General features: G+C 41.6%; 1 protein-coding gene and 3 long non-coding RNA genes across 14 annotated transcripts; all 4 read left to right on the top strand.

The window, feature by feature from the left end:
• Window positions 1-13,783: 13,783 nt before the first annotated feature.
• On the top strand, window positions 13,784-27,981 carry LOC126354309 (uncharacterized). Its single transcript, XR_007565296.1, has 2 exons — window positions 13,784-14,026; window positions 27,810-27,981. It is a non-coding gene; the product is annotated as an uncharacterized LOC126354309 (long non-coding RNA).
• Window positions 27,982-45,656: 17,675 nt separating this feature from the next.
• LOC126354310 (uncharacterized) lies at window positions 45,657-56,509 on the top strand. Its single transcript, XR_007565297.1, has 2 exons — window positions 45,657-45,883; window positions 56,286-56,509. It is a non-coding gene; the product is annotated as an uncharacterized LOC126354310 (long non-coding RNA).
• A 41,098-nt stretch (window positions 56,510-97,607) lies between these two features.
• Window positions 97,608-217,558, top strand: LOC126354210 (uncharacterized). 11 transcript variants are annotated; one of them, XM_050003668.1, is made up of 12 exons: window positions 97,608-97,987; window positions 117,981-118,211; window positions 140,068-140,340; window positions 153,714-153,992; window positions 158,055-158,327; window positions 165,181-165,459; window positions 170,676-170,948; window positions 175,121-175,393; window positions 180,611-180,883; window positions 185,082-185,354; window positions 191,500-191,772; window positions 217,069-217,558. In XM_050003668.1, the coding sequence occupies exons 1-12, from the start codon at window positions 97,633-97,635 to the stop codon at window positions 217,296-217,298; spliced, it is 3,285 nt and encodes a 1,094-aa protein (XP_049859625.1). In that variant the 5' UTR covers window positions 97,608-97,632; the 3' UTR covers window positions 217,299-217,558. The 11 variants fall into 11 exon arrangements, with proteins under 11 accessions (XP_049859625.1, XP_049859630.1, XP_049859631.1 ...); XM_050003670.1 differs by lacking the exon at window positions 140,068-140,340 and having other exon boundaries at window positions 97,623-97,987; XM_050003671.1 differs by lacking the exon at window positions 153,714-153,992 and having other exon boundaries at window positions 97,623-97,987.
• A 6,792-nt stretch (window positions 217,559-224,350) lies between these two features.
• Window positions 224,351-242,574, top strand: LOC126355039 (uncharacterized). The gene is made up of 2 exons (XR_007565432.1): window positions 224,351-224,590; window positions 242,416-242,574. It is a non-coding gene; the product is annotated as an uncharacterized LOC126355039 (long non-coding RNA).
• Window positions 242,575-263,118: the final 20,544 nt, after the last annotated feature.

Below are 263,118 nucleotides of genomic sequence, written 5' to 3'. Positions count from 1 at the left end.
CATTTGTCACAATGTTGACATTGATTCGCAGCCGATAGATTTACAACACGTAGACATAAAAGTTTTCTGAGTATGGTATCGCGTCATAATGTATAAAACTACTGCTGCTGGAGAAAAAACAACGTTTCGGCCACGGTTGCAGAGGCCTTCTTCTGGGTCTAATGGTGCGTTATAGCTATGCAGTGTCCTTTACATTTTGTTGTTATTGTTCACTGCGCATGCCATTATGCCATAATTTTAAAAATGTAGTTAGCTTCATTGGTCACTTAAGGAAAAAGAAGAGAGAACTTTATTTTAATAGGTTACTGCGGTGGAGGCAGAACGTAACCTCTGCGCCGGCCGCGGTGGTCTAGCGGTTTTAGGCGCTCAGTCCCGAGCCGCGCGACTGCTACGGTCGCAGGTTCGAATCCTGCCTCGGGCATGGACGTGTGTGATGTCCTTAGGTTAGTTCGGTTTAAGTAGTTCTAAGTTCTAGGGGACTGATGACCATAGATGTTAAGTCCCATAGTGCTCAGAGCCATTTGAACCATTTTGTTGGGTCTTGTGTTATGTGCCATGATTGGTGGCCACCGTCGAATGAGAAGTTGGGTGCCGTTTACCAACTGCTGGACGTTGGCCGCACGGCGGCAGTTACTCGCCGGCAATGCTCGCGCCTCGTGTTGACAGAACCGTCTGTTGTGCTCTGATTGCTGGCAGCCAAGATGGGGCAAGCCTGACTCCGTCCTCCATGTTATTAACGTGTTTAAGTATTTCGATGGCCTCTCTGATTTTGCGTTTCGTCATAACCGGCTGCTTGGCCAACACAGAGACTTCGCTTCATTTTATTTCTTTTCCGCATTCTTGCTGATGTTCTGCCAGTGCAGGTTTGTTGAGTTGCTCTAGACGAAAATAGCGCTCGTGTTCCCGAATGTGCGTTGCTATTGGCCTTCCAGTCTCGCCGATGTATGCCTCTGCACGTTCGCATTCCACCTTGTAGACGCCTGCAGTGTGTAATGCATGCACATTGTCCTTAGTGGAGCCTAGCACGTCGTGGATCCTACGACCGCTATAGAAGACAGGCTGCATTGCAACGCGGTGAAGGTGTTTGCCTATTCGGTCAGTAACATTTTTCACATAAGGCAAGCGCACTGTTGGCTGCTGTTTGTCTATTTCTTGCTTATCTTCCTTACTTGTGTTCGTCCACAAGGCTGTGTGGATCGACTTAAGGCTGTAGCCATTGGCTAGAAACGTTGTGCGTAACCTTTTAAGCTCAGATGTAAAGTTTTGACCATCACTTAGGAGCTGCGCACGGACTGCCAAAGAACGGATGACAGAGTTCATCATACCTGTCTGTATGTGTAGGCTTGCAATATACTCTGTGCCTCAGAGTGCCCTCCGTTCTCCTGTATACTAGAAATGGAATTGCACCGTTGTTTTCTACTTCGAGCGTGAACTCTATCTTCCCGTGCATATTGTTCAGATATTCGTGAAACTTGTTTAGCTCCGTCTCACCATGAGGCCATATAGCGAACCAGTCGTCCACGTATCTGAACCAGCAACGTGGGCGTAAAGGAGTTGAACCGAGGGCCGTTGCTTCAAAGGCTTCCATGAATATGTCAGCTGCACGTGGAGATAGGAGAGACCCCATTGCTATGCCGTCTGTCTGCTCATAGTATTTTCCTTGACATTTGAAGTACGTTGAAGTCAGGCATAACTCAACCAGGTCGCATATGTCTGGCAGGATATGCTCCAGAAGGATGCGGATGGTTGCAACTACTGGCCCCTTCGTAAATAGTGACTTCACGTCAAAGCTGACCTTGATGTCCGTACGTAAAACTGTTTCTCCCTTTAGACGTTCTATAAAGTGCTTCGAGTTCTTCACATAAGACTCCGTCTTGCCAACTAGACGTCTTAATTTGCAGGCTAGATACCTTGCCAAATTGTAAGTAGGGGAATAGATCCCATTCACTAATGGCCTAAAAGGATACCTTTCCTTATGTATCTTTGGAACACCTAAATTCTAGGAGAGACTGGTACTGTGGGAATAAGACCCTTCGCTGTGTCAGCGTCAGTTCAAGAGTCTTTAATCGCCGCCTGCGTCTTTCGCATTATCTTCGCCGTAGGGTCCGCCCTCAGCTCTTTGTAGATGGGATTATATAATAGTTCTTTTATCTTGTCTTCATACTGCACGGTGTCTAACATGACATTAGCATTGCCTTTGTCTGCTGTTAATATCACAATTTCGTCGTTGTTCGGTGGCTTGAGGTGCATATGCTAATGTCGCTAGCAGAGGATGAAGAGATAGAGCAAGTACATGACGATATTCAAAGGGAAAGAGCACTTTGTTTGCCTCTTCAGGGAGGGGGGGGGGGGGTGGAGGAGATGACTTGTCTCACGACATGATGGAAGATGAAACAGGAGTCGACAAGAAAGAGATAGGGGATCCCGTATCACAATCAGCTATTAAATGAGCTTTTGTCAAATAAGGAAAAACGGGTGGATAACATAGTATCCGAATTGCAGTTCCCAAGATAACAAGTATCTACAAATGCGAGAACTATCTCACAACAGCTTAACAGTTCTTCGATCCAAGTTGCTGACAAACATAACGTGCTAAAAAAAATTGTGTGTGTCATCTTATGGGACTTAACTGCTAAGGTAATCAGTCCCTAAGCTTACACACTACTTAACCTAAATTATCCTAAGGACAAACACACACACCCCTGCCCGAGGGGGTCAGGGATTTTCTCTGCCTCGTGATGAGAGGGTGTTGTGTGATGTCCTTAGGTTAGTTAGGTTTAAGTAGTTCTAAGTTCTAGGGGACTGATGACCATAGATGTTAAGTCCCATAGTGCTCACAGCCATTTGAACCATTTTGAACCTGCCCGAGGGAGGACTCGAACCTCCGCCGGGACTAGCCGTACAGTCCATGACCGCAGCGCCTTAGACCGCTCAGCTAAACCTACGCGGCTAATAATGTACAAAAGAATGGAAAGGAAGTAGAAGGTCTGTTAGATGACTAAAAGTTTTACTCAAGGAGGGATAAAAGGACAAAAGATCCGTTGTGTTTGATAATGGAAGGAAAACTGAAAAAAATATAAAGACACTTTCATTGGATTAGTTGGCCTGCAAAAAGCGTTCGACAATGTAAAATGGCGCAAGGTTCTCGAAATTCTGAGAAACGTCGGAGTATACTAAGGGAAAGGGGGTAATATACAATATGTACAGGAACCAAGAGGGAGCAATAAGACTGGGAGACAAAGAAAAGTGCTCGGATTATAAAGCGTGGGAGATAGGGATGTAGTCCTTGGCCTCTGTTGCTCAATTTACACAACGAAAAAGCTATGACGGAAATAAGGATTCAACAGCGGGATAGTACGCTTGGTGAAAGGATTTTGATGTTAAGATTCTCTGATGGCTTTGCTAAACTCAGTGAAGGTTTGAGAGCAAGCCGATAGAAGACGAAAGTAATGAGAAGTAACAGAAACGAGAACAGTGGAAAACTTAACATCAGAACAGGGGACCACGAAGTAGACAAAATGAAGCAATTTCACTATCTAGGCATCGAATTAACTCATGATACACGGAGCAAAAAAAAAAAAAAAAAAACTGTTGGACAGAAGTCTATCACTATCAAACATAGGCCTTAGTCTGAGGAATGTATGATACTGAAACATGGGCTGTGGGAAAACCAGAACAGAAGAGAATCGAAGCATAGGAGATGTGGTGTTATGGAAGAATGTCGAAAATTAGGTGGACCGATAAGGTAGGAGGTCTTCCGCAGAATTGGCGAGTCAGCAAGATATGGAACGCTGACAAAACGTAGGGACAGTAGGATAACAGTTAAGAAATCTAAATAAATCAAATAAATTTCAATGGTACTAGAGGGAGCTGTAGAGGGTAAAAGCTACAGAGGGAGTCAGAGATTTGACTACACCCAGCAAATGATGTAGTTTGCGACAGTTATACTGAGATGAAGAGGTTGGTGCAGGAGAAGGGTTCCTGGTCAGCCGTATAAAACCATGCAGAACGCTGATCACTCTAATAATAATAATAATGAAAGGTCCTGCTCTCTTAAGTAGTGTTGGCTACCAGCTTACCGTTCAGTCACTATGGCAGCAGCGAGCGTAAATGGTTGTCGAACTTCCTGACAGGTCGCTTTTTAAACTGCCCAACAAAGGTGCGTGAATGGTACCAGAATGTTTCCGAACTGGGAGATCTCACAGGGATTCTCTGTCGTTTTATTGACGAGCTTGTACACTACTGGCCATTAAAATTGCTACAGACGCGAAATTTAACCAACAGGAAGAAGATGCTGTGATATGCAAATGATTACCTTCTCAGAGCATTCACACAACGTTGGCGCCGGTGGCGACATCTACAACGTGCTGACATGAGGAAAGTTTCCAACCGATTTCGCACACACAAACAGCAGTTGATTGGCGTTGCCTGGTGAAACGTTGTTGTGACGCCTCGCGTGAGGAGGGGAAATGCGTACCATCACGTTTCCGACTTTGATAAAGTTCGGATTGTAGCCTATCGCGATTGCGACATTGCTGCTCGCGTTGGTCGAGATCGAATGACAGTTAGCAGAATATGGAATCGGTGGGTTCGGGAGGGTAATACGGAACGCCGTGCTGGATCCCAACGGCCTCGTATCACTACCAGACATCTTAACCGCATGGCTCTAACGGATCTTGCAGCCACGTCTCGATCCCTGAGTCAACAGTGGGGGCATTTGCAAGACAACAACAATTTGCACGAACAGTTCGACGATGTTTGCAACAGTATGAACTGTCGGCTCGGAGACCGTGGCTGCGGTTACCCTTGACGCTGCATCACAGACAGGAGCGCCTGCGATGGTGTACTCAACGACGAACCTGGGTGCACCAATCGCAAAACGTCATTTTTTTCGGATGAATCCAGCTTCTTTTTATAGCATCATGATGGTCGCATCCGTGTTTGGCGACATCGCAGTGAATGCACATTGGAAGCGTGTATTCTTCATCGCCATAATGGCATATTACGCGGCGTGATGGTATGGGGTGCCATTGGTTACACGTCTCGGTCATCTCTTGTTCGCATTGACGGCACTTTGAACAGTGGACGTTACATTTCAGATATGTTGTGACCCGTGGCTCTACCCTTCATTCGATCCCTGCGAAACCCTACATTTCAGCACGATAATGCACGACCGCATGTTGCAGGTCCTGTACGGGCCTTTCTGGATACAGAAAACGTTCGACTGCTGCCCTGGCCAGCACATTCTCCAGATCTCTCACCAACTGAAAACGTCTGGTCAATGGTGGCCGAGCATCTGGCTCGTCACAATACCCCAGTCACTACTCTTGATGAACTGTGGTATCGTCTTGAAGTTGCATGGGCAGCTGTACCTGTACACGCTATCCAAGCTCTATTTGACTCAATGCCCAAGCGTATAAAGGACGTTATTACGGCCAGAGGTGGTTGTTCTGGATACTGATTTCTCAGGATCTATGCACCCTAATTGCGTGATAATGTAATCACATGTCAATTCTAGTACAATAAATTTGTCCAATGAATACCGGTTTATCATCTGCATTTCTTCTTGGTGTAGCAATTCTAACGGCCAGTAGTGAATACGTTGCACGTCCAGTTGATCATTTCAAAGGAGAGCATGAAATTAAAAGCAGAAACACCCTTTGCTTCTACAGATCAAATTTCGTCGAATGATATTGAACGGTCCTTAGTGATTAGATCGTGCATACTAGAAACAAGTTACGGTCAGATCACGTAAAATGAACCGAGCGAGGTGGCGCAGTTATCACACTGGACTCGCATTCGGGAGGACGACGGTTCAATCCCGTCTCCGGCCATCCTGAATTAGGTTTTCCGTGATTTCCCTAAATCGCTTCAGACAAATGCCGGGATCGTTCCTTTGAAAGGGCACGGCCGATTTCCTTCCCAATCCTTCCCTTACCCGAGTTTGCGCTCCCTCTCTACTGACCTCGTTGTCGACGGCACGTTAAACACTAACCACCACCACCACCACGTAAAATGAGGTCGCAGCCCCACCACATGATTACAGGAGGGCTGAAACGTCCACAAGGTGCTAGCACTGTCAAACCTTGTGAGGAACACCGTGCTGTTACTCATGGCATTGGGAAGTGTTGCCTTCGGCCGCGAAATGTATAGGAATCAACGCCCGAAGGATAGGGATGGTTTCATTGACGCCTTTTATGTCACCCCTTGAGACTGACAAATGTTGAAAATTAATTGGACTGATAAGAAAGGCAAACAAACGTTTCTTCACAGAATCTATGAGGAAGACAGTATACAGAAGGAAAAAAGTACTAGACGAAGGGACAGCTTGATATGCAATATGTCATAACGGAACAACTTCGCCGGCCGGTGTGGCCGACCGGTTCTAGGCGCTTCAGTCTGGAACTGCGTGACGACTACGGTCACAGGTTCGAATCCTGCCTCGGGCATGGATGTGTGTGATGTACTTAGGCTAGTTAGGTTTAAGTAGTTCTAAGTCCTAGGGGACTGATGACCTCACATGTTAAGTCCCATAGTGCTCAGAGCCATTTGAACCATTTTGAACGGAACAACTTCCATGGTACTACAGAGAGCCCTAGAGGGAAAGTTCATGATTCTAATACATCCACTAAATAGTCGATTATGAAGAGTGTAAGTGATACTCTGAGATGAAGAGACTGAACAATAAGTATTGGTGTGCCATGCCATCCAGAAGCACCTCCGCGAAATGAGAGAAGGAACCCAATGTCGCGCCTCTCCTACTGCCACGACACAGGGAGCAGACCTTGTCATGAGCACAGAGGCACAGAAAGTATGAAATATGGGTAGGCTCATCCAACAAGATGGCCGTGTTGCATGTCGGATGACACATTGCGGTTGGTTCGAAAATCATATGAACCTGTTAATGGAGACAGTATAGAAAGCCTGATGTGGAAAATGAATACGTGGGACGGAATTGGCCTCCTTGCAACATTCCCATTGAAATGGTCACGTTATTACTGCACTTACTTTTGTCACTATCTCACTTGATTACATAAACGAGCAGGAAATCTAAGCTACATAAACTTGGCAGAAAAGGATTTGTATAACTCTTGAAATATTGACTGTAGCATATATATTCATTACCTGAACCAAATATCTGCACGATGCTTTAAAACTTACTCTGAAATAATGTTGGTGTTTCACTAAATGTCCTTTTTCCTTTGAAATAGTATTTCTGTTCTTGCTACATGTTTCTTGCAGCTAGTAATTTTCAGGCGCCACGGTTTTTCCAAAGTATTACAGAGTAAGTGTTATGTATTATGAGAAGACAGCCTGTAACCAATGGAAGTATTCTGTTTGAATTGTTTTTTTTTTTTCGCATATACGTTTACGTTTAGTTTTTAGCCAGAGACCTCCACAGAGTCATGTTCTGAATTAGTGATTTGCTTCTCCACTGACGGTGAATCCTTAAACTTTCAAAATGCGATGTGAATATGAATAAGCAATGACTGGTAACAGTAAATTTGTTGTTTCATTTGATATCAATAATCTAAAATATTCGAATTTAGAGTTGTGGTTTTATCAATGTTGTGCCCACCGAGCACGTTTGTCAATAATAGTACTTGTAAAGAGATGGCAGCTGCAAGTCACAGTCGTAACTAATTAGTTTGCTTTCTGTTGATGTATTCTGGTGTCAAAATGTATATCGTGGCTCATTATATCATTAATTAGTGTGTCATATTGGATTGGTGATACTAGATTAGTTAGTCGCATCAGGAATACAACTGAATTGAAGTTTAAGTATAAAAATGTGCTGCTACGGTCGCAGTATCGAGTCCTGCCTTGGGCACGGATGTGTGTAGTGTCTTTAGGTTAGTTAGGTTAAAGTACTTCTAAGTCTAGGGGACTGATGACCTTAGATGTTAAGTCCCATAGTACTTAGAGCCATTTGAACCATTTGTAAAATTGTTTAATAGAAATATTAGTGATTTCAGACATTATGTAATTTCGTTGCTGGTCTCGTGTAACAATAGAAATAAATAAATACAAAGTGAGTTATCAGTGACTGATTATTCTAAATGACAGCGCTCAGTGTTCATCTCATTGTGCTTTATTGCCAACAGTGCCAAAATTATGCATGAATAACAGCTACACTTGAATAACAATTTGGCTGCGATTCAGAGATCGAAGATGAGACGAAATTAAGATACAACTCTCGATCTAGGTGGAAAATTCCATTTTCCAGTGCATATTCCTATGTTCCTAAAAATACGGGCGTATTTAAAAATAATTAATAGTTAAAAGCTGTTGACCGGGGCTTACATAACAGCCACGGTGAAAAAAGGAATTGTCCATCAATACATTAGTGGATGCGCCACCCGAAATAATATTAACGTCTCCTCTTTGGCATAGCTCGGTAGTGTGTTACAAGAACGCCGTTTCTAATGTCATTTCAGTCGCAAATGGATAGCAAAGGAACAACGTGTGGCAGCGTTTACTTCTTTAGCATGCCTAACCACAGTTCTTTGGATCATGTTTATTTTGCTGCGTCTGTGAAGGTTGTGGTCACTAACCTGTTGACCTTGAGGAAACAAGTAGCTTAGCAGTAAAAACTAGTCGTCTTCTCAAATTGCATCATGCGGCTGTGGCACGTGGTCTGGCTAAACGTGTTGTGGTCGCCATTCTCTCTTTTTATCTCAGTGTCTCTCTTTTTCTCCCTCTCCCACTCCCATCCTCTCTCTCTTTCTCTCTCTCTCTCCTGGTACGTTTGACGATGCTGCCAAATTACGATCAGTGGATATACGAAAAGGAAGAATGTTTAACGTTTAACATCCAACCGGTGACGTGGTCATTAGAGACAGATTACAAGAGCGGATTGAGTACGACGAAGGAAATTAGCCGTGAACCTTCAAAGGGCGATCCCCCGCGTTCGTCTTAAACCAAATAATTAAATCATTGGATACCTTAACTTAAGAGAGCGAGCTACTTTAAGGCATATAAAAATGATGCTTTCATGAAACGATTTTTTTAATAACAGTGCCAATTTTCGTATGTCCATATAAATACAACTGTTGTTTCCTTACCTGTTTAGATCGAAATGCCGCACTAGGCCAGGCAGACTTCTTTTGCCCAACTAGAATATTAGAAATCGCATGTTGGTAAAGATGTTAGGTGCTGTATGCGTTGATGATACGACTCGAAATCTTTATTGTCAAACAGATACGATTCCAATTATTAACCAAAAATTAGGCCGCTCATTTGTATGTACGAAAAATGTAGTTTATTGTGAAGTGCTACACGCAACCGTGTATCAAGTAGTTTGTATTCCATAGTCAACATCACAATGTTTTTGCATCGCCTTTCATTTCGACAGAGACAACATTGCCGTTAGTCTGTTGAGGAGTGTCTGATGGACATTAGACTGTATGCTGGACTTCGCATTGTTTAAGCAATAAACAAACGAATCACGTATGAGATCGAGTCTTAGACTTTTAATCTCCAAAATGTAACCTATATCAAGACAAGTGTAATTGTTTGTAGCATATAATTCTAGTACAGATAGTATTCAACGTGATGGCCAGTTAGATATACACTAACACAATCTTTACACCCAGGTACAGGTAGGGGAACTCGGGGCGGAACGGGATACTTAATGTTTAACAATTTCTATAAAATAAGGGAACACAAGGAAACACTTCGTAAAGTGATAAAAATCGCCTTGTAGTGTAACCTAACGTACCTTATTTTGAAATCACAAAAAAATACATTTAGCATTTTTTACAATTTTTCAAAGGAAGACTTGCAAATTTCCCGTTCCGCACCACCCACGGGGCAGAGTGGGATAACGTTAATTTTCGTTAACTTATTGCGTAAACGTTGAATCTGAATAACGAATATCGTATTAAACTATGACAAAATGTTGCATAACAGGCAATTCAGACTAAGGAATGTGTAATTTAAACAATTAAAAAGTGATCCTTCAAAATAAGAAACTATTTTAATGTCATTCTGAAAACTGTACCACCAAACCACTAACCACTAGCTCTTTCGACAATAGTCACAAATCAGTATTTCCTCTTCATCTTCACTCTCTGTGCCAGCGCATGGATTGTGTGCCCACTCTGGCATGCCACCCAGCCCTCATTAGAAACGAAGTCCCCACAGTAGAGGCACTCAGCATCCTCTCTCTCTGATTCTCTCTTCTCCATCATCTGCTTCCTTTTATTTTTCTTAAGGTATTTGATGTACTCTGTTTTGGTTTTTTTGGGTGTACAGTTTGATATATTTCCTTAAGTTGCATTACACCTGACGTCTCTGTACTGACATTGTTTATATTTGTGCTCCCCCCCTCCTTTCTGTATTCTATAGGCCTACTTTACGTGCGACAGAATTCTGCAGTTCCTTCTTATGAAGAGAATCTGTCAATACGACGATTTTTCCATTTAGTCTTGTAGTCCACTGAGTATTTTGACAGATTAGTGGGATTGGAATGACAGCCTCGGGCGATAACTGGAAAGCTGAGTTCTTCGGCGAACATAGCTGGTTGGGAGGGTGTGGCATCCATGAACATCCTGGATGGGTTTGCTTTCTACTTGCATGAATATATGACGGGGCACAACGGGACACTTTTGAGGTTAAAAACTTTTATGGAGTGTAATAACTGACGTATTTCAACGCATGAAATAACTAAAGTATAACAAATGCCACACACTTTAAGGGAATGTGTCATTTTAGGGTATACAATTAACAATTAACAGCTTACCTGGCGTTTAAATTCACCAAACGATAGAACAACGCAAGCGGTAACGTGACGGACAACAATTCACTTAGATCTCGCACTTCAAACTAAATCAGAATGGCTGCTCTCACTTCCCCTCCATTCGGAGAAATAGTTACATGCCCATACAACAGGTTGCAACACTGTCCAGTCTAGAAAAGAGCAATTTCCCCCTGTGTTCCTCTATCCCGTTCTGCCCCGAGTTCCCCTACACTACATTATCTTCATCTAGTGCAAAATCTCTACGTTGAGCTGAAGAAATAAAATGTAAGACGCAGTCTAATGAAAATCGAGCACATGCTACAATGAAACCATGAAATGCTTCCATTCAAAAGGGGTCACCACATGCGTTAAGATATTTACCGCACTAGGAGACGAGACGATTAATTCATTTCTCATATAACACGACCATCCGCTGACGTATTGACAGTCCCACACCCACTCGTGCACTTTCTTGTCCGACTGAAACTGAAGTCCACGCATCTCTTCCTTCAGTTCGCCAAGGATATAACAATCGCATTGTGAAAGATTAGGGCTTTCACAAGTTGAATGTTCCGGGTTACACGGTGGATGTTGGAGTGTTTCCCAACCAGACTGCTGAAGCGTGGCCTTTGTCCCCTTGAGAATGTAGAGGTGGGATTTGTGTGACAGGATGATTCCGTCCGACAGCGTTCCTGGGTGCTCTAGCGCTAAGATGCGTCGCAGTTTCTAAAAAGTGTCTTCATAACGCTGCGCATTCATTGTGGTTCCACGTTCGAGGCACTTGACAAGTAGAGGGCTACTGCAGTGGAAGATGAAGGTCATCATGTCCTTGCTGGAACGTGTGGACAGAAGGGAATATCAGATGTTTTGACTGTTAGTTTCGCCGTTTCCCCTCCGGCTGTCGAAATGCTAGCGGACGGAATCACCCTGTAGCACGATAACGCCCGCCCCCAGTCTGCCAAACAGATGAAGGATTCGCTTCATGTAACATCCATTGTAAAGCCCGGATCTTTCACCGAGTGATATTCGTATCTTTGGAGACCTGAAGAAAGACAGGCATGGATGTCGGTCTCAGTGAAGTGAAAAAGTGGTAGCAGTTGTGGATCCGTTAACGCCTGATCGCGTTCTCCGACACAGGAATTGATCGCATAATCTCCCAGCAGGATAATTGTCTTAACAGGTATTACTGTTCTTTTGAATGGAACCATTCCATTGTCCTGTTGTGGCGGGTGTTCGGCTTTAGTTCGTTTGACCTTCATAAACTACGGAATAAATAAGTCAGAACAGATGCAAGATCAAAAGATTGCTTCTGTCAAATATAATGAAGAACCGAAGAAAATGTTACACCTGCTTAATATCGCGTTGAGCTCTCCCGAGCACGCAGAACTGGCGCAACACGACGTGGCATGGACAAAGGTCTGAAATAGTGCTAGCTGGAATTGACACCAACAGTCCTGCACGGGTTGTCCATAAATTCGTAAGAATGCGAGAGATTGGAGATCTCTTCTGAACAGCACATTGCAAGCCATTGCAAGTCATCGCATGTTCATGTTTGGTGAGATTGGTAGTCATAGGCAGTGTTTACACTCGGAAGAGTGTTCCTGGAGTCACTCTTTAGCAGTTCTGGAAGTGGGCTCTCAAATGGCTCTGAGCACTATGGGACTTAACATCTATGGTCACATCTATGGTCATCAGTCCCCTAGAACTTAGAACTACTTAAACCTAACTAACCTAAGGACATCACACAACACCCAGCCATCACGAGGCCGAGAAAATCCCTGACCCCGCCGGGAATCGAACCCGGGAACCCGGGCGTGGGAAGCGAGAACGCTACCGCACGACCACTAGATGCGGGCCCTGGAAGCGGGGGGGGGGGGGGGGGGGGTTCTTACGTATGTGTCACCTGTCAGAGTCGTATCTAGACGTATCAGGGGTCCATTATCACTCCAACTTCACACACCCCACATCATTACAGAGCCTCCACCAGCTTCAACAGTCCTCTGATAACATGCAGGGTGAATGGATTCGTGAGGTTGTCTCCGTATCCCTACATGTCCATCCGCTAAATTGCTAAATTCAATTTGAAACGAGACTCGTCCGAGCAGCCAACATGTTTCCCTGTCATCAATCGTCCTATGTCGGGGTTGAATGGCCCAGGCGAGGCGTATAGCTTTGTGTAGAACAGGCATCAAGGGTACACGAGTGGGCCTTCGGCTCCGAATGCCCATATCGATGATATTTCGTTGAATGCTTCGCACGACACTGTTGACTCCTCAGTACTGAAATCTGCAGCTAGTTGAGCTAGGGTTGCACTTCGGTAACATTGAACAGCTCTTGAGTCCTCGTTGGTCTCGTTCTTGCAGTATCTTTTTTCGGCCGCAGCGACGTCGAAGATTTGTTGTTTTACCGGATTCCTGATATGCACAATACATTCGTGAAATGGTCGTACGAGAAAATTTGCACTTTATCGCTTCCTCGGAGATGCTGTGTGCCATCGCTCGTGCGCCGACTACAACACCATGTTCAACTCACTTAAAACTTGATGACCTCCAATTGTAGCAGCAGTAACCGATCTAACAACTGCGCCAGACACTTGTCTTATATAGGTGTTGCCGACCGCAGCGCCGTATTTTGCCTGTTTACATATCTCTGTATTTGAGTACTCATGCCTATACCACTTTCTTTCGTGCTTCAGTGCATAATACTACTGTTTCAAACGGCGTCTTATCTACCTCAGTAACAACACAAAAAATGCTTTGTTACTCCCCCTCAAATAGCTGCAGAAAACTGCCAGATGAACAAGTGCCATGTATCCTACAAACCGCACGCAGATAAAATGCAACAACTCATTCATTAAGACAAGCGATTACTCGAAGGAGACGGCCGGTATCCACTCACTGATTTACGCCACAGAGTTTTACTATACAAGGGAGATGCGTGATGTAAAAGGGTAATTTATTGATCACGAGATCCAGTTTTTACGAGCAGCCTATTCGCTGAAAGTAGTCAAGCTGCTCACCTTGAGAGTGCCAGGTGCAAGAATCCTGTAGCTTCCACGAGGCGAGTTATTCAGCGTCTTAAGGCCGTAGAGCAAACATGTGGCTGCGTCTGATGTGTACTGTGTTTCTATTGCAAATCGTGTTCGTTGTTGGGGAGGAAACCGTGTCTCCACACGCGACGCCTGCCGGAATAATGACCCAAAGAGAAGGTGACTCGTCCCAGAGTTGTCCTGAGGGATATATTAGCTTTCGGGAAGGCTGCATACAGCCCTTCGACTTCTCGAAGGTAAGTGTTTTCTGATGTTTTGGTACACACGACTTATTTCCAAGTAGGGATCGCAAGTCTTCGTACACAGTCAGTTACGGGACAAGCACTCTGAGATAAACACGTGTAGGTAGAGTGGTGCCAAATTCTAACATGATTATCTACAAACAGTTTCTTGAAAAATTTACCTAAAAATCAATTTCTTACCAGCATTCTTCGGTGTGCACATTAACTAACCCTGAAATACTTGTATTAGATGAGAGTAAAATTAGAGGAAACGGTAACTATCATACTTGATTTTCCTGGTGTGTTTTCCGTCCCTTAGGTTTGAAGCACGGACAGTTTGATCTTTAGCGGTGAAACTTGCAGTATATTACAGCGAAAGCAATACGTATATCACGACAACAGCTGTAGTTGCAGAGAAACCAACAGAATGTGTAGAGCTGTTTTCTTTACCTTCAAGTTTACAGACAATACAGAATCGTAAAGTAACCATTTATGATATCAATTCAAGTAAACAGCTTCCCCTGAGTTGCTCGTACTGTAGTCTGAAGTTCAGTACGAGATATCTTGTTTATGCCCTACACAGTTTGTGGGCAGTCCTTTAATATATAAATGAGAAAGGCGTTCTGTAAACAGGAGAGATGGTTTGTGTTGCAAACTTTTCATTAACTGCAACGTACTCAATAATGCGTCATGCCAATCTCCAGCCGACAGAAATTCTCACAGGTCTCCAATTCGTCGTGTGGGCAAAAGCTTATGATGGCTTTACTACTCTGCTCTAGGATGAAAATAGACGTGCTAATGCTATTTTTATTTCATCTACTTCATCCTGAACAGTTAAAGACACACGTAGTCTTAGGCGCTGTCTGAGCAAGTAGCTAGAGGTAAACTACGTTTAGAAAAACATTTTCACTGTCTCAAACGAACTGGAAGACTATTTCATAATGATCTGCGCCTACTACGTGAATGGAATTATTGTGAACACCGGACAAAGAAAAATAGGATAAAGAGGATTTATGTTTAAACATCGTTTTCATAGGTCATCAATCGTTTTACGGCTTTGATGGGGTTCCCCACGAGTTTCTTCTGCTGCTTTTTTCATCTCAGAGAATCACTTAAACCCAAAACCATGAAATATTTATTCTGAGTTACTATAACTATGTCTACCCCTACAGTCTTTGCCCTCTCCACCTAACGCTTGTACCTTGTAGGCTATTCGCCTTATTTCTTAACACACGAAATGTCATCCAGTTCTTTCTTCTGGTTAGTACTTCCCACACAGTCATTTGCACACCGATTGTACGGTGGACTTCCGCAATTATTACTAGTCCACTTAGTTTTAAGCATCATTCTGTAACAGTACATCTCAAACACTTCGACTGTCATCGTTTCTGATTTTACCACAGCCCACCATTCACTTACACAGTACCTTGTGCTCTAGGTGTAAGCTGTTAATTATATTTCTAATAGAGACCACGTTTGGTGCATGTAACCATTCCAAGAGTTTCGCAGCTCTTAAATCTACATGACTATTCTGCAGTTGAAAATTAAGTGCCTGGCATAAGGTTCATCGGGCCACCTTTCAGCTGTTCCTCTACCTTCCTACTCTCGAATAGCCAGCGAGCTCTTATGTTATTACGATCTTTTCTCTCTTGTAGATAGGTGCTAACAAAATGTTTCTGCATTCAGACGAGAAAGCTGGTGACTGAAATTTAGTGAAAATACCCTACCATGACGAAAAACGGCTTTGTTTTAATGACTCGCTTGTCATGAAACTCCCTGCCCTTCATTGAACTTTACGAATATCCTCCGTCAGTACTATCTGTTGTGTATCCCTTACCACAAATCAGTATTCCTTTAACTAGAACAGATATATCTCCTAAATGTTCTTCAATAGAACGCAGTCTTGGGTTTACTTTCCTCCAGCATTATCTACGTGATCGTTCCAAGTAAAGTTATTCGTAATTGTAATCCGTATGCATCTAGTCTGAATTGACCGCCTAGATTTATCTGACTCAACGTGTGACGGCAATTTAGTGGATTCCTTTTAGTACTCAAGTGAATGACTTCTCATTTTTCATTATTTAGGGTGAACTGCAACTTTTAACGCCATACAAATATCTTAACTAAATGTTTTTCCAATTGTTTTTGATCTTCAGATGACTTTACGAGACGGTAAAATTGCAAACAATCTAAGTGGGCTGCCCAGAATTTCTTCTAATCCATTTATTTAGATTATGGTTCAAATGGCTCTGAGCACTATGTTACTTAACATCTGAGGTGATCAGTCCCCTAGAACTTAGAACTACTTAAACCTAACTACCCTAAAGACATCCCACACATCCATGCCCGAGGTAGGATTCGAACCTGCGACCGTAGCGTATTTAGATTAGATTTTGAACAGCATCTAGATCTACATCTACCTGATTACTCAGCTATTCATAAAAAAGTGCCTGGCAGAGGGTTCAATGAACTACCTCCCTACAGTTCCACTCGCGAAAGCGCGTGAGAAAATGTGCACTTGAATTTTTCTGTGCGAACCCTGATTTCTCTTATTTTATTATTTACTTCTCCCTATGTAGGTGGGTGCCAACAGAATGTTTCGCAATAGGAGGAGAAAAGTGGTGATTGAAATCTCACGAGAAGATCCAGTCGCAACGAAAAGCGGCTTTGTTTTAAAGATTGCCACTCCAATTCACGTGTCATGATTGTGGCATTATCTCTCCTATTTCACGTTGATACAAAACGGGCGACCCTCTTTTGAACTTTTCCGATATCATCCGTCAGTACCACCTTATGCGGATCCAACACCGCACAACAATACTCCAGGATAGGGCGGACAAGCGTGGTATAAGCAGTGTCTTTACTAGACCTGTTGCTCTTTCTAAGTGTTCTGCCAATGACTAGCACTCTTTGGTTTGCTCTATCCACAACATTATCTATGTGATCGTTCCAATTTAGCTTATTTTTAACAGTAGTCCCTAAGTATTTCGTAGAATTTACAGCCATCAGATTTGAGTGACTTATCGCGTAATCGAATTTTAGTGGATTTCTTCTAGCAGTCATGTGAATAACTTCACACTGTTCTTTATTCATGGTCAATTGCCACTTTCCCCACCATACAGATATCTTATCTAAATTAGTTTTGGTCATTTGACGACTTTACAAGACCGCAAGTGACAACGTCATCTGCAAACAGTCTAAGAGAGGTACTCAGATTGTCTCCCGTTTCTGAATCCGTGCTGACTACGTGTCAATAAATCGTTTCCTTCTAGGTAAATCATAATGTTCGCATACAGTATATGTTCTAAAACCCTACTGCAAATCGACGTTAGTGATATGGGCCTATAACTCAGCGGATTACTCCCATTTCCCTTTTTGGGTATTGATGAGACTTGAACAACTTCGCAATCTTTTGATACGGATCTTTCTTGGAGCGAGCGGTTGTGTATAACTGCTAAATATGGAGCTATTTTATCAGCATACCCTGAGAGTAACCTGACTGGTATACAATCTGGACCAGAGGCTTTGCCTTTATTATGTGATTTAAGCTACTTTGCTACGCCTAGCATATCTACTTCTGTGTTTCTTATCTTGGTAGTTTTTTGATTGGAATTCAGGAATATTTACTTCATCCTCTTTGGTGACGAGGTTTCGGTAAACCATGTTTGATAACTCTGTTTTAGTGGCACTGTCATCAGTCATCACGGTAATAACACCGCACAGTGAAGGTATTGATTGCGTCTTGCCACTGGTGTGTTCTATGTATGACCAGTATCTCTTTGAGTTTTCTGACAGATTCCGAGACAGAGTTTCGTTGTGGAAATTACTAAAAGCATCTCACATTGAAGTACTTGCTATATTTCGATCTTTGCCAGTCTTGGAGGTTAGCGATCTTTTACATTCGGCATGCTTTTTTCGTTGCTTCTGCAACAGTGATCTGACCAATTTTGTGTACCGTCGACCTTCAGTACCACTTATTACTTCATGTGCTATATAGGGTGAGTCACCTAAGATTACCGCTGGATATATTTCGTAAACCACATCAAATACTGACGAATCTATTCCACAGACCGAACGTGAGGAGAGGGGCTAGTGTAATTGGTTAACACAAACCATAAAAAAATGCACGGAAGTATGTTTTTTAACACAAACCTATGTTTTTTTTTAATGAAACCCCGTTAGTTTTGTTAGCACATCTGAACATATAAATAAATTCCTAATCAGTGCCGTTTATTGCATTGTAAAATGTTAATTACATCCGGAGATATTGTAACCTAAAGTTGAAGCTTGAGTACCACTCCTCCGCTGTTCGATCGTATGTATCGGAGAGCACAGAATTACATAGGAATCCAAAGGGAACGGTGATGGACCTTAGGTACAGAAGAGACTGGAACAGCACATTACGTCCACATGCTAACTCCTTTTTATTGGTAGTTTTCACTGACCCACATGTACATTACCATGAAGGTGAGGTACACGTACACACGTGGTTTCCGTTTTCAATTACGGAGTGGAATAGAGTGTGTCCCGTCATGTCAGGCCAATAGATGATCAATGTGGCGGCCATCATTTGCTGCACACAGTTGCAATCTCTGGCGTAATGAATGTCGTTCACGCCGCAGTACATCTGGTGTAATGTCGCCGCAGGCTGCCAGAATACATTGTTTCATATCCTCTGGGGTTGTAGGCACATCACGGTACACATTCTCCTTTAACGTACCCCACAGGAAGAAGTACAGAGGTGTAAGATCAGGAGAACGGGCTGGCCAATTTATGCGTCCTCCACGTCCTATGAAACGCCCGTCGAACATCCTGTCAAGGGTCAGCCTAGTGTTAATTGCGGAATGTGCAGATGCACCATCATGCTGATACCACATGCGTCGACGCGTTTCCAGTGGGACATACTCTATTCAACTTCGTAATTGAAAACGGAAACCACGTGTGTACGTTTACCTCACCCCTCATGGAAATGTACATGTGGGTCAGTGAAAAAGACCAAAAAAAGGTGTTAGCAAGTGGACGTTATGTGCTGTTCCAGTCTCTTTTGTACCTAAGTTCCATCACCGTTCCCTTTGGATCCCTACGTAATTCGCTGCTCTCCGATGCACACGATCGAACAGCGGAGGAGTGGTACTCAAGCGTCAATTTCAGGTTACATTATCTCCGGATGTAATTAACATTTTACAATGCAACAAACGGCACTGATTACGTATTTGTTTATATGTTCAGATGTGCTAACAAAACTAACGGGATTCCATTTTTTTAAAAAAAACAACATAGGTTTGTGTTAAAAACATACTTCCGTGCATTTTTTATGTTTTGTATTAACCAATTACACTAGCCCCTCTCCTCACGTTCGGTCTGTGGAATCGATTCGTCAGTATTTGATGTGGTTTATATATCCAGCGGTAAAGTTAGGTGACTCACCATGTATATCTCTCAACTGCCGTCGAGACTATCTCTTTTAAATCATTCCACATCTTTTGTATGCTTACATGATCAGATCGGAAGGCGTGGAGACTGTCTCTTAAAAAGGTGCAAAGAGCATTTTCATCAGCTTTCTTAAATAGAGGTACTTAGCGTTTCTCATTTATGGTTGTAGGTGTTGTGGTATTCAGCCTAGCAACAACTGCCTTGTGTTCGGTAAGCTCTTCATTCGTCATGATGCTCCCTCTTTGTTCAGGATTATTTATTGCTGTGAGGTCAAGTATGTTTTCGCAACCATTTACGCTTCGAGTGTTCTCATAAACTAATTGTTCAAAACAATTTTCTGAGAAAGTATTCAGTTCTACTTCGGATGATCTTTTATGCCTGCCACTAGCTCTATACTTATAATTTTTCCAGCATATCGAGGGTAGACTGAAGTCACCACTGACTATGATTGTATGAGTGGCGTTCTTATTCTAAATGAGACCCAAGTTTTCTTTGAACTGTTCTGCAACTATATCTTGTGGTGTCGCTGAAACGATCATATTAATATTTTAGTCCTACTGTCAAGAGGGCCTTTAACACATCTCTGTGGAATGCCAGATGTCACTTTTGCTTCACTCGATTCAATCACTAAAAACTGTGACCTCTGTGACACGTAATCAGGAATCCAATCGCACAACGGAGACCACACTCCATAGTTAGGCAGTTAGAGAAGAAGTCACTTGAGAGGAACGTGTCAACAGTCTCTAGGAAGTATAGAAACATGCAATGAATCTGGGATCCCCTGTAGACATCACTCATTACTTCGTGTGAATATAGAACCATCTGTGTTTCACGAGAACGATATTTTCTGATTCCGTGCTGACTATGCGTCAGTAGATCGTTTTCTCCGAGCTTATTCAGTCTCCCAATTCAAGTCAACGTTAGTGATGTGCGTCTCTAACTCAGCGGACTACTCCCATTTACTTTCTTGGGTATTACTGTGTCTTGTGCAACTTTCTACTTTTTAGGTACCGATCTTCCGTTGAGTGAGAAGTTGTATATGATTGCCAGGTTTGAGACTACTGTATCAGCTTTCTCGGAAAGCAATGTAATTTGTATACAGTCTGGACCGGAGACCTTTGCTTTATTAAGTGATTTAAGCTACTTGACGAGGATATCTGCTTCTTCATTACTCATATTAGCAGCAGTCCTTGATTCCCATTTTGAAACATTCACTTCGTCTACAGAAAGACAACATAAATGCGCAAAAGTCTGTTGCATCACTAGTTTTTATAATTTTTTAAAATAATAGAAAATTTTTACACAATATCGTTTGGTAGTTTCCAGATGTATTTACTAGTCTTAAACGTCTTTTGGCGAGGAATAGTCCTATTCTTGTGCTACTGTGGTTCTTAATTCATCCTTGCCTCTTGCATCAATCGTTATCTTGCTTCCAAGGTAGGAGAATTTCTTCACCCCGTCTATTATTAGATGGTTAGTTTTGTGTTAAGGTTATAGTTAATCTCGTTTCAGCTGCTCCTCGGTACGGTCACTCTTTGAGTTACAATAGTTCAGTATAATTAGCTCAGTACATTGAACAAGTTTTTGTGTTCTTCTTATCTCTCTCAGCGAATATCAATGTCATCAGTGAATCTTATAACCATTATTTTTCACCTTTAATTTCAACTGAAATTCTGTACCTTTCTTTCACTTCCGTTATTGCTTCTCGGTATACAGGTTGAATAGTGAGGGACAAACACTGCATTTCTATCTTCTACCCATTCAACTCCTACAACTTCTCTTTTGGTATTCCATCCTTATTGTACCTTCTTGTTTATACTATGTTTTGAATAATATACGAATTTCCCTAAGTCATTTACCTTTAAGATATCAAAATTCTTGAACCACTTTATAATGTCGAAAACTTTCTCTAGGTCGAAAAATCGTACGGGAGCCCTGGGATTTTTCTCAAGTTTTCCTTTTATTATCAAGTGTAACATTAGACATACCTTGCCGGTGCCGTTATAAAGCTTACACAGGAGCAGATTGAGACTCAGATCACAATTTAGTAGGGATGGAAAGTGGACTCAATTTCAAGAGACTGGACAGGAAGACTGAATATGCAAAGAAGTTGGGTACGGAAGCACCACGGAATGACGAGACACACTAAATGTTCTCTAAGCTATATATACAGCAATGATGAATAGCTACGTAGACAGTATAGTTGAAGAGGAAAAAGTGCAATGACAGAAATTGGAAAGAAAAACGTAGACGCAGAGAAGGTAACAGCAAAAAAGGTATGAGAAACATAAGAAATAAATACTTCAATCGAAAGATGAAAGAAGGAAATAGAAAAAATTTTCGGGCAAATTCAGGATTACAGAAATACATATCGCTGAAGAATGAAATAAAAACGAAGTGCAGGGAAGCTCTGACGAAATGTCTGCATGAAAAATGTGAAGAAATCGAAAAAGAAATTATTCTAGGAAGGACTGATTCAACATATAGGGAAGTTAAAACAAACTTCCGATCAAATTAAAAGCAAGGGTGGTAACACGAAGAGTGCCACGGGAATACAGCTGTTAAGTGCAGAAGAGGGAGAGGATAGGTGAAAAGAGTACTTTGAAGTCCTGTACGAGGGGGAAAATTTGTCTAAAGTGATAAAAGAAGAAGCAGAAGTGGATTTAAAAAACTTAGTGGGTCCAGTATTAGAAGCAGAATTTAAGAGAGCTCTGGTGGGCTTAATATCAAATACGGCAGAAGCGATAGATAACATTCCATCACAATTTCTAAAATGATTGGGGGAAGTGCCAACAAAACGACTATTCAAGTTGTGTAGAATGTATGAGTCTGGCGACATACTATCTGACTTTCGGAAAAATGTTATCCACACAATACCAAAGACTGCAAGAGGCGTCAAGTGCGATAATTAACAGACAATCAGCTCAACAACTAAGATTATGAGCGTAATTCAAATTAAATGGACAGGGGTCGAGCGTGAAACCAACGAGTCGATTTCAGAAGGACCATGGACAATCTTAGCTGGTTTACGAAATACAGGGAAAAATCCATGCAATGGCTCAGTGGATGGTAGGTTGATTGCTTCAGAAAACATCCGCGTGGCAAATACATGCATCTAACTGCCGACCGTAATGCATAAGGAGGTCTGTGGGAGGGCTTCATCCAGATATGGGTCTCACATGGTTAATAGGGATCATTATGATGAGCAAAACAAGTAGTCTCAAATGTTCATTGATGTAACGAATGGTCCTATATAACATCAAGAAATGACTAATTTTCAGACTACTCGAGCTAGCGTCAATGGTTGCGTAAACATGTGTGTACAACATCCCTTGTAGGATCACATTTGTCCGTCCTACGTTCACGTCGGATGCAATCTGACACGGAACGTGGTTTCACCGCTTTTTTTACGTACTCAGTCACTTGCGTCTTCAGTATTCCTCCTCACGTATCAAATACGTGTCGTCTTGCCACAGCTGTAATATCAGATCAGGTAAGTGCAGTGTCCTGGCTGTATCTTTGCATAACATTAAATCCATCTCCTTCCCCCCGTATCTGCAATGCAACTGTGGAACAATTTATCCTGTAATCTACGTCTTATCCGAAACCACTCTTCATTCAACACAAGATTAAATCTTTATCTGTTACAATCGGCGTTGGTTCTCCAGCGGTATAAGTCAGACGTTTTCTTTCTGTCCAACAGGAACCAATATCTCTCTCTCACACTGTAGACTATGTGTGCTTTTCTCAACCCTTTCCGTTTCTGTTGTCTTCATTCCATCACACTTGTTCATTTTATCCTATTATTTCTCCCTTTTTCAATGACGGTCAACTTCTTGACGCACTTCGGTTTCTTCTGTGCCGTTGCCCCATGCTTCTGTTAGAAGTTACTATTCACAATGGACACGAAAGTAATGAGAAATTTGCTTAATACAGCGTAACGGGGCCAGACTGAAAAGTAATGCCTCCTACTTTTTAAATGAAATCTCTTAAGGTTTTTCAAATAAAACAAACGTTATTAAAATTCTACGTATTTATTCTTCATGTCTGCATATATTTTTCCCAACGTACTTACTCTGGTAATACACACATCTGTCTCAGTGAGAGACCAGTTTTAAATAACTTCACTGTAGGATGTTTGGCTTTGTTGACGGAGCACCAACCTCACCTCTGCTTGCACCGCTTCATCACTATCAAAGTGAAGTTCAAAATGGCTCAAATGGCTCTAAGCACTATGGGACTTGACATCTGAGGTAATCAGTCCCATAGACTTAGAACTACTTCAATCTGACCAACTTCAGGACATCACACACATCCATGCCCGAGGTAGGATTCGAACCTGCGACCGTAGGAGCAGCGCGGTTCCGGACTGAAGCACCTCGAACAGCTCGGCCACAGCACAGTGAAGTCATCGAAGGTGTTCCTTAAGCAATGGAAAGCGGATGAAAATCGGAAGGGGTCAGGACAGGACTGTACGGATAATGGATGACAGCTATCGCAGACATCGTAGTGCTCATGTGTGGTCGTAAGTTATCACGCTGAACGAGACGACGCTCCTTGTGCGAATGAACACTCTGAATTCGAAACTCTATTTTCCAGTGCAGATTTGTAGACATGGAGAATAAAACTATGGAATTTTAATAATGATTGTTTTATTTTGAAAAGTACTAACAGTTGCCACATAGGAATTCGGAATGATTACCTTTCAGAACACCCTCGTTAAAAGATTGAAATTTCCTAAATTTCGTGTAATCATTCCCATTCACATTGTCATTTTTATAACAATAATAATTATTATTATGATTATTATTAATGTTTCTTTTCTCTGACGTTAAGTCTGGTCAAAAATGGAAAGTGCCACGCACCTAGATGAAGCGTCACTTTCTTTTAACTGTACAGTATATGTTACACTGCATTTAGGAATTTTCGGGCAATTGAACATGTATCAATAATTACGGATGTCTGTAGTTGTATATATGTGTTTGGATGCAGCTGTATTGCGTTGATGTACTGGTGGATATTGTGTGGTATGACTCCTGTAGTTCATAGTATAATTGGTATAATGTCAACTTTATCCTGATGCCACATGTCCTTGAATTCCTCAGCCAGTTGGAAGCATTTTTCAATTTTTTCTCCTGTTTTCTTCTGTATATTTGATGTATTGGGTATGGATATTTCTATTAGCTGTGTTAATTTCTTCTTTTTATTGGTGAGTATGACGTCAGGTTTGTTACGTGGTGTTGTTTTATCTGTTATAATGAATCTGTTCCAGTATAATTTATGTCCATCATTCTCCAGTACATTTTGTGGTGCATACTTGTATGTGGGAATGTGTTGTTTAATTAGTTTATGTTGTATGGCAAGTTGTTGGTGTATTATTTTTGCTGCATTGTCATGTCTTCTGGAGTATTCTGTATTTGCTAGTATTGTACATCCGCTTTTGATGTTATCTACTGTTTCTGTTTGTTGTTTGCAAAGTCGGCATTTATCTGTTGTGGGATTGGGATCTTTAATAATATGCTTGCTGTAATATCTGGTGTTTATTGTTGGATCCTGTATTGCAATCATGAATCCTTCCATCTCACTGTATATATTGCCTTTTCTTAGCCATGTGTTGGATGCGTCTTGATCGATATGTGACTGTGTTAGATGATAAGGGTGCTTGCCGTGTAGTGTTTTCTTTATCCAATTTACTTTCTTTGTATCTGTTGATGTTATGTGATCTAACAGGTTGTAGAAGTGGTTATGAAATTTCATTGGTGTAGCTGATGTATTTAGTTGAGTGATTGCTTTGTGTATTTTGCTAGTTTCTGCTCGTTCTATAAAGAATTTTCTTAAATTGTTTACCTGTCCATAATGTAGGTTTCATATGTCGATAAATCCCCTTCCTCCTTCCTTTCTGCTTAATGTGAATCTTTCGTGATGTATTCTATATTTGTGGCATTGTGATCATGTAAGTGTATTGAGTGCTTTTAGGTCAGTGTAACTCCATTTCACTACTACAAATGAGTAGGTCAATATTGGTATAGCATAAGTATTTATAGCTTTTGTCTTGTTTCTTGCTGTCAATTATGTTTTCAGTCTTTTTGTTAGCCTTTGTCTATTATTTTCTTTTAGTTCTTCTTTAATATTTGTATTATCTATTCCTATTTTTTGTCTGTATCCTAGATATTTATAGGCATCTGTTTTTCCCATCGCTTCTATGCAGTCGCCGTAGTTATCCAATATGTAATCTTCTTGTTTAGTGTGTTTTCCCTTGACTATGCTATTTTTCTTACATTTGTCTGTTCCAAAAGCCCTATTTATATGATTGCTGAATACTTCTGTTATCTTTAGCAATTTGTTGAGTTGTTGATTTGTAGCTGCCAGTAGTTTTAGATCATCCATGCACAGCAAATGTGTTATTTTGTGTGGGTGTGTTCCAGTAATATTATATCCATAATTTGTATTATTTAGCATGTTGGATAGTGGGTTCAGAGCAAGGCAGAACCAGAAAGGACTTAATGAGTCTCCTTGGTATATTCCACACTTAATCTGTATTGGTTGTGATGTGATATTATTTGAATTTGTTTGGATATTAAGTGTGGTTTTCCAATTTTCATTTACTATTATCAGGAACTGTATTAATTTAGGATCTATTTGTATATTTCCAATATCTGTAGTAACCATGAGTGGGGTACACTATCAATAGCTTTTTGGTAATCAATGTATGCGTAGTGCAGCGACCTTTGTTTAGTTTTAGCTTGATATGTCACCTCTGTATGTACTATCAGTTGCTCTTTACATCCTCGTACTCCTTTGCAGCAGCTTTTGGTTCTTCAGTTCTTCATTTATAATTTTGTTCAATGTTGTATGTGTCATTAATTTCTGTGTAATGACTGAAGTTAATATTTTGTATATAGTTGGTAGGCATGTTATGGGGCGATATTTTGCTGGGTTTGCTGTGTCTGCTTGATCTTTAGGTTTCAGATAAGTTATTCCTTGTGTAGGTGTATGAGGGACTGTGCATGGGTCTGCAATGTAATTGTTAAGTAATTTAGTTAGATGTGAATGTGTTGAGGTGAACTTCTTTAGCCAGAAATTTGCTATTTATCATTTCCAGGGGCTTTCCAATTGTGCATAGAATTATTATTATTATTGTTATTATTATTACCATATATCAATCCTGTGTAATGTTTGTTCACTAAGAACGTCTGGCTGGGTGTAAGAGTCAACCTGAAGGGCCTATCTTTCTGCCTGACGCGTAAAGATATGGAACTCAATATGTAAACCATTTCAGTTAAAATCTTTATCAATCCGTGTGTTATCTAGGCGCTTTACAGATAAATGCAAATTTCATGCAATGAAAATGAGTTAAGAAGGATTTTTGAGATCTGGAGGTTAAAGGGAATCTCTACAGGTCCCTTGCCTTACAGGAAATTTTATGTAATTGTCAAATATGAAAATATTACTAAAAACAGCTCGGGAAATAGAATGGACAACTGTCTTGCTTCAGTACGATCAGTAGTGAACTTGATATGCTACGATTACATGAAATTCGGAGATATGGTACTATATTATATTTCAAAAATTTTATCGTGTACGGTATTCTTATGGAATATACTATATAAGATTTAATTAATCAATTATGAAATTCCGAATCAGGTTGAGATAATACATCCACTTATCAATGACAGACGAACTCTCTCCCATTTATCAGCCTTAAGGTGATAGCCATAACTTTCAAATTATGTTATTTTTACTGATTTTTAGGATTAAAAGACTGGAAGTTGTAGATACGGCTTTTCTTCCCACGAAAACAACAATGCATTGCTCAAACTCACTTCAGATCCTCTCACAAGGCAGTAACACAATTCATAGAGTACGAGCAAATATGTAATGCAACAAGGAGCAGGCCGACATCATGAGTTATGGATATTGAATATTTAAGCACTTAGCATATTCACCATGTAGTATACTATCAGATGTATAAACTAAACAGCACTACAGAAAACAATAATTAGAGAAAAATGATGACTCACCATCTAGTAGGAACGCTTCTGTAATCTGCAATGGAAGATGATACAGCAACTGTTTTAGGAATGTGCATTTATCTAGTTGCTAGGTCCTGAGATTTATAGAGTTGCGGAAGGCAACGGGTCAACATTATCGCCTAAATATTTCATAATTCAGAATTTAGTATTTTAGTCTTACATTATGACCAAAGTTTGGAACTTTCAAATGATTGAAATAGATTTTGACCGCTACGGTACGTTATGATTTTTTGAACACGAACATTTAGTCTGATATTGGCCTCTTTTTATTATATACTGTACGCTCATATTACTTCTTGCAATTGTGTAACTTAAGCTTTTCTTATTTTCAGGCGAAGAACAGCTGAAGGAATAGAGACCAAGAGAAGCGAAACACATAATATTTGCCATGAGTTACTGTATCATCCTCAGTCTATCAACCGCATTAACCGAACATCATTTCACTGTAAATTAAGCAAAAGAACTAATAATAAATGACTATACTTAATACATAGATAAGGATTATATTTGTGCTACAAACGTTTATTTATACCTTTCACCTTACAGCTCATCCTGTTACTTCGATTTAACTAAATTAATTTAATCTGGTACTATCTTACTAGTCACGAAACACGTGAACGGAAACGTAGTCTGACAGCTGATTCTATCAGGAAAGTAATTGCAGTATTCCAGGTGAGTAAGATGGAACACTGTCAACAGATTTTCTGGGGAATTTAATTCATTTCCGTGAAGTATTTTGATTACTCTGCACTAGTGATGAGCGGATTCATCTGTACATATGTAGGATCGATGCGTGCCACGTTATGAAACGTTTTGCTATGTGGAAAGGGTAAGACGTCGCGTTGTCTGAGTACCGATTCCTGCACGAGGACAAGCCATATTGATTTTAAGCATTGTATTTACAGTATTTATAGTTTTCATTTCAGAGACTGTTCTCAATACTCTGTTCCAAAAGCATTTTGTCTATGTGACACCAGATTTGTAGGCAGTAAACATGTCGTTTTCCAGGGCACGTACTAGTAATGTTCTGAAACAGTGTTGCTTCCATCTTGTACCATACACCATTCCTCCACCCAAAGTCACGTTGTCACACTATCGTGGTATTCATAAAGCGACCGAAGTTTTCTGCTTTAACATCTCCTAACAGAGTGTCAATTAACCGCTTAGGCATTTGGAATGTACCGCGATCGTAATGCTAACAGCTATCTGCTGATCGACGAATTACCAAAGCAACACCTCTGCTTGCAATATTTTACAATCAAAGAGACACTAAAATTTGTTTTCGTGGAGTTGCGGTAATAGCAACGAGGCACTGGAACACTTAATGTATACTGTGAACATGGGCAGACGAGTCGTAGTAATAACTCACAAGTCTACAGTATAATTACAGCCTAACACGGAAATAGTATCAGAATTCCAGAAATCATACATATTGAAGTATTCTTACTCTAGAAATTACGCTCATTCAAAGTACTCTTCAAGTAGTATAAGAAATCTGCTGCGAATTGACGAAACACTTAGTACGTACGTTCTGAAGATCTAATAAGCAGTAATAATTATCCAAGTAGTTGAGCTTTTAAGTAATATTCAACAATGTCGGTTAATACAATATTTACTAAGTGAAATTAATATTTCTCTAAAGTTAAGTGGTCTCCGAGCATAATTTCAAAGTTACTTCCGTTTTAAAAAAGTTACATGAAAGCCATGCAACATTAACTCGTAATGTGTATTTCGGAAAGGCACTTTCACAATTCAGTTTCAGAATTATTGCATGAGAGGCGTTAGTGAACGAGCAATAAAAGTTTACTTGTTCGTCCAGTATTAAGGGATGCATACAGACGTTTATGTATGCAATTTAGATTCAACTTGCTATCAGAATAATCAATTCAGAACAACGAATTAAAATCACTGTATACATGTTTGTTTACAATAAGACTGCCGTTGGACTGCAGTCAGAAATTTATACTTAGGGCCGGGAAATGTCTCAGGGAAAAATCAACGATCAAATAAAAGACTTAATAAATTTTCACATTCCATCATATATTGAAAGAGGTTGGATCCACATCAACTGAGAAAAATTTGTAACTTCCTCTAAAGGTTTGGGAGTTCCAGAAATCAAATTTCTCCCCGGCAGACTTAAACTGTCTGCAGGATCGGCACTCGCTCCTGCAACCGGGACTTCCAGGGACGGTGTGTGGCCCTCACATCTTCACTTATGCCACTAACTACCTCCCTCCTCTTTTCCAGAGTTCACAACATTCTCCTCCATAACTTGTTCGCTTATCAAGGTTCCTCGTTGGCACACCGTCTGGCACAGAGTGTTTTCATGACGTTGAAACACAGAAAGCACGCCGTTGTAGAGTAAAAGACATCGTTCCGGAAACAGCTTCCCAGATATAGAGAGAGGCAAAGTCCTTTCTCGGAGTATCTTTACTCCCAGGAGCGCAGGACCAGAAAGGCATGTAAGAGAGCTTCTGGGAAGAAAGGGAGAAGTGCTTGATAAAGGGGAAGTGCAGCTTCTAACAATACCACCACTTGCAAAGTAGGTTAGAAATCAGATTAATATTGAATATAATGTTCTCGGGTTTCCAACCGCGTCAATTGGTTAAAACTACACGAGCTTTCGGCAAAGCACTCCTTTGCCTTGACAATGTCCAAGGAGTGCTTGGCCGAAAGCTCGTGTAGTTTTAACCAATTGACGCGGTTGGAAACCCAAGAACATTTTATTCAATGTTATCGCCGCTAGACTCTGCATTCATAAAGATTAATAATGTTGCTCACGCAGCGTATGTTCGCTTTATCGGGCAACAACGAAGTTATTGACTGTGGATGGTATCATCAGAATGGAAATAATGAAGTCACTGTAAAAAAGTCATTAATTTTGGCACCTATCTTGAATGGATTCCCACGTAGGTTTCGTCGAAGTTGTTATGGCTGATCTTGTTGATTCTAGGGTGATTCCATTTGGACTTCTATAAGGTACAGATCTGTATTTTAGCAATATTTGAAGACCTAACAAATGCGTTTTTCAGCAAATTCTTAATCATCAAACAATCCCAGATGAGAACAATGGTATGGTACAAATAATTTTTGACTTTGTGTTCACGATCCACACTTTTATTAAACTTCTTGTAAATTCACATATACTTCTTCTTAATTGTACATCATCAAGAAAACAGTTTTGTATCAATCTTCATACATTTAATTTACACTTCAACCAAACACAAGACTTGACTGTTCTTTTACAAAGCGAAATAATAACTTAACTTCTGCAAAGTGAAACAAAGACTGCTCTGTGGGCATTCGCCCCAAAACAGTTACAAGTAAGTCAAAGATTATGACAATCTCACAGAAATGAATACACACAAGAACCATATCACTGTAATATATCGATACATCGGAGTACCTATACATAAATAAAAGCAAATGTCAATGTTGTCACAAAAGTATGCCTGTGAATTCGCAGAATAGTTGTATGATATTACTGGTATCGAGAACTGGGGTTGGACTGCCGTAGTGGTCACGTAAATAAAGAACCATTACAAGCTCTCAGACCGCGCTGTGAGTAATGCTCTTACTATTTCACTAGATACGAACACAGCCTGTGGCAGAGAATGTTCTTAGTTCGAGTCTCTGTTTGGAACCCTGACTTTGGTCTTCTGAAGCGCTGTTTCGGTCGTGCTCATTATCGGCGACAACATACCAGCATTCTGTGCATAGAGAAAATGAAACAGTTACTTCCAAACACAAGTACAGAGGTATAAACATACGGAAACAACGCACGAAATGCATGCTTGAACATAAAGCGGACGCTAGCCAAGCCTGCAGATTGTATTTGACAACGAACGGCAACTGCGCAATGTCGTCAATACGTTGCAAATATCAGTGGTGGTCTGCGTAGTGTTCTGTGTTGCTCTGAGTGCATTAAGCACTATTCTGAATTGATTATTCTGATAATAAGTTCAGTGTGAATTACATATATAACGTTTCTATGAGTGTGAATTACATATATAATGTTTCTATGCACCACAAATTGTTGGTCAAACAAGTAAAATATTATCGAGACTAACGCTTCTCATCCAATAATTTTTAGTCCTAGTTGTGAAAGTGCCTCTCTCAAATGCATATTGCGTGTACGTTCTGTATGGCTTTCATGTAGTAATTTCATGTAACTGTTTTTTAAAACGGGGATGTAGTCTTGTTGCTATGTTCAGATATTTGTTGGCCAGAAGAAATATTAATTTCGGTTAGTGAATATTACATTAACCGACATTGTTAAATATTGCTTAAAGGATGCACTACTTGGCTAATTATGACTGTTTACTATAACTTCAGAACACACGTAATAAGCGCTAGCCCTATTATAATCTGTAGTAGATTTCTTATACTACAGGGTGTAACCTCCCCTTGGAAAAATTTATTAATTAGTGTGCTGGTAAACCAATTACGTTATTTTATTTTCAAACACTGAGCAAAACTTAACGTACTCAGAGATTTCTCTCTTTACTTATTCCGATCATCACTAAACTGACACACAATATTTTTAGCGCGACGCAATCTTACTTTCAATAATCCCTACAAAAGAATGGCCCTGACTAACAATAATCTATACCTTTCATGAATTACTTACCTCAAAAAAATCTTCGTTACTCGAACTACTACAATACAGCGACCGCCAATACTGCCACCTAAGTAAAGGGTTCTAACTACTGAAGGTACTAACTACTGATAAGCATAGGTAGCAAATAAAAGATTTTGATAGAGAACAAACAAAGAATTTACCTTAATAATGTTCAAAAGTCATTATATATATAATCCAGTCTTACAAATTTCGTTTTTCTGACGGACACACGTCCAGATCGTCCGCTCTCCCTCTCTCCCCACATCCACCACTGTTGGCGGCTCACCCCCAGCTGCGCAACTCCACGTGCTGTTCACATCCAACTGCCCAACACTACAATAGCAAATATTCCAACAATGCAAACCAGCCACAGACTTCACACAGGACAGTCAGTGATTTTTCATATAGAGCGCTACTTGGCGTTACCAACATATAAACCTAAACAGCCTACTTACATGGGTGTTCAATAAGTAAATATGCAGTTCATAAATTGCCGCATTAAAGTCATGGAAGTTATAAGAGCTGCTGGAAGTCATCTCCTTGAACTTCAAGACGCAGTTGAACACGTGTCTGCATGTTCTTGAAGTCGTTGTGCAGAACATCGGGAGTGACGTTGCGAACGTGACGTGTCGGTACAGCTTGGAGTTCATGTGTGGTGTGTGGATTGCCTTCATGGGCTTCTCCCTTCAGCGTACGCTATAGAAAATGATCCGGTGGAGCCAAGTCGGGTGAACGCGGCGACCAGAGTCCCCCAGAGATGATGCGGTCACCGAAGATGTCCTTCAAAAATTTCATCCCCTTGTGGACGGCGCGTGCAGTCGCCCCATCCTGTTGGAACCAGGCATTACCAATTTCGTCCCCATTCAATTAACCTAGAAAGGGCGCCAGAATGCAGTTGCAGTACCGTTCTGCATTTCTGGGTAATGAAAGAAGATCAGCCCAATAATGCGTTTACGAGTCACGGTGCACCAAACACCAATGATAAAAATCATCATGCAGTGGGGACACCTTAAATTCATGCTGATTCACCACAGTCCACACACGACTATTCTGGCTATTCACGTAACCGGAGAGGTGAAACATTGCCTTATCCGTGAAAAACATTCAGCCAAAATGCCCTCACCGTTGTCCTGCACGAAGGACAGAAATCAGTCGCAAAAGTTCACACGCGCCGGGTGATCAGTGTCTCTTAGCTCATGCGCAACAGATATTTTGTACGGGTAAATGGACAGTGACTTCCGGAGAACCTTGTGAGTGGAACGCACGGACACGTGGGCTTGCTGCGCTACTCGTCTAACCGATTTCTTTTGACTTTTCAGCATCATATCCTGCAATTCCACCACCTTCTCTTCGGATGTGGATGTGGACTGCCTGCTTGATTTTGGAACTTGGTGATGAGGCTCCGTAGAGCGTTACTGTTAGGCATCGTCACTCCTGGGTACTTCGCTGCAAACGTAGCTTTTACTGCTGAGGTGAACTTGTTTCCATTGCGGAACACATGCACCACAAGTAACACACTTTGTCAGCATGATGAGCTGGATGACAATGATGTCACACAAGATGTTAGTCTTCAATCAAACCGGATCAGCGAACAAATACAAATACCTGGTCAAATATGGATCAAATATGTTAAACAATGGAAAATGTTGTATTAATAATTGACAATCATATCAGTTATTACTTACAAAATCACAGCATAGCACTTCATAGTTACCCTCTGGACGCCCGTTATTTGAAGGGTACTTCCAGTATGTATGATTTTTAACGTAAGAGTACTCTCAGTGAACTGTACAAAAGTTACTCCCCACAAAAAAACATAATAGAAAAAAAGTACTTCTGTTTTCTTGGTACTCTCCCCACCCCTTCTCGATCTTACTTGCCCACTATATCTCTCTCCCTCTCCCTCTCTCTCTCTCTCTCTCTCTCTCTCACACACACACACACACACACACACGCGCGCGCGCGCGCGCGCGCACACACACACACTTATTCAAAATCAGCGCCATAACACAAAGAAAGATGAACAAGTGAGCAACGACAATAGCGTGACACATCTCACTGAATGTATTGCCAGAAGTGCCTGCTCAGATCACATTTCGACACATTTTGTGTAAGTGCTTGTGATGTCAGGTAGTGAGCGGAAAATTATGAAGAACTGAGTGAAAGTAATGCACTAAATAGTAGCTGATTGAGACACCAACCAGGGACACGAAACATGACGGAAAAAGTACGTACAGACACTTACATAACCTCTAACCTTGAAACAGCTCTCCACAAATACGCATGGCTAGTTTGCAAATGACATGCTGTCAAAAAGACGACGAAAACGAGCACTAAAATCTATGTATAATAATACAGTTCAGTTAGCGATGTAATTTAAAGGTGAGTGTCCAAACAAAACGAAGCAAATTACAAATTTTGTGTTTCTTAGGCCTACAGTACTTAAATTGTTACAAATGTGATATTGTACTTTACAAAAAACAAAAGTTAACCCACAGAAGATGACACATTGGTGAGGAGTCATGTCTGGGGAAATATATACTAGATGTGTTTGCATAAGGCTGATTTCCGAAATAACCCAGTTTTTAAATCGTAAACACGGAAGATCGAGAAGAGGAGCTTCAAACCTTAGTAAAATGAGTACTCTCAGTATGTGTGATTCCTAGTGCTCTCATACTGCTTCGGTGTTACGCTGAACTGTACCTTTGGCGTAGTCGCACCACGCATCAAAAGCGTAATTTCCAACTCACTTCGTATGTCCTAAAACGCCAAGTACTGGGCCATTAAGAATTGTCTTTGTTATGCCTTCCATTGACAGAGACGTGACCTCCGTATAATGGAGTATCTTTCGTTTCAAAATTTCAACGACACATTCGCTTGTCAGTCTCAGTTACTACGCTGTTACGGAAATTATCACCCTGTCGCTACATGAAAAAAAAAAACTATAACTCACAGACTATTGGCTGGCTCATTTGCTCTTCTGTTGCGGAAGTAGGACACAATTTGTACAGCATTGGCATTTCAGTTTGTGCCGAAGAATTTCATACAGCAACGAATAGGAAATTTGAGGAAAATTCGAAAACTAGAGTGTTATGGTAATTGTAGATTCACCTGCTCTCTCACAGTGAAAGCCGCGCTTTCCGTTTCTTAAAATGTTCACTGTTCCTGCACTTCGTCTAACTTCGAGCGCCATCACCGTATCATTGACACTCATGAAATGTTCGCCATCAAACGTAGTAACAGTTTGCAGTCAGTGCCTACAGATTAAATACATACTTTAGAAAGTGAGCGAGTTAAAGCACTTGAGATCAAGCATTACTATTTTCCGCTTTAGTATCGCTGACCACTATCACGCAGCCACGTTTCCTTAGTTGTAGATGCGTCAGTAGGCAACTTTACTATCACAACTTCGACATAAATTACGAACGGAATTAACGCTTCATGCTTTTTCCCAGTGCAGTTATTCTATGCCTATTGCTCTCATCAGGATAGTATTTCTCATGCGTTAAAAAGGTAGGTTTCAACTTCCACGTCCTACGTGGGTCAAATTCATATTCATGGCTTCAGCAAGATATCATACTGTAACATCGACTAACTTGAAGTGCAGCTGATATGAAAAATGACTTTGCGCCTACAAAACGAAGTACTATTTAGTTTTGAGTAGACGGCAGCCATCGCCAACGGACTCGCCGCAGTTTTAACACCTGTTTCCGTCAGATCAGCGAAGTTAAGCGCTGTCGGGCTGGCCTAGCACTTGGGTGGTGACCATCCGGACTGACGAGCGCTGATGGCAAGAAGGATGCACTCAGCCCTTGTGAGGAAAACTGAGGAACTACTTGATTGAGAAGTAGCAGCTCTGGTCTCGTAGACTGACATAAGGCTGGGAGAGCTGTGTGCTGCCCACATGCCCCCTCAAATCCGCCTATGGGCTGAGGATGACAGCGGCCGGTCGGTAACGGTTGGGCTTCATAAAGCCTCTTCGAATGGATTTAAGATTTTTTTATGGCAGCCATCTGTTCGTTTCACCATATTCCGACGAGACATCCTGTGTAGTGTGTAATGGACTCACGGAGCTTGATACACTACTGGCTATTAAAATTGCTACACCACGAAGAAGACGTGCTACAGACGCAACATTTAACAGACAGGGAGAAGATGCTGTGGTATGCAAATGATTAGCTTTTCAGAGCATTCACACAAGGTTGGCACCGGTGGCGACACCTACAACGTGCTCACATGAGGAGAGTTTCCAACCGATTTCTCATACACAAACAGCAGTTGACCGGCGTTGCCTGCTGAAACGTTGTTATGATGCATTATGTAAGGAGGAGAAATGCGTACCATCACGTTTCCGACTTTGATAAAGGTCGGATTGTAGCCTATCGCGGTTGCGGTTTATCGTATCGCGACAGCGCTTTGGTCGATATCCAATGACTGTTAGTAGAATATGGAATCGGTGGGTTCAGGAGGGTAATACGAAATGCCGTGCTGGATCCCAACGGCCTCGTATCACTAGCAGTCGAGATGACAGACATCTTATCCGCATGGCTGTACATCTACATCTACATCTACATTTATACTCCGCAAGCCACCCAACGGTGTGTGGCGTAGGGCACTTGACGTGCCACTGTCATTATCTCCCTGTCCTGTTCCAGTCGCGTATGGTTCGCCGGAAGAACGACTGTCTGAAAGCCTCCGTGCGCGCTCGAATCTCTCTTCGTCATCGCCATACTGGCGTATCATCCGGCGTGACGGTATGGGGTGCCATTGATTACAAGGCTCGATCACCTCTTGTTCGCATTGACGGCAGTGGACATTACATTTCAGATGTATTACGTGGCTCAACCCTTCTTTAGATTGCTGTGAAACCCTATATTTCAGCAGGATAACGCACGACCGCATGTTGTAGGTCCTGTACAGGCCTTTCTGGATGCAGAAAACGTCGACTGCTGTCCTGGCCAGCACATTCTACAGATCTCTCACCAACTGAAAACGTCTGGTCAATGGTGGCCGAGCATCTGTCCCGTCACAATACGCCAGTCACTAGTCTTGATGAACAGTGGTATTGTGTAAAGTTGCATGGGCAGCTGTACCTGTACATGGCATCCAAGCTGTGTTTGACTCAATGTCCAGGCGTATCAAAGCTGTTATTACGGCCAGAAGTGGTTGTTCTGGGTACTGATTGCTCAGGATCTACGCACCCAAATTGCGTGAAAATGTAATTACATGTCAGTTCTAGTACAATACTGGGTGACCAAAATGTCAGTATACATTTGAAAACTTAATAAACCACGGAATAATGTAGATAGAGAGGTAAAAATTGACAAATATGCTTGGAGTGATATGGGATTTTATTATAACCAAAAAGAAACAAAGTTCACAAAATGTCCGACAGATGGCGCTGGACAGCAAAACTGCTACCGTGACAGGTGAGAGGTATGCCGATATGTTACAGAATAGCATCATCCCCAGCCTGGCTGATAAAAACCTGCTGGAACGTACGATGTTAATGCAGGATGGCGCTCCACCCCATATTGCTAGACGCGTGAAAGATCTCTTGCGCGCGTCGTTTGGTGATTATCGTGTGCTGAGCCACGACATTCGTAATGCTTGGCCTCCCAGGTCCCCAGACCTCAGTCCGTGCGATTATTGGCTTTGGGATTTCCTGAAGTCACAAGTGTATCGTGATCGACCGACATCTCTAGGGATGCTGAAAGACAACATCCGACGCCAGTGCCTCACCATAACTCCGGACATGCTTTACAGTACTGTTCACAACATTATTGAACATTATTCCTCGACTACAGCTATTTCTGAGGAATGATGGTGGACATATTGAGCATTTCCTGTAAAGAAAATCATTTTGGCTTTGTCTTACTTTGTTATGTTAATTATTGGTATTCTGATCAGATAAAACGCCATCTGTCGGACATTTTTGAACGTTTGTATTTTTTTGGTTCGAATGAAACTCTTTGTCATTTCAAGCATGGGTGTCAATTTGTACCTCTCTATCTTTATTATTCCATAATTTATTCAGTTTTCCATTTTATACTGACTTTTCGATCATCCGGTATATTTGTCCAATGAATACCCGTTTATCATCTGCATTCCTTCTTGGTGTAGCAGTTTTAATGGCCAGTGGTGTAGTTATCTGTAGTCCACTCTTGTACACTCGGCTTTTAAGATACCCTCACAAGAAAAATACGGAGCGGGTGGTGGTGGGGTTGGGGGGGGAGGGGGTGAGGATGATAGGTCAGTAAATCGGGGTGCCGAAAGATTTTTGAGGTCACCAAAGAAACTGATTACAAGTTGCATGTGAGATTTACAAATGTGACTCGTTGCTCCATCTTGATAGAAATAATCTTCTATAAGTTCAACTTCATCCAGGTGCTCCACAATCGTATTGTTAAAATTGTAGTGTCTACGGTCGTATCAAAGAAAATGGGAGCAACGGTCATAGAAGGTGACAATGCGTACCACACTCCAACGTTTCATCGTACAGTGGTGTTGCGTGGGCTATAGGGGTTTACACCAGCCCAGTATCCGCTGTTTTGTGTATTGATGTAGACTGACAGATGAAACCAAGCCTCATCTGCAGACAATGTTTCGACGTTGAGTAAGACTTGTCGACAATAACACATAATCTGTTTCATGCAGTGTTTACATCATGTGCATTCTGTGTGGCCGCAATGCCGATTTTTTCGGGCTCTGTTACATGTGTCATAACAAATGCCTGTCTCCTGGCTCACTCGGCGCAACGGTTTCCATGGAGATGCCTCAGTGCGTCTCCGTACATTGTCAATAACTTATCCATTATATGATGTACTGTTATTTTTTAGTACAGTACTGCACCAGCTGTCTCCGGCTTCCTAAATATCAATGAGATTGTGACATTCGTGGGAACACCGCGCACGATGAATTTTCTCCGGGATGCCAGTTGTTTTTTAACCGATGATTCTGTCTTCCAAGATGTTTTCACAATAAAATTTACGCTGCACGTATCTGCCAGCTTAAGACTGCGGACGGATCCTAATTTGCTCAATATTGTCACTCACAGACTTCACAAACCATTGTAAGTAGGCTGTTTAGGTTTTTTTATTGGTAACGCCAAGCAGCGCTCTGTATGAAGATCACTGGCTGTGCCGTGTGCAGTCTGAGGCTGGTTTACATTGTTGTCTGCCATTGTAGTGTTGGGCAGCGTTAGCTGGATGCTAACAGCGCGTAGCGTTGCGCAGTTGGAGGTGAGCCGCCAGCAGTGGTGGACGTGGGGAGAGAGATGGCGGAGTTTTGAAATTTGTAAGAATTGATGTCATGTACTGATATACATATTATGATTTTAAGGTAAATACATTGTTTGTTCTCTATTAAAATCTTTCATTTGCTGACTCTGCTTATCAGTAGTTGGTGCCTTCAGTAGTTTGAATCTTTTATTTAGCTGGCAGTAGTGGCGCTCGCTGTATTGCAGTAGCTTGAGTAACGAAGATTTTTGTGAGGTAAGTGATTTGTGAAACGTATAGGTTAATGTTAGTCAGGGTCATTCTTTACTAGGGATTATTGAAAGTCAGAATGCGTTGCGCTAAAAATATTGCCTGTCAGTTTAAGCACAGTTATGTACAATTTTTCTAAGGGGACGTTTCACCATGACCGAAGAAGCTACGAGCCTACTGACACGAGCGTAGCAAGCGCGGCATTTTACTCCACTCATGACTTCATTCACAGAAAGAACAGTCAGCTTTGACAACAATGGGCAGTTCTTCTGATTCTTCGAGAACGTCTTTTCTTGTTGAGCTATCAGTCATCAGTCTTCGGACTGATTTTATGCGACCCATCACGAGTTCCTCTCCTGTGTCAAGTTATTCTTCTCACAGTAGCACTTACAACCAACGTTAATAATTATTTGCTGGATGTATTCTAGTCTCTGTCTTCCTTTACAGTTTTTGCCCTCTACAGCTCTCTCCGTCCCTCCTTTCTGGCAGTGTTTTCCACATATTCCTTTCATCTCCAATCCTGCGCAGAGAACCGTCATTTCTTAGCCTAGCAGTCCACCCAGTTACTTGTGTAAACATTCGTTACTAGCACCAATCTGAAATTCTTCGATTCTCTTCTGTTCCGGCTCTCCCACAATCCATGTTTTGCTATCATGCAATGCTTACAATGCTGTGCTCCAAAAGTACATTCGCAGAAACTTCGTCCTCAATTTAAAGCCCACCCTTGATACTATAAGACTTCTCTTGCTGGGAAATACGCTTCACCACTGCTAGTCTGCTTTTGATGTCATCCTTATTCTGTTCGTCATTGGTTATGAGTTCATCTACTTCGTGACCAGCAATCCTGTTCTCATTTCTGTTACTTCTCATTGGTTTCGTCTTTCTTCGATTTACTCTCAATCCGTATTCTGTACTCATCATACTATTCACTCCATTCAGCAGATCATGTAATTCTTCTTCACTTTCACTCAGGATAGCTATGTCATCAGTACATCTTGTCATTGACACCTTTTCTACTTGAATTTTAATTCCATTCCTGAATCTTTCATCATTGCTTCTTCGATGTACAGATCGAACAGTAGGGGCAAAATAATACCTGCCTGTCTTACACCCTAACTTTCCTGTTAAATTATCGAAAGTCCGCCTGATTTCGCCGGAGGAATCCCGAGCAAGTAGCGAGACAACCACTGTCTCCCGGAAGTCCTCCTAACACTTTGGCAGTCAGTTCCGTATTTGCCACTGGTTCACCAACATCTCCAAGAGACTTTGATAATCCCTGAACTTCACTAATATATTTTGCAGCCATCAGTACATCTTGTCATTGACACCTTTTCTACTTGAATTTTAATTCCATTCCTGAATCTTTCATCATTGCTTCTTCGATGTACAGATCGAACAGTAGGGGCAAAATAATACCTGCCTGTCTTACACCCTAACTTTCCTGTTAAATTATCGAAAGTCCGCCTGATTTCGCCGGAGGAATCCCGAGCAAGTAGCGAGACAACCACTGTCTCCCGGAAGTCCTCCTAACACTTTGGCAGTCAGTTCCGTATTTGCCACTGGTTCACCAACATCTCCAAGAGACTTTGATAATCCCTGAACTTCACTAATATATTTTGCAGCCGCATGAAACTAACATACTCTGTAACTGAAGAACTGTTCTTCCAGTGTACCTTTATTTGTTCCAGAAACAAATTTGTTTATGATACACTTTCAGACGATCCTACATACCATTTTGTATAGGACACTACTAAACAGTTTGCCGCTGGTCATACTCTATGCCGGGCGAAATAAGAAGCATCGCGTTTTGATTAAGCTCGTCTCACAGTCTCTGTGCTTATGTGCTTTCAACTGGCCTTACTTTACTCCCGTCAAAAACGCCCAGAGATGTTTCAGCACGAAACATAATTTCCATTCTGTGCTCCAATAATGGAAAATTACCTCCCTTATATTTCTACACACTGAAAACTTCGTTCATCTCTCTTTTATCTTTTTACTTTTCAAGTTAGATATCTTCTATGGAACTGAACACTTTTCAAAGATATTTTGATTGACACGACTAAAATAAAACGATACAACAGTTATGTAAACAAGTTTTACTACGCCTGTTACCTGCTGGACAGACTGTAATTTAGACGTTAGACTTTGGGGTGAATAACCTTCATTCCTTGAATTAAGGGGATGGCACGTCAAACACAAGCCACATGGCAGGTTCCATTAACAATAGTAACTTCACTAAAAAGAACACAAAGGATTAAACAGTGTGCGTCAGGCGTAGAAGGGCAAAGAAACAAAAACATGGACACACTAATAAGATACTCTTCACCTGCAGATGGACATCACATGATCAGGGACGGTTCGAGAACATTTTTCTACACAAGCGCCATAACATCTGGTTCCCCTCCCTCTCTCTTTTCCACATTAGCGACACGTCATTTGGGGCACCCTCCCCTTCCCTCTCTACCTCACATATTATTTGCATTTCCTCATCAAGACCTTTAAAAATAAATCTAAATCTGATGAGTGTGTAAACCTGTCCTCGCTACTAATTACGATACACCTTGTGTACAAAACTGCCGCTTGTGTCACTTGGACCTTAAAGCGATCCTGTGCACGATAATCAGTACAATAGGCCATACAATGTGTCAAGTGGATTGTTTTCCAGCAACCGAATGAACCACTTTCACTCTGCTGGTTGTGGGGTTAACGGCAGCCTACGCACGTGGCGGTAATTCCCTACTCTTGTTTGTTGCTGCTATAGTTCATTTCTTTTATCTTGGCGGCTCGAGCATGCCCGCCCCGACTCGGGAGATAGCTGCATTGCCAGTTCGAAACGACGCACGTGCCAAGAGAAGCAGCGCCATAGTATAGTATAGTTCGCAAACTTACGTTTGGGGGGAGGCGCAGTTTGTTAAGTAAAGCCACCAAGGACGCATTAACCCTTTCGCTGCTACAGAGACGTGCTCCCCGCATTCCGCGCTATACGCGATTTTGTTATCACTGCACTGCTCGCTGTTCTTTAATGCGGAAAAACGGTTTGTGAGAATGATACAAACACATTTTTCCTTGCTATCGCCTAAATTAGGAGACTTATTGCTTGTTTAGTTTAATTAATTTATAGAATATAAAGCAAGTGGTATAAAGAATGCTTTCTACAAACTTTCTATAAAACATAGTCTGCTATCAAGACTTGCTTTTCTTCAGTTACTTTATTTATGACTGAACCTTTCTAAAACTGAAGACACTCGTCCGTGCTCTGCATTGCAGTCAAGCTCTGGTAACGTCGTTCTCTGTTCATTTGCTGACAGTTTTGTACGTCAGATGCACAGAAAGAACCTAAACTCGGGCGTCATCATAAATGACGCGCACTATAGTCCCATACCAATGGCTGGGGGATGACACAGGATACTGGAGGGATCTCATTACTTGTTCTCGGATGGGAGGCGCAGACATAAAGAAGTTACAGTTTGCTTGGTGCACAACATTGCAATCATTCCTTGTGCTGGTCAGACACAACTGTCTGGAACTTTGGCTATGTTTAGGACTTCCCCCACGTGCAGTGCAGTCCCACAATGGATCAGTGTAAAATCCAACCGCCTGACAAGTTTGGATATGGCACGATTTGACCATTCAGCCAAATGGAGACCCTTTCAAACTCTGTTAGATGCCATTAATACTGTCTCATTCCTACTGTCTCATACAAGTTCACAATACATCTGTGGTTTTCAGGGTGATCATTGAACATCTGCTGCTGCTTACTTCTCATGCATACCCTGGCATGCCTGTTAATAATACAAAGCACGACCAACCCTAATACACTCAGGTGTAAATTTACGCAGAATTGCAACTATAAACGATTTACTTACCCACTGATGGAATATATATGTATGAAGTTAGATCAACATTAGACCATTTCTTTTGAGTGCTTCACGTTTTTGCGAGGCAGCGCCTTGTCTGTCTTTTGGCTCTGGCCCTAAGCACTATGGGACTTAACATCTGAGGTCATCACTCCCCTAGACGTAGAACTACTTAAACCTAACTAACCTAACAGCACACACATCCATGCCCAAGGCAGGTTTCGAACCTGCGACAGTAGCAGCAGCGCTGTTCTGGACTGAAGTGCCTAGAACCACTCGGTGGCAGCGGCTGGCTCCGTCTTGTGCCACTTGTAAGTAGCCTGTTCGCACGTCGGCAGTGCTGTAAACTGTATTAATATCACTGATAGCGGTCTGCGCCCTCTGTAAGAGCCTCTGTGGTTGGACGGACTTAAAGTTAGCAGTTAGTGGTTAGCAGTTAGCGAGCGACGGTTTTGGACGTGTGTCCTTCCTGGAGATTCATTGTTTGTAGGACCTGCTTTGATGCATTAATATATTTCCTAATATTTAGACAGTGGAATTATTGACGATTATATAATTTTTGGAACTGGATGTCACATGATTAAGGTAAATATGCTAAATACACTGTTCAACAAAAATTTTCCTTTGCTAACCATATGTCTACTAGTAGTTAGAGCCTAGAGTAATTAGAATCTTTTTACTCAGCTGGCTGTAGTTGCTGGTTGCTGCAATTGCTGTAGTTCGTGCTATGAAGATTTTTTGTGAGGTAAGTGACTTATGAAAAGGTATGAGCAATTGTTAGGATTTCTTCCAATTTAGGGCCATTCATTTGCGTTAATTATTTTAAGTAAGCTTGTCATTTTACGGCAGTCAGATTGCGTTGCGCTTGTGGATAATAAATCAATAGGCTAAGTTTGAGTCATCAGAGAATATTCTGTAGGTCAGTGTTGTAACGATAAAAACAAGTAACGAGACAGTAGGTTCAGTTGCATTCAGCACTTTCAGTAAAATCTAAGAAGTTTCACCCAACTTGGTTATTTCAGTGGACACAAACAAAGAAGTTTCAAACTGAATGCTTATTTTGTTTTCAACCAATAATATTTCACAAGAACAATTTATAAAAAAAGAGACATTTTTTTAATTGTACCGATTATTTTGTTGTAAGAAGTGCAGTCACCCATTTAGGTCAACTTACTACCCATCATAAATCGTAATCTGATAATTAGAAAGTGCTGACACGTTATGACCTACGTTTATGTTTCTTAATGTTGTATAGCCACTGCTTCATCCTTATGCACGGACACAATACACTTTGCCAGTTAAGTTGTGTCACGTATTAGGTAAAAGACAAAATAAATCTTCACTTGTAAAAAACGATTAATTGACGTGGAAAACATAACTGAGACAACAAAAGGTAAAAAATGAAACAAATCAAAAACTTGTCGTCTAGATATTTACCTATTTGAAATAGATAAAATCACTGGAAATTAGGGAACAGCTGTACATGCTCTCCTTATGTTGCTAGCGATATGTTCTAGAAGTGGATATTGAAGGTGGCAGCAGTACTAACTTGATTTAAGAGATAAGAAATAGGAGTTGCCGAACTGTCACGTCGGTCATCAGAAGCTGTGAGTCAGCTCTATTAAATCTAAATCATACTATGTTGCTCTGTTTGTAAGAGGTAATGACATAAAATCAGAAACTAAACATCGGAAGCTGACTCGAATTAGGCCTTCTATCAGCCTTCAGCCTCTCTGTTAGAAATGAATACATTATAATATGAATTTCATTTGTTGGAAAAAAACCGAAGAAACTAGATGTTACATCGGGTAATTTCACACTAGTTCAATTACATTTCGATAAAATTACGTAAGCCGTCTTACGAATGATGCACAGATTCTAAACCTGTTAGGTGCTTTTCCAACCAGAAAACCTAAAGCGATCTGTGGCTGGCTGATACTGTATGCGATAATGGCCACGCTTCACCAGCAATGTCATAAATTGATAAAACAGCATATGATTGAACGGTTGCTGAATCGTTATTTCGTAACCGTGGACCGAGTGAATATTAATTATTTCCACGAGCATTTCAACATTTTCTGCAGGAAGACAGATAACATTTAACCTTTTCCTGAGACTTGCTTGAGCAATGAGTTTCCTAGAAAACTCAGGAAATGACGTCAAGGGCACGTATTTAAATAAGCGGAAGCGGCGAACCCCTAACGGAAGCAGCCGCCACATCCTCTCAGTTCTCTAGCGAAAGGGAAGGAGACCACGCTTGTGGGCCTAGGCTGTCTGCATGAAGTTCTCCGTCGTTTTATACCTGCTGGGTATCTTCGTCACGCTGCTGACTTCCACATACGCTCAGGAATATTCTGTCCGTTTCCGTCGCTTCCCTCGTAAAGAAAGATGCAGAGATGGTACGGTGTTGGTCAGAAACAAATGTCGGCGGATACTGAGAGGTAGGTAACCACCTAAATCACTTTATCTCGCATCATTATCGCTGGATGAGTGCTGGGAAGGATTTGGGTCTGCAGGATTGTCACACAGACTCACAGTGTCAAAACGACTGGTGAAACAACTCTCCGTGCTGTTTACATCCCTGTTAGTCAACTTCCAGTCACGTGTAAAAGTAATGAACTCGATTCTCCCTCACCGGTTGCACCCAGCGGCAATGTGTTAATGAACTTGCAGCTATTAAGGTTCATCTTCCATCTCTTTCCGAATAGTATAGAAGTAATGTAGTGTTAATGTCGATTTTAATTCTCCCTGTACCATTGTTGTTGTTGTGGTCTTCAGTCCTGAGGCTGGGTTGATGCAGCTCTCCATGCTACACTATCCTGTGCAACCATCTTCATCTCCCAGTACTTACTGCAACCTACATCCTTCTGAATCTGCTTAGTGTATTCATCTCTTGGTCTCCCTCTACGATTTTTACCCTCCACGCTGCCCTTCAATGCTAAATTTGTGATCCCTTGATGCCTCAGATCATGTCCTACCAACCAGTCACTCCTTCTTTTCAAGTAGTGCCACAAACTCCTCTTCCCCCAATTCTATTCAAATACTCCTCATTAGTTATGTGATCTACCCATCTAATCTTCAGCATTCTTCTGTTGCACCACATTTCTGAAGCTTCTATTCTATTCTTGTCCAAACTATTTATCATCCATGTTTCACTTCCATACGTTGCTACACTCCATACAAATACTTCCGGAGAAGACTTCTTGACACTTAAATCTATACTCGATGTTAACAATTTTCTCTTCTTCAGAAACGCTTTCCTTGCCATTGCCAGTCTACATTTTATATCCTCTCTACTTCGATCATCATCAGTTATTTTGCTCCCCAAGTAGCAAAACTCCTTTACTACTTTAAGTGTCTCATTTCCTATTCTAATTCCCTCAGCATCACCCGACTTAATTCAACTACATTCCATGATCCTCTTTTTGCTTTTGTTAAGGTTCATCTTATATCCTCCTTTCAAGACACTATCCATTCCTTTCAACTGCTCTTCCACGTCCTTGGCTGTCTCTGACAGAATTACAATGTCATCGGCGAACCTCAATGTTTTTGTTACTTCTCCATGGACTTTAATACCTACTCCAAATTTTTCTTTTGTTTCCTTTACTGCTTGCTCAATATACAGATTGAATATGCGTATGAGCTCTAAAATTTATTGTTTCGAATGTATGCGAAAGTGTTAAGTTCTAATGGCAGATATTTTGAATGACAATATGATAACCTGTATGAAAGACATGTTTTTGTTTCATTATTTTTGTAAAAAACATCTTTATACACTGTTACATTTTTAGTTACTGTAATACGGCTTAGTGTTGACGATTATAAGCGTACACGTAGGAGGATTTTGAACTCTATACGTTGAAGCAAAATCTGTTACAGCTGTACAGGAAAACGGACCACTGGTCGGTATTAGAATTGTGAAACAAATAATTACTTTCGTTCGCCGTGATTCTTATCTCTTCTTTTCGTAGATGAAATAAATATTAGTCCTTTTAATACCGATTAAACTCTTAGCGGAAAGAAATTGTACGTCAGAGGCAGCACTGCTGCTGCCATCTGTTAAATACGTTGCGACTTGCTAATCTCGTCCCATTCTGATTAGTACACCCGGCTGCCGCTGCTGGCATCGACGTCTACTTCTGACAGCCACAGTTTACCTCAGTGTGGATAACAGAAATTATAACTTCAGAGCATACGTCCTTTCGTTGGTACATGAAAAGCAGTTTCAACGTAATAATTGCACGGACTCAGTGGCTGTAGATACATATATCAAAAGACACGACCAACTGTGTCATGTTTTTACAGAGGAGCGTGATATAGCTCAGGCTTCATCCTTATCGAGAGGTAATTACCTTAGAGTAAAACGGTTATTTAAAGTTTGAAAATGGTCCTGTAGCCAACGGTTAGCCACCCATTTGATCATACGTCAGTTTTCTGAAGGATCAGTCAATGTAACACACACAATTTTTTTATTGATAGTACAACAGCAATTAGTATTTTCAATGCAGCTGAGTGAATCATTATGTGAAATGCTCGAAGAGCTGCTATTCCTGCTGACGACGTCGTTTAACTAAATGCAGTTAAATCGATGAATTATTTGAATCGTGTCTACTGTCTCAGTGTTGACCAGTGAAATATGAAAATATTCATTTCGAAGTTCGGTTACAGCAATACTGGTTATTTAAAATAATTTTTTTTATATTGGAACATTGGTATTATTCTCCGTCTTTAACTTTGTTGCGCCACATGTGAACTACGTGTGGAACTAAAGTAGTTCCGCCAAGGCTGTAATTTTAACACTAGACACATTTGCGCATTTTGACCAGTTTCGGCCTCGTTTGGTACAGATATTACTAATTCTTTCTTAAAAGCTCAGAGCCCTAAAACGGAAATTTTGTCGTGTTTACATATTCCTAACACAGAGCTCGTTTTAGATTGAGAAAAGTAGTAATTTAAAACGGCATATGTGGGAGTCAAGACGAGAAGGTTCGCATCATATAAGATACACAAGGAAAATTTTGGAAATACAGTAACAGTTTTTTGTACGAATCGTTTTATTGTTTTACAAAATATTCGTCTTCAAATTTTGTACACCTATGCATGCGTTCCCATCGTTTGCGCATTGATGTACGTAGTTCTAAATCATGTCTCTGAGTAGAAGCTACACGACGACGTGAAGAAAATCTCTGTTCACTCACATTTAGTTTAAAATAAGGGGAAAAAAAGAAGTCGTTAGGAGATAAATTAAGTGAATGAGACATTAAATGGCTCGGTTCAAATGGCTCTGAGCACTATGTGACTTAACTTCTGAGGTCATCAATCGCCTTGAACTTAGAACTAATTAAACCTAACTAACCAAAGGACATCACACACATCCATGCCCGATACAGGATTCGAACCTTCAACCGTAGTGGTCACTCGGCTCCAGACTGTAGCGCCGAGAACCGCATGGCCACTCCGGCCAGCAGACATTAATATGATACTAATATGTTATCTGAGGGAGGAGAGCGTCACTAAGAAGAATGGAGCTGTTCGGCTGCTTTCCTTATTTCATCGATTGGTTGGGGCATACAAGTGAGTTGTGCATCATTCAACATAAACTGTTGTTAGATCTCTTCACGAAATTGTAAGGGGATTTCCAGTGTAGCCAAACAAACAAATTATTATTTCCTTTGAATTCCTCGGGGGTTGAGGTACTTTTTAGTGTTCTGTGCCTCAATAGCTAAATCGGAGCCCTTATAGGATCTGTATGTTGTCTTTGTCTGACAGTCTGTCCGTCCGACTGTTAAAAACCCTTTCTCTCAGGAACGGGTAGATATATCAATTTGAAATATAGGTCAAATACTGAGAGCTAGAGTCCCTCGGCCATTTTAAAAACTGAAACTGCTAAGTCCTTGCAGTCAAATGGTAAGACCATTTATTTCACATACACCGTTGACAAAAAACAGTGTGACCACCTGCTTAAGAGCTTGAATGTCCGTCTTCGGAATGAAATACATCATCGACTACGATCAGGACTGGCACAGTTTGTTTGTAGATCTGCGGAGGTGTGTGCCATTAGATGTCTACGGACAGATTGTGTAACTTGCGTAAATAACGGGCCGCTGATCTGCGTACAAGGTGACGACGCCCGATAGCAACACAGAGGGGTTCCATAGGATTTACATCAGGTGAATTTGTTCACCGAGGCATCAACGTGAGTTCACTATAATGCTCTTCAAACCACTGTAACACGTTTCTGGTTCCGAGACACAAACAATGAAACAGCTATGAGATGACATTGCTGTCGGGGAAGGCATCAAGCATGAAGGGAGGCAGGTTGTTACGTCTGGCACAGACGGCCCCTGCCAGGCATACTACACTGAAGACACCCCTGTGCACCAAATAACATAAACAAGCACTTGCAGGCGCAAGCAAGAGGAAAACAATTCTTCAAAATAAACAGAACTTGCTAGAGGCTAATGCTCATCTTTATCTGTAGAGGTCGCCTCCACTGAAGAATACTCAGTATTGTAGAAGACACAGTATAATGTCGTTTATTGAAACTGAACTACACTTTTCGAACAATCACTGTATACACACAAAGAAAACAAATAACCTGTAGACGACTATTCATCAAGAGCGTCGGTGAGGTCAGTCGGAGCTGGTACTAGCTCAGCGAGGAACTGGCTGTACTGCTGCCGCGCTGGCCTTATGAAGCCGGCGGAGGTCGGCGGAGTACTCCAACTACCCTGTGTCTGTGAGGCGACCGCTGGAGAAAAAGGTTCGCATTAGTCTCTAGCAACTTCTGTTTATTTTGTAGAATTGTTTTCCTCTTGGTTACGCCTGCAAGTGCTTGTGTATGTTATAGGGTACACAGGGGTGTCTTCAGTGTAGTCTGCCTGGCAGGGGCCGTCTGTGGCAGATGTAACAGTTGTTTCGCAGCTGTCCATGTGACTTTTATTACTACTGTAAGCATAGGAGTATGTCTCCCATAGCATAATATTGCTCCCACCAGCCAGCGTCTGTGGCAAGCTATGCGTTTCGAGCCGCCGTTCGTCTTGATGACGACACAGTGTAGCAAAAATGTGCTTCAGCCGAAGAGCAGACACGTTTAAATTGATCGACGGTCGAGTCCAGATGGTCCCGTGCCCACTGCAATCGTAATTGACGATGTCGTTAGGTAAACATGTGAACGCGTAGGGGTGCTCTGCTGTGGAGCTGTATGTTCAACAAGATAAGATGAACAGTGTGTTCCGAATCACTTGTGGGTGCACCAGCATTGTACTCTTTCGGCAGAGATGCCACAGATCACCATCTATACAACTTCACCTAGAAGAGAAGCCTCCGAACCCCATGATCTGAGAAGAGTCGTGGTCGTCCAACCATTTAGCGGCTGATGATAGTTTCCCTGCTCTACTTCTTTCCGTAAATGCTGACGACAGTAGCATGTGAACGTTCAAGCAGCTCCGCCGTTTTCTAGAAACCCGTTCACAGATTCTGCGTAATTATAATTTACCGTTTGTCAGAGTCGCTTATTCAATTTATTTCCCAATTTCCAGCCCATATCTTCGCCTGGGTGATTCCCCGTCCGTGTCTGCTCCACTTACACATTTTTGCTACTGCGTCACGTCCCCAAAACGCCACCTGGCAACGAATGTTGCAATGGATGGTGGTCATAATGTTTTGGCTGATCGTTCTATTTTGATACACGAAAACTCATCAAAACATACAGTATATATTACTTCCCACTGACCTTACCATGAAATTTTGCAAGAAGCAAGATTTCACAGCAGAACTAAACGAAGAATCCTAAAAATTGAATTTCCAATCATGTAATAATTTTTTTTCATTTGCTACACATATGAATGTCTCTCAGTATGTCTATTATGACACCTTTTCCTTAGTAACGGTAGACGTATTAAATTTATGTCACATACTGAGGCAGATACTGCCTTCACATTGTAATAAATGCCAACTTCGGATTAATGCAATCAAAAGATACGGCCATTTATGTCACATATTTTGACTCTCGCAAAATCGTATATCAAAACCTATAAGATACTACCCGTTGGCTTAGAATAATGAAATTTGGTAAACAGTAAGAATTAAAAAGAAAGTGAAGGAAAAAAAATGAGAAAATTATTAACTTGTAATAATATCTAGCGAAAAAAAGTAATTTACCGTCTTCCCGACTGCCTGTCCGTCTGTTGAGAACGAATGGGCGCATCAAGCTAAATTTATGTTACAAACTAAGGTAAATAATTCCAAGGCGAGACAACAAATGCATCCTTTTAAGTCAACGCAGTCAAAAGATACGGCCATTTACGTCACACAATTTGAGATTGGAAAACTCACTCATTAAAACCAATAGAGTACTTTCCGTTGATCCAGAATAATGAAATTTGGCAAGAAATAAGATTTTACGTTGGAAGCAGAGCAACGAAAAATCAGAAAATTTTTAATTTTCAAATATATCACACGAAAAAATTTGCTTTTGAAGTTTGTTTTACTACTTTAAACTCAAAATTAAAACATTCCTGGGAGCGATTTCTTGCAATTATCAATATCGATAAGAGGCAAAGTGTCATTCACTATTCTTGTCAGGGATAAACTGTCTATATACATAAAGATTTTGGATTCAGTTCATGTTGGAATACTTACTGCTTAGTTCCCGGGTCGTAAACACAGATACTTGAGTTTGATTATTTCAAAAGTAATTGCTATAACTCTTAACACATTTATCCCACTGTGACTCAAGACGGTCAACACTTTCATGCAGAAATGTTTGCGGTTGTCTCTAGAACCATGATTATGTCTAGATGTGCACATCTTCGTCCGAAGCAAGTCGACGGTCATGAGTGTCCTTCTTCAGACCTTGTATGGGAATAGATCGAGATCGTAGACGAGCACAGATGTGGCAAAGGTAGTTTCGACTAAGCTGAAAAAATTTCTCTTGGACGCCGTTACATTGTTTCGATTACGCTTTAGAAATGTTGCTGGAAAGGTCTTACATATCCTTCATACAGCCCGATCCGTCCCCATAATAGTTTCTGTGAAATTATCGTTCAGATAATATACGGAACATGTAAATAACTAAATAACTGTCCATCTAGTATCCAGCATTCTTCTATAGCTCCGCATTTCCAAAGATTCTATTCTTTCCTTGTTTAAGCCGCTTGTCGTCCACGTTTTGCAACGCTTCGGTCAAACAACTTCAGAAAGGACATCCTAACATTTGGACTGATGTCAGTTTTTAGCAAACTAGTATTTTTCCGAAATGCTGTTTTTGCTATTACCTTTCTGCGTTTTATATCCCCTCTACGTCGACCATTACTAGTTATTTTGCTGACCGAATGCGAAAAGTCGTCTATTACGTTTAGTTCATGTCCCATCCTAATTATCTCATCATCCCCTGATTTAAGTCGACTACATTCCATTATGCTTGTTTAATTTTTGCAGATGTTCGTGTTATAATATGTTTTCATCACTCCATTCGGTTCAGCTGTCCTTCCAAGTCCTTTGCTGTCTCTGACACAATTAGAGCGTCATCAGCAAATCTGGAACTTTTTAGTTCCTTTACTGAACTTTAAATTCCCTTTTCATATACTTTATTGGTTTAGTTTTCTGATTGCTCACTGTACGGACTGAAAAACATCATTAAATCGAATATTCTTACGAATGGAGTTAAGGTGATAGAAAAACTCCAGTAGTGTCACCATGAGACCACACTATCAAAGTATCGTACTCATACAGCAAATGTTCAGTTGATTTAATGATCACGTTTTAGCACGCTGTCCTTAAAATAATTCCTAAACATAATTACCACCAAGGAAGAAAGAGGGCTGCCCATGGTGACCCCATCTACTTCCTCAGAAACTTCATGGTCAAATACTAATTAGGTTTGAAGAAAGAGCCTGCCAAAACCGAGTGGGTGGTGTCCACCTGAACTTTGTTTTGATACCATTTCAAAGCTAATAAAACTGTATCACGTGCTTAGACCAAGAAGAAGCCACTTCAAAGGTCTAAGCCAGTCGAAGGCACACCACGTCTGGTGTTATGTTACATATTTGTTTTCAGTGTGTCAATTTGAATTTTATGTTAACCATGTGTTTCCATAAGTCATTTATATTCATTGCCACCGAAAGAGAAGTCGAATAATTCTGTGGCATGTGACTGCTGGTTCTGACCAGGCTCTCTTATCTTCAGTAAGTGAAAGCCTGAATCAAAAATTAAACTAAAGGAATAGTGCCGCACGTCTTCTTCCACCAACACGAGAGAGATAACTTATTAAGAGAGTACAGGAATAGCGCCAGTAATTAGCTGTTACCATTTGATTGGTCGTCACGGATCACCTAAAAGCTAGCAGACGGTATTGAAAAAGAAAATAAAAATAAACAAGGAAAAATAGTAAATAAAATCCCTCAATCAAATATAGATATACTTAGTCTTAAAAAAGGCAAGTCCCATTTTAAAATACTGTATATAAAGTTATCATGGCTACAAAGTTTGTAATAAGGAAGTATGTCAATCAATCAAGAATAATCTTCTTAATTTCAGTATATCAGGCCACTACGTTCAGATAATACTGAACTGTTCATCAGAAACTTCTGTTCGATATTTAATTTTTGTTCAAGCCGAAAATAATCTGACAGAAATAACTAGCTGATAAAAATCCATTCAACATAACAATAAATTGTAGAGACCCATTTTTAATAATACGTATTCTGATGCTTCAACAATGATCTGAGACTATAGAGGCTAGAAAGCCAAGTTTCTGCCCTCACACAATACGTGAAGTGGAGGCGATACTTACAATTTTTCTCATTAAAAGGTAACTGAAACTTTGATTTTAACAATGGAGAGAATGGTTTATTAGAACCACACACATCGACTAGCGGTAGAACTAGTATAATATCTCAGAAATTCCCAAAGTAAATGCGACTGTTATCGTTTTTCATTTGTCCAAGCGAAAGAATAGAGCGCCAGTTTTCAACAATGAATTTGAAACTCCTTCGTTTTGACAAAAGACAGAACTACCATTCGTCGCTGGATTCATGTTTTTGTTGTACTGCGAGTGATTAATTTCATTGCTTCCACAGGAGAAGAAGACGAAATATCAATTTGGTTAGGAGCGTTTAGTGTCCTTACGATTCTTCAAAAATACGTGTCAAGTATTTTGTTATGTGCTTATAGGAAATGATATTTACTTCTATCCATAACGTCGGATTTTTACACAAATTGAGCGTTTACGTATTATGACGTTTGCACAATCCAGTAAAGAGAGCGCAGCAGCAACAAGATTGCAAGCATAACATACTAGAACGCATTGCTTACAGAGAAAACATATAAAAGTTAAAAATAGATATTAACATTCTGTCGTCAAAAGAAAAATTCGGAGTAGGTATTAAAATCCATGGAGAAGAAATGAAAACTTTGAGGTTCACCGATGACATTGTAATTCTGTCACAGATAGCAAAGGTCTTGCAAGAGCAGTTGTACGGAATGGATAGTGTATTGAAAGGAGTATATAAGATGAGCATCAACAAAAGCAAAACGAGGATAATGGAATGTAGTCGAATTAACTCGGGTGATGCTGAGGGAATTAGAATAGGAAATGAGACACTTAAAGTAGTAAAGAAGTTTTGGTGTTTGGGGAGCAAATTAACTGATGATGGTCGAGGTAGAGAGGGTATAAAATGTAGACTGGCAATGGCAAGGAAAGCGTTTCTGAAGGAGAGAAAATTGTTAGGATCGAGTTTAGATTTAAGTGTCAGAAAGTCATTTCTGAAAGGATTTGTATGTAGTGTAGCCATGTATGGAAGTGAATCATGGACGATAAATAGCTTGGACAAGAAGAGAATAGAAGCTTTCGAAATGTGGTGCTACAGAAGAATGCTGAAGATTAGATGGGTAGATCACATAACTAATAAGGAGGTACTGAATAGGATTGGGGAGAAGTTTGTGGTACAACTGGACTAGAACAGGGGGTCGGTTGGTAAGAAATGTTCTGAGGCATCAAGGGATCGCTAATTTAGTATTGGAGGGCATCGTGGAGGGTAAAAATCTTAGAGGGAGACCAAAAGATGAATACACTAAGCAGACTCAGAAGGATGTAGGTTGCACTAGGTACTGGGAGATGAAGAAACTTGTACAGGATAGAGTAGCATGGAGAGCTGCGTCAACCCAGCATCAGGACTGAAGACCACAACAACAACAACAACAACAACAATAATGGGACATTCCACTCGCTTGCGACGCTCAGTTTAAGACTGACACAAGCTGTTAATGAAAATAATAAAATTTCAACGTTGGTCATATATTCATAAATTTCCGAACGAAATTAGCAGACATTCCATAACTGAATATTCAAGAAGTAGTGGACAAAATAAAACTATCGCATAACATGTTTATAAATATGAAACGAGATGGTTACTTAAGTTAATGAAGAGCACAACTCTGACAACTGGAGACGCCGAAACTGACAAACGTTTGCGCAGTCTTGTGCTCGATTTATCGAAACATGAGATAAACGTGGCAATTCGGTCAAAGGGATGCAGAAATAGCACTTTAAGTGTTCGCATCTGTTCGTGAAGTGAGTTGGTATTACTTGAGTATACAACAGACACTTCAACTTGGCTCACAAGTAAAAAATCACTGAGCAACTTAGTGCCTAAGCTGCGTATTTGATGAAAGCTGTTGCTCGATTCCCCTACGAAACACACATATCGTAATTCTAAACAAAGTCTTGTGAGCCAGCTTTATTTTACGATGTATATGCTTTCGAATAACGCTGCACTACTTTTAATTTCTACAGTCTGTTAATAGTAGTGATAACTGATTCCTTTCATTCTCTTTTTACAGTTTGATGGCCATGGAGACAACGGGTGAAGAATGATACCTGGAACGAGCGAAAACTGCGAGATGAATGATTCAGTACTGTATTACTGTATATGTACAAACGTTTAAAACAGCAAGGTGTTCAACAAAGAATCAATGTCATAAGGACATAGAGTTTCTCATACATTGCCTCTTCGTCTATCACAGTTTTGTAACTAAAGCAAAATTACATTTCGTGTAAGATGGAATATCATGTTTTTCAATTTCTGGATTATGTTTCCTTATTCTTTGAGTTTCTCAAACTATCTGTTCGATTATCATTCTTGGGAATACGGACTATCAACAAACTTTGCCCTCGAATTCAGTGTCTCCACTGCAATGCTCACTACAGCGAGTTATGACCTATTGAAGCAGCCACGAATCATCTAGTAAGATGAAGTGTTATATACGTTACTTTTTGAGATGATACCAGTCAGGAAAATGCGGAACACCAAGTACTTGTAACATTTGACGCCTCCTCGAACTTTTGGTCTTGGACCATACTGGTGCTTTAGATGGCATTTATCTCAGCAACGATATGTGCTGGTATCGCATTGTATATCTACAGCTGTATCTACATCACTACTCTGCAATTAGCACTTACGATTATGGATTTCAGCGTGCAGGTTACCTGAACCCATTTTCAAATCATCCTGCGAGATGAAAAGTCAGTATTACAATATATACTATATATTGTGTACAATATATACTATAAGTTGTTTCAAAAATTATTGAGTACACATAACCAGATACAGAAAGTATCTTAGCAGAATATATGTATAAACAAACAAAACAGTGTTTTCCGATATTTATTGGCTACGAACCAGGTCAAGAATCACACGTATATGTATACCAAAGTTTCAAACAATGAACAATGGCAGAACAAACACATAAATAGTAGTCCACTCCCTCCGCTGCCACAAGGTAGAGGGTTCCGTATTAGGATGTAGGAAGTGTCTTTATTACAATTTACAATCATCAAGGGTAAACCAATTAGTGGAATAAAAGTACAACTCAGTTTCCGCACTTGAGCCCTTTAAACTTTTTCCAAGAACAGCAGGGCATTTAAAACCAACTAACAGTAATACTTAAATGCATGGTACATCCATACTTCGACTTTCAAAAATTCCTCTACCGTTCCACTACTCTGACAGCGCGCCTGAAAAGATTTTGACTCGTGGGCTCTACCTTGGCGTAAGATTCGTTGCACATGTCCTCCCACCGCCACGCCACACTGTCTGATCGGCGGGAGGGAAGAGAGGGGTAAATCGCAACCATGCCGCATTTAAATGGCAATTGAGTCGCACTACCTACACTGTTGTTCTTGTGGTCTTCAGTCCTGAGACTGATGCAGCTCTCTATGCTACTCTATCCTGTGCAAGCTTCTTCATCTCCCAGTACCTACTGCAACCTACATTCTTCTGAATCTACTTAGTATAGTCATCTCTTGGTCTCCCTCTACGATATTTACCATCCACGCTGCCCTCCAATACGAAATTGGTGATTCCTTGATGCCTCAGAACATGTCATACCAATCGATCCCCTCTTCTGGTCAAGTTGTGCCGCAAACTTCTCTTCTCCCCAATCCGATTCAATACTTCCTCATTAGTTATGTGATCTACCCATCTAATCTTCAGCATTCATCTGTACCACCACATTTCGAAAGCTTCTATTCTCTTCTTGTCCAAACTATTTATCGTCCATGATTCACTTCCACACATGGCTACACTCCATACAAATACTTTCAGAAATGACTTCCTGACACTTAAATCTGTAGTCGATGTTAACAAATTTCTCTTCTTCAGAAACGCTTTCCTTTCCATTGACAGTCTACATTTTATATCCTCTCTATTTCGACTATCATCAGTTATTTTGCTCCCCAAATAGCAAAACTCCTTTACCACTTTAAGTGTCTCACTTCCTAATCTAATTCCCTCAGCATCACCCGATTTAATTCGTCTACATTCCATTATCCTCGTTTTGCTTTTGTTGATGATCATCTTATATCCTCCTTTGAAGACCCTATCCATTCCGTTCAACTGCTCTTCCAAGTCCTTTGCTTTCTCTGACAGAATTACGATGTCATCGGCGAACCTCAAAGTTTTTATTTCTTCTCCATGGACTTTAATACCTACTCCGAAGTTTTCTTTTGTTTCCTTTACTGATTGCTCAATATACAGATTGAATAACGGGGAGAAACTACAGCCCTGTGTCACTCCCTTCCCAACCACTGCTTCTCTTTCATGTCCCTCGACTCTTATAACTGCCATCTGGTTTCTGCACAAATTGTAAATAGCCTTTCGCTCCCTGTATTTTACCCCTGCCACCTACAGAATTTGAAAGAGAGTATTCCAGTCAACATTGTCAAAAGCTTTCTCTAAGTCTACAAATGCTAGAAACGTAGGCTTGCCCTTCCTTAATCTAGCTTTTAAGATAAGTCGTAGGGTCAGTATTGCCTCACGTGTTCCAACATTTACTACCTACACTAATGGCCATTAAAATTGCTACACCAAGAAGAAGTGCAGTTGATAAACGGGTGTTCATTGGACAAATATATAATGCTAGAACTGACATGTGATTACATTTTGACGCCATTTGGGTGCATCGCTCGTAAGAAATCAGTACCCAGAACAACCACCTCTGGCCGTAATAACGGCCTTGATACGCCTTGTCATTGAGTCAAACAGAGTATGGATGGCGTGTACAAGTACAGCTGCCCATGCAGCTTAAACACGACATTATAGCTCATCACGGGTAGTGACTGCCGTATTTTGACGAGCCAGAAAGGCCCGTACAGGACCTGCAACATGCGATTGCGCATTATCCTGCTGAAATGTAGGGTTTCGCTGGGATCGAATGAAGGGTAGAGCCACAGGTCGTAACACATCTGAAATGTAACGTCCACTGTTCAAAGTGCCGTAAGTGCGAACAAGAGGTGACCGACACATGTAACCAATGGCACTCCATACCATCACGTCGGATGATACGCCAGTATGGCGATGATGAATAAACGCTTCCAATGTGCGTTCACCCCGATGTCGCCAAACATGGATGCGACCATCTTGACGCTGTTAACAGAACCTGGATTCGTCCGAAACTATGAAGTTTTGGCATTCGTGCCCCCAGGTTCGTCGTTGAGTGCACCATCACAGGAGCTCCTGTCTGTGATGGAGCGTCAAGGGCAACCGATGCTATGATCTCCGAGCTGATAGTCCATGCTGCTGCAAACGTCGTCGAACTGTTCATGCATACGGTTGTTGTCCTGCAAACGTCCCCATCTGTAGACTCAGGGATCGACACGTGACTGCACGACCCTTTACAGCCATGCGGATAAGATACTTGTCATCTCGACTCCTGGTGATACGAGGCCGCGGGGATCCAGCACGGCGTTCCATATTACCCTCCTGAACCCACCGATTCCATAATCTGCTAACAGTCATTGCATCTGGACGAACGCGCGCAGCGATGTCGCGATACGATAAACCGCAATCGCGATAGGCTACAATCCGACCTTTATGAAATTCGGAAACGTGATGGTGTGCGTTCCTCCTCCTTACACGAGGCATCACAACAACGTTTCACCACGCTACGCCGGTCAACTGCTGTTTGCTTTTTGCCCGATAAGTACGGAAGCAAGATAGATTAAGTAAGTGATGAGATACAGATAGGATGTTTACATAAAGTTAGATTGGAGATACGCTATAATAATAAAGATGTGAGAAGTTTCCAAGAGGTCTCTCCAAAGGGCAAGTTCAGAGCTCATCTATAGGGTGCAGTGCTACTAAAATACTTTTATAAAAAGTATTTCACCTAGCCACATCAGAATGTTATTATAGATACTTACCTGTGTGCTGATTGAACAGTTACATAGAGAGCTTCAGTGGCCTTCAGTAAATGAAGCAATTAATTATTTATTAGCTTAAAGTGGTACTCTACCAGCCCCTGCAGCTAGTGAGGAAGGTAGATTTTGTCGGCTGCGCTTTCGGCGGTCTGCACCGGCTATGTAAATAAGAGCGCTATGAGCTGGAGTCAGGCCTCAGTTTCTCTTCTAGATTCGTATCAGGGCGTACTCCGTGTCGGCAGCCATGTCGTGTCTGTGCATTTGCAAGGAACTGCCTTGGATGCCGTATTACCTAAGTCGGTATGCACGTAACAATGAGTTCGCATTGTGGTAAAGTGTTAATTGCGGAACGACCTCAGTGATTTATTCTCAGTTTGCGCGTGTCGCATTTTCACGTGTCGGCGTAGGACAGACCTTGTACCATTACTAGCGTGGCGTTTGATGAGTATTAACATCACATTTTGGCGAACATTCACTTTGAACATTTACACGGATAACGATTATTGAACAATTTCGTTATCTAGGGATAATAGGACCCGTGCAATTGACTCTGGACAGCTCTGATGATACAAGAGCTGATAGTAACATTGCTTCAGTAAACTTTTGTCTGGAACTTTACACTTTACCGTTTTCAGAATATAATGAAAATTGTTATAGTAAACTGCATTTTCTGTGAATCCCAGACATCATCCTAAATCCTCAGCGTAATGAACTTCAATGATCAACAACTTTATTTCTCCATCAGAGTGGGCACAGTGAACTTTAATTGCAGGCATCACGTTTTTGCTAATCACTTTCTGGTTGCCAACATTGTAGTTAGAGAGGCTGTTATGAGAACGGGAACAATAGAAATATTCCACCAGCCTCGTCACAGGCGTGCATTCATATTAGGTTTCATCCATTCCATTTACTCCATTCCTCTCCCATATAACCTTAAAATGGTTTTATTTGTTGAGACATGAAGCGGTTGCTATTGTGAAGTAAGTCATACCAGAATAACAGCAAGCTCCTTATTTCCCTGTCTAAGTTGCACTTTCATAGCTTGTGAATCCCTGCAGACTCATTTACATACACATCTACATCATACTCCGAAGGACACTTAATGGCGTGTTGCGGAGGGTACTTACGCTACCACTATATGAGCCCTCCAACCTAGTTCCGGTCACGAATAGTACATGGGAAAAATGTTCGTTGCAACGATGCACTTCTGCTACCAGTTGAAACCACTCTTGCCATATAGCTATAGGTTTCCCGTGGCATCGAATATATGTCCATTTTTAAGACAACAAGGAATTTTGAATCATACACTGAAGAGTCTTAATTTAATTTCGAGTATAAGGGGAACTTTATAATGAACACAGGAAAACGTGTAACAAAGTATAACAAAACGTCTGCAGCGTCAAAATCAGGCTTGCCTGTTTCGTTCTCTATTGCAAGTTGAATCCTGCAGTTCTGCGGAAAATCATTATGCAACTTCAGTATGGTAAAAGAAAATTTGATGCTGTTTTCGAAGCTTAAGCTGATACTTTTTCACAACAGCTATCAATAATCAAGTTGAAATAAATTATGAGTCATAAGATAGCACATATGTGGCAAATGCGTTTTTGTTAAAACATGCCTCTACAAGACAGTACGGAAAATAATCTGAAGCCTTAGGTAGCCTAACGATAAGAGTGGTCACAGCTGTATTTAGAACGCTTCTTATAATAGTTTTTCAGTTCTTAGAAACGACTTTAGTATTTCTCCATTAGTGGTATATATCCGATTACACAGGAACAAAGGTTAAATTCGTCAGTACCCCGAGACTGAGAACCGGGTGACTACAGAGTGACTGCCACACATTGTGCATTGTGCATTGTAATGCACTGTTCATTAACAGGTGATGGACCGCCCTAAAACTTGTAACATCTAGGATATAAATATCAATCAGGCATGAAAACAGCCTTATCACAGGTACTGTATTAATCAAAATAAATGAAAACTTATAAATGCCATGAAGGGTCGTAATGCGCCCATCTAACACTACTCGTTATTAGGAAGTCTTTTGATACTGTTGATTTATATTCAGGCTTATGATAATGACTGGAATTTCTCCAACAGTGTAACTCTGTAGATCGATCGCTAATTTAGAGGTTACAGGGTTTTTGGGACAAGGTTTTACTGTCTGTAGCTTAAAAATAATAAGTGGTAGGAATATTATTTACAAAGGTAAACGTAAAAACTGTTACTCTTTCTGCGGAGCTTTGAACGTACGTTTTCCAAAGAGCTATAGCAGGTAGATAGCAAAAAAAAAAAAAAAAAATAAATAAATAAATAGTTAAGTCAAACTTCTATCATGTTTAGTTATGGAGCTAGATACGTTGATCGCTTTAGGGATGGTTGCAACATGCTTTATAAAATTGGCTGTTGTTTTAATGTATACCTTCTGTGGAGTAATTAAATGAAAATTAAAAAAAGAAAAACATGTTACAATTTTTAGGCCTAAAGTAGAAACACAACCATGACCTTAAGGTAATATTTTTACAGAAATAAACCGAGACACACAGAGCATGACATATAAGCGTCGAAACATATTTTAATATATTAGTAAACGTCCGGTTCTCTGAAGAATCGAACTGGCATATAAAAGCAGCTTCAAACGTCTGATTGCTTTAGATATGTGCTAAATATTTATTTTCAAGTATGTAAGCGAGGAAAAATTCAGTAGAGTTTTGAAATTATGTGTCGAGTTCATAGGAAGTCACTAAGTGCACTCATTCTCAAATACTAGATGAATATAAGCTTCATATTTAGCACTCCATTTTCATGCAACTAAATGTTTATGACATTTCTCCAGATTTACGTGTCTTATAGTGATTCAGTACTGCAGGTACATTCAGGGATATGTGTACACACTGTCTGCAAAGTGTTTTATCAATAAAGTCAGTAGTGCTGGAGTAATAAATTAATTCGGCATACGTGATGATGAAGTTTTACTGCACATCATTTCAAGCAATCGCTAGTTTTTCACGCATCTTAGTGTTTGTTAATTGGTATCTCCTGAAATACGAATCATACAGTATTATAAATTGGCGGGTAGCATAAAAGAAGTGGCGTATGTGGATTCAGTCTGCAAACTGTGTTACCAATGGAGTTAGTAATAAGTAAGTAATAAGTTAAAACGTGTTCGCCTGATGCTGCCATTTTCTGCAGAAGCAAATCAAATGTGGTAAGTCGTAAATATTTTTACTGTCGTCATTTCGAGGGAGTTTCAGCGAAGAAATGTTTCGAAAATGTTTGAAATTATGGATAAGATGTGTTGGAAGTCACTAAGTGCTCTCATTATCAAATAGTGGATGAGTAATATACTGGCGTTTCCGCGCTGAAAGTTGCGTTACCTCGAGATAATCACACATCTTCTAACTGTAATTAATGCCTTATTCTGTTAAAATTTTAACTCTTAATGAGTAGATTATGACAAAATTTTCAATTTTTAAGTTTGCTCAGTAATCACGAGATTATTGAATATTATTATTGATAATATAATAATAGTAATAATATTGAAAACCGAAAGTTTGTTGTCCCTGCAAGTTGTTAGATAGTCAACTTGTAAATGAGTTTGGGTACTGTGCTGTGTATTCCGGGTAACTCGTGTAGGAATGAAGATATGAAAAAAATATTACAGGGTGTTACGACAAATTTAACTCGCAAACACGGGAAAAGGAATGTCATAAGGAGCATCCAACCCCTGGAAACGGTTATAATTCATAGTGTTTTGATGGTTGTTCTGGTGACAGGAAATTCATTTGACGCGTTCAGGGCAGTGCATATTTTATATATAGCAGGAACAACAAAATTTCGGTTTTGAGTATTTCGCGTGATTATTGAGAAAATTTAAAAATTTAAAATTCGATCATAATATACTCATTAATAGCTAAAAGTTTAACCGAATAAGACAAGTCGGTATGCACCAACAAACGAATAAACGGATATTGACGTGGAATAAACATGCTACAGACATCCAACCAGTAAATTGGTGCACTCGGTGTTTCAGGAGGAATGGCTCATAGTTTGAGGTGATTCTATACGTGAAAATACACCGAAAGAGTCCTATGAACATGTTTGTGATCTTTGATGGAACTGGAACCGGTTGACGACTAAGAACACACATGAATGATTATGAAGACAAGTGTGAATATTACTCACCGAAATTCTGTGTAGCCGACGTGGTGGACCGAATACTGGGGTGCCAGATGACTGATGCATCCTACAAAAGGCGCGGAGACACTCCAACAAATGCCAACAACGTGACGTTGAACCGAAGCAGAGCTTTGGGCGTACACAGCGTGTAAGCATGGGTTGGACCAGTGAGCATCATGAGGCTGTGTGCATGTCATGCTTGATTGTTGTTTAATTGAGCAATTCCACTGAGTCCAAAAATACCAACACAACACATGCGTTCACCTGTGCAGGATTTGCCGATATGTTGTCTACGTTCGGGTACTGTAATGTTGGTGCCCATGCAGCTGTGACAGATTGCCAGAGATGTCTCCCATATCGACAAACCCCTTTACCAAGGTATTCCCCAGGGTTTTCAAACATTATGTGAATGCAGAACATTACCCGGTGTACACGTAACATCAGAACGTGACGCCGTTCAGCCACTTAAGAAAAGGGAAGACATTATTTCAATGGTACAATCGAGTCCCACCACCTGTACATGGCGCATTAGACGTGAGCTTGATATTCCACAAACGTACATCACATTGCGAGGGATTGTACCCATTCGACGTGCAGCCAGTGCAGAATTTGCATCCACGTGACTCAGTAAACGGACAAAAATTGTCTGAATGGGTGGCTGTAGGCAGAGAGGTCGAGCAATGCACTTCATTTACATATGAAGATACATCAGCAGTTCTCGTATATGGGCAATGGAGATTCCACATGACACTAAGGAAACACGTTTTGAAGTTAGATTCTCAGTGAACGTCAGGTGTGGTGTGATTGATGACCTCGTAATAGGGTCTGTGTTACTGCCAAAGTGCGTGACTCTCGCAGCAGATGCACAATCCTCATAGATCCACCTGCACTTGTACAGGACGTGACGTCAGCGCAACGACGGAAAATGTACCTACAACATGACGGATCATCGATTTACTGTACAAATATCCCATTACCTGAATAACAAATTTCTTCAACGGCGGATTGGCTTTGGCGGACCCATTAGCCAGCCTGTCAGATCATCCGACCTCGTTAGACGTCTGTTTCTGGGGCTGGTCAAAGGGCGACGTGCACTCTACGAATGTGTACACACGTGAAGTGCTTGTTGCTAACTTTCCCCGACACTGTTGCCGCCATTAACGCCAGCAGAAATTATGTCTGATGTGGAACACAACACGGCCTCCAAAGCGTTGACAAGTGCACTAAGACGGGTGGGGGACTTTTTCAACACCTCTTCTAGGGTGGACCAGTCATCTGTCCCACCCCTATTCCGTCCATCATAGGGCCTACATAGTACTGCGGTAATATTCACCATTCTCTTCATAATCGTTCACGTATGTGTGCAGTCGTCAACTATCTCCAGTTCTCTAACGATCGAAAATCGGATTCATGTACATAGGACTTCTTCGGTTTATCTTCACATGTAGAATCACCTCGCAAATTACTCCTGAATCACCTTGTATATGAGCACCTGGCGCTCGTTGAATGGAGAGGCTATTGCGACGAAGCAGCCAAGGCTAATGCCGTGAGGTATCATGGTCTGCAAGTCGATTAGACACGCTGAGTTGTATGTTTAGGTAAATGGGCGTTTGTTTGATCACGGCAAATAAATAAACATCCAACTCAACACATCCTATTCTGTACAACATGTTGCATCCACCCATAAACCTTTGAAAGTTTTTAGCACCCTGACTAAAATACAAGCTTGATTTACACTGATTTGTATATGGTTTAACCTGGATGTATATTCACATAAACTATAGCGATATACAGTTCGGGTCAATATGACAGGACATAATAAAATACTGCGAAAACTTCTACTCACACGTACTTTTCATACAGATGTAAGCCATCGACATTGTTGTATTACAGTATAATGATAATTGCAGTAGTGACTACATATTAATAACAATAATACACAGAACTTCACTAAAGAAAATTTATTATTTTAATATTCACACAGGGTAAATTAGAAGTAACAGACAATTCCATTAAAAAATCTTTCTCAACATCCATCCATCTGTTTGTCAGTGCATATCATTTTCTTTCTTCTTACCCATTGCAGTTGGAACAGAAGTAGGTGACATGTATTTTACATACATGTTCATTACACTTTTCGGAGAACATGTTCTTTTTATTGTCATTGTCTGAATGACAGAACTTGCAGCATCAGTGTTACGTAGAGTTTCTTCTTGGTAGTGATGGGGCACACCTCGCACTCCTTCAGGTTCTTGGATGCTCCTGACCATTGCCAGAGAATCGTCTGTTCTTGGGAATTTCTTCCTTCAAGCAGTGCGCTGTAGCCTACTACCAGTGACTTTCTAAGTTGCTCCAAAAATATTTTCCTTCCAGTCAATTTGCTTGCATTCCAATTAGGGACAAGCGAAGTCCACAAGACGTATGCGTTATAAGCAGCAACACTGAGAATATTCTACAAGTATCGGGGGCTATCTATTGGCCTATTGTTTGCATGTATGTATATGTCAGCTGATCAAGCGTGTCTACAGTCCCTTTGGTTGAAATAAAATCTACAATCATTTTGGCTTCCCATCAGTTATGTCAGTGATTTCGCCATCACAGTGGAGCGAGCTCAAAAGTACAACATTCTTCTTTCTCTTAGGAATATAACTGACCACCGTAGTGTTATTTTTGAAGTAGAATGATAAGCTATGAACTTTCTTGTTGGTCGTATTGTCAGTTTCCTTTTAGGAGCAGTTGACCCAAATTGCATGATGGAAAGCAGCTGACACATGTCTCTGACACTGCTCCCACCTCTGCTTTGCGACGTCAGAACTGACCTCGCATATCGAAGGTGGTGAGACCAGCAACTACTCTCATTCCATGAGTTTTTTTTTTTTTTTTTTTTTTGAGCCGCTCCACTCTCTTTCCCTTGGGAAGCGATCTTCGAGTTTCCTCTGCTACCTTGAGGCGATATGAAAATGAACAATTTGCTGAACTCTTTGCAAATTCCCCCAGTGCGATTCTTATGCGCTTCATGACATCTGACTATGCAATCCCGGCCTCTGTTCAACAATCGGATTGGGTGAAGTCGCTTGCCTTATCAAATGTAGTTATGGATGTAAATTATTAACACCAAGTTGACTCCACCAAAATTTTTGAATTGGTTTTGGGAAATGGTTGATGTGTCGATAATGTGCAGTCTGAAATATCGGAAAAGATTATCAGATTAATTTTATTTGACAATTACATATAGTAACAAAGTGAGTGTCGACAGAATGAAGGAAAAGGAGTATAATATGAATTTATACCGATAAAAACTAACAATGCGGATTGACACTTCGCCTTAACTGAATGAGAGGACAAGATTCTAGGTCACGTTCATTCCATCAGTAACTAAATCACAGAAATTAGGCGAGAATGTGCTGCGATGCTCACTGGGTCAATAGCCACCCGTTTAACGTGTATGAACTGCAAGGCTGACCGTGCTACGTCCGGAGGTCCATGTATTACGTATTCTGCCCTTCTGCTCCATGACTGGGTCCCCAGTTGGCTGTTCTTCGTCGTACTGTTATGCTGATTAGCTGTGATGCAACTGGAACCACAACGGAGGGCGTATACGACATAATACCGCGAAATTATCTGGAGTTCCGGATAAGGTAAACAGCTACTCTGCAGTTACTCCGTATCGCCCAGTACCGAGTACTGCGTCCTAATTGTACGCACGCTGGAATGAGTGTGTCTCATTCCTAACAAAATCTCGTGTGGTATGCCACTCTGCTGCTGTGGCTGTCCTATTGCAACATTTTAACAAAATTTTTACCAATAAGCCCTACACCCACTCGACTGTGAGTGCGAGGGAAGCACTGCTTACGTCACGTCGTTTCGGCCAATCGCGGGAGTCGCCGCTCGTCCGAAAAATGTTACACACGCTTCCTTGGCGCATACATCTCAACAGACAAATTCGGCTCTTCGGTCCCACGCTCAAAAAAAATATGGTGAGGGGGATATGCTGGCAAAGTCGCCCACGACGCTTTTGTTAGGCCACGGCGACACGGACGAGGAGCATTCAGCGTCTCACTTGGGGAGACATTCTGCTTGCATCGTACTGTATGGCTGGAAACGCCACCAACTCGTCGGGTGGCATGAAAGGCCTGTTGCTGGAGACTGTCCTGGTGTTGCCAGCACCTCCTGGTGTGCTGAAGGTTTTAAAATTCGACTTTAGGGCTATCGCGCTGCTGGTTTCACGCCACTGGCTCCCTGTGTGCAATACTGCAGGGAACTCTGTCCACTAAAACTGTTTGCATTTATCACAAGGCAGTGTATTCTCATTGTTCATCCCTTGCCACTTCTGATAGCGTAGCATGAAGAACCACAAATAAGTTTACATCCATGGTGCTACTTGTCATTAGTACACTAATTAATTATTTAAAAACGCGATTGATGTGGTTATAGCACCCCCAGTGCATACCCCATATAGGTTGCCACCTTGCCTCCTATATAAATCTGGACTTTAAGTTCACATGAAGATTTACTGTCACACATCTTCTAAATCCTGATTCCATGTTTTGGCAGTTTCCTTGGAATATACTGCTTTGAATGGACAGTGGTCTCCAAATGCTATTAACTGATAGTTAACGATCACATTTTCTCCTAGATTATGTAGTTTAGGAAGGACTTCTAACCGCTTCCTCCATTTAGTACCAATTTTGGCAAGTTTATCAGTACGTTGTCTTTCCTTTCTTGTGGATTTCTTATCAGATCGCAAGACGAAATACTTTACACAATTTTTTAGGGATATGACTGTTTGAAATATGTTCCGCGCAGCATCTTGATCCCACAAACTTTTTGAAGATTCCCCATGTGATCGATATCCATCAGGAAGGAATAAGAAGTGAGCATGAAAATCAGAATCATCTACTCTTTACCTTTGTTGACAACAAACTCGTTGTCCCTCGGTATTTGAAATCTTTTATTTTATTATATTGGAACAAATGAGCCCTCGGTCATAAAAATTAAGTCAAAATTGACGTGGTTTCGACGCTACTATGAGCGTAGTCTTCAGAATTAGACTAACTGTTCTAAAATATATTAGGTATATAGGACATTAATAAAATTAAAGTTTGTACTGACTGGAAAAGATGCAGTACTTACAAGTCACATATTAAAAAAGTTCTGAGCCGGAAAGGCGACGTCATGAACAGCGGTGAGATGGCGAGCCGCTACGGGCTGCTTGTACTGTGATCAAGGGTTCCACAGCTGTCGTGTTGTGCTGGTGTCAGCGACTGCCATTATGTGTTCGCTATTTTAGAAATAGAAGTCTGTATTCTGTTTCAGAAAGGCTGTGGACTATCATTACTGAAGGAACAATCGCTTTCAGATGCACTACTGGCACGAACTTCGAACTTGGAAAGCGATTCTTCGTCTGTTGAGGTACTTGTTAATTCCTTCAATCCAGCATCGGTCAACGATGTAAACGCCTTGATGTTGTAGTTCGGACTGATCACAATCGATAGAGAATTCAGTGTCACAATTGAAACTGAACAGAAACAGAAGATAATTCGAACAGCTGACAAGTGTTAATGACAAGTGCATTGTTGTAAATGCAGAGTCTTTGTTAATATGTTCAGTGCTTGGACTACTTATGAACAATGAAAGTTATTGATACTAAAAAATATCAAAGAAAACCAGAAAGTATTTGACGTTAGAATAATCATCTTAATGTCGGGTCTCTGTGGCCCAAAAGTTATATATATGATTATGAATGTTACGACCAAATGGCTTATAACATTTTAAAACTCTTTTAAACACGGGCTGCCCTTGCAATTACAGGCAAACGTACAAAATTTTATAAGTTTATATCGATATTTCAATAATAAGGATGGAAATTTATAACCATTTCCGGTCATATTGACCTGAAAAGAGCAGTAGGGTAAAACGTATCCGCTACATGATAGAAATAACTGTTTTCTTTAAAAAAGAAAACTATCATTCGCAGGTGTGTCTCTTTCGAAAATTAAATGAACTATGTACATAACTCTGCAGAAAAAGTTATGTTTATTAGTTTATATACGCCAACAGCCATTCGTTTTACTTATTATTTTGTAAGTTACGTATAAAAATATATTATCTGAAGCACCATGTGTAATCGTCTTACACTACGACATAACTTTATGCAGAGTTGATTAGGTACTGTTCCAGTCGTTTTTCACAAAGATGTTTCATGCTTACATCAAGTAATAAATTACTCCACTACTCCAAAAGTTGAGACCATAGTTTTTAACATGTTCCATCTGGGGAGCAGATCATTCATTTTTCCTACGAGGAAGAGACCACAATTATATCACGTTTTCTATTGATTCTTACTTCTTACTCAAAAAATTACACGTTTTATTCATCTTATTGTAGCGAGCGATGTAAGTCATTAAAGGCCTTGACTACTTCTCTACGCAACGCCAAAATTTTGAGAAACGTATTGAAATAATAAAAAGTAAGGTATCTTGACGATACTTGGTTTTCGTACGAGGAAACCAACGAAAGTGTGGAAAAATCCTCAAGAGTTTTTGTGTTGCAGCATAATGCTAAATTTTCACATGAATCAGAGGAACTCAGTAGAATAAACTTCTTAAATATTACTTTGCCAAATGCAGATACCTCATGTTTGCCATTTACAGGAATCTTACTACTATGGATGCAATCATTTCTTCCCATTCAGCGCATTGTGGTAGGTACAAAATGGTGTTTTCTATAGTATGATTAATGTATTCATTAATACTTCATAACAATTGAAAGACATTATGAGAAACACGTGTAAAAGGATGCTGCACTTAATCGTTAGTTCCAACCTGATGTTACTCATGTACACACAAAGATAATGAGATAGTGTTCTAACATTTTATATGAAATCGTAATCGAACGGAATACAACCAAACAGAGGATCTTTTCCAGTATGTCACACACTGGACCGATTTCAATAAAGCCTGCCCAAACATTCCACTAGAGTTCATCAGTTGCAAGAATTGCAAACCGTTAACCAAATATTTGTGCGCTGAGAGGTGGGAGTGCCACGAACAACATTCTAGAGATCCTGGCTGATGAGAGATGAGTGTGGGAGTGGAAATGCGTTTGAAGGTCGCTTTTGTACGTTTTTCTTGAAGAATTCGAAAACCGTGGTCTTCAGCAAAAACGCGTCTAACCCGATAATTTCATTACATTAAATTTTCTACAAAAAGATCATTTTCTCTGTAGGACTAAGTTTGCCTGTACTGAGCGAGAGACGTGAAAATCTCACTCTTGGTTTATGCTGGCCGCGTAGAGTGACATCGGTGTTGGCAGCTAAATGCTCCTGTATTGTCTAACACTGCTATCACTTCAGACCTGTACCAGACAACGTTGTATTCATAGCACTGCTTGTATTATCCGTCATCGCCAGATTAGTTTTATCACGTGTGTTATACGGGGACTATGAGGAAGTTTCGTTTCTTTTACCTGTCAAAACTAATTTGTTATTGTCTGTGAATTATGAAACTACGTGTATCACGATGTGCTAAGGTTTACTAAGGATCTTACAATATTCGTTTTCATCTATGGAGCTGGAAGTGACTGCATGTTTTAAACATTAACACGCATTTGCTGTATACGTAGATAGCTGTCATCTAGCGTCTAGTGGTATCTCGTTTAATGAGATAACAAACTACTTCAGGCCGTGCCCATTTCTGACTAATGCTATTAAGAGGGATATAATGGAATGGTTTTGTCTCTTGGTCTTAAATTAGAGTGACTGCGGCTCACTGCTGTACCGATCAAAGAATATTGTTGGAGAGGAAGCTGAATAGCTCCGTGGCGAGGTGGTTATGAAACTAAACTCTGGCATGAAGGGTCGCGAGTTCAACACTCACTTGAACTGCACAATTTTAATTTCTGTTTTTCGTTCGAGTAAGTTGTAGAAGCCTCCACCAACGTCAAGAAACATTGCACTGGAATGTTCTCTAGCTGTATATACTGGGTGGCCCATTGATAGTGACCGAGTCAAATATCTCACGAAGTATGCATCAAACGAAAAAACTACAAAGAACGAAACTTGTCTAGTTTGAAGGGGGAAACCAGATGGCGCCATGGTTGGCCCACTAGATGGCGCTGCCATAGGTCACACGGATATCAACTGCGTTTTTTTAAAAATAGGAACCCCCATTTTTATTACATATTCGTGTAGTACGTAAAGAAATATGAATGTTTTAGTTGGACCAGTTTTTTCCCTTTGTAGTAGATGGCGCTGTAATAGTCACAAACGTGTAAGTTCGTGGTATAACGTAACATTCCGCCAGTGCGGACGATATTTGCTTCATGATACATTACCCGTGTTAAAGTGGACCGTTTACCAATTTCGGTGAAGGTCGATGTCGTGTTGATGTATGGCTATTGTGATCAAAATGCCCAATGGACGTGTGCTATGTATGCTGCTCGGTATCCTGGACGACATCATCGAAGTGTCAGGACCGTTCGCTGGATAGTTACGTTATTTAATGAAACAGGAAGTGTTCAGCCACATGTGAAACGTCAACCACGACCTGCAACAAATGATGATGCCCAAGTAGGTGTTTTAGCTGCTGTCGCTGCTAATCCGAACGTCAGTAGCAGAGAAATTGCGCGAGAATCGGGAATCTCAGAAACGTCGGTGTTAAGAGCAGTGTCGTTACAGGTATTGCCAAATGCTTTGAGGTTGACGGATATCATTTTGAGCATTTATTGCATTAATGTGGTATTTACAGGTAATGACGCTGTAGCAGCGTGGGTTCTCAGAAATGATATGTTCACATAGGTACGTGTATCGCATTGGAACAACCGAAATAAAATGTTCAAACGTATCTACGTTCTGTATTTTAATTTATAATACCTACCTGTTACCAACAGTTCGTCTAAAATTGTGAGCTATATGTTTGTGATTATTACAGCGCCATCTACTACAAAGTGAAAAAACTGGTCCCACTAAAACATTCATATTTCTTTACGTACTACACGAATGTGTAATAAAAATGGGGGTTCCTATTTTAAAAAAACTCAGTTGATATCCGTGTGACCTATGGCAGCGCCATCTAGCAGGCCAACCATGGCGCCATCTGGTTTCCCCCTTCAAGCTAGACAAGTTTCGTTCTTTGTAGTTTTTTCGTTTGACGCTTATTAAGTGAGATATCCCTATCAATGGACCACCCTGTATTTTATATGTATTCTGGCAGGAGGCAGTTCGCACCGCGCTCTTGTATGTGCAAGTGCTGAATAAACCTCCGTTAAGTGAAGTTAGTCATTCATCTAATTACACCTTCTCCTACGTGACATTATTATGGTGGAGACGTATTGGAACTTACGATAGCGCATATTATCGACGACACAGTGGCTCACATCAGGCCACGACGGAGCCGCCGTTTACGTGGCGAGAAACTCGAGTTCGAGCCATATTCAACAGATCGCAATCTATCGCAGACAGAAGAAGAAGAGGACGTTACGTTGACAGCAACTGTGTACCGCCTTATGACACATCCTTCCGGTTTCTATGGTGACGATGGCCAAGATCCAAATGTGGCTGAAGGTATATGAACATATAGCCAAATTTATCAAATAAGATGACGCCGTGTGTTTGGATCACCTATTTTTCTACTTGGAGGACACTGCCAAGCAATGGTATGAGAACAACGAGGAGAATTTCACAAGCTGGGAAGTATTCCAGGCGGAACTGCGCAAGTATTTCGGCGACACACAACGACAGAAGTGCAAGGCTGAACGTAAATTAAAGTGCAGGACACAGCATCCAGGAGAAACAACAGCGCCCAACATTCAAGACGTCTTGGAGCTGTGTAAAAAAGTGGATGCGAGAATGCAGGGGGAAGAGAAGGCTGCACATGTCATGAAAGGTGTTGCTTAGGACGTGTATCAAGCCCTACTCCTAAAGCAGGTTTCGACAGCAGACGATTTCATAAAATGGTGCCAGTATATCGAGACAATACATAAAAAAATAATTGCAGCCAAGAAGTTGGAACGGCTTCCAAACGTCGTATCGATGTCTGTGATGGAGGAAGCAACTGATTTCACAAGTGTCCTTCGTCAGATAGTGAGAGAGGGATTTCAGAAGGCACTTGTATTTCTCAGCGAGGGAAAAAAAAAAAAAAAAAAAACCTTTGACGCTTCAAGAGGTCTTAAGGAAGGAAGTGGGACTGACCTTGAATCCAATCTCTTGTCCTTCATTTCCCTTTAAAACCATGAAAAAGTCGAAACCCAGGTGGAGTTACTTTCCTACAATGCCGCAAAGGGACCTGTTTGGCCACCAAGGAAGACTGACGTCTGGAGGACCCAGCATAACCAACCTGTATGTTTCCACTGTGGACGACCGGGACATGTGGTGCGCTATTGTCGAGAAAGGCGGCAGATATTTGATGATGCCCTCGCTAGAACACAGCAGAACGATCTTAGACGACGCCAAATCCGGGACTACGAAGATGAACAAGAAGATGTGGGTGCAGGACGACGCAAGTCACCATCGCCGCAAGCTAGCCGCTGGAGAGTACGCTCCCCAGCACGCCGATCAAAGTCTCCATCGCCGTTTAGAAGCTTCAGGCAATCACCTAGCCACCGCAACTTAGAAAGCCAAGGGGTGTGACCTTCCTTGGAGGTGTAGCTCCGTAGAGAAAAATCCCTTACCGTCACAACAAAAATGATAGGAAACTACGTCGATATCCTCATGGATGGCCGACCAGACCAAGATCTTGTGGACTCTGGAGCATCATACTCAGTCTTTTCGGAGAAGTGGCGTCGCCAGTTTCAGAAAACCGTATTCGTCGAGAACAAAACATCTCTACTGAATGTGGCTAATGAGAAATACTTAAACCTTCAGGAAGATGAACCCTTCATGTGGGTATAAGTGGCCATACACACTTACAAGAGTGTAGTCATGACGTCATTCTCGGATGGAACATTTTGAAATTTCCTCAGGCAATTATAGATTGTGGTCGCTCGAAGCTTATGCTAGACGAGACGGGATACTGTGGACAGGAAATTTCGCATCCGAGTGTTCCGTGGAGACTGTGTGTGCTGGATGAAGTGATCATTCCTGCAGTCAGCGCTAGAAAGGTAACTGTCAAGTATCATGCCATGCACCAACCCATTGATCTTGTAATGGAATATAAGAGAAGCATACCACTGAAGAATAACTTGGTCATTCCAGCCTCTATCGTCTCGTTTAAGAACGGATTCGGTGAACCGTGGATAGTTAACTGTCGCCGAGAGCCGCAGATCCTTCCAAGACGCATGTGCATGGCAAACGCTGAACCGTTAATTGAAAAACAGCTGAGCGTCGTAGAAGCCTCCCATGCCGAGCAAAATTAGCGCTACCATTACGAAATCTTGTTGCTCGACTATCACCAGATCTGACTAAGGAAAACCGGAAGAAGTTACTTGTTATTCTTCAAGAGTTCTCTGAATGCTTCAATCCACAGGTGAAGAGCAAATCAGATAAATCGACGGCGAAGCACCGGATTAGCACTGGAAACCATCAACCAATAAGCCAGAGAGCATACCGTGTGTCAGCAATGGAACGTCGAATAATTCGCCACGAGTTAGAGAAAATGACGAAGAAAGACATCATTCAGCCTTCGCAGAGCCCAAGGGCGTTACCAGTGGTCCTCGTCAGGAATAAGGATGGCTGTTGACACTTTTGTGTTGATTACAGGAAGCTTAATATGATAACTAAAAAGGACGTTTACCCTCTTCCACGAATTGACAATACGCTAGATAGTCTGAAGGAGGCTAAGTTTTTCTCAGGCATGGACATATACTAGGGGTACTGCCAAATCGAAGCAGGTTAAGCTAATCGTGAGAAAACTGTGTTCATCACCCCTGAGGGCCGGCATGAGTTTAAGGCAATGCCGTTCAGTTTGTGTAATGCACCAGCAACTTTTGAACGGATGATGGATAATCTTGTAAGTCCCCTGAAGTGGACGATGTATCTTTGTTATTTAGATGACAGTGTGCTCAGAGACATTTTATTTCTATATATAAATACTGAGGGTTGTTCTTAAGTTTCTCCAAAAACGTGGACTGAAATTTAAACCAAGACAGTATCCCTTTTCGCAAAATAAATCAAAATACTTGGACACTTTGTGTCAAACAAAGGGATGCGGCCAGACGCAGGAAAGGTAACATCTATAACGGAATTTCCTATTCCTATAAGTATTAGAGATTTGAGAATCTTCGTTTGATTATGTTCTTATTACAGTCGTTTTATCAAAGACTTTTGTATCAAAGGCAGGCAACGCCAAGAATTGTTAAAAGCTGATGGTATATTTATCTGGGGTTGTGCTAAACAACGTCCTTTCAATGTGCTGGAAAAGCTCAGACGACTGACCCTGTACTTGGTCTGTATGATGGGAGAGCACCGGCAGAACTACACACAGATGCCAGTGGGTATGGGATCGGTGCTGTTCTGGTGTACTTACAAAAGCCGAGAGAAACTATTCAACTACAGAAAGAGAATGTCTTACTGTGATTTGGGCCATGTATAAGTTTCGACAGTATCTCTATGGAAGGCCATTTACAGTTGTTACAGACCATCATTCACTTTGTTGGTTGATAGGTCTTAAGGATCCAACAGGACGGCTCGCCAGGTGGGCCCTACATCTTCTAGAGTATGACACTACCATAGTGTTCAAACGTAGAAGAAAACACCAAGATGCCGACTGTTTCTCAAGAAACCCTTTGCAAGATCATCAAGGCTTTGATGAAGATAGTGAGTGTCTCGCTGCACTCCAGGATCTCTCTGCTGAGCAGAAGAAGGATGCCAATATATCTCAAATTATGCTGGCCTTAAATCGGTCAGAGGATGTGGATTTAAGGTAGTTAATGGATTACTTTGCAAGAAAAACTTTGACCCATTTGGAAAGAGGTGGCTAGCAGTGATTTCTAAACACATGCCCTTAGACGTCCTACAGAAATTTTATGCCACACCTGAGGTCGGACATTTAGGATTTATTAAGACATTCGATAGTATCCGTAAGACATTTTTCCGGCCAGGTTTATTTAGGACCTACCGTCACTATGTGTCATATTGTAGAGAGGGTCAGAGGAGAAAGGCGGTTCCTCAGAAACCACCTGGCCGATTCATACCAATTCCACCAGGCGAAACGACTTTCCATCGTGTTGGGATTGACCTCTTCGAACGGTTTCCAACGTCTGCTAGTGCCAATAGTTGGATTATTGTTTGTACTGATTAGCTGACACACTGTGCCATTACAAAAGCCGTGAAAACAGCCGATGCATCCGAGGTAGCAAAATACATCGTGGAAGGGATCGTATGAAAAAAAGTGCTCCAAGGTCGTTAATTACGGATCGAGGGCAAGTTTTTCAATGGAATCTTGTGACAGAGATAAACCGTCGGTGCAACGTCACTCATCACAGGACGACTGCCTACCATACGCAGACTAACGGGCTTATTGAACGCGTTAGTAAGACCTTGGCCGATATGCTATAGATGTTTGTCAATGATGAGCAGAGCATCTGCGATGAGGTGCTATCTTTCGTGACGTTTGCCTACAGCACCGCGAAACAAGACACCACAATATTTACACCTTTTTTCCTGGTGAATGGGCATGTGGCGTCTACGACGATGGACACAGTGTTTCCGTTACATCCTGATGACTTGGACGACGACTACATCGGCGCAGGTGTTAACCAGAGCTGTGGAAGCTCCGCACTTAGGTTGGCTGACCGATGTGGTCGAGCGGTTTTAGGCGCTTCAGTCCGGAACCACGCAGCTGCTACAGTCGCCGTTTCGAATCCTGCCTCCGGCAAGAATCTAAGTGATGTGATTAGGTTAGTTAGGTTTGTGAAGTGGTTGGTATCACGAGACTGAATGCACGTTTCAATCCTCCCGCCAAGGAAGACTCCATGATAATACCGAGTATCGATCCCGGGTCCTTCACATGGCCGTCAGCCGCGCTGACCTCTCAGCTAGGTAGGCGCACGCATGTCAAATAGTATGGGAAAGCAGTTATTATACTTCTACTGTGAAGCGCCAAAGAAACTGTTATAGGCATGCGTATTCGAATACAGAGATATTTAAACAGGCAGAAAACAGCGCTGCGCTCGGCAACGCCTATATGAGACAACAATTGTCTGGCACAGTTGTTAGATCGGCATCTGCTGCTACAATGGTAGGTTATCAAGATTTACGAGCGATGGGAGACAGCATCTCCGAGGTAGCGATGAAGTGAGGGTTTTCGCGTACAACCATTACACGAGTGTACCGTGAATATCGGGAGTCCGGTAAAATATTAAATCTCCGACATCACTGCGGCTGGGAAAAGATCCAGCAAGAACGGGACCGACGACAACAAAAGCGAATTGTTGAACGTGACGGAAGTGCTATCCTTCCGCAAATTTCTGCAAATTTCAATACTGGGCCATCAAAGAATGTCAGCTTAAGAATCATACAATGAAACATCATCGATGTGGGCTATTGGAGCCGAAAGCCCACTCGTATACCCTTCGCGACAGCACGACATAGAACTTTACCCTCGTCAGGACCCGTCAACACCAACATTGGAGTGCTGATGACTGGAAACTTGTAGCCTTGTCGGAAAAGTTTCGTTTCAATTTGTATCTAGGGGATGGATGTGTACGGATATAGAGACAACCCCATGAACCCCTTCATGTCAGCAGAGGACTTTTCAAGCTGGTGGAGGCTCTGTAACGGTGTGGGGCGTGTGCAGTTGGAGTGATATGGGACCCAACTCTGAAAGGTGACACGTAACCATATTGTCTGATCACCTGCGTCCATTCATATCCATTGTGCATTCCGACGGACTTGGGCAATCCTAGCAGGACAATGCGACACCCCACACGTCCCGAATTGCCACTGAATGGCTCCAGGAACACTTTCTGAGTTGAAACGCATCAGCTGTCCAAATACCCAGGCATGCACATTATTGAGTATATTTGAAATGCCTTGCAACGTGCAGTTCAAAAGAGATCTGCACCCTCTTGTAGTCTTACGGACTTATACACAGCCCTACAGGATTCATGGTGTCAATTCCCTCCAGCACTACTTCACACATTAGTTGAGTCCACGCCGCGTTGTTTTTCCGAGCTTCTACGTGCTCGCGGGGGCCCTACACGATATTAGGCAGGCGTACTAGTTTCTTTGGCTCTTCAGTGTGGATCATACAGTACCGGTAATACCCAAACGTTCGTCTCCTGAAGTGTAGGGAGGGGTATTTTTAGCGACTTTCGACTAAAAAAGGGATGGCCGCACATTTTCCAGACTCTTTTCTTGAAATGTTTGAGTGTTACTTTATAACTTTATTAAAAGTTATAATATACCCTCTTACATTTTTACTATCATTTATGCCAGAAGACTGTTTCGGTTAGGTAAGAGGGTGATGAAATTTTAAGGGTTTTTCTTTTTAAATGTGTATATAACGTCCGCGAAAGATGCAACAAGACGGATACATATGAATGAAATTTACTGATACCATAAATTAGAATTACAAAGCCTCTAAATGATTCGGAATGAGGGAAGACTTGAACAAATTCTAGGGAAACATCGCTCAACACGGTTTGAGCCCCAAACTACAAAGCTTGACTAGTAGCTGCTGGAAGTTCATTATTCTGCCCAACTACACTCAAGACGTGTTAAACGGGCTACATTTCAAGTGAAATTATAGAAGGGGGAAGCAGATACCCGTAGCTTAGTTCTAAGTCTAGGAGACTGATGATCTCAGATGATAAGTCCCATAGTGCTTAGAGCCATGTTCACAGTATTCTCTTTTCTTGCAAGCTCCAATATTTGTAATACGGTCCAAATAGCCATTCCCACGTAGTTGTAATTATCCATCTTGAATACATCTACATCTACATTTATACTCCGCAAGCCACCCAACGGTGTGTGGCGGAGGGCACTTTACGTGCGACTCTCATTACCTCCCTATCCTGTTCTGGTCGCGTGTGGTTCGCAGGAAGAACGACTGCCGGAAAGCCTCGAATGTCTAATTTTACACTCGTCATCTCCTCGGGAGGTATAAGTAGGGGGAAGCAAATATTCGATACCTCATCCAGAAACGTACCCTCGCGAAACCTGGACAACAAGCTATATCGCGATACAGAGCACCTCTGTTGCAGAGTCTGCCACTAGAGTTTGCTAAACATCTCCGTAATGCTATCACGCTTACCAAATAACCCTGTGACCAAACACGCCGCTTTTCTTTGGAACTTCTCTATCTCCTCTATCAACCCGACCTGATACGGATCCCACACTGATGAGCAATAATCAGGTATAGGTCGACCGAGTGTGTTGTCAGCCACCTTCTTCGTTGATGGACTACATTTTCTAAGGACTCTCCCAATGAATAGAGAAATACATGTCACTGAGGAATAAAATAAACAGGAAGTATAGGGAAGCTAAGACGAAATGGTGCCATAAAAAAATCTGAAGAAATTGAAAAACATACAATTATCGGAAAGACTGACTCAGCATATAGAAAAGTCAAAAGAACTTTCGGGGAATTTATAAGGAAAGGTGATAACATTAAAAATGCAACAGCTATTCTACTGCTAAAGGCAGATACGGATCCCACACTGATGAGCAATAATCAGGTATAGGTCGACCGAGTGTGTTGTCAGCCACCTTCTTTGTAGATGGACTACATTTTCTAAGGACTCTCACAATGAATAGAGAAATACATGTCACTGAGGAATAAAATAAACAGGAAGTGTAGGGAAGCTAAGACGAAATGGTGCCATAAAAAATCTGAAGAAATTGAAAAACATACAATTATCGGAAGGACTGACTCAGCATATAGAAAAGTCAAAAGAACTTTCGGGGAATTTATAAGGAAAGGTGATAACATTAAAAATTCAACAGCTATTCTACTGCTAAAGGCAGAAGAGAGAGCAGATAGAGGGACAGAGCACATTGAAAGCCTGTAGAAGGGGGAAGATTTCTATGATGTGATTGAACAAGAATCAGGAGTGAATACAGAAGAGAAAGGGATCCAGCATTTGAATCAGAACTGAAAAGACATTTGTAAGACTTCAATTCAAATAAGGCAGAAGGTTTAGAGAATATTGTACCAGAATTTCTATAATCATTGAGGGGAGTGACAACAAAACGACTATTTTTTTGTTGTATAGGATGTATAAGTCTGGTGACGTATCATCTGACTTTCAGAAAATTGTCATACACCCAATACCGAAGACCACAAGAGCTGACAACTGCGAGAATTATCGCACAATCAGCTTAACGACTCATGCATCCAATTAGCTGACAAGAATAATATACAGAAGAATGGAAAAGTGAATTGAGGATGTGTTAGTGAAGATCAGTTTGGCATCAGGAAATGTAAAGGCACAGAGAGACAATTCTTACGTTGCGGTTGGTACTGGAGGCGAGACTAAAGAAAAATCAAGAACCGTTCATAGACTTTAGTGAACTGGAAAAAGCGTTCGACAGTGCCATATAATGCAAGATGTTCGAAATTCTGAGGAAAACATTGATATCCTGAGTGGAAGTGAATAAGAATTACATGAACAGTTAAATAAAATGAACGATCTAGTAAGTATAGAAAATGGATTGCAAATAAATCGAAGAAAGACGAATGTAATGAGATGCAGCAGAAATGAAAACAGGGAGAAATTTAACATTAGGATTACTAAGTAGATGATGTTGAGGAATTCTACTACTTAGACTGTAAAATAACCAATGACGGACGGAGCAAAGAAGGCATTCATGGCCAGGAGAAGTCTACCAGTGTCAAACATAGGCCTTAATTTGAGGAAGAAATTTCTTAGAATTTAAGTTTGGAGAACAGAATTGTATGCTTGTGAAACACGGTGGGAAAACCGGAAAGGAAAAGAATCGAAGCATTTGTTTGTGGTGCTACAGACGGATATTGAAAATTAATGGACAGATAATGTAAGGAACGAGAAGGTTCTACGCACAATCTGAGAGGAAAGGAATACGTCGAAAACACTGACAAGGGAGAGGATGATAGGAAATCTGTTAAGACTTCAGAGAATGACTTCCATGGTATTAGAGGAGACTGTAGAGGGCAAAAACTGAAGAGGAAGACAGAGGTTGGAATACATACAGTAAGTAATTGAAGATCTAAGTTGCAATGGGTACTGTTAGATGGAAAGGTTGGCACAGGCGTCGAATTCGTGGTGTGCCACATCGAACCAATCAGTAGACTGATGTCTCAAAAAATATTGATATTTATATATACCTGTGTCCTACACAATGTGATCAAATGTGTCTGGACACCTGGCTGAAAATGACATACAAGCTCGTGGCCCCTTCCATATGTAATGCTGGAATTCAGTGCGTTCTTGGCCCACCCTTAGCCTTGATGACAGCTTCTAGTATCGCAGGCAAACGTTCAATCAGGTGGTGGAAGGCTTCTTGGGGAATGGCAGCTTATTCTTTACGGAGTGCTGCACTGAGGAGAGGTATCGGTGGTGGTCGGTGAGGCCTGGCACAAAATCGGCGTTCCAAAACATCCCAAAGGTCTTCTACAGGATTCAGATCAGGACTCGGTGCACGCCAGTCGATTACAGAGGTGTTATTGTCGTGTAAGCACTCGGCCACAGGCCGTGCATTATGAACAGGTGTCGATCGTGTTGAAAGATCCAATCGCCGTCCCCAGATTGCTCTTCGACATTGGGATGCAAGAAGGTACTTGAGTCATCAACGTAGGCCTGTGGTATTGTAGTGCCCCGGAAAACAACAAGGGGTGCAGGCCCCCTCTATGAAAAACACGACCACACCATAACACCACCTCCTCCGAATTTTTCTGTTGGCACTGCAAAAGTGGGCAGATGACGTTCATCGGGCATTCGCCATACCGACCTCCTGCTATCAGGTCGCCACATTGTGTACCGTTATTCGTCACTCCACACAACGTTTTTCTATTGTTCAATCGTCCAATATTTACGGTCCTCACACCAAGTGAAGTGACGTTTGGCATTTACCGGCGCGATGTGTTTCTAATAAGAAGCCGCTCGACAATAAAATCCAAGTTATCTCACCTACTGCCTAACAGTCCTAGTAATTGCTCTAAGGGCAGATCGTGAAACACGACGCGGGGGTGGTGTGGGTGCCTATGTTCGCTCTGATCTGACACCTACTGTGCTATGCACATCGGATGCAAAGGGCGAAGGAGAAGCAGAGTTCTTGTTTTTCGAAATAAATACATCAAATCAGAAACTGCTAATTGGAGTAATCTATAAACTTCCAAACGTCGGTGCCATGTCCTCCTTTCAGTCTGCCCTGTCCTCACTCGTGACACAGTATGAACACATAATCATTATGGGCGACACAAACATCGACTTACAGTTAAAATCTCCCTCTGCCGAAAAACTAAGGCGACTGTTCCACTCCAATGATATGAGTTTAACACCGCTGGACCCAACTCATCACACGCCACACAGCCACACAATCATAGATATAATAGCAACAAAGCGACCAGATAAAATAATCCGCGCCAATCAGACATCCGCTCCGGGACTCTCTGCTCATGACGTGATATTTTTAAATTACTCAATGCATACTACCAAAGAAAAATCTCACCTGGTAACCTACAGAAACTTAAAAAATGTTAACCATGACGCTCTTCAAAAGGATTGCTCAGACATCCCTTGGCATGATATAAACGATGAACCGACTTTAGACGAAAAAATTCGGCAATTATGTCGCAAAATTATTGCACTATATGATAAACATGCTCCTCAACGCACTGTTAAGGTAAAGAGAGCTCCCGCTCCGTGGCTCACCACTGCATTACGTCAGTTAATGAATAAACGTGATGCTGCACATAGGGCCTTCAAGCGTAACCCAACTCCCGAGGCGTACGAAGCTTATAGGAAACTCCGAAACAGAACCAAGCAAAGCGTGAGGAATGCCAAAATCAGACATGCCCGCTCTGTCGTATGCGGCATATCAAAACCTGCTGCACTGTGGAAAAAGCTGCGCAGTTTCGGTATAGGGAAGCGAAGATCTGACGCTGTTTATCAAGCGTCTGCAGAAGAATTAAACGATTTCTTCTCAACAGCTGCAAACTGCCACGCAGCGACAAATTACCAGCCCCAAGATATCAATCTCTCGAGAGACAAGTTTTTCCTAAAACATGTCACTACCGGCACAGTACACAAGGCAATTATGAGAATCTCTTCCGAGGCAGTAGGAAATGATGGAGTGAGCATTGGCATGATTAAGAACGTCGTAGACACTATTATTCCAGTTATCACAGACATCTTCAACCTGTCTCTTGTCAGTAGTACATATCCTACTGAGTGGAAGCAAAGTTTAATTAAGCCTATACCCAAGACTGACAACCCTAAGTCGCCAGGTGACTACAGGCCGATAGCATACTACCTGCAATTTCTAAAGCCCTAGAGCACATCGTCCATGAACAACTGACGGATTACCTCAAAACTCATAACGTCCATGACGAATATCAGTCAGGCTTTCGAAAGCACCATAGTACAGCAACCGCATTAATCAAAGTAACTGATGACATTAAACATGCTATGGACAGACGTGAAGCTACTATCCTAACACTGCTTGACTTTAGCAAGGCTTTTGACACAGTTGACTTCGATATATTACTAATTAAAATGAAACAGCTGAATTTCTCAAACAGCGCAATACAATGGTTCGACAGCTACCTCAAAAACAGAAGTCAACAAGTCATTTGTGGGTCGGAAAAGTCATCATGGAAAAGCGTGCGCTCTGGAGTTCCCCAAGGCTCCGTCCTTGGTCCACTACTCTTCTCACTGTACATTAATGATATTTCTTCAGTGATTCACTCCTGCAACTACCATCTTTATGCCGACGACATCCAACTGTACATAAGTGCAAGCCCCAAAAACATTGCTGGCGCAGTAGCGAGTATGAACGCAGATCTTTGTTCTGTTTCTCGATGGGCACAGAACCTAGGTCTGAAACTAAACCCCAAGAAATCCCAGGTCATACTTATATCTCATCCAAAGTTAATCAGCCGGTACTTTCGCGAAACAGTCCCTAAAATACTCCTCAATGGTACCCAACTACCATACCAAAAAACAGTAAAAGACCTTGGAATAATCTTGGATGAACACCTAAACTGGGAAGAACAAACAGTCACAGCTTGCCGGAAATCGCTCTCCTCCCTACATGCAATTCAAAAGTTTAGAAAAATATTTCCAACCCATGTTAAACAAAAATTAGTCCAAACACTAGTCTTGCCTAATCTTTACTACTGCGATGTAGTTCAACACGGCACAAATAGTGAAAATTCTAGATGCCTCGAGCTAGTGATGAATGCTTGCGTTAGATACGTGTGCAATATTCGGTTGTATGATCATATCAGTCCTTCATACTCCCAGCTAGGTTGGATACGCCCACATACGGCACGCGATCTCCACACGATGTGCTTACTTCATCGATTTCTTAGCCACTGGTGCCCCCAATACTTATCTTCTCACATTAAACACCTATCGTCATTCCACAATCGCAACACTAGATCGGATACGTCTATCATCTTGGCTGTACCTTTACATAACACAAAATCTTTCTCCGTGTCATTCTCCATCTCAGCCATACGACTATGGAACGCGCTCCCCTGTGATCTGCGTCTTATCCAGAACTACTCAACATTCAAGAGGGAACTCAAAGCTTACATATTAGGGACGGTATAACCACCATTCTTGTGCCCCTCCCATCTCTTTCTTTCTCCTCTCCATCACAGCTTCGAATTTTACCGTTCTATTTCTCTTCCTCTAACCTATCTACCTCTTATATATCTCTTTCACCCCATTCTATCGTCTTATGTCTCTGCTCGATGAGAATAACTCACAAGCTGCAAGAACATAACGAGAAAATTCCCAACTAACAATGGGACTGACATTCAGAAAAGAAAAGTATGTTTACTTTCATATACATAGTCATTATTATTATTATTATTATTATTATTACTATTATTATTATTATTATTATTATTATTATTATTGATTGTTATAATTATTTTTATTGTTATAATTATCATTATACTACTGTTATAATATCTATTTTTTTCTTTAACATCAATACTGCATAATAGGCTATATGTCCTTAATGTTAAGTAGAAACTGTAACTCGTTCAACCTGAGTATGCCTGGTTGAGTGTAAGAGAGGGCCTGAAGGCCCTAATCTTGCCAGGTAAAATAAATGCATAAATAAATAAATAAATAAATAAATAATTGCAGTGGATCCTGATGCAGTTTGGAATTCCTGTATGATGGTTTGAATAGATGTCTGCCTATTACACATCACGACCCTCTTCAACTGTCGGCGGGACTGGTCCCGGTGGAGGTTCGAGTCCTCCTGCGGGCATGTGTGTGTGTGTTTGTCCTTAGGATAATTTATTTTAAGTAGTGTGTAAGCTTAAGGACTGATGACCTTCGCAGTTAAGTACCATAAGATTTGACACACATTTGTCCATTTTGAACTGTCGGCGGTCTCTTTCAGTCAACAGACGAGGTAGGCCTGTACGCTTTTGTGCTGAACTGCCCCTTCACGTTTCCACTTCTCTATCACATCGACAGCAGTGGACCTAGGGTGTTTAGGATTGTGGAAATCTCGCGTACAGACTTGTGACACAAGTGACACCTAATCACATGACGATGTTCGAAGTCCGTGAGTTACGTGGAGCGCCCCATTCTGCTCTCTCACGATGTGTAATGACTAATGAGGTCGCTGATATGGATTACCTGGCAGTAGGTGGCAGCACAATGCACCTAATATTAAAACATATGAATCTGGGGGTTTCCGTATACTTTTGATCATATAGTGTAGCTCTAGTAAATATTTACCAGACTGTGTCTCCAGGCTTGCTACATTTATCGAGAGTTCTGAAATGTGGTTTGTGATATTTAGTGTTACCTCATCCAACTTCGTGACCATTTCAGCAGTCGCCATCATAGCAGATACAGGTTTGATCCCATCTTTGAAAGTGATGTTATTAGTTTTAGTAGTCATATTACTTTCAAGAGTGGACATTATGTTATTCATTTCCTTTTTGATTGTTGTCATATCGTCTTTAGTAGTCATATTCGTTAATTTCTTTTGCAACTTTTGTTCCATATTTATTCCGCCAAAGGCTTGTGCTGGCAGTGATGCAAGATGGGTTAAAGGCCGAACATTGTGTTTGCGATCTGTTACTTACTATTGGATGTTTGCAGATTTTGTTGCTGTCTGACGTTTTCGAAATGCAAATTGCTTTCGATCACAGCAGCGTTAATATCTTACATATTTACGTTCAGTTCGGCCTTGGTAGTTTCTTATTTGTGTGACGAAGAGGCACCAAGTTGCTGACATATTCTGTTTTTTCTCTTTTTGCCTATTTAGTCCATAATAACAAAAGACTGACGAATCGCAACAAGACGTTTTTTTAAATAAGTGACATTAACTGACAATAAAACTATGAGCACTGCCGCTGAACAGCAACAAAAAGTAAAACATTTATCTCAGTGCATTTATCTCAGTAATGGGATATTCCACTAAGCGTGAGATGGAAGGTCTTCCATCCTGTGCCTGCTGAATATATTTTAGTATGTCGTGTGACTGTATGTCACAAACCAAGCTAGAAAAGTAATTTAATGTTGATGTTAAAAAAAAGGCATACAATTGTCGTCTAGCACTCACTATTCCAAGCGACAAAGGGCAATAGTGAATTGTCTCTTGGCTTGAATTTCTTCATTGTTATTATTAGAAGTTCTTATTCATATATTCCTCTTGCATTTCCTCCTTTTCTCTTTATAGATAACCATTTTTATACAAAATATAGTTCATAGAAAAGGGGTATTACAAGTCACTTTCGTGAATGTTAATTTCTAGTGACATACATATTGCGTATGTTCCTCGTCGACAGATAACAAAGAGGTGTGCGTAAGCAAGCAAGGACTGCCAAATTTGTCCATTTGGTATTCAACCATGTCGTTCTAAGCAACAGATTATATTTTCTTTCCTTTCATTGTAGAAACTGTTACACGATGAATCACAAATATAAAGGCTGTAAATTGAAGCAAATACTTATGGACTACAATTATGAATAATTTAAACTGAAGCGATCAAATAGATAATGTGGTAGGGAAAGCAAACCATAGACTGAGATTTTTTGGCAGAACACTTACAAAGTGCAGCACATCTAATAGAGAGACTGCTTACATCACACTTGCCGCCCTATTCTGGAGTATTGGTGTATGGTGTGGGATCCCCATCAGATCGAACTGGCGAAGGACATAGTAAAAGTTCAGAGGAGGACATTTCGATTTGTATTATAGGGGGAAGAGTGATACAGACATGTTGGGTGAATTGGAATGGCAGTTATTAAAACCAAGGCCGTTTTCCTTGCGGCAGGACCTTTTCTTGAAATTTCAGCCACGAACTCTCTTCTGTAATAGTGCAAACGTTATGTTGGTGCTCACCGACATAAGGAGAAATGATTACCGCGGTAAAATAAGAGAAATCAGAGCTCGTAAAGCAATATTTAACTGCTTATTATTCCCACCCGCCATTACAGACTTGAACGGTAGAGAAATAACTTTAAGGTGGTTCGATGAACACTCTGCCATGCACTTAATTGTGAACTTCAGGGTAGTTTCATAGATGTAGATGGTGATGGAGAAACAGATGTTGATCCTAACTACAGAAGAGCGTGATGAACAGGATACACGGAGGTAAGAGACTGCTGTCCAATCAGGAAATCCGAGGAGAAGAGGCCCGTGATTCTCTAGAGAAATGAACTTCGTCTTATAAAACCTGCCTGAGGCCTGGGATTAGCGCTACTTTACAACGGAGTTAATGTGTTGAATCAAGCGTTGCGCATGTATTGCAGAGATAGCTTAGAAAACGTTTGAAATTATATTTGAAGTTTGATGCAAGCCGTTAAGACCCCTCATTATCGAACACTGGATGAGGATAGTGTGACTAATTTGTCCTCCGTTTTAGGCAAAAGCTAGCATGGCACGCATCTCAGTGTTTATGACCTCATATTTCCGCGGCTACATCTAGCAGAAAGATATAAAATTTTAAGTTCATTCAGGTTTGCGCCCACAGCCTTGCCGCAGTGGAAACACCGGTTCACGTCAGGTCACCGAAGTTAATGGCGGTCGGGCTGGGATAGCACTTGCACTTGGATGGGTGACCATCTGGTCTGTCGAGCGCTGTTGGCAAGCAGGATGCACTCAGCCCGTGTGAGACAAATGTTTTTTTCGTCATCAGTCTTCTGACTGGTTTTATGCGGCCCGTCGCGAATTCCTCTTCTGTGCTTACCTTATCGTCTCCGAGTGCATTTGCAACCTACGTCCTGAATTATTTTCTGGATGTATTATAGTATCTGCCCTCCTCTACATTTTTGCCGTCTACAGCTCCCTCTAGTACAATGCAAGTCAGTCTCTCATGTTTTCACAGATGTTCTGTCATCCTGTCCCTTCTCCTTATCAGTGTGTCTCCCATTTCCTTTCGATTCTGTGCAGAAACTCTTCATTTCTTACCTTATCTGTGCGTATAATATTCAACATTCGTCTGTAGCACTATAAGTAGGCTGTTTAGGTTTTTATATTGGTAATGCCACATAACGCTCTGTATTAAAATCACTGGCTGTGCTGTGTGCAGTCTGTGGCTGGGTGCCATTGTTGGAATATTCGCTATTGTACTGTTGGGCTGTTGGCTGTTAACAGCGAGTAGCGTTGCGGAGTTGGAGGTGAGCCGCCAGCAGTGGTGGATGTGGGGAAGTGAGATGGTGGATTTTTGAGAGCGGATGATCTGGACGTGTGTCCATCAGAAACAGCACATTTGTAAGAATAGATGTCATGAACTGCTATATATATATTATGACTTTTGAACACTATTAAGGTATATACATTGTTTGTTCTCTATCAAAATCTTTCATTTGCTAACTATGCCTATCAGTAGTTAGTGCCTTCAGTAGTTTGAATCTTTTATTTAGCTGGAAGTAGTGGCGCTCGCTGTATTGCAGTAGTTCGAGTAACGAAGATTTTTGTGAGGTAAGTGATTTGTGAAAGGTATAGGTTAATGATAGTCAGGGCTATTCTTTTGTAGGGATTATTGAAAGTCAGATTGCGTTGCGTTAAAAAATGTCGTGTGTCAGTTTAAGCACAGTCATGTATAATTTTTCTAAGGGGACGTTTCAGCACCACATCTCAAATGCTTCGATTCTCTTCTGTTCCGGTTTTCCCAGAGTCCATATTTCACTACCTTACAATTCTGTACTGAAATTTCTTCCTCAAATTAAGGCCGATATTTGATATTAGCAGTGTTCTTTTGGCCAAGAATGCCCTTTTTGCCATTGCTACTCTACTTTTGATGTCCTCCTTGCTCCGTCCGTCATTACTTATTTTACTGCCTAGGTAGCAGAGTTCCTTAACTTCATCTACTTCATGACCATCAATCATGATGTTAAATTTCTCGCTGTTCTCATTTCTACTACTCGTCATTCCCTTCGTCTTTGTTCGATCTATTCTCATTCCATACTCCATACTCATTCGCCTGTTCATTCCGTTCAGAAGGTGATGTAATTGTTCTTTCCTTTCACTCAGGATAGCATTGTCATCAGCGAATCCTATCATTGATATGCTTTCACCTTGAATTTAAATTCCACTCCTGAACCTTTCTTTTATTTCCATCGTTACTACCTCGATGTACAGATGGAACAGTAGAGGCGAAAGGCTACATCCCTGTCTTACGCCCTTTTTAATACACAGCACTTCTTTCTTGGTTGTCCAATCTTATTATTCCCTCTTGGCTGTTGTACATAATGTATATCAACCCGTCTCTCCCTATAGCTTACAATTACTTTTCAGAATTTCGAACATCTTGTACCATTTTACATTGTCGATCGCTTTTTCCAGGTCGACAAACCCTGTGAACGTGTCTTGATTAGTCTTGCTTCCATTATTGACTGTAACGTCAGATTGCCTCTCTCGTGACTTTACCTTTCCTAAAGCCAAACTTATTGTCATCTAACACATCCTCAAGTTTCTTTTCCATCCTTCTTTATATTATTTTTGTAAGCAACTTGGATGCATGAGCTGTTAAGCTCTTTGTGCGATAATTCTCGCACTTGTCAGCTCTTTCCGTCTTCGGATTGTTTGGATGATACTTTTCCGAAACATCTCCTAATATGCTGGAGCCATTGTGGCAGTACTGTACGAAACAAACTGCATTTTGTTTTGAACAGTAGCGCTGCTGACAAGATGACTCTTGTGTATACTATTATTTCTATTTATTTGACAACGTTCCTTCTCATTTTACATTTGACGATGCCACTACGGTTCGAGTATAGTGCGACGTGTTTTTATAAAACAGATCTGAAGGTGTTCATTATAGACCGAAAGCGGTAGCCTCATGGTAAAAAATTTGTGACCATAGACGCGAAGTAAAGAAAATTTATTCTGTATTCTGGCCACTGATAAATTCGCGACCATGTGGCAACTTGTGAAAATAATATTGTGTCTCGTAATGGGTAAATTATGACGACACCTTAGATTTCTAAATTCGATAAATAATTATGTGTAACACTTAAAATAAATTTTTGGGACTGATAGCCGTTATGTTAATATTCAGGCAGCCACCCCCGCAGATTGTCAGTTTTATTGATGTTCACCCTGTACCTGAGGAGGTATATTGGTACGCTAATCAAAGACAAACTTTTTTTCTGAAATTTCGGAGAAGCAACGACTCAGCTAAGTGCATCCATGACGCTCTCACACTTACCAACAAATGAGTCAAATGGCTCTGAGCACTATGGGACTTAACTTCTAAGGTCATTAGTCCCCTAGAACTTAGAACTACTTAAACCTAACTAAGATAATGACATCACACACATCCATGCCCGAGGCAGGATTGGAACATGTGACCGTAGCGGTCACTCGGTTACAGACTGCAGCGCCTAGAACCTCATGGCCACATTGGCCGGCACTTAGTAACAAACCGGTAATAGAACGAGCCACTTTTCATAGATTATCTCTCTTGATTTTCTTAAACTTACCTCGGAAGAGTACGCAGATGACGTGTAATACACAAGACGTAGTGATACCGGTGTTTGGTAAGCTATATCTTTCGAGGATGTACTACATTTTCTTGGAAATATTGCCCTATTTCTAAGACTGGACTCAGAATTTCGTGCGACTTGTTACACGTTAAACACTCCCCTTTAAGCCGACGTTGCTCCAACTATTATATATCGCTTACTGTTTCCAGTGCAGAAGTTTATACACGCTTACGTACGCGTGATAGATTATCTTTGATTTCAATCATGGTAGTCTTCCAGTCCTTATATCAATCAAGGAAATTCGTTCAGTCTTTCTGAATACAGTACCCGTCTGGCGTTGAACCGCTCAACAGACAACAGCAACGGTTGTGTTGAGTTCTGTTTGCTATGAAGTACTGAATCCTGTCACAAATGTAGTCTGATTTTTGGTAGTAAACCAAACATCGGTGGGGAACTGTATGGTACGCCAGCCGGAAGTCATGGAAAACGGCACCAAAATCGTAGCCGTGGGCTACAGCGCTTTGGATCTCAAAGACCTGAGTTTCACAAGCTCTCTGTTAACAGAAATCGTATTCTGTCGTACAGGGGATTTTTCGTACTCTGGAACGGCATTCATAATGCTTCTTTCATAACTCTACAACAGACTGATGTCAGCGATGTTCACTGAAGAGCCAAAGAAACTTGTACACCTGCCTAATATCGTGTAGCCCCCCCCCCTCCCCCCCGAGCACGTAGAAGTGCCGAAACACGACGAGGCATGGACACGACAGGTTTTGAAAACGCGAATAATATTTAACATCTTCCTTTCTCCTGATGCTCTAAGTTGTTGCAGTGACCGATGACATATATACTATGTGATGAAAAGTATTCGGACATCAGACTGAAAATGACTTACAAGTTCGTGGCGCTCTTCATCGAAATACTGGAATTCAGCGTGGTGCTGACCCAACCTTACTTAGCCTTCATGACAGCCCTCACCCCCACAGGCAAACGTTCATTCAGGTCTTGGAAGGTTTCTTTTCGAATGGCACCCCATTCTTCACGGAGTGCTGCACTCAGCAGAGGTATCGATGTCGGCCGGTGAGGCCTGGCACGAAATCGGCGTTCCAAGACATCCCAAAGGTGATCTACAGGATTCAAGTCAGGACTCTGTGCAGGCCAGTCCATTACAGGGATGGTATTGTCGTGTAAGCACTCGGCCACAGGCCATGGATTATGAACAGGTGCTCGATCATGTTGAGAGATGCAATCGCCATCCCCGAATTTCTTTTCAAAAGTGGAAGAAAGAATGCGCATAAAACATCAACGTAGGCCTGTGCTGTGATAGCGTCACGCAAAAATCAAGGGTTGCAAGACCCTTCCAAGAAAAATACGACCACACCGTAACACCACCGCCTTCGAATTTTAATGTTGGCACTACGCGCGCTGGCAGATAACGTTCATCGGGCATTCGCCATACCCACACCCTGCCATCGGATCGCCACATCGTGTAACGTGATTCGTCACTCCACAAAACGTTTTTCCACTGTTCAATCGTCCAATGTGTATGATTCTTAAACCAAGTGAGGCATTGTTTGGCATTTACCGGCGTGATGTGTGGCTTACGAGCAGCCGCTCGACCATGAAATCCAAGTTTTCTCATCTCCAGCCTAACTGTCATAGTACTTGCAGGGGATCCTGATGCAGTTTTGAATTCCTGTGTAATGGGGTGGATAGATGTCTACCCATTACGCATTACAAACCTCTTCAACTGTCGGAGGTAGCTGTCAGTCATCACACGAGGTCGACCTGTATTCTTTTGTGTTGTACCTGTCCCTTCCATTTTACACTTCACTATTACATCGGAAACAGTGGACCAACGGATGTTTAGGAGTGTGGAAATCTCGCGTACAGACGTAAGTGGTACCCACTCTCCTGACCACGTTCGAAGTCCATGAGTTCCGCGGAGTGCCCCATTCTACTCTCTCATGATGTGTAATTACTGAGGTCTCTGATATCGAGTAACTGGCAGCAGGTGGCAGCACAATGCACCTAATATAAAAAACGTATGTTTCTGGGGTGTCCGGATACTTTTGATCACATAGTGTAGCTTCCAGGGCGGGATCAAATTCTTTCGCACAATCTGTGAATGGAGAACTGTACGAGCCAGATGTCTTTCCTGTGCTAAGTGATTCAGTTTATTTTCTGTTCCACGACCGCTTTCCTCAATATCCACCATTTCAGAGTTCTTGTGGTAGTTAAGAGGATGAACCATATTGTGATTTTCTGCCATGCAATAAATTCTGAAGACTCAGGTTTTATCCCTGCTTGCCATCTTCTTTCTCGGTGTCAGTACGGTCATGAGCCACAGGGAATTTTATTTTGATCTGTTTACTGACTTAACATACATAAGACAAACACATCATTGGATTTTTTCAAGATCAGCTAAAGGTTTATCGCATTATTCCCCTTACACTCCTTCGTTTATACATCGCTTCTTATCAGAAGATATCGATTCCACAGTGTGATGAAACTGTCGTTCTTAGCACTCTCTAAGACAGCTTTTGGAGACAGGTGGAAAATTTCTAAGGCACACTGCACAATACTTTTCAATTTTTGATACACACCTTCGTCACTAGACCTGAATGTTTAATACTGACTGCTCAGATACTCAGCAATTTGCTTCCTGTGAAGCAAAAAATTTTCCCTATCGTTCGTAACATCATTTTTAACTCCTAGTCGTTGATGTGTTTGTGTGTGTTAATTCCTATGGGGCCAAACTGTTGAGGTTATCGGTTCCTAGACTTACATACTACTTTAATCAACTTATGCGAAGAACAACACACATACCCATGCCCGAGGGAGGACTCGAACCCCCGTCGGGAGGGCTCGCCCAATCCGAGACATAGCGTCTAGACCGCGCGGCCACACCGCGCAGCTAGTCATTGATGCTGCGCTTGTTTATTGTCATGTAGGAGTAGGTTATTTAAAGGACAAACTGCAGGGACGGATTCATGACTGGAAATGGAGGAAAAAAGGTTCTATGAACATGTGTCCGGAAACGAATCGTTGCCACGGTAGATGACGATGACCAATGACTATTCCTCTGATCATGTGCCGTACGCGTTAGTTGAGTGTTGCAGGGTGCGTGATTGACGCAGAGTACTGTAAGCAGAAGAATGATTCCGTAGGCATCATTCCTGCGAACATGAGAGATCGCTTACAGCCATTCGTACCGCAGTAGCCTCCGTCAGAGTCTTTTCCACATCTCGGTAGACACATCCGTCCAGTACACCAAATTCATTCTGCATTGCCCTGTATTTCCGCGGGGGCCTCGTAGCTCGCACATTGTCGTACTTGGAGACTGTTCTCTCGTTCAATTTCTGTTGAAAAATGTGGAATTTTTTTGTGGGACATAGTGGAATATTCTCGTTTCAACCCCTATAGTTTTATGAAATTCTGATAGATGGGAGCGCAGTACGTAGACTTCAAAATGCCATCTATAACGGAGGTGCGTGCCAAGCAGAGAGCTGTCATAGAATTCCTTTGGACGGAAAAACAGATCATCGCAGATATTCATAGGCGCTTTCTGAATGTTTTTCGGAAACCTGGCAATGAACGAAAGCAGGGAGAGTCGTTGGGCGAGACGTCTGTCATCAACGCAACAAGGTCACCCAAACCGGTCCGATATCCAAACGTACCGGCTGCCCCCACAATGCCCCAGGAAGCGGAAGAAACGACATCAGCGTGTTCATCGCTACAAAAATGCAAATGCACTTGCCCTCACACAAGCCTGTGCACCCGATAGAAGCTCACAAAACTTCACTGAGCTGTTCTTCCTCACCCACCCTACAGCCTGGATATCGTAACTTCCATCTGTTTGGCTCAATGGTGGATGCACTCCTCAGGAAGCGGTTTAGTACGTGGATAAGGGGAGGTTATCGAGGCAGCAAGGCGCTGGGTCCGACGTTGACCTGTACAGAGATGTGATGCGGACATACCGGCTCAATAAGTGAGGTAGCCTAAGGCCATCGCATTTAACGGAGATTGTGTTGAAAAACAGGATTGTATAGCCAAAAGAATGGGGCAAAATACGGTTACTAGAATACGAAACACAATACTGGCCATTAAAATTGCTACACCAAGAAGAAATGCAGATGTAAACGGGTATTCATTGGGCAAATACACTAGAACTGACATGTGATTACATTTTGACGCATTTTGGGTGCATAGATCCTGAGAAATCAGTACCCAGAAGAACGACGTCTGGCCGTAATAAAGACCTTGATACTCCTGGGCATTGAGTCAAACAGAGCTCCTGTTTGTGATGCGGCGTCAAGGGTAACTGCAGCCATGGCTGATAGTCCCTGCTGCTGCAACGTCGTCGAACTGTTCGTGCAGATGGTTGTTGTCTTGCAAACGTCACCATCTGTTGACTCAGGGATCGAAATGTGGCTGCACGATTCGTTACAGCCATGCGGATAAGGTGCTAGTGATACGAAGCCGTTTGGATCCAGCACGGCGTTCCGTATATGATTCCATATATTGCTAACAGTCATTGGATCTCGACCAACGCGAACAGCAGTGTCGCGACACGATAAACCTCAATCGCCATAGGCTACAATCCGACCTTTATAAAAGTCGGAAACGTGATGGTACGCATTTGTCCTCCTTACACGAGGCATCACAACAACGTTTCACCAGGTAACGCCGTCAACTGCTGTTTGTGTATGAGAAATCGTTGGGAAATGTTCCTCATGTCAGCACGCTGTAGGTGACGCCACCGGCGCCAACCTTGTGTGAATGCTCTGAAAAGCTAATCATTTGCAACGTCTGTAGCACGTCATCTTCGTGGTGTAGCAAATTTAATGGCCAGTAGTGTATTCCTGTGAAACCTATAGGGAGTGTTGAGTGTCTCCGGACTGTAGGTGTCGATATGTGCACCAAAACGTAGCTGTGAACTATATTGCATTCTGCTTTCTTTTGTTTTCTTTTTGCTTGCAAACGAAAATTTAGTCCAGTGTGGATAAAGGAAACGAGTTTTTTAAATGTACGTATTACACCATAGGATGTTACAACAAGAAATGATCTATGTATAATATTAGGAGCATATACAAACAATTTCGACGAATAACCGTATGATATCGTGTATCTTGAGCCACAGCTGGTGTATTATCTCCCGCGTCTGCGAAAATAAGTACACAACTTTTCCGTGAGGGATAACCTCTGCCCCAAAGCTTTCAGGAGCGCTATAAGAAGAAGCCTGAAGTCAATACTCACTGGCACTATGGCTGCAGAACAGGTCAAGCTGAAATGTGCGTTTCGGAGTGGTTCGCTTCTGGTTGTGGTGCTACTGCACGCAGTGGCGTATTCGACCGCCACTGGCGCATTTGTGAGATATCTACCAGACCCCGCTGCTAATGTAGTGCCTAATGTGCCTCCAGAAACATACTTTCATTATGTGGCAGAAAGCGACAGCAGTACACAGTCAACAGTGATCCGCATCAAGCAAGAGCCGTACGTCGTGGTGAAGGTATCTAACTTGGAGTTTTGTACGGTAATATGGAGCAACAAGCATTTATTGAGGCGTGTACCAGCAAGACGGGCAATAAAAGACTTTTGCAGATCGATACGCCAGTCGGGTAAGTAATTTCCGCATAACATTTCTCTGATAACTAAAGTAAATTTAAGACTGTGTGGAAAGAATGAATATGACGTTGACAGGAAGAGGTATTCAAGAGACGTCAGAGCGTTCGAATGTCATGTCCTAACAATGCTCCTCAGAACAGCAAGACTCAATTTTTTTCCCGATATAAGCTTTTACTTCCATTATATTGTTATGAAAATTTCTGGTTTCTTGATTAAACTGGACGCTGGACTGAGACTCAACAATTTAAGTTTTGATAGGTCACAGTCGCTTGCAGTTTTGGGACTTAGTCTTCATCCGTCAGTAATGTTTTTTTTAGATGGATATCTTCTGAAAATACTCTCTATATGGCACCTTCAAAGTGGGATACTGTGCTCACTGTGAAGCTGCTTGTTGTTTTGTCGCCATAGGCTTGAAATACAGTTTATGTCAGCTGTTGGGGTTTTGTGGGTCCCGTATCTTAGTTACAGACAGGAAACAGCCCAGAGAAGGAGAGACTCAGAAAGTACCCCAGTCTTCCGACACACGAGCCCTCATTAATCCGACGATAGGATTCCAGCCCATTACCTTCCAGGCAAGGCAATGGCAGTATTACTAGAAGCACGCCACGCAACAGGGGCTACATCCTAAATCTTTTACCATCGGGATACCACTACTGTGAACATTCAATGGTAGCAAACGAAGTGCTAAAAATTCCCCTAATTACTTGCTACGATAAGGGCAAATTATCGTAGAAACAATACACTCTTCGTCTCCTACTGTATGCGGCTCACCATTTATGAATCACGTACGACTACTCCATATATGATAAAAGTTCAGTATAGCTGAAGCAGTAGTAAATTTTGTCGCATCCTGGACCTTCTTTCCCCAAAAGTTTCTGGTAAATTTCGTGTCTCCTACTGTTTTAGATACCTACTATATTAATACGATACTCGAGTGATTGAGCTTTTACTGTGTTTCATTGCTTCCGTTTATTACATTTCATTGTTTGTGTCTAGAAGCAGAATGTAGCATTGTAATATTAAAATCATACAATACACATATCGGCCATGTTACACGGGAATGTATGGCACCGTGATCGTTGTCACCTTCAATAAAACTTAGGTGGATATGAATCAACAGTCTGAGAAACTTCACTTAAAACAGTGGCTGAAACGTTAATCTATACAACCTTTCGGCAGGGTTATATACCCGGAATAGTTTACTCAAAGTGTACAATGTCAAACCGTTTGAGGCACTCATGTTTCTAAAGTGGACTCACATTTCAGTAACATATGAGAATGCAGACTTTCTCGGCGAATCTAGATGATAAAATCTTCTCGGATTGACAGGCAAGTCAGTGCCTTGTTCTGCAGCAACGTTCCAGCACGTTTCTCACTTGCCATCTTCAGGCGAAGTGTCCGCGGCAGTGGAGCACTGCCTTAGAGAAGAACACATGTTTGAATTTGAAGAAACGAAGAGAGTGTGTAGAGCGAAAGGTTTCTCGGACTCTAAGAGGCAGTGGACTACGGATCAGTGATAACCTGGTCAACCGGGATAGTGGCTTCCAAGTCAGCACCGCCTGGGACACAACACTATCGAGAATAAAACGCGAACGCACCGATGGAGACAGGTTGGTGAGAGGGGATGTCATAAACAGCCCCCACCCCCCGCTTCCACGCGCCTCTACGCCGAATCCGCTCTCGCCTAATTTTCCCGACCGGCGGCGAGGATGCAGAGAAGCAAACGGTCAATCGGCTATAAAGATCCGGACGAGACGTGAACGACACTTGCCCTGAAAATGGCAAGTAAGAAACTTTCTGAAACGTTGCAGAGAACAACGCGTTGACTCGGCTGTCAACGTGAGAAGTTTTTATCATTTTGGTAACACCTCAACGCTTCATAGATATCAAATCTATAGTATACAATGAGTGAAATTCTCGCTAATCCTTTTCTAATTATCGTTCTACTGATTTATTGCGCATTTTCTCCTCTATATAACCTAAAACAACTAGAATCTTCGATCTTCAGATTTGGAATTTGCAGTGTGTCTGTTTCTCCGCTACTCTGTCCAATGGAACGTAAAATTCTCATGTTGGTACATCAAATATAACACTGAACTGTTATTTTATTTGTAATTTCTTCCATAGACATGTCGCAGCGTCGGGTGTTTCTAACGCTTCTTCATTTTACGCCACAACTGTTTATATACTGTTTAACTTTCATCTCTATCAGAGCGTTTGAAATATTTATGGGTTTTCGTCTACACAGTTCCCGTTGTGTACCTCTAGCTGGCCTGAAGCGGTGTGCTCTCCACTTTCATTTTACTAGTACTCCCGAAGTTTAGTTTTTGCTGTAAAGCTTTTTGTATGTAAAATAATTTTACTGTCGTGAACACGTAATTCGATTTCTTGAAACAGCGAACACTGATAATAGATAATAGTTTAAAGGAATGGGTAGCTTTAAGATATGTGGGGAAAATGTTCCGCAATGGTATCATTTTGGAGAACTTTTTTGTCTCGCGGGAGGGAATTTCGAAAACTCAATACGGAAACGCTGCTGAATCGTCAGTAAATAAGGAGCTACCTGTCAGTGATCTAAGGACATTATTTGGTTAGATGGCCAATTCTCTTTTCAACATAAAAATATAGTGACTGCCTCTTTTTGCTTTTGCCGTGTGTAAATTTTACCCATTCATCTCTTTGCCCTTGTGTCTGTGGCTTAAATGGTCTCCCTCCTATCCACTCCCTACAACTACAGACACAACTGCTTTCCTTGCACTTCACACATGTATAGCTTATACCGACTTCGGCTACTTCCGGCCACATCAGAGAGCCCTGCATGTCAGTTCTTCACTCATTCTAGATTCTTGACCGTCTATTCTCGCTAGAAAATAATGACGCTCAATATCTAAATGTATCATGAACAGCAGTCCGACTCTGCTGACTTTCTGTGCAGGAAAATATTTCCTGGTCTTATTTTGATGCCGCAGATCAAGTTATTTCTGTACTATAAGGGAAAAGTAAAAGATTCAGTGTATGAAGTGTCTCTATACACGTCTTCGCTGATCATTGGGGTTCACTTCAGTGCGGATTCATCACTAAGAAAATTTTACTCCAGTCAATGAAGTTCCCGACCGTTTTTCTGACTTGGAGTGTATTATCCCCCTTCTAGATATGAGGGTGGTATTATTGTGAGCAATTTTTTTTTTTTTTTTTTTTTTTTTTTTTTTTTTTTTTTTTTTTTTTTTTTTTTTTTTACTTACAAGCATTTTCCGGATGAAGCAGTCACATTCCGTATACTCTCAGCTATTGACTTACATATTTCTTGAGAGATTGGTACTTCTCATACCCCACTGTAAGCAGCTGTGAGACATTAAACGGGAACGCACGTCTACGAATGTATTCCACGAATGGAAACTGAGTCATAATCAGGGTGCGAACCTCGCAATTTGTGTGTGTGTTGTGGTGGTCCTGGCCGTAGTACTTGAAAGTAAACACGAAAAAATAGTTCAAATGGCTCTGAGCACTATGCGACCTATGCGACCTAACTAACCTAAGGACATAACACACATCCATGCCCGAGACAGGATTCGAACCTGCGACCGTAGCGGTGGCGCGGTTCCAGACTGAAGCGCCTAGAACCGCACGGCCACTCCACCTGGCTACAACAAATTATTTTAGCACCTAGCACTGAAGTAATTGATACTCATTCCATGATACTCATTCCATGATACATCTGTTTGCTTACTCAAAGCCTTTGGAAGTAATACACAGGTTTGATTGATTTCTGCGATTGTACTTAAAGCATTAATCTTCATAACAGCAACTGGAATGTAAGCTTGTTTTCCACACCTATCATGGTCTTCATCGTGAAGGGCAACATACATATTACACATTTACAAATTTCGTTTAAGACTAGTATACAGGCTGCGCATCTCGTTTTAGTAACGGTTAAGTTGTACCTCTCACAGACTTCTTTCGATCGGGAAAGTAACAATGAAATTATTGTTAAAAATGTGTGGTGTACAAATATCTATAGAGGCCCTAAAGGCGGAAGGATCAGCAGTGACAAACGGATGAGGATGCAGAAAGCCACGGAAACCACTGCATTAACGGCACGGAAAGTGTATCCCCAGGACATATGACCTGTAAATTAAAAAGTGTCATTATGATCTCTCTATCGGCAAAAGATTCCGGAATAGTCACCCATTCGAATCTTCGGGAGGGAACTGTCAAGGGGGAGGTGACAATGAGAAAAGTATTGAATAACCAAAGAACGGTAACGTCCTACGAGTCGGGGGGTGAAATGTCAGAAGTTTGAACATGGTAGGGAAGGTAGAAAAACTGAAAAAGGGACATGAAAATGCTCAATCTATTTATAGTAGGGGGTCAGTGAAGTGAAATGGAAAGAAGATAGGGATTTCTGATCAGATGAGTATAAGGTAACATCATCAGCAGCGGAAAATGGTATAACGGAAGTAGGACTCGTTTCGAAGAGGAAGGTGGGCCTCAGAGTGTGGTACTTCGAACAGTTCGGTGATAGGTTTGTTCTTACCAGAATCAACAGCTAGCCAACACCGACAACAATAGTGCACCCATACATGCCGACGTCGCAAGCTGAATATGAAGAGATAAAGAAAGTATATGAAGATATTGAGACGGGAATACAGTACGGAAGGAGGGACGGAAATCTAGTAGTCATGAGGAACTGGAATGCAATTGTAGGGAAGGAGTAAAGGAAAAGGTTACGGGAGAATAAGGGCTTGGGACAGGGGATGAGAGTGGAGACAGATTAACCGAGTTCTGTAACAAATTTCAGCCAGAAATAGGGAATACTCAAGTCAGGAATCACAAGAGGAGGAGGTACACTTGGAAAAGGCTTGGTGATATTTTAGTTAGATTACATCACGGTGAGGCAATCATTCCGAAATCAGATGCTGGATTATAAGGTCTACGCAGGAGCAGATATGGACTCAGATTGCAATGAAGTAGTGATGAAGAATAGGCTGAAGTTTAATACATTAGTGAGGAAGAATCATTATCCAAAGAAGTGGGATACAGAAGTGTTAAGGGATGACGAGATACGCTTGAAGATCTCTAAGCCTGCAGATGCAGCAATAAAAAATACCTCAGTAGGGAGTACAAATGAATGGACATCTCTAAAAAGGGCAATCACAGAAGTTCAGAAGAGACATGGGCACAAAGAAAGTAACTGCCATGAAGCCATGGGTAACAGAGGAAATACTTGAGTTCATCGACGAAAGAAGGTACAAAATTATTCAGGGAAGTTCAGGAATACAGAAACACAAGTCGCTGAGGAATGAAGAAATCGGAAGCACAGGGAAGCAAAGACGAAATGGCTGCAGGGAAAATGTGAAGAAATCGAAAAAAGAAATGATTGTCGGAAAAACGGACTCAGCGTATAGGAAAGCCAAAACATCCATCGTTGAAATTAAAACAAAAGGTGGTAACATTAAAAGTGGAACGGGAATTCCACTGTTGAATACAGAGGAGTGAGCGGATGGGTGGAAAGAGTACACTGAAAGCCTGTATGAGGGGGAAGATTTGTCTGATGTGAATAAGAATATATGGTGCATCCAGTATTAGAATCACAATTTAAGAGGGCTTTGGACGAATTAAAATGAAGTAAGGCAGAAGCGATAGATAACATTCCATCAGAATTTCTAAAATCAGTGGGGAAAGTGGCAAAAAAACGTCTATTCACGTTGTTGTGTGAAATTTAAGAGTCTGGTGACATCCCATTTCAATTTCGGAACAATATCATCCATACTATTCCGACTACTGCATCAGCCGATAAGTGCGACAATCATCGCACAATCGCCTTAACTGCTCATACATACAAATTGCTTGAAGAAAAAATAAACAGAAGAATGGAAAAGAAAATTGAGGATGTATTAGATGATGACCGGTTTGGCGTTAGGGACGGTATTAATATTAGAGAGGCAATTCTGACGTTGCGGGTGATAATGAAAGCAAGACTTACGAAAAATCAAGGCACGTTAATACGATTTGTCGACCTGGAAAAAGCGTTCGACAATATAAAATGGTGCAAGGTGGTCGAAATTCTGAGAATAAAAGGGGTAGGATATAGGAAGAGACGGGTAATATTCAATATGTACAAGAGCCAAGAGGGAATATTAAGAGTGGACGACCGACAATGAAGTGCTCGAATTGCAAAGGGTGTAAGACGGGGATGTAATCTTTCGCCCCTAAGATTCAATCTCCTCATCGAAGAAGCAATGATGGAAATAAAGAAATGGTTCAGGAGTGGTATTACATTCAAGCTGTAAGGATACCAGTGAAATGATTCGCTGATGACACTGCTATCGTGAGCGAAAGTGAAGAAAAATTACAAGATCGGCGGCATGGAAGGAACAATCTAATAAGTATAGAATGTGGATTAAGACTAAATTGAAGAAAGACGAAAGTAATGAGAAATAGCAGAAAAGAAAACAGCGAGAAACTTAAAATCAGGATTGATCGTCCCGAGGTAGACGTAGTTAAGGAATTCTACCACCTAGGCAACAGAATAACCAGTAACAGACGGAGCAAGAAGGACATGAAAATCTATCACTGGCGAAAAGAGTATTCCTGGCCAGGTGAAGTCTACTAGTATCAAACATAGTCCTCAATCTGAAGAGGAAATATCTGATAATGTAAGTTTGGAGCGCAGCATAGCATGGTAGTGAAATATTGGCTTTTGGAACAAATGAGAATCGAAACATTTAAGATGTGCTGCTACAGACAAATTTTGAAAATTGGGTGGACTGATAACCTGAGGAATTAGTTTCTGTGCGGATTCGGAGAGGGAAAGACTATGTGGAACACACTGACAAGGAGAAGGGACAGGATGATAGGACACCTGTTAAGACATCAGGGAATGACTTCCAAGGGACTAGAGGAAGCTGTAGAGGGCAAAAGCTGTAGAGGACGACAGAGATTGGAATACATCCAGAAAATAACTCAGGACTAAAAAAAAAAAAAAAATCCACCATACAGGATTTTGGTGCTTGGTTTTTATAATCCTCCAAGTTGTTTCATTAAAGGGGCTTCAGAACAGTCGGCTTGGCGATGATACCGGCATTAGACGCATATTTAGAAATAAGACCGTAGGTCCCCAGTTGCATAGGTTATGATTGGTAGTGCCACAATTTTTTTTTAAATTGAGTCATCAGTGTTGTGACTGGTTTCATGTGGCTCTCCACGAATCACTTTTTTTTTGTCAACCTCTTCATCTGCTGGATGTATTACAATTTCAGTCTTCCTCTACAATTTTTACCCTCTATAGCTCCCTCTAGTACCACGGAAGTTATTCCCTAGTGTCTGAACAGATGCCATATCAGTTTGTCCCTTCTTTTACATCAGTGTTTTCTAAATATTCCTTTCCTCTCTGATTCTGCACAGAAGCTCCTAACTCAGTACCTTATCAGTCCACATCGTTTCCAACATTCGTCTGTAACACCACATTTCAAACGTATTGATTATTTTCTGCTCTGGTTTTCTCACAATCCATGTTTCACTTTCATACAATGCTGTGCTCAAAACACATTCTCAGAAATTTCTTCTCAAATTAGGGACTATATTTGATACCTGTAGACCTCTCTTGACCGGGAATGCCCTTTTTGCCCGTGCTAGCCTGATTATGAAGACCTCCATGCGCTGACTGTCGAGGGTTATTTTGCTGCCAATGTAGCACAGTTGCTTAACTTCATCTGCTTTGTGGCCATCAATGCTAATGTTAAGTTTCTCGCTGGTCTCATTTCTGCTATCAGTTTGTCCCTTCTTTTTATCACTGTTTTCTAAATATTCCTTTCCTCTCTGATTCTGCACAGAAGCTCCTAATTCACCGAGTGATGTGGCGCAATGGTTAGTACACTGGAGTCACATTCGGGAGGACGACAGTTCGAACCTACGTCCGACCATCCAGAAATGTTTTAGTGATATACCGAAACAGCTGCAAGCAAGTGACGGGATGGTTTCTTTGAAAGGGCAGAGCCGATCTCCTTCCCCGTCCCTGACGTAATCCGAGTTTGTGTTCCGTCTCAAATGACGTCAATGTCGCCGGGAATTTAAACCCAGTCTTTCTTTTTTCCCTATTTCTTCTTCTATCACATCAGACAAGTCTTTCCCATCATAGAGGTCTTCAGATTACTTTTCACACCTGTTCACTCTCTCCTCCGTATTCAGCAGCGGTATTACTATTGCCCTCTTAATGTAACCACCCTTGTTTTAAATTTCAACGGAAGTCTTCTTGACTTTCCTATATGCTGAGTCAGTCCTTCCGACTATCATTTCTTTCCCGATTACTTCACATTCTTCATGCAGCCTTTTCGTCTTTGCTTCCTTGTAATTCCTATTTATTTGACTCCTCAGTGACTTGTATTTCTGTGTTCCTGAATTTACCTGAACTTTTTTGTGCTTCCTTCTTGCATGGGTCTCCGCAGTTACCTTTGCCCATTTTTGAGACATCCAATTCCGCTTCAGCTGAGCTGCCTCAGAGCTAGTCCTTATCGCAATATCTATAGCCTTAGGGAACTTCAAGCATATATCTACATCTCTTAGTACTTCCGTGTCTCACTTCAACACCTCAGTCTACATCTGTTCCTTTATATGCCTTAAATCCAGTATCTAATTTCGGAATCTTTGCCTCACCATGATGTAATCTAGCTGAAATCTTCCCGTACCTCCTGGCCTTTGCAAAGTCTACCTCCTTCTCTTGTGATTCTTGAACAGAGTACTCCCTGTTTATTGCAGAATTAAATTAGTCTTTCTCCTCTCTCATTCCTACTACCATGTCCATATTTTCCCGTAACACTTTCTTCTGCTCCTTCTCCTACTACTATATTCGAATCCCCTGTGACAATCATCGCTGAACTGTTCACAGTAATACTCTCTCTGTGGTACCTTCATACCCATAACGAATGCTAGTCTCGTTATACCGTTTTCTGCCGCTGTTAGTATTACTCTATACTAATCCTATCAAAAATCCTTATATTCTTTCCATTTCACTGTTACTGATCCCGCTGTATTTAGGTTGAGTCTTAGTATTGCCCTTTGCTACCACGTTAAAACTTTTAACTTTCCACTCATCTACGAGTAGAATGTTATCATTTCCTTGGTTATTCAATCGTTTTCTCATGATCACCTGCCTCTTTACAGTGTGGAGTGGGGGACTGTTCCGGAATCTTTTGCCAATGGAGAGATCATGACACTTTTTCAACTACAGCACGACCGTTTCTGATTCATCGGGCCGTAGGGTCAGTTTCTCATTCCAAAGGCAAGAAAGAGCCCTGAAACTCTTCCCGCTCCTCCGCCCACTCTGAAAAGGATGTTGGCAGAATGACAATGAATTGTTATGCCCTATATCATCCGCCACCAATGCCGATGATGTTTTTTTCAAAATTTAAGCTGTGGTGGCATTAGGGTGCTTTACTGTACAGTTGGGCACTCGGTTTCTACCAGGTTACAAGCAACTGGACGCCAAAGGGTGGTGTAAAAATCTTTCAGCTACTAATCACAGACGCTACCCCTTCTGTGTTTTTTTTAAGACGCTACCCTTTTTTCACGAGAATCTATCATCTCATCCAAGTTTAATCTCCAATAATAAAAGAAACAAAAATCAGATATCTCCTACTTGGAGCCGTCACTTCAACTCTACCATAATAAAAAGAAATATTTAATGCATCTTCAGGCGTTGCTCCTAAATACTCGCAAAAATTCTCCAAATGAATAGGTTCCACGTGTCCATTATTTGTTTTCTTATTTATTTATTTTTGTAATTACTTGATTATAACTAGTAAATGTGTACGAATGAAAATGCTATAAAACAAAATTTTACAATTAAAAGTGATTCAAATATAAAGTAAAATAGCTTTGTATATTGCTTGCTCTAAACCAGGGAACAGAACCTTTTTTCAAGAATCCCGTCTAAAACATCTAGAACAAAACCAAGCTGCATTGTTAATACCTCAATGAATGCAGCGTTCCGGGAATCAGATAAGCGCTTTCCTTTGTCACTGTTTGCAATTCAGGTCATTGCGCTCCATACGTTACCCTGACCCTGGTAACCAACCGCCCCCTAGACCCTACTGTACCATGGTGTGCGTGCAAGAGCGGTGGGAGATACTACCAGTAAACAAGTTCCACTTTGTCCTCTTCGCCGTAGATATTATCGATTTTCATTCCTTTGAGCCACTTAAGCGCATGGTATTTGGCGTTGGGAAATTAACAGTCATCCGGACCGAAGCTCAGTCGCGTCAGGTGAAAAACGTAGGTAACATGCCAAGATTTTCCGCGTCAGTCGCCAAACGATGGACGACGACACTCACCTGACGCAATGCTAGCCGGTGTCCAGGAGGCGACAGTCGAGGCAAAGTGGCGAGTCCGTTAATCCGATATGTCGTCGCATATTTATTTTTGCTGCCTTGACACCTCGTCACAAGCACGGTAGTTGGCGGAAAGTGGTTGTATTTTGTTTCCCACAATCGTGGTCAAATGACAGTTGGGCACTTGGTTTCTACCACGTTACGCGGAACTAAACACTGAGTGGTGGTGTACAAATCTTTCGCCATCGGCGGGTGCGTTGTCGGGAGATCAGAGGCCACATAGCTGTATTCCAGAATGAAGGTCGATGGATCTAGCTTCAGCGAGACTGGAACCATGACCCAAAGCAGTCCTTGCTTCAGAAGCAAACACGCTACTTTATGACACATCATGTAATACAAGCTGCAAATGAGAGAAAAAATTAACAACCATAACAGAATAATAAATAAGAGGAGAAAGGAGAGAAAAACCGAGAACACAGCCGACCAACCACCACAAAGCTCTCATGATATGTATCGACAGTTGTCTTTATATAGTTTTTTTGTATTTTAGTAATTTTATATACATATATAAACTCAATTAGTCTTTCTCCTCTCTCATTCTTAGTACAATGTTCGTATTCTACCGTAACACTTTTCTTCTGCTCCTTCCCCTACAACCATATTCCAATCCCTTGTGACTATTATCATTGAACTGTTCACAGTAATACTCTCTCTGCGGAACCTCCCTACCCATAACGAATACTACTCTCGTTATACCGTTTTCTGCTGCTGTTGGCAACGAAATCAGACTATATTCTAAATAGCAAACTAATAAAAACCCTAACTTGATTGAAAGAATTGAACACGCTCATGTGCATATACACTTCATCTATACACATTTTGCAAAAGAACTGGAGCGTTGGTTAGACAAAACAAAACGAACAGGGAAACTAGGAGAGAATAAGCCGAAGCAAATCAAATGCGAACATAAATGAGAAAGAAAAACACCTATCATAAGAAAAATTTAATTAACAAAAACCTAGCCGACTGAAGACAAGAAGCAACTTGTTGACAAAGAGGTCTCGCTATCGAGGCATTCGCAAGCATGTCCAATAGGCAGTGATCATGTATTGCATGAAGTTCATGTGATCTCCCCCTCGCCTTGTACACCATGAACGAAGTGTCCCATCAACAACATAACGATATGGCTTTCCGACCGTCGAAAGAAGGAAAAATCTGGGAGCAATATGATGTCCGTAGTGTGTACAGTTTCAGAAGATCGCGTAAGGAAGGTCATTTGTGTCCTTATCCAATACCAATTTGCCACATGACCTCCCTCCACAAGTAAAGTGATGTCGTATCGTATCTGTAGATGTAGAACGACTACATAAATTCGTGTCGCTAAGCCCAATACGGAAAAGTCGCTCATTCGTTGGAGTCAAGTTCTTTATTACCTTATACCACGAGGACGCATCGCCATAATAAAACATACAAAGAGTCGCAGAGAGGAGAGTTTGACTGGTCAGTTCGTTCTGATGGCATTGTCTGCATAAAATGGAATGACAAACGTGTAGTCATGTTGCTGTAGTCAGCCGTAAAGAAAAGGATGGAAAAATCAGAAAGGCTCCTTCACCAAAAATAGTGAAATCATATAATGCAAATATGGGATGTGTCGATAAGGCAGATATGATGAACAGTTTTTATGCAATAGACAGGAAATCACGAAGGTGGTGGCTAAGATTATTTTGGTATATAGTTGATATTTCTATTGGATATGCATTTATTATGTTTCGATTATGTAATCCAATAGCGAGACAAGTGCTAAAAGATTTTAGAAGACATCTTCAAAGATAGTCCTGGCCATCCCAGTTCACCGTCAGAAACATCTGCAAAAAAATTCAAAACTGTTGTACCCCATGAGAAACGTATATCTGAAGCAAAACATCTGCCAAAACATGGAACCTCAAGGCGCTGCGTGCTCTGCAGCACAAAGAAAGAACCCCACAGAAGCAGATGGACATGTAGTCACTGACAGGTAGCCTTATGCTTATCTGCAGAAAGGAGTTGCTTTTTACTGTATCATCAAAAGTGATGGCATTTAGCGGGCAGTGGCTCCATTTGAAACCACCCTGTACGTGTTCAGTTTATGTATATTTCATTTAATTATTACATTTATTTTTCTGTCTCACTAAACGAAAATAAATACAATAAAAACAAGGGAAAAGTAAGAATTATTATTTTTTATTTTGCCCCTGAAAGGGTTAAGTAGTGCACCTGAACTCCGACAAAAATCATCGATTGTGGCTTTCAGTCCAGGTATCTCCGCAGGACTGCGAAGTAGAACCATCATGTACGCACGAACAGCTGTACTCCCGACGGAAAGCGTCCAACCTGTCGGCTGGGTTGCTAGCATCAGAAGTTGGGGCACCAGAGACAACACAAAGTCATTGGCAGCGGGCTTCCTTGTGGCACTCACCTATGGATATTTATCGGGGGCGTCATTGCCATTAACAGCTACCGAAACCGATTTACCCGTAAGCAGATCTGAGAGCACTCGCCTTGTGTCAACACCAAAACCAACTGACTTCAGAATCCGAAGCAAAAAGTCGTGATTAACATGATCAAATTCCTTATCGAAGTCTAGAAAAGCAAGGGCACAAGGACGGACGTTACAGCAGCAATCGAAACCACGCCACGACACTCGTCTATAGGGGTAAGAATGGTACGATCAGGTACGCAGCTTAGACGTTTTGCAACAATCGTCTGCATAAGAGCCTACATCCTACTATTAAATGTCGTCGACACTGTCTTATACTAAAATTTTAACAAAGTAATTGGATGGAAGCTATAAAGGGTAGCCGGTCCAGGGCGTTTCGGGATTAAAACAATTTTTCCCAATTTGAACGTGGTCGGCACTATTCTATCCTGTATCACTTCACACAAAAGGGACTAAAGGAAGCAGCCAACAACGGTGAAAACCGCACGTAAAATGCCTTAGGAAGTCCGCCAAGACACGGGGACTGTTGAGAAGGCGGTCCGACATTAAGTTTGTATACTTCCTTAGACTGAAAGGCAGCTAAGAGCGTTACATTATGGTCAGGTGTAATTGTCGTATCCAAGATAGTGAATAGTGGGTCGTAGAAGGTATCACTGGACTTGATGTCTACATAGTATTGGTGTAAGACACGCACTATATCAACTCGCGCCATTGCGGTACGTACATTATTTGTCGGGAGAGAATGAACACAAGCGCGTAGACGACGGGTCTCATGACGAAGCAAATGAAATAAGGAAGCCAGTTCTTGCGTCACCAATGAACGCTGATGGATCGAATATTCAAGCTTTCCATTTGCATACACTTCAGGGTCAACAATTTGGCCTCTATACGCCTGACATCTGCAATCCGCAGAGGGGCGTGATCCGAAGCAGCACTATGTTCACGCGATATGGAATAGTAATAATCATCACATCTCCGAAAGTCTCGTGCTGTGGCAGCACATAAATGTATCAAAGTCTGCCAGCTGTGTCCACCAGTCAAGGGTGGAAGAATATTTCCCAGTGGACCTTAGAGTACGCTCCCACACGGCCCTCGCGTCACTTCATCGGGAGAGAGGGCAGCTAGGTGAGCGACCTTCAACATCCACGGAGAGTGCTGTAGTCATCAGAGATCCATAAAGGAAGCTGGGATTACTGCAACATTAAGGCAGTCTGACAATTGAAACCTATCTATCCTGCTCCTAGAAGTCACAGTAAAGTGGGTAACTTTAACTGAATTCGGGTATTTACACTATCCAGACGTCTTTCAGGTGCAAGGAGCGGCCCAATTCATGTAATTCAAATGATAAATTAATATTTGGAGACTGATCGACAGGAAACAACACACAGTTAAAAACACCACTGAACGGAATAACCGGAAAACTCTTACGCAACGGATAAACAATATCCTCGTTGTAAAAACGCGAACGATCTACTGCGCGAGCAGTGTTAGAAGGGACATATAAAAGCACCAAGGCAAAATTAAAAATTTGACAACCTATGCCCATGTCGGAAACCAACATTTCCACCCTAGCAATAGGAATGCCTTCGCGAGAGAATAAGGTGGTCCCCGTAGAATATTCGGTTGCTGTACTAAAAATCGTATGAAAACCAAGTAAGCATAAATTCCTAAACAAAACCTCCTGTAAGAGGGCTGTGTCCGCACATGTATCATAAATGGACTGACACATCGAAGCCAGTCGCAATTCTGATTCCATACGATTAACATCTAAGGAAAGGAACGTGTAGGCTTGGGTCATTGATCACAGATATACAGGGACGTACGGAACGTATCAAGCAGAATTAGGTAGATAGATGAGCGTCAAGGTCCACTGCGGAGTCCAGAGACGAATTAGACATCAGAGGACTAGAACCCCCACCACTATAACATTGTTTCTTAGATTCCTTACGTGGCACTGCACAGTCAGATTATTTAAGCGGTTTCTGTCAGCTACATGACATGGCGGCCTCTGCAGGCGGAGGTGTGGGAGGGGACATAGGCACAGCTTCCTGCCCTTCAGAACAAGGGACATGCAACGCGAGTCCATTCACCAAGGCGGAAGCATTCTGTGGAACTACCAATGGAGCAGGTAATAATTGGTAGCTAATTTTAGTCCCCTCGGGAGTTGTTGTAGGAGGCAAATCTGGGAAACCGTCGGCGGCTAAAAACGAAGGGCAGGAGGATATTGCATTGTCTCTTACTGTAACGGAGGACACAAAGAAGAAGGGGGGACTCCGCTCTGTCTCCACAGACAGGCAGCTGAGAGGGAGCCACTTCGCAAACAGGAGGGATACTGGAGATAAGTTCCTCGCCACTCACCGTACCACGGACGAAATGTATCGTAGCATCGAGAGGAGCAGGGGGCAAAATCGATGATGTGGAGGTTGGGGCAGAAGGCACAGCCAAATCCTCACCCTCACCATCTTGAGTGCGACATCGCTTGTTTGTCACTGTTACAGATTCTATCCTGCGGTCAATAGGATTAAGCAAAGTGGAGTGGAAGGAACAGGATCAGCAACTATCAATTTCTCACGCTGCACTAATGACGGCTTCAATACGAAATTATTCTGCGGGAAATTAGACCGAACGTGTCCTCTTCCATTGCACAGAAAGCAGACTCCTTCTTGTCCAGTATACATGACACGAACGCATTAACTACACACTTTTAAATGTATTGCGTTTGACATGCACTTCCACCGGACGAATTCCACTATTACACCGTAATCTGTGTTGTGAAGACCAACGTTCGCGACGGACGTTTTTTATATTACCATAAGGAGTCAATACATCCTTTAGAAAGTTGTCATCAGCCTGCGGCGGGAGGTTCAACACCTGAACTTTTGTATAGTCAATTTCAGCATCTGCGAGTGACACCATATTCACTGAACTATCGGGATGCTTGAACGGGGCTTGAGAACCATGTCGTGACAGTAATCTTTCAACGTGAAGGGAATTCGTAAACATCATGACACTGAAGGGCTGTTCCCTAGACCGAACAGCCCCACTTCCGTACTTTCCGTTACTGATTCACCAAAGAACGATTGAGCAATGTTCGTAGGCTACAACTCTATTTCGCTGCCTTCGCAATTACTGCTTTCCTTTCATGTACTTCGATTTGTTAAAAGTAGAATATTATACCTTGCCTACAATCCAGCACTACACGTGCCAGTTATGTGGCATTCTTGTAGTTCGTGCCTTCCCTGTGGCCACGTCACTTTCTAAGATACCAGTGAATGAAAAGAACAGTGTGAATGTGTGCATGTGAAATTGTGAGAATATCCAAAAATTTCCAGACGCACGACGAGATAGTAATATGAGAGCTTTGCTTAATCACAGTTTGTTATGTTATCAGTCGAAGCAACACCAAAACTTATTTTACATTCCGGTATATTGGATATATTGTGGGAAAAGGGAAAGAGGGAAACATAGTAGGCAGTCATGGTCTCGGAAAGAGAAATGATAGAGGTGAATGCCTAATTGACTTCTGCAGGGAAGGGCAGCTGATAGCGGCAAACACATGGTTCAAGAACAGCAAGAGGAGTCTCTACACTTGGAAATCAGCGGGGGATAAATACAGAAACCAAATCGATTTTATACTGGCAGAAGAAAGATACAGGAATGGAATCAAGAAGGTGTACACATTACCAGGTGCAGATAATAATAGTGACCACAACTTAATTATGGCAGAAATAGAAATAAGAATGAAAAAAACTGAAGAAGGCGACCATGGTGAAGAAGTGGAATCTAGAGAAGATAAGATCCAACCAAGAACAAATTACAGAAATGCTGTCTCGGGAGTTTCTAAACACTTTACCAGACAAAGAACCACCTGATAATGCCAACGAGTACCGGAATATGCTGAAAGAAGGAATCATTAAATCAGGAGAGCAAAATATAGGATATGTAAAAGGGAAAAGGTCAAAAAACCATGGGACACACAAGAAATAATTTCCAAGATGGAGGAGAGAAGAAAATTGAAAAACAAGAGCACTGAAGATGCAAGAATGATATACCGAAGGTAAAAAAATGAACTACGAAGAGAAACAGAGCAGGCTAGGAAAAACGGCTAAAAGAGGAATGTGATGAAATTGAAGAGCTGGACAGAAAGGGAAGATACGACTTACTATACAAAAGAGTAAAGACTATGGCATGGGAACAAAACAGAGCAGGAAGTGCTACTATGGAAATTTTGAGTAAAGACGAAGAGGTAGTGTACAAAGATTGTGACGATGTCCTCCAGAGATTGGAAGAATATCTAAAAGAGCTATATGACACAAATAACAAACCAGAAACTCTGGAACTTGAATCACACAACAGTGTAAGTGATGACGAGAAAGGACCAACCATCATAATGGAAAAAGTAAACTCTGTCATAGCTGTAATGAAAAATGGCAAAGCGGTAGGTACAGATACGATACCAGGAGAAATATTAAAATGCTTGAACCAAGATGGGATAAGAGAAATATTGAGATTATGTAATAAAATATATGACAGAGGCCAATAGGCTGAGGACTTTCTGACAACAGTAATGATTCCATTACCGAAAAAAAACAAGGAACCAAGAAATTCAGCGAGTACAGGACAATCAATCTCATTTCACATGCAGCCAAAGTGATGTTATAAATAATTAATAAAAGACTTGAAAAAGTAATGGAGGAGAATCTCGGCGAGGAGCAGTTTGGCATTAGACGAAATACGGGCACCAGAGATGCTATAGGGCTCCTAGGAATCTTGGGAGAAAGGTTCATTGAAAAAGAAAGAGACCTATATATGTGCTTCATCGACCTAGAAAAGGCATTTTACAATGCAGTTTGGCCGACTATAATGAGGGAAAAGAGAGTGGACTGGAAGACCAGAAGACTTGTAAACTCATTATATCTTAATCAAAAAGTTTCAGTTAAAGTGAGAGTAGAAAGCACAAACTGGATCGGACTAGGAAAAGGAGTAAGACAAGAATGCTATCTATCACCTACTCTTTTCAACCTTTACTTGGAAAACATGATTGACCAATGCTCATTAAATGACAAAGGCGTAGAAATTGGAGGAAGAATGGTAGGGTGTTTGAGGTTTGCTGATGACATGGTCCTTCTAGCCACAGGGGAAAAATAATTACAGGATTTGGTGGACACCATGAAAATAACGGAAACACATATGGAATGAAAATTAACGCGAATAAAACAAAAGTATTGGCACTAGGAGGAAATATGGAAATAAAAATTATGCTGAATGGAGAAATACTAGAACAGGTGCAAAATTTTAAGTATCTTGGAAGCAGGATAGACACTGACTGGAGGTGCACCACAGAAATTAAAACAAGGATAGAATGGAAAAAGAGTCGTTTTATAAGAAAAGGAGAATTTTCGGCAGCGGTCTGGATAGATAGGAAGACACTCATAAAGTGTGTAGTATGGAGTGTTCTTCTATGTGGCGCTGAAACATGGACTATGAGGAAGAAAGACAGGGAAAGGCTAGAGGCTTTTGAGATGTGGACATGGTGGAGGATGGAAGGAATAAGTTGGATGGACAGAGTAAAAAATTAAGAGGTACTAACAAGAGTGGGAGAGAATAGACAGTTACTAGATATAATAAAGAGAAGAAAAAGAAATTTGATTGGACATATATTAAGAAAGAATGACGGACTGATAAAAACAGTTTCAGAAGGTTATGCAGAAGGGAAAAGGAAACAAGGAAGGAAGAGATTCCAGATACTGGATGACATGATGGACGGTACAACATACAGCAGCCTTAAAAAGGAAGTAATGGATCGCAGAAAATGGAGAGGCAAAGGACCTGCTAATATAGCAGATAACTGATGATTATGAAATTGGTTATCACATGCCGTCACGCTAAATAAGTAATGACCGTCCACCCTCCCCTAGCCCTCTGAGTAATCCAGTCGCTATTATTACCCCGCTTTTTATTCTTTTTGCTCATTCTTTGCCTTAGCGCTCATCTTAATACCAATATATCCAAGATCGTCAGTGCCACTATCTATTCTTGTTCCTTTATTCAGTTCGAACACGAGTTAATGCAGTTCTTCAAGTTAGTGCATCGTGAACATGCCTCAGACGTAGTGTAATGCATAAAAAACTACAATCTGCTTACCGTAGCCTTGGTCTCCTTCTACAATTTTTACGCTCGCATTTTTCTCATAACTAAATTGACGAGTCCTTAAAACCTCAGGATGTGTCCTATCAAGTATTTATCCTATTTACCAAAGTACTTTTCAACGTTCTTCTGTGGCACCACATTTCAAAAGCTTTTATTCTCTTAATTTCAGCACTGGTTATCGCTTATGTTTTACTTCTGTAGAAAGCCACATTCCAGAATAATACCTTAAAAAATACTTTTGAACACTCAAGTGTCATTGCATGTCGATATATTTCACTTAATAGGAATAGCATCTTCCGCGACTGCCATTCTGCATTCCTCATTGCCTTGTGGACAATTATTCCTCCACCCAAGCAATGAAATTTATCTATTTTTAACAGTGTCTCATTTCCTAATATAATTTCCTCAGCTTTGCCAAATTTAATTCGAGTACTATTTATTTTGTTTCACTTTTGATGACATTTGTTTTGTTACTTCTTTTCAATACACTCCATATTCTGTTAAACAGAACATCTAATTCCCTTGCGTCTAGGGGAGAATTATAAAGATTGGTTTTGTTTTCGATGAAGTGTAATTGATATTCTGGACCTCTTCTTAGAATCGTTCACTGTTTCGTCAACATACAAATTGAGCAACAAACCTATTTCACTCCTTTCGCAATTACTGATGTCCATTCATTTTCTTCAAGTCTAATAACTGCAACGTGTTTTCTGTAGAAGTCACAGAAAACCTTTCGATTTCTCTATTATACCTCTGATATATTCAGAAGTTCATAACGTGTACTCCAGTCTACATTGTCAAAGGCTTTTTGTTTAAACAACAAACCTACTAACTACGATTTAAGTAGCGACAGCTTTATAGTTACTACCTGTAACTATGTATTTTTGCCACAACCAGTCGTAAACTCTAGTCTGTAAAAACCTTGTCTTCATCATGCTATTGCAGCTCATAAACTATGGTATTTGAATATGTCGTAAATTAAGTACCCGATACGCGTATACAGTCTGCTAAAGTTGGACTGCTGTATGCTTGCAGGAAAAGAGATGGTAACTGCCACGGAAGTGACGTCCGTACTTGACGTCACCGCTACTGGCGAGTCTGGTAAAGCATTGCGTGCCGAAGCGGGACTGGCGGATCGACAGGACCCCTCTGCTGAAGCACTTAACCTGAAGAAACTCTCAAAATGGTGCAAGTATCGGAAGCAAATAGACAACAAACTGGTTCGAATTTATTTACCAGATATCTGCAGCAACTTGGATAAAACAGGTACGCACATTGCATACGAGATTACTTTTTCTACATCTTCATCTATTCCCCGGAAGGCATTGTACAGGGCATGGAGAACGGTTCATCGTAGCAGAACTATTAGTTTTTTTTCCATTTCTACTTCATTCGAGTATTGATTAGGAGAAAAATGCCCACGTGCTTCTGTACGCAAACCAATCGCTTATATTCGCCCAAACGGTCCACCCCGGATTCGCACAGGTGCCACTAATGAGGCAAACTCCCCATCGCATCCCTCTCAGATTTAGTGATAAGCTGACCCGTCAAAAATTGATCAAGCATGAAAACAGGAAGAGGGTGTACTGAGCTGTGAAAATGAAGCAAAATAGAAACAGTGAACGGTCGGAACAAGAAGTGCTGCAAAGAACACCTTGAAACAACAACAATAGCGTCGTGGGTATGCGGTCATGGTGTGGGACTGCCAAGCGGGTGAGCCTTGTTAAAAATTCCCTTGCCTCATTTTTTTCGCCGCACTATGAACTGTCCGTCCAGTCATTGAAATGCTTTTTCTCTTTCTGTAGTCTTGGCAGGTGTGATACACTACTGGCCATTAAAAGTGCTATACCAAGAAGAAATGCAGATGACAAACGGGTATTCGTTGGACAAATGTATTATACTACAACTGATATGTGATTAAATTTTTACGCAATTTGGGTGCATAGATCCTGAGAAATGAGTACCCAGAACAACCACATCTGGCCCTAATAACAGCCTTGATACGCCTGGGCTTTGAGTCAGACAGAGCTTGAATGCGTGTACAGGTACAGCTGCAAACGCAGCTTCAACGCGATATCGCAGTTCATCAAGAGTAGTGATTGGCGTATTGTGACGAGCCAGTTGCCCGGCCACCATTGACTAGACGTTTTCAATCGGCGAGAAGTCTGGAGAATGTGCTGGCCAGGACAGTTGACGATCATTTTCTGTATCCAGAAATATCCGTACACGACTTGCAACATGCGGTCGTGCATTATCCTGCTAAAATGTAGTTTTTCGTAGGGATCGAATGAAGGGTAGAGCCACGGGTCGAAACACATCTGAAATGTAACGTCCACTGTTCAAAGTGCCGTCAGTGAGAACAAAAGTTGACCGAGACGTGTAACCAATGGCACCGCATACCATTACGCCGGCTGATACGCCAGTATGGCGATGACGAATACACGCTTCCAATGTGCGTTCACCGCGATGTCGCCATGATACTGTAAACAGAACCTGGATTCATCATAAAAAATGACGTTTTGCCATTCGTGCACCCAGGTTCGTCGTTGAGTACACCATCGTAGTTGCTCCTGTCTGTGATGCAGCGTCAAGGGTCATGGTCTCCGAGCTGATAGTCTATGCTGCTGCAAACGTCGTCGGACTGTTCGTGCAGATAGCTGTTGTCTTGCAAATGTCCCTATCCTGTTGACTCAGGGATCGAGACGTGGCTGCACAATCCGTTACAGCTTTGCGGATAAGATGCCTGTCATCTCGACTGTTAGTGATACGAGGCCGTTGAGATCCAGCACGGCGTTTCATATTATCCTCCTCAACCCACCGATTCCATATTTTGCTAACAGTCATTGGATCTCGACCAACGCGAGCAGCAATGTCGCGATATGATAAACCGCAATCGCGATAGGCTACAATCCGAACTTTATCAAAGTCGGAAACGTAATGGCACGCATTTCTTCTCCTTACACGGGGCATCACAACAACGTTTTACCACGCAACGCCGGTCAACTGCCGTTTGTGTATGAGAAATCAGTTGGAAACTTTTCTCATGTCAGCGCGTTGTACTCGTAGATGGCGCCACCGGCGCCAACCTTGTGTGAATGCTCTGAAAAGCAAATCATTTTCATATCACAGCATCTTCTTCCTGTCTGTTAAATTTCGAGTCTGTTACACATAATCTTCGTGATGTAGCAATTTTAATGACCAGTAGATTTATTAATTGGTTATAGAATATGAGTCATGTGTTAACAATACATTATCGTCACATGGAAATGTGAAGAATAGTGAGAGCAGGCAAGATACCACATAGACGTCTCACAGAAATAAAAACAATATATAAACGTATGTGAACTACGACGTATGTTACAACAAAGGTATTCAAGAGTTAAAACTTCCAGAACGGGACTCAATTTCAAACCCGTTAAAACATATCTTTTCAACAGCACAGAAAACCATGTTACTGTTAAACTGTTGCGTTCATTTGTTGCAGTTTGTGTTACAAATGGTCTGTTATCGTCATTTACTTCAGAGTGATCACACTAACATTGATACGAATACCTATATCGGCCACGGAGGTGTATCTCACTCACTTACCGTTCGCAAAATTAAGATCGTTGATAAAGAGATTCCTATTATATGACACACGTACTGACATTAACGCTGTGTAAGACACACCTGACGTGTTTTTCAGGTGTAGCATTCCGTTGACTTCTCTCCTTACCATTAAATGTTTTGTGGTTCCCACTCGAAAGCCTCTTCCTTTCGGCTGCTAATAGAGTAGTAGTGCAGAATCAAGTCATTACAGCTTCCTACACTGCAACCTGTTGTTCCAAACGGACGTTACACCACGACACAGACACAAATTTGAATGAAGCAAACAGCGAAATAAAAGAAAAAGAAATTGGCACATCTCGCCTGCACCACGGTCCAGCACTGTAACCCTTTAACCACGGCATCATTTCTTTTACCGACTACTCTACATTGTATTTCTTATTGTTGGACCTTTCACTGTTTCTATTTCGCTTTCTTTTTCACATTCCAGTACATCTGTTTTCATGCTTATCTGTATTGAGTTCTTGAAGGTATGTCCAATGGGCCCTCTTACCAAAAATGTGAGAGGGGTGCGACAGGGAATTTCCCTCGTGGAAATATACGGTGATGTGACGTGTCTACGTAGCCGTAATATTGTTTACGGGTCACTGTGTAGAGTTATAATAGAAAATCAGAAAAAAAGCGTCAAGTAACAGAATATCATCAAATTCAGATAAATTGAACAATGTAAGCAGTACACACCACTTGCTGGCTGGGACTGATCGAACGCAACATTCTAAAAATGTCACCCGTGTATCATAGGCGCTGCGCTTCGTGGCTTCTCATTTGTCGGCGTGTCGTTTGCGAGTTTCAAAATCCTTAAACCTTCCTCGTGAATGAGCGTACATATTAGTGAATATTTTCTCGAAACCTCTACAATGGTTCCTGAGTTTAGCAGAAAAAAGGTGTGATGGGCTTTAATTTATAAATGCAGCAGAACTCCTGTAAGTCGATCCCCGTTGTTGAGGTTCTGTGTAATTCGACTTGGTCGTAAGAAAGTTAAGATATTAGGTAAAACATGAGTAAAACCCCGTCTTTATACACACATTTAAAAAAAATTAGCATCACCCCGGTTCCGAGAACTCCTGAAGCTAGACGTTTACTGTGGATATTGTATCACAGACACAGTCCCTTTGACTGTTCAGAGATGTCACTAAACCCGTCCAAAGATAAGCAGCGCCTACTAGACGGAGAGGGTCCAACAGCCCATCAGTTCCATTCATTCCACCAGGAAGGAGGTACACGGCTCGTGTTGTCTGTAGTTCAACCATGCCTAGACGGTCAATACAGCGGTTCGATCGGGTCCGCATTGTTGCTTTGTGCCAGGAAGGGCTCTCGACAAGGGAAGTGTCCAGGCGTCTCGGAGTGTACCACAATAATGTTGTTCGGACTTGGAGGAGATAACAGTGAGACAGGAAAGGCAGAAACTGCCGATGACATGCCTCGCTCAGGCTGCCCAAGGGCTACTACTGCAATGGATTACCGTTACCTACAGATTATGGCTCGGAGGAACCCTGACAGCAACGCCACCATGTTGTATAATGCTTTTCATCCAGTCACAGGAGTGCAGCAATGTGGATATTCCCTGCTGTTTTGGGGTGGCATTATGTGGGGCCGACGTACGCCGCTGGCGGCCAAGGAAGGCGCCGTAACGGCTATACGATACGGGAATGCCATTGTCAGACCGATAGTGCAACCACATCGGCAGCATATTAGCGACGCATTCGTCTTCATGGACGACAACTCGCGCCCTCATCGTACACATCTTGTGGAACACTTCTTTCAGGATAATAACATCGCTCGAATAGAGTGGCCAGCATGTTCTCCAGACATGGACCCTGTCGAACATGCCTGGGATAGTTTGAAAAGGGCTATATATGGACGACGTAGCCTACCAACCTCTCTGAGGAATCTACACCGAATCGCCGTTGAGGAATGGAACAATCTGGACCATCAGCGCCTTGATGAAATTATGGATGTATTCCATGACCAATACAGGCATCCAACAGTGCAAGAGGACGTGCTACTGGGTATTAGTAGTAACGGAGTGTACATCAGTCTGGACCACCACCCCTGAAGGTCTCGCTGTATGGTGGTACAACATTCAATGTGTGGTTTTCATGAGGAATAAGGGCGGAAATGATGTTTACGTTGATCTCTATCCCAGTTTTCTGTACAGGTTCCAGAACTCTCGGAACCGACACGATGCAAACCTTTTTTTGATGTGTGTACGTTATCTGCGTGTTCGTTTTACGCACTTTCTAATTTGTTACATTTTGAACTTTATTTCAATTTTCCATGTACGATACAGCTAAAACTGTCCGTACACGACTTGCAACATGCGGTCGTGCATTATCCTGCTAAAATGTAGTTTTTCGTAGGGATCGAATGAAGGGTAGAGCCACGGGTCGAAACACATCTGAAATGTAACGTCCACTGTTCAAAGTGCCGTCAGTGAGAACAAAAGTTGACCGAGACGTGTAACCAATGGCACCGCATACCATTACGCCGGCTGATACGCCAGTATGGCGATGACGAATACACGCTTCCAATGTGCGTTCACCGCGATGTCGCCATGATACTGTAAACAGAACCTGGATTCATCATAAAAAATGACGTTTTGCCATTCGTGCACCCAGGTTCGTCGTTGAGTACACCATCGTAGTTGCTCCTGTCTGTGATGCAGCGTCAAGGGTCATGGTCTCCGAGCTGATAGTCTATGCTGCTGCAAACGTCGTCGGACTGTTCGTGCAGATAGCTGTTGTCTTGCAAATGTCCCTATCCTGTTGACTCAGGGATCGAGACGTGGCTGCACAATCCGTTACAGCTTTGCGGATAAGATGCCTGTCATCTCGACTGTTAGTGATACGAGGCCGTTGAGATCCAGCACGGCGTTTCATATTATCCTCCTCAACCCACCGATTCCATATTTTGCTAACAGTCATTGGATCTCGACCAACGCGAGCAGCAATGTCGCGATATGATAAACCGCAATCGCGATAGGCTACAATCCGAACTTTATCAAAGTCGGAAACGTAATGGCACGCATTTCTTCTCCTTACACGGGGCATCACAACAACGTTTTACCACGCAACGCCGGTCAACTGCCGTTTGTGTATGAGAAATCAGTTGGAAACTTTTCTCATGTCAGCGCGTTGTACTCGTAGATGGCGCCACCGGCGCCAACCTTGTGTGAATGCTCTGAAAAGCAAATCATTTTCATATCACAGCATCTTCTTCCTGTCTGTTAAATTTCGAGTCTGTTACACATAATCTTCGTGATGTAGCAATTTTAATGACCAGTAGATTTATTAATTGGTTATAGAATATGAGTCATGTGTTAACAATACATTATCGTCACATGGAAATGTGAAGAATAGTGAGAGCAGGCAAGATACCACATAGACGTCTCACAGAAATAAAAACAATATATAAACGTATGTGAACTACGACGTATGTTACAACAAAGGTATTCAAGAGTTAAAACTTCCAGAACGGGACTCAATTTCAAACCCGTTAAAACATATCTTTTCAACAGCACAGAAAACCATGTTACTGTTAAACTGTTGCGTTCATTTGTTGCAGTTTGTGTTACAAATGGTCTGTTATCGTCATTTACTTCAGAGTGATCACACTAACATTGATACGAATACCTATATCGGCCACGGAGGTGTATCTCACTCACTTACCGTTCGCAAAATTAAGATCGTTGATAAAGAGATTCCTATTATATGACACACGTACTGACATTAACGCTGTGTAAGACACACCTGACGTGTTTTTCAGGTGTAGCATTCCGTTGACTTCTCTCCTTACCATTAAATGTTTTGTGGTTCCCACTCGAAAGCCTCTTCCTTTCGGCTGCTAATAGAGTAGTAGTGCAGAATCAAGTCATTACAGCTTCCTACACTGCAACCTGTTGTTCCAAACGGACGTTACACCACGACACAGACACAAATTTGAATGAAGCAAACAGCGAAATAAAAGAAAAAGAAATTGGCACATCTCGCCTGCACCACGGTCCAGCACTGTAACCCTTTAACCACGGCATCATTTCTTTTACCGACTACTCTACATTGTATTTCTTATTGTTGGACCTTTCACTGTTTCTATTTCGCTTTCTTTTTCACATTCCAGTACATCTGTTTTCATGCTTATCTGTATTGAGTTCTTGAAGGTATGTCCAATGGGCCCTCTTACCAAAAATGTGAGAGGGGTGCGACAGGGAATTTCCCTCGTGGAAATATACGGTGATGTGACGTGTCTACGTAGCCGTAATATTGTTTACGGGTCACTGTGTAGAGTTATAATAGAAAATCAGAAAAAAAGCGTCAAGTAACAGAATATCATCAAATTCAGATAAATTGAACAATGTAAGCAGTACACACCACTTGCTGGCTGGGACTGATCGAACGCAACATTCTAAAAATGTCACCCGTGTATCATAGGCGCTGCGCTTCGTGGCTTCTCATTTGTCGGCGTGTCGTTTGCGAGTTTCAAAATCCTTAAACCTTCCTCGTGAATGAGCGTACATATTAGTGAATATTTTCTCGAAACCTCTACAATGGTTCCTGAGTTTAGCAGAAAAAAGGTGTGATGGGCTTTAATTTATAAATGCAGCAGAACTCCTGTAAGTCGATCCCCGTTGTTGAGGTTCTGTGTAATTCGACTTGGTCGTAAGAAAGTTAAGATATTAGGTAAAACATGAGTAAAACCCCGTCTTTATACACACATTTAAAAAAAATTAGCATCACCCCGGTTCCGAGAACTCCTGAAGCTAGACGTTTACTGTGGATATTGTATCACAGACACAGTCCCTTTGACTGTTCAGAGATGTCACTAAACCCGTCCAAAGATAAGCAGCGCCTACTAGACGGAGAGGGTCCAACAGCCCATCAGTTCCATTCATTCCACCAGGAAGGAGGTACACGGCTCGTGTTGTCTGTAGTTCAACCATGCCTAGACGGTCAATACAGCGGTTCGATCGGGTCCGCATTGTTGCTTTGTGCCAGGAAGGGCTCTCGACAAGGGAAGTGTCCAGGCGTCTCGGAGTGTACCACAATAATGTTGTTCGGACTTGGAGGAGATAACAGTGAGACAGGAAAGGCAGAAACTGCCGATGACATGCCTCGCTCAGGCTGCCCAAGGGCTACTACTGCAATGGATTACCGTTACCTACAGATTATGGCTCGGAGGAACCCTGACAGCAACGCCACCATGTTGTATAATGCTTTTCATCCAGTCACAGGAGTGCAGCAATGTGGATATTCCCTGCTGTTTTGGGGTGGCATTATGTGGGGCCGACGTACGCCGCTGGCGGCCAAGGAAGGCGCCGTAACGGCTATACGATACGGGAATGCCATTGTCAGACCGATAGTGCAACCACATCGGCAGCATATTAGCGACGCATTCGTCTTCATGGACGACAACTCGCGCCCTCATCGTACACATCTTGTGGAACACTTCTTTCAGGATAATAACATCGCTCGAATAGAGTGGCCAGCATGTTCTCCAGACATGGACCCTGTCGAACATGCCTGGGATAGTTTGAAAAGGGCTATATATGGACGACGTAGCCTACCAACCTCTCTGAGGAATCTACACCGAATCGCCGTTGAGGAATGGAACAATCTGGACCATCAGCGCCTTGATGAAATTATGGATGTATTCCATGACCAATACAGGCATCCAACAGTGCAAGAGGACGTGCTACTGGGTATTAGTAGTAACGGAGTGTACATCAGTCTGGACCACCACCCCTGAAGGTCTCGCTGTATGGTGGTACAACATTCAATGTGTGGTTTTCATGAGGAATAAGGGCGGAAATGATGTTTACGTTGATCTCTATCCCAGTTTTCTGTACAGGTTCCAGAACTCTCGGAACCGACACGATGCAAACCTTTTTTTGATGTGTGTACGTTATCTGCGTGTTCGTTTTACGCACTTTCTAATTTGTTACATTTTGAACTTTATTTCAATTTTCCATGTACGATACAGCTAAAACTGTCCCAGTTAGGCTTTTCGTTCAAAATGCACAGAAATAACCATGGTCTCAGACTGTTAATGGATTCCCATTACGGAACCACAGATATATTAACTTTCGAGGAGTGCTCTTGGTCTTTCTTTGTCGACCCTTGACTAATTCGAAGGGCATGACAATCAGTTGCACCGTTCTCATTGTATCTCCTCAGAAACAGTGGTCGTTAGAATGCGGTACGCCTAAGTAACAAAACGGAACACATTTTACAACATTGGCTGACGATTGTTGTTTGCTCAGTAGTTGGTTGTCTAGTAACAACTGTACGACAAAAGACGTAATTTACTGGATAACTGATTCATGGTCTGAAATAAAGGAGGAGACACTAAACGTGTGCTCATATAATTACGTATAACGCAGGTGTGTAGTATACTATTCTTTTTTAAATTTTTAATCATCATTGTGCTTATTAAACATTTATTCACGGTTAACCCATTGATTTAGTCATTATCCATATTATCAGAATTTTTTGTAATTCGAGGTAGCCTCAGCCCTAATTAGCTCGAATTACAGGACCTTTACTGTACATAGACGGAGAATGTATGTATGTGGACTCCGGTAACAATAACTGAGTGTGGCTCATCATCCAGGTCCACATCATTCTACTGGACGTCACTTGGCGACTTGCATCTGACAAACCAGTTTCCTAAGTGGGAAAAGGAGTTCTAGACAATAATGCGGAAACCAAAACACGTTTTGTATCTGGGGAATATCCACATTGTTCAGAGGTGGTTCCTACGTTAAGAAACAAAAAAAGACAGATAAAAATCAATCGTCCGTCCAGGGTTTGCTCCCGCAACCTTTCGGTTAGCTAAGTCTGCACTTCACCACAGCCTTCATGCAAAGGCTCGTATTTTTATAGCGTTACTACACGCTTGGGGTATTTCGTACCCTGGTTATAAAATTAAAACATTTTAATGAAACCATTTATTTAATTGGAATGTACGTGTGAATATCATGACATCTGCGTACTTCCACGACATATTTAATGATTTTTTTACGTAGAAGCACCAACTTCTCATAATGCTAAAAATTAAATCTAAGACATTGTATTCTGCAGATAGTTCTTTATATCCAATGAGAATTACTGCCGATACATTCTTGCCAAACGGAAAATTAATATTCCATAAATATTAACCTGAAGCAAGTCTCGCACGGTGTTTTGGTTTTCCGCTCCATTTTTCAAAGACATACCTTATACATCCGAGAAGCCAATCCAGCTTAATTTTGTCTTGTCTCTTCCAAAAAAATGTTCAAATGTGTGTGAAATCTTAGGGTACCTAACTGGTAAGGTCATCAGTCCCTAAACTTACTCACTGGTCAACCTAAATTACCTTAAGGACAAACACACAGACCCATGCCCGAGGGAGGACTCGAACCTCCGCCGGGAGCAGCCGCACAGTCTATGACTGCAGCGCCGAGACCGCTCGGCTAATCCCGCTCGGCTGTCTCTTCCCCTCCAATGATGGCCTACACGCCAGATTTGATATATGAGGGCCAATTTTTCTTTTTGATGCAGTTCCTTTTCCACAGAGTGCTTGTTTGAGATACTAGAGTCCCATCTTCTGTACCTCTTGCTCAGAGCTCAAATCTCTGAAAAGTGGCCATTTTATCTGTAATACCCGTTATTTCTTCTCTTATACTCGTTTGGACCATGTTCTACATAGGACTCTATGTCCTTATCATGTTCCAATTTTCAGTGTATGCCTGAATTTCAGTAGCTACGTGCGGGGTATTATTTACGCAAGCATTTGAAAACGCGCTTCTACTTAAAAAGACAATGGGTGAAACTGAGGAACTTACACATCGTTACAAGAGAGGCAGTTAGCTGGAAGCTATATGGAAGAACATAAAATTTATCTAACAACGCTACCAATGTATCAAAGCTGCAGCCGGGTATTTTTAACCCAAGTGTTTGCTTACGGGCCAGACCATCAAACATATCTTCGATAGTGTTCTGCGTAAATGAGACCTACAGTTTAACCTGGAATCCGAGCCACATTTCACTGAGAGGTGAATACGAGGTTAAAAATTAGAGATCCGTGTAACGACCCTCATTAAATCCCGCGGCCTTTCGATCTTCAGGCCCGCTCTAGATCAAAGGACACACCTCGGATTCTGCTCAAGCTTCGCTGCTGTCTGGAGATGCGGCGGCTGTAGCACTAGAGCTCAATGTCGTCGTTTTCTCAGAGGCGATAGTTTTTCTCGTTTTAATTCAGCCAGTTTCCACAAAATGATTAGAAGATACATAATGGCACCTTTCTCGTGAATCAGTCTATCTTTTAGTCAAAACGAGATCAAAATCCCATTGCCTGAACCACAGAGCTATTTTGGAGGCAACATGGTTGGCCAGCACCTGAGGGAGAGAAAATAACGCAAAGTGTAGAGCGAGATGGAGCCTACATCTGTTAAAACCTAACGAGTCTCACGCTGTTCGTTTCGGACGCAGTAGCCGTGTTCGCGGGAGCACTGTGGGTGGAGACGATATAGAAAGTTTCTAACATGCACCATGAAATTATTATGGATGGGAAGATGACTGACCAGTTGTGAACGCAACGAAAGTTGCCGTTCCCCACTCCTCAGGACAGTGGATGAACTTCACTTGTGGAAGTGCTGTAGCGGCAGTGACCGATGAACACTCGTGAGGTCCGGCTGAATGGTGTGGGTACACCGACGCGATTGATGGAGAAATTTTGTTTCCTCCTGCGGGGAAGGTGTTAAATCACTTTCGGCTACGCTTAGTCAATTTCTGCGCAAGGCCGTGATTTCCATATTCTGTCAGCAATGTTGCAGTGGTGAACGCTCTCTAGCAGAGAAGCATCTTTTCCAGTTGTGTCTGGGAGAAACGCGAGAGAATAATAGCTTTTCCTTCTTATCCGCTAATGAGAGTTTTACCGGTATAATTATTGAAGAATTGTGTTTGATAGACCATTCCAAGGTGAGCAAAATTTTTCATTGTTTCTCAATTTTATCTTAATCTTGCAATGCGTATTCAAGGGTTTGATCATGTGTTAAGAAATAGAGATTCACCTTGTGATACATTCTAGTATTCACAACTTATCCAAAAGGAGCTCAACCGTTCCCGATATATACTGTCCTTCCATAGTCTATGGTTCAAATGGCTCTGAGCACTATGCGACTTAACTGCTGAGGTCATCATTCCCCTAGGACTTAGAACTACTTAAACCTAACTAACCTAAGGACATCACACACATCTATGCCCGAGGCAGGATTCTAAACTACGACCGTAGCGGTCGCGCGGTTATAGACTGTAGCGCCAGAACCGCTCGGCCACCCCGACCGGCCCATGGTCTATATTAGGAGCCAGGAACAGGGATATTTTAATGTTTTAATGACTAAACAAGCCGAAATTAAGCGATGTTCGAGGTATTAGAGCACCTTTCGTCAGCTGTTCGCTAATTAGTTCTTTTTCTTTGGCACGACGTTTCATTATGCCTATATGGGATTTATTATCAAAGCAGCAGGCAAGCAAGTTGACATGGAGGATAATTTCCGGGAAATGTTCTGGTTCTTTGAATAATTGATGTTTTATTGGGCTCCTCCTGCTCTAATGAAGACGGCAGTCTAAAAAGAGCGAGTGAGAAGCTACATTTCGCTTTAATAACCCCTTCCGGGATAAAGTCCTACTGCGTCCATAAACCCTTGTAATAGAGCCAATGCTATTTACAGAAGATGAGAAGTGGCACCTGCACTAAATAAATGATTATAATGTCCTCACTGCTTTTCTCCAGGAATTACATATTTGTTCGAGGGAAACGGAGTCGGTTCTTAGTCTTTGTAAGCATTGGATATTGTGAAACATTTGTTCGTGGCACAAATGTATAAAGTGTGGTTTTGCATCTACATGTTCACTGCTCAGTGCATGGCGGAGAATAGATGTTATCAATACTACCGATTTTGTTTCCTATTCCACTCGCGTACTGAGAGAGGGAAAAAAAGTAGGCGCTAGTCTGTACTTCCTCTAATGTATCACGTCTTATTCTCACGATCGCTATCCTAGATGTGCGACGGTGGCAATGTAATAGCCTTCTTCGCACACTGGTCCTCTATACTGATCCAACAGGGTTTTTCGAGTCCTAAGTCTTTTTCCAACCAATGCTTTTGGTTTATTTTAACCGAGCATTGCTTACGAATGCGATATACCAACGTGTTATGGTCTTAGGTATTTGTATGTGGATTCACTCGATGTCTGGAACAATGAAATAATAGAAGTGGTCGCACTAATGTGTTGTATCCAATCTTCTTTTATAATGACTGGTAATTGCACATATACTTCCAACAAATATGTCTTCCATTCGACGTCTCCAACACCCAAACCTCCAGATGTGTCAGTCAGAAAGGTACCAATAGTAGTACATCGACAGAGTTTCTACGAAAACTCCATATATTGTTCAAATAGCTCTGGGCACTACTGGACTTAACTGCTGACGTCATCAGTCCCCTAGAACTTAGAACTACTTAAACCTAACTAACCTAAGGAGATCACACACATCCATGCCCGAGGCAGGATTCGAACCTGCGACCGTAGCGGTCGCGCAGTTGCAGACTGTAGCCCCTAGAAACGCTCTGACACCCCGGTCGGCAAAACCCCATATAGTTTGCGGTATGTGATGTCCAGCAGGAGAACGCACGTGAACGGTAAGCAATCTAACCCTTTGAGTATTGCAGACGTGATATGCCGCGGCGCTCCACCTTGCCGCGGGGCCTACGGACGTTGCCGCTGAAGTGGGCTTTCCCGTGGGCCCTGCAGACGGCATTCGCCGCGCTGCCTGGTCGGTACTTGAATCCTAATGACGGCGCATACCGCAGCCGGTTCCACTGCATGCGGATGTCAATAGAACCTCAGGGCTGCATGCCGGCCCATCGCAAGTTCTTTTGTCCCGTGCACTTCCTGGGATGCGTGTACCCTATTTATTGTTCTGTGACGCTGTCCCAGCTAACTGGGAAACACTCTGCTACGGATTTCGCAGTAGCTGTTCGACATTCGTGCTAGCTGGTTCGTGCGATCTTCTGCATTCTGCTTGTGTGGCGTCGTTTAGCTCTCTGCTGTTTCATCAAGATTTTTAAAGTGCTGTCACCTTCGAGTTAGACAGACAAATGGCACATCGGCGTCGATGCATTGATGAAAAGATACAGGAGATACTGGCAAGGAGTGACAGTGACATTGAGTATGTCATCTTCAATGAATGTATTGACGATGAAGATTCATCAGAAGAATCTCGTAGTAATACACCTCCCGCGTTTATTTGTAATGTCGGCGATCACACTAACTGCCACGACCGCCGTGGTTCCCGAAATACTCAGGCCAGGGCGAGGACGGCCGAGTAGAGAGCTCAGGCACACAGAGTAGACCGCGGAAGTGGCTGCCAGCGCAGCTACACAGATTAGTGGGCTCTAAGGGCAGGCTTGATACGGCCAGCCGCACGCGCCAGTGCAGCAGTCAAAGGACTAATAACTAACACCGGACCAACGGAACACGGGAAAAGCATAACTTTGGACATCCGTCGAGTAGAGCTCCCGCAAAGAAACCGGTAGGGCGTTAGTTCGTTGTACGAAGGGTCCCGTGTTCGAGCTGTAGTCATGCAAGCTTTTTTTCCCTGCTGTATGTGTGTAACTGTATATTGGACAAGATGTCGTTGACATGTAAAAGGACTGTTCGGAGTTGATAACAATGTTCCATTAGCAGCCGGATTTCGCTTTGTTTCTTTGAAAATACCAAACCATCGAGTGTATTTGTAAAAAAAAAAAAATGGCTCAGAGCACTATGGGACTTAACATGTGTGGTCATCAGTCCCCTAGAACTTAGAACTAGTTAAACCTAACTAACCTAAGGGCAGCACACAACACCCAGCCATCACGAGGCAGAGAAAATCCCTGACCCCGCCGGGAATCGAACCCGGGAACGCAAACGTGGGAAGCGAGAACGCTACCGCACGACCACGAGATGCGGGCAGTGTATTTGTAGTTTCACAGAATGGACATAAAGTAGCGTCCCAGAAGAATAAAGCAGCAATTGTGTCATACGTCCAGAAGTGTTAGTAGTAATAACAAAAATATGTGTGAAATCTAATAGGACTTAACTGCTAAGGTCATCAGTCCCTAAGCGTACACACTATTTAACATAAATTATCCTAAGGACAAACACACAGACCCATGCCCGAGGGAGGACTCGAACCTCCGACGCGACCAGCCGCACAGTTGCAATAACTATAAGAATAATGAGAAGAATAACATTTGGAACAGAAGAAGAAGAAAGTGACAGTTGCATCATACGTGCAGGAGTATTCGTTTTAATAGAAGTAATAGTAACAATAATAATAAAAGGAAGAAGAAGAAGAAGAAAGATTATTGTTTTACAATTAATAATTCCGTATATGTGATATATCAATCTGTATATTGAGCAAGCAGTAAAGGAAACAAAAGAAAAACTCAGAGTAGGTATTAAAGTCCATGGAGAAGAAATAAAAAAGTTGAGGTTCGCCGATGACATTGTAACTCTGTCAGAGACAGCAAAGGACTTGCATGAGCAGTTGAACGGAGTGGACAGTGTCTTGAAAGGAGGATATAAATGAACATCAAGAAAAGCGAAACGAGGATAATGGAATGTAGTCGAATTAAGTCGGGTGACGCTGAGGGAATTAGATTAGGAAATGAGACGCTTAAAGTAGTAAAGGAGTTTTGCTATTTAGGAAGCAAAATAACTGATGATAGTCGATGTATAGAGGATATAAAATGTAGAATGGTAATGGCAAGGAAAGCGTTTGTGAAGAAGATAAATTTGTTAACATTGAGTATAGATTTAAGTGTCAGGAAGTCGTTTCTGAAAGCATTTGTATGGAGTGTAGCCATGTATGGAAGTGAAACATGGACGATAAATAGTTTGGACAAGAAGAGAATAGAAGCTTTAGAAATGTGGTGCTACAGAAGAATGCTGAAGATTAGATGGGTAGATCACATAGCTAACGAGGAGGTATTGAATAGAATTGGGGAGAAGAGGAGTTTGTGGAACAACTTAACAAGAAAAAGGAACCGGTTGGTAGGAAATGTTCTGAGGCATCAAGGGATCACAAATTTAGCATTGGAGGAAAGCGTGGAGGTTAAAAATCGTAGAGGGAGACCAAGAGATGAATACACAAAGGAGATTCAGAAGGATGTTCGTTGCAGTAACTACTGGGAGATGAAGAAGCTTGCACAGGATAGAGTAGCATGGAGAGCTGCATGAAACCAGTCTCAGGCCTGAAGACAACAACAACAACAAGTGATGTAGTTGTTCCTTTATTCTTGTGTTCCGATTTGTTATGTTTTTCTGTGAAACTACAAATGTGTTTTACATGTTTGCTGTTTTGAAACAAACGAAGCGGAAACAGACTAACAATATTATATTACTACAACCTCCGAACAGTCTCCACGTCAAGAAAGTGTTGTCCCATTTTACAGTTTTACAAGTATTAGAGTGCAAAAGTTGGAATGCTAAGCGCTCGAACCCAGGATCCTTCGTACGACAAACTAACGCTCTATTGACTTCAGCAAGCAAAAAGCTCTATACAACAGACGTTCACAGCTATGTTTTCCTGTGCTCAATAGTTGAGGTGTTACTTATTACTTACTGCTTACGCACGTTCTCTTGATCGACATCATGTAGCATAAATTCTATCGGAGTTTTGGTTGATACTCTATCGATACGCAAGTTTTGGTAACGATCTAACTCCGTGACATCTGCAGGTTTGGGAGCTAGAATAATTTTAGAGATTGGCCCATTTAAAATAGTTAGTTAGTATTAACACTAAGTAATCATACGATGACTTGTGCTGGAGATGTTTCCCACTAAGCTTGTAGTCTCACTGAGTAGCCACCAAGTGAACGACCTCAGATGAAGTGGAGAGAACCAGGTCGATGTTGAAGTCGGATAATGGCAGAGTAGACCTTGATGTACACTATACGACAAGGGTCCTAGGCGAGACGTTCGCGATGGAAACAAGAAGTGAGAAGTGAACATCAAGCAAGCAGATCCCCAAGAGTGATCAAGTGTTAGACCAAGATGATTTGGTAATGTAGTAGAGAGAATCTAGAGTATGTCACAACTTACAACAGAAGCGAATCCCAAACAGACTGATAACCAAGTGAGCTCACTTACCTTAGCATCGTTGAATAATGTTGACCGGAACATCCACATGGTGTATTACAGGTGACACTGTCTTGACGTTTGATTCCTGAATTCTGTCTGTGTCCATCTATTACAGCTGTAATTCTAATATATCAGATGTCGATAAGAGACTGATATTAGCGAGTACGTTCCATTTATTGCAAGCATTATCTTACAATTATCCAACTTCACCGTGAGCTGCCATACGTTACGTATTTTGGAAATTTTGTCCATGTCTTTCTGTTGTACCTTACTAGGTACCAACGACCATTTCTTCCAGTACTCAACAGCGAACGGTCTTTTACTATTAATAATCTTTTCTAATAAATGCTGTATCTATTCTCAAATTATTTGCTACTACGGTTTCTTCAACCACACCCAATGTTACTTTCGCTTCCGCACAACATTCACTGTCCAGTATGACGCATTGGGTTCTATGGATCCGTCAGGTCATTCATATACGACCATATCTTGGATAGTAGTCAAGGGTGTGGTACAGTGTCAAACGCTGAGTGCCTTGATCCGGCCCTCGTCGAAATTCCACGACATTTCTGAAATTTCTGTGTCATTCTCAGTATCTTCTGGCGAAGTGTTTAGAGGAGAGGTCGATCTGGCTGTGTTTGCAGCTATTTGTCTTCGAACAGCTAGCGTCCCTGTGATAATCTGTGGTTAGCATCCCATATATAGGGCGTAATAGGTATAAGCACAGATATTTCAGTTGGTGCCAGGACGTTGTACGTCAGTATTTATGTCATTTTCAGACTAGTAGTTATAGCTATTACAAATGGTTTACTTTTAGGCTGGGTGTTACCTCCAAGTAGATGTGGAAATAACAAGCCAATGCTTATCCTCCCCCGAGCAGGAGGTCAGGAGTTGAAGAGCGGATGCATAGATGCAAAACGGTTAATCTATACTGAGAGATGTAGACCACTTAGTGGTACAGTTAATACCTTGCAGAAAACATCAGGTCCTAATGTTTGTGGGCCCGCAGCTCGTGGTCGTGCGGTAGCGTTCTCGCTTCCCGCGTCCGGGGTCCCGGGTTCGATTCCAGGCGGGGTCAGGGATTTTCTCTGCCTCGTGATGGCTGGGTGTTGTGTGATGTCCTTAGGTTACTTAGGTTTAAGTAGTTCTAAGTTCTAGGGGACTGATGACCATAGATGTTCAGTCCCATAGTGCTCAGAGCCATTTGAACCATTTTTTGAATGTTTATGGTGTGTTTGTGGGAATCGTGTTCGACACAGAGAGAAAACAAGCAACACACTGACGTGTGCACATATTTAGGTACCATATATAAAAATGTCTGCATTTATATGCCTTACTTCATTGGATGAATCCTAAGGAACTGCAATCCGAAAACAAAGGAAGTGGGTTACAGTACACTTGTTCGCCCACTGCTGGAATACTGCTCACCAGTGTGGTATCCGTAACAGATAGTGTTGGTAGAAGAGACAGAGAAGATCCAACGGAGAGCAGCGCGCTTCGTTACAGGATATTTAGTAATCGCGAAAGCGTTACGGAGATGATAGATATACTCCAGTGGGAGACTCTGCAAGAGAGACGCTCAATAACTCGGTACTCGCTTTTGTTGAAGTTTCGACAACATACCTTCACCAAGGAGCCAAGCAGTATATTGCTCCCTCCTACGTATATCTCGCGAAGAGACCATGAGGATGAATCAGAGAGATTACAGCTCACACAGAGGCATAACGACAATCTTTCTTTCCACGAACAATTCGAGACTGGAATAGAAGGGAGAACCGATAGAGGTACTCAGGGTACCCTCCGCCACACACCGTCAGGTGGCTTGCAGAGTATGGATGTAGATGTAGACGTATATACCAACGGGGCGACAGTCACTCCCCCTCCCCTCCCCACGGCAAGTCACTCAGTTCCCCTTACCCCCCCCCCCCCCACCCCCCCCCCCACCCCCCGACCATCAAATCTGGGCACTGCGACCTATGGTGAGAGGTGCTGACCGCATCCACCAGTTGATGCTAGTCTCGGCAAGATTCAACGCACCCACAGTCGAAAGACGGTCCGCGTTCCCTACCATCCCCGCCACAGGTTGTCAAACCAGCACCTGGAGAAAGGGGTGGGAAGAGTTGGCCGCCGCTCACGGAAGTACGGTGTATGGGACATCGGCGCCTACTCGACACTTTGTCTAAGACGGAGTGAATGAAACTCGTCGCAACGTCGTGAAATTTCCATGCGACTGCCTGATAGAAGCCCGAGAAGATTTCATGAGCAGTGTACGCCATAAATGTCTACATTCACATTTAGCGCAAACGTCTTTCGGAAATCAAGGAGGAAAGAATTTATCTGTCCATCCGTATTCGCTACACGCAGGTAGCCGTGTGTGAGTGAATCAACCTCTGTTTCATACGAATGATGTTTCCTAATTATGCGGCTGAATCACTTAGTTCACCTTGTTTCCTTCTACGAACGTTATAATATTTGAGCTGACAGTATTATCTAGGATCCTGCAACAGTCGGGAGTTAGCGCTCTATCACTCAGTGCAAGCGATTCTTTTCTTTTTCTTTTTTACTTTTTTGAAAACGTGTGTGCATGGCGCTCTTTCAGCATCTCGCAGGACTGTTGGTTGCACGAGCCATTCTCGATAAATACATTGTAAGACAATGAAAGACCCACCACGAAATAATTTTCCGAATGGAAAGGAAATTCTTAGATGTGCTGTAGATGAAAAGACAAACAAATTATTACAGTTTCAGAAAAATGGATTATTTATTCAAAACAAAAGCTTCACAAATTGAACAAGTCAATAATGCGTTGGTTGAACTCTGGACCTTATTCAAGCAGTGATTCGGCTTGTCATTGATTGCCAGAGTCTTTGGATGTCCTGAGGGATATCTAGCCAAAGTCTGTGCAATTTAGCGCAACAGACAGTCTATATTCCAAGATGGCAGTAGGGCCTGTCCTCATTGTTCCAATTGGTGAATTATGAGCAGACCTTCTACTTCTGCCGCTATGACTGTGAATCCTGAATCTTCCTGGTCATGCTGACAAGGTTCTATGAATTTATTTGTAAAAATATAGACAGAGGAAATTAAATGACCTGTGGTAACTCTCATGCCTTAAGTCGGCGGCCCGTTTGGCGTCCTACCTCCCCCCCCCTCCCCCCTTGTAGGCAAAGAAATTTCTGAGATTGTACGTTTGGAGCACTGTGTAAAGCGGACGGATCTGGTAAGGCATGAGAAGGTTATGTGTAGAATCAGGGAGGAAAGAAGTATAGCCGGCCGCGGTGGTCTCGCGGTTCTAGGCGCGCAGTCCGGAACCGTGAGACTGCTACGGTCGCAGGTTCGAATCCTGCCTCGGGCATGGCTGTGTGTGATGTCCTTAGGTTAGTTAGGTTTAAGTAGTTCTAAGTTCTAGGGGACTGATGACCACAGCAGTTGAGTCCCATAGTGCTCAGAGCCATTTGAACCTTTTTTTTTTTGAAAGAAGTATAGAGAAAACAAAAGAGTAAGGGACAGGATGGTTGGATGTCTGTTAAGACATCAAGGAATAACATCCATGGTACGAGAGGGAGCTATAGAGTATAAAAACTGTAGAGGAGAACAGAGATTAGAATACATCCAGCAGATGTGATTACATAGGCATTCCCGTCGTAATAAGTCATGAAAGTCTCGTCGGTTTTGCTGCCGCATCCTAAAATCAACTTGACTCGATATTTTGGCGATCCAACTGGTCGCCATCTTCAGGAAAACGCTGCTTCTGCGGATGAGCCCGCTGGGAACTGACGCCAGGTTGCAAATCGACGTCCTGTATAGGCCACCGTTCAGTACACGGCCCATGCGAGACCCCTCACTGTTTCTGCCTTCCAAAACAGGGAGGTGGCGCCCCCTTAGTGAAACACTGCTGGCAACGATGTATCGCAACCAAGGCTGCACCGATGAACGTTCAGTTTTGATGCGAGATAATACAGGATTCCACGTATTGCTAAGAGGAAACCCATTGTCTCTGTTGATAAAATTTTCAGAAAACCTATTTTCAATCGCCTCTTTATAGACACTGTCCCAAAAACCGGAAATGTTGGCAACCACAACAGTTTCCTCAAATTTCATTTTGTATCCCTCATTTAGGCAGTGTTCTGCTACCGCCGATTTTTCCGGCTGTTGCAGCCTCGTATGACGGCGATGTTCCACACACCTTTCATGCACTGCGCAAATAGAACGGCCAACGTAAGCTTTCCCACACTGACACGGAATTTTGTATACCCCGGATTTCCTAAGCCCCAAATCATCCTTCACAGAGCCGAGCAGAGCACTAATCTTAGAAGGTGGACGGAACACACTCTTAATGTTAAAATTCTTTAAAATTCGTCCAATCTTAAACGATAAGCCTCCAGCATAAGGAAGAAAGTCCACAGATCTAAGTTCCTCTTCGTACACCACCGGAGATGGTCCTAACTCCAGAGCCCGACGAATCTGCTTCTCAGTGTATCCATTTTCCTTAAAAACAGTCATCAAATGCTGAAGTTCTTGGGTTAAGCTGTCTGCGTCGGAAATGGCATATGCTCTCCATAACAAAGTCCTAAGGACGCCACTACGTTGGTGTGGTGGATGACAACTCTAAGGATGCAGATACCAATCTGTGTGTGTCGGCTTTCGGTGAACACTGTGTCCCAAAGTTCAATCTGGTTTTTTTTATAAACCATTACGTCTAAAAACGGAAGCATCCCAACACTTTCAACCTCCATAGTAAATTTGATACGGGGTTGAAGACAGTTGAAGTGGTCCAAAACTCTGTTAAGAGCATCACGTCCATGCGGCCAGACGGAGAAGGTATCGTCCACGTATCTCCAGAAGCACGTTGGTTACAAAGCTGAAGTCCTCAGTGCCATGTTCTTGAATTCCTTCATTAATAAACTGGCGACTATGGGTGACAAAGGACTACCCATACGCACTCCGTCATTCTGTTCAAAAATGTTACCGTTAAATGAAAAATACTTGGAGGTCAGCACATTACGACAAAGCTTCACCAGCTCTTCATCCAGTTTTCACTGGTAAAACTAAGGGACTCTTCCAGAGGAACTCGTGTAAATAGGGATACCACATCGAAACTTAGTAACAGATCTGAAGGACTCCACTTCAAAGATCCAAATCGTCGAATAAAATCCACCGAACTGGATATATAGTGTTCACACTTGCCAACAAATGGACTGAGAGCAGATGATAAATACTTTGCCAGGTTATAAGTAGGTGCACCCAAATTACTAACAATAGGGCGTAGAGGAACCCCTTCCTTATGCAACTTAGGCAGACCATAAAACCTAGGCGAAACGGCAGCACCAGGATGAAGTTTCTTACGTTGTCAGTTCCAGGGAAGAGTACAGCCATCGTCACAGAAGTGCCGTCTGGACATGAGCTCATGACAACAGCGGTCACTAGTACTTTCGAAGGCACGTTTGATACAAGTCGTGCCTCTCAAGTCGACACAAGTATGACCAGTTCGCTGCAACATGTGGAACCACCGCTGCTGACCTTGTCCTCGATCAAAATCAGGGAAGTATGCAAGCATGTGGACGAAGTAAGGAACAAATTGGACGGACCTTTTTTACTGGCCATCTGCAGATGGTTAAATAAAGCAGGTAGGTACATTGCCATACAAGCTTAAATAACTCGTACCTATGTTAAGACAAAATCCGTAATTCACTCTGATGTATAGATACCTGTAGAAATGTGTAGTAATATCTAATCCTATTAAGCTGGCCGCAGTGGCCTAGCGGTTGTAGGCGCTTCAGTCTGGAACCGTGCGACCGCTACGCTCGCAAGTTCATATCCTGCCTCGGGCATGGATGTGTGTGATGTCCTTACGGTAGTTAGGTTTAAGCAGTTCTACGTTCTATGGGACTGATGACCACACATGTTGTCCCATAGTACTCAGAGACATTTGAACCATTTTAAGCCTATTAAACCCTATTACAGATCTCACATTTGCATGTTACGGTTAAGGACACCTCCTAGTTGGCCCCTAATTGTGACACAGAATTCCTAGTACACGAGAAATTTGACTGGAGCCTTGGGAACTGTCCCAATATGGGACATATATGCAATCAGGACGCTTTTGAGACTGATGTTAGTATAGCCATGTCGAGGTTTAGCAGTATTCAAGCTACTTGCGAATACCCTTAGGTGGTGAGAGAATAACGTCGGTATTTCGATTAGAGTGACAGAATATTGGAACTACTGGACAGAAGAAACATAGGCAATAGGTGTATTCTATCGGATATTCCCAGCTACGTCTGAGCTTCCATCTTGCTACACGATGTTCAGCTGAATGTGTACTAACGTGGAAACTGGAACGACAACTCCTTCAAGCTTCTTTCGACCTGTAAATTATAAGATTTTGGCTGAAGAAAAGTGAGCAAATTTTGAAAAGGAGTTAAGTACAAAGAAATGAGGTACACTAGGTTTATCGGAAGTGTACACAAAACACTTTTACAGAATTTGAACGAATCCCAGACATGAGAACGGCGGCACACGTGTTGGAGTCGATGCCAGGTTAGTAGAGGTGTTGCTTGGCCTACGGTTTCATGTGTCACATCCGGCAGTATGGAACATGGTCCAGGTGGAGGAAGTGGGCAGAATAACTACCTGGCGGTCAGAGCACTCTGTGGCGGAAGTTAGAGCCCCTTCATGGGAATCAGCTGGTCTGTGAATCATGTGTAGTCATTGTCAGTGATCACCAGCTATCTTATATTAGGCTCACACTGAAAACTGAGATGCCCAGTTCTCCTGTGGTAGGCAGGGACACTTCTTTAAGACTCACCATCGAAGCAACTTTCATCGTTACCATCATTCCCTTTCACATGTTAGGTGTCACAGTCATCTCTTCTAATCTGTCATCCATGCACCTCTTATAAGGCTTATCTAGTTCTCTCTTTCCAGTTACCAGTAGTTCATTATATTTTTGGCAATCAATAAACCTCATCCCTCAATTTAATCCCATTCTGTCAAATCATGTCAGTAACTGAAAAGATTTTTGAATCTACTCAAATTGTCTCATTCCTTATGTTCTCCAATTCATTACAGCTTCTTACCCATTATAGGTACTTCATCACTGCTGCCTGTATACGTGATTTTTCTTCGTTTGTCACCGCCCATTATTCGAAATCATGCACAAATGAAAGTGCAGCCACACCTTCATACAATTTACTATTTTATAATTTCTTGTTTTTCTTCTCAAAGATCTTCCCATTGCACCAGAAATACCTAGAAATTGATGTACCGTCTTCTGAATGTGTTTGTTAACTTAAAACTAACATCATGTCCTAGATAACTGAAGTGGTGTACTTGTTCAGAAACCTTTTCATTTATTATTATTTTCGATCTGACTAGATTCTTTCTTTTTAAATTTTTATCTTTGTCTTAATCGTAAATTTAGTTAAACTGTTGTATATTTCGTTTTGGATCAATCTGTATACTGTCCTTTGTAAGTACCTTCCGTTTCCTTTATTATTATCTCTTTATCAGCATATAACGAAGTATTTAATGGTATCCTACATATTGCTTTAATTAAATCCTATTTTAATTAATAATATGTGGGCTGATTGATAGAATCCTCTCCAGCTCGTAGGTTATTATAGTTCCATTCTACATTTTCGAAGCTGAATTATAATTATTTTTGTATTTACATCTGGAGTCTTTACAAAATTAATAAGGTGTTTACGAAACCCTTATATTGCTAACGTTTCGGACAGAAGGGGATTTTTTCCTTAATAGAAGGCATTCTCATAATCAATAAATGAAAAATTCGTTTCTCTTCTAAAGTCTAAACGTATTATCGTTACACAAACATCTTTTACTAAAGCCCTGTAATTCTGAAATTATTGCCCCAGAAGTTGTCTGCAACTGTGAGCAATCACTTTGCAATAAATTTTATGTCAAGTGTTTAATAAAATTATTCCTCTATGGTTTCTTGTTTCCTTTTATTTGCATGTATTAGTTGTAAAAATAACGTCAGCTATGTGTTATAAACCATTCGTTTTTGTTTAATTTTATAGCCGTTTTCAGGTTGAAGTTTTGATTTTCCATTATTAGCTATATTCAGAGTGGCTTATTTCAATCGATCCCATTATTCTTAGTTATTGTCTTCAATTTCAGTTATCTGCATTTCTAGTGGCAATCTTCGCATCCCTGGAAGTTGAATTTCAGTTTTGATTTCTTTGTCTGTATTATCCATATTTCAATCTTTGAACGGAATCACAATTGCTAAGAGCTTATGTCATTACCTCTATATGCATGATTGTCTCGAATTGGTAGTTTATTTTGTTATTAACTATTACATAATAAATTACTTAATTTGAACTGCTTGTGGTTGTGATATATTTAATTATGTCTTTCTTTCTAAAGAAGATAACATTAAGCTTTAACTGATTAAATGCAGGAAAATCTCTAAATGTCTAATCACTGTCTTCTAGATTCTTTCACTAAATGTGTCCACTGTATCTACTACTGGCACTTTTCCACTGATACATTTACGCCACCAAATATTAATAAATGGTTAGTTTCATTATATTAACTTGTTTTTGCGGCTCTTCATGTTTTATTTCAGAATCTTCGCATTTTCCTTCTTCAGGTTCAGATACTCCCATGATGCACAAAGGTCTTTTACCAGTTTTATATCTATTAGTTACAAACCTTTCATTTATAGTCATAGAAATCTACCTTGATTTTTTTTTATTCTTGCTTCCATTATCAATCGCAACGTCAGAGTTGCTTCTCTGGCGTATTTACCTATCCTAAAGCCAAACTGATCCTCACCTTTTCCAGTCTTCTGTATGTTATTCTTATCAGTAGCTTGGATGGATGGGCTGTTAAGCTGATTGTGCGAAAATTCTTCCACTTGTCAGCTTTTTTAGTGTTCGGTATTGTGTGGATGATATTTTTCCGAAAGTCAGATGCTATGTCGCCTGACTCTTACATTCCATACACCTACGTGACTAGTCAATTCGTTGCCACTTCTCCCAATGGTTCTACAAATTTTGATGGGCTATTATGTATCCCTTCTGCCTTATTTGATCTTAAGTCCCCCAAAGTTATCTTAAATTACGATTCTAATAGTGGGTCCCCCACCTCTTCTAAATCCTGTTTCTTGTTCTATCATATCACCCAAATCTTCCCCCTCATAGTGGCTTATAATTTACTCTTCCCACCTATCCGCTTCGCTTTCACAAAAGTTTAATTTGACTTTCCTACATGCTGAATCCGTCCTTCCGACAATCATTTCTTTCTCGATTTCGTCACATTTTTCGTGCAACCATTTCTCTTAGTTTCCCTGCACTTGTTATTCATATCATTCCTCAGCAACTCGTATGTCTGTATTCCTGAATTTCCTTGAACATTTTCATACTTCCTTCTTTCATCGATCAACTGAAGTATTTTTGCTATTACCCATGGTTTCTTCGCAGTTATATTTCTTGTACCCATATTTTTCTTTCCAACCTCTGTGATTTCCCTTTCTAGAGATGTTCGTTCCTGTTCAACTGTACTGCCTATCGAGCTGTTCCTTATTGCAATATCTATAACCTTAGAGAACTTCAAGCATACCTCGTCTTTCATTCAAGCACACCTCGTCTTTCATTTGTACTTCCGTATCGCATTTTTTTTCTGTATTGATTCCTCATGACTAATCTCTTCAACTTCAGCAAACTCTTCGTCACTGCTACATTGTGAACACATAGGCGTCGTCAATCGCACTGGTGGAGAAATGGAACGCCCCAAAACAAGAATTCTTGACTAACCTTGTGGCCAGCATGTGAGTACGTTTCAAAACATCCACTGTTATGCTTGGTGACAAGACACCCCGAGGCGAACAATTTCCGACATTTTAGCGCCCAGGGGTTCAACATAAATCGCGATGACTTCTGTGTAGCTCCTGTCCTTGAATAAATGTGTCATTTAACTCCGTCTCATTGCGTTTTTCTTGCAGTTACCTTGTGTACTACTTTGGGGGCTCAGAAGAAGGGAAAATAGTTATGTAACAACAAATGAAATATATTAATTTGTATTGGAAGCGTGGCTGAAAACACACACACCATGAATTTAAAATAAGGTATAATGTAGAGAACGCTATGTTCAGAAAAACAGAAGCAATTCCAGAGATACTGACGGAATCTTTCACTTCAGATTTATTTGTAGTTCAAAAATGTACGAATCTACAAAAACTTCATCATGCACCCTGCTCACATTCTGATAAGAAGTTCGAGGAACCTAATAAACGACGGCGAATATAACTGTAAGAGCTGACGCAGGAATTTAATACTAAAGTACATCAAAAATTGAAGGAATTATAGTTCGTAAGAAACGTCCTTAACGGGTGCTGGTCTGTTTGTCTCGGATGAAGTTGGTATGACAAAATTATTATTTTTTTTTTCATTTGAACATAGCTATAAACAGCAAATTATCAATATAACACTCAGTGAGAAATATTGAATATGACACACGAAATGACATACATACGTTAAACAAACTTCCACAAGAGAAGAACATATCGCCCCTTAATATACCTTTGCATAATTAAACAAATAGAAACTAACCTAACAAATCGATCGATTACTGGCATTTGCTTCAATAAATACACTACTGGCCATGATAATTGCAACACCAAGAAGAAATGAAGATGATAAACGGGTATTCATTGGAAAAATATATTATACTAGAACTGACATGTGATTATACTTTCAGGCAATTTGCGTGCGTAAATCCTGAGAAATCAGTACCCAGAACAACCACCTCTGGCCGTAATAACGGCCTCGATACGCCTGGGCATAGAGTCAAACAGAGCTTGGATGGCGTGTACAGGTACAGCCATCCATGCAGCTTCAACACGGTACCACAGTTCATCAAAAGTAGTGACTGGCATATTGTGACGAGCCAGATGCTCGGCCACCATTGACCAGACGTTTTCAATTGGTGAGAGATCTGGAGAATGTGCTGGCCAGGGCAGCAGTCGAACATTTTCTTTATCCAGAAAGGCCCGTACAGGACCTTCAACTTGCAGTCGTACATTATCCTGCTGAAATGTAGGGTTTCGGAGAGATCGAATGAAGGGTAGAGCCACGAGTCGTAACACATCTGAAATGCAACGTCCACTCTTCATAGTGCCGTCAATGTGAACAAGAGGTGTCCGAGACGTGTAACCAATGGCACCCCGTACCATCACGGCGGGTGATACGCCAGTACGGCGATGACGAATACACGTTTCCAATGTGCCTTCACCGCAATGTCGCCAAACAAGGATGATGCTGTAAACAGAACCTAGATTCATCAGAAAAAATGACGTTTTGCCATTCGTGCACCCATGATCGTCCTTGAGTACACCATCGCAGCCGCTCCTGTCAGTGATACAGTGTCAAGGGTCACCGCAGCCGTGGTCTCCGACCTGATAGTCCATGTTGCTGGAAACGTCGTCGAACTGTTCGTGCAGATGCTTGTTGTCCACCAAACGTCCCCATCTGTTGACTCAGGGATCGAGACGTGGCTGCAGGATCCGTTACAGCCATGCGAATAAGATGCCTGTCATCTCGACTGCTAGTGATATGAGGCCGTTCTGATCCAGCACGGCGTTCCGTATTACCCTCCTGAACCCACCGATTCCATATTCTGCTAACAGTCATTAGGCCTCGACCACTGCGAGCAGCAATAGCGCAATACGATAAACCACAATCGCGATAGGGTACAATCCGACCTTTATCAAAGTCGGAAACGTGATGGTAAGCACACAAGGCATCACAACAACGTTTGACCAGGCAACGCCGGTCAATTACTGTTTGTGTACAAGAAATCGGTTGGAAACTTTCCTCATGTAAGCACACTGTAGGAGTCGCCACCGACGCCAACCTTGTGTGACTACTCTGAAAACCTAATCGTCTGCATATAACAGCATCTTCTTCTTCTCCGTTAAATTTCGCGTCTGTAGCACGTCATCTTCGTGGTGTAGCAATTTTAATGGCCAGCAGTGTAATAGTATACCGCATCCATCAATACAACAACGTCTCAGATACATTCCAGCAATAATTTTTTTGTTGCTGTTGTCTCAGTTCATATATCTGAAGCTTCTTCTAAGAAATCTGGGAACGTTTGAGACATGGAACTTCGATTTCATTCACATATTCCACCATCGGTATGCGGTGTAACTGAAAATGTAGCATTCAGGTACACATTCCTTGGTGTACTAGGCAAGGTGGAATCAAGGTCCGAGCAGGCACACGGGGGGAGGGGTTTATTAGTTATTGGGAGCTCCAACGTTAGGCGGGTGATGGAGTCCCTTAGGGAAATAGCCGAAAGGTCGGGGAAGAAGGCCAGTGTTCCCTCTGTCTGCTTGCCGGGGGGTCTCATCCGAGATGTGGAGGAGGCCCTACCGGCGGCGATAGAGAGCACTGGGTGCACCAGACTGCAAATTGTTGCTCATGTCGGCACCAATGACTCCTGCCGTCTGGGTTCAGAGGTCATCCTCAGTTCGTACAGGCTGTTGGCGGAGTTGGTGAAGGCGGAAAGCCTCGCTCGCAGGGTGGATCAGAGCTAACTATTTGTAGTATCGTTCCGAGAACCGATCGCGGTCCTCTGGTTTGGAGCCGAGTGGGGTGCAAATTTCTCGACCTCCGTTATAGGGTAGAGAAATGTAGGGTCCCCCTAAATAGGTCAGGCGTGCACTACACGCCGGAAGCGGCTACGAGGGTAGCGGAGTGCGTGTGGAGTGCAAATGGGGTTCTTTTAGGTTAGAGAATTCCCTCCCTAGGCCCGACAAGACGCCTCCTAGGACGCGGCAAGGCAGGAGTAGGCAAAATGCAACAGGGAATAACAATATTAATGTGCTAATAGTAAACTGCAGGAGCGTCTATAGAAAGGTCCCGGAACTGCTCTCATTAATAAACAGTCACAGCGCCCATATAGTACTAGGGACAGAAATTTGGCTGAAACCACATGTAAACAGTAATGAAATCCTAAACTCAGATTGGGATGTATACCGCAGAGACAGGCTGGACAGTGAAGGGGGGGGGGGGGGTTGTTTATAGCGATAAGAAGTGCAATAGTATCGAAGGAAATTGACGGAGATTCGAATTGTGAAATGATTTGGGTGAAGGTCACGGTTAAAGCAGGCTCAGACATGGTAATTGGATGTCTCCATAGGCCCCAAGGCTCAGCAGCTGTTGTGGCTCAGCACCTGAAGAACAATTTGGAAAATATTTCGAGTAGATTTCCCCAACATGTTATAGTTCTGGGTGGAGATTTTAATTTGCTGGATATAGACTGGGAGACTCAAACGTTCATGAGTTCATGAGTGGCAGGGACAATGGTTCCAGTGAAATATTTTTAAGTGCTTTATCTGAAAACTACCTTGAGCAGTTAAACACAGAACCGACTCGTGCCGATAACATATTAGACCTTCTGGTGACAAACAGACCCGAACTATTTGAATCAGTTAATGCAGAACAGGGAATCAGCGATTATAAAGCGGTTACTGCATCGATGATTTCAGCCGTAAATAGAAATATTAAAAAATGTAAGAAGATTTTTCTGTTTAGCAAAAGTGACAAAAAGCAGATTACAGAGTACCTGACGGCTCAACACAAAAGTTTTGTCTGAAGTACAGACAGTGTTGAGCATCAGTGGACAAAGTTCAAAACCATGGTACAATATGCGTTAGATGAGTATGTGCCAAGCAAGATCGTAAGAGATGGGAAAGAGCCACCGTGGTACAACAACCGAGTTAGAAAACTGCTGCGGAAGCAAAGGGAACTTCACAGCAAACATAAACATAGCCAAAGCCTTGCAGACAAACAAAAATTACGCGAAGCGAAATGTAGTGTGATGAGGGCTATGCGAGACGCGTTCAATGAATTCGAAATTAAAGTTCTATGTACTGACTTGGCAGAAAATCCTCAGAAATTTTGGTCCTATGTCAAAGCGGTAGGTGGATCAAAACAAAATGTCCAGACACTCCGTGACCAAAATGGTACTGAAACAGAGGATGACAGACTAAAGGCCGAAATACTAAATGTCTTCTTCCAAAGCTGTTTCACAGAGGAAGACTGCACTGTGCTTCCTTCTCTAAATTGTCGCACAGTTGGCAAAATGGTAGATATCGAAATAGACGACAGAGGGATAGAGAAACAATTAAAATCGCTCAAAAGAGGAAAGGCCGCTGGTCCTGATGGGATACCAGTTCCATTTTACACAGAGTACGCGAAGGAACTTGCCCCCCTTCTTGCAGCGGTGTACCGTAGGTCTCTAGAAGAGCGAAGCGTTCCAAAGGATTGGAAAAGGGCACAGGTCATCCCCGTTTTCAAGAAGGGACGTCGAAAAGATGTGCAGAACTATAGACCTATATCTCTAACGTCGATCAGTTGTAGAATTTAGGAACACGTATTATGTTCGAGTATAATGTCTTTTCTGGAGACTAGAAATATACTCTGTAGGAATCAGCATGGGTTTTGAAAAAGACGGTCGTGTGAAACCCAGCTCGCGCTATTCGTTCACGAGACTCAGAGGGCCTTAGACACGGTTCCACAGGTAGATGCCGTGATTCTTGACTTCCGCAAGGCGTTTGACACAGTTCCCCACAGTCGTTTAATGAACAAAGTAAGAGCATACGGACTATCAGATCAATTGTGTGTTTGGATTGAGGAGTTCCTAGATAACAGAACTCAGCATGTCATTCTCAATGGAGAGAAGTCTTCCGAAGTAAGAGCGATTTCAGTTGTGCCGCAGGGGAGTGTCATAGGACCGTTGCTATTCACAATATACATAAATGACCTGGTGGATGACATCGGAAGTTCACTGAGGCTTTTTGCAGATGATGCTGTGGTGTATCGAAAGGTTGCAACAATGGAAAATTGTACTGAAATGCAGAAGGATCTGCAGCGAATTGACGCTTGGTGCACGGAATGGCAATTGAATCTCAATGTAGACAATAATAAGGTCATGCGATACATAGAAAGATAGGTCCCTTATCATTTAGCTACAAAATAGCAGGTGAGCAACTGGAAGCAGTTAATTCCATAAATTATCTGGGAGTACGCGTTAGGAGTGATTTAAAATGGAATGATCATATAAAGTTGATCGTCGGTAAAGCAGATGCCAGATTAAGATTCATTGGAAGAATCCTAAGGAAATGCAATCCGACAACAAAGGAAGTAGGTTACAGTACGCTTGTTCACCCACTGCTTGAATACTGCTCAGCAGTGTGGGATCCGCACCAGATAGGGTTGATAGAAGAGATAGAGAAGATCCAACGGAGAGCAGCGCGCTTCGTTACAGGATCATTTAGTAATCGCGAAAGCGTTACGGAGATGATAGATAAATTCCAGTGTAAGACTCTGCAGGAGAGACGCTCAGTATCTCGGTACGGGCTTTTGTTAAAGTTTCGAGAACATACCTTCACCGAAGAGTCAAGCAGTATATTGCTCCCTCCTACGTATATCTCGCGGAGAGACCATGAGGATAAAATCCGAGAGATCAGAGCCCAAACAGAAGCATACCGACAATCCTTCTTTCCACGTACAATACGAGACTGGAATAGAAGGGAGAACCGATAGAGGTACTCAGGGTAACCTCCGGCACACACCGTCAGGTGGCTTGCGGAGTATGGATGTAGATGTAGATTTAGATCAACGTCAGTAGTATAGCTACAGGGATCTGTATTTTTTGGTGCTTGCATCCGTACCGTCCTATGCTTGGTACCGTACCCATGACGTCACAGGCGTGGTTTGCTGACATGAAGCACCAGAAGAGAAGCGAAATTCCTTTTTCAACAACAATCTTTCCATGCCTCTCTCTCTATTCGTCACTCACTCCCTCTCTCTCTCTCTCTCTCTCTCTCTCTCTCTCTCTCTCTCTCTCTCTCTCTCTCTGTCTCTCTCATACATACACACACACACACACACACACACACACACACACACACACACACACACACGCAAGCGTTTGTTATGTTTACAAATTGCGATTATTGTCGATCATCATCAAGGAAATTGTTCTTTTCATGATGTACTCAGTGCCTAACGACGCTTTTTAACATCGCCTAAGTTTATGTTTTAATGTTTTCCAAGATAGTACAGTATAAATAACCTTCTTGTGTTCGATGATCAGAATCAATCAAAACTTATTACATTAATAAATAATTTCGCTGTAAATAATGATGGGTACAGTATGAGTGTCCATAGAAACGAATGAGTTTTCCAGATCACAAGAGAGGCGACACACAAAAAACTGTGAACACAGATAAACTGCGGATCAATTTTCTTTCCTACTGTAATTTGCACGACATTTGTAAAAACTTAGAAGAAGGAAAATTATATTTCCTGAAAGTAGAGGAACAAGCAGGATTTAGATGTAGCCATTACACAGTAGACGGCAGAAATGCCATTTATTTCCTGACAGGGGGGGGGGGGGGGGGGGGGCGACGGTTATTTGTAGTACGAGCTGTGATATTAATTTTAACCGTTGCTTGTTACAAACTGCAGATTACAGTAAGACGTCGAAATAACATTGTGAATTGTGACTCTTGACATAAGCGTTGTGTGCATGTTACTGACAAAGCTTATACATTTTTGATAAATAATGAGGACATTTTGCACTCTGAAATACCATAAGTAATACCAGTATTATCAACATCTTTACGTAGTTTTGATAAATGATACAGATATTTTAAATGTATAAACGATATTATGACATTTTTGTCTGCGCAGGTGTGTCTGAGTTGCTCAAGAGGTTTATGTATTTTTGAGAAATGATACAGCTATTTCAGGGGTGGAAATACATTAAGTTTGACAGGTACTGTCTGTAACTTTATATACTATTTATGCTGAGTGCAAAAACACACACCGTATATATGTGTGTTTGTGTGTGTGTGTGTGTGTGTGTGTGTGTGTGTGTGTGTGTGTGTGAAAGAGAGAGACAGAGAGAGAGAGAGAGAGAGAGAGAGAGAGAGAGAGAGAAAGAGAGAAACAGACAGACAGACAGACAGGTGCGGTGCGATGGCGTGGGGAAGGGGAGGGAGGAGTAGGGGAGGGACAGCTTGTGGTCTAAAGAGGTGAAAATGAATGATGTGGCATAATTTTTTCTGTCAAAACTGTTAAGTTGCTGCCAAAAAAGCATTTCACAAATCGTAGCACTAGGCAACCAGTTCACGTAATCTCTTTTACACGCACCAAAGAGTGTGCCGGAAGTATTGTAGTCGTACCATTAACGTCTTGGCTGTAAAGGAGTCTTACTTAAGAATCTGTCAAATTTTACTGTGTATCTGACTACAATTGAACACAAGTTTTCCTACTCAGTCTCGAGATGCGATTAATCGCCTGTGCTTTTCGCACACCTAACTGTTTCCTGGACTTCACAAAACCAAATTTTCCTTTTATGAAGTTGGAGATAAGATTTAACGAATGTCGTGAAAAGCACCGGAGGAAAGGTTTCTACTGAAACTCACATTGTGCCACGAAAGTCTACAGACAAAACATTTATTAATGTTATCAGTTATGTTCGTTACTTAGCGTGAAACGCAAGTAAGATATTTTCTGTAGTACCTAGCAAAACTTTAACTTTGAAAACCATTATTATTGCCACTAGTTTCGATGTTATCAATTATCGTTAGCCACTGCATTTTGAAGACCATTACTTTCTTGATGGTGATTGACACAATTCTAACTTGTGGCCATAATAGATGTTTCCATAGCAGCTTATGGTGATTACTACGATCTTCGGTAAACATCGATCAGCAGTGTAACACCAACGAAAATAACTGACACACTTCTAATAACAGGCAATAACATACATAGGAGCGTTACTTCTTAAATGTTCATGTGTATCTGGACGACTCTCTGAATATCTTACATACAGGGTGTTACAAAAAGGAACGGCCGAACTTCCAGGAAACATTCCTCACACACAAAGAAAGAAAATATGTTATGTGGACATGTGTACGGAAACGCTTCCTTTCCATGTTAGAGCTCATTTTATCACTTCTCTTCAAATCACATTAATCATGGAATGGAAACACACAGCAACAGAACGTACCAGCGTGACTTCAAACACTTTGTTACAGGAAATGTTCAAAAAGTCCTCCGTTAGCGAGGATACATGCATCCACCCTCCGTCGCATGGAATCCCTGATGCGCTGATGCAGCCCTGGAGAATGGCGTATTGTATCACAGCCGTCCACAATACGAGCACGAAGAGTCTCTACATTTGGTACCGGGGTTGCGTAGACAAGAGCTTTCAAATGCCCCCATAAATGAAAGTCAAGAGGGTTGAGGTCAGGAGAGCGTGGAGGCCATGGAATTGGTTCGCCTCTACCGAATCTGGTGTTGAGAAGCGTACAAACACTTCGACTGAAATGTGCAGGAGCTCCATCGTGCATGAACCGCATGTTGTCTAACACTTGTAAAGGCACATGTTCTAGCAGCACAGGTAGAGTATCCCGTATGAAATCATGATAACGAGCTCCATTGAGTGTAGGTGGTACGTAGGAGACGAAACTAAAATGAGCTCTAATATGTAAATTAAGCGTTTCCGGACACGTGTCCACATAACGTCTTTTCTTTATTTGTGTGTGAGGAATGTTTCCTGAAAGTTTGGCCGTACCTTTTTGTAACACCCTGCATACGACGTCTTAACTGTTGTTCGGTGCCTTCTCATATCTTTCGATGTCTCTTGATTAATACTGCAAAAAAAAAAAAAAATCTGTTTCTTAGATTCCCAAACATCCTTTTCTCCATCTTTTTTTCCTCTACTCCAGCACCAATACTGCTATTTCTCTGTGCTGTGGATTCATGCTATCATCCTGTCAACTAGTAAAATGATTACTTGGGCGTTTTCGCTAAACTAGTTTGTGTAGTACGTAAACCATTTCGTACTTTAATTGTAGAGGTAACGTCTTATATTTCACTGCAGCACAATGCTTTCAATTCCTGCTTCACTCCGTTGCTATATTTATATTATTCTTTATTTTTCTCTGCTACAGACACAGATATGTCGGCGGAGTCGAATGGGACCGTCACTTTTGCCCAAGTGACTAAAGATGCGGATCCCATTACTGAAGCTGTGACCTTGAAAACAGCCTACACTTACAGTGCACAGTCAGCAGTAACCAGCCTGAAGCCAGAGATGGGCGCGGCATACAATATTTCTGACACGGAGCTTGGCGTATTAGTGTGTCAGAACTTTCATTTAATAAATATCTCGGTTTCCTTTATAGCAAGGCGGACTCTAGGACTCTACTGTAAAGTTATGAATCTTACAGGTAAGTACATTCCAGATGCTAGCTGTGTTACCTGCAAAATTTTGAGAAATAAAAGGTTCTTTTTAAATATGTTGGGTTTAGCGTCTGCGTAAGTTCACATTAAGGGTTTCAACCTGTTAAGCAGCGTCATGCTAGAAAATTACTGCTGTCAGATGAATGAGAGTAACATTTCAATCACTCGTGGTGTTACCTTTCTGTGGATCTCCTCTGGAACTGTGTCAGAAACTTCTGCAATAAGTGACAGTACATGACAGTACAGGAAGCGACACGACAAGAGGATGTGTTGTGTTAAATATTCATTTGGCATGGAAGAGTAAATTTAAAAAATCTAACACGATTAGAATATTCGTTACTTATGGTGCTACCTTCAAAATCAAGTACATTACTTCTTCCTTTCTGTTTAATTAATCAGTTTTCTTTCATTACACTGAGAGTGTCTGGAGTGCAGCCTGAAATGAATGCGTGCAAGCGAGTAGGTTTCGGAAGTTCGAGCCACAGAATACGTGACGCTGTTAATTTTCAACACCTGATTGTAAGTCATACAAACTGGTATTATCAAGTGAAATACATTTGTACACGCGACGGTTTTAGCTAATTCCCTTATTATATATTTTACATATGCAATTTCTGCCAGTTTCAGGGTCATAATTATTTAACTTATTATTGAACAATACGAAAAAAACTACGGGGTTAACACACTTTCTTCAACATGTAAACGTCACTAAAGAATACGAAAAATAGGTTATCACATGCTCGAAACGCCTACCATAATTGGCCATGATGTGGCGCAGACCAATATCGAAACTCTGCTTGACCCGCTGAACCGTCGGAACATATAGATGACCTCCTCAATGGCTGTTTTAGGTCCTTCAGTCGTTTTGAGGCTATTTCTGTACACCTTGTCAGTAATATAGCCAAACAACAAGGAGTTGAAAGTGTTCGGACCCGGAGAATATAGCAGCCAATCCGGGAAAATCCCAGTGTCATCTGAGTACCCCAGACAAAAAATTTGGTCCCCAAAGTCCTTCTCCAGGACATCAAACAGTCTCCTGCTTCGATGGGCTCCAGTTCCGTCTTGAATGAACCACATTTTGTCGCAATAAGGGTACTTTGGGTAATGGGAATGAAATCATCTTCCAAAACCTCCACGTAACGTTCGGTAGTCACCGCGCCATCAAAGAATAACGCACCGATTCCTCCGTGAAAGGATATTGTACACCACACAGTCTCCTGTTGAGGTCGAAGAAAGTTGCCGACAACGAAATACGAATTGTCACTCCACCAAATGCGTCAATATTGACGAACCCATTCAAATGAAAGTGTGCAGCGTCGCAAAACCAAACCACACATGCTCATACTATTTCCCATCAAGCGCCCCCCCCCCCCTCCCCCGCTCAGCCGACGGTGCTGCGGTGCAGTCTGAACGACCTCATGCAAACCGTTCAGAAGTCATGACGATTCCATTTATATAGTTTAGTAATTGTCACCTTGCAATAAAAGAGCGACTACCGTGCTTTCTATTTGTAAGCTCGTGGCAGTTAATAATGTTCATACAGCACGTATCATTTTTCCAGACGCGCTTCTGAAAACCTAACCGCCACAGTCGCCCTTTGTTTATAATGTCATGGTAGAATATCTTGGCGTGTGTGTGTGTAAAGCTGCAGAGGACCTACATGATGGTTACAACTTACTGAAAATCCATACATGTGACGTTAACATGACGATCCCTTTGTAGTCAGGTAATGAATATGACGATGCTCACATGTGCTACCATATGCATGTAATTTCGAAAGGACTAATGCTTTTATGTTATCTATTAACAGTAAATTTATACGAACATTTATGGTGCAAATTGTGGTGTTTTAATAACATATCAATTGCGAAACTTCTATGACATTTTCGTAGTCACTTGAAAATGTCTACAGTTCGAAAATATCAATAGTTTATACAGAAGGAATGAAAATAAGTTTCAAGACATACATAGACTTCTACATAGCTGTCACTGCCAGTAATAAAATCTTCTAATATAGAGCAGTGAGGATATTTTTAAGTACATTAAGGTTCAAATGGTTCAAATGGCTCTCAGCACTATGGTACTCAACATCTGAGTTCATCAGTCTCCTCGACTTACAACTACCTAAACCTAACTAACCTAAGGACATCACACACATCCATGCCCGAGGCAAGATTCGAACCTGCGACCATAGGAGCAGCGTGGTTCCGGACTGAAGCGCCTAGAATCTCTCGGCCACTGCGACCGGCTACTTCAAGGCTCTGCAACACATATTGCGATAGTGCATACCACAGCAGTTTGTTTCTTTTAAGGAGCAATATGTATCGTTAGTAAGGGCTATCACGATGTTGCGTTGGTCAATGTAGGATGTAGAAAGGTAAGTACCAAAAAATTCTATATAATACAATACAGATGGACATAGAAAGGAGGAGATAAAAAAACGTTCAGGAATAAACGGATATACAGTAGTACAAGTCAATCACGAATGAATCAATATTATTTTCAGGAAAGCTAAGGCTAAGTGGACGTAGGGAAAGGTGATTAAAAAATGCGCTCTTATCAGAAGGATAAAAAGGAGTCAAAGGAGCAGCTGACCTAGAAAAAACGTTTGGCAACGGTTCAAAATTCTTGAATATTTAAAATTATTAAACGTAACTTACAAGCTTAAAGGAAAAGTAGACGAAATTGAATACGTATGAAGTCCTAGTGGGATAAGTACGATTGGAAAAGAGATGTATTCAGATCACGATGCAGGCATAAAGTCTTTCCTCTCTTATGTCCAATCTGTATGTTACAGATGCAAATAAGGAAAGGAATCAAAGGCAAATGATTTGTAGGTTAGAAGGGGGAATTCAAATTAAGGGTGAAAACTATGAGTGGCAATTTCACTATTATATTCCTAGATCCAGTTTTTTTTCGCCAGTTGAATGTTTATAAGTGAGAACAATGAAAGCCAGCACACATGTTTCATCCATATCATCATTTATAGTGTAATATGTTTTTCATAGTGATCAAATTAAGTACATTAGTAAGTGACTCTGTGTCCTAGGTACAGTGGTAGGTACAGAAAAGCCTCGAGGAGTGGGCGATAAAAATATCTTGAACTGCCTTTACTTTTCCTGTAATAAAAAGTAATCAAGTCACACTCAAAGTTTCAGAAAGTTTCATTTAATCTGATTATACACACATACAAGACAATGCTATCTTACACCATAAAAGAGTTCCAATTGTGGTTCTCTTCCTTAAGTGATTAATTCTATGCGCCTATTCATCATAGCAAATTGGTCAATTAGCTCGCCAATAGGACAAACAATGTCAGGGTGAGTGTTCAACAGAGCTAAGCCATTAAGTCGATCTTCCTTCACTGCCGACCTCTGCCATGTCTTTGTACGTCGCAGTGTTGAAAAAGATCTTTCTATTCTAGCAGTAGATGCAGGTATAAAAGCAAAAATCTTACTCAGTTTGTGCTAAGTGCAATAGTCACATCTAGAACAGACAGACAACGCTTGCATAACAGAATGTCGATCATAAAGAGCGTTTATGCTCGTTTGCTTGTATTGAAGAATATCTCCCATTAGTCTCTTTTTAATCACAAAGAGTGATTCTTCTTCAAAGAACGGTAGTTATGTTACGCACTGGTTCAATTTATGTGCCAGATCATTACCGTTATGTTTCAGTAGTTGTGATGGCAAAAGTATGTTGAATCTCAAATGATAATGATACATTTGAAAGTACACCCACTTGATAACTCGATTCGGTCGAGTCGAGTAACGAAATATATAAATGAATAGCGTGCTGTCTGACTGGCGGGGACGGCAGTGGGTGGCAATGCGATTGGTCCCTGCAAGGGGAAAGAGGGGAAGGGGGGGGGGGAGATGCGCCGCGCACCACCCATATGTATTCGCCACAGCCTAGGTAGAACCGTTTTCATTCCGTCCTGTATGGTCACTTCACTTTACTGAATGTTCTTCCAACATAACATTAAAAATATGGTAATGCATGTTCTTCGAGACAAATGCCCAGAAATTTGAACCTGGATTTGTTGTTAGATACAGGAACGAGTACGGCCGCCGCCACGGAAGTGATGTCTGCACGCAAGCTCACCGCAACAGCGGCCGCTGGCACGTCTGAAGGACCTTCCGGCACAAGTCGTGTCCCTGATACTGAGCAAGCTGCGACGAGCTTGACGCAACAAAAGGAACCCTCTTCACACATCTCGTCCTCGACCAAACTCAAAGAAGTGTGCAGACACCTGAATCAAGTAAAGAATAAAATGTTTGGACCATTTTTACCGGCGCTCTGCAAGCACGTCGATGAACCAGGTAGAAACGTTGCTCTACGAGTGTAATGTTAATATTAACAGAGATGCATACTTGTTATTGAATTATAACGATGGAACTTTAGTTTTTAGCATCATTGTTTCCCTTGTAGGATTATGGTTGCTACGCTATTATTAATCGATTATTATATCTTATTTGTAGTTCACTGTTGCTACTGAGTTTACACATTGTACTTTTGTCATTTGGAGATTGTGAATGGTGTCGTAGTGGCCCCTTATCAGTTAGAGGACCCGCACAGTAAACATGCAAGGTAGGCTGCCGACCTCCCTTCAGTAGCTCATATCAAAGCATCGCCAGTAAATGTAAACATCAACCGACCTTCGGCATAAACAGGGTAGTACTTTATGAAAGCCTTGTGACACACATCCACCAATTGGAACTAATGTGGCCAAGTGTAGCGCGCAGCCAAATCGGTGTTATAAGCAAGCCAGCAAAGTCAGTTCAGCAATGTGTACCTATAGCTAGGACACCTCTGGCCAATACTGGTACCTACGCTAGCACCAGCCCACTGGAAACTCGCCGTAGTCTTTTGTAGAAATTTGTATCTTCTTGGGTGTGACACCACTTTGGAATTGTGTGGCGCAATATTTTGCTTGCTATTATTTCTTTTCATTTTCTTGTAACTTTTATATCGTTTTCGCTATAAGAATTATTATGTTTCTTGTTGTTCTTGAGTTTGGAAATTAGTGCACACCAAGAAGGGGTTTTAGTTAAATAAAATGTCTTCAAACTTGATCGTTAGTTCTTTCCTGCCGACGGTAAGACACTAGAAACGGAGTTGTGGACCTAGAAAAGAAGCGCCAAGTAGAAAAATCGGAACATTGTCGGCATATCGTTTGTTTCAGTTCAACAGAGGAGCTACAGCAGCGGTGGCAGACAGAAACATTAGCACCGATAATACCAGCCCGCAGAGCATGGCAAGAAAATAATTTTCTCGTTTTAAGGAGTATCTTTCTGACCTTAGTGACTCTATAGGGTCAGGATCATCTTATTGTTTTAATGAATATCACTGAAACTCATAAATCCCCAATGTTCTTAGGAGACATAATAGGTTATCGAAATAGTCTAAGAAAAAGTTTAACTAGTTGACAGGATGTGAGCATGGGTCAGCAGCAACCGAGGAACAGCTGCCTTGTCGCTGGAATCAGCTCTTGAGAGGAAAAGATGGTCGAGGCCCACTATGAATCTGAGAAATAAACCCTTTTTTTATCTTCAGTATTTATGAAGAGACGTGAAAAGATATGTGGTGACGCAGGACAGCAATTAAGACATGTAAGATCTTCAGACTGTCATCCAGTTACAGAAGAAATCTCAAGAGCTAAGATCCAATGAGGGTATGATATTGACTGACATTAGAAGCCTGTTAATTATTTAAGGTAGTTGTTATTGATATTTATGGAATATCTTAGTAATCTCTTATCAGCTGCTGTGAAAACGTCTATAACGATGTGACTGTTTTCAAAATAAGGTGACCGAGCGAGGTGGCGCAGTGGTTAGACACTGGACTCGCATTCGGGAGGACGACGGTTCAATCCCGCGTCCGGCCATTCTGATTTAGGTTTTCCGTGATTTCCCTAAATCACTCCAGGCAAATGCCGGGATGGTTCCTCTTAAAGGGCACGGCCGACTTCCTTCCCTATTCTTCCCTAATCCGATGAGACCGATGACCACGCTGTCTGGTCTCCTTCCCCAAGTAACCAACCAACCAAGATAAAGTGGGTAATGATGATTTGCGACATAGAAAGTAATAGAATTAATAATGCTTTTCAAAGTTCATGATTAAAAGATATTACTGTAAGTAATAATCAAAACTGACAACATTAATAAACAATTTCGCTGTAAATGATGGTCGTTCAACGAGAATTTTTCATGCAAACAAACGAATTTCAGATTTCTCAAAGTTAAAATTTTGGACTTATCGTTCCATTTGATAAGAGAGATGACACAGAAGTAACTGAGGACTCAGAAAAGCTTCGTTCTACATCGTTTCCTCCTGTAGTTTGTACGCCATGCATTACAATTATCTCCAAATTCGTACAAAGCAATTAGATTTCACGATGTCAAGAGTTCATGAAACATTCAGCTGTGGCCATAACTCAAATGTTTCATTGCAATCCGTGACTGAAAATGAAACATTGTTTTGAATGGGAATCAGATCTACGGAAAATTTAGGCAGATTCTCTAGTAAGAGCCTTTTATAGCGAAGATGCTGGTAGAAGAATTTCAGTACATTCGGAACACTCATGGGTGAGTATTATCCTAATGTTTGGTACTTAGCACTGTACTCACGACATCACATGAAAAGGCTGCATCGGGCGGAGAGCCATGCGTTTTGGGAGATGCTTAGTCAGCAGCTATCTGACACAGTTAAGTCAAAAAACGTTCTCCCATTTCGGTTAATTTCATCGCTGTTTCTCACAACCTCTCACTCTGTCTCCCTCTCTTTCCTCCCTCCCTCTTACAGGTGCATTAACACAGAATCAGAAATTAATAAAGCTGTTGACGGTTAGCGGATCTTACAGTCTTCCCAATTCTGAAATGTCAGTATTATGTATCAAACATATTAATCTTTGTCAGCAACACTCACAAGCACAACAATGTTATTTCCATAGTTATCTAAACTGTATTATTTGTGAAAATTAGGTAAGGGTATTTTCAATAGATACACAATATTTATGTCAAGAGTTACAATGTTAACTCCACATCTAAGCTACCTGTATTATTCATCAAAATTGCATTAGGATATTTACAATACTGGAGTAATGTACAAAATTTGCTCGTCTAATATGATGTCTTATTTTTCAAGAGTACGTGAGCTACATCAACAGCACACGCACAATGTTAGGTGTCACATTATTATTTTCACGTCTAAAGATTAACCTAAACTTTGCAGCAAGCGATGTTGGATCTTTGAAATATGGTAGAGGGCATATTGGTTTCCCCAACGTAAATATTTCCACATCGAAATCGCTTTAATTATTCTGCTATAGCTGAACAAAACACGTGATCCAAAATAATATGCTAAGGAAACAAATCTTCGTTTAAGCGAAAGAGGACCTTTCAGCTACTTCTGCATTGCTTGATTAGCATGTTATTTTGTTGCATATGTTTTGTATTGTAATAGAACAACAATAAAGGCAATTTAGACGCGTAAATAACATTGTGGACCTTAAGTTCGGACACTACCATCATATTTCAAGCATCAACTCTACGTTAGTCTGTGACTTGTACGATAATTGCAATCATCCACAGGCTGACGCCCATTATCAGGTTATATGCGTCACAATGTCAGATTCTGACCGGAATACTAATTGACTTGAGTTCTGAATGCGTGTTTATTTACTTATTTAATTAGTTTTCACAACAGAGGTGACAAGAAAAACTATGATCACAAAAAACTGCAGATCTGATCCTTTGCTACCCCATCATTTGCACGACATTGTTAAAAATTATCTTCAACTTATCAGAAGGAAAATTATAATTTATGAAAGTAGACGTAGCCATTGCACAGTTCATGGCAGAGATGTCCTTTGTAGATGGTGGTGGTGGTGGTGGGGGGGGGGTTAGTTCTTGATTTCGTGTACCAGTTGTTATGCTAACTTCATCCATTGCCTGTTTCCGAGTGCAGATTACAGTTAGAAGTGGAAATTACATTGTGACTCTTAAAATGACCGTTGTGTGCATGTTGCTGTAAAGCTTATACATTTTTTATAAATAATGAAGTCATTTTGGTCGTGGAAATACCGTACGTTACACCAGTATTATCAAAAACTTTACGTAGTTTTGGTAAACGACACAGATATTTTAAATGTACAAATGATAAGATATTTTTTTCTGCGCAGGTATGTGTCTGAGTTGCTCAAGAGGTTTATGTATTTTTGAAAAATTATACAGCTTTTTAGGGGTAGAAATACATTAAGTTCAACAATTGTTGTCTATATCTTTACATACTATATGGTGTTCAAAAAGTATCTCCGCAGTGCCGTATGATTGTTAGCCGTGCGTGCCGTATAATTGTTGGCCTCCCTGGGTTACTTACCTTCAATAGGACTCTGCCAACATTCCACTGTTTCGTTTATCCTAGCCAGAGTCAGTAGTACCAATGGGGTGTGTCGTTACGTGTTGTCGTGAACGTTTAAGTTTAGTTCCTTTGTTCAGTTGTTTCGTTTGTGTCACTGGTATAATGATGAACGTGGGCTTTTAGTCGAACAAGTGTTCAAAGCTAGCGGTAAATACACAGTTTCAGTTCTTCAAACATTTAATTTACTTTTCCCGGAGAGAACACTCCCAAATCGCGATACTTTGTGATATTTGTTTAACAAATTTCGAAGTACGGGTTCAGTGACAGATGCAGTGAGAAGTGTTCGTCCTAGGGTTTTTCTAAGGATGAACTACTCGATATTTCCGATAAAATATCCATGATTTCTAACAAGTCAGTAAGAGAAGTCGCCCACACAGCTGTAAGGAAAAAAATTAGAACATTTCCCATATAAAGTGACACTGGTGCAAGAACTGAAAAATACTGAAAATGGCTAGAGTCTGCATTATTGTCAATGGTTCAAAAATTTCTTTCAACAAAATAGGAAGGAATATTCCCATTGAAACCTTTTTTAACTGCTGAGGCGTGGTTTCATTTATCCTGGTACATGGACTCGCAGAATTCTCGTACCTGGAGTACTGCAAATCCATTGTGTATTAATGAGGAACGACTTCATTCCGGGAAAATAGCATTTTGTACTGCAATTTCTAGACATGGGATTGTGGGTCCCATATTTTTCAACGAAACAATAAACGCTCAAAGATACTGCAGTGATATTCTGTACCCATTCATAGGAGAACATGTTTTAAGTGAAGTACTGAACGGCTAGTTTGAACATGATTGTTGCAACCGCGTAAACAGCTCGCGTTTAAATGTCACTACTAGCTGATTTCTTTGGTGATAGCATAAGTTCACAGGCAGTTTGGCCTCCACGATCGTCTGACGTAACACTGCCTGACTTTTTCTTCTGCGGTGCAGCGTAAGCAACTGTCTATAAAAAATCGTCCAAAATCCATCGATGAATTGAAAATTGCAATCTCCACGTTCACTAACTGTGTTACAGAAGAAATGTTACACCTTGTGTTTGGAAACATGGTTAGTCGAATTGAATTGTGTATTCAACAACAGGGGGGGGGGGGGGGGGACTTTCCACATTTACCGTGAAAATTTTAAAGTAAAAATGAATATTCAATAAATTAATAACTTGTATTTTACTGAGTTTCATTTCGGTATATTGACTGAGGAGTAAGGCACTCGCGGTTAACAATCATACAGCACTGCGGAGAGACTTTTTGAACACCACATATTTATGCTAAGTACAAACACATACCGTGTGTTTGTGAGTATGTTTGTTGTGTGTGTGTGTGTGTGTATGTGTGTGTGTGTGTGTTTGTGTGTGTGTGTGTATGTGCGTATGTGAAAGAGAGAGAGAGAGAGAGGGAGGGAGAGAGAGAGAGAGACAGAGAGAGAGAGAGAGGTGGGGGGAGGGGTAGGAGAGGGGACAGGTTGTGAGGAAAGGATGTTTAAATTACTGCTGGGTAGGAATTTTTCCTGGCAAAACTATTAGGTTGCTACCACGAAAGCATCTGGCAAATCGTAACACTAGGCAACCAGTTCACACGTTGTCGTGGGTACTGTACTGAGCACAGTGCATCTCCTCTACACGCACCGAAGAGTGTGTCAGAAGTATTGTACTCGTACACGTACTATTAACGTCTTGCCTCTACAGGGGTCCTACTTAAGAATCTGTCAACTTTGACTGAGTATCTGACTCCAGTTCAAAATAGGTTTTCATCCTCAGTCGCGGGATGCGATTAATCACCTGAACTATTCTCACATCTAACTCTACCCTTGACTTCACGCAACCCAATTTTCCTTCTATGAAGTTGGCGATAATTTTAAGAAATATCGTGGGAATTACCGGAGAAAAGATGCAGAAGTGCAACTGTCCAGAATTCACCGTTGTTTTGGAGTGATCACTCTTGTCAAACGGAATAATTATTCCAAAGTTCCAGATTCGGGAATTCGAGAATACATTGGTTTGTACTGAAACTCGCATTGTGCTACGAAAAACTACAGCAAAAACACTTATGAAAGTTTTCAGTTATGTTTGTTACTTAGCGTGAAACGCAAGTAAGATATTTTCTGTAAAATCTAGCAAAACCTTAAGTTTGAAAACCATTATGATTGCCACTAGTTTCGATGTTATCAATTATCGTTAGCCACTGCATCTTGAAGACTATTACTTTCTTGATGATAATTGACACAGTCGTAACTTGTGGCCATAATAGATGTTTCTATAGCAGCTTATCGTGATTACTACAATCTTCGGTAAACATCGATAAGCAGTGTAACACCAACGAAGATAATTGACACGCTCCTAATAACAGGCGATAACTTATTCACATATGAGCGTTACTTCTTAAATTTTTGTGTGTATCTGGGCGACTGTCTGAATATCTTACAAAAATGACGTCTTAACTGCCGTTCGGTGCCTTCTCGTATCTTTCGATATCTCTTGATTAATGCTGCAAAAATATATTTGTTTCTTAGATTCCGAAAACTCCGTTTCTCCATCTTTTTTCCTCAAGAGCTACTTCCAGCACCAATACTGCTCATCCTAGAACTAGCAAAAGTGTTCCTTGGGCGTTTTTTCTAACCTAGTATGCCTAGTACGTAAACCATTTCGTACTTTAATTGTAAAGGTAACATTTTATATTTCATTGCAGCACAATGCTTTCAACTTCTGCTTCACTCCGTTGCTATACTTAAATTCCTTATTTTTCTCTGCTACAGACACAGATATGTCGGCGGAATCGAATAGGACCGTTACTACTGCCCAAGTGACTAAAGATGCGGATCCCATAACTGAAGCTGTGACCTTGAAGACAGCCTACACTTATAGTGCACAGTCAGCAGTAACAAGCTTGAAGCCAGAGACGGGCGCGGCATACAATATTTCTAACACGGAGCTTGGCGTATTAGTGTGTCAGAACTTTCGTTTAATAGATAATTCCTTGTCCTTTATAGCAAGACGGGCACTATTACTCTACTGTAAAAATATGAAACTTACAGGTAAGTACTTTCCTCGTTATACACACATGCTGACTGTATTAACACGAACATCTGCTAGTATGAGTTTCTTAGAAGTAGATACCTTAGGGGTTGCGAAGCAACTCAAATCTCTTGATACGGGCAAGTCTTCAGATCCAGATTGTATACCGATTAGGTTCCTTTCAGATTACGCTGATACTATAGCTCCCTACTTAGCACTCATATACAACCGCTCGCTCACCGATAGATCTGTACCTACAGATTGGAAAATTGCGCAGGTCGCACCAGTGTTCAAGAAGGGTAGTAGGAGTAATCCATTTAACTACAGACCTATATCATTGACGTCGGTTTGCAGTAGGGTTTTGGAGCATATACTGTATTCAAACATTATGAATCACCTCGAAGGGAACGATCTATTGACACGTAATCAGCATGGCTTCAGAAAACATCGCTCTTGTGCAACGCAGCTAGCTCTTTCTTCGCACGAAGTAATGGCCGCTGTCGACAGGGGTTCTCAAGTTGATTCCGTATTTCTAGATTTCCGGAAAGCTTTTGACACAGTTCCTCATAAGCGACTTCTAATCAAGCTGCGGAGCTATGGGGTATCGTCTCAGTTGTGCGACTGGATTCGTGATTTCCTGTCAGGAAGGTCGCAGTTCGTAGTAATAGACGGCAAATCATCGGGTAAAACCGAAGTGATATCAGGGAAGCGTCCTGGGACGTCTACTCTTCCTGATCTATATAAATGACCTGGGTGACAATCTGAGCAGTTCTCTTAGACTGTTCGCAGATGATGCTGTAATTTACCGTCTTGTAAGGTAATGCGAAGACCAGTATCAGTTGCAAAGCGATTTAGAAAAGATTGCTGTATGGTGTGTCAGGTGGCAGTTGACGCTAAATAACGAAAAGTGTGAGATGATCCACATGAGTTCCAAAAGAAATCCGTTGGAATTCGGTTACTCGATAAATAGTACAATTCTCAAGGCTGTCAATTCAACTAAGTACCTGGGTGTTAAAATTACGAACAACTTCAGTTGGAAGGACCACATAGATAATATTGTCGGGAAGGCGAGCCAAAGGTTGCGTTTCATTGGCAGGACACATAGAAGATGCAACAAGTCCACTAAAGAGACAGCTTACACTACACTCGTTCGTCCTCAGTTAGAATATTGCTGCGCGGTGTGGGATCCTTACCAGGTGGGATTGACGGAGGACATCGAAAGGGTGCAAAAAAGGGCAGCTCGTTTTGTATTATCACGTTATAGGGGAGAGAGTGTGGCAGGTATGATACACGAGTTGGGATGGAAGTCATTACAGAATAGACGTTTTTCGTCGCGGCGAGACCTTTTTACGAAATTTCAGTCACCAACTTTCTCTTCCGAATGCGAAAATATTTTGTTGAGCCAACCTACATAGGTAGGAATGATCATCAAAATAAAATAAGAGAAATCAGAGCTCTAACAGAAAGGTTTAGGTGTTCGTTTTTCCCGCTCGCTGTTCGGGAGTGGAAAAGTAGAGAGATAGTATGATTGTGGTTCGATGAACCCTCTGCCAAGCACTTAAATGTGAATTGCTGAGTAGTCATGTAGATGTAGATGTAGATGTATTGATGGCAAAATTATGTAAATTTTTTTTGGTTCTCCACTGTCACCATGTTCGAAACGTCTTTATTATTAAAACAGTGACAGTACATGACAGTACAGGAGGCTACACGACAGCGGACTTTCTTGTGTTAAATATTCATTTGGAATGTATTGATCAATAAAAAACAACGTAACAAAATTCTAATATTTGTTACTTATAGTGCTACCTTGAAAACCAGGCACATTAATTATTTCTTTTGGTTTCATTGTTCAGTTTTCTTCCACAATACTGAATAATGTTGACAAAATACTGGATGCCGTTAATTGTCAGCACCTGGTGCTGAGTCATACAAACCGGTGGTATCAACTGAAATACAGGTGTAAACGCAAGGCAGTAGCAGGTGAAATACAGGTGTACACGCTACGGCTTTAAATGTTCCCGCTATGTATATATTTTACAGCTGCAGTTTCTGCCATTTAAAGGGAGACAATGATTGAGGTGTATGTAAACAGTGCGAAAAAGGAAAACGCAAATAGTGATAAACTACGGTGTGTACAAACTTTCTTCAACATGCAAACGACACTATTATTTTCTGATTTTGGTTATGACATGAACGATATGCATCCCATAATTGGACATGATGTAGCGCAGACGAATAGCGGGACTCTGCACGACCCGCTGAAATGTCGCATAATGGACTCTGTCGATGACCTCCTGAATGGGTATTTTCAACCAAGCAATGGTTTTGAGGTTATTGCTGTACACACTGTATTTAATATAGCCCCACAACAAAGAGTTGTATGTGTTCAGATACGGAGAATTTTGCAGCCAATCGGGGCCCATGCCAGTGTCTCAGGGTACCCCACGGCCAGAATGCGTTCCGCAAAGTGCTCCTCCAGGACATCAAACAATCCCGTTCAAAATCAATACGTACCGTTCTGTAGTTACCGTGCCATTAACATGGCACTCATTATTCTGTGATTGCACATAGCGCACCGAACTCATTAAGGGTGAAGAGCCTTCTCGTTCGCGAAATGCGTATTCTGTCTTCCAAATGCGCCAATTTCGCTTATTGACGAACCCATCCAAATGAAAATGGGCTGCATCGCTAAACCAAGCCACACATGCTTATACTATTTCCCACAACACACTCCCCCCCCCCCCCCCTCGCAGCCTACCGTGCAGTCTGAACATCGTAACGCAAACCGTTCAGAAGTTATGAAAATTTTAATTTGTATAGTTCTGTGTTACTCAGCACTAAAAGAACAACGATCGTGTTTTCTATTTGTAAACTCGTGGCCGTTAGTAATGTTCATATTGCACATGTCTCTTTGCCGGTAGCGCTACTGAAAACCTAACCGCCACAGTCGTCTTTTATTTATAAAGTCATAGAAGAATAATCATGGTGTGTGTGTGTGAAAAACTGTAGAGCACCTACATGGTGGTTACAACTTACTGAAATTCCATACATGCGACGTTAACATGACGATCGCTTTGTAGTCAGGTAATGAATACGTTGATGCTCACGTGTGCTACCATATGCATGAAATTTCGAAAGCACTAAAACTTTAATGTTATCTATTAACAGTAAATTTATACGATAATTTATGGTGCAAATTGCGATGTTAGAATAATATATCAATTGTGAAATTTGCATGTCATTTGCCAATACCAATAGTTCATACTCAAGGAATGAGAATAAGTGTCAAGACACACATTCTACATTCTACGTTCTACATAGCTGTCGCTGCCAGTAATAAAATCTTGGAGTATTGAGCAATGAGGATATTTTTAAGTACTTTAAGGCTCTGAAACACATATTGCGATAGTGCATACCACAGCAGTTTGTTTTTTAAGAAGCAGTATGTATCGGTAATAACGGCAATCACAATGTTGCATAGGCAAATCTAGGATGCAGAAAGGTAAGTACTAAAAATTCTCGGTACAACAAGATATAATAAAGGTGCACGTGAAGACGAGAAGACAAAAAAATTTCAGGAAAAGACGGATATAGTGTAACCCAAGTCTTTTACGAATGAATCACTATTATTTTCAAGAAAACTGAGGCTTAGCGGACGTAGGAAAAACGTGATATAAAAATGCACGCTTGTCAGAAGGATAAAACGAACTATTGAGATTGAAGACATGAACTTGAAGAGTGTAACGGGAATTTGGCTGTTATGGTTCATAACGGAAGCAACAACAAACAAAAATCATGATAATGTCAAGGAAGCAGGTGACCTAGAAAAAGTTTGGCAACGGTTCAAGATGCTCCAAAAATTTAATAATACAACGTTAGTTGTTAGATTGAAGGAAAAGCAGACGCTATACAAGTGGAAAAGAGATTATGAAAAGGACACGATGCAGGGATAAAATCGTTCCTCTGTTACGTTCAATCTGTATCTTACAGATGCAAATAAGGAAAGGAATCAAAGGTAAATGATTCGTAGGTTCGAAGGGAGAATTCAAAATAAGGGTGAAATCTATGAGTGGAAATTTCGCTATTATATTCCTATATTCTTTTTTTGTTGTTTTTTTTTCCTTAGTTGAACGTCTTCAAGCAAGAATAAAAGCCATCACACATACTCCATCCACATCAATATTTATAGTGAAGGGTTTTTCTCATAATGACCAAATTATGTACGTCAATAAGTGACATTGTGTCCTAGGTACAGTGGTCGATACGGAAAGGGCTCTAGGTGGGGGCGATGAAAATATCTTCGGCTAACTTTACTTTTACTGCAGTAAAAAGTAGTCAAGTCACACTCAAAGTTTAAGAAGGTTTTATTTAAACTGATTATACACATACACAAGACAATGCCATCTTACACTATAAAGGAGTTGCAATTGTGGTTCTCTTTCTTAAATGATTAATTCTGTGCGTCTATTCTTCATGTAAAATATGTCAATTACCTCGCCAATAGGACAATCAATGTCAGGCTGAGTGTTCATCACAGCTAAGCGAATTAAGTCAATCTACTTTCATTGTCGATCACAGCCATGTCTTTGTACGTCGCACTGATGAAAAACCTCTCCTCTTTCTATTGTAGCAATAAATACACGTAGACAAGCAAATATTTTGTTCAGTTAGTGCAAACTGGGTTAGTCAGATCTAAAACAGACAAACAACACTTGCATAACAGAATCTCGATCATTAAGAGCGTTTATGCTCGTTTGCTTGTATTGAAGAATCTCTCCCATTAGTCTCTTTTAACCACCCACAGCGATTGTTCTTCAAAAAACGGTAATTAAGTTAAGCATTGGCTCAGTTTATGTGCCTGACCATTACCGTTATCTTCCAGTAGTTCTGATGGCAAAAGTATGTTGAATCTTAAATGATAATACTACGTAGGAAAGTACAAATACTCTATTCGGCCGAGTAAATAAATAAATGAATAGTGTGCGGTCTGACTGGCGGGGACGGCCGTGGGTGACTATGCTACCGGCCGCTGCAAGAGCGGTAGAGAGGGGAGGGGGGGAGACCCCGCGCACCACCCATATGTATCTACTACTTCCTAGGTAGGACCGTTTCCATTCCGTCCTGTATGTTCACTTCACTTTACTGCATGTTCTTCCAACATAACATTAAAAATATGGTAATGCATGTTCTTCGAGACAAATGCCCAGAAATTTGAACATGGATTTGTTGTTAGATACAGGAACGAGTACGGCCGCCGCCACGGATGTGATGTCTACACGCAAGCTCACCACAACAGCGGCCGCTGGAACGTCTGAAGGACCTTCCGACACAAGTCGTGTCCCTGATGCTGAGCAAGCTGCGACGAGCTTGACACAACAAGAGGAACCCTCTTCACACATCTCGTCCTTGACTAAACTCAGAGAAGTGTGCAGACATCTGAATCAAGTAAAGAATAAAATGTTTGGACCATTTTTACCGGCGCTTTGCAAGCACGTCGATGAACCAGGTACAAACGTTGCTCTACGAGTGTAATGTTAATATTAACAGAGATGTATACCTGTTATTGAATTATTAGGATGGAACTTTAGTTTTTAGCGTCATTGTTTCGCTTGTTGGATTATGGTTGCTACGCTATTATTAATCGATTTTTATATCTTATTTGTAGTTCACTGTTGCTACTGAGTTCACACATTTTCATTTTGTCATTTGGAGATTGTGAATGGTGTCGTAGTGGCTCCTTATCAGTTAGAGGGCATGCACAATAGACATGCAAGTTGGGCTGCCGCCCTCCCTTCAGTAATTCATATCACAGCATCGCCAGTAAATGTAAACATCAACCGACCTTCCGCATAAACAGGGCACTATTTCATGAAAGCCTTGTGACAGAGATCCACTAATTGGAACTAATGTGACTAAGTGTAGCACGAGCAGAGTCAGAACGGCAATGTGTACCTATAGCTAGGACGGGTCTATCCAAAACCTACGCCACCTCCAGCCCACTAGAAACTCGCCGTAGTCTTCTGTAGAAATTTGTATCTTCTTAGGTGTGACGCCACTTTGCAATTGTGTAGCGTAGTATTTTGCTTGTTATTATTTCTACTCATTGTCTTGTAACTTTTAACTGATTTTCCACTACAAGAATTATTGTCTTTCTTGTTGTTCTTGAGATTGGAAATTAGTGCTCGCCAAGTAGACGTTTTAATTAAATTAAATGTGTTCAAATAAGATCATTAGTTCTTTCCTGCCCACAGTATTACACAACAAACGGATTTATGGACGCTAGAAAAGAAGCGCCAAGCGAAAAATCGGAACACTTGCGGCATTAAACAATTAAGACATTGCACATGTAAGATCTTCCGACTCATCCAGTTATAGAAAAAAATTTAAGAACTAAGGTCCAATGAGGGTATGATATTGACTGTCTTTAGAAACGTGTGAATTATTTAAGGTAGTTGTTACTGATATTTAAGAAAGTTCTTAGTAACCTCCTATCGGCAGCTACTGAAACTTCTAATACGGCAAAAGGTTACAGTTGTCAGTCATCATCATAACGATGTGATTGTTTTCAAGAAAAAGTTGCTAATGATGATTTTTGACATTGAAACTAACAGCAATAATAGAATATGATTCCAAGATATTACAGAAAATCTGTTACTTGTGATTGACTGTAAGTAATAAAATTGATAACATTAATAAACAATTTCGCTGTAAATGACATTTTCCATGCAAACAAATGTATTTCCGATTTCCTGAAGTTGAAAGTTTGGAGTTATCATTCCATGTGATAAATGAGATGACACAGAAACAACCGAGACTCAGAAAAGCTTCGTTCTACATCGTTTCCTCCTGTAGTTCTTACGACATGCATTACAGTTATCTCCAACTTCGTGCAAAAACAATTAGATTTCATGAAATCAAGAGTTCATGCAAAATTTAGCTGTGGCATTTAGCTGGGTTATTTCTTGTACCAGTTGTGACGCTAACATCAACAATTGCCTGTTTCCAAGTGCAGATTACCGTTAGATGTGGCAATAACATTGTGACTCTTGACATAAGCGTTGTGTGCATGTTTCTGCAAAGCTTACACATTTTTGAAAGATAATGAAGGCATTTGGGACGCGGAAATACAATACGTTACACTAGTATCATGGAAAAATTTACGTACTTATGGTAAATGATACTGATATTTTAAATGTACAAATGATAAGATATTTTTTTCTGCGCAGGTATGTGTCTGAGTTGCTCTAGAGGTTTATGTATTTTTGAAAAATGATGCAGCTTTTTAGGGGTGGAAATACATTAAGTTCAACAATTATTGTCTATATCTTTACATACTATGGGCTGTTCAAAAAGTCTCTCCGCAATGCCGTATGGTTGTTGGGCGGCGCGTACCGTATGACTGTTGGCCTCCCTGGGTTACTTACCTTCAGGTGGACTCTGCCAACATTCCACTGTTTCCTTTATCCTAGCCAGAGTCAGTAGTACCAGTGGTGTGTGTCGTTACGTGTTGTCGTGAACGTTTAAGTTTAGTTCCTTTGTTCGGTTATTTCGTTTGTGTCACTGGTATAATGATGAACGTGTGCTTTTAGTCGAACAAGTGTCAACGCTAGCGGTAAATACACAGTTTCAGTTTGTCGAACATTTGTTCAGTTTTCCCGGAGACAATATTCCCACATCACGACACTGTGCGAGATTTGCTTAACAAATTGCGAAGTACATGTTCAGTGACAGATGCACTGAGAAGTGGTCATCCTAGGGTTTTTCTACGGATAAACAACTCGATATTTCCGATTAAATATCCATGACTTCGAACATGTCAGTATAAAACTCACCCACACAGCTGTAAGGAAAAAATTACAACTTTCCCCATATAAAGTGACTGTCATGCAACAACGGAAAAATACTGATCATGGCAAGAGACTGCATTATTACCAATGATTCAAAAATTTCGTTCAGCAAAATGGGTTGAATATTCTTATGAAATCTTTTTTAACTGATGAGGCGTGGTTTCATTTATCCTGGTACATGAACATGCAAAATTCTCGTATGTGGAGTTTTGAAAATCCATTGTGTATTAATGAGGAACCACTTCATTCAGTGAAAATACGAGTTTGGATTGCATCGGCATGCGGGGCTAACAATCATACGGCATAGCGGAGAGACTTTTTGAACACCCCGTATTTATGCTGAGTTCAAACACACACCGTGTGTTTGTGTGTGTGTGTGTTTGTGTATGTGTATGTGTGTGTGTGAGTGTATGTGTGAATGTGAAAGATAGGGAGAGGGACACACACAGAGAGAGAGAGAGAGAGAGAGAGAGAGAGAGAAAGAGAGAGGGAGAGAGAGAGGTGGGGGAGTGGTATTAGCGGGACAGGTTGTGAGGAAAGGAGGTTGAAATTACTGCTGGTGAAGAATTTTCCCTGGAATAACTATTAGATTGCTGCCAAAAAGCATCTGGCAAATCGTATCTCTAGGCAACCAGTTCACACGTTGTCGTGGGTACTGTTCTGAGCACAGTGCATCTCCTCTACACGCACCGAAGTGTGTGTCAGAAGTATTGTAGTTGTACATATACTATTAACGTCTTAGCTCTACAGGGGTCTTACTTAAGAATCTTTTAACTTTGACTGTGTATCTGACTCCAGTACAAAATAGGTTTTCATTCTCAGTCGCGGGATGCGATTAATCACATGAACTATTCTCACATCTAACTCTACCCTTGACTTCACAGAACCCAATTTTCCTTCTATGAAGTTGGAGATAATTTTAACGAATGTCGAGAAAACTACCGGAGGAAAGGATGCAGAATTGCAACTGTCCAGAGTTAACCGTTGTTTTCCTGTGATCTCTCTTATCAAACGGAATAATTATTCGAAAGTTCCAAATTGGAGAACATATTGGTTTGTGCCGAAACTCACATTGTGTTAAAAAAGATCTACAGCAAAAACATTTATGAATGTTATCAGTTATGTTTGTTACATAGCGTAAAACGCAAGTAAGATATTTTCTGAAGTACCTAGCAAAACTTTAACTTTGAAAACAATTATTATTGCCACAAGTATCGATGTAATCAATTATCATTAGCCACTGCATCTTGACCACTATTTTCTTGAATATGATTGACACAATCGTAACTTGTGGCCATAATAGATGTTTTCATAGCAGCTTATGCTGATTACTAAGATCTTCGATAAAAATCGATAAGCAGTGTAATACCAACGAAAATAACCGATGCACTTCTAATAACAGCCAATAATATACTGACATAGGAGCGTTAGTTCTTAAATTTTCTTGTCACTGGACGACTGTCTGAATATCTTACATATACGATGTCTTAACTAGTGTTCGGTCCCTTCTCATATCATTCGATGTTTCATGTTTAACCCTGCAGAAATACATGTTTCACATATTTACAATCCTCCTTTTTCACATCTTTTTCCATCAGGAGCTGATCCACCAGCAATACTGCTTTTCCTTTGTGCTGTGGATTCATGCTCTCTTCCTTTCAACTAGTAAAAGTGTTCTTTGGGTGTTTTCACTAACCTAGTATGTCTAGTACGTAAGCCATTTCGTACTTTAATTGTAGAGGTAACATCTTATATTTCATTGCCGCACAATGCTTTTATTACTGCTTCACTCCTTTGCCATATTTAAATTCCTCATTTTTCTTTGCTACAGATAAGTCTGCGGAATTAAATGGGACCGTCATTGCTGCCAAAGTGAATAAAGATGTGGATCCCATGACTGAAGCTGTGACCTTGAAGACAGCCTACACTTATAGTGCACAGTCAGCAGTAACCAGCCTGAAGCCAGAGATGGGCGCGGCGTACAATGTTTCTGACACGGAGCTTGGCCAATTAGTGTGTCAGAACTTTATTTTAATAGATAATTCCTTGTCCTTTATAGCAAGACGGGCACTATTACTCTACTGTAAAAATATGAAACTTACAGGTAAGTACTTTCCTCGTTATACACACATGCTGACTGTATTAACACGAACATCTGCTAGTATGAGTTTCTTAGAAGTAGATACCTTAGGGGTTGCGAAGCAACTCAAATCTCTTGATATGGGCAAGTCTTCAGATCCAGATTGTATACTGATTAGGTTCCTTTCAGATTACGCTGATACTATAGCTCCCTACTTAGCACTCATATACAACCGCTCGCTCACCGATAGATCTGTACCTACAGATTGGAAAATTGCGCAGGTCGCACCAGTGTTCAAGAAGGGTAGTAGGAGTAATCCATTTAACTACAGACCTATATCATTGACGTCGGTTTGCAGTAGGGTTTTGGAGCATATACTGTATTCAAACATTATGAATCACCTCGAAGGGAACGATCTATTGACACGTAATCAGCATGGCTTCAGAAAACATCGCTCTTGTGCAACGCAGCTAGCTCTTTCTTCGCACGAAGTAATGGCCGCTGTCGACAGGGGTTCTCAAGTTGATTCCGTATTTCTAGATTTCCGGAAAGCTTTTGACACAGTTCCTCATAAGCGACTTCTAATCAAGCTGCGGAGCTATGGGGTATCGTCTCAGTTGTGCGACTGGATTCGTGATTTCCTGTCAGGAAGGTCGCAGTTCGTAGTAATAGACGGCAAATCATCGGGTAAAACCGAAGTGATATCAGGGAAGCGTCCTGGGACGTCTACTGTTCCTGATCTATATAAATGACCTGGGTGACAATCTGAGCAGTTCTCTTAGACTGTTCGCAGATGATGCTGTAATTTACCGTCTTGTAAGGTAATGCGAAGACCAGTATCAGTTGCGAAGCGATTTAGAGAAGATTGCTGTATGGTGTGTCAGGTGGCAGTTGACGCTAAATAACGAAAAGTGTGAGATGATCCACATGAGTTCCAAAAGAAATCCGTTGGAATTCGGTTACTCGATAAATAGTACAATTCTCAAGGCTGTCAATTCAACTAAGTACCTGGGTGTTAAAATTACGAACAACTTCAGTTGGAAGGACCACATAGATAATATTGTCGGGAAGGCGAGCCAAAGGTTGCGTTTCATTGGCAGGACACATAGAAGATGCAACAAGTCCACTAAAGAGACAGCTTACACTACACTCGTTCGTCCTCAGTTAGAATATTGCTGCGCGGTGTGGGATCCTTACCAGGTGGGATTGACGGAGGACATCGAAAGGGTGCAAAAAAGGGCAGCTCGTTTTGTATTATCACGTTATAGGGGAGAGAGTGTGGCAGGTATGATACACGAGTTGGGATGGAAGTCATTACAGAATAGACGTTTTTCGTCGCGGCGAGACCTTTTTACGAAATTTCAGTCACCAACTTTCTCTTCCGAATGCGAAAATATTTTGTTGAGCCAACCTACATAGGTAGGAATGATCATCAAAATAAAATAAGAGAAATCAGAGCTCTAACAGAAAGGTTTAGGTGTTCGTTTTTCCCGCTCGCTGTTCGGGAGTGGAAAAGTAGAGAGATAGTATGATTGTGGTTCGATGAACCCTCTGCCAAGCACTTAAATGTGAATTGCTGAGTAGTCATGTAGATGTAGATGTAGATGTATTGATGGCAAAATTATGTAAATTTTTTTTGGTTCTCCACTGTCACCATGTTCGAAACGTCTTTATTATTAAAACAGTGACAGTACATGACAGTACAGGAGGCTACACGACAGCGGACTTTCTTGTGTTAAATATTCATTTGGAATGTATTGATCAATAAAAAACAACGTAACAAAATTCTAATATTTGTTACTTATAGTGCTACCTTGAAAACCAGGCACATTAATTATTTCTTTTGGTTTCATTGTTCAGTTTTCTTCCACAATACTGAATAATGTTGACAAAATACTGGATGCCGTTAATTGTCAGCACCTGGTGCTGAGTCATACAAACCGGTGGTATCAACTGAAATACAGGTGTAAACGCAAGGCAGTAGCAGGTGAAATACAGGTGTACACGCTACGGCTTTAAATGTTCCCGCTATGTATATATTTTACAGCTGCAGTTTCTGCCATTTAAAGGGAGACAATGATTGAGGTGTATGTAAACAGTGCGAAAAAGGAAAACGCAAATAGTGATAAACTACGGTGTGTACAAACTTTCTTCAACATGCAAACGACACTATTATTTTCTGATTTTGGTTATGACATGAACGATATGCATCCCATAATTGGACATGATGTAGCGCAGACGAATAGCGGGACTCTGCACGACCCGCTGAAATGTCGCATAATGGACTCTGTCGATGACCTCCTGAATGGGTATTTTCAACCAAGCAATGGTTTTGAGGTTATTGCTGTACACACTGTATTTAATATAGCCCCACAACAAAGAGTTGTATGTGTTCAGATACGGAGAATTTTGCAGCCAATCGGGGCCCATGCCAGTGTCTCAGGGTACCCCACGGCCAGAATGCGTTCCGCAAAGTGCTCCTCCAGGACATCAAACAATCCCGTTCAAAATCAATACGTACCGTTCTGTAGTTACCGTGCCATTAACATGGCACTCATTATTCTGTGATTGCACATAGCGCACCGAACTCATTAAGGGTGAAGAGCCTTCTCGTTCGCGAAATGCGTATTCTGTCTTCCAAATGCGCCAATTTCGCTTATTGACGAACCCATCCAAATGAAAATGGGCTGCATCGCTAAACCAAGCCACACATGCTTATACTATTTCCCACAACACACTCCCCCCCCCCCCCCCCTCGCACCCTACCGTGCAGTCTGAACATCGTAACGCAAACCGTTCAGAAGTTATGAAAATTTTAATTTGTATAGTTCTGTGTTACTCAGCACTAAAAGAACAACGATCGTGTTTTCTATTTGTAAACTCGTGGCCGTTAGTAATGTTCATATTGCACATGTCTCTTTGCCGGTAGCGCTACTGAAAACCTAACCGCCACAGTCGTCTTTTATTTATAAAGTCATAGAAGAATAATCATGGTGTGTGTGTGTGAAAAACTGTAGAGCACCTACATGGTGGTTACAACTTACTGAAATTCCATACATGCGACGTTAACATGACGATCGCTTTGTAGTCAGGTAATGAATACGTTGATGCTCACGTGTGCTACCATATGCATGAAATTTCGAAAGCACTAAAACTTTAATGTTATCTATTAACAGTAAATTTATACGATAATTTATGGTGCAAATTGCGATGTTAGAATAATATATCAATTGTGAAATTTGCATGTCATTTGCCAATACCAATAGTTCATACTCAAGGAATGAGAATAAGTGTCAAGACACACATTCTACATTCTACATTCTACATAGCTGTCGCTGCCAGTAATAAAATCTTGGAGTATTGAGCAATGAGGATATTTTTAAGTACTTTAAGGCTCTGAAACACATATTGCGATAGTGCATACCACAGCAGTTTGTTTTTTAAGAAGCAGTATGTATCGGTAATAACGGCAATCACAAGGTTGCATAGGCAAATCTAGGATGCAGAAAGGTAAGTACTAAAAATTCTCGGTACAACAAGATATAATAAAGGTGCACGTGAAGACGAGAAGACAAAAAAATTTCAGGAAAAGACGGATATAGTGTAACCCAAGTCTTTTACGAATGAATCACTATTATTTTCAAGAAAACTGAGGCTTAGTGGACGTAGGAAAAACGTGATATAAAAATGCACGCTTGTCAGAAGGATAAAACGAACTATTGAGATTGAAGACATGAACCTGAAGAGTGTAACGGGAATTTGGCTGTTATTGTTCATAACGGAAGCAACAACAAACAAAAATCATGATAATGTCAAGGAAGCAGGTGACCTAGAAAAAGTTTGGCAACGGTTCAAGATGCTCCAAAAATTTAATAATACAACGTTAGTTGTTAGATTGAAGGAAAAGCAGACGCTATACAAGTGGAAAAGAGATTATGAAAAGGACACGATGCAGGGATAAAATCGTTCCTCTGTTACGTTCAATCTGTATCTTACAGATGCAAATAAGGAAAGGAATCAAAGGTAAATGATTCGTAGGTTCGAAGGGAGAATTCAAAATAAGGGTGAAATCTATGAGTGGAAATTTCGCTATTATATTCCTATATTCTTTTTTTGTTGTTTTTTTTTCCTTAGTTGAACGTCTTCAAGCAAGAATAAAAGCCATCACACATACTCCATCCACATCAATATTTATAGTGAAGGGTTTTTCTCATAATGACCAAATTATGTACGTCAATAAGTGACATTGTGTCCTAGGTACAGTGGTCGATACGGAAAGGGCTCTAGGTGGGGGCGATGAAAATATCTTCGGCTACCTTTACTTTTACTGCAGTAAAAAGTAGTCAAGTCACACTCAAAGTTTAAGAAAGTTTTATTTAAACTGATTATACACATACACAAGATAATGCCATCTTACACTATAAAGGAGTTGCAATTGTGGTTCTCTTTCTTAAATGATTAATTCTGTGCGTCTATTCTTCATGTAAAATTGGTCAATTACCTCGCCAATAGGACAATCAATGTCAGGCTGAGTGTTCATCACAGCTAAGCGAATTAAGTCAATCTACTTTCATTGTCGATCACAGCCATGTCTTTGTACGTCGCACTGATGAAAAACCTCTCCTCTTTCTATTGTAGCAATAAATACACGTAGACAAGCAAATATTTTGTTCAGTTTGTGCAAACTGAGTTAGTCAGATCTAAAACAGACAAACAACACTTGCATAACAGAATCTCGATCATTAAGAGCGTTTATGCTCGTTTGCTTGTATTGAAGAATCTCTCCCATTAGTCTCTTTTAACCACCCACAGCGATTGCTCTTCAAAAAACGGTAATTAAGTTAAGCATTGGCTCAGTTTATGTGCCTGACCATTACCGTTATCTTCCAGTAGTTCTGATGGCAAAAGTATGTTGAATCTTAAATGATAATACTACGTAGGAAAGTACAAATACTCTATTCGGCCGAGTAAATAAATAAATGAATAGTGTGCGGTCTGACTGGCGGGGACGGCCGTGGGTGACTATGCTACCGGCCGCTGCAAGAGCGGTAGAGAGGGGAGGGGGGGAGACCCCGCGCACCACCCATATGTATCTACTACTTCCTAGGTAGGACCGTTTCCATTCCGTCCTGTATGTTCACTTCACTTTACTGCATGTTCTTCCAACATAACATTAAAAATATGGTAATGCATGTTCTTCGAGACAAATGCCCAGAAATTTGAACATGGATTTGTTGTTAGATACAGGAACGAGTACGGCCGCCGCCACGGAAGTGATGTCTACACGCAAGCTCACCACAACAGCGGCCGCTGGAACGTCTGAAGGACCTTCCGACACAAGTCGTGTCCCTGATGCTGAGCAAGCTGCGACGAGCTTGACGCAACAAGAGGAACCCTCTTCACACATCTCGTCCTTGACTAAACTCAGAGAAGTGTGCAGACATCTGAATCAAGTAAAGAATAAAATGTTTGGACCATTTTTACCGGCGCTTTGCAAGCACGTCGATGAACCAGGTACAAACGTTGCTCTACGAGTGTAATGTTAATATTAACAGAGATGTATACCTGTTATTGAATTATTAGGATGGAACTTTAGTTTTTAGCGTCATTGTTTCGCTTGTTGGATTATGGTTGCTACGCTATTATTAATCGATTTTTATATCTTATTTGTAGTTCACTGTTGCTACTGAGTTCACACATTTTCATTTTGTCATTTGGAGATTGTGAATGGTGTCGTAGTGGCTCCTTATCAGTTAGAGGGCATGCACAATAGACATGCAAGTTGGGCTGCCGCCCTCCCTTCAGTAATTCATATCACAGCATCGCCAGTAAATGTAAACATCAACCGACCTTCCGCATAAACAGGGCACTATTTCATGAAAGCCTTGTGACAGAGATCCACTAATTGGAACTAATGTGACTAAGTGTAGCACGAGCAGAGTCAGAACGGCAATGTGTACCTATAGCTAGGACGGGTCTATCCAAAACCTACGCCACCTCCAGCCCACTAGAAACTCGCCGTAGTCTTCTGTAGAAATTTGTATCTTCTTAGGTGTGACGCCACTTTGCAATTGTGTAGCGTAGTATTTTGCTTGTTATTATTTCTACTCATTGTCTTGTAACTTTTAACTGATTTTCCACTACAAGAATTATTGTCTTTCTTGTTGTTCTTGAGATTGGAAATTAGTGCTCGCCAAGTAGACGTTTTAATTAAATTAAATGTGTTCAAATAAGATCATTAGTTCTTTCCTGCCCACAGTATTACACAACAAACGGATTTATGGACGCTAGAAAAGAAGCGCCAAGCGAAAAATCGGAACACATGCGGCATTAAACAATTAAGACATTGCACATGTAAGATCTTCCGACTCATCCAGTTATAGAAAAAAATTTAAGAACTAAGGTCCAATGAGGGTATGATATTGACTGTCTTTAGAAACGTGTGAATTATTTAAGGTAGTTGTTACTGATATTTAAGAAAGTTCTTAGTAACCTCCTATCGGCAGCTACTGAAACTTCTAATACGGCAAAAGGTTACAGTTGTCAGTCATCATCATAACGATGTGACTGTTTTCAAGAAAAAGTTGCTAATGATGATTTTTGACATAGAAACTAACAGCAATAATAACGCTTTCCAAAGATTATGATTCCAAGATATTACAGAAAATCTGTTACTTGTGATTGACTGTAAGTAATAAAATTGATAACATTAATAAACAATTTCGCTGTAAATGACATTTTCCATGCAAACAAATGTATTTCCGATTTCCTGAAGTTGAAAGTTTGGAGTTATCATTCCATGTGATAAATGAGATGACACAGAAACAACCGAGACTCAGAAAAGCTTCGTTCTACATCGTTTCCTCCTGTAGTTCTTACGACATGCATTACAGTTATCTCCAACTTCGTGCAAAAACAATTAGATTTCATGAAATCAAGAGTTCATGCAAAATTTAGCTGTGGCATTTAGCTGGGTTATTTCTTGTACCAGTTGTGACGCTAACATCAACAATTGCCTGTTTCCAAGTGCAGATTACCGTTAGATGTTGCAATAACATTGTGACTCTTGACATAAGCGTTGTGTGCATGTTTCTGCAAAGCTTACACATTTTTGAAAGATAATGAAGGCATTTGGGACGCGGAAATACAATACGTTACACTAGTATCATGGAAAAATTTACGTACTTATGGTAAATGATACTGATATTTTAAATGTACAAATGATAAGATATTTTTTTCTGCGCAGGTATGTGTCTGAGTTGCTCTAGAGGTTTATGTATTTTTGAAAAATGATGCAGCTTTTTAGGGGTGGAAATACATTAAGTTCAACAATTATTGTCTATATCTTTACATACTATGGGCTGTTCAAAAAGTCTCTCCGCAATGCCGTATGGTTGTTGGGCGGCGCGTGCCGTGTGACTGTTGGCCTCCCTGGGTTACTTACCTTCAGGTTGACTCTGCCAACATTCCACTGTTTCGTTTATTCTAGCCAGAGTCAGTAGTACCAATGGTGTGTGTCGTTACGTGTTGTCGTGAACGTTTAAGTTTAGTTCCTTTGTTCGGTTGTTTCGTTTGTGTCACTGGTATAATGACGAACGTGTGCTTGTAGTCGAACAAGTGTTCAACGCTAGCGGTAAATACACAGTTTCAGTTTGTCGAACATTTAGTTCAGTTTTCCCGGAGACAACATTCCCACATCACGATACTGTGCGAGATTTGCTTAACAAATTGCGAAGTACAGTTTCAGTGACAGATGCACTGAGCAGTGGTCATCCTAGGGTTTTTCTACGGATAAACAACTCAATATTTCCGATTAAATATCCATGACTTCGAACATGTCAGTATAAAACTCGCCCACACTGCTGTAAGGAAAAAATTACAACTTTCCCCATATAAAGTGACAGTCATGCAACAACGGAAGAATACTGATCATGGTAAGAGACTGCATTATTACCAATGATTCAAAAATTTCGTTCAGCAAAATGGGTTGAATATTCTTATGAAATCTTTTTTAACTGATGAGGCGTGGTTTCATTTATCCTGGTACATGAACATGCAAAATTCTCGTATGTGGAGTTTTGAAAATCCATTGTGTATTAATGAGGAACCACTTCATTCAGTGAAAATACGAGTTTGGATTGCATCGGCATGCGGTTCTAACAATCATACGGCATAGCGGAGAGACTTTTTGAACACCCCGCATTTATGCTGAGTTGAAACACACACCGTGTGTTTGTGTGTGTGTGTGTTTGTGTATGTGTATGTGTGTGTGTGTGTGTATGTGTGAATGTGAAAGATAGGGAGAGGGACACACACACACAGAGAGAGAGAGAGAGAGAGAGAGAGAGAGAGAGAGAGAGAGAGAAAGAGAGAGAGAGAGGTGGGGGAGTGGTATTAGCGGGACAGGTTGTGAGGAAAGGAGGTTGAAATTACTGCTGGTGAAGAATTTTCCCTGGAATAACTATTAGATTGCTGCCAAAAAGCATCTGGCAAATCGTAACTCTAGGCAACCAGTTCACACGTTGTCGTGGGTACTGTTCTGAGCACAGTGCATCTCTTCTACACGCACCGAAGTGTGTGTCAGAAGTATTGTAGTTGTACATATACTATTAACGTCTTAGCTCTACAGGGGTCTTACTTAAGAATCTTTTAACTTTGACTGTGTATCTGACTCCAGTACAAAATAGGTTTTCATTCTCAGTCGCGGGATGCGATTAATCACATGAACTATTCTCACATCTAACTCTACCCTTGACTTCACAGAACCCAATTTTCCTTCTATGAAGTTGGAGATAATTTTAACGAATGTCGAGAAAACTACCGGAGGAAAGGATGCAGAATTGCAACTGTCCAGAGTTAACCATTGTTTTCCTGTGATCTCTCTTATCAAACGGAATAATTATTCGAAAGTTCCAAATTGGAGAACATATTGGTTTGTGCCGAAACTCACATTGTGTTAAAAAAGATCTACAGCAAAAACATTTATGAATGTTATCAGTTATGTTTGTTACATAGCGTAAAACGCAAGTAAGATATTTTCTGAAGTACCTAGCAAAACTTTAACTTTGAAAACAATTATTATTGCCACAAGTATCGATGTAATCAATTATCATTAGCCACTGCATCTTGACCACTATTTTCTTGAATATGATTGACACAATCGTAACTTGTGGCCATAATAGATGTTTTCATAGCAGCTTATGCTGATTACTAAGATCTTCGATAAAAATCGATAAGCAGTGTAATACCAACGAAAATAACCGATGCACTTCTAATAACAGCCAATAATATACTGACATAGGAGCGTTAGTTCTTAAATTTTCTTGTCACTGGACGACTGTCTGAATATCTTACGTATACGATGTCTTAACTAGTGTTCGGTCCCTTCTCATATCATTCGATGTTTCATGTTTAACCCTGCAGAAATACATATGTTTCACATATTCACAATCCTCCTTTTTCACATCTTTTTCCATCAGGAGCTGATCCACCAGCAATACTGCTTTTCCTTTGTGCTGTGGATTCATGCTCTCTTCCTTTCAACTAGTAAAAGTGTTCTTTGGGTGTTTTCACTAACCTAGTATGTCTAGTACGTAAGCCATTTCGTACTTTAATTGTAGAGGTAACATCTTATATTTCATTGCCGCACAATGCTTTTACTACTGCTTCACTCCTTTGCCATATTTAAATTCCTCATTTTTCTTTGCTACAGATAAGTCTGCGGAATTGAATGGGACCGTCACTGCTGCCAAAGTGAATAAAGATGTGGATACCATGACTGAAGCTGTGACCTTGAAGACAGCCTACACTTATAGTGCACAGTCAGCAGTAACCAGCCTGAAGCCAGAGATGGGCGCGGCGTACAATGTTTCTGACACGGAGCTTGGCCAATTAGTGTGTCAGAACTTTATTTTAATAGATAACTCCTTGTCCTTTATAGCAAGACGGGCACTATTACTCTACTGTAAAAATATGAAACTTACAGGTAAGTACTTTCCTCGTTATACACACATGCTGACTGTATTAACACGAACATCTGCTAGTATGAGTTTCTTAGAAGTAGATACCTTAGGGGTTGCGAAGCAACTCAAATCGCTTGATACGAGCAAGTCTTCAGATCCAGATTGTATACCGATTAGGTTCCTTTCAGATTACGCTGATACTATAGCTCCCTACTTAGCACTCATATACAACCGCTCGCTCACCGATAGATCTGTACCTACAGATTGGAAAATTGTGCAGGTCGCACGAGTGTTCAAGAAGGGTAGTAGGAGTAATCCATTTAACTACAGACCTATATCATTGACGTCGGTTTGCAGTAGGGTTTTGGAGCATATACTGTATTCAAACATTATGAATCACCTTGAAGGGAACGATCTATTGACACGTAATCAGCATGGCTTCAGAAAACATCGCTCTTGTGCAACGCAGCTAGCTCTTTATTCGCGCGAAGTAATGGCCGCTGTCGACAGGGGTTCTCAAGTTGACTCCGTATTTCTAGATTTCCGGAAAGCTTTTGACACCGTTCCTCATAAGCGACTTCTAATCAAGCTGCGGAGCTATGGGGTATCGTCTCAGTTGTGCGACTGGATTCGTGATTTCCTGTCAGGAAGGTCGCAGTTCGTAGTAATAGACGGCAAATCATCGGGTAAAACTGAAGTGATATCAGGGAAGCGTCCTGGTACGTCTACTGTTCCTGATGTATATAAATGACCTGGGTGACAATCTGAGCAGTTCTCTTAGACTGTTCGCAGATGATGCTGTAATTTACCGTCTTGTCAGGTCATGCGAAGACCAGTATCAGTTGCAAAGCGATTTAGAAAAGATTGCTGTATGGTGTGTCAGGTGGCAGTTGACGCTAAATAACGAAAAGTGTGAGATGATCCACATGAGTTCCAAAAGAAATCCGTTGGAATTCGGTTACTCGATAAATAGTACAAATCTCAAGGCTGTCAATTCAACTAAGTACCTGGGTGTTAAAATTACGAACAACTTCAGTTGGAAGGACCACATAGATAATATTGTCGGGAAGGCGAGCCAAAGGTTGCGTTTCATTGGCAGGACACATAGAAGATGCAACAAGTCCACTAAAGAGACAGCTTACACTACACTCGTTCGTCCTCTGTTAGAATATTGCTGCGCGGTGTGGGATCCTTACCAGGTGGGATTGACGGAGGACATCGAAAGGGTGCAAAAAAGGGCAGCTCGTTTTGTATTATCACGTTATAGGGGAGAGAGTGTGGCAGGTATGATACACGAGTTGGGATGGAAGTCATTACAGAATAGACGTTTTTTGTCGCGGCGAGACCTTTTCACGAAATTTCAGTCACCAACTTTCTCTTCCGAATGCGAAAATATTTTGTTGAGCCAACCTACATAGGTAGGAATGATCATCAAAATAAAATAAGAGAAATCAGAGCTCTAACAGAAAGGTTTAGGTGTTCGTTTTTCCCGCTCGCTGTTCGGGAGTGGAAAAGTAGAGAGATAGTATGATTGTGGTTCGATGAACCCTCTGCCAAGCACTTAAATGTGAATTGCTGAGTAGTCATGTAGATGTAGATGTAGATGTATTGATGGCAAAATTATGTAAAATTTTTTTGGTTCTCCACTGTCACCATGTTCGAAACGTCTTTATTATTAAAACAGTGGCAGTACATGACAGTACAGGAGGCTACACGACAGCGGACTTTCTTGTGTTAAATATTCATTTGGCATGTATTGATCAATAAAAAACAACGTAACAAAATTCTAATATTTGTTACTTATAGTGCTACCATGAAAACCAGGCACATTAATTATTTCTTTTGGTTTCATTGTTCAGTTTTCTTCCACTATACTGAATAATGTTGACAAAATACTGGATGCCGTTAATTGTCAGCACCTGGTGCTGAGTCATACAAACCTGTGGTATCAACTGAAATACAGGTGTAAACGCAAGGCAGTAGCAGGTGAAATACAGGTGTACACGCTACGGCTTTAAATGTTCCCGCTATGTATATATTTTACAGCTGCAGTTTCTGCCATTTAAAAGGAGACAACGATTGAGGTGTATGTAAACAGTGCGAAAAAGTAAAACGCAAATAGTGATAAACTACGGTGTGTACAAACTTTCTTCAACATGCAAACGACACTATTATTTTCTGATTTTGGTTATGACATGAACGATATGCATCCCATAATTGGACATGATGTAGCGCAGATGAATAGCGGGACTCTGCACGACCCGCTGAAATGTCGCATAATGGACTCTGTCGATGGCTTCCTGAATGGGTATTTTCAACCAAGCAATGGTTTTGAGGTTATTGCTGTACACACTGTAGTTAATATAGCCCCACAACAAGGAGTTGTATGTGTTCAGATACGGAGAATTTTGCAGCCTATCGGGACCCATGCCAGTGTCTCAGGGTACCCGCCAGAATGCGTTCCGCAAAGTGCTCCTCCAGGACATCAAACAATCCCCTGCTTCGATGGGCTCAAATTCACTCTTGCGTGAACCAAAATTTGTCGAAATAAGGACTGGTGGGGGAGTGGGGGGGGGATGAAATCATTTTCAAAATCAATACGTACCGTTCTGTAGTTACCGTGCAATTAACTTGGCACTCATTATTCTCTGATTGCACATAGTGCACCGCACCCATTGAGGGTTAAGAGACTTCTCGGTCGCGAAATGCGGATTCTCAGTCTTCCAAATGCGCCAATTTCGCTTATTGACGAACCCATCCAAATGAAAATGGGCAGCATCGCTAAACCAAGCCACACATGCTTATACTATTTCTCACAACCCCCCCCCCCCCCCCCCTTCGCAGCCAACCGTGCAGTCTGAACATCGCCAGCACTAAAAGAACAACGATCGTGTTTTCTATTTGTAAACTCGTGGCCGTTAGTAATTTTCATATTGCACATGTCTCTTTGCCGGTAGCGCTACTGAAAACCTAACCCCCACAGTCGTCTTTTATTTATAAAGTCATAGAAGAATAATATTAATGTGTGTGTGTGTGTAACACTGTAGAGGACCTACATGGTGGTTACAACTTACTGAAATTCCATACATGCGACGTTAACATGACGACACCTTTTTGGTCAGGTAATGAATATGGTGATGCTCACGTGTGCTACCATATGCATGAAAGTTCGAGAGGACTAAAACTTTAATGTTATCTAAAAACAGTAAATTTATACGAACATTTATGGTGCAAATTGAGATGTTTTAATATTGTAACAATTGCGAAATTTGCATGTCATTTCCTTATACAGTTCGAAAATAGCAATAGTTCATTCTAACGGAATGAAAATAGGTGCAAAGACACACATAGCTTTCTTCATACAAGGTGTTTCAAAAATGACCGGTATATTTGAAACGGCAATACAAACTAAACGAGCAGCGATAGAAGCACACCGTTTGCATCAATATGCTTGGGACAACAGTACTTTTTCAGGCAGACAAACTTTCGAAATTACAGTACTTACAATTGTCAACAACAGATGGCGCTGCGGTCTGGGAAACTCTATAGTTCTATATTTTCCACATATCCACCATGCGTAGCAATAATATGGCGTAGTCTCTGAATGAAATTACCCGAAACCTTTGACAACGTGTCTGGCGGAATGGCTTCACATGCAGATGAGATGTACTGCTTCAGCTGTTCAATTGTTTCTGGATTCTGGCGCAACACCTGGTCTTTCAAGTGTCCCCACAGAAAGAAGTCACAGGGGTTCATGTCTGGCGAATAGGGAGACCAATCCACGCCGCCTCCTGTATGTTTCGGATAGCCCAAAGCAATCACACGATCATCGAAATATTCATTCAGGAAATTAAAGACGTCGGCCGTGCGATGTGGCCGGGCACCATCTTGCATAAACCACGAGGTGTTCGCAGTGTCGTCTAAGGCAGTTTGTACCGCCACAAATTCACGAAGAATGTCCAGATAGCGTGATGCAGTAATCGTTTCAGATCAGAAAAATGGGCCAATGATTCCTTTGGAAGAAATGGCGGCGCAGACCAGTACTTTTTGAGGATGCAGGGACGATGGGACTGCAACATGGGGCTTTTCGGTTCCCCATATGCGCCAGTTCTGTTTATTGACGAAGCCGTCCAGGTAAAAATAAGCTTAGTCAGTAAACCAAATGCTGCCCACACGCATATCGCCGTCATCAATCCTGTCCACTATATCGTTAGCGAATGTCTCTCGTGCAGGAATTGTAGCGGCACTGAGGGGTTGCCGCGTTTGAATTTTGTATGGATAGAGGTGTAAACTCTGGCGCATGAGACGATACGTGGACGTTGGCGTCATTTGGACCGCAGCTGCAACACGGCGAACGGAAACCCGAGGCCGCTGTTGGATCACCTGCTGCACTAGCTGCGCGTTGCCCTCTGTGGTTGCCGTACGCGGTCGCCCTACCTTTCCAGCACGTTCATCCGTCACGTTCCCAGTCGGTTGAAATTTTTCAAACAGATCCTTTACTGTATCGCTTTTCGGTCCTTTGGTTACATTAAACCCCCGTTGAAAACTTCCTCTTGTTGCAACAACAGTGTGTTCTACGCTGTGGAATTCCAACACCAGAAAAAGCCTCTGTTCTAAGGAATAAACCATGTTGTCCACAGCACACTTGCACGTTGTGAACAGCACACGCTTACAGCAAAAAGACGACGTACAGAATGGCACACCCAGAGACTGCGTTGTCTTCTATATCTTTCACATCACTTGCAGCGCCATCTGTTGTTGAAAATTTGTAACTACTGTAATTTCGAAAGTTTGTCAGCCTGAAAATGTACTGTTGTCCCTAGCATATTGCAACAAACGGTGTATTTCTATCGCTGCTTGTTTAGTTTTTATTGCCGTTTCAAATATACCGGTCAGTTTTTGAAACACCCTGTAGCTGTCACTGCCGTAATAAAATATTCAAGTATTGAGCAATGAGGATGTTTTTAAGTACTTTAAGGCCCTGAAATACATATTGCGAACTTGCATACCATATCAGTTTGTTTCTTTAACGAGCAATATGTATGGTTATTAAGGGGTGTCACAATGTTGCGTAGGCAAATCTAGGATGTAGAAAGGCAAGTACAAAAAGTTTTCGATACTACAAGATATAATACAGGTGCACGTAGAGATAAGCAGATAGTGTAGCACCAATCATTTACGAATGAATCAGTATTATTTTCAAGAAACCTAAGCCTAAATGGACGTAGGAAGAGTGTGATACGAAAATGCACGCTTGTCAGAAGGATAAAACAATGAATTGAGATTGAAGGCATGAACCTGAAGAGTATAACGGGAATTTGGCTCTTATGCCTCATAACGGAAGCAACACCAAATAAAAATCATGATACTGTCAAGGAAGCAGCTCACCTAGAGAAAGTTTAGCACCGGTTCGAGATGCTCCAAAAATTAAACAAATAAAACATTAATTCTAATCTCGAAGGAAGAGCAGACGATATACAGTAGGTATAAAATCCTAGTGGGAGAATTACGATTGGAAAGAGATGTATTCTGATTAAGAGGTCACAATGCAGGAATAAAATCTTTCCTCTTTTACATTCAATCTGCATGTTACAGATGAAAATAAGGAAAGGAATCAAAGGTAAGTGACTCATAGGTTCGAAGGGAGAATTCAAATTAAGGCTGAAAACTATCAATGACAACTTCGCTATTATATTCCTATATTTTTTTGTTTGTTGAATGTTTTCAAGTGAGCACAATAAAATCCAGCACACATGTTTCATCCATATTGCCATTTATAGTGAAAGCTTATTTTCACCAGGACCAAATTATGTACATCAGTAAGTGACTTTGCATCCTAGGTATAGTTGTGGATACAGAAAAGGCTCAGAGAGAGAGCGATAAAAATATTTTGAGCTACCTTTACTTTTACTGTATTAAAAAATAATCAAGTCACACTCAAAGTTTAAGAAAGTTTTATTTAAGCTGATTATACACAAATACAAGACAACGCCACCTTATACCATAATAGAGTCACACTTGTGGTTCTCTTCCTTAAATTATTAATTCTGTTCACCTATTCATCATAGAAAATCGGTCAATTAGCTCGCCAATAGGACAATCAACGTCAGGGTGATGCATGTTCTTCGAGACAAATGCCCAGAAATTTGAACCTGGATTTGTTGTTAGGTACAGCAACGATCACGGCTGGCGCCACGGAAGTGATTTCTGCACGCAAGCTCACCACAACAGCGGCCGCTGGCACATCTGAAGGACCTTTCGACACAAGTCGTGTCCCTGATACTGAGCCAGCTGCGACGAGCTTGACGCAACAAGAGGAACCCTCTTCACACATCTCGTCCTTGACCAAACTCAGAGAAGTGTGCAGACACCTGAATCAAGTAAAGAATAAAATGTTTGGACCATTTTTACCGGCGCTTTGCAAGCACGTCGATGAACCAGGTAGAAACGTCGCTCTACGAGTGTAATGTTAATATTAACAGAGATGCATACTTTTTATAGAATTATTACGACGGAACTTTAGTTTTTAGCATCATTGTTTCGCTTGTTTGATTATGGTTGCTACGCTATTATTAATCCATTATTATATCTTATTTGTAGTTCACTGTTGTTACTGAGTTTACACATTGTCATTTTGTCATTTGGAGATTGTGAATGGGGTCGTAGTGGCCCCCTATCAGTTATAGCGCCCGCACAATAAACATGCAAGGTGGACTGCCGACCTCCCTTCAGTAGTTCATATCAAAGCATCGCCAGTGAATGCGCAGTTTCGGTATAGGGAAGCGAAGATCTGACGCTGTTTATCAAGCGTCTGCAAAAGAATTAAACGATTTCTTCTCAACAGCTGTAAACTGCCACGCAGCGACAAATTACCAGCCCCAAGATATCAATCTCTCGAGAGACAAGTTTTTCCTAAAACATGTCACTACCGGCACAGTACACAAGGCAATTATGAGAATCTCTTCTGAGGCAGTAGGAAATGATGGAGTGAGCACTGGCGTGATTAAGAACGTCGTAGACACTATTATTCCAGTTATCACAGACATCTTCAACCTGTCTCTTGTCAGTAGTACATATCCTACTGAGTGGAAGCAAAGTTTAATTCAACCTATACCCAAGACTGACAACCCTAAGTCGACAGGTGACTACAGGCTGATCAGCATACTACTTGCAATATCTAAAGCCCTAGAATACATCGTCCATGAACAACTGACGGATTACCTCAAAACCCATAACATCCATGACGAATATCAGTCAGGCTTTCGAAAGCACCATAGTACAGCAACTGCATTAATCAAAGTAACTGATGACATTAAACATGCTATGGACAGACGTGAAGCTACTATCCTAACACTACTTGACTTTAGCAAGGCTTTTGACACAGTTGACTTCGATATATTACTAATTAAAATGAAACAGCTGAATTTCTCAAACAGCCCAATACACTGGTTCGACAGATACCTCAAAAACAGAAGTCAGCAAGTCATTTGTGGGTCGGAAAAGTCATCATAGAAAAAAGTGCGCTCTGCAGTTCCCCAAGGCTCCGTCCTTGGTCCACTACTCTTCTCACTGTACATGAATGACATTTCTTCAGTGATTCACTCCTGCAACTACCATCTATATGCCGACGACATCCAACTGTACATAAGTGCAAGCCCCAAAAACATTGCTGACGCAGTAGCGAGTATGAACGCAGATCTTTGCTCAGTTTCTCGATGGGCACAGAACCTAGGTCTGAAACTAAACCCCAAGAAATCACAGGTCATACTTATATCTGATCCAATGTTAATCGGCCGGTACTATCGCGAAACAGTCCCTAAAATACTCCTCAATGGTACCCAACTACCATACCAAAAAACAGTAAACGACCTTGGAATAATCTTGGATGAACACCTAAACTGGGAAGAACAAACAGTCACAGCTCGCCGGAAATCGCTCTCCTCCCTACATGCAATTGAAAAAAATTAGAAAAATAGTTCCAAACCATGCTAAACAAAAATTTGTGCAAACACTAGTCTTGCCTAATCTTTAGTACTGTGATGTAGTTCAACACGGCACAAACAGTGAAAATTCTAGATGCCTCGAGCTAGTGATGAATGCTTGCGTTAGATACGTGTGCATTATTCGGTTGTATGATCATGTCAGTCCTTCATACTCCCGGCTAGGTTGGATACGCCCACATAAGGCACGCGATCTCCACACGATGTGCTTACTTCATCGATTTCTTAGCCACTGGTGCCCCCAATACTTATCTTCTCACATTAAACACCTATCATCATTCCAGATCGGATACGTCTAGCATCTTGGCTGTGCCTTTACATAACACAAAAGCTTTCTCCGTGTCATTCTCCATCTCAGCCATACGACTATGGAACGCGCTCCCCTGTGAACTTCGTCTTATCCAGAACTACTCAACATTCAAGAGGGAACTGAAAACTTACATATTAGGGACGATGTAACCACTATTGTTGTGCCCAACCAATCTCTTTCTTTCTCCTCTCCATCACAGCTTCGAATTTAACCATTCTATTTCTCTTCCTTTAACCTATTTACCTCTTATATATCTCTTTCACCCCATTCTATCGTCTTATGTCTCTGCTCGATGAGAATAACTCACAAGCTGCTAGAAAATAACGAGAAAATTCCCAACTAACAATGGGACTGACATTCACAAAAGAAAAGTATGTTTACTCTCATATACATAGTTATTATTATTATTATTATCATCATTATTATTCTTGATTGTTATAAGTATTTTTTATTCTTATAATCATCATTGTACTACTGTTATAATCTCTATTTTTTTTCTTTAACACCAATACTGCATAATACGTTATATGTCCTTAATGTTCTGTAGAAACTGTAACTCGTTCAATCTGAGTATGCCTGGTTGGGTGTAAGAGAGGGCCTGAAGGTCCTAATCTTGCCAGGTAAAATAAATGCATAAATAAATAAACCTCAACAGACCTTCCGCATAAACAGGGCAATATTTCATGAAAGCCTTGTGACAGAGATCCACCAATTTGAACTAATGTCACTAAGTTTAGCAGTCCCCCCAATCAGTGTTATAAGCATGCCAGCAAAGTGAGACCGACAACGTTTACCTATAGCTAGGACAGCTCTGTCCAATAACTACACCAGCTCTCGCCCATTGGAAATTGGCCCTAATCTTCTGTAGAAATTAGTATTTTCTTGGGTGTAACGCCACTTTTGAATTGTGTAGCGTAGTCTTTTGCTTGTTATTACTTCTTTTCACTGTCTTGTAACTTCAATCTGGTTTTGCACTTCAAGAATTATTGTGTTTTTTGTATATCTTGAGTTTGAAAATTTGTGCACGCCAAGAAGGCGTTTTAGTTAAATTAAGTGTGTACAAACTTGATCGTTAGTTCTTTCCTGCCGACAGTGGGACACTACAAACGGAGTTGTGGACGCTACAAAAGAAGCGGCAAGTAGAAAAATGGGCACATTTCTGCATATTCTTTGTTTCAGTTCAACAGAGGGGCTACAGCAGCGGTGGCAAACAAAAACATTCGCACTGATAATACCAGCCCGCAGAGCATGACAAGCATATAATTTTCTGTTTTTAAGAGGATCGTTCTGACCTTGGTGACTCTATAGCGTCAGGATCATCGTATTGTTTTAATGAACATCACTGAAACTCATTAAACCATAACGATCTTACCAGAGGTAATAGGTTATCGACAATGTCTAAGCAAAACTTTAACTAGTTGACAGAATGAGAACATGGGTCAGCAGCATCGAGGAACAACTATCTTGCCGCTGGAAGCAGCTCTTGACAGGAAAAGATGTCGAGGGCCACTGCGAATCTGAGAAACAAATGCATTTTTTATCTGCAGTATTTATGAAGGGACGTGAAAAGATATGTGGTGACGCAGGCCAGCAATTAAGACGTTGCACATGTAAGATCTTCAGACTGTCATCCAGTTACAGAAGAAAATTTAAGAACTAAGATCAATGAAAGTATGATATTGGCTGTCATTACAAACGTGTGAATTGTTTAAGTTAGTTGTGATTGATATTTATGGAAGATCTTAGTAACGTCCCATCAGCAGCTATGAAAACTTCTATTACTGCTAAAGGTTACAAGTTGTTGACAGTAACCATCACAGCGATGTGACTTTTCAAGATAAGGTGGCTAATGATGATTTGTAACACAGAAACTAATAGCAATAATAACGCATTTCAAAGTTTATGATTCCAAGATATTACAGAAAATCCCTTACTTGTGACTGATAGTGGGTAATAATCAAAACTGATAATATTAATAAATGGTTACACTGTCAATGATGTGTTACAACGAGAGTTTCCATAAAAACAAATGTACACTCCTGGAAATGGAAAAAAGAACACATTGACACCGGTGTGTCAGACCCACCATACTTGCTCCGGACACTGCGAGAGGGCTGTACAAGCAATGATCACACGCACGGCACAGCAGACACACCAGGAACCGCGGTGCTGGCCGTCGAATGGCGCTAGCTGCGCAGCATTTGTGCACGGCCGCCGTCAGTGTCAGCCAGTTTGCCGTGGCATACGGAGCTCCATCGCAGTCTTTAACACTGGTAGCATGCCGCGACAGCGTCGACGTGAACCGTATGTGCAGTTGACGGACTTTGAGCGAGGGCGTATAGTGGGCATGCGGGAGGCCGGGTGGACGTACCGCCGAATTGCTCAACACGTGGGGCGTGAGGTCTCCACAGTACATCGATGTTGTCGCCAGTGGTCGGCGGAAGGTGCACGTGCCCGTCGACCTGGGACCAGACCGCAGCGACGCACGGATGCACGCCAAGACCGTAGGATCCTACGCAGTGCCGTAGGGGACCGCACCGCCACTTTCCAGCAAATTAGGGACACTGTTGCTCCTGGGGTATCGGTGAGGACCATTCGCAACCGTCTCCATGAAGCTGGGCTACGGTCCCGCAAACCGTTAGGCCGTCTTCCGCTCACGCCCCAACATCGTGCAGCCCGCCTCCAGTGCTGTCGCGACAGGCGTGAATGGAGGGACGAATGGAGACGTGTCGTCTTCAGCGATGAGAGTCGCTTCTGCCTTGGTGCCAATGATGGTCGTATGCGTGTTTGGCGCCGTGCAGGTGAGCGCCACAATCAGGACTGCATACGACCGAGGCCCACAGGGCCAACACCCGGCATCATGGTCGGGGAGCGATCTCCTACACTGGCCGTACTCCTCTGGTGATCGTCGAGGGGACACTGAATAGTGCACGGTACATACAAACCGTCATCGAACCCATCCTTCTACCATTCCTAGACCGGCAAGGAAGTTGCTGTTCTAACAAGACAATGCACGTCCGCATGTATCCCGTGCCACCCAACGTGCTCTAGAAGGTGTAAGTCAACTACCCTGGCCAGCAAGATCTCCAGATCTGTCCCCCATTGAGCATGTTTGTGACTGGATGAAGCGTCGTCTCACGCGGTCTGCACGTCCAGCACGAACGCTGGTCCAACTGAGGCGCCAGGTGGAAATGGCATGGCAAGCCGTTCCACAGGACTACATCCAGCATCTCTACGATCGTCTCCATGGGAGAATAGCAACCTGCATTGCTGCGAAAGGTGGATATACACTGTACTAGTGCCGACATTGTGCATGCTCTGTTGCCTGTGTCTATGTGCCTGTGGTTCTGTCAGTGTGATCATGTGATGTATCTGACCCCAGGAATGTGTCAATAAAGTTTCGCCTTCCTGGGACAATGAATTCACGGTGTTCTTATTTCAATTTCCAGGAGTGTATTTCCGATTTTCCGAACTTGTAATTGTGGAGTTATCATTCCATTTGATGAGAGAGATAACACAGAAACAAATGAGGACTCAGGAAAGCTTCTTCTACATCCTTTCCGGTAGTACTTACGACATGAATTACAGTTATCTCCAACATCGTACAAAAACAATTAGATTTCACGAAATCAAGGCTTCATGCAACATTAAGCTGTGGCCATAGCGCAAATGATTATTGCTACCAGTGACTTAAAATGAAACATTCTTTTGAATGGGAATCAAATGTACAGAAAATTCTGGCAGATCCTCAAGTAAGAGAATTTTATAGCTAAGATGCTGGTAGTACAATTTCAATACTTCCGGGACACTCTTCGGTGCGTATTAACCTAATGTTTGGTGCTTAGCACTGTACCCACGACATCACATGAATTGGCTGCCTTGGGCAGAGAGTCGTGCGAGTTGGGAGATGCTTTGTCAGCAGCCATCTGACACATTTAAGTCAAAAAATGTCCTGCAATGTCAGTAAATTTCATCACAGTTTCTCACAACCTGTCATTCTGTCTCTTTCTCTTTCCCCTCCCCCCCCCCCCCTCTCTTACAAGTGCATGAACACAGATCAGAAATTAATAAAGATGTTGACGGTTAGCGTATCTTACAGTATTCTTAATTCTGAAATGTCTGTATTATTTATCAAACATATTAATCTTTGTCAGTAACACTCAGAAGCACAACAGTGTTATTTCCATAGTTATCTAAACTGTCTGTATTATTTGTTAAAATCAGGTAAAGGCATTTTATATACTGGTGTTTATTTACGGTACTAACACAATTAAAATGTTACCATTATATGTGAAAACTGCATAATTTTCTTCAGTAACTCACATACACAATATTTATGTCAAGTGTTACAATGTTAACTCCACACCTAAGCTATCTGTATTAATTTTCAAAATTACATTAAGACATTGACCATACTGGAGTAATGTGCAAAAATTTGCTTATGTGATATGATGTGTTATTTTCAAAAGTACGTGAGCTACATCAACAATACACGCACAATGTTAAGTGTCACAATATTATTTTCACGTGCTTAATTAGCACGTTATTTTAGACGCATATGTTTTGTACTGTTATAGAACAATAAGGCAGGCAATTTCGACGTATAAATAACATTGTGGACCTTAAGCTGGGAGTCAACCGTCATATTTCACAAGCATCGTCTCTACCTAAACCTGTGACTTGCACGATAATTGCACTCATCCACTGACTGACGCCCATTGTCAGGTTATAGGACACTCACACACACGCACGCACACACACGCACACACACACACTGTCAGCTTCTGACCGGAATACTAATTGAGTTGAGTGCAGAAAGCGTGTTTATTTAGTTATTTACTTAGTTTCCACAAGAGAGTTGACACACAAAAAACTTTGATCACAGAAAAACTGCAGATCCGTATCCTTTACTTCTGTCATTTTCACATTTTTGATAATTGTTTTCAACTTAGGTGAAGGAAAATTATATTTCATGAAAGTAGGAGAACAAGCAGGATTTAGATATAGAAACTGCACAGTTGATGGCAGAGATGTCCTTTGTTGACGTTAGGGGGGAGTGGGTTATGTCTTGTACCAGTTGTGATGCTAACTTCAACCGTTGCCTGTTTCCAAGTGCAGATTACGGTTAGATGTGGAAATAACATTGTGTCTCTTGACATAAGCGTTGTGCGCATGTTGCTGCAAAGCTTACAGATTTTTGATAAATAACGAAGACATTTTGGATGCGGAAATACCATACGTTACACCAGTATTATCAAAAACATTACGTAATTTTGGTAAATGATACAGATATTTTGAATGTGTAGATGATATTATGATATTTTTGTCTGAGCAGGAGTGTGTCTGAGTTGCTCTAGAGGTTTATGTATTTCTGAAGAATGATACAACTTTTTAGGCGTGGAAATACATTAAGTTCAACAAATATTGTCTATATCTTTACATAGTATGGGGTTTTCAAAAAGTCAATCAGCTTATGACTGGAATACTAATTGGGTTGATTTCTGAATGCGTGTTTATTTAGTGGGAACTGAAAATTATCATTGCCTTTTCTGCTTAGCGTATTATTTTAGGCAATTAGCGTTTTTTTGTAGTAATACATCTATAATACACACAACTTAGTGATACCTTTATTTACTTTGGGGGAGGGGGTGGAGGTTCGTTGTGTCCTGCACTAGTTCTTGTACAAAGACCAACCATTGTTTTTTTCCCAATGCATATTAAAGTTGGACGTGAAGATAACGTCATGACACTTGACGAAATCATTGTGTGCATGTTGCTGACAAAGCTCATATATATTTTTGATAGATAATAAAGACGTTTGGAAAAGGGGATACCGAAATTTACACTACAACTGTCAACATGCTTATGTATTTGGATAAATAAATACTGAAGTATTTAAATAAAATTGTGACAATTAATTCTATTGGCACATGTGTGTGTATGTTTGTGAGCTGCCTCTCTGTATCCGAGCATAATACTAGTATTTTGGACGAGAAATTCTTTAAGTTCGGCAACTTTTGTTCATATTTTTCCATAATAGTTATGGTGCGTGCACAAACGTGTTTGTGTGTGTGTGTGTGTGTGTGTGAGAGAGAGAGAGAGAGAGAGAGAGAGAGAGAGAGAGAGAGAGAGAGAGAAACAAGTTGTGATAAATAGTGGTGAAATTACTTTTTTACGAAGCAAAGTTCATTTCGACAGACATGCATGTTCAAAGCAACACAGCATCGTAATTCAGAATAATACAAGCGACCGCTCGCCATAAGCGAGAAATCCAGGTTGGAGTCTCAATCCGGCACAAACGTCCATTGGCGTCATTCCTTTCTCCAGTTGACGGTTGTCCATGTTCGCAACTGCGAATACATTTAATGTGTTACATAGGTGTATTACGGTCCTGTTCTGTTCTACTTTCTTCCAAAATAGTCTGTCTGTAGCGTCATTCTGACTTCTATAAATGTCCCTCCGAAGTAAAATAATCAAAGGGATTTTGTTTAATATTTTTTGTGGGATCTAAAATTTAAAAACCGCTCTCACATCGGCCTGATTTAGCTTCAGTGATCAGGATAGCAAAAAACATGCGTATATTAAGGGAATTTTCATTCACAAAGCAGACGTATCACATTCACACGGTTCAATACTGTTCTATCCTGATTAAATTGAGCTTAACTTAAATTCCATAAGGCAGTGAAGCAATTTCGAAGTCTCGGTGCGACTAAAATTGTCAGTCGATCCCCTAAAAACATTTTTAATAATTATTAACTTTCGGTGATCACATGGGGAAGACCGGAGATCTGCTGGAAAGACCGTGTTAGCCTATTTATTGGAAGTAAGAAACTGGATATCTTGAGCATACAAAACGGCAGGATCGTCCAGTGTAAATCAGACGTTCCCCACTGATCCCGTACAACACAGCGTAGTAAGCAGACACTGTCAATAATAATCAGTTAAATAATACGCGAACACACTTGCTTCAGTTTAGTTCATGTATTAAATTCCTTCTTATACAGAATCTCATCAAGATGGCGACTAGACCAACAATACATACATATACATCTACGTTCTTTCACGGCTAATCGGCAAGCACTCCTTCATTCTTTTCATAAGAGAAAACAGATAGCAGAGAAGCTATTCCATGGAGTAAATGGACGCTCCAACTGCTTTGCATTGATAATCATCGTGTATTAAAGTTTAGGAATCGGTGAGATAAGAAGAGATATTTTGAGATATGTACTGAATTATATAATTTATAAAATTTCTGAAAATATCGCGGAGAGACCGCTGCAAAAGACATTAGTTTTGGCTTCCGTGCTTTAAGCCCCCATTGCACTTACTACCAGAGGCTTAACTAATTGTCCTCCGCCACGCGGGATGGTCGCGGGGTCAGAGGTGGCATATCACGGATTGTGCGCCCCCCCCCCCCCTCCTCCCTCTGGCATATGTGTGTGCGTGTTGCTCTTAGCGTATGTTAGCTTAAAAAGTGTGTAAGTCTAGGGACCGATGACCTCGGCAGTTTCATCCCCTATGAATTCACACACATTTGAACACATTTTAATTGTCCTCCCCATCCCACTCCCTTCCTCCCCCCCCCCCCCCCCCCCCTATTCAGGAGGAGGCTGTGTTTGTATAGACCCAGCTGCAGCAACGGATACAGCTTTTTCTCTATATTGCTGTTAAGCAAGTCCTGGGCATGGCGCAGCCACACCTCCACACGTATACATCTACATCTACATCCATACTTCGCAAGCCACCTGACGGTGTGTGGCGGAGGGTACCTTGAGTACCTCTATCGGTTCTCCCTTTTATTCCAGTCTCGTACTATTTGTGAAAAGAAGGATTGTCGGTATGCTTCAGTGTGGGCTCTGATCTCTCTGATTTTATCGTCATGGTTTCTTAGCGAGATATACGTAGGAGGGAGCAATATACTGCTTGACTCTTCAGTGATGGTTGTTGTTGTTGTTATCTTCAGTCCTGAGACTTGTTTGATGCAGCTCTCCATGCTAGTCTATCCTGTGCAAGCTGCTTCATCTCCCAGTACCTACTGCAACCTACATATTTCTGAATCTGCTTAGTGTACTCATCTCTCGGTCTCCCTCTACGATTTTTACCCTCCACGCTGCCCTCCAATGCTAAATTTGTGATCCCTTGATGCCTCAAAACATGTCCTACCAACTGATCCCTTCTTCTAGTCAAGATGTGCCACAAACTTCTCTTCTCCCCAAACCTATTCAATACCTCCTCATTAGTTAAGTGCTCTATCCACCTTATCTTCAGTATTCTTCTGTAGCACCACATTTCGAAAGCTTCTATTCTCTTCTTGTCCAAACTAGTTATCGTCCATGTTTCACTTCCATACATGGCTACACTCCAAACAAATACTTTCAGAAACGACTTCCTGATACATAAATCTATATTCGATGTTAACAAATTTCTCTTCTTCAGAAACGATTTCCTTGCCATTGCCAGTCTACATTTTATATCCTCTCTACTTCGACCATCATCAGTTATTTTACTTCCTAAATAGCAAAACTCCTTCACTACTTTAAGTGTCTCATTTCCTAATCTAATTCCCTCAGCATCACCCGATTTAATTTGACTACATTCCATTATCCTCGTTTTGCTTTTGTTAATGTTCATCTTATATCCTCCTTTCAAGACACTGTCCATTCCGTTCAACTGCTCTTCCAAGTCCTTTGCCGTCTCTGACAGAATTACAATGTCATCGGCGAACCTCAAAGTTTTTACTTCGTCTCCATGAATTTTAATACCTACTCCAAATTTTTCTTTTGTTTCCTTTACTGCTTGCTCAATATACAGATTGAATAACATCGGGGAGAGGCTACAACCCTGTCTCACTCCTTTCCCAACCACTGCTTCCCTTTCATGCCCCTCGACTCTTATGACTGCCATCTGGTTTCTGTACAAATGATAAATAGCCTTTCTTTCCCTGTATTTTACCCCTGCCACCTTTAGAATTTGAAAAAGAGTATTCCAGTCAACATTGTCAAAAGCTTTCTCTAAGTCTACAAATGCTAGAAACGTAGGTTTGCCTTTTCTTAATCTTTCTTCTAAGATAAGTCGTAAGGTCAGTATTGCCTCACGTGTTCCAACATTTCGACGGAATCCAAACTGATCCTCCCCGAGGTCTGCATCTACCAGTTTTTCCATTCGTCTGTAAAGAATTCGCGTTAGTATTTTGCAGCCGTGGCTTATTAAACTGATAGTTCGGTAATTTTCACATCTGTCAGCACCTGCTTTCTTTGGGATTGGAATTATTATATTCTTCTTGAAGTCTGAGGGTATTTCGCCTGTCTCATACATCTTGCTCACCAGCTGGTAGAGTTTTGTCAGGACTGGTTGTCCCAAGGCCGTCAGTAGTTCTAATGGAATGTTGTCTACTCCGGGGGCCTTGTTTCGACTCAGGTCTTTCAGTGCTCTGTCAAACTTTTCACGCAGTATCGTATCTCCCATTTCGTCTTCATCTACATCCTCTTCCATTTCCATAATATTGTCCTCAAGTACATCGCCCTTGTATAAACCTTCTATATACTCCTTCCACCTTTCTGCCTTCCCTTCTTTGCTTAGAACTGGGCTGCCATCTGAGCTCTTAATATTCATACACGTGGTTCTCTTCTCTCCAAAGGTCTCTTTAATTTTCCTGTAGGCAGTATCTATCTTACCCCTAGTGAGATAAGCTTCTACATCCTTACATTTGTCCTCTAGCCATCCCTGTTTAGCCATTTTGCACTTCCTGTCGATCTCATTTTTGAGACGTTTGTATTCCTTTTTGCCTGCTTTATTTACTGCATTTTTATATTTTCTCCTTTCATCAATTAAATTCAATATTTCTTCTGTTACCCAAGGATTTCTAGCAGCCCTCGTCTTTGTACCTACTTTATCCTCTGCTGCCTTCACTATTACATCCCTCAGAGCTACCCATTCTTCTTCTACTGTATTTTTTTCCCCTATTCCTGTCAATTGTTCCCTTATGCTCTCCCTGAAACTCTGTACAACCTCTGGTTCTTTCAGTTTATCCAGGTCCCATCTCCTTAATTTCCCACATTTTTGCAGTTTCTTCAGTTTTAATCTACAGGTCATAACCAATAGATTGTGATCAGAGTCCACATCTGCCCCTGGAAATGTCTTACAACTTAAAACCTGGTTCCTAAATCTCTGTCTTACCATTATATAATCTATCTGATACCTTTTAGTATCTCCAGGGTTCTTCCACGTATACAACCTTCTTTCATGATTCTTAAACCAAGTGTTAGCTATGATTAAGTTGTGCTCTGTGCAAAATTCTACTAGGCGGCTTCCTCTTTCATTTCTTAGCCCCAATCCATATTCACCTACTATGTTTCCTTCTCTCCCTTTTCCTACACTCGAATTCCAGTCACCCATTACTATTAAATTTTCGTCTCCCTTCACTATCTGAATAATTTCTTTTATTTCATCGTACATTTCTTCAATTTCTTCATCATCTGCAGAGCTAGTTGGCATATAAACTTGTACTACTGTAGTAGGTGTGGGCTTCGTATCTATCTTGGCCACAATAATGCGTTCACTATGCTGTTTGTAGTCGCTTACCCGCATTCCTATTTTCCTATTCATTATTAAACCTACTCCTGCATTACCCCTATTTGATTTTGTGTTTATAACCCTGTAGTCACCTGACCAGAAGTTTTGTTCCTCCTGCCACCGAACTTCACTAATTCCCACAATATCTAACTTTAACCTATCCATTTCCCTTTTTAAATTTTCTAACCTACCTGCCCGATTAAGGGATCTGACATTCCACGCTTCGATCCGTAGAACGCCAGTTTTCTTTCTCCTGATAACGAAATCCTCCTGAGTAGCCCCCGCCCGGAGATCCGAATGGGGGACTATTTTACCTCCGGAATATTTTACCCAAGAGGATGCCATCATCATTTAATCATACAGTAAAGCTGCATGTCCTCGGGAAAAATTACGGCTGTAGTTTCCCCTTGCTTTCAGCCGTTCGCAGTACCAGCACAGCAAGGCCGTTTTGGTTAATGTTGCAAGGCCAGATCAGTCAATCATCCAGACTGTTGCCCCTGCAACTACTGAAAAGGCTGCTGCCCCTCTTCAGGAACCACACGTTTGTCTGGCCTCTCAACAGATACCCCTCCGTTGTGGTTGCACCTACGGTACGGCCATCTGTATCGCTGAGGCACGCAAGCCTCCCCACCAACGGCAAGGTCCATGGTTCGTTCTCGAAACTTCAACGAAAGCGCGTACCGAGCTACTGAGCGTCTCTCCTGCAGAGTCTTCCACTAGAGTTTATCTATCATCTCCGTAACGCTTTCGCGTTTACTAAACTATCCTGTAACGAAACGCGCTGTTCTCCGTTGGATCTTCTCTATCTCTTCCATGAACCCTATCTGGTACGGATCCCACACTGCTGAGCAGTATTCAAGCAGTGGGTGAACAAGTGTACTGTAACCTACTTCCTTCGTTTTCGGATTGAATTTCCTTAGGCTTCTTCCAGTGAATCTCAGTCTGGCATCTGCTTTACCGAAGATCAACTTTATAAGATCATTCCATTTTAAATCGCTACTAATGCCTACTCCCAGATAATTTGTGGAATTAACTGCTTACAGTTTCTGACCTGCTATATTGTAGCTAAATGATAACGGATATTTCTTTCTATGTATTCGCAGCACATTACACTTGCCTACATTCAGATTCAATTGCCATTCCCTGCATCATGCGTCAATTCGTTGCAGATCCTCCTGCATTTCAGTACAATTTTCCATTGTTACAACCTCTCGATGCACCACAGCATCTATAAAAAGCTTCAGTGAACATCCGATGTCATCCACAAGGTCATTTACGTATATTGTGAATAGCAACTGTCCTAAGACACTCCCTTGCGGCACACCTGAAATCGGAAGACTTCTCTCCATTGAGAATTACATGATGCGTTCTGTTATCTAGGAACTCTTCAATCCCATCACACAATTGGTCTGATAGTCCACATGAGTGTGTGCTGTTGCTGCCCCATTTCCTCCATATTACATTTGACGCTATAAGTAGCTATCCACGTAGTTTCCTGCTCGTCCGTCTATAAGCAGACGATCTTCGTCATTAAACTCTGGAGAATACCCCTACGTCTTCTGTCTCTACTAAGGTTTTAACGACGCTAGTGACCTGGTATGCTACAACTCGTGGAATTTATCCTACGTACTGTGCCCTATCGGCACTGGTGCCGTCTATTTTCTGACTTTCTCTTTCTGTAAGGGTGCATTTCATGGAATGTGCTTCTAAATGGCTCGACGAGATGACGTGGCTACCGCTAGAAGGCGCGGTGATGGGTGGGGCTGGGAGGGACGGCTGGGACGAAGGTGGACAGTAGCGATGTAAGAGCGAACATCGGTGGACCGTGGATTGTGCAGTGTGCAAGTACTGGTCTTGCTGCCCTAGCTGTCTGTCAGTCCTGGTGGTTTGGCGAAACAGCTCGGAGAACTGTGTATGAACTGCATTACAACTAGCTTAATAGAGTGTGTTAACTGTAAGACGGCACAGTTGTGATGAGAGTGTGGGGAGAGGAGAAAGCAAGCATTGGCTGGCGAGGGGGGAGGAGCCGTTGGGAGGGGGGACAAGGCACGCCTACCAGTTGCAGTGCTGGCACTACAAATTGCGAGTCATGTTTACACGAAAGCAGACTAAAGGCTAGGAAGTAAAACTCACTTTAAATGTTGTTCGTAAACGAGACTGAAATCGTCATGTTCATAGAAATCTGTATACAGGGTGTTACAAAAAGGTGCGGCCAAACATTCAGGAAACATTCCTCACACACAAAGAAAGAAAATATATTATGTGGACATGCGTCCGCAAACGGTTACTTTCCATGTTAGAGCTCATTTTATTACTTCTCTTCAAATCATATTAATCATGGAATGGAAACACACAGCAACAGAACGTACCAGCGTGACTTCAAACACTTTGTTACAGGAAATGTTCAAAACGTCCTCCGTTAGCGAGGATACGTGCATCCACCCTCCGTCGCATAGAATCCCTGATGCGATGATGCAGTCCGGGAGAATATGCTTATTGTATCACAGCCGTCCACATACGAGTCTCTACATTTGGTACCGGGGTTGCGTAGACACGAGCTTTAAAATGCCCCCATAAATGAAAGTGAAGGCGGTTGAGGTCGGGAGAGCGTGGAGGCCATGGTATTGGTCCGCCTCTACCAATCCATCGGTCACCGAATCTGTTGTTGAGAAGCGTACGAACACTTCGACTGAAATGTGCAGGAGCTCCATCGTGCATGAACGACATGTTGTGTCGTACTTGTAAAGGCACATGTTCTAGCAGCACAGGTAGAGTATCCCTATGAAATCATGATAACGTGCTCCATTGAGCGTCGGTGGACGAAACTAAAATGAGCTCTAACATGGAAATTAAGCGTTTCCGGACACATCTCCACATAAGATATTTTCTTTATTTGTGTGTGACGAATGTTTGCTGAAAGTTTGGCCGTGCCTTTTATATAAAAATGGATGTATGGATGTTTGTCTAGCCATGCGCTCACAAACCATTCATCCGATTCCAATGAAACTCTGGTGAGTTGTTCTCCGAACACCCGAAAAGAGTAACAGACTATGTTTCAACAGTTAGGTTACTATAGCATGCGTAACCCAATTGATTAGGTGAAGGCTTGTCACGCAGCGGACCCGGGTTTGATTCCCAATGCTCGCAATTTTTATGTCATTCCGCGCAGTGTTAAACATTTAATTATGAAATTTAAATGTACTTAAACAGGTCATATAGTGTAACGTAACTGTCAATCTCTCTATATACAAATGAATGTATGTATGCCTGCCCTCTGTGCGTTTTGAATTTGGAAATGTGCAGTAATATGAATGTGTTTCGAAATAATACAGTAACAAGTGGTGTTCCCATACAAAGCAATAGGGTAGCAAGCAAAAATAAAATATAATGTAATTCGTACGAAATAGGGGGCTCCTTCAGAGTGATCAAGAACAAAATATCTGAAATGGAAACTCACCTCTTCTTGATAGGCGTTTGTGATGATACGCCAGGATGATTCTTGGAAAACTGTTTGAATCTTCCAATGCTACGCATTCTTTGTCCTGTGTATGTAGCAGGTCTGAATGAAGATTTGTAAATGGGGTGAAGCAATTTTTTCTGCTCCCTTTCCCTTTCGAACCAGTCAGTCACAGGCAATATAATTTTGCGAGCATCTATACGTAATACTGGTTTCCTGGTAACCGTAGGCCTGCCGGTAGGGGTTGCAGGCGACTCCCGAGATGTGCCAGCAATTGCCTATTCACTAATTTTGATAATGTTTGGCACAACTGCACAGTAAAAACACGCAGAACAGTACAGCGCAAAACAATAACGAAGCAGACAACAATGGCGACCTTGTACAACACAGTTAGCTACGTAATGTTGGCAGCGGTCGAAACTGTGTGCCTACTGAAGCCTCCCGACGTTTACCGACTTCTACCGATTCAGGACTAGGGAGAGGTCTGCCATCTAAAGGTTTACACACTGCAGTTATGACTTATCCGGTGGGGCACTCTATTGCCCTTCAGACTTGTAGGTGGTGGATGCACATCGTGATGAAAAAAGTAAATGGTGGCGGAAGTGCTGTAACTTTCGTGAGACACAGCTGGAGCGGATATGCTGTGACTGTTAGAGGAACATGGCGTCTTGTGATCTAGCAGAGAATAAGGGAAGATATGTTTCGTGTTTTAAACTTCAGGGTACTGTTTCAGTACTGAAGGTGACGATGCATTTGATGGGATCATTTTAATGCAGTCATGTTCCTTGCCTGTCAAACATTCATGAAGACTGCGAGTTTCAAAGAGTTGGACGTATTGTTCAAAACAGTTGGTTAAGACTGGCTTACGAAGTGCTTCACATAACGATTATCCTAAGAGTTATTCTAACGCATTGATGTTAATTATTAGTTTCCCATTTTGAATATTATTATTTTACACGTTTTTACATCGGCTTGGATATTGACTCTGATTCACAGTCTTTTCGTCTAGTCTCTTTTTACAGTATGCGGCTGTTTATTACTGTTTTGTTAAAATTATATGTACTTGGTATATCTTAATAAATGTTGTTGTTGTGGTCTTCAGTCCTGAGACTGGTTTGATGCAGCTCTCGATGATACTCTATACTGTGCAAGCTTCTTAATCTCCCAGTAGCTACTGCAACCTGCATCCTTCTGACTCTGCTTAGTGTATTCATCTCTTGGTTTCTGTCTACGATTTTTACCCTCCACTCTGCCCTCCAGTACTAAATTGGTGATCCCTTGATGCCTCAGAACATGTCCTACCAACCGATCCCTTCTTCTGGTCAAGTTGTGCCACAAACTCCTCTTCTCCCCAATCCTATTCAATACCTCCTCATTAGTTCTGTGATCTACCCATGTAATCTTCATCATTCTTCTGTAGCACCACATTTCAAAAGCCCCTATTCTCTTCTTGTCCAAATGGTTTATCGTTCATGTTTCACTTCCATACATGGCTACACTTCATACAAATACTTTCAAAAAGGACTTCCTGACACTTTAATCTATACTCGATGTTAACAAATTTCTCTTCTTCAGAAACGCTTTCCTTGCCATTGCCAGTCTACATTTTATATCCTCTCTACTTATACCTCATCAGTTATTTTGCTCCCCAAATAGCAAAATTCCTTTACTACTTTAAGTGTCTCATTTCCTAATATAATTCCCTCAGAATCACCCGACTTAATTCGACTACATTCCATTATCCTCGTTTTGCTTTTGTTGGATTTCATCTTATATCCTTTTTTCAAGACATTATCCATTCCATTAAACAGCTCTTCCAAGTCCTTTGATGTCTCTGACAATTACAATGTCATCGGCGAACCTCAAAGTTTTTATTTCTTCTCCATGGATTTTAATAACTACTCCGAATTTTTCTTTAGTTTCCTTCACGGCTTGCTCAATATACAGATTGAATAACATCGGGGAGTGGCTATAACCTTGTCTAACTGGCTTCCCAACCACTGTTTCCCTTTCGTGTCCCTCGACTGTTAATGCTGCCATCTGGTTTTGGTACAAATTGTATATAGCTTTTAGCTCCCTGTATTTTACCCCTGCCACCTTCAGAATTTGAAAGGGAGTATTCCAGTCAACATTGTCAAAAGCTTATCTTAATAAATATGTTTCTAAATTATACCCTAATTCTCTTTACGTCAGTCGCGCCACGTCTTGACTTCCCTATTCCTGTTACGATACCTACTGTGACAGCTAGCGACTGGCTCTTTCCTAAGACCGTATCGGAGTCGACAACGACACCCTCGATCTAGATGTTCTCAGTAGTCCTCACCTTCTGTCATGTTGTGACATCCTCTTCGCTACGACGAACATCAAAGGTAGGCCCCCCCTCCTCTCTAAGCTTTTGCTTGGACGAGACATCCACATCGCCGATTTGCTTCATACGGAGAACATGGATGACGTCTTTGCACTTCTGTCTTCTTGAAGAACTCATTATCCTCTACTTCGTATGAGAGTCCGACGAGCGACGAAGGATACGATACGGCCAAATGTTGCGCTTTAGTAACTTGTCCGACATTTCCACTCACTCCACCAGTGTAACAATCCATATCACGTCTCGTGGGATGTATCTCGGTAGCCACTGCCTGGCGTTATAGCTTCGTCGACATTTCTCCTGTGCGTCATGGTAAATGCTGAATGACAAGTAATTATGGATGGTCGGGTTTGAATTGGCGTTTCGGAGCGCGGCAGCGAGCGGCGCCAGCCGTTTAGCCCCACTACAAACAGCCCAGCTCGCGGGAGTGTTTCTACTGTTGTTACTGGTCGGACAAAAGTATTGGAGGCTCTCATCTTCAAGTGCACTGGAACATTATTAATCGTCATACGAGATAAATTTTCTGGACGTTCCCTATCATTGTTGGGAGTTCTTCCGTTCGGTTAGCTTTCTCTTTATGTCCCTTGTTACACTATGAGGCTCAGCTTTACGCATTGCAATTTTGTCCTTCTTACTTGGTTATTTCGTTCATTCATCCACCAATAGGCCTTTCACCTTTCATTAGCAAGAGGAATTCAGCACAGCAGGTCATTATTCCATCTCTCATCGCTTTCTCTCGCCATATGCCCACTCCATCTCCATTTCAATTTTGCAACGGTCACTACCACATTCTCAACAGCCGTCTTTCCCCTTATCAATTTTCCTATTTGCCTTCTTCTTCTTCCCAGCTTTCTCTGTGGGATAGTTTTCGAAACATAATAAACACACTGCGGATAGACGTGGCAGGAATCCGGAGAAGATTTTATTGCAAGTTTGCTAACGTTTTTTTGTAATGTCAAACGGCAAGGATACTAAACAACTCAGACGCAATTTGTGAATGCTATAAAATGGTAGGCACTTGTATTGTGGTGGTAAGTATTCAGTTACAAGCATACTGAGCAACACCTAAAATAGACCAAGATGAATTTCAAACTCACAGGTAAATTATATCTCAAAATATTCCATGATTTTGACACAACGGGCCATTATAATTGCTACACCACGAAGATGACGTGCTACAGACGCGAAATTTAACCGACAGGAAGAAGATGCTGTGATATGCAAATGATAAGCTTTTCAGAGCACTCACAAAACGTTGGCGCCAGTGGCGACATCTACAACGTGCTGACATGAGGAAAGATTCCAACCGATTTCTCATAGAAAAACAGCAGTTGACCGGCGTTGCCTGGTGAAACGTTGTTGTGATGCCTCGTGTAAGTAAGAGAAATGCGTACCATCACGTTTCCGACTTTGATAAAGGTCGGATTGTAGCCTATCTCGATTGCGGTTTATCGTATCGCGACATTGCTGCTCGAGTTGGTCGAGATCCAATGACTGTTAGCAGAATATGGAATCGGTGGGTTCAGGAGTGTAATACGGAACGCCCTGCTGGATCCCAACGGCCTCGTATCAGTAGCAGTAGAGATGACGGGCATCTTATCCGCATGGCTGTAACGGATCGTGCAGCCACGTCTCCATCCCTGAGTCAACAGATGGGGACGTTTGCAAGACAACAACCATGTGCACGAACAGTTCGACGACGTTTGCAGCAGCATGGACTATCAGCTAGGATACAATGGCTCCCGTTACCCTTGACGCTGAATCACACACAGGAGCGCCTGCGGTTGTGTACTCAATGACGAACCTGGGTGCACGAATGGCAAAACGTCAGTTTTTTGGATGAACCCAGGTTTTTTTTTTTTTTTTTTACAGCATCATGATGGTCGCATACGTGTTTGTCGACATCGCGGTAAACGCACATTGGAAGCGTGTATTCATCATCACCCGACGTGATGTTATGAGGTGTCATTGGTTACACGTCTCGGTCACCTCTTGTTCGCATTGACGGCACTTTAAACAGTGGACGTTACATTAATGATGTGTTTCGACCCGTTGCTCTACCCTTCACTCGATCCCTGCGAAACCCTACATTTCAGCAGGATAATGCAGTTGCAGGTCCTGCACGGGCATTTATAGATACAGAAAATTTTAGACTGCTGCCCTGGCCAGCACATTCTCAATATTTCTCACCAACTCAAACGTCTGGTCAATGGTGGCCGAACAGCTGGCTCGTCACAATACGCCAGTCACTACTCTTGTTGAACTGTGGTATCGTGTTGAAGCTGCATGGACAGCTTTACCTGTACACGCCATCCAAGCTCTGCTTGACTCAATGCCCAGGCGTATGAAGGCCGTTATTACGGCCAGAGGTGGTTGTTCTGGGTACTGATTTCTCAGTATCTATGCACCCCAATTGCGTGAAAAGGTAATCACATGTAAGTTCCAGTATAATCTGTTTGTCCAACGATTACCCGATATCATCTGCATTTGTTCTTGGTGTAGTAATTTTAATGGCCAGTAGTGTAAAATCTAGGCACATCCGCTTAACTCAACTTATCCTTTAAGTCTGATTTTTACTGTATCTCAGTTATCTCCATTGGAAATTGCTGAAGCAGTTATTCAGTATGTCTTAAAGCGAATGTGAAGACGATAAAGTAAAAGCCCTTCTAACACTTATCCCGTTTCGCATTCACTTTGTCTTATAGCACAAAGTGTAAGGTCCATCTTGGATTAATTTCTGTTTTTTAATTTAGCAATAATGTCATACAACTCTGTGTATTGTTCAAGGACCAGTACTTCTATACATTAAAAGTTGTATCCGTGTACAAAATATCCACACGATTTATGATCGCGTGGCTGGGCAACAAAATCACTCAACGGTAGGGGTGGGAGCGAGACTGACACCAAAGAGGAAGTGATCTAACAAGCCTGGCCGTAAACAGCCAAACCTGGCGCACGAAGCGTTGGCTAACAAGTGGATGCGGCCACTCATCAGTGATTTCATCTAAGCACAGGGTGAGTCAGGAGGAAAGGTAAATGTTTTTACGATTGGCAGTATTAGTAATTCTGAACAGAAAACTTCATAGTATCATTTGACTCATTCCGAATGGTTTACGAGATAGTACGTATTTCAGACAACTTTTGTACGTTTTTCTTGAATAACACGAAAACCGCACTTTACAGGGAAAAATTATCACAGTTCCAAATTATACTACATTAAATTTCCTAAAAGAAAATATCGTATCCGTTTTTTTTTTTTTCTGGGACAAATATTTTGCGGGAAGAGAGCGCGACAATATTTAAGCTCTCGCAAGATGCGCATGCGCTGTAGCTTAGATAGATTTGATAGGCCAATTTCAGATAGTTTCCTTTCTTGGTAGACCACAAGTTTCCTGTATCAAATTGCTGTCCTTTACTTCCTCTACACTCATGTGGTGTATCGTAAACAATGGCAATTTCTGAATAATACATAAAATAATAAAGTACATTAAATATTCTATCGTGAAAACCATTCGGAATAGGGGATTTGCTATACGAAGTTTATTGTCTGGAATCACTAATACTGACGTCCCTCAATGCATGCACCTTTCTTCCTGACTCACACGGAGTCCTGGCAAGAAATGTGTCACAGAAAGTGGAGCTTCAGACCGCCAAGCATTTAGAAAGAACAGCATTATTGCTGCATGCTGGATAAGGTATGTCATTTATGTCGGTGTAGATTCCAGGCAGTGGATGGTGAAGCGGAAAGGGCAGACGGGTAATCTATTGGTCGTGTGTTCGTGTTCCTTTACAGACGCTTTATTTTAATGTTTTTATTTTTAGTTTACTTACACCACAAATGAAAAGAGATAGTCCTTACTGTATTTTATTTGACATTATGAAGCCCTATGACCAATCTTTTATGTTAATCAACTAGAGGGGAGAGCAAGAGATCCACAGTTATACGGCGGGATTTCTCAAGATGAAGAAAGATTGCCATCGTACAGTATTAAAATGATTTCCCCCCCCCCGTAATGCACACCCCAAGTGCTCCTGGAAACGTCTATTTTTACCATCACCTAAGGAGATTGGCCAGAAAGTTTTTTAAATTGATTCTATCTTTCGAGAGAAGAAAAGGCATCATGTTCGTAGAAGACTTGATTGAAGTACATTCCATCGTTAGTCACGAGCTATCCTCATCAATATTTGACGAAATGATCCGTTACGCATGATTTTGTTGTCAAACTATGCGACAAGAGACAACCTTTTAGGAAAGTAAACGAAGTTTGTTTTCAATTAGAAACTTTCAAAAAACGTATAACGGCGAAAATGAGGATTTTACAACGCGTGCAAAATGCAAGTAAACTAGAGCTTCCCCTATTTTTATGATGAATATTATCCCATTGGGTGCAAATCATCAATTGTAAAATAAAAAAATTTTTACTTTTGTATACGAAGTTCTCTTGTACGACTTATAATCGCTTCGTCGGAATTTATTTGCAATCCCAAATTTGTCTTTCCTTTTCATGCCTTTTGTGAAAATACTAGTAGACACAATATACTGAGCATTGTTTCGGTTTATTTGAAAAGCTAGTAAGGCAAAAACTGAAAATAAAGTTAAGAGTATCTGCATAAAGTTACGATCTCCTGCCCCCTGCATCACCTTTCTCTACTCCTTCCTAGGAGCCAACCTCAGCACGGAATCGATGCTTACATAAACGGCTAATGTCTTGGCCGATCCGGGCAAAAAAAGCTCCTTTTTTTTCTTTTTACCCTGACCATCGGGAGTTCCTATTTCCGTCAGTTTCATTTCTGGTGAAGACGTTACGAATACAATAAATTTGGAAAAAAAAATTGATAACGAGTAGCCGCGGTCCCTTTGACAGTCAAATAGAAACGGAGTGTTCTGAGCCTCTACGACTGTCAGTTTTCAGAAGCATCTTCAGCCTTTTGTACTGTGTCGTTGTCCTAGTCTTCAGGTGGAAGATCGGTTTTATGCAGAACTCCACGCCACTCTACCCCGTGCAGGCCTCTTTATCTCCGAATAACTTCTGCAACTTACATCCTTCTGAACCTTGTATTCATCTCTTGGTCTTCCTCTATGATTTTTACCTCCCACACTTGCCTCCGGCATTAAGCTGGGGGTTCCTTGATGTCGCAGAACGTCTACAATCAACCGATCCCTTCTGCTAGTCTGGTTGTGACTCAAATTGCCCCCCTCCTCCCTCCCCAGTTCTATTCAGGCACTGCCCACTCCGTTCAACTGCTCTTCCAAATCCTTTCCCGTCACTGACAGAATTATATGTCATCGGCAAATCTCAAAGCTTTTATTTATGCTCCGTGTACTTTAATTCCATCAAAAAAAATTTCTTCGCTTTCCTTTACTGGCTTCTCAATGTACGCATTCAATAACATCGGGGATAGGCTACAACCCTGTCTCACTACTTTCTCAATCACTGCTTCCTTTTTCATTCTTATTGACTCATATAACTGACGTCTTGTTTCTGTAGATGTAGCAAATACCCTTTCGGTCTGAGTATTTTACTCCTCTCTGAATTTCAAAGAAAGTATTCCAGTTGTCGCTGTGGAAAGCGTTCCCTGAGTCTACAAATCTTATAAATATAAGTTTGGTGTCCTTAACCTATCTTGTAACGTAAGTCGTAGGGTCAGTATTGCGTCATGTGTTCCTGCATTTCTCCGAGATCCATACTGATTTTCCCCATTGTTGGCTTCTAGCAGTTTTTCCATTGTTCCGTTAAGAATTCGCGTTATTATTTTGCCACCATGACTCATTATACTGATTTGCAATAATATTCATACTTTTTGAATTATATCCATAATTTTGAATTGTTCGAGATAAACTTAGTATTCTGAGGAAGTGATCACTGGGCTGGGCCAAATAAACGTACATACGGTTGCTTATTAAAATAGGGATTGAACCCAATAAAGAAGGAAATGATCTACAAGTAGAACCTAATCTAGTTAATCTACAAGGTATAGATCATCAATCCACAATTCATGCAGCTGAAAGGACAGATACGAAACAGAGGTGCATCTGATCATGAATAATAGAGAAGAAATGTTCGCAAAAGTTAATGTGGAGAACATAAGTGATCTGATGCATGTTGCTGTTATTTTATGTATTTGAGACCCTCTGCCACGCATCTTCCACTTTGTGATGTTTATTATTTTATCTCCACAGGTGACAAAATGTCAACATAAACCAATGAATAGTCTTCCTCTCTGCAAAAATCGATGGAGGCATTGGCATAGAACACGGGAAAATTTCCTTTATTACTGTGGATTGTTTCAAAGAAAATGAAAGGTTAAATCGTATTAAGGGACCATGTTTGAAACTCGGAAGTTTTTGAAATAATGGATTTCAGTTGTTATTAGCTATTGCAGGAAAATAGTACAGATCGAGTAGGAAACGGCGGGTTGCCTAGTGGGCGATAAAAAGGGGGCTAAGACAATCTTGTAGGTAGGACAAACACAGCTATAAGTAGTCATCTAGGGTATTAGCGAAGCGTTTTAGCGGTAATTAGTCCTTTATTATTAGATCAGTACCGGCTGTTTTATTCGATGACATACCGCCTTTTAGAGGAGTTTTCTTCTGACAAACAAAGAATTCTGGGGAAAAAAGGTTTCGATCTTTTCCGCTCTAACGTTTAGTTATATTTTCACCTGAACATATAGCTTTAGTGCCACAAAGGCGGTGGTGACTTAGTTATGTGTGTAATGTAAATGAAATGTTTGTGGGCAGAATGTGTAGATTAACGAAATAAATTCTTTGCTGAATTCCAACGAATAAGAGAAGACTGAGACACCGACCTACTGTAACATGGAAACGAGGGACTGGAAACTGTTGGGAGCAGCAGGACGGTTTTATTCAGTAGTGGGTGTAAAATGGCCTCTGATGATGATAATGTTTACAATGGGGTTGAAACAGTGACACTGTGATGCTTTTATGAGTTTACTTTACTTTTTTTCACTATACTGTTTGTGGGAGTAAGCATTATTCATTTAACTGATATGATACTTATGTTGTCAACAGATTCGACTGCACAGCCATATAAGCAGATGACAAGCTCACCTAGTGGCGAACCTATTAAAGGATCTAATGACGAAACTGTTGACGAAGCCGTTGATGAGTCTACTAATGAAGCCGCACGACCAACCACGCTGATGACAAATACTCGTCGTCATGAATCTGTCGATGAATCTATTAATAAATCGTATGAAGAATGTGGTTTTGAATCATATGATGATATTGACACATATTAAAATATAGTTTGTATATTCAGATAACTGGATTTTTAATTTCTGTAATCACACTGATTAAACATGTCAACAAAAAGAAATTACTGGCCATTGCGAACAGAAATAGTTAATTACCAGTAAAACAACTTGCAGGATTATCGTCAATTCACAACGCTAATTACGTATTAAGCAACGACACTTCATTTATAGAACTGATGATTTATGAAATACTGTTGAAAGTTATTCTGATAGTCAACTATGTTTTTAACATTCAACATACATTTTTTTAAAAATAATTTAGTTAGTAGCAGTTTCTGACACTCTTTTCCAGCTGTTGCCTGTTATTCCAACACAGCTATTCTGGTGACGTTTATAGTGTGTGAGACAATCAACTTTCAGTCTTTCTAATTCTATGTTAAAATTAGACCATCATTTAAGTAATAACTCACCATCTGTATATCACTTTGTTAATTGGACCAGTCTATTGTCCCAATAAAACTTCAGATTGCGGACAGCTCCATTCAAAAATAATTACTTCCGACGACTGTACCAGACATGGCATCAAAGGATCGTTCCCGTCGGTTCGTTAGACGGAGCAAGTATTTTTTACGGAAATGTTACAGTACTTCGAAGCAGTATATAAATTAATTAATTTAATTCACCAGGCGCTTTGTTCACTTTATCCCATTTGGGCTCCCCATGACAACGATCGTCATTTATCACCAGTCACCACCGTGATGACGAGCATCATAGAAAATTCAATGCTCGGACAGATTTCTTAAGAGCAGTTTCTGGAATGTAATGCCTCGACTGGACTATCTGACGCACAGCCCGCCTACTCATTATATCACCTTCTCGTCCGCCCAGGCCTCTACTTCCGTTCCGTTCTCACCCCCAGGGGAGGATGAAGATTCAGAATAGTACACATGTGTGACCTCTCATCACGCAGGCAGTAGAGTTTGATCGGTTGTGAACTTGAGTTATGAAACTAATATTATTAAATTTTTTTACTGTCTTCATATTTTGTGATTGCACCTCATGGCGGGAGTGTAAATTCCAATGTCGTTAGTTTGTAGCAAATTTTTCCGATCTCTGAATTTGTACTTCTGCTGTACTTCTGCTTAGCACCACTGGGCCCCAGATCTCGAACTGAGTCCGCAGAAAAAAGATTTATTTTCTATCAAAATTGGCTGCTAAGACTGCTGCCCCAAGATATCGAGGGATCTAGTACTGATCCCGTGTTTCGTACCAAGAGATCGGAGCAACAGTCCCGACATCGAGATTGGGACCTTTATGCTCTAGACTATACTTCTCATTGAGACAACGTTGCAGGTTCTTGTCATACCATCTCAATGTATAGGGACTGTACACCTTATCGCGGTTTCGAACCTTGGAGACGTTTGTTCCAAGTACAGCGCACAATCCTCTGATACGTAATGCAGTGTTGAACATGCACCATCAGGCCTAAAAGATCCCACACTTGAGTGTAAGCGACGCAGAGTAGTAACTACAGCCGTATCTTGAACTAAGAGCTGTAAACAACAGTGTGCATTCGACGAATCAATAGTGCTCAGGCTGTACTAAGTGCCACAAAAGGCATTGGAGCAATGTACAGAACATCTCTAAATCAATGGTTCAAGCATTCTCCACAGTGTTTTGAAGAAGAGGAAGTGCGATCAAAGTTTGGCCCCCGAGCAAAAAGAATGACTCGTGGACGCCTGCCGTACCTTGACTACAACGGAAACGCGGAACAGTTCTCTTCGGGAAAATCTCACTATGGGTGAAGAGATTTGGTGTTAACAATACGAACGATAAAGTGATGAATGGGCCTCCCATGGTTCGCCAATACTGAACCAGATGCAACAACACCACAAAAGAGGACATTCCTGACAATTTCACATAGCTGAATGAAAGTTACTTGCGTTGTGTCAGAGGGAAGAAGGGACAAAGTAGAAAACCTAAAGCATTAAAACCACCGTCTTAACTTTTCTCTACTTTTCATTACTCAAATCTCCCTATTTTTGAAATGAAAAGATAGAAGTCAATTATAAATGTGACAGCTACTGCACCACAGATAGGGCAATGAACTATTTTAACAATACAATAGGTAAGCAGCAGTATCATCGTCATCGTCCCGCTTCCACAACAAATCAGTAGCAAATAACTTTGAGAGCCATAGCTTCCGCCGTCCGTTTATTAACGACTAGCCGCTTACCGTAAACGATTACCTTACCACTTTAAGCTTTTTTTTTTTTGTGTAGGGAACAGATTGAACAAATCAACGGAAATGCTGCCGCTTCGGCGGAACCAACTTTAGATACATAAGTAGCGAAATGAGCCCGCAGACCTTTCTACCTATTTTGCTTTTTTTTGAGGTGGGAGGGGGGCGGACGGTGAGGGACAATGCATCCAAAATGTGTGGGGGCAATGAAAACACCGGCATCCTTAAAGAAGATAAACTGAAAGTGAGCTAAGAGGTGTGACGTTGTAGACAGAGAGGAATATGGACGTGGCGGTAAGAATGTCGAGCAAGCTGTGCGTAAGTTAGGCGCCCCCATTTCACTGCTTATCCATGGTGCCCACATTCAAAGAAGGTGCTCCAGCCACTGGGGGAGGGGGTCGGGAGGGTTCATGGCAGTGGAACATCCGTATGATGTGGACCATCTTGGACAAGTTGAATGGAGTATTTCACACACTGTAATGAATCTAGTCGGCACAAGTCAGGAGGAAGACTTGAAGGGCAGGACGAAAATCGATGGCAGCGAAACACTGAGCAGTGGAGGTGAAAATGACACCGAGGACTCGTAGGTTCTGTGTGCACAGGAGGCGTGTTAAGTTGTCCTATAAGATGCCGCGTCCAACGGGCATCGCCGAGATTTTAGCCACACTGATGATGCTACACCCTGCAGTTACGTACGTCGATATCAGATCGAGTACATTTCGTCTTTCGGCCCACGTGCATGCTAAATGGAGGTCATGCGCATATGCTCGACAACGAAAAGTGTGCAGGTGCCAAGTGAGACCAGAAAGGTGGGTCATCAGGGTCCAGATGAGTGACTCCTGGATTATGAGAAGAGTAATGTCGAAATCGGCGAGTCGCCTCATGGAGCGGCATATGGTCGCTAGTCCCGCCACACGGCCACTGACCGCCATCAGGAATCCGACGTTGCTGTAAAGGAGTTAGTTGTTAACACAAAATAGGGGAGGAAACCACATTCGGACCATGAGGGAGAACAGAAAACTATGCCGCACCTTTTTGAATGCGTTGTGAAAGTCAATGGCAACCACCGTTGCGCGGAGTGTGCACTCTGCTCCCAGTGCGATTAAATCGCAACATACCACTGTAGCCATTTGTAAATGTCTTGCGGCAACAGGTCTCCAGGAGCCGCGAAAAATTTTTGTCTGTATGGATCAGAGTTACGGGATGGTAACGTGCAGTCGTCATTCCACCTATCGATTTGTGAATGGGTATAATGGTTACCGTGACAAAGTCTAATGGTAAAGCGTTGTCCGTTGTCAACAGTTTATTGAACACTCGTCCACAGCTACGCCATTAGAGCAAGGAAGGCGCTATGTAACTACATTGCCAGGCGATTTATTCAACGCACTTTCGTTGACTCATTGCACGTAACCAGCTTTGTTAGCTAGTCCGTCCAGTAGCCGGTGAGGGTAATAACACAACCCCTTTAACGCGGGTGTTGGTAGGCGCCCCTGGTACAGAAAACGATGGTACCAGGTGTAGACCTCGGTAATCGGTCCTTGTCGTCGTCGTTTCCCATCAGAAGTGGTACGATCCATGGTGGGGTGCTCCTGTTCCGCGGAAACTTGGGGCCTGCTCCTTACCGCAGCCTCAGTAGCCTACGGTGTGCCAGTGTTACGATTTATGTCTTAATCTTGCTGTGTTCGCTCGGGGTTTCAGAGGTGGGCGGCTGAGTGTCTACGCTGCGAACAAAAGCGTAGTAATTGCCGGTACTGTTCTGGCACCCGGCAGCTACTTCCTTGCCATTATGAATCAAGGTTCATCTGATTGCAGGTTTGGCACATTCTAACCACCAAGTCAAGGTTTTGTGATACTTCGGCAAGCGACATTCAGTGATGGGCCATGCATTCGGTAACGTGTTGAAGGCATTTTGTATGGTGAAGGTGGGAGGCATTTAACTTCCATGGTGCACGACAGCGCCAGACCACTTGTTGAAGGAGGAAAGTATTGCAAATGTAGGCACAGTGGTCGGGAACGACCAAGGGCCGCGTGTCTGCACGTTGGAGTACAGATGTTAGTTCTCAAGAGACGTAAATCCTGTCAAGGTGACTCGCGGAGTGACCTGTTTCATAAATAAGTCCACGTCCGTCATCATGCCAAACTTCCCAAGTATCACGGAGCAACATAGCACTGAGGACTAGGTGAAAATTCTTGACAGGTATTGGAATGGGGTATTTGATCCTTAACGTGCAGGACACTATTAAAACCATCCCCAAACATACAATGGTCACAATGACCAAGAATTAAAGAGGCGGATTCTTCTGAGTTGAAATATGCTCTGTCGTGTCCGTGGGTGAAGTGTTGACGACACATATCCCCACGACGGTGATCGCCACTCTTCTGGTATTTGATGTCAGCTACCTGGATGCCGTCGAGGGCATAGATGTCTGCGTTACGCACAAGGTCGTAACAGGGTGAGGGATAAGCGGTATAGCCAGCGACGTCCGGAACTGTAGTCTCAAATGTTCAAGTGTGTGTGAAATCTTATGGCACTTAACTGCTAAGGTCATCAGTCCCTAAGTTTAAACACTACTTAATCTAAATTATCCTAAGGACAAACACAACACCCATGCCCGAGGGAGGACTGAAACCTCCGCTGGGACCAGCCGCACAGTCCATGACTGCAGCGCCTAAGACAGCTCGGCTAATCCCGCGTGGCGAAGTGTAGTCTAGAGCACTTCTTGTAGCAATGTGATGTTGACAACCGAAGCCCATATCGTCTCTTGCTGCAGTTGGATTTTTGTTCGGGAGTTTATGTTGCTAATTTTCATTGCTGCAGTTTCGTACGTCTGGTTGCGAGTCCCGACGTGGAGCGGTACTCGTTCAGGTGGGCTCAGATGGTGCGAGGTAGAAGCGAGCCGTAATATAAATCTCCTGACGGAGTTGGCATCGTTACTATGTTTCCGTCTGGGGTAAACCCGTTCCCAGGGGGTCACCGTCAGTGTCACTCCACACTATCCAGAGTGCTGCCGTTGTGGCATCCGTATGTTCCACCTCGTCCGTAGGAGTGGATGACATCTCAGCGGCAGTCGTAACGGTAGAGTCCACCGGTGCAGGAGCACCTGGTCGAGCCGGCGGAGTAGGTACTGGCATCACTGTAACCGTCATCGCGTTGTCGTCATTCTTCTCGTCATGCAGGGTCTCTGAGGCTCGTCTGGCAGGGCGGCCAAGAAGTGTCAAGGGGGGGGGGGGGGTTAGCTTCCTCGATCCGAGATCATACGACACCAACTCTAGCGCCGTTTAGGTGAACGTAGTTTAGAAACGTTGTTTACTTGTCCGCCCTGCTGTGTCGGAAGACTGGAATGAGCAGGCAATTGGGTAATGAGCCGTTGAAGACTCTCATATCTGAAGTGACCTTCTTTTCCACACCGAGAACCGGCTGTCGTAAATAAAGGCTGCGCTGCACGCGCTGACCAGTGCATGAGACAGCAGGTGGCAACGGAGATCGATGGTGATCTCTGACACGCAGTTAAGAACCGGATACGTTTGGAACTGCGCTGAGCGATCGGCAGTAGGAACTTGTACAGTGGCATAGGGGCGGAAAGCCGCAGTAACATCTTCATCCGGGAGCTCGAATAATAAGTCGAAGGCTATTATGGTACACAAGCCTGCGTGACCGACAGTAACAGCGTCGACAGGACCATCGGCGTGGCAAAAGCGTAGTCCGTGTTTGGTGTCACGAACTATTCGTTCCCTCGCCGCATAGTTAATGACTTTGACGTACAACGTGCTGCTTAAGATGGACATATGGATTCGCAGAAGGTAGGAAGCATTCTAATTGCAAAGCTTTTAGTCGGGTATAATCATTATAGAAAGCGAAACGAAGAATGGACTTTTGAAAATGTTTAGTCATGGCTCTAGTACACTTAAGCGATACGTAAGTGAAAGCCGCTGACAGCGAACACAGCAAATGCGGACGCTCCACAGACGGAATCACGTTGCACCTCCAAGGCTGCGAAATCCGGACGGGAAACATCTTCATTTCTTAAGGAATATTGCGTCGTAGTTCGAAAAAACGCTGGCACTCCAATGTAGTAAATATCCTAAGGGTCGATTGTTTTCCCTTCCTTCTCCGATGTAAGTTAATGATCTCATAATCTATGGTACGTTCAACACTATTTTTCTTCAATTGAATACCAATATTTCACTATACATAAATATTTTTTGTACCTGCGACAGCATGTTCTATACATGACAAAGTATCCAAATAATACATTTCAATCAAATGCTTCCTAACTATTAACTATAACCAGTACAGGGTTAAAATCCCAATTTATATCTATTGGAGTAAGCCTAACCTTCTTTCCTCAACACTTCCTAGATGGTTCAGATGGCTCTAAGCACTTTCGGACTTAACATCTGAGGTCATCAGTCCACTAGACTTAGAACTACTCAAACCTAACTTACCTAAGGACATCACACACATCTATGCCCGAGGCAGGATTCGAACCTGGGACAGTAGCAGCAGCGCGGTTCCGGACTGAAGCCCTAGAACCGCTCGGTCACAATGGCCTGCAACACTTCCTAGGACTAGCAGGAATACCACTATATATGCTGCCAAATATAAACAGAAAAACTGAACATAGTTTGTCAGAAAGCATTCTGCATTTCCAACGTATTGGAGTGTATGAAATGGCGAACAAGTAGAATGCGTCTAATGTAAATAACTGAAAAAATACTAATATTATCGCACTTTATCGTTTCGGCCATAGAGCAAGGAGAAAGGAGCAAGAAATGATTACGACAGTGGAGCTGCTGCGGTCTTCCCGGAACCCCTGTTTTGCAACACTTCCGCCACAGAAATTGGAAGCTGGGTGTCTGCAGCCGCAGAACGCACGAAGTAATTCAGTGGTGTCACATGCTTATTCTCAACGTTCCAAGATGAAGCTGAAGTCTGTGTTCGGTTTGTTAGTAATTTTACTAACGCTTATATCTTCGGCGTCAACACAGCGTTTTGGGTTAAATAGTTTCAGTACAGGTGCTGCCATTATGCTTAGGAACAGATGCAGGAACGGCTACATTCGTGTTGGTAACGGATGTCGGAGAAGATATAGAGGTACGTAGGCGGTCTGCTGTAATCCTAAGAAACTGGCATTTCAGATCTCACATGCAACCTCTAATTGCAGTTTACCTCTTTCCTTCTTTCTTGTTTCATAACGGACAACAATATCAAGAAAACAAATAAAAATAGATACAATCACTAACTTCTGTGCAAGATATTTTGGAGATTCTTCTTTGTTGTAAGGTAGAATCCCGATCTAGCAGTCCCCTCTCGTTTATTCCCAACTGAGAAGCTCACTGCCTCACTTCCGCACGCCTCGCAATGTGCTGAAGGAAATAGCGCCTCATAAAGAGGGGTATCCCTCCTAGTCCTTTGAGTATAGGAAGTACTTTGTAAGAGTCAGTGTTAGTTTCTAGCATGCTTGTTAGATGTATTTTGTACCACACCTTTTACGAAGAGATGTGCTTATGTCCAACTTGTCATTCGTGGAATATAGACACCAAAAATATTCACACTGCATAAACCAGAACAGTATGGCATATAAGCAACAAATGGAGAAAACTTAGCCTATTAAAATCACTTAGATTAAAACCGCTACCTGCTTCTGGGTGATCACCTACAGTTGAGCACATACCCACTGTTAAGCTTTACATAATCCAGTCAGCCAGTGACACACTTCGACCTCAGTCCCAGTGATAACATTCATATCCACAAACTCACTGTCATATCAGTGACTTGAATAGTTTTTCTCATGCCCTTCATTACTATATGTTTACGAATTACATATTTCAATGTTGTGTGTTTTCGTTATGTACTGAGTTTAATATTATATCATAAATTGTCGTTTTATATTGTAATTTAACTTACTTGCTGCATAACGCGAGTGATGATTGCTTGATCTCACATTTCTCAAGTAACGTTACGACCAAAGATTCTGTGTGTGTTGACAGTATCTCTCATCTTAACTATGGGTTCTCTACACAGAAGTGTCTCTTGTGGACCCCTATCAGTTGAGTCCTGACAATGGCGCAAAAGCCAGGAACCGGTTCAAACGAATAAACATTAGCAGAACAGGACGTAGTTTCTTTTTTACATTTAAATATGGTTGTAAAAACCCTTTAATTCGAGGATGGATTTAGGGTTTTGTGCACCTTCTTGCTTCTTCTCGGAGCAGCTACTTTCGTTCTCAAAATTATATTGTATTTTCCCTGAGCAATTCATCTGAATAGCGTGACTCCAGGATGCCTGAGCCTACGTCTCGTCTCTTCTGTATTTTGTTCCGTAGGTGGCCCTCCTATATTGAATATGTACGAGCGATCAGCCAAAGGGAAGAAAACGCCTCATGTCCTTAAATCTACCTCCATACTGTAAAAATGACTCAATGATGACTCGATTTGAACTTTTAACTATTGTCAGTACAAAGTAAACTAACAGAAATCATAATGAAAAGGGGTAAAGTTACTCTGAAGTAACACAACTGAATATTGAACAAGTACGTAACACTGTTAAACACATACCAAAAAATTACAAGTGTAATAAACTAACCGTACAGATGCGATTTGTGCATGGATAGACAAATTTTTCGTCTGTCAGCTACTCTCCCTAGTCACTTGCGAACATGCAGTGATTAGCGTTTACGTAGTTTGAGTAGCACGAAATCGCAGAGAAATTGCATCAGCACCAACTTACCATGAAACGCCCCTTATAACAATTATTCAAAACAGTGCTTAAACTGACACACAATATTTTTAGCGCAACGCAATCTGACTTTCAGAAATTCCTTCGAAAGAATGGCCCTGACTAACAATAACCTATACGTTTCACAAATCACTTACCTCACAAAAATCTTCGTTACTCAAGCTACTGCAATACAGCGAGCGCCACTACTGCCAGCTAAATAAAAGATTCAAACTACTGAAGGCACTAACTACTGATAGGCATAGTTAGCAAATGAAAGATTTTAATACAGAACAAACAATGTATTTACCTTAATAGTCATAATATATATATCAGTTCGTGACACCAATTCTTACAAATTTCAAAACTCCGCCATCTCTCTCCCCACGTCCACCACTGCTGGCGGCTCACCTCCAAGTGCACAACGCTACGCGCTGTAAAAATCCAGCTGCCCAACACTACAATGGCGAGTATTACAATGCCAACCAGCCACTGACTGCACACAGCACAGCCAGTGATTTTCATACAGAGCGCTACGTGGCGTTACCAATATAAAAAACCTAAACAGCCTACTTACATAGCCCCCATGCCCCTCACAAAAAATTTTAAAAATTGTTTTGGGCACTGGCCAATACAGATTTGAAGAAATTTTTTTCATAATTTGATTACAATAACAACGAAATCAAATGCACACATTTATTGATACAATGTTGGTCAAAAGCTAAAATTTTCTGACACTCCACAAAGACAGCCCTGACCATTCATCACAGTAAAGTAACACTGATATCGTCAATGACTGAGCAATCAGAGAAAATGCACTCAGAAGTAGTGGATTTCTAAGCAGTCTTGAAGAAGTAGTGTTGTCCTTCCAACAGAAAGACAGTGCTGACTCTTGACATGCAGACAGGTAATGGACCACAACAGAGCAAACCCACAGCAGAGTCAGTCGAAGTTTTGAAGAACATTGGTAGGCAGGTCAACACAGAGTAGACCCATTGTAGTCCTGGTAGAGATTATGGTATTGGTGAGTCATCAAAGGTGCAGACCCACTGCAGTCCTTGTAGAAATAATGGTATGGGTGAGTCATCAAAGATGCAGACCCACTGTAGACCTTGTAGAGACGGCCAGCAGCCAACTGTTGCGACTGTGCAGGTGCACAATCACCATCGAAGAGTCTTGCAGAGAATATAGCAAGTTCCTAAACCACCACTTGGGCACTCACAAAGTTTTTGGAATTGTCCTTAGAACCAGCGATGCTGTTAACCAGTCCCTTGCTGAATTATCAACACACATGCAAACACTAACAGTCCCTACTTCTCACATATTGTCCATTACTACATCCAACAGAAATGTGTGCTGTGAAATGTAACTTACAGGTTACTTAATTTGATGAACTGGTGTCAATTACAATTTTATAACATAAGAATACAATAACAAAGGTACAAAATACATCATTAAGACATAATAATACAGATAAAATTTGTAGTAAAACAGGCTTTACAAAAGAATTGAAATAAACATGCACATCAGTGTTACAAAAATTATGACATAAGCACATACATAAAGATCAGAATAACTTTTGAAACATCAACTTCACATATGAGCAACAAAACAGAACAGATAAATAATGTCTAAACATCTTTACAAAGTAAATGACATATTATCAGAAAAATTCTACAACGTAACTCTCATCAGATAAACACATAAAGACAGGAAGAACACAAATACCCAAGGGTACACAAACACATAGTGGGATAACACAAGGAAAGGACAGGGTTTGTTTTACTGCAGTATTTTGCAAACAAAACTTTCTTTACTTCTTGGAGATCTCCCTTCGTTCTTCATTATTTCCAAACAGTCCTATCTATACCTGCTTTCTGTATTTATTTTTTTTTGTACAACTTCTCAACGTATTTCTTCCAATTCATCATAACTCGTTCTCTTATATAGTCTCCCCCCTCTTAAGCTAACTTAAATCTACTGAGCTCAGATGCTAATCTAAGGGACGAGGCAATGCAGCAGCACCAAACAATTAACACAAACAGCAATGACAAAAAATGGAAATTGGCAAAGCAAGCTACAGTAAATCTAAATTACCAAGCAATGCAACATTACAACTAATATGAGCGTGCAGCAACAAGAAAAATAAATCAGTAGTAAACCTAGCTTAACAGAGTAATACAAAGTGAAATTTAGTAGCACTTGGCCTGGCTAACAGCAGCAGCAAATGCAATAATTTACATCTAAACATGACAAAGCTCAAGCAGAAAAAATATTACACTAAAGACAACAATGCAGATAAGGGATTCACATCTTAATGTCTATATAATTAAAGTGGTGCACCACAAGAAGTTATTCTACCAAAAAAATTACCAAGTAGTTGAAAAGAAAACTCCGTATGCAATTCCTGTGAAGGGAAATGTCTTTTTGTGCTCCTTCGTTTTTTTTAAGTCGATCATAAAGTTATACTTTAGTGGGTCTGTAGGCATAAAATAACTATATTAGTACATCTATTAAATTTTATTTTAACCAATGCTGTAATGCCGCTAAAAACGAGATATTAAAAAAAATAGGCAAAGCAAGGCGTGAAACGTCATTCGCTAGCCATAAGCCATTTCATAATGCAGTAAACAATCTTCCAACTAGCAAGACAATAAACATGAAATGTTTCTCATCATTTCATTTCAGTAAATATCATAAATTAAGAACTCTACAGTGTAATCAAGTTTTTAAGTTTGAGGGTGTCGTATTTGCGATGCTTTCTACAAAGAACTGTCAATAGCGAGGATAATGGCCTCTCCTTTTTTTTCACCTAATGGCATTCTTTTGTCAGGCTACTGCCTCTCAGCTGGGCGCCCAAAACGCATTACGTCAAGGCCACTTACCTTTCTTACTGAAATATTTAAGACAGCAGTTTCCGCTACAGTGGCAGTCTCATATAAAAAATTTCCCAGGTCAAGAATTTGCGTTACAAATCTTAATAGTCATAATATGTATAGCAGTTCGTGACACCAATTCTTACAAATTTCAAAACTCCGCCATCTCCCTCTCCACGTCCACCACTGCTGGCGGCTCACCTCCAACTGCACAACGCTACGCGCTGTAAAAATCCAGCTGCCCAACACTACAATGGCGAGTATTACAATGCCAACCAACCACTGACTGCACACAGCACAGCCAGTGATTTTCATACAGACCGCTACGGGGCGTTACCAGTACAAAAAAACCTAAAAAGCCTACTTACAACCATGTGTACTGATTATTTTTTTTATAAAATAAGAAATTATAATGGGGAACACACGTGCAGTGTAATCCTGAATCAAGTGCAATACAAATGCAAGAGGCATACCATCCCACGAAAGCACAGGAGGATTCTGACATGGATGGAAATATACGTGCCCGCAAATTCTGATATCAGGAAAAGTTATAAATTAATGAATTTGCGAAATTTGTATGCAATAGATAAACAACAATTTACCAATAATTTAGTTACATCTTTGGCATCTTGTCGGTGAATGAACATCAAAGTGAATTATCTCACGTTGCTTCCGAACTTCTTAGAATCAGAAGAGAAATAATATTACAAATCTCCTGAATATCTGAATCAGAAAGGCTGCATGGAAAAAACTTCACCTTACATATGCTTAGCACAGAGACAAATTCAGAACGACGTGTGATCTGAATCGATAGAAGTGTCAACAAATACCCGATAACTTGCACGTAGTACACTGAAGCGACAAAAAAACCGGTACAGACATTCGTATTCACATACAGAAGTATGTAAACAGACAGAATACGATTTTGCTGTCGGCAACGTCTATATAAGCCAACACATGTCTGACACAGTTGTTAGATCGGTAACTGCTGCTTCAATGGCAGCTTATCAAGATTTAAGTGAGTCTGAACACGGTGTTAAAGTCGGAGCACGAGCGACGGGACACAGCATCTCAGAGGCAGTGATGAAGTGGGAATTTTCCCGTACGTCCATTTTACGAGTACAGTGAATATCAGGAATCCGGTGAAACATTAATTTTCCGTGAGCGCTGCGGCCGGAAAAATATCCTGCAAGAAAGGGACCAACGACGACTGAAGAGAATCGTTCAACATGACAGAAGTGAAACCGTTGCGTAGATTGCAATAGATATCAATGTTGAGCCATCAACAAATGTCGATGTGCGAACCATTCAAAGGAACACCAACGATGTAGGCTTTCGCAGCCGAAGGACCACTCGTATACCCTTGATGACTGCATGACACAAAACATTACGCGTCGCCTGGGCCCATCAACAACGACCTTGGACTGTTGATGACTAGAAACGTGTTGCAGGGTCGAACAAGTTTCGTTTAAAATTGAATCGAGTGGAAGGACGTGTACGGGTATGAAGACAACCTCACGTATCCATGGACCCTGCATGTCAGCAGGGGATTGTTCAGGCTCGTGGAGGTTCTATAATGCTGTGGGCTGTGTGCAGTTGGAGTGATATGGGACCCCTGATACGATTCTCATAGGTGACACGTACGTGAGAATCCTGTTTGATCACGTGCATTCATCCATGTCCATTGTGTATTCCGACGGACTTGAGCAATTCCATCAGAACAATGCGACACTCCACACGTCGAGAACTGCTACAGAATCGCTCCAGGAACACTCTTCTCAGTTTAAACATTTCCTGTCGTCACCAGACTCTTCGGAGATGAACATTATTGAGCATATCTGGTATGCCGGTTCAGAAGAGATATCCATCCCCTCTTACTCTAATGCATTTATGGTCAGCCCTGCAGGATTCATGGTGTCAGTTGCCTCCAGCACTAATTGAGACATTAGTCGAGTCTATGTCACATCGTGTAATGACAATTCCAAGTGCTCGCGGGGGCCCTAAACGATATTAGGCAGGTGTACCAGTTTCTTCGGTTCTTCAGTGTTTTATAGCGATGTTTGCTGGTAGATTGCATTCATACCCATACTACACAAACGTAAGACGAACTATTTACTACTACTTGCTGCTCTGCAAATGAAGAATGGTGAGGTGCCTCTGCCGGACAGTAAGTTGTGGTACAGAACCGAATTCTGCCACTAAGCAGAGCCGGCCAAAGCACTCCACTCGCGTTAGGAAAAGGCACGTAATTTCTCGTTTCAGCAAAGATAACTACGGTAGACAGAGGCGAGCGTGACTGAAAATCTGTGACCAAATAAGTGACTTACGCCGTATGTGTAACAATTGTGCAATTCATGAGAGGTGTCCGCTCCAAAATTGTCGTCTTTCACTTCTCTCCCCTCACTATGATAAGCACTGTAATACATGATGGCGAAGAATACACGATATTGTTTTAAGAGCTCAGGTTTCTTCATTATTATGATCATTATTAAAATGGAACATGTTAGTGGAAGAGCAGAGTGGTGATTTTAAGGAGTGGTGACTTATTAATCACTCTACACAACGTATCGTACCACTTGTTTCATTCTCTTCAATTATCACACGTCTAATTTGCACCTTCAGCCTTATCACATCGTTCTTCATTTGAATTTCTTATAAGTATCAGTTTAACATTGTTACGTGTCGTATTTCGTACTCAGCCGCTTATCATTTATAACTATACGTACAAAGTATATGTATAAATAAGACTCTTCTGAGAGTGGCAATTGAGTTTCATTCGTTCTTTAGTGTGTACCTAATAAACGTTGTTACATTGTAAAGGGTTAGTTCAGGTTAATGACCCTAATGTCGTTATGGTAATTAGTAAGTCAGAAGAGGCGGATATCTCAGGCATAGCTACCGGGATGCCGTCGAGGGCACAGATGTCTACGTCACGCACAAGGTCGTCACCAGGTGACTATAATATGGCTCCAAAAGACCAGTCGCCTTTACGGGTTAGAACTTGAATTCGAACAGCACATTCCTCTTGGAATCCAAATTTTCGAAGTACCGGAATGAAAACGTCTGTGAGGCGGATGTGCGTCAGGCATGCAGTTGTTTTTAGGAGGCTTTTGGGCGTATCCGATGAAATGACCAAAGAGATTTAACTGTGTCATCATATACGATAGTTGGAGTGACGTGATGTGTCTTGCTCATGTTTGCTTTTATTCGGAGAGTGGAGAGAAACAACGGTGAAAAGGCATTAGGTAGAACGAATTTCAGATGGAGATTACAAAATTTTCCTTCAAAATCGGCGACATACCCTTATAGCCGAAGAAAAATTAAAGAAGAGAGTCTTACGCTGTACAGGGACGGCAAAGTAATAAATACATATAAAGTGTTTAGGTGCTGTGTCACTCGCTGAATGCGTCGGAAGCCGACAGAGTGTCACCCCAAATAAGGAACGCGGCTGGCGATATCTAGCAAGCGTCTCTTTTGAAAGACGCAACCACAATAGAGCCTTTCATCAAGCGACGCCAGAACACAGATGCTATTCTCCAGGGAGTAATGCAACGAATTACGTTCAGTAGATTACCGATTCCAGAACTGATGACGGTCATGGAAAACCATAACGACCTCGCCATGTGCCATATGCACAAATCAAAAAGAGTTTCGCATCACCCCAGTTCCCAGAACTTCTGAAGGTAGAAGTTGCCTGCGTATATTGTATCATAGACACAGTCCATCTGACTGTTCAGAGATGTCACTGAACCCGACCAAAGATGTAAACAACCATGGTTGAGCAGCGCCTATTAGACGGAGGTGAACCGACAGTCGATCAATTCCAGACATTCCACCAGGAACGAGGTGCACGGCTCGTGTTGTCTGCAGTTCAACTATGTCTAGACGGTCAATACCGAATCTTATCTCGTACGCATTGTTACTTTGTGCCAGGAAGGGCTCTCAACAAGGGAAGTGTCCATGCGTCTCTGAGTGAACCACAGTGATGCTGTTCGGACATGGAGGAGATACAGAGAGACAGGAACTGACGATGACATGCCTCGCTCAGGCCGCCAAAGGACTACTACTGCAGTGAATGAGCGCTACCTTTGGATGATGGCTCGGAGGAACCCTGACAGCATCGCCACCATGTTGAATAATGCTTTCGTGCAGCCACAGGACGTTGTGTTACGACTCAAACTGTGGACAATAGGCTGAATGATGCGCAACTACGTCGAAGGCGAGGTCCATCTTTGCAATCACGGCACCATGCAGCGCGGTACAGATGAGCCCAACAACATGCCGAATGGACCGCTCCGGATTGGCATCCGTTCTGTTTACCGATGAGTGTGGCATATGCCATCAACCAAACAATTGTCAGAGACGTGTTTCGAGGCAACCCTGCCAGGCTAAACGCCTCAAACATACTGTCCAGCAAGTGCAGAAAGGTAGAGGTTCCCTACGGTTTTTGGGTGGCATTATGTGGGGCCCACGTACGCCACTAGTGGTCATGTAAGGCGCCGTAACGGCAGTACGATACGTGAATGCCATCTTCCGACCGATAGTGCAACATATCGCCACCGTATTGCCAATGCATTCGACTTCATGGGGTTAGAATCCTGCCTCGGGCATGGAGTGTGTGATATCCTTAGGTTAGTTAGGTTTAAGTAGTTCTAAGTTCTAGGGGAGTGATGACCACAGCAGTTGAGTCCCATAGTGCTCAGAGTCGTCTCCATGGACAACAATTCGCGGTTCCATCGTGCACATCTTGTGAATGACTTCCGTAAGGATAACGACATCGCTCGCCTAGAGTTCTCCAGACATGAGCCCAATCTAAAATGGCCGGAATAGATTGAAAAGGGCTATTTACTGACGACGTGATCCACCAACCACTCTGAGGGATCTACGCCGAATCGCAGTTGCGGAGTGGGACAATCTAGACCAACAGTGCCTTGATGTGCCGGTGTTTACAGCAATCTGGACCACCACCTCTGAAGGTCTCGCTCTATGGTGGTACAACATGCAATGTGTGGTTTTCAAGAGCAATAAAAAAGGCGAAAATGATGTTTATGTTGATCTCTATTCCAATTTTCTGTATAGGTTCAGGCACTCTTGGAACCGAGGTGACACTTTTTTTGATGTGTGTAGTAACAGGAAATATGTAACTCACCACAAGATGTAGCAGCGTTGACTGTCCAATCAAGCCAGGGGGACGATGTATAGTTAATTCAGGAAGAGGTTCGTAAACCATTAGCGACGACCTCGACAAGCAAACTAACATTTAGAAATGGAGTCGGAAACCCCGAGGTAACGGAATTGTCGCACCAGACACAAAGATCAGGACAATGAAATCCATCTGGAGCCCTCACCTATTCCATCACTGCGAAGGAAAGCTACTGGCCCACCAGGTTTAGAGAAAAGAAAACAACACATCTGTGTGTTCGATGACCTGATCGTACCTAGGAGTTTTTCCAGTAAGACAGGTGGAAGGGGGGAAGGACAGGTGGCAGGAATTCCTGCCAGTCGAGCATTCCACGATGAGTTTTATTTGAGAGATCACAGCTCTGGGTATCCGTACTAGTTGTCATAGCCTTCACAGGTCTGCCGCTCTTCAAAAAGATACAGTCTTGTGGAGCAAGATACGAGTTAGGTTTGGAAAGGTTATTTTTTCTTTTCTTTTTTACAGCAATCCTATGCACGCCTAGATAATAGCAGTTGAGTGAAGCCGATGACCATCCACCCAAATCAGGGAAAACTAAACGAGGTGACCCTTTACGGAACGGAAGGTATCGCAAATGAAGTCCTTCGTGGACGACACTTGCTAAGATGTAGGAAATTCACATCTACGTTATTACTGACGAACAACTTGTAAAGTTACCAGTAGATTCTGGGGCTGGTAAATTGGTTTTTTATTCTCTCCAGATAAATGTGATTATGTTCCAAGATTCCAAGGCTGTTGGGCTGAAAGCTGCAAAACCAAAAGGCGTCTAGCCGGTAGGAATCAGTGTTGTGCAAATAACTCCATCAAAAGCATCCATAGACTGAAAGAAGGAGGAGAGCTCCTGACTAACGCAGCTACTCCAACAAGTTCACCCAAGAACAATTGCCCTGGACGACTGTCATCCACTGAACACACTTACCACAGCGTCGGCAACGAGACCAATTCTAGTCAACTGTCTGGACGTTCAGATAAACTGTGATACTCTAGTCACTTCGGAAAGATACTCATTTTCACAGGTGAAATTTATACGCTGTCAACGATCATAATCATTGCTAATGGACAAGAAGAGCTAAAGCTCATGAATCGTAATGAATCTACGCAACTCGTTTCTAAGTCATGTGACAAGCTTTAACTGAACCTAGATTCGTTGATCAACGGAGAAAAAAAGCAACATTATTATTGCCGAAAGGATGAATCTATTGTCCGTCTACAAATAGGAGAGAGGAAAGACCTTCGGGAGTCTTAGGCATTCTTGTCAATTTTCAGACGCATTGTAAGTCCGTAGAGAAGAGAAGACAGTCCGACCAATCAATGCGAAATACCAAATCAACCATTGTGGGTTTTATCCCCCTTACTAATGGTCATATAGGGTGTTTCTCCAGTTCAATGCCACATTAATCAGAAGGAAAGAGAGAATATGCTACAAAAGGACATCATTCAGTCATCAGAAAATGGAATGCCCTTTACTGCGGTTCTAGTGAAGAAGGAAGTTGGTATATGGGGTTGAAAATTCCGGGCTGATAGGCCGTGGTCCATCTATAAAATTTCCACCTACTGCGGCAGTAGCCGGACGACCTGAGAAGATGTCTGCCGCAGATGGATACGAAACCTTAGGTGGAAATTTTATACATCAACCAAGGCCTCTCAGCCCGGAAGTTTCAACTGACGACAACACCGGCCGTGAAAGCCTACATTGTATGACTGGTATATGCGGTTTCCGTGCCGGCTACCAAATTCTGCATTTGAGTAAACGTTGTATGCTTATCACAAAAACGAGAGACATCTCGTCGACTAACAGCGTTATTCATGAAGGAATATTCTCAGAATCATCACCATCCGTCCAGGATTTCATGAGCAACACATCACTTGCTTAAACTTCCTACCTCACACATCACCATGAGACCAATATTACACATAAGCGAATATCGTTGAACTTCAGTATTAATCATCGACTTCAGCTGTATTTGTTCCTTTCTTATTGCATCATTACCTGTTTCGTGGCGCTAAAAGCCGCATCTTCTGGTGAACATATAACTAAAATCATTAGAACTGAAAAGCTCGGAACCCTTGCACCCAAAATCTGTTGCCCGTCAGAATAGGGCTAAAAGGCGGCATATAGAGTTGATTTAGTTATATTTCCACCTGAAGATTAGGCTTTTAGCGCCACGAAATCGGTAGTGATCTAATAACAAACGATTAAAGACAACTAAAGTGGTTTATTAATATCCAAAACGGCTACTCAAAGCTGTGATTGCCCTACCTGCAAGGCGGTCTGTACCATCATTGAACTTATGGGAAGGGGAACTAGAACGACGAATAAATCAAGAGAGACTATTTGATAAATTGTCTTTTTACATTTTTACATTTAATATGTAGGAGTTTCAGAATAAATACCAACACCAGTCGCGTATACAGGCAAAGGAAACGAGTCACGGCAACAAAACTAGATATGCAATTTACTTTATGCAGTCTTCATTCCTTTATCATTTGTTCACGGTGTAGTCAAGTTGATTCCTTGGCTAAAACACAATTCGGAGTGTGCTTGCGAATTCAGTTCTTTCCTTATTTGCCATGTTATCTGCGATATACTATTTTTGACATTCCTTAGCCGCTTAACGCCTGTCGCCTACTTTTAAAAGTCAGCTTCTTCTTTTCAGAGTTTTAATGTACCGATAGGATGCTCATAGAGTTATAAGATAAAAATTATGTCTCCTTCATGTTCCCCCCCCACCTCCAACACCCCTCACCCCCACCCCCACCCACCCCCCATCCATTCACCATGGACCTTGCCGTTGGTGGGGAGGTTTGCGTGCCTCAGCGATACACATAGCCATACCGTAGGTGCAACCACAACGGAGGGGTGTCTGTTGAGAGGCCAGACAAACATGTGGTTCCTGAAGAGGTGCAGCAGCATTTTCAGTAATTGCAGGAGCAACAGTCTTGGTGATTGAGTGATCGAGTAGGTAAAATGACGACGACTAATAGAAATCCATGGGTAACAGAAGAAATATTGAATTTAATTGATGAAAGGAGAAATAATAAAAATGCAGTAAATGAAGCAGGCAAAAGGAATACAAGCGTCTCAAAAATGAGCTCGACAGGAAGTGCAAAATGGCTAAGCAGGGATGGCTAGAGGACAAATGCAAGAACGTAGAGCTGATCTCACTAGGGGTAAGAGAGATACTACCTACAGGAAAATTAAAGGGACCTTAGGAGAAAAGAGAACTACTTGTATGAATATCAAGAGCTCAGACGGCAACCCAGTTCTCAGCAAAGAAGGGAAAGCAGAAAGGTGGGAGCAAAATGTACATGGTCTATAATAGAGCGATGTACATCAGGACGATATTATGGAAATGGAAGAGGATGTAGATGGAGATGAAATGGGAAATACTGTATGAAACTGGGAGGGCCAGTCCTGACAAAACTCTATCATCTAGTGAGCAAGTTGTATGAGACAGGCGAAATACCCTCAGAGTTCAAGAAGAATATAATAATTCCAATCCCAAAGAAAGCAGGCGTTGACAGAAGTGAAAATTACCGAACTATCAGTTTAATAAGTCACGGCTGCAAAATACTAACACGAATTCATTACAGACAAATGCAAAAAATGGTAGAAGCTGACTTTGGGGAAGATGAGTTTGGATTGGAACATGTGAGGCAATAATGACCCTACGACTTATCTTAGTAGATAGATTAAGGAAAGGCAAACCTACGTTTCTAGCAATTGTAGACTTAGAGAAAGCTTTTGCAAATGTTGACTGGAATACTCTTTTTCAAATTCTGAAGGTGGAGGGGTAAAATACAGGGAGCGCGAGGCTATTTACAACTTGTACAGAAACCAGACGGCAGTTATAAGAGTCGAGGGGCACGAAAGGGAAGTAGTGGTTGGGAAGGGAGTGCGATATGGTTGTAGCCTAGATTAGAGACTGGATTAGATTAGTTTTTTGTTCCATAGATGCGTGCTTAGGAGATCCTCGTGGATTTGGAACATGTCAATATTTTTATTTAAGCTGAAATAACAATAGTAATAGTAAGAATATATACAATACATCATTTGTTTCTACTAAAAAAATCGTCAATGAAGTAGAAGGAGTTAGCCACTTGTAAGTCTTTCAGGCTCCTTTTATACTGATCTTTGTTTGTAACTAAATTTTTTTTTGTTTGCTGGCAGATTATTGAAGATGAGTGTTCCTGAGTAGTGGATCCCTTTTTGAACTAAATTAAGTGCTTCTAAGTCCTTGCGCAGATCATTTTTGTTCCTCGTATTGAATGTATGAACTGAGCTGGTTGTTGGAAAAAGAGATATATTATTTAGTACAAATTTCACTAAGGAGTAAATATCCTGACAGGCAGTAGTTAGTATATCCAGTTCTTTGAAGGGGGTTTCTACTGGACGTCCATGAGTTTACTCCACAAATAATACGTATTACAAGCTTTTTAACCATGAAAACTTCTGTTTGACTTGAAGAGTTACCTCATAATATTATATCAAATAACATTATGGAATGAAAGTAGGCAAAGTATGCAAGCTTTTTCATTTTTATTGTCTCCTATGTCAGCTAACACACGAATTGCAAATACTGATTTGTTAAGGAGTTTGTGCAGTTCTGTGGTGTGCTCCTCCGAATTGAATTTATTATTATGTTGTAACTCCAGGAATTTAAGACTCTTAACCTCCTCAATCTGCTCTTCTTCGTATTTTATGCATATGCTGGGTGGAAACCACTTACAGGGTCTGAATTGCATATAGTGAGTTTAATGTCAGTGAGTTGGCTTTAAACCATTTATTGACATCCATGAAAATATCATTAGCAGATCTTTCTAGAACTACACTCGAAATACTATTTATTGCCACACTTGTGTCATCTGCAAATAAAACGAACTCTGCTTCTGGGAGATGAGAGATCATTAATGTACACAAGAAAAAGCAATGGCCCTAAGATTTATCCTTGTGGGACATCATATGTAATTTCTTTCCATTCTAATGATGACTGATGAATTAATTCACTAGTCCCTTGCACTGATGCCCTTTGTTTCCTGTTAGCGAGGTATGACTTGAACCATTTTGAAGCGCTGGCTGTGACACCGTAGAACTGTAATTTATTTAAAAGGATGTTGTGGTTTACACAATCAAATGCCTTTGACAAATCACAGAAGATACCTGGTGCTTGTAATTTGTTATTTAATGAATTAAGTACATTTTCACTGTAGGTGTATATAGCGTTCTCGATATCAGAACCCTTCAGAAATCCGAACTGTGTTCTTGATAATATGTTGTTTGTGGTCAGATGGTTGAGAAGCTGCCTGTACATTACATTTCTAAAATGTTTGAGAATGCTGGCACAAGTGAAATCGGTCTGTAGTTTTCATGGTATCTCTTTATCCCCTTTCTTGAATAGAGGATTAACGTCTGCATATTTTAGCCAGTCAGGAAATGTCCCAGTTATAATTTACTGGTTACAAAAGTAACTTAGAATTGTACTAAACTCACAAGAACATGCCTTAATTAACTTTGTTGAATTTTCATTGTAACCACTAGAATGATTTGTTCTTAAAGATTTTATTATGTAAGTTATTTCTTTTCGTTAATTGAGTGAAATATTCATGTACCTGACGCTATTTGTAAAGGCTAGTTTAAGATATTCAAGGGCATTAATTACTGATCCTGATAATTCCATTCTATCAGTAATGTATATAAAGCACTTGTTAAATATATTTGCCACACTATGCCCATCGGTTACTAATGTGTCATCTACCCTTAGTGCTATTTGCTCCTGTTCCTTTCTGGTTGTACCAGTCTCCTTTGTCACTACATCCCATACTGTATTTATTTTCTTCCCTGACATTGCTATCTGCTTCTCGTAGAACATTTGTTTAGATATCTAAATTACTTGTATTTAGCTAAATCTCAGCATTGGAGCTATTCTTGGTCGACAGATACATTTTCCTTGTTGTCTTAAAGGAAATCTTTTTAGCTTGTGTAATCCATGGTTTTATTATAGACTTCTGTTTAATTTGAAAAACAATTAGAGGAAAACAGTTTTCAAACGTGGTATGGACATTCTTCATGAATGTGGTATATTTTTCATTCATATCATGAGCACTATAAACATCTTTCTAGTTCATACCTTTGAGAAGTTTTCTAAAACATTCAATTTTTGGTTGATTGACTACTCTCCTGTACTCAGATTTAGCAGTCTTGATAATATGCTTAGAATTTACATCTAAAACAAGTAGCTCCATGTCATGACCTGATAGTCCATTTATTACAGGTTTTATGATATGATTCTGTGCCTTTGATTTGTCTATAAAATGTTATCAGTGGGTCTCATTGCGGATTTAGTGACCCTAGTTGGAAACTTCACGTTGTGAGTTAGATCGAAAGAAGCCATTACTAACTGCAGCAAATGTTTACAGGAAGACTGCATTAGAAAATCTTTATTGAAGTCACCAGCTATCAAAGTTTCTTTCGAACAGATTATAATTTCCTGCGGGTGCTCAGTAAGTAGTTACTATTATATAGAATCTGTTATGGAACTCTATTTCTGTTGCACATGCGTGTAGATGCTACTCTAAACAGAATTTATTAATGTCAATGTTCTTGAATTTATGGCAGTTTTTAATAAATGCAGCAACTCCTCCTCCATCCATATCTACTCTGCAGAAGTAGGAAGCTAGTTTAAATCCTGAAATGTCTAACACATCAATACCAGATGTTATTCAGTCTGTATATCGAGCAAGCAGTAAAGGACACAAAAGAAAAATTAGGAGTAGTTATTAAAATCCATAAAGAAGAAATAAAAACTTTGAGGTTCGCCATAGACATTGTAATTTGGTCAGAGACGGCAAAGGACTTGTAAGAGCAGTTGAACAGAATGGACAGTGTCTTGAAAGGAGGATATAAGATGAACATTAACAAAAGCAAAACGAGGATAATGGAATGTAGTCGAATGAAGTCGGGTGATGTTGAGAGATTTGGATTAGGAAATGAGACACTCAAAGTAGTGAAGGAGTTTTGCTATTTGGGGAGCAAAATATCTGATGATGGTCGAAGTAGAGAGTATATAGAATGTAGACTGGCAATGGTAAGGAAATCGTTTCTGAAGAAGAGAAATTTGTTAACATCGATTACAGATTTATGAATCAGGAAGTCGTTTCTGAAAGTATTTGTATGGACTGAAGCCCAGTATGGAAGTGAAACATGGACAATAAATAGTTTGGACACGAAGAGAAGAGAAGCGTTCGAAATGTGGTTTTACAGAAGAATGCTGAAGATTAGATGGGTAGATCACATAACTAATGAGGAGGTACTGAATAGAATTGGGGAGAAGAGGAGTTTGTGGCAGAACTTGACTAGAAGAAGCTATCGATTGCTATCACATGTTCTGAAGCATCAAGGGATCACCAATTTAGTATTGGAGGGCAGCGTAGAGGGTCATAATCGTAGAGGGAGACCAAGAGATGAATACACTAAACAGATTCAGAAGGATGTATGTCGCAGTAAGTACTGGGAGAAGAATAAGCTTGCACCGTATAGAGTACCATAGAGAGCTGCATCAAACCAGTCTCAGGACTGAAGACCACAAAACAACCACATTGTTTTTTTTTCTATTTAAATTTTTCGTTTGTACATGAGGTAACGAAAGCAACTACGAGTACATTACTGGGTCTGTGAAGCAAAATACGTTCTCTGTTCTGAGGTCCTTAGCTAACACCCATTCAAATCTATAATTATATCATTTTGATTATTAATTAGTAAGTCTCCTTCGGTATTACACTTTCACAGTACTCAAACGGATCACCGACTGCATATTAATTATCGTTACATGCTCAAATTAAATCACTGTCTTTCTGTAAGAGCAAAGTAATAAGTATTATAGGGACGATTTACCAAATTTAAAATTAATTTTGGTTCCTATTTTTATGGTTTTTAACCAGGAAAAGGTATTTTTGGACTGAATTGGTTTTTACTTCTTGTTACATATTGCTCTAGTGGTTTATGTTGAAGAAATATATGTGTGACTGGAGGAGAAAAATGAAACATTAACTTCCGTAATTTTTCGATATAAATTCTACTGTGTTAATGTGGTTAAGATATTTAAGAAACGTTTTCTTTTCTGTTGCAGGCTGAACGGCTCACCAGCTGCACAACACGTTAACGTTACTTGGCATAACCTCTTTAGCGCAAGAAAATCGTTTCTTGACATGTTTTGTGAACAGTCAAAAATATGAAGAAATAACTTAATTTTTAATCAATGGAATAAAACGGAGTGTTTCATTTTTAATTGTTTATGAAACTGTCACATCAGAGCGTATTAAAAGGTCACATCCGTCTTTCTACATTGATGTCAAGTATACACATGTGGTACACCACAATATCTACACTCCTGGAAATTGAAATAAGAACACCGTGAATTCATTGTCCCAGGAAGGGGAAACTTTATTGACACATTCCTGGGGTCAGATACATCACATGATCACACTGACAGAACCACAGGTACATAGACACAGGCAACAGAGCATGCACAATGTCGGCACTAGTACAGCAGGCTGCTATTCTTCCATGGAGACGATCGTTGAGATGCTGGATGTAGTCCTGTGGAACGGCTTGCCATGCCATTTCCACCTGGCGCCTCAGTTGGACCAGCGTTCGTGCTGGACGCGCAGACCGCGTGAGACGACGCTTCATCCAGTCCCAAACATGCTCAATGGGGGACAGATCCGGAGATCTTACTGGCCAGGGTAGTTGACTTACACCTTCTAGAGCACGTTGGGTGGCACGGGATACATGAGGACGTGCATTGTCCTGTTGGAACAGCAAGTCCCCTTGCCGGTCTAGGAATGGTAGAACGATGGGTTCGATGACGGTTTGGATGTACCGTGCACTATTCAGTGTCCCCTCGACGATCACCAGAGGTGTACGGCCAGTGTAGGAGATCGCTCCCCACACCATGATGCTCGGTGTTGGCCCTGTGTGCCTAGGTCGTATGCAGTCCTGATTGTGGCGCTCACCTGCACGGCGCCAAACACGCATACGATCATCATTGGCACCAAGGCAGAAGCGACTCTCATCGCTGAAGACAACACGTCTCCATTCGTCCCTACATTCACGCCTGTCGCGACACCACTGGAGGCGGGCTGCACGATGTTGGGGCGTGAGCGGAAGACGGCCTAACGGTGTGCGGGACCGTAGCCCAGCTTCATGGAGACGGTTGCGAATGGTCCTCGCCGATACCCCAGGAGCAACAGTGTCCCTAATTTGCTGGGAAGTGGCGGTGCGGTCCCCTACGGCACTGCGTAGGATCCTACGGTCTTGGCGTGCATCCGTGGGTCGCTGCGGTCCGGTCCCAGGTCGACGGGCACGTGCACCTTCCGCCGACCACTGGCGACAACATCGATGTACTGTGGAGACCTCACGCCCCACGTGTTGAGCAATTCGGCGGTACGTCCACCCGGCCTCCCGCATGCCCACTATACGCCCTCGCTCAAAGTCCGTCAACTACACATACGGTTCACGTCCACCCTGTCACGGCATGCTACCAGTGTTAAAGACTGCGATGGAGCTCCGTTTGCCACGGCAAACTGGCTGACACTGACGGCGGCGGTGCACAAATGCTGCGCAGCTAGCGCCATTCGACGGCCAACACCGCGGTTCCTGGTGTGTCTGCTGTGCCGTGAGTGTGATCATTGCTTGTACAGCCCTCTCGCAGTGTCCGGAGCAAGTATGGTGGGTCTGACACACCGGTGTCAATGTGTTCTTTTTTCCATTTCCAGGAGTGTATATCAATCGTCAATTGATAAACCATAAATCTCTACATCAATCGTCAGTCTGCCTCCATTTTCTTTAGCTTTTGCATTTGCTTCACATTTCAATTTGGTTTGTCAACGACATACATGATCCCAAATGTATAATGCATATAGAAAGCTGTATTAATGTAACTACTCTGTTGTGGAGTTCGTGAGATATTGTTCTTATTTACCATTTTTAAATGAACTAGACATCTTAGTCACATGTATAATTTATTGAAAGATATCAGAAGACCATAAAAGAAGATGGACCAAAAAATTAAACATATCTGGAATGTATGTGAACACAGATCGCAGGTATCCTCATGTCTACAATGACTTCATATACAATACGGAACATATGCATTACTCTCAAGTTTCAATGATACGTCGTTTTTTAGGACGTTTATAAACGTCCACATTGGCCTCATCGCTCTTATACGAAAATGCTAAGAAGGCAGCATTTCATATCAGTGACAAATGTCTAAACATTTGAGACTCAGTGGCTGGTAGTGAATTTTCTGTAAATATAAACTGAATAACCAATTATATGTCATATTTTCGTAAGTGTCATAACAAACGAATAGTCTCTACATTTGTTTTTATGCATAAGTTATTCAATCTACGAGTAATTAGTAGAATTTACCTCAGGGTAAAGCGATAGAAAGGCTAGAACCATCTCTGCTCGTAACAATTGTAGTCACTCATCTGACTCTGTGCTACTCGGAAGTTACCGTGTCAAATCAACTTCCTGAATTGCTTATTAAGCGCTATTCCAATCTCTGTACTGATCATTTGTCCGTTCGTACGTCCCTCTAGTGAACAGCACTTCTGTGAACAGTTCCTATAAGTTGTTGGTAAATAATGTAGAAATCAATTGTGACTGGTTTGACGGTCCAACAATATCAAGGATACCATTAATTAAACTTATGTCGGCGACATCGTCATCGTATTAATTGCAGTACATTGCTTGCAATTGTGACATATAGTCACACACAGTAATGTGACCATACTGCAATCTCTATCAGTATGGCACAATTGCTGTATTGGCAATTAAATAGGAAGCCACCAGCTGACGAACTAATAACTTTATATGATGCGTTTCGGGTAGAGCGCACCCTCACATTGTCATGACCATCTTGCTGATTAGATGTGTAAAGACAGTATGTAAAAATAAAGTCTCCCATGACAACTTCGTTTGTTACTTACGATCACAGTTGACGGAAACGACAAAAATAATGTGCTAATGATATGTGCTGTGCCGAACAATGATGGCCGTAGTATTGTGTACGTAAGGTATAACAGGGTAGCGCGCTGGCAAAACTGTAATTTGTACTTAGGAGTCTGGACGCGATTATGGCCTACGACGGGAATTAGCAGTCTTGAACGCGGTACGGTAGTTGAAGCTAAACGCATGGGACATTCCATTTCGGAAATCGTTAGGGAATTCAATACTCCAAGCTCCGCAGTGTCAAGAATGTGCTGTGAACGACAAATTTCAGCCATTACCTCTCACCACAGTTAACGAAGTGGCCGACGGCCTCCACTTAACGACTAAGGGTAGCAGCGTTAGCGTAAGTTGTCAGTGCAAACAGACGTGCCACAATGCATGAAATAACAGGAGAAATCAATGTGGGACGTACGACCAATGTATCTTTTAGCACAGTTCTGCGAAATTTGATGTTAATGGGTTATGCCAGCAGACGGTCGACGTGAGTGTCTTCACTGACAGCACGACATCACTTGCAGCACCTAACCTGGGCTCGTGGCAGAATAAGATGCACCCTAAACAACTGGCAAACTGTTGACTGGTCGGGTGAGTCCCGGTTTCAGTTGCTGAGAGCTGATGGGAGAGTTCGAGTGCGGTACAGGCCCCACGAAGCCATGCACCCAAGTTGTCAACAAGGCACTGTGCAAGCAGTTGGTGGTTACATAATTGCGTGGGCTGTGTTTTACATAGAATAGAATTGGTCCTCTTGTCCAACTGAACTCATCATTGACTGGTAATGATTATGTTCGGCTCCATGGAGACCATTTTCAGTCATTTTTGTGGATGTAAATGTGCCATGTGTCCGTCTCACAATTATTCACGATTGGTTTGGAGAACAATCTGGACAACTCGGACGAATGATTTAGCCACCCAGACCCCCCGACATGAATCCCACCAAACATTTATGCGACGTAATGCTGTGGTGAGCCCGTGCACAATATTTTATACGGGCAACATTTACGCATTTACGGACGGCTATAAAGGAGGCGTGGCTCAATATTTCTGCATGGAACTTCCGACGAATTGTTGAGTCCATACCACATCGAGTTGCAGCACTATGACAGGGAAAAGGAGGTCCGACAGGATATTGGGAGGTATCACATAACATTTATCACCTCAGTTTACATCTGATCAGCAGTCTAAGGATGGGTTCTACCCGAAACCCGTCAAATAAAGTTATTGGTTTATCAGATGTTAGCTTCTTATTCAATGACTAATACAACAGTTCTGCAGTACTCCTATTGATATACAGTACTTTGGTACGACCATTGAGATACAATTTAATACAAATTATTAGAAATTTCTCATTTCCTTGCCAAGTACAGGGTGGCGTACGAAATGTGTTAGTATTTTGTTTTTGAATATAAACTGTATTGTCAGTACAATCTGAAAGGAACATTTAGTACAATGAAGAGCTGTCCATGGAGATTTGGTCTAACTCAACACATGCTCAATATGTCCACCATTTCGTTTCCTAACTTCCTTCATACGAATACTGAAGTTAGTGATTAACCTACGGCACATATCTTCCGTAATTTCATTGCAAGCTTGAAGAATAAGTCTTCTGAGCTCCATTAAATCACGTGGACGTTTCGGGAAAACTTTTTCCTTTAGGCACACCCAAAGAAAAAAGTCACATGGATTAAGGTTTGGACTATTGGGGGGGGGGGCAATTTTGTCCGTCATTGAAGCGACCTCGAAACCTGACTGAAATGTCGTAATGCTCGTGTACAAACTCCAACACAGTGTTTGCAGTGTGTACCCTTGCTCCATCTTGCATGAACCACTGCGTGTTGAAGGGCAAGGCACTAGCAAGAAGCTGTGGAATGAAGCTATTGGGAAGCATGCTCAAATAACGCTCGCTGTTCACAGTTTCTTCAAAGAAAAAGAGTCCAATAAGACTATGACTGAAAATTGCTGCCCACGCTGTAATCCACAGAGCATAATGTTGTCGTTCATGAAGCACTTGTGGGTTTTCAGTGGCCCAAAAGTGTACATTTTGTTTGTTAAACACACCGTCTATATGAAAATGCGCCTCGTCTGAAAACCAAACGATGTTGAGAGTTTCTTCCCTATCCTCCGCCGACTGAGCAAACAGTAGTCTCTGCTGCTTATGCCCGCATCTCGTGGTCGTGCGGTAGCGTTCTCGCTTCCCATGCCCGGGTTCCCGGGTTCGATTCCCGGCGGGGTCAGGGATTTTCTCTGCCTCGTGATGGCTGGGTGTTGTGTGACGTCCTTAGGTTAGTTAGGTTTAAGTAGTTCTAAGTTCTAGGGGACTGATGACCTAAGATGTTAAGTCCCATAGTGCTCAGAGCCATTTGAACCATTTGCTGCTTATGTTCTTCAGTGAGCCTCTGCGCACAGGTCATCTTGTATGGGTACATATGGAGGTCACTTTTAAGAATGAGTTGAACGGAGCGTCTCGATATTCTCAGTTGCACTGCTGCCTTTCTACACGATTTCCAGGGACTTCTCTGTAGAGCAACTCGTACCGCTTCTATATTCTCCGGCGAACAAACTGGCTTAGACCGAGGTCACTTCGCTACCAATACCGTTCCTTCCTGTACAAATTTATCGTACAACCTGTGGATGGTGGTCTTGCAAGGGACCCATCGTGTGTTAAACTGTGATCTCTGAGTCACAACAAGGCTTTTTGTTTCGTGAAAAAGTAACACAATGGCCCATGGTTGCAGTGTCGTCAGTCTTCCATTGTCAGCCATTGCTGCTTACTAGTCTCCTAGCGGCAGTATCGTGAATTACACGTCATTTAGTAACTCATTTGTCTTTCTAAGCTCTGGTGTTACTGTTGTAGAGATCCCAGCGGGATATCTAACGTGCGTCGTAAATTGTGAAATAAACAATTGGTAACACATTTCGTGCGCCATCCTGTATTTGCCACAGTTTACTATACGATAACTTATAGTGGCTGCATCGGTGGAATACTGTCGCCCAGCATTTTCACGGTAATTTTAGTAATTAAAACTTAATACTTGTACCCAAGTTCTATCCGTAACGCAGCAGTGCTTCACGGAAAATGCCCTGGACAAAACAGTTCCAGTTAATCGGGCCCTTGTTATCGCGAGACTTTCCCTAAGCCACTAAAGACCGACAGGCGGTGTACAGGTAACGGGTTTTGCTACGGGCGAGAGACTGCTGAGGTACGCAGCTAGTTTCTAAAGAAACTGGGACACGTGACCTAAGATCTTAGATCAGACCAATGCTTCCAATTCTTCTGGATTTACGACTCTTGAGCGGGATGCTTAAAGTTATTCCCGTCACAAACAAATGGATTAGCCGCTAAGCTGAAGCATTCCTGGCTGCTCAAGAATGTAGGGGATGGACGCATAGACGCAATCACAGGCTTTTCTTAACTAAATCTGGCATGTAACTCGGTAAGGAACTCGCTGTTTGCCAACAGGCAGGCTACCACAACTCTAAAAAACAAGAGACCGGCCGTAGGCAACGACGGCGAGCTACCACCTGCGAAGGAAGGTAGAGTTACAATGTGAGGGACGAAGACGAATTATGGGCACAGTTTCTACGGGTTGCCAATCGCCGTCTGCAGAAAAATGAGCCGATTAAGTGAATTAAGGGTAGGAAAAATCCCACCATGCCTAACAAAGAAAAATCGTGGAATGCTAAGGAAGCACAGACTGTTGTAGTCTCGGCCCAAAAAAGAACTCGGAAATGACGATATGCGAAAGTTAGTAGAAATTCGGGCGTCTGAGAACAGATCGATGAGAAGCCGTACACATATCATCGTCATAACGTAGCAAAATATCTTGAATAGAGCATAAGAAAATTTTTTTTCCTATGACAAATCACTAATCCGATCGATGGCTCCTATCTAGTCACTCGCTGACAAGTCTGGCGTGGCAATAGAAAACAGTAAGAGGAAAGCTGAAGTTTTAATTAATAATTCAAGCAGGAGGATTCTAAAAACTTGCCATCTCTCAGCTGTCGCACAGACTCCCGCTAGGAGAAAACAGTGACTGGCGTCCCTGGTGTGGAGAAACAACTGATAGAGTTGAAAACAAAACAGTCTCCATGTCTAGATGGAATTCCATTTCGGCTTCATAGTGATTACTCGACTGCTTAGATGCCTTATTTACTTACATTTATCGCAAATCTCTCGCCCAGCACGTAGTCCTCAGTGGATAGAAAAATGCGAGGGTGTTTTCTGTCCAGAAGAAGAGCGGAGCCACGAAAGTACCAAATTATAGACCACTATCCGTAACATCTATTTGCTGCACACTTCTTCAACATATTCTCATTCTAAATACAATAATTTTTTTCAGACAGAAAATCTTCTTTCAACAAATCAACATGAATTTAGAAAGTAGCCAGTCGAGGTGGCCGAGCGGTTCTAGGCGATACAGTCTGGAACCACGATACCACTACGGTCGCCGGTTAGAATCCTGCCTCGGGTATGGTTCTGTGTGACGTCCTTAGGTTAGTTAGGTTTAAGTAGTTCTAAGTTCTGGGGGACTAATAACCTCAGAAGTTAAGTCCCATAGTGATCAGAGCCATTTGAACCGTTTTTTTTTTCTTTTTAGAAAGTAGCGCTTGTGCGAAACTCAGCTTGCCCTTTTCGCACGTGATATAGTGTGAATCATGGATCCAGGGCAACAGGCAGATTCCACACTCTTAGATTTCCCGAAAGCCTTTGACACAGCGCCCCACTGCATATTCTTGACGATGGTATGAGCATATGGAATAGGTCCCAAGATATGAGAGTGGCACGAAGACTTTCTGAGTGATAGACTCCACTACATTGTTCCCGACAGAGAGTCTTCATCAGAGGGAAGAATATCGTCAGGAGTACCTAGGGAAGTGTGACAGGGCCGCTCTTATTCATCGTCTGACGGATAGAGTGAGCAGCACTCTACGACTGTTTGTTGATGATGCTGTGGTATATGGGTCAACATTGAGTGAATGCAGGAGGATACAAGATTACTTAGACAAAATTAGTGATGTGTGATGAATGAAAGCCTGTTTTCAATGTAGAAAAATGTAGGTTAATGTAGTTGAGTAGGAAAAATAATCTAATAATGCTCTAATACAGCATTAGTAGCGTGGTATTTGACACAGTCACGTCAAAATTAAATGTGTAAAGTGCAAAGACGTATGAAATAGAATAAGCAAATAATGACAGTTTTAGAGAAGGGATACGGTCGAGACTTCGACGTATTGGAAGAATTTTGAAAAGTACGGATCACGTAACAAGGCGTTCACGTGTACAACACTTAAGTGCGACTCCATTCGTGAGTACTTCTGGACTGGTTGGGATCCTCACCAGGTCGGGTCATAGGAAATCATTGAAGTAATTCAGTTGCGTGCGACCAGATTTTTTATCAGTAGATACGACCATCATCCGAGTGACAGAGATGCTGCTTGACTCAAATGTGTATTCTTCGAAAGAAGACGACTGTCGTTTTGCGGAACACTATTGAGAAAATTTAGGGACCCAGGATCTGAAGTGGACTGCAGAATAACTCTACTGCCGCCGTCATACGTTTCGTTTAAGGACCTCGATGATAAGGGAAATTAGGTCTTGTACAGAGACATAAGTAATTCCTCCCTCGCTATCGAATAGAACGGGAAGGAAATGACCAGTAATCGAACAAGATACTCTCCATCATGCACAATACCGTGTCTTGTGGGGTATGTATATAGATGTAGACGAACACATCGACAACTTTTGCAGCAGCAATGCATCCATTGTCAACATGCCTGAAGGTGATACGATAAATCTGACATCACAAGACCAAAGACGGTGGATATATTTAAAGCGGCCATTTGTTTTCAACCTGTGTGGCTTGAACACTGCAATACAAATCGCCATGGACCTACTCGATATGTGGAGAGCAGATCCTACATCGCTATTTGATGATGCTGGCACATGCGAGTTGAAGTTCACAATGAGGAGAAGGACTTAAACAAGTTTATACAGGGTGTTACAAAAGGTACGACCAAACTTTCAGGAAACATTCCTCACACACAAATAAAGAAAAGATCTTATGTGGACATGTGTCCGGAGACGCTTAATTTCCATCTTAGAGCTCATTTTAGTTTCGTCCACCTACGCTAAATGGAGCACGTTATCATGATTTCATACGGGATACTCTACCTGTGCTGCTGAAACATGTGCCATTACAAGTACGATACAACATGTGGTTCATGCACGATGGAGCTCCTGCACATTTCAGTCGAAGTCTTCTTACGCTTCTCAACAACAGATTCGGTGACCGATGGATTGGTAGAGGCAGACCAATTCCACGGCCTCCACGCTCTCCTGACCTCAACCCTCTTGACTTTCATTTATGGGGGCATTTCTAAGCTCTTGTCCACGCAATCCCGGTACCAAATGTAGAGACTCTTCGTGCTCGTATTGTGGACGGCTGTGATACAATACGCCATTCTCCAGGGCTGCATCAGCGCATCAGGGATTCCATGCGACGGAGGGTGGATGGATGTATCCTCGCTAACGGAGGACATTTTGAACATTTCCTGTAACAAAGTTTTTGAAGTCACGTTGGTACGTACTCTTGCTATGTGTTTCCAAACCATGATTATGTGAGTTGAAGAGAAGTAATAAAATGAGCTCTAACATGGAAAGTAAGCGTTTCCGGACACATGTCCACATAACATATTTTCTTTCTTTGTGTTTGAGGAATGTTTCCTGAAAGTTTGGCCGTACCTTTTTGTAACACCCTGTATGTGGATGTATGTTTGCTATATGTAAGTCTGCTGGTGTTACTCCTATAAACAGAAATTCCATACCAGCTATACATGGGAAATATTTCGATAAAAGATGAGGAAATGGTATTACATTTGCTGGCTATGCCTGGTGAAGTGAAGTTCCCATAAAATTGTATTAATATGGCAGTAGATACAGAAAACAATGATCTGAGCAGTCATATTTTGTCATTGCCTCTCTTTCTTTCTGATAACTTCACTTAAAGGTTTAATCACTTTAGATTCGGGGCTATGGAGGTAGTGCTGCACTTTCACATACCAGATGTGCCGAGCAGCTTCCGCCTCTGCACCACACAGGAACATCAACCCCCCCCCCCCCTCCTCTCCTCCCACCAGGGCTATTTCGAGCTAGTGGGGAGCTGACAAAAGAGTACACTAGGCAGAGCCGCAAGATATATGTTTACGGGTTGTGTTTACAAAATGGATGACACCCTGTAGCGAATCGCTGGACCTGTGGTTGCACTGTGCACGGCTGTGTTCTGCGTACATGCAAGTGGTGGCGCTGGAGTCTTACCCATAGCACTTTTGACAGTTTTATATGCAGAAATGCTATCATAGTCCACATTGCAAACTGTTAACCTCGTAAGATCACTTTATTTCTCCGTTTTTTCCTTTTACAGTTATGAATTACTTTTCACATCATTTAACTTTACTCTTACGAGGATATAAATGAGTCATGTCCTGTGCTGTTCATAAATTTTAAGGTGTGTTGGTGTTGTACTGAGGGAGGATGCCAGACAGAGAGGTCATCGGTCTCAGCGGATTGGGGAAGGACGGGGAAGGAAGTCGCCCTGTGCCCTTTCCCCCCTGATCACAACTCCTGGTACTCTGTCAGGCCTCTACCACCAAGTTAACCCACTGCTAAACCTTCATATTCTCCATATCCTTCTCGATCAAAACTTAAATCGCCTTCCGTTAAGCAACCAGGAAATCCACACTTACATCCATCCTACCAGAATGCATCCCACGTTCACCAGTCAGGGCTCCCTTCCTCTCCGCTCCTCTCCATCCACATTCTAAGGCTTGATCCACATGGAATCTCTCTTCACTCTCCCAAATTCCTCCCCCAAACATCCTCCCAAAGCAGCCTCTTGTGTACTACCCCAAATTCTTCTGAATTCCCATGATATTCCTCTTCCTGGCAATGGAGGCCAACTCATCACCTCACTCATCGATGTCTCTATCTTAATCACTCAGCATATCGGCTCTTACCTTCTAACTTATGCAAATGTTCACCTGTCTTTTATGTTTTGTGAAACATTCATTTGTCATTTTGTCTGTCTCAATCTAGTAATTGATCCAGGGATCCACCTTTTACGTTTTAAGCTATACAACGGATATGCCTCTGAACTGTGTCAAACATTCATTTTTTCAACTGCCATGTACATTTTATAACATGTTTTAAAACGTTTTACTTATATATTGTTATAGAACGAAATGTTCCTCCTGACAGCCCCTATATAGGCTAGAGAAGTGGTTGAAATAACAGTAGAGAAAAGAAGTTTATTGACAGATTTGAGTTGGGTATGAATAACGCAGATTATTGTTCGTTTCAAAGCCACAAACTTTTATGGTGATTTTTTTAAAAAAAAAACGTATTTATGTATTCTGAGCAACTATGTATGTTCTCTGAGAAGATAAACATGCTCGAACTTTTTTACATTTCTGATGAAAGAATGGCTGGGCTGTCATTTTAATCATTTTAAATTTCGGAAGAGTTTGAATTACCTACGATTTTTCAACATGTAACTCTTGTAGGTTCAGGGTTTCCACCGCTATTATAACATGGGTTACTTGGGGTGTGGTATCAGAGGGGTGATGGGAATGACTGCACCGTCATCATGAACAGTATACTAGTGCAATATTTCAGAATGTCTGTTTCAGATTTTTTAATCACCCATCAATATATAGTTCACTTAGATGGGACCTTGTATCCTAAATTTGTGACTCTGTGTCCATTGTCTTTCGGGGTGGCTGAAAGTGCTGGACTTTGCTCTGCTCCCTGGATTGAGGTGGTTGCTGGCCCAGCTCCATACAGCCCATATGTGAGATGTAGCCAGAGAGAGCCACATGTAGAGAAACGCTTAATGAATTGAGCCTCTAGCCAATTGTGCACCAAGCTGAGCTACCCTCAACAGACCACGTGAACTGAGTCTAGCCCATCCTGGCCCTGCCCCTAGTCGCATCGCTTTAAATTGTGATCACTAAGGGCCGGGGAATACTTCAAAACCATGCAGCGTGGCCTAGTATCCCACGTTATGCCTTGGGTGGGGTAGCACTCATACATTTGAACACACCATCAGAGCAAACTTAGCAGCTGGCACGAGAGCACTCACCAGTATGGTATTTATTTAAATAAAGACATAAACATTACTTTAGTATACTATCAGTGGCGTCAGCGGTTTAAACGTTAAATATGAGCATAGCACAGGTGGTCTTAAACTTAAGACAAGTTAACTCGATATCTAGGATGGAAATGAGTGACGTCAGAGGTGTGGGGAAAAATGCTTAGACGTTACATTATGACGCAGTTGTTCACATCGTATCTTAAAGTAAATTTTCAAACAGCGCTTAATTTTAAACTTCAGGTTAGTGGACTCTGAAATGTGACGTCATGGGAGACTAATGAATTTTTAACTTACCACCATTCTACACTTAGGACATGTAATATTACATTTTTACAAGCTGTCCCAATATACCTAGGAACGCCATCTTGATTTCTCGCTTCAAAGGACCGAGGAATATGAGGAAACTCTCTAATCTGGCCCAGTATCTCCAGGTGTACCATCTTGGATTTTGACTTCTTAGTGTAGGAGAGATTCGGGCAACTATGCAGGCTGACCCAGTAACCCAGGGTCAGCCAACTAGTATTTTCAACCTATAGTGCAATTTCCAACCCAGGAGTTTTGGGTTTTCCACCAATTTACACTAAGAATAAAGGGCAAGGAAAGTCTACGCAGTAAAATACAAATATACAGTTCACTTGTCCACACAAGCATCTGAAAACGAAATCCAAAATAAATCCAGTGTATAAAATAGAAACTTAGGGCGTTAATCGTGCTTCTCTTAGATTCGGCGACTGTTGCTGTACTGAAGTCCTGAAGTGAGTTAGTGAGAATTGAAATTTATGGCAAAACCATAGTTAAAGATGATTTTGGTTGACAGGGCAGGTCAAGAACCACCAAGGAACACTTAATTTTTTTAAAATGATAGCTGCAGCCAGATGTCAGTAGCAATGAAATTCTAAACTACAAATGGAATGTATATCATAAAGAAAGATTGATCGCTGATGGTGGAGAGGTATTTACAGCAATAAAAAATACGGTAACATGTAGTGACATTGGCCCTAATTCAGAGAGTAAAATAATTTGGGTGAATATAAAAGTTAAAAGTGGATCAAACTTGATCATCAGATGCTGTTGTAAGCACCCTGCCTCAGTAACAGTAGTGACACAACATATGAAAGAAAAATATGGAGTAAGCTTCCTGGTCATATTGTTGTTAGGTGGAGATTTCAACTTACCTGCTGTAGACCAGCTGTAGACAAGTAGGCTCGAGCCATTGTATAGGTTAGTAGGAATAAAGAATCAAGCACAAGTCATTCCCATTTTCGAGGAGGGTCGTTGAAAAGACGCACAAAGCTACGCATCTATAGCTCTGTGGTCGGTCTGTTCTGGACCTCTGGACCACGTTTTATGCTCTCACATTAGACACTTCTGGAGAGCGAAAATGTCCGCTGTTGGAGAACGAAACAATAATCGAGTGAAATACAAATCGCTCTACTCGTCCTCAAGACACAGAAAGCACTAGAGGTAGGCCCCTATGTAGATGTGTTCCTTGACTTCCGGAAGCCGGTCGATACAGCTCCGCTTTGCCGCCTAATGAACAACGTACCAACGTGCGAAATATCAAATCAACTGTGTTGTTAGATTGAAGATCTTCTCGCAAACAAAATACAGCATTTCATTCTCAACGGATGAGAAGTCTTCAGACGTAGAAGTAACCTCGGACGTGATCCAGAAGACTCTTATAAGACCATTACTTTTCACAGTACCCATATATGACCTAAGAACGTCGGAAGTCCCAGAAGGCTTTCTGCGGATGACGCTGTTGTATACAGAGAAGTCGCAACCTAGGAAATTGTAGTGAAATGGAATAAGAGCTGCAGAGGATCGACGCTTGGAGCAGGGAGTGGCGAGTGACCCTCAACGTAAACAAATGGGACGTATTGCGAATACATGGACAGAAGGACCCTTTACTCTATGGTTACACAATTGCAGAACAATCCCAGAAATCACTTACGGCCATAAATTATCTGGAGTATGAATACGGAGTGATATGAAATTGAAACCGCATAAAATTAACTGCAAGTATGGCAGATGGCAGTTTGAGATTAATTTGAAAGATCATCAAGAAATGCAGTCCATCAACAAGAAAGTAGCTTAAAAAACACTCGTTCGATCAGTACATGAATACTGATCGTCAGTGACAGATCTGTATCAGATAGGATAGCTAGAAGAAATAGAGTGCATACAAATAAGAGCAGGTCGTCAGACACGGATTCGTATCAGATAGGATAGATAGAGGAATTGCAATTAAGAGCAGAAAGCTTCGTTGGAGGTTCACTAAGCAAGAGTGAAAGCGTCACGGGCGTACTCCGTCAACTCCACTTCCAGACCGTGCAAGAGGGGCGTTCTGCATGAGGGTGTGATCCACTGTTGAAGTTCCGGGAGCGTATATTCCTTGAAGAGTCTACCAGTATTTGCTTCCTCCTTTGTGTACATCGGGAAAAGAGCATGAAGACGAAATAAGAGAGATTCGAGCTCCACAGAAGTTTAAGAGGAATCAGAAATTCCACGAACCATCGGAGACTGGAACAGGAATAAGGGAAGCGACAGCGATTCACATCGCTCCCTCTGCCACACACCTTAAGGTCGCTTGTACACTAGAGACGTAGATGTAGATGAAATGGAGGGACGTTTGGATGGTAAAAATTGTAGAGGAAGACGAATGTTTGACTACAGTAAGCAAAGTAGGTGTAGGTTGCAGAAGTCATTAAAAGACGAGGAAACCTGTACACGATAAATGAGCTTGAAGAGCTTCAATCTGAATTCCATAAAGACCACAGCACGAGGAAACAGACGCACGAAGACAGAAGAATGGGTATGAACATGTGGAGGCAAGTGTTTAGTGTATGATTTTCAACAGTTTATTTGGAGACGTTGATGCTAAAAGTAGCAGTACTATTAAGTTAAAAAGCTAATGCTTATCGAAACTCGTGATATGATTAATCTGACGTCATAGCCGGAGTGTTATCTCTTTTCACCGATCTATCTGTTAACACCTAGTGGGTCAATTATTAAAAGATGGAAACAGTCTGCAAACACGGTTAAAAATAGGTTGTAGAGTAGGAAGGACGGAAAAAAGCTATTGTCAGGACCACACTGGTGTTCTCCCTGGCTGTAGCAACTGCCGATGAATCTACCTCCTGCGTGAAGCTCAATCCTAATCTCACCGCTGCGGGAGTGATCTATCCCATGAGAAGTCGGAAAGAAATCTTTAATCAGCCGCAGGTACTATAACCCTCAATGTAACATAAGGACTGTATACCCACATACTAATATTTCAAATACACTATTAACAACTGAAAAAGAATCTAGGAAAACTTAGTGTGTCTGAAATGCCGATGTTGTGGCCCCTGAACCGAATAACCCGATCGTTAAGCACAGAATTTATAATGATTTCAGAGAGTGGTGTTACGATTAATCAAGGAAAACTCCCAGTTGGGAAACGGGGCCTAAATTAGTTGGTGATTGTCGAGATGCAATTTACAATTTCTTTATTGATTAATCAACCATTAAAAGTCATCTCTTTACGTCTTGACCAGGAACAGATCCAAAAAAGCTAGCAGGCATGAGAGCCTTTTCAAAACAATTTACATTTAATAGCTAAGCCATTTTACTTAAAACCGGCTTTGATAAAACGTTTGTAAGTAGGCCGTTTAGGTTTTTTTTTAATTGGTAACGCCACGTAGCGCTCTATATGAAAATCACTGGCTGTGCTGTGTGCAGTCCGAGGCAGGTCGGCATTGTTGCAATAATGGCTATTGTAGTGTTGGGCAGTTGGCTGTTAACAGCGCGTAGCGCTGCGCAGTTGGAGGTGAGCCGCCAGCAGTGGTGGATGTGGAGAGAGAGATTGCGGTCTCATCGTACGACATTCTCTAATCCCCGATTTTAAAAACGGACCGACTGACTCGTCACCGCTTGGCAACCAACCGGTCATCCCCCCAAAGATCTTATTCCCTTACACAAGGCTAACAGGAAGCAACGACTCGAAGATCGACAAGACCAGACACGCCGTCAGAGGGGAAACTCAACAGAATCGTACGCAGCATAACGATAAGTATGAAAGAATCAATTAACAATGGAATGGAAGGACTCAGAACAATTTTAACAGGGCGATATAAGTTGAGAGCTGACACACGGCTCGGTTTTAATGGCTGTGTCACTTTCTATAGAGAGCTTATTCTCTCCTAGTTACGCCAAAAACGTGAATATGTAACCAAATCTCCATGAAACTTCCATGAGCCGTGGAAGCTTACCTTGGGCTATGAGTGGTTACGCTCCTTTTGGTAGTTTTCAATAATCGCTACCATGCGTTTGAGTATTCAGCTGATGATACTGTCTTACTTGATCTGCTCGATTTTGTGCTTGATTTAGAAGTGCACATCATAAGTTTACTCATATAATTAGTTTCGAATAGGCACTTGGCTGCAAGGAACGCCGACGTCCCTTTTGATGCTCAGACGATCTGTGCTCTGCGTAGCGTGACTTCCTACACAATTATGTTTCACGATTACACTGATGACCCGAAACATTATAACAACCTAGCCGGTATGTCCACCGCTGGCACGGATAACAGCGGCGACGCTTCGTGACATGGAAGCAATGAGGACCTGATAGATCGCAGGAGGGAGTAGTGAAAAACGTCTGTACACAAAAGTCACCTAATCCCGTAAATTCCGACGAAGGGGAAGAAAGATTGTTTCACTGATGCTGCAGAACTTGTCTCACGTACGTTAGCTGGTTTCAATAAAGCGACCTATCCAAACAGTAACACGCCATCTGAGTGTTATGTCCGACGATGTGCACAGGCAGTTAATAAATAAAGCCAAGGTTCAAGTGGTTCTGAGCACTATGGGACTTAACAGCTATGGTCATCAGTCCCATATAACTTAGAACTACTTAAACCTAACTAACCTAAGGACATCACACACATCCATGCCCGAGGATGATGACTAAGGCAAAGGACTTCGTTGCTTTCTATGTTGCGTAGGATGCAGAACAGATCGTACCTAAAGACTGGAAAATTGCTCAAGTCACACCAATACCCAAAAAGGAAAGTAGGAGTAATCCGCTGAATTACACGCCTGTATCACTCACGTCGATTTGCAGTAGGGTTTTGGAACATATACTGTATTCGAACATTATGAAGTACCTCGAAGAAAACGATTTATTGACACATAGTCAGCACGGGTTCAGAAAATACCGTTCTTGTGAAATACAACTAGCACTTTATACTCACGAAGGAATGAGTGCTACCGACAGGGGATACCAAATTGATTCCACATTTTTAGATTTCCAGAGAGCTTTCGACACCGTTCCTCACAAGCATCTTCTAACCAAGCTGCGTGTCTGTGGAATATCGCATCGGTTGTGCGACCAGATTCGTGATTTCCTGTCAGAAAGGTCACACCTCGTAGCAATAGACGGAAAGTCATCGAGTAAAACAAAAGCAATATCTGGTGTTTCTCAAGGTAGTGTTATAGGTCTATATAGTTCCTGATCTAAATTAATGACATAAGAGACAATCTGAGTAGCCCTCGTAGACTGTTTGCAGATGATGCTGTCATTTACGGTGTTGTAAAGTCACCAGATGACAAAAACTAATTGCAAAATGACTTAGATAAGACCCTGAATAAGGAAAAGTGTGAAGTTATTCACCTGAGTACTAAAAGAAATATGCTAAATTTCGATTACGCGAGAAGTCACATAAAGCTCTAAAGTCAGTTAAATACTTAGCGATTACAATTACAAATAACTTAAACTGGGGCAATCACATAGATAATACTGTGGATAGAGCAAACCAAAGACTGTGATTCATTGGCACAAACTTAGAAGGTGCAACAGGTCTACCAAAGAGACTGCTTACACTACGCTTGTCCGCCCTATTCTGCTGTGCGGTGCGGGATCCGCATCAGGTGGAACTGACGGATGATATCGAAAAAGTACAAAGAATGGTAGCTTGTTTTGTGTTATCGCAAAATAGGGGAGATAGTGTCGCAGACATGGTACGTAAATTGGAGTGGCAATCATTAAAACAAAGGCGTTTTTCGTTGCTACGGGATCTTCTCATGAAATTTCAATCACAAGATAACTCCTCCGGTTGCGAAAACATTGTGTTGCCACCCACCTACATAGGGAGATATGATCATCATGATAAAATAAGAAAAAGCAGGGCCCGCACAGAAAAAATTAATTGCTCGTTTTTCCCGCGTGCCGTTCGAGATTGGAACGGTAGAGAGACAGCTTGAAGGTGGTTCATTGAATCCTCAGCCTGGCACTTTATTGTGAGTAGCAAAGTAATTACGTAGATGTAGATGTAGATGTACAGATCAGGCAATGATATACATATGAGGTGTCGCTAAGGCTCAGCGTGTAACAGAGAACGTTTTGGACTTAGTGCCTTTGAAAGGAATTACGAGAGGTTTAGGCATACTTCAAGCTGTGGAGAAGGCGATTCATGGTACCGGTATTAACTGGAATCTGTTAACCTTAGTGACTACCGATGAAGCACAGACAATGCGAGGACATACAAAGAGGACTTATGATAGGATGCACAAAAGAGATGTTGTATATAATTCACTGCATTCTGCAGAGAGAGGCGCTTTGTACAAAATCGATAACCTTAGTAATCGTCATACAAATTGTTGTGTAAACAATCTGAAAACACGTGGGCTTCCGCATCTCCAGTTTCAGCAGTTCTTAGAAAAGTTACGAGAGGAGTGCCGCGACATACCTTGCTATACAGAATTGCACTGGCTCAATCGAAGTAAAATAGTTAAAAAGATTTTGGGATTAGCGTTTGGCCGTAGTACGCTTCTTACATGAGAAGGGAAAGAGTGAGCCTAAATTGGAAGACCCATGCTGGATATCAGATTTTGCGTTTCTCGTGAACATTACGTACCACATGAACATCCTGAACGTCAGTTTGCAAGGTGAAAATGATTTAATTTCTGCTTTTGAGAGAAAGTTCCCTCTTTGGTAGAACCAACTATCGCCCGAGAACATTGCACTTTTCCCTACCCTTGTCTGGATCCACGAAAGTGCTGGACTTGAAGGACAAGTGTCAATAACAGCAAATATTAAGGAGTCATTTGGAGCACGATTTGCAGATGTTACGAGTATGACTCCTGCCATTCGTTGCTTTGCACGATCGTTCTCAGCATTAGTTGAGGATGCACCGCATCATGTCTAGATGGAACTGACGGCTGCACTGCAGTACAGAGCTGACGGGCAAGTTCCTTGCATAACGAAGTACAAAAGAATTCTACGAAAACTTCCCACAGTAAGAATTTCCACGCCTGCATCACGAAGCTGCGAGAATGTCAATGTTCTGACCTACTTATGTGTGTGTGAAAGATTTTTCTCCATAGTGAAAATCAGTAAATGAAAGTTTCGCTTGCATATTAGTGACTAAAGTCTTCCCAACTGCTTGAGTTTAGAAATGTGCCCTATCTTGTTCCCGAGTTTAACTTTATCGTTAATGATCACCAATGATAAACATGTTTCGGATTTCTTTCTTCTCCTAACTCGAAATTGTTATTTACTAAATGTGCGTCATCGTGTTCCATGTTATGTAGTCGAAAACTGTTTTCTGGAAAATTTGGTGTGCTTAAAAAGTATACTTTAATTATTGAGATACGTGTTTAATACCCTTACCACGACGGGTATTTAGGTACCTCATGTGATCGTAAAGCCAACCTGGCATAATTATACTTCATTTCTTTTCATGTTTTGTTTTAAAGCAGTGACGTTTGTTGTTTGGGTCATGTAATAACACAATAGCTTCCCAGGATTACATTGCACCCTGTGAAAAGAGGACAAAATTGCCCAGGTACAGTGTATCCCAGTTAATGGGTAAGGTGAAGCGTTGACATCTTAGCTTAGAGACATAGACTAAACGAAAGGTGACGGTTCCGATTCAGTGGTTACTGTCACCAGTAGTTGTACATGGGCAGCAGCACCGCACGTGTGCAGAATTTGTGGCCGACCCTAGTCTGGGCGATATACTCCATTCACCTAAACGAGAGACAGACTGTAAACACATCAAGACGCGTGACCAAAGGGCTGCCGTCGAGGGGTGAACAATACAGGGAACGCTCACTCTGTGTGGCCGCGTCCATTGCGAGGCTGTCATTGGTACACAGCGGTGATCTTAGAATTTGTAAGGCTCATCACGTTTAAAAGACCAGTTCTGTATTATTAGCGAAAGTACCAGTGTTTGTAGTCAGATTCAGCATTCATTATTTCTGGGTCCACCCAACAGCTATTGTTTTTCCGTCCATTTTCAAGATGTTGTACCTTGGATTCAGAAAAATTCAGTCATTGTTTTATAACTAGACGTGCTATTCTCATTGAGAAGAGAAAGTCCCTGATGCTAATTCCAGTAAGCAAGATATATCAAAATGCCTAAAATTTATAAATCTCTCTTTTGAAGACGGTATGTTAAAGACAGGACAGAAATAGTTAAAAAATATAGAGTACCGCACAACGAATAGGCAGTACATGAAATCGCTAAAGAAGCATGGAAAACTGTCATTGGAATTCCTCCGTACCTCTCGGGAATTAAATGCCATCGAGTTAGTTTGGGCTAGAATCAAAGGCTATCTTACAGCAAAAAACGGAAGATACAAAATATCGGAAGTTGTTATTAAAACAAGCAGTAAGAGCAG

The sequence above is a fragment of the Schistocerca gregaria genome, chromosome 3, assembly GCF_023897955.1.
Source record: "Schistocerca gregaria isolate iqSchGreg1 chromosome 3, iqSchGreg1.2, whole genome shotgun sequence".
Taxonomy (NCBI): domain Eukaryota; kingdom Metazoa; phylum Arthropoda; class Insecta; order Orthoptera; family Acrididae; genus Schistocerca; species Schistocerca gregaria.
Note: the sequence above shows the minus strand (reverse complement) of the source record. Positions and strands in the feature narration are given on the sequence as shown.

Bases quoted from the DNA above. Each gene is read 5' to 3' on its own strand.
- LOC126354210 (XM_050003668.1), top strand. From the start codon at position 97,633: ATGGCTGCAGAACAGGTCAAGCTGAAATGTGCGTTTCGGAGTGGTTCG. The intron at 158,328-165,180 runs GTAGAAACGTTG...TCTCTGCTACAG, and splicing joins CAAGCACGTCGATGAACCAG to ACACAGATATGTCGGCGGAA. The intron at 191,773-217,068 runs GTAGAAACGTCG...TGTTGTCAACAG, and splicing joins CAAGCACGTCGATGAACCAG to ATTCGACTGCACAGCCATAT.